This window comes from Trichogramma pretiosum, unplaced genomic scaffold, assembly GCF_000599845.2.
Source record: "Trichogramma pretiosum strain Unisexual culture from Peru unplaced genomic scaffold, Tpre_2.0 scaffold34, whole genome shotgun sequence".
Classification (NCBI taxonomy): Eukaryota; Metazoa; Arthropoda; class Insecta; order Hymenoptera; family Trichogrammatidae; genus Trichogramma; species Trichogramma pretiosum.
The window spans coordinates 47,334-328,951 of NW_019641683.1; the positions used below are offsets into that span (position 1 = coordinate 47,334).

General features: G+C 33.4%; 17 protein-coding genes and 2 non-coding genes across 57 annotated transcripts; 7 read left to right on the top strand and 12 right to left on the bottom strand.

Annotated features, from left to right (window-relative positions):
* Positions 1-25,390: 25,390 nt before the first annotated feature.
* Positions 25,391-29,306, bottom strand: LOC106650618 (actin-binding protein IPP). Its single transcript, XM_014368749.2, has 7 exons — positions 29,210-29,306; positions 27,482-28,013; positions 27,242-27,407; positions 26,820-27,166; positions 26,401-26,750; positions 26,112-26,332; positions 25,391-26,037 (listed from the first exon to the last, which is right to left on the bottom strand). Exons 1-7 carry the CDS (start codon positions 29,283-29,285, stop codon positions 25,801-25,803), a joined length of 1,929 nt encoding a protein of 642 aa, XP_014224235.1. The 5' UTR covers positions 29,286-29,306; the 3' UTR covers positions 25,391-25,800.
* Positions 29,307-30,441: 1,135 nt separating this feature from the next.
* On the top strand, positions 30,442-32,774 carry LOC106650632 (protein CNPPD1). 2 transcript variants are annotated; one of them, XM_014368773.2, is made up of 6 exons: positions 30,442-30,524; positions 30,644-31,009; positions 31,119-31,218; positions 31,291-31,496; positions 31,566-31,694; positions 31,853-32,774. In XM_014368773.2, the coding sequence occupies exons 2-6, from the start codon at positions 30,971-30,973 to the stop codon at positions 32,624-32,626; spliced, it is 1,248 nt and encodes a 415-aa protein (XP_014224259.1). In that variant the 5' UTR covers positions 30,442-30,524; positions 30,644-30,970; the 3' UTR covers positions 32,627-32,774. The 2 variants fall into 2 exon arrangements, with proteins under 2 accessions (XP_014224259.1, XP_014224268.1); XM_014368782.2 differs by lacking the exon at positions 30,442-30,524 and having other exon boundaries at positions 30,782-31,009; positions 31,122-31,218.
* A 716-nt stretch (positions 32,775-33,490) lies between these two features.
* On the bottom strand, positions 33,491-36,887 carry LOC106660542. The gene is made up of 6 exons (XM_014383580.2): positions 36,055-36,887; positions 35,230-35,355; positions 34,425-34,466; positions 33,989-34,056; positions 33,708-33,911; positions 33,491-33,640 (listed from the first exon to the last, which is right to left on the bottom strand). The coding sequence occupies exons 1-6, from the start codon at positions 36,404-36,406 to the stop codon at positions 33,491-33,493; spliced, it is 942 nt and encodes a 313-aa protein (XP_014239066.1). The 5' UTR covers positions 36,407-36,887.
* Positions 36,888-37,297: 410 nt separating this feature from the next.
* Positions 37,298-39,846, bottom strand: LOC106650182 (pre-mRNA-processing factor 19-like). The gene is made up of 7 exons (XM_014368079.2): positions 39,728-39,846; positions 39,307-39,456; positions 38,972-39,240; positions 38,701-38,895; positions 38,242-38,628; positions 37,837-38,177; positions 37,298-37,642 (listed from the first exon to the last, which is right to left on the bottom strand). Exons 1-7 carry the CDS (start codon positions 39,741-39,743, stop codon positions 37,498-37,500), a joined length of 1,503 nt encoding a protein of 500 aa, XP_014223565.1. The 5' UTR covers positions 39,744-39,846; the 3' UTR covers positions 37,298-37,497.
* Positions 39,770-41,074, top strand: LOC106650188 (ADP-ribosylation factor-related protein 1). Its single transcript, XM_014368092.2, has 6 exons — positions 39,770-39,959; positions 40,053-40,145; positions 40,245-40,415; positions 40,491-40,572; positions 40,646-40,817; positions 40,903-41,074. The coding sequence occupies exons 1-6, from the start codon at positions 39,879-39,881 to the stop codon at positions 41,000-41,002; spliced, it is 699 nt and encodes a 232-aa protein (XP_014223578.1). The 5' UTR covers positions 39,770-39,878; the 3' UTR covers positions 41,003-41,074.
* An 882-nt stretch (positions 41,075-41,956) lies between these two features.
* Positions 41,957-52,457, top strand: LOC106648843 (AP-1 complex subunit gamma-1). 15 transcript variants are annotated; one of them, XM_014366002.2, is made up of 15 exons: positions 43,489-43,927; positions 45,768-45,891; positions 46,026-46,087; positions 46,428-46,620; positions 46,709-46,855; positions 46,928-47,243; positions 47,924-48,334; positions 48,404-48,634; positions 48,715-48,936; positions 48,999-49,126; positions 49,257-49,530; positions 49,672-49,930; positions 50,000-50,166; positions 50,243-50,335; positions 50,407-52,457. In XM_014366002.2, the coding sequence occupies exons 2-15, from the start codon at positions 45,872-45,874 to the stop codon at positions 50,506-50,508; spliced, it is 2,625 nt and encodes an 874-aa protein (XP_014221488.1). In that variant the 5' UTR covers positions 43,489-43,927; positions 45,768-45,871; the 3' UTR covers positions 50,509-52,457. The 15 variants fall into 15 exon arrangements, with proteins under 15 accessions (XP_014221462.1, XP_014221454.1, XP_014221541.1 ...); XM_014366026.2 differs by lacking the exon at positions 43,489-43,927 and adding an exon at positions 43,954-44,358 and having other exon boundaries at positions 46,437-46,620; XM_014365994.2 differs by lacking the exon at positions 43,489-43,927 and adding an exon at positions 43,955-44,358.
* Positions 52,458-52,963: 506 nt separating this feature from the next.
* LOC106648829 (COP9 signalosome complex subunit 5) lies at positions 52,964-55,289 on the bottom strand. 2 transcript variants are annotated; one of them, XM_014365947.2, is made up of 5 exons: positions 55,099-55,289; positions 54,577-54,750; positions 54,266-54,500; positions 53,696-53,890; positions 52,964-53,625 (listed from the first exon to the last, which is right to left on the bottom strand). In XM_014365947.2, exons 2-5 carry the CDS (start codon positions 54,726-54,728, stop codon positions 53,155-53,157), a joined length of 1,053 nt encoding a protein of 350 aa, XP_014221433.1. In that variant the 5' UTR covers positions 54,729-54,750; positions 55,099-55,289; the 3' UTR covers positions 52,964-53,154. The 2 variants fall into 2 exon arrangements, with proteins under 2 accessions (XP_014221433.1, XP_014221442.1); XM_014365956.2 differs by lacking the exon at positions 55,099-55,289 and adding an exon at positions 54,830-54,990.
* Positions 55,290-57,137: 1,848 nt separating this feature from the next.
* LOC106648800 (CD109 antigen-like) lies at positions 57,138-75,716 on the bottom strand. 4 transcript variants are annotated; one of them, XM_014365901.2, is made up of 26 exons: positions 75,366-75,716; positions 71,433-71,537; positions 71,170-71,362; positions 68,649-68,873; positions 67,888-68,138; positions 66,835-66,993; positions 66,536-66,710; positions 65,669-65,965; positions 65,462-65,595; positions 65,259-65,379; positions 65,037-65,183; positions 64,852-64,971; positions 64,685-64,739; positions 62,977-63,202; positions 61,527-61,644; positions 61,254-61,440; positions 61,020-61,180; positions 60,663-60,920; positions 60,443-60,582; positions 59,696-59,915; positions 59,245-59,625; positions 58,694-58,846; positions 58,392-58,567; positions 58,142-58,313; positions 57,966-58,071; positions 57,138-57,819 (listed from the first exon to the last, which is right to left on the bottom strand). In XM_014365901.2, the coding sequence occupies exons 1-26, from the start codon at positions 75,386-75,388 to the stop codon at positions 57,608-57,610; spliced, it is 4,515 nt and encodes a 1,504-aa protein (XP_014221387.1). In that variant the 5' UTR covers positions 75,389-75,716; the 3' UTR covers positions 57,138-57,607. The 4 variants fall into 4 exon arrangements, with proteins under 4 accessions (XP_014221387.1, XP_014221421.1, XP_014221412.1 ...); XM_014365935.2 differs by lacking the exon at positions 62,977-63,202 and adding an exon at positions 63,940-64,051; XM_014365926.2 differs by lacking the exon at positions 62,977-63,202 and adding an exon at positions 63,940-64,078.
* A 2,567-nt stretch (positions 75,717-78,283) lies between these two features.
* On the top strand, positions 78,284-79,858 carry LOC106659853 (lymphokine-activated killer T-cell-originated protein kinase). The gene is made up of 5 exons (XM_014382573.2): positions 78,284-78,536; positions 78,650-78,886; positions 78,974-79,267; positions 79,348-79,575; positions 79,668-79,858. Exons 1-5 carry the CDS (start codon positions 78,413-78,415, stop codon positions 79,823-79,825), a joined length of 1,041 nt encoding a protein of 346 aa, XP_014238059.1. The 5' UTR covers positions 78,284-78,412; the 3' UTR covers positions 79,826-79,858.
* LOC106659863 (syntaxin-like) lies at positions 79,841-82,037 on the bottom strand. Its single transcript, XM_014382581.2, has 8 exons — positions 81,549-82,037; positions 81,364-81,462; positions 81,111-81,204; positions 80,963-81,037; positions 80,661-80,858; positions 80,526-80,599; positions 80,327-80,464; positions 79,841-80,250 (listed from the first exon to the last, which is right to left on the bottom strand). The coding sequence occupies exons 1-8, from the start codon at positions 81,579-81,581 to the stop codon at positions 79,927-79,929; spliced, it is 1,035 nt and encodes a 344-aa protein (XP_014238067.1). The 5' UTR covers positions 81,582-82,037; the 3' UTR covers positions 79,841-79,926.
* A 668-nt stretch (positions 82,038-82,705) lies between these two features.
* On the bottom strand, positions 82,706-92,140 carry LOC106648341 (ankyrin repeat domain-containing protein 29). The gene is made up of 8 exons (XM_014365151.2): positions 91,400-92,140; positions 89,351-89,461; positions 88,310-88,408; positions 84,573-84,671; positions 84,408-84,506; positions 83,651-83,848; positions 83,461-83,556; positions 82,706-83,384 (listed from the first exon to the last, which is right to left on the bottom strand). Exons 1-8 carry the CDS (start codon positions 91,409-91,411, stop codon positions 83,193-83,195), a joined length of 906 nt encoding a protein of 301 aa, XP_014220637.1. The 5' UTR covers positions 91,412-92,140; the 3' UTR covers positions 82,706-83,192.
* Positions 92,141-92,297: 157 nt separating this feature from the next.
* Positions 92,298-139,128, top strand: LOC106648328 (serine/threonine-protein kinase S6KL). 5 transcript variants are annotated; one of them, XM_014365119.2, is made up of 11 exons: positions 92,298-92,570; positions 92,720-93,039; positions 93,109-93,167; positions 93,229-93,336; positions 93,403-93,670; positions 93,736-93,820; positions 93,891-93,998; positions 94,063-94,221; positions 94,303-94,391; positions 134,351-134,575; positions 134,666-139,128. In XM_014365119.2, exons 2-11 carry the CDS (start codon positions 92,986-92,988, stop codon positions 134,780-134,782), a joined length of 1,272 nt encoding a protein of 423 aa, XP_014220605.1. In that variant the 5' UTR covers positions 92,298-92,570; positions 92,720-92,985; the 3' UTR covers positions 134,783-139,128. The 5 variants fall into 5 exon arrangements, with proteins under 5 accessions (XP_014220605.1, XP_014220623.1, XP_014220614.1 ...); XM_014365137.2 differs by having other exon boundaries at positions 93,242-93,336; XM_014365128.2 differs by having other exon boundaries at positions 93,247-93,336.
* On the top strand, positions 96,933-97,004 carry Trnaw-cca. Its single transcript has one exon. It is a non-coding gene; the product is annotated as a tRNA-Trp (tRNA).
* Positions 98,305-98,378, bottom strand: Trnan-guu. Its single transcript has one exon. It is a non-coding gene; the product is annotated as a tRNA-Asn (tRNA).
* Positions 99,810-107,849, bottom strand: LOC106648324 (neurofilament heavy polypeptide-like). Its single transcript, XM_014365104.2, has 3 exons — positions 107,476-107,849; positions 102,987-103,391; positions 99,810-102,918 (listed from the first exon to the last, which is right to left on the bottom strand). Exons 2-3 carry the CDS (start codon positions 103,389-103,391, stop codon positions 101,704-101,706), a joined length of 1,620 nt encoding a protein of 539 aa, XP_014220590.1. The 5' UTR covers positions 107,476-107,849; the 3' UTR covers positions 99,810-101,703.
* A 9-nt stretch (positions 139,129-139,137) lies between the features above and the next one.
* Positions 139,138-218,371, bottom strand: LOC106648279 (phosphatase and actin regulator 2-like). 15 transcript variants are annotated; one of them, XM_023461109.1, is made up of 17 exons: positions 218,300-218,371; positions 218,078-218,185; positions 214,398-214,484; positions 183,899-184,063; positions 183,739-183,837; positions 183,059-183,448; positions 159,394-159,621; positions 153,524-153,886; positions 151,742-151,954; positions 151,445-151,667; positions 149,222-149,367; positions 146,480-146,636; positions 143,573-143,628; positions 143,396-143,499; positions 140,538-140,710; positions 139,972-140,184; positions 139,138-139,892 (listed from the first exon to the last, which is right to left on the bottom strand). In XM_023461109.1, exons 1-16 carry the CDS (start codon positions 218,343-218,345, stop codon positions 140,109-140,111), a joined length of 2,634 nt encoding a protein of 877 aa, XP_023316877.1. In that variant the 5' UTR covers positions 218,346-218,371; the 3' UTR covers positions 139,138-139,892; positions 139,972-140,108. The 15 variants fall into 15 exon arrangements, with proteins under 15 accessions (XP_023316877.1, XP_023316879.1, XP_023316884.1 ...); XM_023461111.1 differs by lacking the exon at positions 214,398-214,484; XM_023461116.1 differs by lacking the exons at positions 214,398-214,484; positions 218,078-218,185; positions 218,300-218,371 and adding exons at positions 206,510-206,720; positions 212,364-212,626.
* LOC111694155 (beta-1,4-galactosyltransferase galt-1-like) lies at positions 204,146-205,518 on the top strand. Its single transcript, XM_023461125.1, has 4 exons — positions 204,146-204,164; positions 204,229-204,508; positions 204,583-205,074; positions 205,154-205,518. The coding sequence occupies exons 2-4, from the start codon at positions 204,498-204,500 to the stop codon at positions 205,401-205,403; spliced, it is 753 nt and encodes a 250-aa protein (XP_023316893.1). The 5' UTR covers positions 204,146-204,164; positions 204,229-204,497; the 3' UTR covers positions 205,404-205,518.
* On the bottom strand, positions 214,898-216,371 carry LOC106648311. 2 transcript variants are annotated; one of them, XM_014365092.2, is made up of 4 exons: positions 216,021-216,371; positions 215,749-215,961; positions 215,399-215,677; positions 214,898-215,312 (listed from the first exon to the last, which is right to left on the bottom strand). In XM_014365092.2, exons 2-4 carry the CDS (start codon positions 215,925-215,927, stop codon positions 215,144-215,146), a joined length of 627 nt encoding a protein of 208 aa, XP_014220578.1. In that variant the 5' UTR covers positions 215,928-215,961; positions 216,021-216,371; the 3' UTR covers positions 214,898-215,143. The 2 variants fall into 2 exon arrangements, with proteins under 2 accessions (XP_014220578.1, XP_014220569.1); XM_014365083.2 differs by having other exon boundaries at positions 215,749-216,369.
* A 2,913-nt stretch (positions 218,372-221,284) lies between the features above and the next one.
* LOC106660452 lies at positions 221,285-227,822 on the bottom strand. Its single transcript, XM_014383456.2, has 12 exons — positions 227,290-227,822; positions 226,630-226,878; positions 226,319-226,565; positions 225,226-225,644; positions 224,984-225,085; positions 224,718-224,835; positions 222,850-222,982; positions 222,483-222,714; positions 222,087-222,296; positions 221,807-221,918; positions 221,534-221,732; positions 221,285-221,463 (listed from the first exon to the last, which is right to left on the bottom strand). The coding sequence occupies exons 1-12, from the start codon at positions 227,568-227,570 to the stop codon at positions 221,285-221,287; spliced, it is 2,481 nt and encodes an 826-aa protein (XP_014238942.2). The 5' UTR covers positions 227,571-227,822.
* Positions 227,823-281,618: the final 53,796 nt, after the last annotated feature.

Consider the following 281,618-nt stretch of genomic DNA (forward strand, 5'->3'; position numbering starts at 1 on the left):
ATACCTTCAATCTAATGATTAAAATTTTTCATTAAAATGCTAAAGATTTTTTAATATAAAAGAAAATATCTTTGCTGGAGGTAAGCTCACTATGATCGAGACAACGTACTTATAAAGTGGAATCGTATAGTTTTATTACCAGTAACAAGATTATAAAGATTAGATATTATTCAATAAAATAACGCTGGCAATCAACAAGAATGACAAAATTGTATACGCTTTTCAGTCGTTCTGAAAAAATTAGCAGACGATAATAATTCACACTATATTATATTCGAAACATTAATTCTGTTCCAAATTTAGTTATTGATCATATTTATGTAAGAAATATAAAAAAGCCATGATATGCTATGAGCAGATGATTCTCTTCCTGACAAAGAGATTGTACGGCTAGCTGTAACTCAATGAGCATAAACTGGATAATTTAACAACGTTCTCGTGTGTTCGTTTTACAACGCAAAATCTAATGTATGTGTTTAATTATGAATTTGTGACTTTGACACGTATCTACAAATCACATGTACAAACGATTGTTTTTGCTTTGACACTTGAAAATCATAGTTTGATTTTTTTATCACTTTTATCATTTCAAATTCGTTGGGCAAGGATCGTGTTTTTACGCATATGATAAATTATCAAAGTCGAGCATCAACACGTTAAATCGTTGGAGCTATTCGTCCGATTAAATGTATTTAATAATTTGCAAAAGACTTTCCGAGCTCGTTACAGGACCCGAAACCTTTCAAGGCTATCAGGCGCAGCGTACGCGCCTGTATACGAGCTTTTGAAAGTTTAATCAAACATTAATTTCAACCAATTCGTATTCTCCTCAACAAGTAAAGTTGAACTTGCTCCCCCGTAAAGTGTCAAATTATACATGTACAGCTCTGGCGCGCATATGTGTGCGCGTGTGTGCAGAGTATCTGCTTTTATGTATGTAAGCGAATGCGCATACATACGATGACATTCACACAAGCCGCCTATAATTATGTAACATTCCGGCAGCTGAGCTGCGCGCGACTTTTCCAGCGACCGAGAAGAAGTTAATTACAAACGTGACGTCGTCCACGTAGATGGAACATTTGCCTGCTGACGACCGCGCCGCTTGACGTCGAAGGAAGTATTGCCTAAGTATATGTAATGCATCCTGATTTGGCTTCGCAGCTACTCGTAGTAAAATTTAATCACCCGAGCTTGCGAGTAAATAATGTATATTATGTATATGCATGCCGCTGCCGACATTAACGCCGCGTTTCGTGGATCGTGCACACACCTATCGGTATAATAAAATTTAATCGCAAGGCATATACGCAATTTTTTATGTATATATAGTAGTTCAGTGCATTGTCAATCGCTAATCGCTATTATTGCGATAATGAGAATTTACAATATTTTATCAATCTTGCGGCGAGTTACATTAAATAACCAACGTAATCGATCGATTAAATCTGCTCGTATGACATATGCTACCAATTAATTATTATTGCTATTTTTTTATTATTATTTTTAGCTATCAAATATTGGCTACACTTGGCCATTTCTTGTTAATAAACCAGACGTGAACCGCTTCGACAGGGCCACGAACTGATTTGACTTGTGCATCCTAGCGTGTGTTTTGCAAGCGCTTCATCTTTTTTTTAATTCAAGATTATTTACATCTTCAAAAGAACATTTTAATTATCACAAATTTATGAATAATAGCTTTTTAATGAAATATTTCTTTAAGAAGAACTAAGTGATGTAATAATCTTTTCTTATCTTTCATGAGTATTCAAAGAGTAAGAAAATGTATTCAATGACAATTTTTTATATTTCATTCAGTATTCTTGAAATTACGTACATGGAATTTTTTAAATAAACCTGCGCACGAGATCTCTAAATTTTCCCGAATTGTTGCTATTTTTAGGATTTATCAAAAGAGGTTGAAAGTCACGGATATTAGTTTTTAAACGATAACGTATTCCTAAAATCAATGTGGACGTTTTCTTTGTATGGTTTCTTAGCGCAATATTTTTTAGCGCAAGCTTTTGAAAAAAAATTGAAATTTTTAATTATTTTGTATTATTTCAAACAGTTTAAAATATCAGACTGAAATATTTTTTTCTTCTTTCTAACTTCAAAAAACATAATCTAATGTTTTTTGAAAATTGTATATCTTTGAACATAGATTTCTTAATTATTAAGTTAAGAAGATTTATCAAGTCAAGAGAAGAACCATTTTTATTTACACCACGGACGTGCTGAGTCAATTTTGTTTTTAATTTTTCGAGCTAGTTTGGATAAAAATACTTGGATGACATTAAATTAAGCATTGGAATGTGATATCTTGATATTTCTTTCGCTAAAAAGTTTAAACCAAACTGTGGTACGTGTAATGTTCAAACCTTAATTCCAAAAATTTAATCTTTAACATGATGATGCAAACCGACCTTGATGTAAATTGTAATAATTACTGTGTCGATCATAATTGATAAGAAATCTAGGCGATTCAAAATCATTAAGCGCAATTCATTCAAATATTCAAGGTGAATAAAGTTTTTTCTCAATGTCATATTTTAAGATAAGAACTTGAGTTAGAAAAAGTGCGTGGGACTTGCGCGTAGATGCACGAGTACAGTTGCAAGTTGAGTTGCAATGCAAACGTTGAGAGGGGCGCGTCTTTTAAAACGATGTCACTTGAAAACCTGCACGTCTCACTCTCTTTCTTCGCTTCTGAGTACATGCCCTATCACGGACAGAGCCCAAAGTTAAATTCTTTAAAGCGCATTAATACGCGCACTTTTCCTCATTAAGAAGTTTTCGCACTGGAGAAATGGCAGTAGCTTTTGACCTCCCTTCAAAAAGCAGTAATTGCTCGTGAGTTTCTTTATAGGCGCTTCTCATTCCTTTATATCTATATACATATATAAATGTATATAGATACAGCTGGCAAAATGTTCAGTGCACTGCTATATAAGAGCGGCAGCAGAGCCGCGAAGCTTCGCTAGTAATTCCCGTGATACCTCTCGGGTTTTACACACGATCACGAACCAAAGTGGAAATGCACTTTTGCTCTTTTCTCTCAACTTATTCGACTTTCTTGACACCTGTCTTTGTATTTCTCATTTTGTGTCCAACATATTGTTTGTTCAAAAAGTTAAATTGCAAATTGAGAACACAAATACGTCTCTCGAACTTATGTTGATATTAATTTATTTGCGATGGCCTGATCAAATTTTATTAACATTTTTCTCGATCAAATTTACTCATTTTAATGATTAATGGTCAGTTATTCACTGCCTGCCGAAATATGAGCTATAAATTAATATCACAAATGAGCAGTTATTCACGTTCGCAAGTAGAGCTTTAGCAATAATTATCTTATATGCTTTAAAGAAAGTATATTTGTTGATGATTTTGTTACTATCAGATTCGATGTGGAAGTTGAAAGTTGATCTCTCACCAATGGGCTCATGTATATTTTATTAACTTATAAATATTAACAAGCCTGTCAGTGTAGTTATTTGTTGTTACACTGCAGTTGCTACAGATTTTCTTGCTTATTATTATTGCTGCCGCTAGTGCTGCTGTTATCGCTAGCGGAGTTGTTGTTTCTCAATGGGCTTCCCAACTTTACCATTAAAATGTAAAAGGTACCTCCTCGCTAAACAACGTAGTCAAATTCGATCGCAAAATTGAGTATTTTTTCAAGTATGTTTGGAAAATGGAATGCCATCAAAGTTCGATTGTTTTCAAATTTAATACGCTCATATTTACATTACGATCAGCATCGAGTGATATTTTTCGAAATGTTTACTTACCAAGTGGGGTACATCATTCAAAACGCTTGCTGTCGCGGTACTCGTCAATAACAATACATAAAATCGCTGCGCAGATAAAAGCCACTGCTATAAATTAATTTTTATATTGCAATAACATCTACGGTTTTCATCATATTTTTCTTTTAGCGCAGATCAAGAAGTATGATTCTGCGGAACGACAAAAACTCGATATTTAACTTTTAATTTAAAAAAGAAAATGTAATTTGCTTATCGAATGTGCAAATTCACGGGAGGATCCTTCGAATAATGATTTACATTAAATTATTTAATATTTTTTCAAAAAAGCTAGCTGGATCATGTTTAACTACATTGAATGAAAATACTTTGTTAAATCACCAAGACAGAGACGCTCGAAAAAAAATATTTTTATTATGACACAATAAATTTTTTCACTATTATTGATTTGGCCACTTTTAAAGCTGTCGAAACATCCATGATTGGGTGGAATTATGTTGCTCGTAGAAAAATTAGAAACCCGAATATAGACTTTATTAGAATTTTCATTCATGGCAAATTTTGTTTTCGGTAACACGTGCGAAAATGCAAACGCAGGCTCGAGCACGCACGATGCGTCGAATAAATTTGAAAAAATTCAAAAGCGAAACTCACAAGTATGAAAAGAAAGATAGCTGCAGTTTTCTCTCATGGCAATGACTGGGTGTTCGGCGAAAAGAAAACAAAGCATTATGAGGCTTAAAATCAATCTTACTTGCAGCGGGCGAAAAGATTGACTCGATACGACAAAAGGCAGCATCGATAAGCAGATAATAATATATTTTCACGCCGATAAGCAGTTAAACAAATAGCTACTCTCTTTTTTGTGGCAAATGAAATTCATAGTATAACGCGACTGCGGTATACGTGTCAACGCGGTTCTGGTTGATTTTAAAATTTATCCCCGCATGCATAAAGGGAAAAATAAATTTAACTTTCACACACGCGATGTTGATAAAAAAATACGAATTCAAGACACGGCAGAAACGCACAGCATCGTACAAATCTAATAGCTCAGACTCGAGGCACAAGCAGCTGCATCTCTCTCTTTTTCTCTCTTTCTGAGCAGCGTGTGTATAGAGAAAAGATGTGCGCGCATGGACGTGCATCGTCACTTGTGAATAGTAACTCAAGGTGTGCTTGGAAAACATGAAAAGAGCGAAAACATGTACTTTTCTTGGATTAGATTGCACGTTCCGTTGTAAATGCGTATATGTTGACGCGGCGCGCCGCGACTCGCTTCCTCCGTCGATATATCGGCTTTCGAAACACGTCCAATGACGTTCTTGACACTCATAAATGCTCGCCGTGACACTTAACAATGGCCAATTAGGTAAGAGGCTATTATTTGCATAAGCTAATGTACTCGTGCTTCAAGCGCGGCAAAGAAGTTTCAATCGGTAATAGATAGATAGAAGCGAGTAATCTTCTCCGAATAATCGAACTGGTAAATATCTTTGAAAGCTCAGAAGTATTATTTTAATCAAGGAAAACCATAATTCAACAATATTGTCTAGTTGAAAGAAATATTATTTTTAAAAAACAAGTCGAATAACGAATTCAAGAAATTCTGTAATTTATTGCATCGAAAACGAATAATGGTGCAAATCGATAAATACATTATACGTTATGAAAATTCGCGGGGAGAGGAAATAATATTGAGATCGGTTCGCGCAATGAAATGTTTGAATAATCATATCCAAGATATCAGATCCTCGTAAATCAAACGGAGTCGTAATCTCGAATTCGAAACTATACAAGACTCGGCTATATAGCAAGGACGAATTCCGGCGGAAAATCAAAAGCTAGATCGAGGTAAAGCAAGGCAAGGCAGAAAGCTCGAGGAAGACCGGAGGGTGATGGTATAGAGCTTCGATGCTTTCTAAATTGTAATGGCGACCTCACCTTGACCGGTATCGCATACGGCGGCCCAAAGCGGCACGAGTAGTACAGGAAATTTCAAGGAGAAGCTACGCTGGCAGGACACGAGCTAGGACCGTACTGCAACATTGCTTATTTCTCAAATGCACAGCAGTGTCTAACTTCAAGTATAGGCGCGCGCCTCCGCACTAGTGTCTGTGTGTATGTAGCTAAGAGTGCTGCACGTAGCTAAGGGGTTACTGGCGCAGCGAACTTATAACTTTGTTGCTCCTTGGTGCCTATTCATGGCGAACCGGGGTATACGTAATAATCTTCGAGGGAACACACAGATAGAGTTTCTTCCTCTTCTCTCTCTCTCTCTATTCCTTTTACTCTCGGCTTCTCTATCTCGATATATAAACCCGATTTTGGACGACTTTATCTGCAGCTGCACTTCTATATATATATAACAGATATATCTGTGCACGCAGTAATTCGATTTTCGATTCCCATTCGAACGTTATCGTCTTCGCACCTATCCTGTGCGCTAAAACTACACGTCGTCGATGCTGTAGCGTAGCGTACAGGAGAGTGCCAAGGGACGATGACTTGGCTGCCGACGCCGATGCTACTGCGCTCGAAATACAAAATACTACTTACGTGCTGCAAGGCAGCTTATATATTTCGTCGATAAACCGGGACAAATATAAAAAATCCCCTGTATCAATTCTACGACTCTGTCGATAAAAAAAACTAAAAGTAATAAATGCGTTTCTTTGCACGGTCCATATTTTTATGCGTGGGCACATAGATAATAAAACGTACAGCCAAACGTGTCAAAGTACGTATGTAAGCTCGTATAAATCGATCGCTGACCTGCATTACGACGTACACGCATACACCAACATCAATATTAAAATGTAAACTCTGTCTGAAGCGCGTAACGTGCAATCTGTAGGGAACATTTTATCTCTTCTTCTCATTCTCGCTCTATACGTGTATTTCAGCATGTGTGGCAATATGTATCGTAATATCTGACTTTTTCAATGCACAACTGTCGAGGAAAAGAGTAAGCAGCAGCATCTCTTGCGTACGCGGCTAGCGCACTTTTTTATCCGGCGTTTTATGGTGATACAAGTGTGCGCGTGCAAGCAACACAGTCGCGTTAAGTTTTATCGACTTCATACCGATGTAAAAGTATGACGAAAAAAACTCGGCCAACTTTCATCGCTCGAGCTATGAATTTTTTTTATCTGAATTTTCCAAAGGGCGCCTGTGCTAAGGCGTAGCACGCGCGCAAAGTGAAAAATTGATACTAAAGAAAGAAGCTCGCGGCAGCAAGGCAAAGAGCATGTGCAGTTGTATATGGAAATTACCCCCTTGGAAAAGGATGGTTCGCAGTGGAGGAGGCATACACCGAGGAGACCAACACACTCGGGAGTGTAGTTAGGTTCGTTTAAGCAATAAAGTAATAAAAGCCTTGATATGCGAGCAGCTAACATAAACGTAGTCACGCTTGAGGAAAACTATTTTTTTTTATGCCTCGCACGAAAGACATTCTTTACTTCGCGAGCTCCCAGTGTCCTACCATCGTACATTTGCGAGCTTTCTTGGCCCAAAGTAAACTCCCCCACAGATAGCGATGTTTTAAGGGAACTTTTTATTCTCAGGTGTGCGTGATCATGGTTACATAAAAGTCTTTACGAACATACGTACGCTTAAGCTTTATAGGCTCGAAGCGTTCGATTGAAGTATCGGTTGGATATACTTTACATTGCACTGTACTATAACTTTGGCATCTTGATATTAAATTTTTTCTCGAAAGTTTTGCAAGTATAGATTCACAGTGCGCACCGACGGTTGCGTTGTTTCTGCGTCTTTGCATGCTCGTGCGCTTTGAAAGCTGAGAGAAGGAGGCATAAGTTGCATTTTGCTCTTGGTGGCGCGTCGAGCTTTCGCGAACGCGCTTGCTATTCTAGAAAATTTTCCCTTTGCCGCTCTGCGCAATGAATTTAATTTCCTTGAGTAGGACCATAACTGAGTAAACGTGATAAGACGTTAGCAGCCCTGGCACATAGGCAACCATCACGAGAGACTGAGTTATATTCTCTTTTGTCTACCTGAGCAATGTACAAATGCAGATAATAATATTGTACATTAGGTAAGACGGCGAGGTTTGAGCCAGTCTCTGTAAAATTATGCGCGCATCACTGCCTATAGCTGCTGGATATGCAAGATTGATGTTTTTCTTACATTTCAGTCGGGAAATTTCTCCGGTTCGTTATGGAAGAACGAGAGCGCGCTTGTACGGTTAAATTTTCATTTAATCCGGACATCCAAAGTACGGAGCGAAGCCGCCACACCCTCGTTCGAGCCTCGGCTTCGGGAGGCTGTAATCCCAAAATGTCCTCTTGCATTCTCAGCGACGATCGCTACGTAAAATCTGCCTCTTGGTCGCGCCACACTCTGCTTTGCATATGGGATATTGCTGCGATCTGCGTGGCTCGAGTCTCGCGTCACAAAAGCTTCGAATCAACTTAATCTCGTTGTGAGCGGCCTAGATGACTTTACGACGTCGCAGCTTTATAGGAAGCCTGACTCGATGCGCGAACGAAGCATGAAGCAAGTCGACAGGTGCCCCTGTCTCTCTCGTTCTCTCTCGCTCTCTTTCTCTGTGTAGCCCGTAACGGGATATTCATATATTTATACCGTCTATATATGTATGGACGCGTAAACTCTCAAAAAAAAACTTGGAGCTTTTCAGCGTAGACAAAAATTGTGACAGGCTATAAAACAAAGAGCAGGTCAGGCAGCGGACTTGATAAGGTAAAAAAAATGCGCTGTCCATTTGACGCTCGTGAAACGTAGAGATGCAGCTCGTCCTATGCAGATATAGTCAGTGGCGTATGCATATACTATGAATACATACCATATCTATGTATCACATATTTATACGTAGGAGCTGCTCTGTGCGTGCAGAACAGATGTCGTCTCGTCGTACAATGAATTCTTGTGAATATATACAAGAAAGCATTAGTCATGGGAGGATAAGGCCTGAGAAGGTAAAAGAGAGAGAGACATACTTGACATAGTGTAGCTGCTACAGAGAGAGAGAGAGAGAGAGAGAGAGGCAAGGGTGTACTTTTGGCAAGAAAAACGGTAGTGTATAGTCTAGAGCCAGCTTGGCTCTGTTGCTGCGCTTATAACGAGAAGGAATGAGACTAACGAGGAGCTCGCATTTCCCGCCGCGACGGACGACGGCGGTGGTAGCGGCTGCTGCTCCGACGCTATATACCCCGCGGCTTCTCACTCTTGGCTTCTTCTTCTTCTTCTCAGCTTGTACTACGCGACGACTTGGTCTTCTTATAGGGCTTTCTTCGGCTCAACTAGCTGACTCGAGCAACAAAAAGTGCATGGTGGCTAATGTATACATATATACGAGATCGGGCTGGGCGTCAAGTCAGTCGACGAAAACAAACGCGGCGCAAAAAACGTCGGCCCTTTTTCGGCCCCGAGACTTTTGAAAGAGAATAAAATTCATCGAGCTCGACAGCTAAAAGTGGAATCTGTTTCGCATAATAAGACAGCTCTCGCGTAAATGGGCACGCAGCTCAGGATACGTTGGCGAGCTCCATCCAACGCGACGACGTTGATGCTAAACGCGAATGCATAAGCCAAGGGAGTTAAGGCTTTTTATCGCGAGCGCGCGTGCGGCCTGACTTTTTCACCGAGAGCTATCTTGCCAGAGTACCTTTCATTCGCGCTTAAAATGACTTTTACGCTAGATGCTCGATAGAAATAAAAGTTGGGAAAAATATATGCATATATAAATATATAGAAGCGGCCGTGAGCGCTTTATCGTGTAGCTCTTGCCTGTTGCAACTATAGCCGCTGCCTATGCAACTACAACATAACGGACGATCGGTCAAGCGTATTTAATCGAGCGCTCGCAGTTATATGCTTGTGCGAAAAGCAGGTGGGTGGCAGTTGGAGGTAGTGCGCATTAATTACTCGTTCGGACGCGATGCAACCGATCGAAATTCATAATTTAATATAGGGCTCCGGCAATCGCCTGAATAATGTTATCGCGGGAGAGCTCGGACGCGCGGCCATCAGCTGCAGAAAATCGCCCAGACGAGCCCCTCTCCCGTATACAGAGTCTAGTTCAGTCTTTTCAGGCTCCATTAGCGCCGCGGCCAGTTATTAATGGCGCGCGATACAGCTCTTCCGCGAAGAACCTATTACATGCCAAAATCGTGATAAATGCCATTAATGGGCTTTGTGCTCTCTTTGCAGAGCGTACGTGTGGCGGCAGCGGCTAATTCAGCACCGAGGCCAAATGCCGATGGATTTTTAGTTTTCTCGTCTTAGCTTCGATCCGAGCCAGGCGAGCAGCAAATTAAAATGTCGCCGAGGTGCGACACATCGGACAAGTACATCTCCGCAAATTATAAAATAATTCAAGCGCAAAATGAAATTGTTTTTTCTGCCGACGAGCGAGTCCCGTGACGATAAAGTATATCGAGAGGTCAAATAGCCCCGGGGAAATCGCGTAGAAGCTCGCCTTTTGAATAATGGGCGCAAGTGACTGTTAGAAATAAATCTCTGGCTCTTTGCGACGGATATTATATATACAAGGGGTGTAATCTCTCACCTGGTATAAACTAGCTGGGGCTGCTACGTAGCTTGCTTTTGCTGCTCGCTAGCTCGAGAGTTGCTGCTGTACCGAGCGCGCCAGCCGCGTCCGGGATAACGATAACGAATCGAGCTTTTGTAAGAGTTATACGAATTTTTCGTGCGAGTCTCGAGCGTCTTCTTTGTCCTCGAGCGCAGTGCTCTGCCACGGGTTAGCGACTGCCAATCGAATCTGTAAATTACACGCTAATTGAGGTTGGTACAACAATGTTTTATTGGTACGTTAATCGTACTCACTCAATCGTTCGTTACATCGCAGAGATTTGTTGTGCATTGATTTATATTTAGGATTCGAAGCCCTTCCTCCCATTTGATTACTGATTTAACATAGCGAGCAATATTTACTGTTTTTTAATTACGTATTAGTACTGGCTGGTGTAATAAGAGCAAACGAAAGGGCAATGTGCAAACTCTCGAGTGAATGCGCTTAAAGCTCTGCACGACTGCAATTCGACGACGATCTTGCGAGTGACTAACTTATCGTGCATATATGAGCTCATTATTTGTGCTAGCTACATCCATACATACTTCCTTGCACATATATATATCAAAATATCCCCATCAAAGTTCATTAAAGATGCGCTGGAAAATATAATCGAGACTGTTTTTATGTACTGCTGCATAAAAACGAGAGCTTCGATCGACGAAAATCATCAGCTCAAACGCTTCGGCGCTCTTGAAGAGTATAATAATGACTCGATAAAACTCGTTATTGCTCTTCGTTTTTCTCATCGCTCGTATAAACGCGTTTACGCTCTTTTCGCTTCTAATTCGATAAAAAGAAAAAAGGCGGTAGCTCGCGAGGACAGATTTTTCCGCGTCAACAATAAATTCGCGATAAGACACGAAAAATCGAATGCAACTGAATCGACGTTTCTTTCTCTCGTCTGCAGCTCCTAAAATTGAGTACTTGCTAACGTAGCAACTTGCACCTTGTGTATATATATATATATATATTATATATATATATATATATAAAGTCATTGTGACTCGATTCTTCCGGCGATTAGACTTATTTTACCATTAAATATTTATTTTCCCTGTAATTTTACGGTGCACTTACACGTTTTAGGTGATGTTTTGATGCAAGTGATGACTAAAATGTTGCTACGTACACATGAGTAAAGTAAGGCACGATAGCCAAGAGGAAGTTTACTTTTAGATGACAAAGAAGAAAACATGGTCACGTTGCAATGACTCACTTTCATATGTCTGAAGTAGAACTTTTTTCTGTGGTAAAAGAAAACATTAAGATACGAATGAGGTGGTTGGCTTGTTTAGTTTGGTCGAAACTTTAGCTCCTTTAAGTAGATAGATATAGATCGATACAGGCGCAGTGTAAGTTGGAATTGAAAAGTAGTGCGCTATAAACGTCGAGTCGCACGCATTTGAAGTATCGGAAATCGCACTGGGATTGCTGCCGAGTTGTCTTTTCGGATTTCGAGGGCGTAAATGGCACGAATAGCAACGCATGCTCTCGTCGATCACAAAAGCCAGCCGAGAGAACGAGTCCACGTAAGACAAAAAAAGCTCTGCAAGCTTTTTTGTTAATAAAACCAAGTCTCGAAAAATTGATTCTTCTGGAGCGTAAAAGTTTCGGTTGCTGCGCGCGAGCTGTAAAAACGGATGAAGGATGGACTGCAGATGTACTTGTGCCGATATGGCCTGCTCTGTGTGCAACTTTTGTGTGTGGGGCAAAGAGCTTTAAGTGCGCTTTAATCTTCGAGTCAAAATCTGACAGTTCATGATTCTTCGAGCTAAATGTTGGTTGCGTTCAAATTACGCGATGTGCGACGTAGTAGTGAGTCCATTTAAAATGTGCTCATAGCTCGGACGAGCGCAAAATATATTATTTACCGAGCTTTCAACGTCCAGTGCCGCTGCAATATTTATCATGTGCCGAGGCAAATAAAAATGAATTTTGCTTTTTCATTACAGCTCTCGCGGTCGTGCGCAGCTAGCTTGTGAATGCTTGGAACGCGAGCGCGCGCGCGCCTCACTGTGTATCAAGATAGATGAACTTATCGCTTTGATTATAAACTGGACTGGAAATGAGGAAAAAATGGATTTTTATTTGAAAATTAAAGAACGATAGATCAACGTTACATACCTGCGCGCCATGACGCGTGCGAGCCCGGTGTGTCTGTTTTCATGTGTGTTCATTTTTTTTCTTTTTTTTTTGAGCTTTTCAAGCAGGAGTTTTCACGCCTACACCGTGAAAGGGCAAAAGAACGATAAATTTTCATGATAGGAACATCAGCAGCAGAAATAGCGGCGATCGCATATGCATACTACTATATATATTGTGTGCAAGAGTTGCAGCCATACTGGTATACATACGTCCACGCACGCTCCGGAAAAATGAAAAGCTCAGCGAGATATTTAAATTTTATTCCCTTTATATGCGAACGTATATATTTATATGTAGATGTGTGTTGCAGTCATACATCGCAGGAAAAACATTTTAATCCCATTATGCGCGTGCCTGTTGATATCAGTCCCGAGCATCGGTACTTTCTCGCCCCAGCTGGATATAAGCTCTGCCACGATGTATTCATTACCCTCATGTGGGCGCGTATATATATATAGGTAGATATACTTGGCATATCATAGACGTGATTTACTCGTACGATATATTTTTCCGCCAGACGCTTGAGAGCTCTGCCACCCTAAATTTTTCTAGAATTTCTTTTTTTCAGCTCGAATTTGAAGCCTCAAAACATGGTCCAAATGTGGAAAAATTGCTTGAGAAGATGCGAGGCAAGAGCACATTTGGACGATTCTCGAGACGCCATTTCGGAGGAGCATTTTGTTGGCTGCTGCGTGAAAAGTTGTCCACTTTGCTCTCGAGCTTTATTTACTTATGCTGATTAGTATCAGCACGCATATTCGCGGCCGAGCGTAAGTACATAATACTCGATGGCAACGAGTACGTACTACGTACGCCAGAAGCGCCCAAGTACATATAGTCGTTTACATTATACTTGGGTGGGTGTTTTTCGCGCGCCCGCTGGCCACAGCTCGAGGTGCCCGCCCCTGATGATTATGCGCGCGTGTTAGAGGCTCGTCTCTCTCTCTCTCTCTATTTCTCTACCGCTTCACTCCCTCTCAGCTCGGCTGCATGAAAATTAATGCAGCAAGACGAGAAGAGGCAGTAGCTGCGAGTCTTTCGACTTAAGTATGCTAATTCGCTCGTTGAGATTCTGATGACTCGTATTCGCACTCGTATTCCAACACACATATAAGAGCAAGGAATTTTATTAAAATGGCATAGTCTAGAACTGACTGCTTTTACACGGCTGATATTTAAGCTGCGTCCGAGTTTTTTTTTCACATCAGACTTGTAAACAACGTGACAAGCCGAGACTTATTTACGCGAATGTAGAGAAGAAAAAAGAGCACGAGTCTGTGTATTACTGCGCCGATGAATTGAATACGACGAGACGAGTTTTCACCACTGAACTTTCGAATTAAGCAAGTTGGTTTACAATTATGTATGTATACAAACCTCGGAAACGTACCTGCTCACCGAATATGTACCCTTGGTAGTTTACACACTCGTCGAGTATGCGTCTATACCCAGCGGATATGTACTTGCGCGAGATGCGAAGAATCTGGATCTCGAGCAAATATAAGTTTTCTCTTTGAGAAGCGGAAAAAAGTGGCAGGTACCTATTCAAAAACGTGCCTTTATATGATCCATTCAAATGAGTTATGAGGAGGAAAAAATAAAATTTAAAGAAGTCAAAATCATGAAATTTAATGAATTATTCGACGAGGCAGGGGCGCTAAGTTTCGATAAACTTCAAGTTGGTTGCAGCGCACGCAGCGCAAGCACATACACATACACACAAACCATGGAATTGCAACAGATAAGCGGAAAATGGAACGAAAACTGGATAAGTGCAGGTATATAAATAGGCTATAACGTGCAACGACCAGCACGCAGTGCCGGCTATATAACGTTGCTCGCTATTTCTTTCTACGATATATACACGTAAAGCTAATGGAAGGGAAAATATATACTTATTGCTCTTATTAAAGTCACTTTCGTCTCAACACTCATTTGCTCTTATTATCTATCGCTCTGCAATTAAGTTGCTGGCAACGATCGATAAAACTCGTTGCGTGGGCTTCTTTGAATGCGTTTAGCGAGCGATTAAAAATCCACGTCGAATTCAAGCTGCAGGAGTTGGGCCGCATCGATCGTTAATTCAATGCGCCGCTTCAACCGATGTGTAAACCTATATAGCGCAATCCTGTCAACTGGTTTTTGAGCTTACACTTGTGCATACAAGTTTGATAAACCCGTTCTTATGAATTTCATTCTTGTTAAACCGATGCGAAATTGCATTACTTTTGTCTCGCGGGCACAAAGATGTTGTCTGCGTCGAGTGACGACGAGCAACAGCGGCGAATCTCATCAAAGTTTGCACGTCTTTGTATTGGTGCGCAGCTCGTATATATAAAGAAGAATTTCTCATTTTAGCTAGAAAAATAGAGAGGGTAATTTTATTTTATTTCTCGGGATATACGCAACCTCGGTAAAAGAAGAAAAAAAAATTTCTCGCAAAAGTGCCAAGTGTACACGTGAGGCCGTCTCCTCACTTGCACAAGCTTTTAAAACGCTCAAAAATTATAAATTTCGTGAAAACCCTATCTATCGAGCACCCATTAGCTACATAGATAGTCACAACGATTATTACTGATTTACGATTAACATTTCATCCTTCAAAAGATGGAAAATTATAGATTTCGATGTATGGTAATAACAATGTAACAATGCTTCAATGAAACATAAGCTTCTCGAATTTTCGTTCATTCAAAAGTGAACAATTTTGAGTGGAACCTGGAATTGGTTAGCTCATACTTACGTACATATTTTCTTAATATGTGCATCAAAAATATAAACCGTGAATTCGCTTGCTTTTATTGTACAAATTGTGTGCGAGTGCAAATATTTGTTCACATGCGTCGGTCGTAAATCTTCGAGAAACTCTGCACCAATTTTCGAATATCCGGCCAAGTCCTCTCGCGCACCGAGATCTCATTTGCGCTCATTTGAGTGGTTTTCAAAGCTCTGCGTATCGCGCTGCTACAGAGCGGCGGCGGTGTTGTTTGCATTTGAAAAAGTTGTGCGCCCACGTATAGCTATGTTTGTGTGTGCAAAAGCATGAAGCAGTATACGCAAAGCAAAAACCTACTGTCTTTCGCGAGCTGCACTGCATATTTATATATACATTAAATTTGTGTAAGAGCCTATAGAGAGTCGGGGAGCATAAAATGTTATACGACTGGCGTCGCTGTCTTAGCACTACGTATTGCTTATTAACGTGTTTTATTTTGATTCAAGTGGAACAAAGCAGATATAACTTGTCACTCAGAAAATCAAATCTGTGCTAGAAATCCATTGCCCTATATATGAGTACTTTGATCGATTTTAGTATTCTTCATGTGAGAGTAGTATTTTTTTCTTAAACTCGCTTACATAGCCATTCAGTGCTGTAACAGATTCAGGAGTTCATAACACTTTCAATCTTATTGCATCAACTATCCACTTATCTATTCTGTATTAGTAATAAAAGCAAAATAGAGGGTGAAATTTTGCAGCTACAATTGTTGAGTTTAAAAACAGTGAATATAGGTATTTACTCATTTAATGAAAAGTATGTATCTTTTTAATTCTACATTTGCAATCTCTGATGAATCACTTTCTATTTATGAGCGATAAAAATGTGTATAAATATAAATGTAAAACAGACATCCAAGAAATCTTGTATCTTATAATAAAACTGTTTATTCAAACCGGTTAATAAATAATTAAACATTCAATATTATGACTCTCTATATTTTACTTTATATAATGCAATGAAGTGCAAAAATTGAACTAGATTCAATTTAATAATAATTCAATATTATTCTAATTTTCAAATTTATGAATGCTGATAATGACAAGCCATTAAAATAAAGAACATTATTAGAAGCCTACTTTATTTAAAAAAAAAATGTTCTTTAGTATTAAAAAAAAGCTAGTAACGTATAAAATTTCTAGCTATTCGTCAGTATACGCAATAAGAGTTATTCTTCTTGCCGTTACTATTATTACCGCTAATTTTTTTTTAACTTAATGCACAGTCATATAGATTGTGCATCGTTACCAATCACACGCTTGGAACTCAATGATTTGTTTATATACACGTTGCAAATATCAATTTATAATCTACCCGCGCATATTTATTTAAGAGTGAAAGATGTCAGCAAAACTAAGTCCCTCTAGCTTGTCTTTGTAAAAATCAGATATTGATAAGGTTAATCGAAGTTGATTAAAAAAAAATGAGTCCTACTATTGATTCGATCGTTTTAAACTGAGCATTTTTGTTATCTTTACCTTTCTGTTACGTATTTATTAACGTTTACTTTTGTACAACTAATTTATATAAATTATTGATATCAACCATTCGATTGTTGTTTCAATTTATCGCAATGAGTCATACATGGAGTAACGGAGAAAAAAAATTAATAAAAATTTTATTCAGCATATTATAGCACCTTAATGTTTGTATAACATTTACCAATTGTCTATAAGATCTAGACAGATTGTAAATAAATGAAAAGAAAAAAAATTATAGCACCTCTTGATTGGGGTAGTTCACAAATATTCGAGCCATGTTGATCAGAATTAAATAAGGCAAAAGGCAAAGACGTCAAAGATTCGACAATACCGCTCGACTTGTTGTATCTTGGACTCAAAAATATGTCTACAATTGTCAGAATGTCTATATCGAGCACGTAAATCTCAATGGTTACTCGAAAAAATCCCTGAAAAATAGTTTCTATAAGTACACACGTATGAATAATAAAGCTATACTCGAAAACAGCTTGCTCGTATGTGAGATATTTCACTGCGGGGAGTCCTGAACAAGAGATGTTAATCTAGAACAAGCCCAGACAAAGAAAATTTCCGTTTCATATAAAAATAAACGAGATTGTAGCCCAATTTATTTTGCCAATAAAGCTTCAATAATATATGCTCTCTGCGTTTTTTTTTATTTATTTACAAATTAGAGACATTAAGGTTCTTCCACAGTATCCTGCTTAAGCTGAATACTAAATCACACGCCTAAATCGACTTCAGATAATGGCGTCTTCTCTATTTATAAGCGCATTTCGCTCGAATTTCGCATTATGTTTACACACATCCAGGTGTTATGGGAAAATTCTTAAGCGTGTTATCTACGCTGAGAAACTCATCTCTTGACGATGATGAAATATTTAAGTAATATATACTCTCTCGTTTAAGTATCAACATTTTATGCAATCCATTAGCCGATCTGGAGGCATGATGAGCTTAATGAGCTGGCGTCCAAATTATATTTCAACCTATTGGCACATGGCAAGTATACAACAAAGATTTTAAAATTCCCTACTGTAATTTTCGTGTATTGTATGAACATTGGCCAAGTCAAGTCGTTTTATTAAAAACAAGTCAAACACATTCACTAACAATAATAGCACGTCTTATTCAATTTCTGGAATATTTAAATGTTGGCGTACTTTGACAATTTTTTAGCTTTTCGACTTTGCAATCACTGATAAAAAATAAAAAGACAAAAAATGTTGAAAATTGCACAGTTGTGAAACGAAGAAAAAATACGTCTATTATATAAAAGATTACGAGATATAATACGCAAATATAAGCTGCAAGCGAACCTGATCGCTAAATATGACTAATCGTTGACCTACTGAGCGGTCAGTGCGCGACGTACACTGTATGCACGTGCTAACGATTCAGCATCGAGCTAGTCATTGACTCACGCTATTTATAAAATCAAACAAATACAACGTAATTTGAAAAAATTAACTGCCGATTTTTTGGACACAATAAACATTGCAAATTAAGCAGCAATAAGAACTCATGTCTCTGGATGGACGCAATTCAAACTACTGCAGGAGAAGAATATGTATCGAAATCTGCAGGGGTTCGGAAAATTGATATCTAATCGTAATTGTATTTGTGTCTTATTTTATTACATTTTCATTTTTTTTCATCGATTAGTTTTACCTGACGTAACTTGTCATTCGATTTCTATGCGCGTCTTTATATTGACACGCATCGCAAGCAATTCAAGTACTCGTTGCTGGGTATATCTTTCTCTGAATGCTTTATATTTATTTCCGAGACTTCTTACTGAGTATCAATTGGAATCGAGACATGCAATAAAATATTTAATTAATAGTCGATAACATTAAATTATAAGATTATACAGATAATCGTCGGTAAAGGCCTTTTTGCCTTTGAAACGAGTGACGTACGATGAAGTGCCTTCGACGTATTGAAACAAAACTTATACATGCAGCTTATAGAATGTCCGATGTTTTTTCGCGTGAATTTTCCGCCTCAGATATATCAATTTAGATACAACGATGTTAACGATTAAGAGATCAAAACATCAATCACGCAGTTCATACCTGTACTAACATCAAAGGCTAGCCTCACATAACTAGTCATTATATGTATTTTTAAATATTTACCATCGTTGGAAAGTAATCGTAAAAATTCTAGTTTTTTCAAAGCATCAATTAGCCAATGCAACGAAAGGCAATAAGGTAAAGCTATACTAGTGTTCGACCACCGTAAACTATCATTTTAATAAATATTAATTAAAATAAAATTATGATACAATGGAAGTTTTTTTCACTTTTCTAAACATTATATTTTTAGCACTTGTAAGTGATCAAATCTTTTTTTCTATGACCTTAAACTTTACCCTGGACGAATATTAAACTATTCGGTAAAATAAGCCATCTAATATTTGACCATCTGCAATAATCTTCAAAAATTTTGAAATAAATGTCTTAATGCAATTTTTAAGAACGAAAATAGGCTCCTTGTAAATTGCAAGGAAGGTATATTTATAATGCTTTTAGTCTTCGAAAATAAAAATATAAGCAAGTTCTAAGCTCATGTCACTGATAGTTCAGTAGGGTGATCAACACTAGACGATTTTAGCTTCAAAACCTTTTTTAAAAAAATTACCAGTTTTCTTTAATTTTTTATCAAGTGTAAGTATTCATTTGAAAGCTTACCTTTTTGCTATCATAAGGTAATTTTAGAAAAGAAATTTAACGATATGCATCATTTTTATAAGTAAAGAAAGTGAGAATTTTTCTGTTAAAAAGTCATAATTTGTGTCTCGTACACTCAATAACTAGCTGTGCATTTCCATTATTTGATTGTTCTCATTGGAGATATTGTTTATTTCGTGTGCACCAACAAAATAACAGGAGTAGGGCACGAATAACAGCAGCAAAAGCAACATTAGCAAACAAAATGCTAGGATGAGAACGATGACAAAAATACAGTGAACGTGTCCAATAATAAACAGCTGCAATAAAGCTGCGTATACAGGATATTTCGCTGGAATTCGGGCGAAAAAAAATGAAAATGAAAAAATGGCAAGCGCGTATATTCCGGCCAGTGGCAGAAAAAAATTCATCAAACGTAAACAAAAAATCTGCCATCGGACACGCGCGCGCCTTGCAACAAAGCCACTAAACATGCGCACGCTTGCAGGCGCGCCTACGCATATAGAAAAGCCGATTGGCGTACAGTGCGTGGCATCACGTGCGCCCCGAACTAAAACAATCGTTGGCAATAAAAGCTCCGTACACCGTATACGTACCAGAACCTATATGGGTAAGCGCGTGCCCGTCAGTTTCGCGGTAATAAAACTTGCGAGAGAGAGAGAGAGAGCCGCATCCAAAAGAGCAGCGGCAGATGTAGCGCACGCCAAAGCCCAATGCAAACTGCGCCTCGTGTGTATTTTATAATTCGGCTCGATCACTCTTTCTCTCTGCTGAAACCCGGAGGCTTTTTTCTCTCGTTTTTATTCGTTGGACTTGAAGTTATCACACGTACCACTGACAAAGCTTGCTGGCTTTTTTTTCGTCTCCGGCTGCTGTGTTTTGCAGTTTATTTCACTCGCACCAACATATCCGTACATGGGAACTGAAGAGTGAAAACATCAGGTTTTCGATGCTACGCTTCGCGACACGAAATCGAAAGTGACGGGCAATTTTTTTACTGGCACTTCGCCGCGATCGCCAATAATTAACAACTTCGCAGGGGGTCGTCATGTAAACTTATTAAAATATTTATAATGACTCGGCGTTAGATAAGAACTTTTATCTATTATAAGCTCGAATGTGGATCTACAGCAAAATATGCAATAGACCTAGGTATGCTAAAATTAGTCACCATCGACATAAAGTTCATTATTTTGAGGAAATCTCAAAGCACCGTACAAGGAACTTCCCATTATTGATATTAGAAATGATTTTTTATATTCATACGTAAAACCGATAAACGTTGAGAGCTTTCGAAAAATAACTTTTATTGCACCTATAGCAAAATTATAAAACATAATGTCACAATTGTTTCACTGACATACTTATTGCTTCTGTTTTTTGTATTCATGACCAACTGGAAATTTGAACAACTGAAAAAAATTGCATAATACTTCTTCATGCTTGGAGCCCGAGCCTTAGTGTCTGTTATAACGTTTACTTGGGAAAAATACTAATTTGCTGACCATAGACTGAAGTTTTAAACCAAAATTGGTTGATTGATAAAATACTTTTATTTTACTTCAAAGATAACAAAATATTTGATATTTTATTAATTAAAATAAGTAAAACGCCATTAAAAGCAAGTTCTAACGTTACCAAATCATTAATTAATTGAATGCAAGAATCTCATTATCAAAATTATTATTAGCAACGTCCCAAAGTTCGCCTGAGAGTGTATTTGTCCACGCGTCCATTGTAGTTGTACCTATATGTTATTAACAGGTCACAAGAGAACAATTATTATCACGGTATATTCATGTATACATAATATAATAGGATACAACTGAAAATGTACTAAATTGTAAATTTTAAAACTATATAAACACGTCAAATACAATGTTCGAACAGTTTTGAGTCCATGACAATGAAACAAACGACGTTAAAAGCTATTTTATTTAAAGTGATCAAAATTTGATCTAATAACGAATCCATTCGGAAAACCCAGGTGTATAGAAATTTTAATGATTTGCGCCCAATAGCTATTTTTATTGCATGAATTCATATAAAAATGGTTTCACATAGTACAATAAAAGTAAATAATAGCGATTACATAATATAAAAAATGAAACGTCATATCTTTTATTGAACGATAAACAATATCTTTGTCTATAATCGATTCTGGTTCCATATTTTTTTTGACTGAGTCACATAAAGCTTGTCCATATTTAGTGCCTTCACCGTGATTGATGAAAGACTCTCGTGTATGATAATTACACGGATCGTCCCAATTACTCATGAAAATTCATTGACAAAATTAAAATTTAAATACAGAATAATGTAATTTCTCTTTCATTGTTGCTTAAATTTTAAAATAAAAACTCAAAGGTTTTTACAAATTATTATCCTAGTCTTTGATTATTTATATAATAGAAACTTTGCCAAGTCCATCGAAATATTTATACAAAATGTATAAAGTTTAATTATTCCGACGATAAACTGACAAGTTAGTCTCTTACTAAATTTCCCAGCAAAAAGAAAAAATTGTCGGAAAAACACTTTTAAATAGATTTTAAGTAGATTAGTAGATTTAGTAGATTTTAAGTAGATTGATTAATATAAAAATTAATTTAACTGTGCATTTTAATACAAAGAATATAAGAATAATGCTTAAAAACAATGAATAATATGCACATTATCTTTTTACGAAAAGAAACAATAGCACTTTTATCTGTTTGTATTTTACATCTGGTTATGACTGCTCGGGGGGAAATTCACCTATTATACTAATATGAAATTTATGCAATAAATGTTCATTTATTTAATCACACGCATTTCCTTAATATTTAAGACGTCCATTTTTGATATATTTTAATTTATATTATAAATATAATGTTGTGGCATGGCAATATTGTTATTGTAATAACTTCTTATAAAATGTTCCTACAAATTGGCTTACCCATTTCATATTGTGTTAACCAAAACGTCCATTTTTTCTTCTGACTAAAATGTATTTCGTAAGTATGCCTTTTAATTTTTGTACAAAAGATAGATTTCTCATATTTTAGAAATTTTTAGTATCTTAGAGAAAATCTATGAAAATTCCTTTCAGTGATCAATTGTTTTTCTTGGTTATTATAACAATTTAAAATTAGAGGTTTTATTATGAAAACCTCAAAGTTGGTTTTTCCCAAGTAATAGATTGCAAAACAAATCTAAGATAAAATCATTGAGTACTTACAATTTTTTACTGTCAGTAATAAATAAAAGATTTCAAAGCTACGAACGATATTTTGACAATAATATTTCAAACAGATCACTAATTATAATATTTAATGTCTTACACTTTTAAGCTATTCATATGGTCAAAGATTTTCTTATGGAATATAAAATGTTTATGAATGTGTAACAATGTACTATTTGGTATTCGAGGAAACAAACATTATTCACCATTATATAAAGCTATTATAAAGGCCATTTTTCAAGATATACCATTCAAAATATACTATTGAACAGTAAGACTGCGAAGTATATCGGTTAAATGTTTTTAACAGAAAATAGACGGCGAAACAGCTAATACAGTAAATTACGGTGAATATATTTTATAGATGGATATATATAGCGCTAGAATACACCAAAGGTTATAAACATTGAGTAATTAGCGCTTTATCACATCTTTTATCATAAAAATCTTGAAAAAACTACTTCTTATCGTATCTTAAGCGCATGTTGCCATCGCAACGATTATTATAAGCGTAAAACTTGCTGCTTGCACACATTTTCGGTCTAAAAATATGAAATTTATGCACAATTTGTGCTACATAGTATTCAGTAACAAACAGTACATAAAACTCATTGAAAAACGTGTACATTTTGGTATTAATTTATTTACTGCAGTATTGCTTTCTATATATATATATAATATATATATTATACATTTTGTTCTGTACCATGGCGTAGAAATGCATGATAATACTAAGCTAACAGTAACTAATCGTATAGTTTAAATACCTTACAAATTCAAATGAAATGATTACTATTTTCGTATCACCTAAGAAAAATTTTTGCTTTTACGGAAAAATTACTTTAAAATTTCAATTAAACTTAAATAAAAACAAGGTTCACGTGTACAGGTCTGTTTAATGATAACATACCTTAAAACCCATAAATAAACTTTGAAAAATAATATTCCAGTGGCTTTCAATTTTTCAATAAGTAAATTTTTTTTCAAATTCAATTTAATTTTTATCTTTTTGAGAAATATTCTACCCGGGAGTGCGTAGATTTCGTAATTTAATACAATTAAATATGTTTAAAAGAATCATTTTCTGAAAAAAGGATAACTATCCGTATAGATCGTATTATGTTATTAAATACAAAAATACGAAGGTGAACCTCTAATCAATTTTGATTGAAAGCTGGCAGTGTGCATAGCTTGAAAATTAATGGTTAAATTTTATATTAAATATCACGTGAAGCCAAAAGTATCAGAAATTTTTTTCAGCTTAATGAGTTTGACGAGATTGAGAAGATGAATTAAGAATAATGCAGTATACAGGTTTTTCGTTATTTTTTCAACATATATTCACCTTAAATTTTCTGTGTTTTAGTTAAATCTACCGTTTATTTTCTACTGTGTCGAATTTATAATCTTCGAATCGTATAACACTTACGAAAGTATATACATTATGTAACTTTTATAGAATTTTTTTTGCAAGGTACTCGATTAATACAAGCTGTATCTACTCGAATGAATATTTTAATTTAATGATAATTTTATACGTTCCAAGTGACTTTGTTTTATTATTCTAATACAGCATATAAATGTTATATCTTTGTTCTCTAATCTTAGCACTCATGGAAAGTTAAATTGATCAATTTTGATTTTTTTGAGTCAGTGCATTCAAATTTTTCATTACTAACAAAGTTGTCAATTTCAGCCCTGCCCGTGATTAGGATTGAGTAGGATTTTGAAAACCGCGAGACTGATCCCAAAATCATGAAAGTACCTGAAGAGGGCTGGGATATTCAGTCGAAATTATGATGATCGGTATATAAGAATAATAGTTATAAGAATAGGTTAGCAATGAGCTGTAGCCTTCTGTGAATGCCAGGAGTAGAAAAGAAATAGATAAAGTTTAACAACCGTATTATAGAATCATTTAATAATGAAATATTTCAATCTTCACAAAGATAAACTGGATTACCTTAGGCTCATTATGTTACATACTTTTAAATTTTATTTTACGTCAAGTTTTTTAAACGTAATAGTATATTCTTTTTTAATAAACTTTTTTGTGAATCCCCCAGTCTAAAGTAATATTTTGATTTCTCTCAGCGGGCGTAAAATGTTACTTTAGGTTGGGGTAGCACAAAAACTATACTTATACATTTCAATTCCAGAAGTAATAGCAAAAGGAACTTGAATAGAACAACAAAATTTAATATTGAGAACATTGTAGTAAAAAAGCATGTGCTCAACTTTTAAAATAAAAATAAAAATTCAACAATGGTTGCTTTCCTTTATGATTGCGAAGATTTTAATAACGATTGAAATATACTTTAATGGTAATGTGTTAAGCTATGATAAACTGTAAAGGTTACTCCTCAATTATTAAATTTTGAATAAAAAGAAAACCTCATTCTAGTTTCGAGCTCTTTTAAATTAACTTTCATTGGTTTGAACTTAAAAATACTTGATGGTGAAATTAAAATTTCATAATTTATAACAATACTAATAGAGTAATATGAGTTAAACTCTATATATTACAATTATGCACAAATTTAAAAAAGTTAAAATGAAAATGATGTGCTAACCATATGATAATGAAACTATTCAAACTCGTAAATAGATTTACATATGTTATCTACACTTTCATAAATATTTAAAAAGAGGATTGGGCAAATAACATGGAAAATTCATTTTATCGCGATGAATATAAGAAATTGTTTAAAAATAGAGTTCTTAAATTTTAAATCTGTACACGTTTTACTTAAAAATATTACATGAAATAAAAAACAATCTTTTGTGCTTATATATTCATTGAAATATAGACATATTTCATCTCATAAATATCATTAAAAATTTCTAAAACCAGCGATGCTATAAATATTTATTATATACGCATTTCGATGTATTCAATGTTGTATATGATCAAAATTATTTAATTTCAACAATCTTATAGAAATAGATATTTACTATGTCCATCTCTGAAGATTATAAGCGACATAAAAATTATAAACATTTTATAAATAGATGATGGTGCAAAAATAAAAATTCATCACGCCCATAATTAGATTACAGGGAAATTAATTTTTAGTTGAACAATGAAACGTTACTACTATCAGAGACTCAAAAATCTAATTAAAACGGAGCGACTATAGCTGCAGCCTCACCTCTACTAGTTGGTAGTGGAGTGCCTTCAGTCCATATATACAAATTTGGATCGTATCGTTCAACAGTAGACACAGTTATTTGAGTACGATAAAAATTTATTTCTTGAGGTTGATCACCTCCAATAACATACAGGCAGCCATTGGCTGCTGCTACGGCTGGATAAGAGCGACCAACGTTTAATGAAGCTAATGTAGTCCATGTATTCTAAAAATTAAATTTTCAATTTATCAATTTCAGTTATACAACTAAGTAAACATTTAAATATTTTATGAAAATACCTCTGCAAATGAATATCTTTCAACAGAAGTCAATACTTCTTGGTTTTTATTAGTCCCGCCTATAACATACATGTAACCATCGAGTACTGCAATGCCCATTTGTGAACGAGGCGTCAACATTGGTGCTAAAGCTGACCATTCTTTTGTCAATGGATCATAACTCATCACGTCTTGTCGATGCCGGCTGTCATGAGTGCAACCACCCACAATATAGATTAGTCCTGATGAAATACAAGTTGATTAGAATTCTTACATTAAATATTCTCCAGTTATTAGAGGATTTTCATACCTTCGTAGGAGGCAACCCCCATGCTAAATCTAGGCTCTGGCAGTTTGTCGTGATGGTGCCAGGTGTTAGTGACAGGATCATAAACTTCTATGTTTCCTCCTATATCTTCACCAACCCATCCACCAAAAGCGTAAAGATGATTTTCGAAGGCACATAAACCAAATTCGCATCTGGATTCCAACATGTTACAAATCGATGAAGTCCATTCATTGTCTCGAGGATCATAACATTCGCCATCAGACATAATATGAGATTCCAACTCGCCTCCAATCACATAAACTTTACCATCGAGCAGAGCTACACCAGGTAAAATTCGACCAGTTTTTATTGGAGCTACTTCACTCCAGGTACTGAAATATTATTATTTATTATTTATATTTTCAAAGAAGCACAAATAAAAACTTGACAAATCGACGTACTCATTGTAAGTATCGTATTTGTTGACAATTTGATAGGTACTTTCAGCAGGTCTGACCCATCCATCTGTAGAATGTTCACGCTTGGATCCTCCGATAACTAGTATATTCTTTTTGGCGCAAAGACGAGGTTGTGCTTGCAATGGTACAAGGCATCCTTTGTTATTCAATAAGTCTTTTTGAATAGAGGTCAAGGCCACTATCAAGCTACCGTCGCTGCACTCGTATATAACCCGATCTAATCGAGCCATAGAGCACAATCGTAGCCTTATATGACTAAATATTTCAAATACGTAGCAAAGTCTAGCTGGTATGTCATGAGTTATCCAGTTGTAGGTGGCTTGGAAGACCTATAATGTACTTTTTTTTAATTTACATGTTCAAAACATGTTATGATTGACAGTAATTATCTCAATTATTATTACCTGAAATTCTGTATCAATATGAATTTTTTCACTACTAATGAATTTGACTAGTTGTTCTTTGGGAAGATCTAAAAATTCCTCTTCTTGCACAACTTGAGGAAAGTTTATTTCAATAAAACGTAGAGCGGTCTCCAATAAGTCCATTCTATTGTGAGCTTCTGCAAATCTGCAATTAAAAAAGCACAAAAAATAAATAAAAACCAGTTGAACCAGTTTGAAAAATATTGAACCATCTTATACCTATAAATTCCAAGAGCATTGGAAAAGTGTAGTTGCTCTTGTAAGTACGAAATACAACTAGAAACTACTTCGTCCAATTCCAACATATCGGCAGCAGCAAATAGCTCTTGAACATTATCTTGAGTAATATCCACATTTCCAGTATAAATAAAATCGACCAGACTTGATAAAATATTCTCAGATACTGTATGGATTTCAACAAGTTCTTGTTGTTCTTCCACTAATCCACAAGTAAACATGGCATTAAAATAAGCGCTGCTTGCTGCTAAAACAGACTTGTGTGCTCTAATGATTGTGTTCCCAACAACTAAACCAACATCACTGAATTGATTTTTAAGTCTTTGGGTATTAAGATTTCTCAAAACCTTAGGTGCATATTGGCCAGCTGCATATTCAGATTTAGATTTTGAATTATCAATTCCAGTCATTATAAATTCAGCGAACCCCATGGTGCTTGTGTTTAATTCGCTTTTTAATGGTACTACAGCACCCTCAGCCATAAAGCCATCAAGCGAGCCTTTGTCCACTACACCTATATGAAATTACAATAATAAATTGTTTATAAAATTTTAACATTCATTAATTTTTCTTAAACAATGGGAACAAAAAAGTTTATTTTCTTTCAACTTTCTACTTTGTATTTAAATAAGTTAACATGAGTATAAACTAAATATAAAATTTAGATTTACTAAAGTAGTTAAATGGCAATCAAGAACCGCTGAATTGAAATTTTAACAGTCAGGTACTCAAAAACGGTCAGAGCTTTTTATATATTGCATGCATTGGTTCATACACAAAATATGGGTTTGATTTACAAAAAAATTGATGACCTGTTTGACATAAATATAGAACTAGAAGGAAATAAAAAAAAATGCAATAAAAAAGTTAAGAAAAATCAAGATGCTAGACAGGCAGAGGTAAAAAGTTTGACAGCTGCCTCTACCGAATATTAATGACATCAAGATCAGCTAGCTTCCTGTACTTTATAATTGAAAATCATAATATTTAACACGATGCAATAAGTTTTTTACTTAAATTAGAATATTTCAAAATTCCAGCAATCAAATTCGACGCCGTTTTAAAGACGAATTATGTAAGCAAGTGTGAAAAGTTTCAACGTTCAGGCAATTAAATATGCGTTAGACTTACGAGCATAATTACAAAACGAGATTTGTCTAGAATGTTTACGCAAATTTTTTGTGAAACGAGTTGTAATGTTTTTAAAAAAATCGTCAAAAAAGTTCATATCTATAACGTGCGTTGTTGAAATATAATTATCGCTTGAGACTATAATTTAAAACTGCAACTGAAGTACTACGAGTAGTCGCAAACTCGTACAGTAAAACCATAGAAATTCGCATTATAGCAGTATGAAAGAAGATGCAATGAGAGAATATGAAAGTGCAAGAACCTCGCCGACCAAATCGTTCAAATAAGCCTTAAGTCGTCGTCGTCGCCTTCAACGACGACGAAAGCGATGAAGACGCATAACGCAGCAAAAAGAGCTGCGAATACTATAAAAGCTCAATTATTGATTAGTGAAGACTTTTTAGTGTCACACTGTTATTTTATGTATATATAGCTGCATGTTTTGCCTCTTTGTGAGTTGTGACATGCACATACCACAAGAGCTTTGGTGTAACTGCGTCGAAATTATTTAGCTTTGTAATAACGAAGAAAAGACAATAACAAACAGGAGTAAGTATTTGCGAAAAATGTATTACTTACGACATAGGCGCGAAAGGACTTTGTAGACACTCGGGAACGATTTGCTGTTGCTGGCTTTGCTACCCTTGAGCCGCATGCTTAGGCGCGTCGCAGGCAGTTTAGCTCCTCAAAATCGACATGGTGTGCAGCGAGTAATGCTGTTATGACTACTGACTAGTCAATAAGTTATAATATGCGCCGTCCTAGAGGCGATCGTTGACAGTTTGCCTCGCGTGGCACGGCGCGAGTCTCGTTATGTGTACAGCTATACAAGTATACTTATGAAGCGGCAGCTTCGAGCTATGCACAGTCTGCAGAACCGCGGCACACCGCACAATCGCCTTCTTCCATCTATTCACAACATTAAATCAGCCGCCTCGGCGAATCCGCCAAGCACCTATGATACACTGATCCACATAGGAAGATCATCATCGATGATAAAAACTATATAGCGATGAACTGCAGCTACTGCGCCCAAGTCTCGACTCCGAAGTACTTACCATGCCCTCCTTTTCGATTATTTTTCTTGCAACTGCGCTGATACACTTATACAGTACACACTGTAAGCGAGCTTGTTATGACTTTACACACTATAGGCGTCGAGTGCGCATCCGCTTGTCGCTGCTTGACACTGAAAGTTCTTGTTATTGTCGCAGCAACTGCTGTTAGCCAAACTTTTGATGCACTTTGTTTGTTAAAACTCATAGCTTATGTATTAAATTTAACCATCGATTGATTGATCGGACTTCATGCTAGTCTTCCTCCCGCCATTTTTCCGCCTCAGCTATCCACTTTGCAGATTAAAATGACGTAACCGTTTGAATGCTTTAGATGCTATAATTGTTAATAATTTTTGTTAGAGATTCCGCTCACCTGATTAATCGACTGTTGAGAGCAAAGAAAAATGCCTGTTACCGACTTTGTCAGATCACAGTGACTCATTATAATCTGCTTTTTCATTTATTTTAATGCAACTTAATATAATAAATAAAGCTTTTGACAAGCTCGACTGTGAAAGTGTGAACTGCGAAAGTGTGAAAAAATGACAATTATTAAAGAGTGACTGGAACTACAATCGATCGGATACAATTATCGATTGGCAACTTTCGATTTAAACAGCCTCTGCAGTGTCTTCCCGAAAGACGTCATGCAAACGTCGCCACAGCTAGGCCTTTTTCACAGTCAACACTACATTGGTCGTTTTACTGATTTATCAGGAGGTAATATAGAGTAAGGAGTTCCGGGTCGAGTAAATGAGAGGCTTTCTTTAGTTTGGAAAATCAGTAAAGTGACCAGTGTAGTAACAACTAAGTCAATACACTAAGCCTCGCTTGAGGTACATTTTTTAAAAATCGATTGAATCAAATTATCATTTCATTCCAAATAAATATTGTATAATCATATCAAATATAATAAAAATGGTTTATCTGATTGAAAGTAACGTTTTGAATTTAGCGCTGTGAGAGTGAGTCATGGTATAACGTCAATCGCGCAACTTCAATTTGTGCATTCTGATTGCACTGCGCTGGTGGCTGGTGCACACAACTAAGAACTAGAAGCTATAGGATTGACGACATTGCTGCATTAGGTCACTCACGCATGCTCTATTGCTCCGTGAGTGTCAAAGGAATTCGTGAGAGACATTGGTTCGCACTTTACTTTTGGAAACTCCGAATCATTGCTTTCTTTGTCCGTCACGATTAAAAATTACGTTCGAACTAGTAAATTTTTAGTGGTGGATTTTTCTTTCGAAATTGCGAAGTAAATTAGAACTTCGTTGTCATGACGCGCATTTCGAAGGCATCGTATGCCAAATTTACGGTAGGTCCATTAACACAGGATTGTGTACATCCTGTTGCACAGAAAAATTTGATTGCATCTTTTTCATGGTTATCGTGCATCTATTAGTGTCTAAATTTTACTTATTTAGCAGAGCGTCGATGGACACGATGAGTTCCTCAATCGGATATCAAAAACGTTACATTACACAAAATTGCCAGTACCAGATTGCCTGAGCTTGCCAGTAACAGGTTTGTTAATTATCTATCTCACTGTTCAGCTCACAAAATTCAAATAATTCATTGAAATTCTTCCAACTCTAGAACTTGCTGCGGAAATATTTACAGAAGTAAAAAATGGTCAAACCTTAGAACGACTAGATGTTGAAGAGGCCAGTCAAATCTCTAGAAATGCATGTGTCTCGCCATGTTCACTTGTTGTTGCTCTTCTATATTTAGAAAGGTTAAAAGATTGTAATCCTGAGTATTTACAAAAAGTTGCTCCATCTGAATTGTTTTTGGTCTCATTGGTAATACATACATTATATCTATGAATATTCACATATTTCCAAACATAATTATTAAAAAAAAATTTATAGATGGTTGCCAGCAAGTTTTTGCATGATGATGGTGAAGAGGATGAAGTTTTTAATGCAGAATGGGCTCAATCGGGCAATTTAAGTTGCACAAAGATGAATCGTTTGGAAAAAGAATTTCTCAAAGCTATTGTAAGAATTTTTTATTTTTATTACAATTATTATTTTACTCTAAATAAAAATATCTGTAATGAGTAAAGTATTTTAGTAGCATTTGAAGTGCTTTTCATATATGTACTTATTTTTCTTCAACTTAATTAACTCATTTTCATTGACATTTTTTATTGCAGGATTGGTCAGTGTATGTTCATAGTCAAGAGTTTTGGAGGAGGTTACAAAGTTTAGAAAAAGATGTTGCTTTCAAAGAAGCTCATAAAAGAGGATGGTTTTCTTACACAGAACTCAACACTTTACTGAATCTGGCAGATGTACTAACAATGCTGCAAACTCTTGTAAATGTATGCTCATTCTGTATAGCGACTTATACTGCTGGTTTATTTACATTACTAGGAGCAGTTACTGTAGCAGCACAGTTGCCAGATACTTTACTGAATATGAAACAGTCTCAAAGCTTGGCTCTTGCACCTTCAACAAATACTAATCAGATTTTACATCATAAAAATTTACGGATTCAAAGTCTTGAGGATTTTGAAGAAGATGTTGAGAGCCTATTATTGGATTCGGTTTTAGAAAGATCTAAAATGTGTAATGAGTCATATGCAAATCCAAATAATTTCAAGATCAATGACAAACATAATAATAATAATAATAATCAGGGACTACAATGGATAGTTGATTACATAACTCTTTGGTTTCAAAATTCTGCAAATTTAAAGCCAAAACATTATAGAACTGATTGGGAAAATTCTTTTAATCAAAACAGAATCTATGTCACTAAAACAGATTTTTTTATTGAATCAGATTCGTTTCTACAGTATAATAAAGATGGAGTTTACAATAAAATAGAAAAACAAGCTCATGATTCAAGTTTGAAAATATTCTTGAGTAGCTGGAAGTATTATAGTCATCATTTTTTTAAAATTCCTTTAAGTCAAGATCAATGACTATTCGTAAAATCTCTTTTTTCTTTAAAATCGTCATTTGCCAAAATGTTGTAATTGATCTTACCTCATTCTTTTATTACTTTAATTTATTTTATATGTATCTTGTAAAAAAAAATTTTGTACTCTATTAAATTTTATATTCTTCATTGTATGTAGATATAATTTCATAAATTAATGTAACAATTAATATTTCTTTAAAACCAGCTAAAAATATTTAGACTGGACTGTCAGCTTCGACTAACATATAGACTCTACCATAGAGTTACAACAAGTTAAAATTGAAATTGTCCATTTTAGGGAATTGAGCACCATAATGAACAGAAATATATTTTTCTACTGGTATCTAATCTGTACTTTGCTCTAAAAAATTGATTTTTCAATAAACATAACAAGCATAAGTACACATAAAAATTATTTTTCTTGGTATATGAACATTTCTGCGAGTATTTTAATGAATTTTATCAAGTTACACCAACAAACATATCATACCGTTAATATTTTTGGTATTATTATAAATTGCTTAAAAGTTGAATTATTTACAAAATTTGTTAGTAAGATCTGCAGCACAGTAAAAGAAACAGTAGCCAATTTATGACCAGCAATGGCTAACACTCTTATCTAAAAAATCTGAAAATTATCATGACAGTAGATCTGTACAATACAACAAAAACTTGATTATCTAAATCCTACTTGGGCCTCACTTTTAATAAATTTTATTATTATTTATGTCACGATTGTCATCGTGTGTGGAACTCTCATCTGTCTCAAAATTTTTATCTTTTTCTTCTGTACTTTTATCTTTTTCTTCTCTATTTTTATCTTTTTCTTCTGTACTTTTATGTTTCTCCTCTGTATTTTTATCTTTTACTTCTGTATTTTTATATTTTCCTCTGTATTTTTATCTTTTACTTCTGTATTTTTATCTTTTTCTTCTGTATTTTTATCTTTCGCATCTATCACTAGCAGTGGCAACATTCCAATTATACAACCAATAGTCACACCTAAAACTCGGCCCTATAACAAATTTTTTATTATCAATTTGAACTAAAACATCCAGTATCACATGATTCCCAATACTTACAAAATTAGCCGATCTTCTACACATAGGTAAGTTTAGTTGCATTGGCGTTAACTTAGGTGGCTCAAAACCAATCTTTTGTGCCAATCGTTCAACATAAACTGCCGATCCTATACCCAAAATATCGGAAATGGTGTTTCCAAAAGCGGCCGCAGCCATAGTTGATAATGTTATGAATGATCCTAAAGATGCTTCAATTGAATCTCCCTAAAAAAATGTTTCACTTCTTTTAATAACGTTTTTAAAAATTAGATTTAAATGGTATAAAATTATTATTATCTTACAGCGATTATCATAACAAGATTGTCTAGAAAGCCGAATCCAATGAAAGGTATTGCATTAGCAACAGCCACTGCAAAAAAAAAACGTGAGTTTTTCATATTTTTCAGATATGAATGTAGGTGGTAAAAAAATGTAGGTCAATTGAGTTTCTTAAAATGAAGTTAAATTTTGAATTCAACTTAATTATATAATAATTTTTTCATACAAAAACAATATTTTTAAATGAATAAGTATTTAATTTAAGATCATGAATGAAATCTATTTTGATTCGTTTGACCCCACCATGATAAAACTAGTTTTATCCAGAGTTGTCTGAATCAATGAAAGATTAATTTTACATAAAGATAAGTATTTTTTGATGATATTCAAAGTACTAATCAAGAATTCATGAAGTAATTTTTAAAATTTTTTGTTAAAAAATTATAAATTTTTACATACCTCTCATTAAATCTGCTCTGGTAGGTTGAGGTACTGATTCAGCTGTAAATATAACAGAATTTTATTTAGTATTAAAAATTATTGAAATTCAACTGATCAAGTCATCCATTGACTTATTATTTTTAAGAAAAATGAATTAAAAAGATCAGTTTAATTTGGTTAGTGATAAATTTTCTATAACTGAAATACTAAGTACAAGATTATTTTAGATAGACTTACAAAATAGATTTCCGTAAAGTGGGAGCAAAGCAAGGAAGAAGACAATAACAGTTTGTTAGTTTTTTGTCCTTAAGCAGAATAAACAGATATTGAGTTTCCAGGGAACCAGCTTTGAAAGTGCATAGAGTTAGAGAAGCAGTCGGTGAAATAAAAAATTAAGTGTCAATATCATTGTCCATTTAGTTTATAATATTAATAAATTATCCATAATTTATTTTTATATTTGTTTTACAGAATAAGATGAATAATATTTGACATCAAATATAATTTCTAATATTTTTTCATGCAATCTTACGTGAACTATTTTTTGCTGACTCTCCGCAGAACAATGGACTTTTACTGAACTGACTGATAAATCCATATTCATAAAAAAGTGAATTGAATGATTATGATTGATAAATGAAATTTTAATCAAGACTTTGAATAATGATTGATTAGTGCAAGGAAATTCTAATAAATTTGTTAGTAATTAATATCTTTGACAATAGTTGTCATCACCTTCATTAATAGTGAAGATATTGAATTTCATAATATCGATTCTCATGAAACTGGCCCTAGAAACTTAATGTATGATTTATCGTCTTACCATATTTACGTAATAACCAATCATCAGGAACCTCACAGTAACTTCCTGTAGGATCAACATCTCCTAAAGAAGGTACCTTGCTTGGACGTCCAAATTTACTTCTCCATCGAAATGCAGCAAGTTGACCTAATTAAATCAAATGAAAAATAAAAAAAACTAAAGAACTTAACCAAATATTGTTATAAAATGAAGCTTACAGGAAGGCTACAGGAGTGCTACTTTGAAATGGAAGAGAAATTAAAAAATGATTTTTTTATGTTCATAAGAAGAATATTTTAAATATTCATATTAAACTACCTCTTTTATAAATAGCAGAAAAATCCGCACTCCTGCAAACATCTTTATTTTGAAGCTTGACAAGTCGATGTGATGGTTTTTCATTTCTTTAGAAGAGACTCTTCAGTGTGTTTCTTTATATTTATAACACTCATACACAGAGTCTTTATGAATTCTACGTGTGAAAAATTGCAAGTGAATTTCTATAAATGATTATGTAAAAGTTTTGTTTTCTTTTTTTTTCTTTTTTAATTTTCTTTTGAAATACAGCAAAAATGTATCTACTTGACAGATACTAACATTCAACATTTAAAAATACATTAAATAAAAGTGAAAATTCAAGACGATCTATAATTCAAATAATATGGTGCAAATGATCAATATCTGTGAGCACATCAATAGTGAAGTAAATTATGCAAACCAAGACATAAACGACTAGGACAACATATTTTCACAAAAAAATGTTTGAGATTTGGCATTTTTTGGGAATAACCCTTAAAATTTTGTATTCTTATCAAATCTTTTCGAAGAGTATTGAAGAGATTTTACCTTCAAACTCAGCCTTGAGTTTGTTGGATTGACATTCCTGTAAAGCTGTGATCAAAACTTCTCTTTCTTCAGAAGTTAATCGTACAGCTAATTCCTTAGCTTGAGTCTTGGAAAGAATTCTATGTATGGCACCTGCAGTAACACCTGCAGAAGCACTACCATATCTTTGTTGGTGAGAAAAGCTCAAATTGTAAGAATTGCTCTTTGGAGTGCATGAGCCAATCCAACTACATAAACTTCTACTATTATGCTTGAATTTTGGGTTCATAAATATTCTATCCAACGTCATCATGGAAGTTGGATAACGTCTGCCAGTGCATCTTCGAGAAACCACTGATATTGATGTGCACATTTTATAGAATTGTTAACTCTTAACCGCTCTTATTACAAATTATTCATCTATACTCCGAGGTAAGTGTAATTTTTAATAATTACAAAGCTCAATAGAGCAAAATACGACGTGAAGTTGTTTTTTTGTTTGAATTAAATTTTCTAAGCTGTACGATGACTCTACTGATGAACCCATCGCGTTCAATAGTACCGATGACGATAGATCTTGCACTTAATTAAATGCCGTCGCGAGTCGCGAGTTGTGATTTCCTTCTTGACGAGTCGATCGCGAACGACTGCTGGGTAAGTTTATAATACGAACTTGAAGCATACAATATATATAGTAGTATAAGCAGAACTGTGGCACGCTTCTGCAACTAGTACTGCACTTCGATTTTGGAACGGCGCGGTTCGATCTCCCCACCCACGTAGACGAGGCGATTCTTTACGAAAATACAAACGCGGATTGGATGAGGATGCAGGTAAGAGCAGCATAGCTGCCACGGAGAGAGAACTGTGTACGGTGCGCCGAGCGGCGAACTGCTGCAGCGATCAACATATTCTACGTGACGCACGACACGTTTCTGACGTCATGCGGGTGGTGAGCTGCGCTTCAAACAATTTAATCACACGCCCTATCGTTTGTCAAATCTAATTTCAACTCAAGGAAGAACCGTCCGTCCTCGTATTTGCTTGCTTATTCGTATTACTATCGAATCCATGGCAGTGCTATTCAGAATTTCTTTTCAAATCGAATACTAATATTTAAATAATACATAAACATACGGTCAAATTATGTTAGCGATGGCAAAAATAACTACTACAATAGTAGGCATAAAAAATCAACGATTTTCAAAAATTTTCCAATTCACTTAATACTCTACAGTGCCTATTAAGAATGGTCGTTTAATTCCTATCTTTAGTTATTCATATAATTATTCTTAATATTCTATGCACATTGTACTGTGGGAATTATTTTCCTATGCAAGAGGGTTGTCAAGAAAAAGCTTATTAAAAATTAGAAAATATCTATTTGAGTTATTTTATAAAATTTTACATAATCTTATTTATAAAAAATTAATTTTATTTTTAAAAAATTATCCACATAAATTTTCATTTTGAACCATATACTTTAAAAGTTCTGTCCATACTTGAGGAGGCTATAAAATCAGCATTCTTTCCAAAACGCACAGAAGTCACTGAGGCTGTGTGATCATTGAATGTCTTCAACTCTACCCACTGTTTGCAAACATAGATCCTATAATACAATAAAGTTATTTTTAGTTCAACTATTAATATTAAACCAAGAAAATAGATTAATCAAGGCTTATTTTAACATTTACATATTTGTATAATTTAATCATCAGACCAAATTATAATAATAATTACTAATTTATAAAAAATTTGCCTTTTAACATGCATATATAATATTATATAATTAGTTGAATATACCTAACATCTGATCCACAGACAGCTAAGTAAGTACCACTTTGATCGAAACAAATATCTTGTACTTCATAAGATTCATCTAATTGTAAAGTTTTGAAATTTTTCAGTTTACGCAGATCCCATAATTTTACACAAGAATCTTCAGCAGCTGTAGCCAAATAATAACCATTTTCTGAAAAACTTATTGCTGTAATAGGTCCAGAATGTCCAGGGAAATTAGCAACATTAGATTGTTCCTTTAAATCCCAAATTTTAATTTGTGAATCTACAGTTCCAGTACCAAAGATTAAGCCATCAGGGTGAAACTGTGCTGTAGTTAAAGGTTGGCTACCTTGTCCAGATACCTAAGTATTAACACCCAATAAAATTATATAATTTCATTAATAATAAATTGTCAAATTATTTTACCTTTGTAAGTAATAAACCTGTTCGAATATCTGAAAATGCCCAACAGTGATCGAGAGATGAACTGAGCAAGTAATCTCCAGTCGGATGCAATGACAATCCTGTTACAGGTGCATCATGAGTTCTCATTAGTAACATGGTTTGACTAGTATCCACATTCCAAACTCTAACAGTTGAATCAGGAGAAGCTGTCATAACTACATCTTCTGTTGGATGATAAATAACTCTTGTGACTTTTTTTGAATGACCTTTAAGAATGGTGACAATTTGTTCAGTATCTTTGTTAAAAACTACTGCATTTTTATCAGCTCCACCAGTTACAATTCTACTTGTATCTGCTCCATGTATATCTAAAGCCAGAATTCCAGGAGTACTAGCTGAATGAAGACCCTTAAATTAATATTTTTAATGAACATATTATTTTGAATAATGTTATATAATTAGTTGGCAAAGTAAAATTACTGGATGTGATGACAATGTTTCAAATGATTTTATTGTATCATGTGTAGAAAGATCTTCTGGAATAGATCTGCCTCTACGTTTTCTTTCTTGAGTCAAAACTGTTGCTTTCTCTTGTAATTTTTCGATAATGTCTTCAGTTATTCCTGCTTGTTCGTCGGGTTGTGTAGCTGTTCCACCAGCTTCCATAGCTAATGCCTTTTAAAAAAATTTTAATAATAATTAAAGCAATTACTAAGCATCATGAAGAGTATTTTAGTATATTTAAACTTACTGGTTGAGGAATGTTTGCAGCTGAAGTTAATGGTTTAATCATGGCTAATGCTTCTTTAGCTGCAGCTGCTTCCTTAGTGAGTTTTGTTATAGCTCGACAAACAGAATCATGTTGATAGAGGCTTTGCTGTAGTTCTGCACGAGATGCATGAACTTGCTGTTTAACTTTGAATGACGCTAAAGTAACAGCGTCATATTCATCTTGTAAATCTTTTAAAACATTTGGAATTGATGTTGCTGATGGTGGATTTGGCTTGAGGCATGCATCAGCTACATTAAACATTAAAGGTCGATTAAAATCAAGTGGTTGGGACTCAAATTCTTCAAATTACTTACTTTTAACTTCAATAAGTTGGTCTACACTCAAATCGATGCCATTTATCGGATCACATCCATTCTCTATTATATATTTTTCTATAACACTTTTTTCAAATATATGACCGGATACCGGTGAAACCACCGGTTCTTCGGGAACTGCATTAGTAACTAAAGCATAAAATATTACATAAGTATATTATGAAGTACTTATTCAAATCGAAATTTAATTACGTGCTCGAGAAATCAATCGTTATCAAATTTTAATCAAAAGTTAAAACAAATAAAGGTTTAAAACATAACCAAATTTTTTTTTAATTACAACGCGAAATAGCAAACATAATTTTTTGACAGCTACAACTAGAAAGTACCATGTATTCTAAGAGTAGAAAAAAGCAATTATCCAATGACGAATAATTTTATAACATTTTAATTTACTCACTGGCACACTGCAACATTTTATCACACTTAACGAGTTTATCCCTTAGCAGTTACAACTCACAACTTACAGTAGTTATTAGAATGTATACAATAGTTACCAACTGTTCTCTTAGTTTGCAAAGTGTAAATATCGTAGCAGACGACAAAATTGCATGTACTGTACTCTGTACTTGTCAATTTTCAGTCGTCATGATCAGTCTGGACTCTGGCATACTTTCTGTGCGCAGCAGCTGGTAAGACTAAACTAGACACCTTCCAAAACATGTAGTTGAAACACTGATTCTCCTGCTCGAAATATTTTAATGATATGTTAATCATTTTCTAAGATGTACACTTTACTTAGTGGGTTTTATCGGTATCTTGTTCAGAAAGACGAGTACTTCATAGTTATTTTAGGACTTGACAATGCCGGCAAAACTGTAAGAAAATATTTAATTATGAGCTAACCTGGACATTCGTCAAAATATTGTAAAACACGAGCTAATTTTTCTCTACAATAAAGGTATTTTTCTATTCAGACTTACTTGGAAGCTGCCAAAACAAAATTTACAAAAAATTATAAAGGCATGAACCCTAGTAAAATAACTACAACTGTAGGTTTGAACATTGGTAGAATTGATACCGGTGGTGTGAGACTCAATTTTTGGGACTTAGGAGGTCAAGAAGAATTACAATCACTTTGGGATAAAGTCAGTAATAAGATGCGTTTAAAGAAATTTTAATGTAATTGTAAATATTTAATAGTTTATTGCTTTCAAATATAGTATTATGCAGAATCACATGCAGTGATTTATATAGTAGACTCATCCGATAGAGATAGAATTCCTGTATCAAAGGAAACTTTTGGTAAATAATTGATTTTCATTTTGATGAAAAAATTATTTAATCAGTTAACTGATGTTTGTGGTAAAATTTTTAGATAAAGTAATCTCTTCGGAACATCTTCAAGGGGTGCCATTATTGGTTTTGGCTAATAAGCAAGATATACCAGACTGCATGGGTGTAAGAGATGTGAAGCCCATATTTAACCAAAATGCTCATTTAATTGGTCGAAGAGATTGTATGGTAATGCCAGTTTCTGCATTAACTGGGTAATTACAATATTTTTTATTTTATTAATAAATTTAATAGCTTTTCAAGTTTCATTATTGAATAATTTAATTTTTATTTTCACAGAGAGGGAGTAAATGAAGGAATAAATTGGTTGGTCGATTGCATCAAACGAAACAACGATATTAGACCTCCAAGAAATCAAGACAATAATGGTTTATCATGATATTCCATTCCATAATAATTTTGTAATTTAGTTTTAAATGTACATGTATAAAATTAGATTTATCCTTCAATATTAGATATTATTTTTATTTCTTAATTCTCAGATGTAATCTTACAACACAGGTAAAAACTTTTCTTCAGTATGCATAAGATGAAAATCTATCCGGAAAAGTTGAAAATCGAGTAGACCTTTTTTGCAGAATTTTTGCAGAATTTTTACTTTCAACTTTCATTAATAAAATAACATAAAAGGGAAACGATACACCAGTGAATAAAACATTTTCACCAGTAAATGAAACCATTATAATTCATAATAATATATTCAGAAAGTTGTTAAAAACTATTGAAATATTTAGTATTAATGCTCAGTTATATCATAAAATTTTACTAACGATGAATTAGTTCAGTATAATTAAATTATATTAATTTATAAATAAAGTTTCATTCACTGGTGCGTTTTCAATCACTGGGGAGGTGACTCTAAATTAGAATTACCAAAGGTTTCTATTTCAAAAACTCTGCTCTGAGCCTTGCGCATAGTGCCAAAATGCTATTGTGCAAACTTTTTCCACATTTTTAGGGCTCAAAGATGCCAATTTTATGTTGAAAGTGTAGAATGACATTTAACTGTAATTTATATCACATAAATGCAAAAGAGGAGTGAATTAGTGTATAACTCTCCTTAAGATTACAAAATCAAAATAATTAGTTTGCGCATTTTTACACCTTCAGAAAGAGGATATAAGTATATAACGATTTTTCGTGACCGTTTTTGGCGCCCCTTAAAAATTAGTGTGGGTGCCACGGCACCCCTGGCCCCCATACTGGCCCAGCCAATGCTAAAAAGCCTTCGTAATTCGTTTGAAATAACCAGATTCTCGAAGGCGATGTAAATAGACATTGAAACGCGTAGCTCATACAACGAGAGGTATAGTAAGGCGCGCGTATACGAGAGTTTGCACCTGTCTGATAGGCGGGCCGGTTGTACCGATAAGAGCTCAGATAAATACGCCTCGGTCCGTTTCTTTCTATTTTGTAAATGTATAAACGTCGCGTACAGTGATAATTGATATAAAACAGCGAGTGCCGCGTCGTCGTCGTGGTTGGAGCAAAAGCGCAAACGTCGCGTTACAGGCTAAAAATTTCCTCGTTATACGTTACGGATGACCAATAAATTGTCGTTACCTACATATTGAGATCAAAGTGTTCGATTTGAAGAAAAACAACGTTGTTGATCGTCTTCGTATCATGTGGTCGTATACAGACAGCAACGATATAAGTGTTTTACCGCCGGAGTTTAATCGAAGGTAATGGATCGTGTCGTGTAAGTTAATAACAAGAAACGCAGCTCGAGCTTTTGGATAAAACCCTGTGTCTCGTTGCTACATATTTTAATGACATATCTACTTTCATAAAAAGAAGATCGACGATAAAATGAATTCTTATCAAGCATGACGATGCTTGAATAATGAAATTAAATGCAGATTCGTCATTACTTACTACATAAACACAATCGAGAAAGAAAATGTTTTACAGCAGTTCTTATTCTAGCATCTTTGTGTTTACGTTGCAACGATCAATTTGATATTCTTGTAATTGGTGGAAAAGTCAAATGAACATTCATACAATTTTATTGATTGTATACATTATTGGAAAACATCAATCAAATAATTATAATTGAAACCCAATGTCTTTTGATTTTCCAGATGTTGCAAAGACAACCAATGCAATAAACGTTACGCTTTTGTTGATAATTTACATGTAGACCTTCAAATTTTCATACTTAAAGCTAAATATTAGGAAAACAGTACCTAATATTTCTCTCGAAATTTGATCGGTAAAATTCCAGAACTGCACAGATTTCAAAATTAGATATTTCATAACTAAATATTTAATTATATTCATTTGAATAATTTTTTATAACGCATATTTTTTCTGTGTCAGATTGAAATAGTATAGAGTAACCAAATATTTGTGCTTATCTCTTAAGAAAATCGAATAACAAGTAGTAAGTATAACATGAAAATATCAGCTATCTATTTTTGAATTCAATAAATATGTAAATTATATCACATAATGGAAAGGAAAAAAAAATTCTTTCTACTTCTCGATTTATATTATGAATGATTTAAGTTCCATTTTTTGCTGATTCAAATTTGATCGTACCTTCACTCAATATGATATACTACACATAAATATAAAGATATGTATTTGAGTGAAAAAAGTTGTTAATAAACGCGTGAATTTTAAGAACGACGAACAATCTTTAGAAAAACAATTCGTTCTATAACTTGATCAGTTGATATAAGTTGGTGTATTGCGCATTTTAATTTGTGGGTTCATGTGAAATTTCATGATATATAGCACATACAGTACTGCAGCAAGGCAAGTTTACACGTGGTCAACGTTGCCTGGGTTCAACTTTGACAAGCCACACAATTATAAGTAACGGCTAATTTTCAATAGTACAATAGGTCGCGGTTCATTAGCCGGTTACACGAGTTCCGAGCAATAACGAATCGCTCGCGAGTCGCGATTCGAGAATCGAGTTTAAGCGCAGCCTTACGTTTCAGCTCGTCGTCAGCGCTCTCTCGTATCAGCTGCGAATTTTCTCATTGCTCGTTTTCCTATATACTTGTATTCGTATCATCACAGGTGAACGGTTGTGCGTGGGTGAGTCATTTTTGACCGACTGTGACACGTCTATCTAGACCGTATAAGTATATAATTTTGTCTATGTTCGATAAGGACTATACCCGAACGTTTCATATATAAAATTGCTAATATGCAAAGCAGGCTATTAGCCGGAATTTAATGTTGGTCGATACGCGCAAGTATATCCTATAGCTGCTGTTTTCTGCTGCTGAGCCTGCTATTGCTGCTGGCTTTATTGTTTTGACATTTGATTCAGAGCGCGGTCCGTCAAGTAAGTAAAGAAGAATCTGTCAAATTGTTACATCTCGTATTCACGCCGCGGTGGCTCTAACGCGGCTAGGCTGAAAAGAGTGAAAGGGATTAATAAATGATAACTTTACTGCATTCTGTCTGTCGCCCAGGATCGTAAGCAATATCGCATACAATTTTCGAACATAGTACGAATTAATAAAGCTTCCAAGTTTTATCTTCAATATTGTCGTTTGCGAACGCGAAAGAGACAGAGAAACGAAGAGAGTGCTGAGAGGGGGAGAGAGAGAGAGAGAGAGAGAGAGAGAGAGCGAGAACGAACTGAAGAAAATTAAGGTGTGTGCCTGTGCTAATATACTGATCGCGAGTTGCGAGTTGCGACTGCTCTGTTGACTGTTTCGTTGCTGATAGTGCTATAAACTGCTTTTGTGTTCTTGGAGTCTTTAGGTTAAGGTACTGTTTTTGAATTGTATTCAAGTTATTGGACTGCTTGAATAGTGTGTGTGTGTGTACTGCATTTTGCTGCCAAGTGCTCTACCTAGTAGCCTCTACCTGCCTCCTGTCCAAGAGTCGTTTCGGATAACGGCTCGCACACGTATGTACTTGCTGTCAATGCAGCTCTTAATCAATGAATGCTTGTAATGAAGTAAATCGACGCTACTAGTCGATGATCTTCCTCGATACACGTCGGTAATTAATCAACAATTATCGTCGCCGCTGCGCCTCTCTTGCGTCCGCGAATCTTTGTTAATGAATGCGCCTGTTGTACTGTGCCGAAATTGCAGGTGGCTGTTGTGCTCGTGCTAACATATCTCTTCTTGCGGCTATATCTGCACACTGTATACACTTTTAGCATATGATCGTTCATTTCGCTAAGAACTGAACGCTCGTTATATATAAGTCGCTATACCCTGCCCAAGAACTTACAACAAATAGGTTCTTCGTGTGAGTGTGAGCGATGTTTGCATAGTGAGACAGTAATAGTATGTCAGTGCATTCCTACATTTCTTCATACGTCCTCTTGTATACTCTATCCACAAAGTTTCGATTGTGTGACTATTCTTTTACGATTTTTTCCAACCTGTAATCAACATAGCAGATACATTTCAATTATCTAACAAGTTTCGAAATTTTATTCTGTGTAGCCTCTGAAAGTCTCGGTTTCTCTCTCTTATTTTTATTTTGCGCGACCTATCTTTCAACATTTATCTCGCGAGCGTGGCACATTTTGACACAGCTGTGAAAATGATGGGTGACACTAGTATTACTAGCAGACCTAATACTAATGGTAGGTGGATCGGCCTTAGAAGTGCTGTATTTCATGGTATAACTTAAAGTAATTACATTCCATAAAGTTTCTTTAATGAAAGAATGTCTACTTTCAAGTTGATGAAATAAAATGTACTGAAAGGTTTAAATGAATTTTAAAATTCCGTTTTTACTGTTTTACTTTCCCAATTATGAAATGAAGTAAGCTTTTGTTGTATTAGTCACATTAAAAAAATTGTTACATCTTTTCTATTTGTGTATGTGTACTTTAATTTGCCACAACATTTAATTAACCTTAAGTTAAATGATGTTTACATTAATTTAATTGTATAATGTTACAGTACTTGCAGAGTTTAATTTTACTTTAACCAATAATTCATTGCAATAAATATTTTTTAAATTCCATTTATAATTAACTCTTAAAATTGTTCTTTCTTTTTCTTTTGTTTTTCTGTATGGGTATACATGTGTGTGAGTGTGACTGCTATGAATTATTATTAATTTCAAGTCAAATTTATTGTTAAAATATTTTAAATTATCTTATTTATTATTATGAAAAAATTTAAATATTGTTCCTATAATATGTCTAACAGGATAAGATCCAAGTGCCAGATTTTTTTGCAGTTATTAACAGCAAGTTGAATTGTATTGCTTGTCTTTGCAACTGTGGCTGCATTTTACTGACAGCTGATTCATAATGAATGCCTCAGAACATGGGTAAATAGCCCTAAGAGCATATATTTTTTTAATATTTTTGTTTTTGTATAATTTTAAACAAAATTCAATACCATATACATTTTGAAAAAATATGTTTGAATGTTTACCACAGCATGTGCTCATAATTATTCCAGATTTAACCCTGCCTTTAATATGGCCTCCATTAAACAAGCCATCAATGAAGCGGTGGAAAGAGGTGGGTACACTAATTTGTGTTTTTCACATCACTTTTATTTCATACAGCACAATTCCTGCATCTGATACCTAATGCTTTGCTTATTACATTAATTATATGTTTTATTATGAAGTTTGAGTCAGTATAACATTCATTATTATAAATTATGAATGTAAGAAAATATACTTTATAATTGATAATGTTTCAAATGTATATTGCATTGTTTATTTCAATTTTATCATGTTTTTTTTATCATTTAATTATAAATTTTTTATGTGCATGCTAGCATAAAAAAATTGCTCTTAACGCATTGCTTTCATCTAACCACACAGTGCACTCATAATATATTGTTAATTGCAAGTTTCAACAGTGAGAATGCCAGCACCTACTCGCTTGAGGGACCTAATAAGACAAATAAGAGCTGCAAGAACTGCTGCAGAAGAAAGAACGGTTGTCAACAAGGAGTGTGCATATATCAGATCCACTTTTAGAGAAGAAGATAGTGTTTGGAGATGTCGAAATATTGCCAAATTATTATACATTCACATGTTAGGGTGAGCATGATAAATTTTTCAAATATTCATGAAATTTTCTCATTAATTCTTTTCATCATTTTCAACACAAAAATTATTTTAATTGTAGGTATCCTGCACATTTTGGACAGTTGGAATGTTTAAAGTTGATTGCATCTCCAAGGTTTACAGATAAACGTATTGGATACTTGGGTGCCATGCTCCTTTTGGATGAAAGACAAGACGTTCATTTATTAATAACTAATTGTTTAAAAAAGTATATTTCCATTCAACTAAGTTTGATTGTAAATCTTAATTTGTATGAAATTGTAATTTTTTTTTATTTCAGTGACTTGAATAGCACTACTCAGTTCGTAATAGGCTTGGCATTATGTACTCTTGGAGCTATCGCTTCTCCTGAAATGGCTAGAGATCTTGCTGCTGAAGTTGAGAGATTGATGAAATCTCCTAATGCCTATATTAGAAAAAAAGCTGCTCTATGTGCATTTAGAATTATCAGAAGAGTTCCAGAATTAATGGAAATGTTTTTACCAGCCACCAGAAGTTTGTTGACTGAAAAAAATCATGGAGTTTTGATTACTGGTGTAACTCTCATCACTGAAATGTGTGAAAATAGCGTGGATACATTGAATCATTTTAAAAAGGTAGATAGAAATTTATTGTAACTTTTTTATGAATGCATTTTTTTAGTTTCATGTTATCCATATGTATTTTAAACGACTATCGTCCATAATTTAAAATTAGTCTTAATAGTGAGACGTCTCTTCTAAGTTGTAAGTCCATAAATTTGCAAATTATAAAATTTAATTTTGTCCCATTCAGGATTGCGGCCATCGAGAGGTAATTTCGAAACGCTAATTATTATTTTCGCATGATTCGCTTGGCATATTTTCATACAAATATATATATTTATAAAAAAAGCTTTGCTGATCGAATCTTTAAAATCTCATGTGTAAATACTTTTTCGAAAGCATACTTCGTCATATGAGATAGTATTAAAAAATCGGAAGTTCGATAAATTTCATTGTCAACAAATAATTTATATTATTTCTAATCATTTTTTAAAAACTAGAAATAATCAATGTCAAGTATAGTTAAATATTGCATGTATCAATTTCTTGATTTTACATTGTAAATATTGAAAAAATTTTGTCTACCACTTCTTCCAATATAAAATTTGAACTGAAATTCATATATTGATACATTTTTCGAAATATACTGAAATGTACTATGTAATTTTTGATGTTCACAGGTGTTTAATCTTCTGCACTTAATGTAAATTTTTATTTTACCTAACACAAAATGAACTATCCATTTTTTTCAGATTGTGCCAAATCTTGTAAGGATTTTGAAAAACCTCATACTTGCCGGTTATTCACCAGAACATGATGTGTCTGGTGTATCTGATCCATTCTTGCAAGTAAAAATTTTACGTCTCTTGCGAATTTTGGGACGTAACGATGTTGATGCATCAGAAGCTATGAACGATATTCTTGCACAAGTGGCTACAAATACGGAAACAAGTAAAAATGTTGGCAACACAATTTTATACGAAACTGTTCTTTCAATCATGGATATTAAGTCAGAAAGCGGTTTACGTGTATTGGCTGTTAATATTTTGGGTCGATTTTTATTGAACAATGATAAAAACATCCGCTATGTTGCCTTGAATACTCTTTTAAAAACAGTATATGTTGATACAAATGCAGTGCAAAGACATCGGACAACTATTTTGGTACATAGCTATAGTGCTAGCATATTTTAAAATTCAACCATTTTAAATCAATTAAATTTTTTTTTCTAGGACTGTTTGAAAGATCCTGATGTATCCATTCGACGCCGCGCTATGGAACTTAGCTTTGCTTTAACTAATTCTAACAATATAAGAGCGATGATAAAAGAACTTTTACTTTTCTTGGAGCGAGCTGATCCCGAATTCAAAGCTCAATGTAGCAGTAACATTGTTATGTCTGCTGAACGTTTTGCTCCAAATAAACGTTGGCATCTCGAAACTTTATTCAAAGTTTTAGTTGCGGTAAAATTTTATAAATATCAATGAAAATGTCTAACTATGTAATTTATATTCAGCTGTACTTTGATTTTTTTTGTTAATAGGCTGGAAATTATGTTAGAGACGACGTTGTTGCTTGTACAATACAACTAATTTCAGAAACACAATCACAACAAGTTTATGCAGTTAGTGCTCTTTGGCGTGCTCTAGAAGAAGATACTTACGATAAGCAACCACTGACCCAAGTAGCTACTTGGTGTATTGGAGAATATGGTGACTTAATGCTGTATGGTCCTCATCCCGATGATGCTGATGCTCCTGTTAATGTAATTTTGTCTAAAATAATTTGCCCCCCTGAATTCCTAAAAATGATAATTATTTTTTGCAGCTTACTGAAGAAGAAGTTATTGATGTTTATCACAAGCTTTTGTGGAGTCAACAAAATAGTGTAGTAACGAAACAGTATGCCTTGTTATCTCTCACAAAATTGAGTACACGATTCCAGCGTGGAAACGAGTGAGTCCATATTTGCTTACGGAAATGGTTTCGCTTAAAATTCATTTTATTCATTCTTCAAAATTAACTTTGCTTTCCTGCTTCGAATGCATTATTATTTATTTTAAATGTTTATAGTAACATTTTGCAGTGAGACACTTCCATTTTACAGGAAAATACGACAGATTATTGATACATTTGGTAGCAACTTAAATATTGAATTACAACAACGAGGAATTGAATTTTCTCAATTATTTCGAAAATACGACCATTTACGACCCGCATTGCTAGAGAGAATGCCACCCATGGAAACAGCAAAGCCTCAAGCAAATGGAATTATTGGCGTGGTCAATGGTGATTCCGAAGTAGAAGAAGAAAAAACTCTGAATGTTGAACCTATAAATACTGTTCCGCAATCAGACTCAGTGAGTATTTCTCATTATATTACACTTATTTAGATTTTAAATCTTTAAAATTCATAAATATGAGAAGTTAAAAATTGTCAGACCATTTTACTTAAAATCAAAACTGATTTCTGATATTTTTCTTCTTTTTCAAATTTTCAGAGTGCTCTTCTGGATTTATTAGGTGGTACTGATTTAAGTTCACCAACAACAGTACCAACAGTAATTTCTACTACCACACCTGTTTCCACTTCAAACAACAATGACCTTTTAGATTTACTTGGAGGTTTGGATTTGACAGCTACTGCACCAGTATTGACAATACCACAACAACAGTCTCCTCCGCAATTATTTAGTCCTGCTAATTCAAACTTTTTAGTAGATGGTTTACTTAATTCCTCATCCACACCAATTTCAACTGGTATGTTAATGAAATATTTGATATAAAGTTATAAATTTTTTTCACATTTTGTGAACTCATCTTTCATAGTTCCAGACTCTCCTAGTATGACAGTATTTGACAAACAAGGACTGAAAATAACATTCAAATTGCAAAGAACTCTAGATAATCCGGACTTATTAGTGATTAATATGGCTGCATTAAATTCAAGTTCTTCGCAAATTAATGATTTTCTATTTCAAGCTGCTGTTCCGAAAGTAAAGAATCACTACTCTTAATTATATTTAAAAAATACATTAATGCTAAATTGATATTTATCGTCAAATTTTATAGACATTCCAGTTGCACATGTTGTCTCCATCGGGAACTTCACTACCGCCTTTTGGACAAGTAACGCAAATATTGAAAGTAAACAATATCAATAAGGTATGGTACTTTAGTTTACTAATATGTAAAATTATCTTCAGCATTTTTAGTTTTTTTTTTATTTACAATAGGCGGCCTTGAGGATGCGACTTCGCATATCATATACTGGAGTTTCAGGGCCCATTTTGGAACAAGCTGAAGTAAACAATTTTCCAACCATAACGGTGCAATGACAGCACATGATACAAAAACCAATTGTATATACGCCTGCCTAAATTTTTAAGCGCGTCTTGTATAAATCGATAAAACCAACCAATTTGATTTCTCATTACATATTACAATCGCCGACTTATTTATATATATATATATATAATATATGAAAGAAGAAACATAAAAAATTGCACACATAAGCAAATGTATATGTGTACATACTAAGGAATCTGGTGTAAACATTAGGCCGAGCTATTTCGTACTCAATGCTGAACGTAATATTTTAATTAGACGGTTGCCTGTGTGCGGAATGAACTATTCAATGAAAATTTGCATGAAGCCGATTACTTTTTAAAAGTTTTAATTGTATATATATTATGCCTGCAAGTGAACTCTTATTTTACGCAAAAAATTTGATGATTGCATTATTTTACTTAGTTTGCTCACCATGATTATTCCTCATGTTCACGTTGCATTCCATTTTTTGATATTACCTGTTAGCTAAAAAATTAATTCACGGAATTTATGTGTCTAGAGAATTTTATTGTTGTGTAAAATCACATTTGTCAAACTCCCAAATAGTTTTTCTTATTGTTCAAGTTATTTTTCATAAAAAGCTTAATCAAACAAGATGCTCGTTGTTGGAAGAAAAAAACGAAAAATCCAAAATTTCTCAATGCATAGTAAATTTTTTACTAGAATCCTTTTTTTTTACTTTTTGATTCATTATTAGAGGTGTGCGTGCGAGTACTCGAAAAAAACCTCGAGTACTCGAGTTTTATCGATCATTCAAGAATTTTCGAGTATTCGTCATGTTTTTGGATTTTTGCTAATTAAATGATACATTGTCAAAACTATGAATATCCCCGTGGCATATGCATGTTCCGAAGTGTTATGTACTCGGAGTGCTCGTATTTTTGTATGTATCGACGCTCTTTATGAAAAATGACACGTTTATATGTTAATTTAAATAGAAAAATGTCAATGCTGCGAGTAACTAACACTCAGGAGCATGCACATGCAACGAGGATATTCATTGGTTTGTTAATATTTACTTAGCTGAAACTCAAAAATATGACGAGTACTCGAAAAATCGAGTTCAATCGAATCGAGCTTTTTCGAGTACTCACACACCTATATTAATTGTCAATAAGGTTAAACTTGCTTAATTTTTATAAAAATTCAACATTTTTTTCAAAATTCAGATATCATTACACTAGATATTGGATACTTACATAAATTTTCATTGAACAAAACTTAACTTCACTAATCTTTTGCACATTTCATCTAATTTGTCAATTTTTGCGGTAAATTTATTCATTAAAATAAATTAACATACATCAATTTTTTGTTATGCGATAAAAATTATCCTTAGTTATAGACCTTGATGAATTCGATAATTGACATATTTTGAGATCAAAAGAATCTGTAACATTTATATACTTTAACACAACTTAAATTTTTTTTTAATGTTATTGAGGAACTCTTTACTTTTAATGAATTCTATTTGCTAAAAAAAATAATATAAATGTTGTCCCATATGTGCAATTTTGAACTTAGTATGATTTTTATATTGTGCATAGGAATTAGAATTTTGAAGATAAAATTAATGCAATTGTTGGCCAGGGAACAAATGTGTAATGGAATGTATTTTGTTGAATCATGGGGTGCTAAAAATAAAAAAAAAATTATTTAAAGATTTGGATGCAAAAAATTGATTGAAAAGAGTAATAGTTTATAAATTCTATTCTTTAACTTGTGTTATTAATATCACAAATATGTTTATAATTTTAATCATAATTTGATGTTATAAAACAATTTACTCTGTTTTAGAATTTTTTGTTTTCTAATAACATTTTAATCTGAAAATTAGTAATTGTATTTATTGTATACAGTAATAAAACAACTGATTTCTCTGTGATAAGATACACACATTTTTAAGACAATATATTATCATACTATATAAAAGACAGTTGTAGTAATTTTATTTTATTGTTATGTATCATGTATTATGATCATGTTGGTAAAAAGTTTCAAATTCATTTTACTAAATTCATCTGATTGTTCATAATTGTATTTTTCTAAAACGGTAATATAAAATTTTAAATTATAAGAAATTTTATGTAATTATTTCAACATCAGAACGATTGAAATATTTTTAGGCCAGAAACGATTGAAGTATATAAAAAATATTACATGTTTTAGCTCCGTCCCTTGTATACTGTGCGTTCAGTCAGATCGAATCATAAAAATAAAAATAAAACTAAGTAAATGCAGAAGGGCAAATATTCTGAGTGGCCTTGAACTGGATCTATGGTATAAAAACAGCTTTTCAATGAAATTCATTCTGCCTACTTGACAATTATTAGTTTTTATAAATATCAATAAAAAAATATATATTATACATAAAAAAATATTAGGTAATAAAAACAATTAATGATAAAAATGTTGTATATAATTTTAGTAAATATTAACATGTGAAGATGAAATGTATTTTTATTCCATTGAAATACTTGTTTTTTGAGAATAAAAAATAATACAGATGCAAATCGTTCAAAATCTCTTATTGGAACAATTTTTTATTACTAAAGTTACACATTAAATGTTGCATTATATTTAATTCTATTTCTTATCTTACATATTATTTCTTAACAAAATTTAAAGTTACATTATGAGTTGTCAGTAGAAGCTTCCTTAATGCTTCTTAATCCAACCTGATTGAAAAGCCTATCTTTAATAATTTGTGCCATCAAACCATGAATAACTTCTATTGTAGTTTTACTGCTATCTTTTGTAGCTTTCCCAAGCTTATTAACATTTGCCCGATCCTGAGCTGTTTCTAGTGAAGGTCCTTCCAAAACAAAACCTCTACACAAAGCTTGCTCTGATTGTTCCAGTTTATCAGATAAATCAAATATTTGACCAGTTGTATAGTCTGTATTTGTTAACAAACTTGAGGAACTTAGGGTGTTCACCCAATACTTATTCCACAATGAATCAAGAAGCCTTCTATCTAATGACGATTTAAAATATGTAACTTCAAGTGAATAGTATTGTTTACAATGAACTCCAAAATCTTCAATTTTATTCAACGGTATTGTTTGATATTCTGAAGGTTCTTCATTAGCTGGTTTATAACCCTGTTGAATAATCAAACTAACATTTAAACACAATTCACATAATAATTCATTAGCAATTTTTTTGATTTACCTTTGGATATGTTCTGAAAGCTCCTAAGCAAACTTTTCCAGCTGAAATAGTTCTTACAGGATCAATTACAATTGCAACAAACGGTTCTTGAAAATTTTGATTCAACATTTGGGTAGACACATCTATTCCAGACAACCAACACCCATATCCTGGATGACTATGATACCAGCCAATAGCATTTTCTTGCCTCCCAACCTATTAAGTCAGTATTTATGATTTATATGAACAATTCACATTTCTTATGAAAAAATCTATTAAGTCCGCAATGTAGAATTCTCAAAATCATTAGACACGTATTTTTTTTGTTTTTCAATTAATCAATTATCAACAGAGGTATGATCAGTTAAAAATGAGCGTGACATCACAATCATAGTACTTCTCCCGTTATATTTACTTTGATTGTGACGTCACGCTTGTTGTTTCAAATGCTATATCTCCGTTAATAATTAATTAATTGAAATACGATAAAATACGTACCCAATGATTTTCAGAAATCTACATTGCGGACCTAGTCGATTTTTTCATAAGAAATGCAAATGATACGAGTAATCATTTGAATAGATTATTTACTTGTTTCGCAGCATCAATGTAAGCAGTCATATATTCATAAGCTTGAGCTTGTGCATTCACACGAGTTTCAGTTCCTTCCACTGGTAGTGCAAAAGAGTCCATGACCAGCATTGTATTTGCAGTAACTTTACCAAGCAGAAGACCCATTACTTCTAAAGTTCCACCAGAACGAGCATGCATAACCATTTTTAATAAAGCTAATGCAGATATCCTGATATCTTTAAAAAAGTGAGGACTGAAACAAGCATTATTATTGAATGAATTTATTATTCAATGAAACTCATATAATTTTAAGTATTTTCAGTGATTACTCTTTCTCCCAAGGTTTTGCAGTGAGGATGTCTTGTTGCTCTTTTTTGTCGTAGCGATAAATATCATCAATGGTATTAATTGATTCAATGTTGTTTGCTAATTCCCATGTTTTTTGAGCAATGCTACTTTGTTCACTAGAGGCACTGGCCATGATTACAATTTAATCCAAGTCACTGCAAAATGTCAAAAGATTATTTTTCTATTTGTGATCAATTATTTAGCACTCATTGTGAAGATACAACCGATTTTTACCATATAACAATACAAAAAATTCATTCATTTAAATAGTTTGAAGTTGAAAACATATTTTATTCTAAAAAAAATTAGATAAACGGATTATAGCGATCTTACAGAGGATTGTATAGGTTCGTAAATAAAATTTAACCTAACAAATGTAGCTCTTACACAGTAAACTAAATTGAAAGCACTTGTGCCGACAGAGTTTAAGTTCATACGAGTTACATCTATTAACCCTTAATGAATAGTTTTAACAGAAAATTGTAAGAAGTAATATATTATACCTTATTTTGCTTTTTCAGAGACAAACTTTCGGTATGAATTGCGAGCGGATGTTCAGAGAATCGTGTACGGTCGTATGTTGTGTTTATATTATAATTCATCATAAATATGTGAGAGAAGAACACTAGCGCCAGGAAAATATGCGATTGTCGCGAGTGTTTGTCATTCGCATTTCGCGCATCTATTGATTAAATACCGGTCACTTGAGGTTCTTCATAGATAGAATGAAAAACATTATATTAAGCATCGGATAGCAAAAATTTAAGTTTTAATCTCTTATTTTTTTGAGTGTAAGTTATTGTTAATAAAATTCATGGAATAATTAGTATTTCCGAACCGTTTTTAAATTATGCGCGTATTTAATAAACGAGTCGTATATAGATCTACACAAGATCTTTTGGTTTATTTTTATTAATCAAAATAAGAAATTTCTGAAAAAACGTCTGAAAAACCGAGCGAGAGTTTAGAAGAGCGCTAGTAGATAGGTAGAGCGCTATTCCACTTTAAATTACTGCGGAACTTTGCTGGAGCTTCATGGTTGTTGGCTCCGAACGAGCTGGTCCGTTGTCACTTGAACATACTAACCGTGCGTAAAAAATGGCTCACTTTATGAATTAATTAAACAAGCTTCGTAATCTCTAGTTACTTATATGAGTAAATCTCGTGAAATTTTAATATTTTACTATAAAAAAATAGTTATTTATGTAACAAGTGCCCAAAAGGCGTTTTTGGGCACGAGTGTGCGGAAAAAGCTGGGCACGTGTTGCATACAAAATTTTATGCAATAGTAGGCGAAAAATACGTTCATTTAAATGAGGCATTTTACCGCACACCCGTGTCCAAAATGGGGCATTTTACCGCACACAAGTGTCCAAAAACGCTTTTCGCGCACTAAAAAATGTGCGAAAATAGTTATTTATGTAACAAGTGCCCAAAAGGCGTTTTTGGGCACGAGTGTGCGGAGAAAGACACGAGTGCCGGCTATGCCGGCACGAGTGGGTGTTTTTTCCGCACACTGTGCGCAAAAAGCTGGGCACGTGTTGCATACAAAATTTTATGCAATAGGAGACGAAAAATACTTTAATTTAAATGAGGCGTTTTACCGCACACCCGTGTCCAAAATAAGGCATTTTACCGCACACAAGTGTCCAAAAACGCTTTTTGCGCACTAAAAAATGTGCGAAAAAAGACATTTTTCGTCATACTATTGCATAAAAAACATTTTTCGTCATACTATTGCATAATAGTACATTACGTAACTGAGGCGGGGGGTTGTCTATCTTGCAAACTGACACTCTTGCAAGATAGACAACCGCCTCAGTTACGTATAGTTTTTTTCATCATCGAGATCAGGAAGTCGATTTTAAGATTTTCCCGCACGACGCGGCGTGCAGAAAATAGAACTTTCCGCACGCTGAGATGAAAAATTTTTATAGCACTGCGTGGCATAAGTTCACGTCTATGGCACGCTTTTCTGTGGCATAATTCTGGCACCGCTGCGTTCGCATCACACTCGCATACGCTCGTGCCCTAACCTCGCTTCACGCTACCAGAAAGTGCGGACTCATGACTCGGGAAAGGGGGCATACATGTGAACTTTGCACAGTGCTATAAAATGTTGTCGCTTGCTCTCGCTGCGCTAAACTACGCCGTGCCAAAAAGTGTTACTTATATCGCACTTGTACCGTAAATTACTATTTTGGGCCGTTCGAATTCACAGAGAATCGGCCATATTGGTTCTGTGTGTCACCCGTGGCGCCCCCACTTTGGAAGCATTTCCCATGTTATATCGTATGAGGAGAAATTTAGTTTGGTGAGCGCCGCTGGCATAATTGAAAGTCATTTCCATAACACTGCATGTTAAAATCGACCCCAGCGCTGCTTCGAGCAAATCTTCAAAAATTTTCAAACAAATATTTTACGTTGATATGAACAATGAGCAATTACTTTTACCTGTTAGCTGAATCCACGATGAATAAGTGTTAACCAAATTTTGGAAATATTGAACAATTTGATAATTTGTATAATATTTACACACTCATTCTAAAATAAAAGTACTAAATTTTATTGTAAATGTTTACAGTTAGGTAAATTATGTTTTGTACTTGTATCTACATAGCTTATCTAAAAGTTACTTGTATCTTATAATTAAAATAATTTACTCTTAAAAAATAAAATTATTGTAACATATAAAATTATTTCGAAACCTAAATTATAGATAAAAAATTGTACTTTGGTTAAAACTTTTTTACAGACAATTAACATGATTTTGATACGAAGGAAAATCTTGGCGATTACGCAAAAATTTAGTTGAAAGTTACAAGGTTATGAGTTAACAATTATTTTTTGTCACATTGTGACATTCGTGTGATTTCTGTTGCAATGCAAAAGCACCTGCGGTGTCTTTTTATGATAAAATCATTCATATACACGCATTAACGGACAAAAATATTTTCACTTATAATTATTTGGTCAAATTGAAAAATAGTTGACTATAATATTCTTTGCATTTTACAAAATTTGAGCTTGATGGAGGATGGTGTATAGGGAAATAAATGTCCATGCCCAATTCCAAATAATGCCAGATGCTGACGATGTCGAAGGTAGGGTACCATCCGAACGTTTTCCGGCTTTGACGCTACATACGTCACCGCACTGCTCGCCATCGCAAATATCGCAAAGCGTTGTCATCTTTGGTTCGTAAAAAACTCGCGCTCTTCTTGCTAAAATTTCAATGATATATTTTTCACTATGATTGTATAGCTCTCTTGTTGAAAAAAAATGCTTTCAAACCCATAGGAAAAAATCGCGAAATCCCTGCAAAAATTCTTGAGGGAATTTCGCGATTTTTTCCTATGGGAAGACTTACATGAATCGTAGTAATCATAAATAGAAACTGGTACAGGTTTTTGCTTGGCCACTTTATGTATTCTATAAGCCGAAACTGTCGGACAGTATTCTTTGTCATGCACCATCTATAAAAAAGATTAATTTTTTGGTATACTTAGAATTAAACTGATGGCACCATTGAACACTATTACATACCTTATCGAAATACAATACAACCATGGTTTCGCCGTTTTTCGTTTCAACTCGTTTCACGTGTTGCGTCAGTTCCAAGCTTGGTAGTGCATCTGGATCAACCGTAAAACCAGATGGAAAACTAACTTCCATAACAGCCATGTTGCTCTCGTTAGATTCTTTTGTTGGAATGAATCTGCGAGGAATTATAAGAAATAATTAGCTACCAAGTTTTAAAAAACTCTTTTAGGTAAATGAATAAGGTCATTTTTACCCAGAACATATAGACAACTGAAGGTGGTCGTTCGTAGAAATCTGATCGACCTGCGGATCTAACGTGAAAAGTGGAAATGCTCCGGTGACATTGAGATTATAGCGAGATGATACTTGTATAAGAGAAAAACCTGTTCCGGAAGCCGTGATGTTGATTGCTCGCGTTTTACTTTCAAGCTATGAGAAAAAAATATTTTGATCTCATTGAAACTTGTATCATACAAAGAAGCTTCAACTTTTTTTATATTGAATGTAAGAAAAGTATAATTAATATGAATTAATACATTTTGTACATTTACTTACTATGTGCTTCTGAACAACCATGAAATTTCTCGAATTTATATGTATACTCTTCTGTTCTCCTGCATCAGTTTCAAAACTGACAGTGACATCGTAAACGCTAGTTCGTAGCCTTTCACCCAGTTTTGATAGAGCATACAATCCTACGACGGTATCCTGAAAAAATGTTGAAATTAATTTTGACAAAAAAACTGTATACATATTTAAGTCCGCTAACAACACATGGTGACTTGATTTTTTAGAGCGATTTCTACATATTACGTTGACGTAAAACCGTACTATTTATAACAGTTTTTTTATTATTAAAAATATGAAAATGCTATTTTCATTTTACAAAACAATGTTATTTTTATTCTTCATAAAAAAATCAAACTTTTGTTATATTCCTGACCTTCAATTAAAAATAATACTAACACAAAAAATGTTACATTTACATATGATCAGTTTGCTCTAAAGCTTTTCAAAACTCAAAGTATTCGATTTTCAGTATTCATATTGTAAATAAAATTTTTGTCAAACTAATTTTAAGTAAATCAATATATGCGTCACTATACCTGAGTTGAAGTAAAGCCACCTTCGACGTTTCGCTGCTTCACTAACCACTTCATAATGGCAGTCGCATCGGACAGCTCGTTCCTTCGCAAATACGTTAGCAAGGCATAAGACGTCATCTCAACATCGACGCTGCGTGACAAAGTGGACCAAGGATTTTTATCAGCGTCTTCGGCCAGTGGCTTCGTCCACCACTTCATTCCGTCGCGTTCTTGGACACGCGAGGCAAGTCGCCGGTAGGCCTCGTCCGAGTAGGCGTTCCGGGCTAGACTCAGTACATATGCGCAAATGGACAACGCGTAATTGTCGTCGAGACCTGGCATGTTTCGTACTACGTATTCGATACCTTTGAACACTACATTTCGGTAGCGGGCGTCGAGGCTCTGTGGATGCGTTCACGTGTGAATACAAAAAACTATGTTGAAAAAAAAACGCAAGCTTATAGATACTCACATCACCCTCGAGGAAAGCGCTTAAAACGTAAGCGGTGAGGGCCAGGCCCCGAGCCGATCCACCCTGCATATCTTTGTGACTGACTATACCAACTTCCGGAAAGCTGCCATTGGCTGCTTGGTTTTCAGCGAGCCATTTCAAAGCTTCGTCGACGATCTTCGAGTCGACTGTTATGTACTTGTCAGCTTGTTTGAAGGATTTAGCGACGAATGCGGTTAACCTGCGATTAGGTCATGTATGTTTCAGTAAATTTTTTAATTATACTTATAATTTCGTCAACTCTCAAATGGACGTACTGGGACACTCGAGAAAAAAATTAACTTTTCGGTGGTTTGGCCAACAATACGCTTTGGTAAAATTGGCTGTTGTTTCGAACGCGAGTTTTTAATTTTTCTGGAAATCTCTTCTAAAGTGTGATTAAGGGAGTTTACGTAAGAAAAGTCAAATAAAAACATTTTGAAACGAAGCAAGTAAAGATTATCTGTAAGGCTTAACAAATTGTTGCTTTTTATTTGTTTTATGGCATTATCAACGAATTCTACTCGCAGCGTAATATGAATTAACTTACTAACCGCGTTGCAAGCGATGTAAACAATGTACACTCGCCACATATTTTTTTGTTTGCTTTTCCCGAAAAAAGCGATTTCACACTTTGGCAAGAATTATAGAAGGATACCGATGCTTTTTTTCATAAACACTGCAGGGCTAATTTTTTTTCTCGAGAGACCCAAAACAATTCCGACATACCAAGTACTTCCGCTTGGATCGGCTTGACCAAAAGCACTAAATGAGCCGTCAGTATGTCTATAAGTCAATTCTTGCTGATAACCAGTTTCAAGATATCTTACAGCTTTACTCTCGATTGCCGGTGACAATTGATTTGTGTTCTAAAGTATTACATCAAAATAAAAAAAATTAATATTTTTCGACATTCATGCAATTTTCAAATTTTGATTGCAACAATTACCTTCAAATATTCCAAAATAACAATGTTCGGAACAAAATTAAGCATATTTTGCTCTCCGCAGCCAAATGGCATTTTAATAAGCTTATCGAGATTTGGAATACTTGGTCCCAATATGTCGCCCACTACCGACACTTCCACATAATCAGAGTCGGTGACAAAGTGTTTTGGAATATCGACAGTCACATTAGTTCGTATTGTATCAACTTCGCGCAGGTCGGCAAACACAACTTTGTTTCTATACTGGGTTTCTCCTTCAGCCTGTTTATTAATAATTATCATAAAAATTTTTCTGGGGTCCCCTTGGGAATGGCTAAAGTTTTAAAAAATGAATGAATAATATTTTCCTAAAAACTATACCTTAACGAGTAATGGGAACTCAATCGCATCGCCGGCTACCACGCTGGTAGCTTTAGCTTTTATGGTCATGTATCCAATTTTCAACGGGATAACCATGAATGATACGCTTTGTGCTGAGTCGGCTCCAACATATACTTTCTTTGAACGGTATAGTTCGAGGCCTGCTTGATTATAAAAAATACTAGGTTTAAATATTGAGATAACAAATTGGAAAAATAATCAATCCATACGTACGTCGATTTTCGTGAACCTCATTAGACACTTCGGCAAAATCGAAATCGCCATTATTTTCAAGCACAATTTCCACAGACAAGTCCTTATTCATGTAGTTAAATACGACGATCGATATGGCGACAATTTCTCCTCGAATCACAGAGTAGGGTAAATTTAATGAGATGAAAAAAGGCTTGAATACTCTCAGCTAAACAAAAGTTTTAAATTTTGTGAAAATTGATAAATAATAGATACTTTATACAACCTTGTACGTTTCCTTAAATTCAGTTATACCTTTTTAGGCTGCTGCATGAGGCCTAGTCCAAAAGCAGGATCTACTGAAAAACCTGTTAAAACCCAAGAAGTAATCGAGTCGGGTACTGTCCTTCGAATTACGGTTTTTCCTTCGAACCTGTATTAATACAAAGCAATATCAATAACTGTTTTATTAAAATCAAAAATCTGCCTCAATAATTAGGACGTAATTTAAATAAAAGAAATGTAGAAATTGGCAGGGAACAATAACTACTGATATTATGTACATTTCTATGTGAACGATTGCTACAAGACGAATTTTGAAGAAATGAGAAGTTTAATACAATACTAACTCGTAAAAGATCTTTGTTAATAAAAGAAAATTTAATTTTTTCGCAAGTTCTTGCTCACAGTTTTTTACATCATCACAATTGCTTTTATTATTAACATTATTTTCAAATATTTTCGTGAAATTGTACAAATTTTTAATACAATTCCCGAATGTCTCATTTTTAATTGTTTTGAAATAAATATGTGAATTTAAATAGTAAATAATAAATCATGTTTTATAATTTATATTTTTATGATCACCTTTCATGTTAAATATTTAAAAAAATATACAAAAAACAATATTAAGGGTTATTCTCATTAAAAAAACTGTTAGCCTACAGACTTTTTTATCCATCCAAAAATCTCTAAAAACGCCTTTTCACAAAATTCCAGTCTTTTTAAGTTTCAAAATTAAAATATTGATTTGTTGTATACAAGTATCAACAATTCCATGAAATATACAGTGGACGTAAAATAATTGTGTGTTTAAACAATTCACTGACTGTTCAGGCATTTCAAATTGTTATTTTATTGCGTATTTAAATTTTAAAGGGTTGCATTGGAAATTATAATTGTAATTGGTAATAATCTTTACTGATAAAATCCTTAACTGAAAAAAGACATCCAAAATTTAAGTAAAGAAAACAATAATGTTCTTAAATTTCTGCTAAGTCTTGTTTAAATACATAACTATTATTGTACATACGTCCATCGTTTATTCATTAACTAGTTGGTACTCATCAACGACGTATTAATATTTTCAAACTTTCAAATTTCAAACTTATAATGTTTGCCAATTAGTAGTGAGACGTTGTTTAGACATTGTTTGATGAATAAAAAAAAATTTTAAGCAAACAGTTGTTTTTATTGAGTACAACCCTTATTGAAATTCGTGTTATTTTTTCAAATTATCATAATTCGATTCTGTAAGTCTGATATGTAAAAATTATGTATAAGGTGCCTAAAGTATGTTTATGTGAGTGACAATTTTTTACGAATAAAGAGCATGATCTGAATTGAACAATAAAAAATGAATGAAAAAATAATATGCTAAAGTTTGCTGTCCGCACATAGTGATTTTCAAAACATTTAAAGCGAGATTTTTGTAAAAATGTATAGAAATGTCGAAAACTAAATAATAGATTGAGAAAAAAAATACCCTGAGGACATATTTGAGAAAAGCCAAGTGTCGGAGATATCATGCATGAGGAAAACACGAGGTCTCCAAGGAGCTAGTGGCACATAAGAAAACGCATATCGCCCGGCCCAAGCAGGTCTGGTGCCAAATTTGTGTTTCACAGGTGGTCCGATATCCGGACGCAGTGTCGATAAGCCAAGACCTCCGATTGCGCTTAGCGGGCCTCGCAATCTATCATCCGAGTTCACTGTAATGTTTATAACCCGCCTGACTTTATACGTACGTCAACTCGAAAATAAACTTATAATTATATATATAATTATCAATTTTATATAAAAATTCTTTAGAAACAAAACAATAACGTTCTGATATGCTGGTAAAGGAAGACGTCATTTCAACAAATAATATCTAATTTCCACAATGTGTTTTTATTAAAATTTTTACTTTACCTTGGAAAAAGCTTTATTATTAATATTGACTTTTGAAATTTTGAAAAATACTTTTTTTGTACATGTCATTCCCGAAATCTTTTTTGTTTAATAAAGAATGAATATTTAATAAGATTACCCGCATAATAAATAAAATGTAAATTAATTTTTATCTAATTCATTTTTTAACCAGAATGTCAGTTCTTGATAATAATAAATTATTCATATTATTTCATCTTTATTTCGATCAATAACCAAAACAATGTAATTTTTCAGATACTTTTTATAACTTTAAAAAAAAAATTACTTTGTAATTACGCTCGAACTACAAAAATTGTAGCAATAAAAAACAGTATCGCGTACCACCACCTCTTATAATATTAAAAATGCTATACCTCCACCACTTGCTTACACCGTGATTAGTAAAACAGCCATGAAAAGCTAAGATATATGTTAAATCACAATGCGCTATGATAATTATGAAAATTTTGATGGAAAAATGTACGATAATGGTGATGGTGGTGAGACTAATTTTACATAATTTCATCTCAATTACCGAGTATCGATTGATTCCCATATCCAAGTTTCGGGAAAATTCTTGCGAACTTTCAGATTGGCTGGAGAAAATGAAGAAAGTGGCATGGGGCCCGCAGCCGCAGCAAACATCACTGAATCCACACTATTTCGGTAATATACTATGATGGCAATATAGATGAAATGTTAGACATGATGAGCCGAGTGAAAGATTTTTTTTACCGGTTGTTACATTTCAAAATCAAACGTACACTTTCCACTTTAATTATACAAGTCAAATTTACCATAAAATATAAAAGTCTATGTTTGAGGTAAAAAATTTAATCTTCGTTACTTGATGGTTACCCAGTACCACTAAAAATTACGATTCTATTATATTTACTGTGTTATAAATACAAGTGCATTATTAAGTTGCAGTTCATAAGTTGTTTGAGCTTTGATAGTATTATATGATCATATATTACGACAAAATCTTTTACCTCATGAATGCGAAAAATCTTTTATGAAAGAAAAGTGCATAAAAGAAAAAAAATAATTACAAATGGAATAAAGTGTGAAATTTTCTAATTTATCATAGTAAAACTACTGTACTATAATCAATACGACAATTGACAAGTAACGGAATTATATGGTGATTTGATGAATGATTTTTGTTATGCGAATGAGCTAAGTTTAATTTATGCCATTAGTTAAAATCTAAATTTTATTGCAACCACTCTGAAAAATGATTTTTTTCATATTACGGTGTGTAAAATTTCAATACGTACTGAGCTGCGGATTTTCATGAACATATCCATTTGTTAAGACCACGGTTCCAGTTTTCTACATAAAAGACACAAAAAAGTTAAAACTTATTTCGAGAATAAATTCACACATATAGGATGAAATTATAAATGCTTATTTGCAAGAGAAACATTTTTACTGATGTACGAACCCGAAATATCTCCTCGGTGCTGGCGGAGCCAGGTCTCATCCATGCTTGTGCGAAATTTTCATCTTCGTTCGATGAAAAATCGTTCGAGTCATATGAAGTTAGTTCACGTCTCACTTGATCCTGAACAACATATTTAGCCATAAAAATTATATTTATCAATTTTAATAAAGGCAACTAATACTGACGTATGAAATATCATTGCCCGACTTCAATACTAAAGACCTTTGGTCAACCCCTAAAAGTCCGACGTAGGAATTTGGTTTGGCTATAATTGTGATGTCGACATTGTCACCAGGTCCTACTTCATCATTCGGTACAGTTTTGATATCCACCTGAATTCGTTATAACGTTAAATTTTTTCCGATGAACTAATTGTTAGTGTATTTTGATGCTTTATTGGTTCTCACGAAATTTTGTAATGTTCCTTCCAGTTCTATATCCAGTGTATCAGCGACGAGTTCGCCGTCATCTCGAACATAGTACACGAGAACATGAGCAATAGGGGCCATTGGATAGGTAGCCAAAAATCTGAGCAAAATTGTTTAAAAAATTATTAAATCAATATTCAAATTTTAATTGAATCGCTGTAATTATCAGAGTATGCATTTACCGGAAATTTGCTGAATTCCGATTTGAAACTTGTATTGACGCAGCATTTAAAACATCGCCACGACCGAGTATTTGGTAGCTCAAATATTTCAAAGGAGTGGTCGAATTGACTTCTATTTCTACGTATTCACCGACCTTTTGAAAAAATTATCGATAATGGGTAAAGGACGTAAATAAATCCAAAAAATTGGCTAAAGTAAATATATACCGTTGGCTTATCTGTACGTATCATCGCTTGAATATAGCTTTCACTGCGCGAAGTAGCTGGATTGGTCGATGGGAACCATTCATGAAGATTCAAGTATTGAGCTTCGATCCTTAATGCACGATAAATATTGTCCGGCACAGATAGCGGTGGATAAAAGTCCAATTGGATCATTCCATTTTTGTCCAACAACCTTGACATGTTGTAAAGATCTTCTTGATTGTAACTAAAGCCGTAAGATATATGCACCGGATTGACATTGTCAACGACGGGCGAGCCATCATGATGAGCGACTTTTAACTGCGGTACAAGAAAGAAATCATACGTAAATTAATAATAGCCAAATCTTAGATTCCACTCGAGTGTTTGGGAACTTTGAGAACGAATCGACAAATTCAACATGCAATATATTGTACATACACGTGCAGGTAAAATAGAAAGTTCTTAAATAAATAGTACGTGCATTATATGGGCACAAGATATAAGGGAATCAAGCGAATTTAGTATTTAAACACCAGAAAAGAAAGCAAAAAGAGTGATCCAAGTTAGAGTGCATATTATTGTTCTTTTCACATATTTTTAGAGCTAGATTAATTTGTAAGGGTTATCCTATGCACAGGCATGTAGACCTTTGTACTCGTTCAAACAATGGATGGTTAATAAATTAATAAATAATAGTTATTTATGCAATAGTACTCTTTGTGCATAAAAAATTGACCGAAAAAAGACTTGGCTATTTATTGGATAAATAAATATAAAGTCTACGTGTACCTGCTTCATTGTACAATACTCGTCCGCAAGTTCGAGTACTAATTACACATATACTAGATTGTTCACCTAAAAAGCGAATAAAGAGAAAATGATACTTACAAAGGCTGTGTACTTGAGGCCTGGCTTGTAGTACTCAGCTGTTCTCAGTAGCTCCATCGTATATTTGTGTTTATGAAGGGTTATTTGCATGGAGTTATTCTGTCTTCTTCCTGTGACAGCTTCCTCGACCGCCACCTCGATCACAACCGGTCGGCGGTAGTCATCATCAGTTACCCTGCATCGTAATTTACAATGCTTTACATTAAATTTCACTTTACAGTAGTAATAATAATTATAGCTAACTTCTTTGATTAAAAATGAAGCTAATTTTGTTACATTCGTGCTCATTCGTGGCTTACCTAAGATCTTCTACTATGTCAAAGTCGACGGTGGTTTTGCCCTCGATCTTGACAATTTTTCTGATGGGTGATTGATAAACTGGCTGCAGTACTGGAGAATAAATATCAGGGAATGCTGTGATCGTTGCCTCACCCTTAACCGGCTTTCCATAAGTGTACCTTTTATTTAAATGCATACATAGTTAATGAAAAAAACTAATTTTCATATGTCGGTTGTAGGTGCGCATAATGTACAAATTATTCGCGCGTATTCGAAGGTGCTTTCACTTTTCACATGAAAAGATAATAATGATAACTACGCATTGATGCCGTACGTATAATGATGATGCTGTATGTGTGTATACTGTATATATATACACGTATATTGTATTACGCAGACCATGACTTTCTCATTATATTACATAGCTAATAAGCGTACAGATATGCCAGCTGTGCTGCTGGTGAAAATTCACTTGTCTGTAAGCTGGTAGTTTAACTATAGCTCGTTTTTTTTTTCTATTAAAAATGTTTGTACTCAAACTAGTATTAACAAAACAAAATATAACCGATCAAAATTCTGTGACCTCTGAATATTTATAATTATCAATTTGACCATAATTCATAGAAGTCTGAACAAATATAGAAGCCGACTACTATTAGTGATGATAGAAGCGTGCGATTCGTACTCTATTTTTCGGAAAAAAAAGAAATGTCTTAGGGCACGTGTAATTAACGGCTGAGGTAAAGCCGGGTATTTATTGTATTTATGATCGAAAAATAAAAACTGTATATTGATTTTAAACGTTGGTCATATAAAATAAATACTTTGAGATTACGTAAAATTATTTTATATAACCCACTGGTACGATTGTACGGACCTAACCCAATAAAGTCACACCTCGTTGAACATAAAAAAGCTAAAAACCATTTTTTGTCCCAGTACGCTGCGCTTCTGCTTACGAGTACTATCGATACAAGCTCATGCAGTTGATTCAATTTATAGGCTCAATAATGAACACTACTGTATTCATCGTGTTCTAAACAAGCAATTAATCGCGCCAAAGAAATACTCACTTTGCGTGAACAACGACGGAAATTTTGCCTTGTTTGAAAGTCGCATGAGGAGCCGAGTCTATTGTGACTTCGAATTTTGGCAATACATATTCGGCGACCTGTATGCCCTTCTTAAACGTTTGGTTTCCGACGTTTGCGACGATTTCCCAGTCTCCAAGGACGGGCGATTGCGACAGCTCGAGCTCGCCATTGAATATGCCTTGATGCAAACGAGGCCTGTCCCATTGTTTTATTCTGTTACCTTGGCCGTCCTACGTATAAAATGCATGTTCATAATATTGGTGAATTCTAAAAATTGTAAGTACTTTTAAATAAATTACTGTCCGACGAAGGCGTACGTACTATAGTCCGACTTTTTTAGTATTAGTTTTCGATTATCATTAATATTACGTTTAAACTCGACTTATCTCGAATTCAATCGAGTCATTATTGCAGCATTGCTTTTTTAATAATTATATGTGAAAATGCTTGCGATAATGTGATGGCAGGTTTTTGACAATTTTACAGAAAAATTTAAAAATAATCGAAATTAAAATGATATAATAACGACTCTTACATCGTAACAAGAATGACGTAGCTACATAATTACATGACATGTCCAATGCGCAACAAAGATACATGGAATGATATAATCGTGTTAGAAATTACTCAAGTTTCTGACTTCACATCCTAAATTATAATTACGAATAATTGTTTTTTATTTCAATTTTCCGCAAATTTAAAAAAAAATGTAACAAAATATTATTCAATGAAATGCTCACCTTTATGTAAACTTCAACTTGCCGATTTGCTGTTGGCCGTAGGCGCGAATCAAGTACGATGCATCTGAATTGAATCTTGCTGCTGGGCTTGTAAACCGATCTGTCGGTTTGAATGAAGACCGAATAACTCTTATGTACATACTCAAGTTTAGTGGAGTTGACAAATAGGTATCCTGAGACACCCCTAGCCAATAGTCTGTATTGACCTGGTCCCGTATCACCGATCTGCAAAATATTACAAAATGTTGCAGTAAAGTAAACATCTTAATCAAAAAATATACTGTAGCTGTTGCAGCAAAATTATTGAGATATATTTTGCTGCTAATATTACAAAATATCTTTCTCTGATCCGGCTGACAACTTTTGCTGGGTCTACCAATAAGATTTTTTGTTTCAGGGTGTATTAATAAACCGATATAAAAAAACTATTGTTTTTATAAATAAGATTCATCGATGTGAACCCTTGAAATAATTTCGCCACATCCTACAGAAAATTTTTTCAAGGGAATAATACAGATTGTTTATCGGAATTTCACAATTCTTACTAGTGCCTCAATGATCAATAACTTTTTGCGAGAATGTACAATTCTAATTTAAATTTTGATAAACTTTTAGGAATGCCTACTTCAATTAATATACTATACCAGTTTTGGCGCCTACAAAAATTGTTTTTAAAGTCAACCAAGGAATATGGTAATTTTACTTCAAGAAATAGAAAAATAACGGTAAAAAATATTATATGCTTTTATGTTGATAACGAATAACATGATTATTTTCTAATTTGTACTGACGTTATATTTTTTTAGTTTGTCTGGCTTCAACATTCAGCTGCTGTTTTCGATGCAGCTGCAACATTCTCTAAAAAAGATTACTACAACTCTTATGGTTAAAGACATTTCATCTTTTTTTGCGAAATCGATAATTATACTCAAGACGTAACTTTACTATCTCGTGGATTGCCACATAAGAAAACTATTCTTTAAACTTCCAGGGCAATCATTATTTTATATAAATAAACAATTAATCAATTCTAATTTGATATATAAGTATTTAATTTATTTCAAAATCTCAATCTACTTCCGAAAAAATCTCGTCATTGGTTCAAAATCGAAAATTGCCAAAAACTTTCTCAAGGAAATGAAATAGTAGTGAAGTATTATAATTTATACTTTTGCTCATAAAGACTTGGTAACAATTTTATGTAATTGGCTCAGTAAAGCTTTATTACGTTATAATGCGTATGACATGAATACAAATTAAGTAGCTATATCCAAGCAGGATTGTATTAATTTTTGCAACTTCCTGAATGCCAAAAAAAATCTTACAAACCAAAACATATATTGTAATATAATTATCAAAATTTACAGAACCTGCAAAAAGTGCTAATCTACAATAAAGTGCTTGATTTGAGTAATCTACATCTTGTGTACACATGCGATCGTGTATTATAATTTCTCGCACATTAAAATAACACAATATTTGACCTATCCAGATTTTATTTGAAGTAAATTATCATTAATTGTTTTTTTTTACGGAAAATTGAACGATGCTATTTGCAAATTCAGTTTGTCGTGGGAAATGAAGGAAATTTCTAATTTTTTCTAATTTTTCACGTTGGCGATTTTTCAGATTATTTATAACGAAATGTACATTACTAGTGTTATAGGATATAGGATGTGTACGCTAATGATATTGTTATATTCAGATTTCCCAAAGGAACTTCAAACTTTCCTTGCTGCATTTGTATAAGTCGTACATAACGCGTGTGAATTCGTCTTGTTTCTCAATTGTCATTGCAATTCGCATTTCTTATGAAAAAATCTATTAGGTCCGCAATGTAGATTTTTGAAAATCATTAGACAAGTATTTTTTTGTTTTTCAATTAATCAATAATTAACAGAGTTATAATCAGTTAAAAATGAGCGTGACGTCACAATCATAGTAAATATACGTGTCTATTGATTTTCAGAAATCTACATTGCGGACCTAATAGATTTTTTCATAAGAAATGCGAATTAACGTTACGGAAAATTTGTTTGCACCCAAGTTCTTTGTCTCTCAAACAAGGTATTAGTTTACTTTTTTGAATTTCAATTCGCACAAAAGTGCAACTAGCAACAAACACTAACAATTTACCTAAATCAGCATCTTCGAGAAAAAAATTATTTTATGCTATAGTATGACGAAAAATGTATTTTTTCGCACATTTTTTAGTGCGCAAAAAGCGTTTTTGGACACTTGTGTGCGGTAAAATGCCTCATTTTGGACACGGGTGTGCGGTAAAACGTCTCATTTAAATGAAAGTATTTTTCGTCTCCTATTGCATAAAATTTTGTATGCAACACGTGCCCAGCTTTTTGCGCACAGTGTGCGCAAAAAACACCCACTCGTGCCGGCATAGCTGGCACTCGTGTCTTTTTCCGCACACTCGTGCCCAAAAAGGCCTTTTGGGCACTTGTTACATAAATAACTATTTTGTTATACTGTATTTTATTTCCAAATAAATTATTTTTGAGCTTACCTCTAAATTTAAAATTCGAGTTGCAAAGGGTTCAACAACAATAGTGTCCGATACAGCAAACGATTCTCCTCCGTCAAGTTGGGCTGATAACTCAACAAATGTCGTAGTTGGCTCAGATACGCCAACAATACTTACTGCAACATGATACTCTGAATTTGGTCTAATTACCTTAGGTGCAACGATAGAGTAGTATCTACACAATAATGATTATTCGTGTGGTAAGAAAACAAAATTATAGCTCAATTGGGAATTGATGAACTTACGATTGTGCCGTTGCTTGTTTAGCAGCAGAAGTGCACAACAGCAAAAAGAAGGCCCAAAATGACCAACCCATGTTTTTTTTGCAAAATTGTGGATTTGAATTGGCACTGTAATGAAAAATACTAATTCAAACTCAAATTTTAATAACATTGATCAACAAAAATGCATAACTAATACAAATACGATCATTTTTATCATTTAATTTAAAATTAAATAATAAATAATAATTTAAAATTAAATAATAAATAATAATATTCTATGCTTTTTGCTTTACACAATTCTCACTTATAACTAGATTGAAAACGATATTATAATATGGGGAATATTTGGATGTCATAACTAAAAACTGAATTATTTAAAAAATTCTTTTCTACATATTAGTAATTCAAAAGTAATATTTTTATTTTTGTAAATAGTATTTAGATTTTTATTAAAAATATTTGATAGTTAATTTTTCATGCGGCAAAAAATATTTAACTCTTATGATCAATGGAGACTCATGAAATAAGTTAGGTGCAGTACGATAACTGTATTTTTGATACAGGAACTCTACATTGCAAACATGGATATTTGAATCATAGCTTTTTTTACATTATTCGTACAAGCTATAAGCTCATTTATTAAATTGATAACTTTGAGGTTTGATGAAACAAAAATGAATACCGATATGGTCATAATTTAATACTTACAAATCTCCAGCAATACTCAAAATTCATGTACTCGAACTTCCTAACAAGCAAAATATTTATTTTCAACGTGTATGCTCTTCTCAATCAGGATGACTATTTAAGATTGCGCCAGAATTGGCTTTGGCGTCAGTATAAATACACAATGAATGATGTGTACAAAAAAATACATAGTGCATCTTCTATTTGAGAGAACTTGGGAATTCCGCAAAATTAAATATTTCTTCGCATTGACGCATTTAGCAGGAAAAATCATTTCCGCGATTACTCTCGCAAAAAATGTAAATAAAATGTTGATTGCATACAATTTTCTATCGCTAACGAAAGTGAAAAAACTGAATTAGATAAAATTTCGTATAGATTTTAAGCAATCAGTAATGACAGCGGGCGTAAAAGGTTGATAATAAGTGTTTCTATAAAAATAAATGAGATACAGTATAAGAATAAATCTTGATACTCGAAACGATTATTTCCGTTTCATAATTCATACAGCGTACAATGCGATCAAGGTTAAGAGGCGAGCTCGGCGTCTTATTTCAATATTCATAAATGAATCAGAGGCTGGCGCTCGAAAAATGAGCGTACTCACACCCACGCGGCCGCTCAGGCATCCCACCGAATTGATCTTGACTCGGTGCCGTACGCATAGACGTCACCAACATAATCCAGTAATAATATCCACGCAGCGATCATGTTTAAAAGAGCAAAGAATAATATTGCTCCATGATGACATTATGCAAATTAACGTCCGCTCGCTCGCGGCACAGTAAGGAGCGTGTGTTGGCGCATCTAGCGATGCTCAATGGAGAACGAGAACGAAGCTGTCGCGGCTCATACGGAGCCCGATCTCTTTTGCGAAATGCAGTCTTGGACTGCAGTGTGTTGCATCGAGTACATTGCCGCCGAGGAAACTGCGCGTACATGATGCACTCTAGGACTTTTGTCCGCTGCCGAGGAGCATCTCAGTCGCGCGCGCCTCTGCTCCTCTCACCTATATATTGTGAACGATGACACGGCTCAGTGCACGCGACAAACCGTCTCTTTGGCCAACATCGTGCAGCCAGTAAGGAGAAAGTCAAAGAAGCGCCTAAATCATTGCTCGTAAGAGCTCAGCCACAAGATCGCGATTCCGCGTATCCTTTGTTAATGCGGAGAAATTTCGTTAGCCGCGAGTCAATTGTCTCGCCGAGATCGCTACATTATACAAATGCCTTCCAAACGGAATTATGAATACATAAATAAATAAATAAAATGACAAACTATGCGGGAACTCGGGCACCTATACAGTGACTGCAAAAAGTTTCAGATTAGATGCGAGATCGTTGAAAAATATTTAAACAAGTCACGAAACGAAGCGCAAAGCTAAGCACGCGTTCCATGCTCGTGTCTCGTGCGAGTTAATTAGAGCATAATGATCGAGTGCAATGCCGCTTGTGCCGCCAGCTATTTCAAATCCGTTGAATCCGTTCGAAGAGCCGGAAAAAATTTCGCCAAACCGGCACCCGTTCACGATATGACATCCGTTGAAAGACGCGCTTTCCTATCGCCGCATCGTGTGGCCACGACAACCGTGCGGAATCGTCTCACCGCCCACTATTCTATTTGCACTAACCATTTTTTACGTCACTAAGATTTTGGAATTTGGATTATTTCCAACTGACTTTTCATTCATTTTTCGATCAAAAACTGATTTCCAATCGCACGTCGAGGCACACTTTTCACATTTTAGCAAATAAATCTGATCAGTTATATGATAATATAAATGCAGCGACAGGAAATGACATTAATTCGTTGAAAAATTTTAAAAAACTTGATCGTTTCATCTGTAGACTAATCTGTTGAACGAGCTCATCAATCAAGCTAGCTCAGTTAAGCAGACACATTTTCCGTTCGAATTTTCCCGGTGATGTCATTCAAAGTTTGCTGCACTTGGTCTCGAGATATAATAAGCATAAGGTGTTTGCAAGCAAAAGTAGCAGCGGCGAGAGACAGCCACGGTAGCAACGCGCCTTTTATGGGTACCGTTAAAAAAAGAAGAAACGAAACAAGTCTTATGCGCACACCGGAGAAAAAAAGAGAGAAAACAAGCCGCGGGTGTCGTTGCTTGTATATTCAATGTATGTCTGCACCGAGCTCGCGATGCAACTTTTATTTGCTTTGCTGACCTTATTAATTCTCCTCGATTACGTATGTACTGCATATAGGAATATTTTTAAGTGTATCGTAAATGCTCTTGACATCCAAGCGCGTAGGCGTGCATTCATGATCACACGAGAATTTCATGGTGAATCCTGTTTTCTTATCCTTTTTGAACCGATCAAAATGTTATTATAACTATAGCGAATTACTTCGTTCGCTAACGCTCGCTCGGTTTAGTCAGAGTTTTGTAAGAATTTTTAAGTTATATGAACGAAAAATCGAATTACTTTTTATTTCAACGATCGTTTTAAAATAATTTCAATGCTTTAAGAAATATTTAACTTAAAAAACGTAGTTTCGATGATTTATTTGTTATGAACAACGTGTGTGAGTCACGTGTAATCTCTTCCGAATGACCAAAATTGTCCAAATTTAAAAAGCCTACATAGTGTACACTCGATGATCAAAATGAATCAGACTTTAAAATAGCTGTTACGAATATCAATTGTTTTCTACGCGATTCGAGTTGGTATGTTTTTATTGGCACTATTCCAAAGAAACAGCACGAATTGTGTTAAAAAAAAAAAAAAAAAAAAAGAAATGGATATATTTTTTCGAAGAAAGAACTGAACGACTTTTAAAAATTGAACAGCGTTGCAAACCTGCCACAAAAGTATACTCTAATGTTTATATACATATAAATAAATTGTATCGTAATGTGTGCTTTATATTCATGAAGTCATGTACCGATTCATGAAAAATGTACGAACGATTCTCGAGCGCAAACTAAAGGAATTAGTTGAAAGGAAAAAGGACGACGACGGAGCGCGCAGAATGGTAAAAGGTGCCTGGGCACGGCTTGTCATTCCGCGCGTTCCTCGATGTTCTCCAACATTCTCTGGGCGGCTTATACGGACGAGCAAAAACAAGGCAATCGAGACTGCTGCGCCAGTGCATGAGCGTTGAAATATAGGTTAGCGGTACAATTCGTAGAGATAATTTCTCTCGGCAGCTTGTACATTTTTATTTGGCTCGTCGGCATTCCGTTGGGACGCGTGCATATGATACGCGTGGAGATAAAGTCGCGCGGTACCGACTCGTTAAACTCACCCGTGGCCGTATATATGGATCATGCGTATATATCCGTCGATTGACTGGAAAACGTGCGCTTGTGCGTAGTAGGCGTAAACTCAAACAGCTCGCTGGTGGGCGCTCGAAAAAGAAACACGAGTAGCCGCCGAGTGCACCGCTATAAGCGCGTCGCACTTTCTTCCGCTCGATGGACGAGCAAAACGTTTTTAAACGACTCTTTTCTCTTTAATAGGATATGCCTGTGTACGTACAGGGATTGTTCCGACACTTGCACTCATTGAGGTACGCAAAAATGCGCACGATTCACCGTCAAGTACCAGAGCTAGTTTGGTATGTTATGTATTATGCACTTGGTGGCTGCACTACCGATCGCAGTTGGCGCGCGACTGTCGAGTTTTTGCGCTTACCGGTTCCCACTGTCCATGGAGCAGAGCAAATATAGTTCGCCGAGCGCTGGATAAAAAGGAGAGAGCAAGAGCTCGAATCTGGGGACTATGCTCGCGAGCCGAGAGCCTACCTATAGTTGCAAGGATGTACGCCGAGAGATCGAGCGCCAAAGGGAGGGAGAGAGACAGGTGGAGGAAGACGACGACGACGACCAAAAGGAGGAGGAGAAGAACGAACATCGCCAGGAGTCTGTATTAAAAGTACATGACGTATGCTAGCTCCGCATTCGGCTCTCTTTATTGAATTTGGAAGCAACTAGCACACTTGCCCGACCATCGAATTCCGTCCATACGTTGCAATGAAACCAACAATTTTTATTAATAATACTTTTTGATCGTCAGTCGTCGATGTTTTCATGAAAAAATCGTTTGATGAACCGAAATTTGCATCCCGTCTCTTTCAACGGAGTCGTTTGATTTTCTACCTGCATTTAGTTGTGAAATCGTCAAAGTTTAAGCGAGAAAACAAACGATGTAAAGTCGTTTGAGGAATTGTTCTCGACACCAAAGGGAAAATAAGGCGAGGAAAAAGCCTGAATCCATAGCAAGGGACAATTAGCGGAGAATGCTCTGAATGTTGGAAATAAACAATCTCGTCATCGGAAACGGCAAAAAGCCGATCTCATTTTATTAAAATTCTTGCTAGTTTTATGTACACATACGTGAGTGTATTTATTGCGTTGTGAATATAAACGTTTACGATCGGGAAAGCATGCCGCCGGTAAACAAGTCGCGCCCTGCTTCTCTTTCTAAGTATCTCGAAAAAGCCTAAACGAGATCGTTAGCCGGAAAAAAAGGAAAGAGCGAGCAAAGGCAAAAAGCAGCGTATCTATCCTATTGATATGGCTTATAGAACGCACTTCTCGGGTTGCGTTTATGTGTGTGTGTGTGTGTGTGTGTGCGCGCACAGTTCCTCTTTACTGCTCGACTGCAAAAGACTAACTTGGACTCTTTAAGCTAATATACCGTTACAGCTGCACTGCTGCGCATAGGTACCAGACTATACACATACATAGATCGCGGAACGGAGACGCTCGTGCTGCAGCGAGTATAGGCTCGCGATGCGTTTACTCGGGACGATCTTATCTTTGGACGAACTGCGCGTCGAGCTGTAGTACAACGGCCGCTACCGCGACTATATCCTATGCTTGCAGTACTACATATATATTTGCAGTTTTATGAAGGCGCGCGTGGGACCGAGATTCGCATCGATTCCATGGAACCCCCTGAAAGCCAGCCGCTCAAACTTTCCTGCAGCAGCCTTTGTTGCTGTAGCCAAAGCCAGCGACAAGCTCTTGTGGCTTTTATCCCGTGCCATCCTTTTAGAGCCGAAATATAAGCAAATCTTTTTAATAAATTACCCATGTATGTATCATAATTACTCCTGGATAGTCAAGAATTTCAAATCATCAACTGAAAAATATCAAAAACTTTATATTATACAAACAAGGAATATTCAGTATTGATTGTTAATAATATTATTTGAATTTAATATTGAGCTCACCTTTTAAAATGAAGAATGTCTTTACGATGAAATAAACATTTCAGACAATATTTCAGAAATTACGTGGTAAATAATTACAGTTTAAATTTAAAACTATCTAATCTCTTTTTTCTATGCACAAGCTATAGGCTAAATCTACCAGTACGTGATTCATAAGACAAGTTCTCACTTTGTTTGCTTTAAACTTTAACAATTTTTTCTAAGAGTACCTTCTGATAGCAACTAAGGTAACCTTTTGAATGACTGTAACATACACTTGATAAAAAAGCTGATAATATTTTTAAATAGTGAGTAAAGCTCAAAAATGCGAATCGTCTTGTTTTGGATCGGTCTACTGAACCATCAATGACCTTGAACTTAGAACTCGGTTGTGTCTTTATTCTCCTAGTAAACAGTATTACAAATGAAGATACGAGTCTTAAAATGCATATGGAACTGATTTTCTCTTCAAACATTCACCCGTGGGAACATGGAAACCATTAGTTTATTACGGGTGATCGAATATTAGATAGCCTATTATTTTATTAAACAGCCTCGTATTTGACCAGGGTCGATTTTTAGTCTCATAATGTAAAGAATATTTGATAATTTATAAATTTTCTCTGAAAATATAATACAAGAAAAGATGGAAAATAAATGTATTGCATCAAAATTTTACTAATATTTTTTTAAATAGTAGCTTATGATGACAGGACACTAGTAAGTTAACCCTGTACGATGAAAATTTAGTTGTCAACTCACTGATTATTGAATATTAACATGATTCCTTTATTTTTAAATAAAATTATTTAGCTCACTCGTATATTTAAAAAATAGATGTTTCACATCAAAAATTGATACTTTTCGAATGCCACTTAAAATAAATTGGTACTAATGCTTACTACTTTACCAACTCTCTCAGATTATCTGTGAATAATTATCTAGAATCAAGATGAAAATAACATCTTTTAATCTACAAAGTGACCGGGTATCTTTGGAGTTTCTTTCCCTCCATTGCACATTTCGAAATTTCAAAACGTCAACGGTCAATGGAAACTCATATGCTTGTTTACTTTTAAACAAACAGGTGCGATTGCATACGACTTAAAATAAGACATTCATTCAATTTTGATAAAATGGCAGAGTTCAAGACGCCGACAGCTAAAAAGTTTAAAAGTAGGATCACGGACAATCCTGAATTCCAAACACCCATCAAAATACCGGCATCTCCTTTTTTAAAACAAATAGGTTACGGTTGTGGTAAGTCACTAGTCACTACTTTGACAAGTATTTACTTGCTTTTATCATTTAACAATTAATCATTACTCAAGTCTAACGACATACTAACTAATTAATTTTTAACTATGTTGTAGGGGTGGGCGTGTTTACTTTAGAAAGGTCACCAAAAGTCGGATTTGTGCGTTCTCCATGGGCTATTAAAAAGCGAAACAAAAATGTTACTTCAGATCCTAAATATAATTCTAGAATTCAATTGGAGGCTGAAATACTTAGAAAATTGAAACACCCAAATATTATTGGCTTTCGAGGCCTTGCATATGAATCGCATGGTGAACCATGTCTTGCAATGGAAAAATTGGATATGTCATTAGGTAAATGATTATTTAACTATTTATTTTCAATAATCTTGAAATTCAAAATCATGCTTTAAATTAAATTTTTTTCATATCTATAAATAGGTGACATGATCGAAAATAGAGTAGAAGAAGGAGAACCACAATTTCCCGCTGATGAAATATTGAAAATTGGCTATGAAATTGTCAAAGGTCTTGAATATTTGCATCATACAGCATATATACTTCATGGAGATATTAAAAGTTACAATATTTTAATTTCCAAGGATTATCAAATTGTAAAAATTTGTGATTTTGGAGTTTCTATTCCATTAACTCAAGACCTTATTATAGATACATCTAATGATAAGTTTATGTACATTGGTACACAATGTTGGAGTGCTCCAGAAGTACTAGATGGTAATAATTCTTTAAAACATTGTTTTGAGATATAACACAAAAAATACTCTATATTTTCTACTGTGATTTTTTTATTCCAGGTGATGAGCCCATTACTAATAAGGCTGATATGTGGGCATATGGCCTTGTTCTTTATGAAATGATAGCACTTTCACCACCTCATTTTCAAAATGAAGATTCAATTGATGAATCTACAGATGATGATCATATGTCAACTATAAGTATGGAAAATAATTATCCAAATTCTGATGCTGAAGAAGAAGATAGCTTTATTCAAAGTTTGAAAGATCCAGATGATAGTAAATATGGTAAATATTATTAAATATTACCAATTTATTTTAATAATTAAGTATTCTCAAATTCTTATTAATACTATTTAATAATTAAAATTGTTGTGTAGGAACAAGACCACCACTTCCTGCAATAGAGCTAGGTTCAGAATATGATAAAGTTTTAGAAATATTTTATGCTTGTACAGATGAAGATTACAGAACAAGGCCAAGTGCTAAAGGGGTTGTAATGTTTTTTAAAAATCACGTGAAGAAAGTTACCTCATGAAAATTTTCAATGGAAAATGGTAATTTGAAATGTATATAAATATTATATCATATACATTTACCTCATCTAACATATAAAGTATTTTTAATATCGATCTACTTTTACAAGTAATATATGACAAATCTATTTGATAGGTGTATAACAATATTATTAATCATAAAATGCAATTTTATGAACATAGAATACCTATAAAAATAATTAAAATTATAACAAATACTGCTAGAGCTATTTTTAATTTCCTCTGAAAAAAGAAAAAGGAAAGATTTCGTAATATTTGCAATTTTAACCAAAAATTCAACAATAATTATTCTTACAATTTTTAAGCGTCGTTTTTTTTCATATCCTTTGATGATTCTATCGCGTCCCATATCAATGTCATCAGTAGCTTTACTAGCAAAGTATTCAATGCAATTTAGTTGTTCACCCTGAAGAAAATTAGCAATGACATTTTTTGTTTTGTATTTGTAAGGACGATTAAAATTATTTTCAAAATGAACTCACTTGTCTTTCAACTAGAATGGCCATTTCAAGAAAAATATCTCTAACTTCACTAATAGACTTTTCTAGTTTTTGCAATTCATTATGCCTAGATTCTATATCTGATAGTTGTTGTTGAGCGGCTCTTGTATCTTCTAAAATCTGTACAGTAATATACACAACATTTATAGTAAGAACATGAGTTTTATTATTCATAACTTACATTATCAACAAATAAATTCGTGTCTTCTGTGTCAAGCATACTATCCAGTTCTTCGCTTTTAACATGTTTTCTCACTATAAACGAGGTATTAAACTTTTAGATTGATAAATACAAAAAGTAATGAACACAATTTACCAAGGCGTCGTTGTTTTTTTAATAGGTTTGCGCATCGGTCATGATATTTCAACAAGTTTTCATTGTAATCATGCATTGTCTCCGTGTACGATTTGGACAACGTTACGTATTGTAAAATTCTAATTCTGTTGTAAGCGGATCCATCTCGTGCTGTACTAAATGTTATATCGTCTTCATGAGATATATCTTTACCAATTCCTAAAAGTTAAATATTGTAATTAATCTATGATTGATTTTTAAAATGAGCTACAAAATCCGAAAATATCAAGCTGGATTTAAAATTTGAAAGTTCAGCACAATACCTTTTAATTTTCCGTGTATCCTATGTGCTAACTGACTGATTGTCGAAGTACGAGTATCCAATTCTTTCCGAATTTCTGTTGAAATATTTTTTCATATCAATGGAAAAAGGAAAAAATTTGTTTAAAACGAATTTAATTGAAAACCAACCTTTGTTTCCGTGCTGACCGGCATCTTTGTGTATTTTTTTTACAATTAGTATATTTTCGATCATAACATTAATAAGTTCTCGAATCTCTTGAACCTGAAATTGATTGGATTTCTTTTCATTATTGTATTGATTTAATTGAAAAAATCGCAATCAAATCATTTCGTTTTATAGAACGTATAAATAATTAATAAATACAACAATTAAAGAAGAATAATGACTGCCCTTATAAAATTAAAATATTAAATTTCATACGTTATTCAGAAGATCGTGAAGTTTTTTATTCGGCTTAATCTGTCCGTGAACATTTTTAAGAAAGCCCCCACTTGTCGTCGTTGTAATTCCTTTACGTGCCTTGAATAAATGAAAAATTCGTTAAATCTTGCATTAAATATACTCTTAAAGCGAATCTACTTTTGCAATAAAATAAATAAACTCACAGCGCACAAGTCTGGCATACGATCTCTCGTCATGCTGGCCGACTTACTGAACCAAACCAAGTTTTTTATCGTTTTCTTATCTCACACCTGCACCGCGCACGATCATCATCATTGATAAACACAAATAGGCTTTATTTAAACGCAAACAGTATCTGTGTAGGCACTTTGTGTAGGGCTTTTTTTCAATCACATACTTGTTACTACATCTCAAGCGGACTAGCATATTTCATGAATGGCAAATTCGTAGATTAGAATAGTTCGATTGTTTTTGTAAGAGTATCACGATAAAAGCGCGTATCATATGTTCGACTTATGCTAGAATGGCACGATTTAGCGCTTCTAGTAACAAGTACTGCCGAGACACGGAAAGTGGCCCCAATAGGAAATGAACACTTATTTTAGGACTTCAGTCTTTTGATTGAATTGCCCGAATGTGAAATCATTATGTTGTTAAAGCGTGTTTAATTTTTAGAAAAATCTAGATATCATTAAAAGACATTTTAAATATATCAGTCATTGCTTCAATATGAAGTTCTAGCCGTAATGAAATAAAATTATAAATAACGAAACATTTTTAAAATTCACCTCTCTTCATAATAAGTACTTTTAAACGTTGGTTGCAACTTCACTGCATAGGGTTTGTAAAGAATTTGAAAAATGATGCACTTTTTAACCAATCAAATTTTGTATTTATAACCACTGTCATGAATACTTCTATCTATTTTAATTATAAATTACAAATGAGCCTTGGTTATACAAAAAAACCTATAATTGTTTCGCTCGGAGATTCGATGAAATTTTGGGATTAAAATTTTCATTTAATATTAAGCGTTGGAGTATCATATGATTTACAGCTTGATCAAATTTTAAAATTTAGACATGAATAGACTTTTTAAACAGAACAATCTCGCAAGAAAAAAATATGAAACATTGTGATTACTTTGATAATAACACACTACAATTTTTAATATTTTTATTTCCTTTTACAAAAATATTTTAAAATGGGAAACTACGTAGTATTCTTTAAGATATGAATAACACATTCCCCTTTCATAATGTTCAATCAAAACGAGCTCAATTATCAGTTTAAAGATATGATTAACCAGTTTATAACTCCTCGATTCTCAGTCAGTATAAAATTGAATATTTATTCAACATTTCCTTGAAAAAACATATTTATTTCTATAAAATTTACACAATTTTTAACGAAAACTTATGAATATCCTTTATTATCCGATAACTAACAAGTAATCAACATTTTGATTTTTTTCCACCTTTGGTGAATAGAATCCACGCTATGTTTATTTCTTTGACCTAAAAATTCTAAAATTAAGAAAAACTACCTAATTTTTGGATTGCTGATATTCTTTTGTACGTTAAGGCATTATAATGATCAAGTTTGCTCGTCTATACCTTAAAGTTTTAAATTTCATAAAAGTTTATTCATAGAAAAATAACATCTTAAGAATATCGTTCAACTTCTAGTACACTTTTTGCAATTCATTATGTAACCAAAAGTGTAACATCATTCGTCGTTTCATAAGTAATTTATCACATTCGACGTTGACAATAAACACTGGTAACAAGAATTAAATAACATTTCTAAAAAATTCAAATCGAAAAACTAGCAAATTTCTGTCATTGTTATCGTTTGCCTTGACCGTAATTTTCCTTTAGGTACGAGGCGACTTGATGTTGGCCATGTCGTATGGCTGATTGAAGCGGTGTCAAACCTTCTTGATTGGTTAGCAGGGGATCAGCTCCAGCTCCTACTAGTTGTCTTGTGACGCTCATGTGTCCCATTAACGCTGTTGCATGTAATGCACTTTCACCATTCTGCAATTAAACATTTATAGTATACTTTCAATTTGAAGTTTATAAATAGAGTCAATGAAAACTGTTATTAATTTACTGGAAGAATTCCTAGATTTGGTCGATATTTCAGCAATTCTCCTACAACTGCTGTGTGGCCTTTATGGGCTGCTTTGAATAGCGGTGTTGCACCATCCTGAACATAATATGAACATTTTCAAAGTAATTTTTATTTATTCATCAAGATGCAGTAAAGTTTTAATTTACAAATTACGTAATAATAAACTTACGTGTCGTTTTGAATCCACGTAAGCACCAGCTTTTAATAATCTTCTGACCACGTGATCGTGACCCATTTGTGCGGCTATCCAAAGTGGTGTAGCACCATCAGTTCTCGCTGCTTCGATTTTGGCACCGTATGCTATCAATAGTTCCATTATTTTTGCATGTCCGTTTTGAGCTGCAATAAACAGGGCTGTTGCACCATCCTATTTTTGAGAAACAATCGTTGTAGATCAAAAAATATTTATTTCTTGACGTTTCTTTGAGGTATAAATAATTGCTAAGACGAAATAAAATTTAAAAACAATATTCCATCAAATTTTGGGTGCTAGCATCAACGGCAAGTTCAAATTCATGAAAGGATAGTGTAAATGTACTTATTTTTATACGGTGAAAATAGGAAAAACAATTAGTAAAACTCCAGTTCTCGAAGCGAATAAGAAAAAAAAACGTAATCCGAAAAATACACTCTAAGATATAAAAAGTTTTTTGCATATAATACAATATCATGCACTATTTATTATTGTTCTTGTTGCTGCTGCTACTATTGTTATTTCAAACTTCCTTATAAATACATCGGATTCTTGTAATCTCAGTAGAAAGCTCGAAGCACTGAATTTAACTTGAATACATTGTGCTTTAATAGCACTCAAGCACGCTACAAACATCGCACAACAAACATCGAATTTAAGCGCCCACCCGCTAATAGTAAATCGACTTATCGTCTATTTTAGTCTGCAAATAAAAGAATTATGACTCCTTTACCTTCATGTGGGCATTGACACATGCTCCGTTGGCTATAAGCTCTTCGACAACGTCGAGGTGGCCGTATTGACAGGAGACAAACAGCGGGGTTCCTCCATCCTGAGTAGAAAGTGAAATATTGTTACATCGACGAGGCGGTAAAAAAATGGATTATTTTATACTTACAATGCTACAAGAATCAACATTTGCTCCATTTTTTAAGAGAATTATTGTAATATCAGCGTATCCTCCTTGAGCTGCGAAAAATAAGGGCGTCGTACCTGTCTGTCGATAAAAAAATTTCATTTCAACTTATTAATCAAGAGATGTGTACTTGAAAAATTCTTTTGAATCTAATTAATTTCATACACATTACTATTTTACTGAATAAATATAGTATATTTTACGGGTAATTTATTGCTATACGTACATTATATAGAAAATTAGATAACAATGCAATAAAATTTGTATTTTCATGTAACATTTTTTTATCACATCCACAATGAAAACTTCTTTCAATTCATTGGCAAAGATCTTTCTTTTAAATACTACTTGCACGTATAAGCGTAATGTAACTAAGTCACTATAATCTTAGCTAAAAAGCCGAGAAGATTACATGCACACACGTACACAAACTTGTTGAAAATTCAACGTAATTTACAAATATGTAATAAATTGAATCGTCCTATTATGTCTGGTTTAAAAATTCATTCTTCAGATGTGGCAGAGCATGGAGGAAGCAAAAAAATAATTTCTGTTAATCGACAGCATAAATAAACTGGACGTAACTTTTTCTGATGAGTTCTTAATTTTTTTAATTTCAAACCTTACGAATGATATTGTAATCGAACGAAAATTTAAGCATCTATTTACATAAGGACCGGAATTTATCAGATCAATACATCGGAAGTTAATTATTTTGCATCAGGACAAATAGGCTCTCTAATCGTTTCGAAACAAAAAAATATCCAACAATAATGTTTTCATTATCGTTTTCCTATATCTTTTGTTTCTGATCCAATGCACACGCAAAATGCTACTAGTAGCAACCCATCACTATCATCATACAAGAGTTGTTATAACTATTTTACATGCACATACCGCGGAAACTCTAGACATTATAAACAACGTCGACGAGAGGACAGTGTCACGCGTCGACGACAGTTTGATAGATAATTCATTTTCTAGGGCTATTTTATCGATCGAAACTGCATAGACAGCATACTCGAGAATGAATGAACTATTTTTACAAATTGCAATTTCTACAATGAGCTGGATGTGGGCATTATTGTAGGCGCAGCACGTGAAATCGAAGATGACTGCCGTTTCCGCTGTGGTTGCGGTTAAATGTTCAAGTCGCATCAAGTTAGCGCAATGCGTGTAACGTAACGCGTCGTCTATTTTAAAATGCTGAAGGTGAACCAATCACTTACTCGGACTGTTGGTGATTCTAACTTGGCTTAATCTGTGCCTAGTCCGGTTAGGTTCTATAGTTGAGTTAGTGCCGTATGTATCAGCAATCAAGATAAGACGTGCTACTTTATTTATGAGAGTCACTTTGCTACTTCACTCGATACGCATGTGAGTTTTACACCTTAAGTTTGACATACGTTAGCACACCTGTTTTTCATCAATTTCCAGAAGGTATTATGCAATGTATACAATGGTAAAAGAACGAAAACACGAGCGCAAGTTTTTACTTCATGATGTTTGTATTCGCATGCTACCCTCACGTCCTTCAAAGAAATTCTCGATCAAGTGCTAATGCACAAGTTTACGCTGCGCTTAACACTTGCGTATGAATGAGCACTGTGTTTATTAATTACTGCAAAAGCATATGTAGCATTGATTTGTTAAAGTTAAATTATTTTATTCATGCCATGAAATTAAGGACAATTTTTTGTGAATTTTTACCTACAAAAGTCTATTGAAAACAGCAATTTAAATAGCACAGTTGCTATTGTTTTACAGACGAAGGTTTGCACGGGTACTTCAAGTAATACATTTTCTGTAAGCTATTTATGAAAAACAGCAGAAACGTTTTTACAATTACGAAGGTTAAAAATAAACCAAAGCGATACATAAATACGAAAGAGAGATTTTCCTACAACAAATTTGTTATTCTGAAGCATTTAAGTATATACAATTTATGCTGTGTCAAACGCGTGGACGAATAATTTTTAGGATTGGTCTTTTGTATTATATTTGTAACACGATCAAAGATTGAAAACAAAATGTCAAAGTTTTTGAGCCTTCGTGAAACACGTCATCCTGATCATTTGTATATCTGCATGAATAATATGCAAAATGGAATCGATAATTTATATTACAAAGAGATACGTAAAGAGCCTGACGAGTAATGTAAATGATTACTTCGTAACACTTCGATACGCCTACATAAATATACAGGAAGGCTTCACGAAAATTGACAAGATTCAACGTCACTCTGAGTGAACGGTACACTGACTCAACTTCCGCAATGGCCAATAAAATTGTCAATACTAGTAATGTATACTTTTACAATGTTGATACATATGTACTTGGAACCTTTAAGCGAGTCGAAGTTGACAAGTTCTTTTAGATTGACTTTTTTAGCAAATATCTCAAGGTCGATGTAAAATCGTTGTAAGAGTGTTATCATTTTTCAAAGAATTTAAAGTTTGTGAAGAATTTAAAGTGCAAAGCCGAAGTAATTAGAAAGAAAAAATATTAAAAAAAAAATCCATTTTTTTATCGTTACGAGCAAAGTTTTGATTTATCATACTACTTTTGAGTGAATCGCAGGATACTTAATATTATTTTGATGATTCGCACATTGAATTTTAATCGATCAGTTCAAATTTAGATATTTCGAATAAATTGCAATTTTTCGAAAGAAGGTGAACTACAATTATATAACTTGCAAATTAAGTTTCTGTACTTAAAATGCATCTACTTGAAGGTAGTTTTTTAAAATAAATAATACAGTCGTCCATCATGAAGGTATTCTTACAAAACGTGAGAACATTTTTTCTTTTATCATCCACAAAAATGTTCACCGATCTATTACCAAGTATGGGGACGAATACTGCTGTGAAACTATAATTTTCGAGTTCACGAAATGAATAAAGTATACTTAAATGAAGGTAACAATATGATAGACGTATGCATTTTCATTTTTTGCGTTATAAACCTTTATCACAGAGTGTTAAGAATTTCGCTGATAGGTAAACTACACATGAAATTTTGAATTTTTTTCCTCTCACTAAAAAATAAACGTAAAGTTTGAAATAAATAACAGGGATGTGAGCACAAAAGACATTGCCTCACTTGCCTTTGTTTTTTTTAATCATTAAAAATTACTCCTTCGTTCTTATTGGGAGACTACTAAAATTTAATAAGTAATCGAATGTCTTAGCCTATTCGAGAGTTGCTGAATACCTTTCATTTCCTACTTGCTAAGGGCATGTTTTGCGCAAAATGATTTTTCATATTTCATACTTGTTTTAATTTTAATTCAACCAGAAAAACTTCTGTATTGAAAAACGAATCGTCAATCGTCATACACGAAATAAAAAAGTATCATTTTTTCTGATACAGTTAATATTTAAAAATATTATTAAGATTTAAGTGAAAACTATAACAAATGTTAAATTAGTTATCTGAAAAATTACGGCTATTGAAGCGTTAAAAAATATTGCAAGGTTGAACTCCATACCGGGTTTCATGTAATGTAAGAATCGTTTCAGGTATCAATACTTCTAACATGAATCTTGAAATATAAAAAAATTTAATAAAAAAAAATTAGCCAAGTATCAACTACTATTAATTTTAAATGAATGCCAAACTCTGAGCCACATACATTTTTGAATATATTCATTCTTAAATGAAAAATCGCATTTTCAAGTCATATTATTACTTAGTACATAATCAGATGCACTTACCAATCTTTTGGAATTGGGATCAGCTCCCTGTTGCAGCAATTCAATAACAGCATCGATGTGGCCGCCCGCTGCAGCCAAAATTAGTGGCGTTGTGCCGTCCTAAAAGCAATTAATTTGAAAATTTAATTTTTAAATTAACAACACAATATTTTTTGATAATATATAGTATTTTTCGTGCAATCGTCTTTGTGTCATGTAGCAGCAGAAAAAGTCTGAAGACTCGCGAATTCTCGTTTATTAATGCCGATTTATATGTAGAAAGTTCAATAACCGTTTTCATTCCGGTGGCCAAAACAAAAAAGTTAATTTCTGCTGGGGGATTCATGAAAAATAGTATACGCACCTATGAAGCGAAAAAGAAAGCCTCAGAGCACGTGTAATTATCGGCCTCTGAGGCTTTCCAGTTTTTTGCTCCCTATGCACGTAATATACTAATAAATCTGAACTAATGGATTTACGATATCCATCAGGATGTAATAGGATATCTAAAATATGAATATAGTATTATGCAGGGTATTACGCAACGATGAATTGCAAGTGACACAACAATTTCATTGAAGAAGCTTTACCCGACATGCATAGGCAATGTCAACCTAATAAAGCATCTGGATGAATATTCTCGAATAAAAGATGCAGAGCCTACATTGCTGACAACGAGTGATTATTAGTCTTTATACATGCGTTAATTTGAGCCGCACTTTCATACAGACAGAAAAGCTTTATACATTATGCATTGTGTGTTTCACGCTTGCCTTGATCATCGTTAACTTGTCATTTAACTTTAGTAATGTAGGTTACTGGATATTGTAGAAACTATAAGGATTTGACTTAACGAGCGAGCAACTGTGTTTATGGACGCTAAATTTATTAATTTTTTAAAATCACAATTGGAAAATGAAAGCATGTTACTAAATCTGCCAGCAGACTTTCTAATAAATAATTGTTTCACTCGAAAAAGTATAGGTAATTAGTTATGGGTAGATATAAACACATAAATGTTTTTGGTCTCAAAAATATAATGAGGTTTTTTATCATACTGACCTTATCTTTACAATCAACGTGAACTCGCCCCGAGTCTAGAAGCATTTGTAATCGTTTTGCATGACCTTTGGCCGCTGCTAAATGCAGTTCGACGTCCCACGGCGATTCTTTCTATAAAAATATCGCAAAATAATATAAAAAATTAAGTAAATATGATTAAATACTTCATACTAATATTATTAAACACTACAAAATGGTTTGTTATTGTTGTGTACGATAAGGTATTATTAGGTTTTCAGTTTGATAAACTCATCTCATTTTTAACGTTTTTGTTAATTCGAACACGCGCTACGCAAGCTCTAGTCTTAGTCTGCTGACCAACGAAAGGTAGTTATAAAATGCCTCACATTTCATTTTCTTCATAAGTAGAGAGAATAGAGAAGTCAGTGTTGGAAAAAACGGACAATCTTTAGATCTCAAACATAATTAACGCAAGTACATTTAAATTACTGTACATAGAACAGCATAATTCAAGCATGTAGAAAATTTATAATAGAAATAATATGAATTTTGTTAGATCTTACGTCTTATCATAAACAAGCAAATACGTATTACGCATATAATTTGAAAATGTACTACGCACGATGTGCAAATGCATATGATGCACATATGCATCAGATATATATACACATATATCGTGGGGTGATGCGCATACAGTAACGGCAGGTCGAGCACGTGGAATTTGACGTGCGATTAATGCTGACTGGGCATGATACACGCGTCACGAGTCCGATGATTGCTACTTTGGTCGCTTCAAAAGAACTGCACTTTTGCCTTATCGATGCTCACATTATAAAGATAAAAATGCTAATAGGCTAATTTATGGTGCTGCTCTAGCACCATCATGATTTTTTAGACTGGCAAAGAGTTAGGCGTTCAATAAATAACCATAACGGAAACTATAGTGCATGTTTTATTCGCGTAATATATTCATAATAAATGCAGATTTTTTACATAAGTTCATTCTAATTTACCAAGGAAATTTATTGTAAAACGAGATCTCGAAAGTCTGAAAGGAAAGTAGATTATTGTAAAACAACTATTCTGAAAACTCTCGAATATACATCGTTTGAAGTTAATGATCTACTTAAAAATGCGCGCGTGGCTCAGCGTGCTTCGGTACACATGAACTTTCAAGCAGCCATGTATATTCTACTTTTTACAGTTCATTAAATGCGATTTTTCGAGCCACTTGGAATTCGATCGCGAGATGAATAAAGTTTACGATCGTACTGTAACTTATCAATTGGTTCGTAAAAATTGGTTGTAAAAAATTCGTGCGAGCCGTTTTATTTAAATGTGTTATTTTGCAGGCGATCACAAAGAAAAATCATTGAAGTCACAAGTGATGTGCAAATACCTGTAGCTGTACACATTACGATAATAGAATGAGAAACGCAAATATCGTGTTGTAAAAACACCTCTCTCACGAATTCAGCGTTTCCAAGACTCGAGCTCAAGATTGTATAATAATTTTTTAAAGAAAAGACATGCTGGTATTTGAATATCCTTGGCGGCGTATTCGCCATGGCCCTTGATAATGGCAAACATGTGCAATAGGCGTGTACATTTATAATAACAATGCTCGCGCATGATCCTTACGTTAAAGTCAGAGAGCTCGTATATATTATAGTACCGCTACTTTTGCGCCTGCTTTCATCGAGCCAAATATGCTTTACACACTAGTACCTATTTGTATCGGCTTTGCAAACAACATACAATGCACACCGGTGAGTATATATATTTTCAACGCGGTCGACGTCGTACATACACGAGACGCATGGACGTGTAACAAGAAAACGGCAAAGTTTTTAGCATCCCTTGCCGCAGCCGGTTCTTACGCGGGCATCGGTGCATGCAGTACACATTAGTGTGCGCGAGTGTGTTTACAATACATATTTTATTGTAGGCAAAACAGAAGAGCATCAGCTGTCGTCGGTCTGCATTGTGCGAAGCAAAGTGCAGATTATATCGAATTCGCGACGTCTACATTTAGGCAGCAAAGCACTGAGCAAATAAAACGCGCTATGAAAATAAAAAATTGCTCACCTTCATTGACATGGCTGAGACGACGAGCTGCTCGCTGCTGCTGTTTCCGCGTGAGCTGCTGCTTCTGAAGTCTGTGCAACAACGACACCCCTATCGACGACGACACGTGTGGTGTAGAGCCTGCTGCTTCCAACATCTGGAGGAAAATCTCAACGAGTTTCAAGATGCATGTTTCCGCGCCGCACTCGCCTATACTTCCATCTTTGACAATTTTCGAGTAGCATCCCTCACTGACACTTCACTGCACTCAATCTCGTAATTTCATCTCATCCGTCAGTTTTCGACACACGCATAAACGCACACGTAAATAATCGTGTGCAGTGCAGCTGCCTTTCGCAGAATCTCTTATTCCTTCGCGGAGAAAATACACACACTGCGATCGTTCAATCGCTCTTTCAACAATATACGCGTCCTTATCTCGTGTTCCTATAACTTGCACAGATGTACACGCGAGATCGTGTATATTCTATGTGTATTTTATAATATAAATACATATATACACACACGTGCAGAACCGAGCGTATAGCGCAGAGGCCTGCATTCGAACGGCGCTTTTGATATACACCTGTTTCCCCCGAGCGTGCGCGCGATGCTCGTGCCACTGCACTTGTTTCGAACTTTACACGGGAGGTTGCAGTCGTTTAGCGACTGCGTCACGACTCGTGCGTGTGTACCGCTACTACGATCCGCGAGATGGTTACTCCGCGATCCGCGCACGGCAACTGCGAGGGCTGTACTGTCTGACAGGCAGCTTTGATAGCATGCGATTCGCTGCGAGCTGAGCTGATCGCGAGGCCGCAGAGGTGACTCGTGAGCGACCGCCGATATCATTGGCAGCAGCATGAGGCGTAAATCGTAACAACGTACCCTCGGAGAAGTACAAGGCCTGCGTGCGAGGTGGCAGCTCTTTCGCGCTCCTACTTTACGCCGTGTGTTTGCGAAATTTCCACCGTTACCTGCGTGGATTATCGTCCTAGTTCACTTGAGCCAATCTTTTATAACATAGTTGGTTATACGATCCTTTTTTTATATTTATTATTTAATTAAGAATTTATCGATAAATAAGTAGATAATTTGTCAAAAAAATTACAAAAGTCATGTAGTTACGTTGCCTTCTGACGTTAACACAGATAGTCATTCAGCTCTAAAATAAACGTCAAATACATTTTGGGTTAAGTATAAAAAGAAACCGATGAATTTTCCATTCAATCATCCTAACATTTTATGATTATAAAACTCAATTCATTTTTTCTATAACTTTGAGCGTAATGTTAGAATTTTTAAATTAGATATTATTTGTTCTTTTGTAATGATTTTTAGGAAGCGAATTGTGACATCCATTTGAAAAGTTTAGTTCGACAAATATCCAGCAGCTGTCAGGCATAGGACCTTGAGCGGTAGTTTAAAGTTCCATCGCGAATTTCTATTTGTTTACGTTTCTTCTCAGATGTTAATATTGGAATGCTTATAAGTGTCTATTTTGATATTTCAAACAAGGCAATGTTAAAAGAAAGTTTTCACTATTTCCTATGGTTTCTTGCATCTGAAAGATTTACTAATCTTATGCTCTATTGGAAAAAAGTCAAATGATTGTCAAAGATAGGTTCAATTTCAAGTTGTACTTAGGATTACATATTATTGTAAGTTTCAATCAAAAACAAATTACTTGAATCATGTTTCATAATTGTAATCACATTGTCCTTTTGAAGATGGAATGGGTAATTCAAATACAAAATGCCATCATTCTCAGCGACAATATTCTAGTCAAGTAAGCCTTTAAAGTTATGTTAATTTACACAATAAATATGTTGATACTTCTATTTATTTAGATTTTCTATTCAGCTCAGCCTTAAAAATATCGCCAAAGGTCAATGTTTCTCAGTTCATAGTAAATCTCACGAGGACCTTAAACCCTGCAGTAGATTCTCTCGCAGAAGGTATCTTGTTTTAGCTATAATTATTTTATTATTGAAAAAATTTAATTATAAAATTTACTATCATAGTAGGAATGATGATGCTTATAGTGATCCATTGAAATTATCTAAAACTGCATGGCCTGTACCTACATTTGAAGTTATTTTTTTACCAGAATTTCCAATTAATGAAACACCATTGATGAATAGTTACGCTATAATTAATATCATTTCTAAAGGAGCTTATGGAAAAGTATACAAAGTACAAAAAAAAGAAACAAAAGATATCTTTGCATTAAAAACAATAAGTAAAGCTAAGATAGTGTCAGAGGATGCGATCAAACAGGCAAAACAAGAAGTAAGTTTCGAAAAATTTTGTTGTTATTAAAGTTTCTCTTATTAACGAATTACTTATTTAAACAGTCTTCTATACTCCAAGCTGTTGGTCATCATAATTTTATTGTCAATTCTCCTGACCGTTGGCAAGGACGAAAAGCACTATTTATATGTAAGATTAAAATTGATACAATTCATAAAACAGTTTAATTAATGTTACAACTTATTTACTAAATCTATAGTAACCAAGTTCATTAATGGCGGAGAACTATTCTCTTTAGTTGAAGAATATGGTTCATTATCTGAAGAAATTGTAAGAATATATGTAGCTGAAGTAGCACTAGCTCTAGGTAAATATTTTTTTTTATTATTGAAAGTTTAAAAGATAGCTATAAATGATTAAATGGATTCAAGACTTTCTACATAATGCTGGAATTATTCATCGAGATTTAAAAGCATCCAATGTTTTACTTGATTCTGAAGGACATGTTGTGCTAATTGATTTTGGTTTAGCAAAATGGTTGCGGCCTCTTGAGCGCACTTTAACATTTTGTGGAACTTTTGAATATATGGGTAAGAAAAAGATATTCATCATTTTATACTTTCATATTATTTAACAGAGTTGTCTTTTATAAACTTTAATTTAATATTCAGCACCAGAAATAATAAAAAGACAATATTATGGTCATGAAGTGGACTGGTGGTCGTTAGGTGTTTTGATGTGTTTTTTGCTAACAAAGAAGGTAAATTTATAAAAGTTAATTTTTAAAGTAAATTTTTTCGTATTCAACTAGTAATCCTAAATTAATTATACGTCCTATGCTTCAAATTAAAAGAATCTCATGCCAAGTTATTTAATTTATACACAAAGTTAATCATAATTTAATTTAGTTATGGAATCATTAGAATTATTTCCAGTAAAAATATTTAATATGCACTTCAATGACCTTTCCATCTATTTTCTATTTTTGGTACTTTTATAGCTTAAAATGATAATAATGATTTGATACTTTTAATTATTGACATTGAATTTCTTTTTAATATTTTTAGACCTAGATTTTTATAAAAATATTCAATGGGAAAAACTCGTGTACAGCATTCCATGTGCATTAAAAACACTATTTTACAGCTTACATTATTTTATAGTCATTGACTTTTGAGCTCCGTCATGAGTAACATATTTTGTAAATAATTTTTCTAAACATGTGAGTCTTGAAGAAATCAACAAGAGATAGCGTTAGACTTTTCGACAAAATAAAAATATTCAACTTTCATACACTGAAAATACGGCTCATTATATTGTCTGTAACTTTCTTAATTCGGTACAAGCTCTAAAAAGTAATATACCATTGGATTCTACGACCAAAATCCTATTTCTTCACAAAAAATCATCCCGATTAGTGATAGGGCCTTTCGGCTACAGAATTTTACAGAAAATCTCTAAATTTGTACAACATTCATATCCTTTTAAAAATCATTACACAATCCGCCAATCCTATATACCCAAAAAACCCTTGTTCGCGCTGAATCAAATGTTGAAATTTCACGAGATTTACTCATATCTGCATAAATAAAAATTTGTTTTCGTAAAACATGATATATTTTTTTTTATGGCAAAATTTTGGACAGTGAAGTTGCAGAAGTATCATGCGTCCGCTCGGTTATTAGCTCTCTTTTGTAAATCATGCTTTTCAATGATAATTTTAACAACTAAATGAAATCTTGTTATCTTTGTCATAATCCTAGAACTAACTTATATAAGACGAGACAAATTTTTTTATTCAAGATGGGTACTGCTATTTAATAAATTTAAAACACGTTTTTTGAACGCAATTTTTAGTCGTGCTTGTAAGATATGACTATATTCTATTTCGATTTGAGTCAAAAGTAACTCAATCAATCAGAAGCCATTTAAAGTGACTTGAAGCGATTTTCAACGACAGAAAAAATTGCTTTTTGGCAATTTCCCGCCTCTTTTGGTCCTTATATTGATGTTTTTCACGTGTTTTTTGATATTCTCGAATTTTTTCAGGTCGTTAGACTTAAGAGGACAAATACACCTTAAACTCAAAAATTTTTTTTATTGAATATTTGAATAGGATTTTTCCGTCCCTTTCAATTGCATTTTTCGAAATTCCAAAATCTTGCACTGAGATACAGCTGTTTCCGTGAGCCTTTTTCCTATACTTTACGTATTAAATTTTTTCTTCTTTTGCGTTTTCTGGCGAGTAGTGTTTTTGGTCATCTATCGTAACTTTTAGACGGTACCGATTCAGCTTCAGCACCAGGGTTGTGTACACTTCTTCAGAACATCAATGGTTACGGTCACTGCCTCGGATGAGACGATCGAACAGACAAATTGCACTGCATAAACAGTTAAACACATTTTTTTCCATTTTTCGTTTTTACCGAAATTTTAGTCATAAAAGTACAGTTTGAGAGTGACCTATTGGTTCGATCGTCTCATCCGAGGTAATGACCGTAACCATTGATGTTCTGAAGAAGTGTACGTGGCCCTGGTGCTGTAACTCAATCGGTACGCTTCGAATGTTACGACAACTGAGGTGCACTTTGTAAACATGTAAAACGCAAAAGAAGAAAAAATTTAACACGTAAAGTATAGAAAAAAGGCTCACGGAAACAGCTGTATCTCAGTGCAAAATCAAAATTTTGGAATGTCCAAAAATGTAATGGAAAGGGACGGAAAAATCCTATTCAAAAATTCAATAAAAAATTTTTTGAGTTTCAGGTGTATGTATCCCCTTAAAGACTTATGCAAAAATTTATGAGGTATCTTTCAACATTTTAAGGAATCTCTTTGAATTTTTAAATAATGCAAGTGTGGATCGAACTCGATTAGATGTTGAATTTTACTGAACTAGGAATTCTTAAAATATTTGCGATTAGGATGAATTTCGGAGAAATGCCAACTTTGGGCACCTAAAAATGGGTGATAGATGGTTCAAAAAATTTTAATAAAATTTGGAATCTATTATGGCATCACACATAACAAGTTTTTCATGTTTACAGAAATTTTTTTGTATATATTTGATTTCACTGAGAACAAGCCACACTTAATTTCATAAACTAGAAATAACTTAAAAAATTTAGTTTTTTTCATCGAAAGAATAGCACTAAATTAAAGTGAAATTCTTTTAATTAATAATTTATAATAATAATTGTCGGCAATGAATATTTTTTACTTTTGTTAAAACTTAAGTCACTATAGTTTATTTGCCCTGGATCTTAAACTCAAAGTTTATTTTTTTCTTGTAAGCATCGAAGACTCCGTGGCGCAACGGTAGCGCGTCTGACTCCAGATCAGAAGGTTGCGTGTTCAAATCACGTCGGGGTCAATTATATCTTTTTTTAACTTAAGTACTTTTTTCATCATATTTTTATCAAGTACAATCAAGATTGAGGAATCAATCGCGGAATTTACAAGTAATTCTTATTCCCTAACTTTTGAAAATTGCTATTGTTGCTGTTTTGGGTACTTCTATAATATCTTTGTTATCCAATACGTTATTGAGAAATTTTGCCTTTAAAAAATTTTATTATTACAACATTATATTTATATTTTTTAATGTGGTTTACTACTATCATAAACGTTTATCTCTTGGCAAGCGTTCTAGGAATTTCATTATTTATAATTTTGAAAAAGAAAAACCAAATTTTTGTCGGACTCTATGTAATAATTTTAACCTCTTTAATAAATCTTTTCTTGCAAAATTAAATGTTTAAGATATATTTGAACCGAATAATTGATTTTAAAATACAAAAAAATACCATTTGGATATCCCAAGAGCTGATAATATATTTATATGGTAATATTCTCTAAGGTAAAGCGGGGGAATACGCCATAGCTAAGGAACATATTTGAATAAAAAAGTAATGAATGTATAAAATCAAATCTTAAGCATTGAGGACTGTAAAAAAACACGTTCATGTATTATAAAAAAAAACAAAATTATAACTTTATACTGTTATTTTAATAGTTATAACAAATTTAGCTACTTGGTTCAAGAGTGGCATTTTCCCCAAGCATGCGGGGAAGACCCCACCCTGATTGGAGCAATATGCCCTTAATCTGAATACAATGAAAAAAATGAAATGCTGATTCATTTTCGGGGTCTCCTAGCGTACTACCACGGCCAAGCTTGCATGACGTATTGTCATTATCTAGATGTCGTTAATAATTCCCACTTGAATATTTCATTGAAAACTAAACGAATATTTGCACATTGAACTTTACGAAAAATTTTGACGCTTGAAAATCGACTGATAATAGCAGTGAAAAATCAGCTATTTTGTGTCGATGTAATCGGATTATCATAACGCAAATTCCAATAGGTATCTAAATTTTCTTTCTTACAGCGATAATATAGCAAAGTGGCCTTTTCCCCGAACTGGCGTTTTCCCCCACTTTACCTTATTACTTTTGAAATTAAGATTTTTAAATTTAATGATCTAAAAACGTTCAATGCGTCAAGTAAATTTTTTTAAAATACGGAAAATCTTTGATTATTATTGAAGTTATTATTATTATAGTTGATTATTTAATTTTTTCAACTGATACTAGGTTTATTTATTAGGAGTAATAGTTAATAATTTTAAAAATAAGGTGATAATTATTGCATACGAAAACAAAAATGACGCCCCCGGGTGGGCTCGAACCACCAACCTTTCGGTTAACAGCCGAACGCGCTAGCCAATTGCGCCACGGAGGCCGTTTGGAAGAAATTTCAATATTGCAGTTGAAATAGCTTTTAGTTATTTTAAAATCAATAAATAATATTTTTGTGCCACCCCAACCTAAAGTAACATTTTATTTCCACTGAGCGAAATCAAAATATTACTTTAGGCTGGGGGATTCACAAAAAAATGTATTTGCCCCTATAGAGAGTGAAAAACTGTAAAGTCTCAGAGCACAGGGAATTTATCAACCAAGCGCAGCCGACTATCTAAAATATACTATTTTAGATGTTGTTTAGAATATTGTTACGGGAGAAGGGCTAAATAGTTGCATCCTTAATTTTTATGTGTCTGCTAGATATTCTTATATAGTAGCAATTAGAGCCGAATCATGATAATGTATATTGACGTTTATATTCAAAACACAGCTTAATCCATTGAGTTCCAAGGGGACGTTTTTTCAACACTTTATTCGGCCACTGTATTTATGGTGAAAATGAGGTAAAAAAATATGCGAGTTATCAATTCTAATGTGAAATTTAACGCACTTTCAGAATCTGATCTCAGATTTTCGAAAAATTTCAATTAGGGCAAAAGTTAAACTTAATTTTATAAAAAAAACGTGTTTTTGAAAAAACAAATTTTTTTATTTTTCGATTGTCCAAATAGGAAATATTTGAAATCTCGGGGTTTTTGTGCAAATCTATATCTAAACTAAAAGTAGCGGGGTTCTGATTGGAAAAAACAATGTTTAAACACACAAAATGGCGGTCGAAACACGAAAAAATGAACAAAAACTTATAGAATTTTTACTCAAAAACGAAGGGTTTGAGAAAAAAGTAAATTTTCTAAATTAATTTTCTCCAATCTAATGACTTTTTTAGATCGATTTTCCAAAAATCGCTCTGTAGAGTTGTTGCTGCTGTGAATATCTGTATAAAATTTAAGCAATTCAGCCGGAAATCAGAAACAAATTCTTTCATCCTGAATATGGACATTAAACATTTCGATCCCGTTTTCCGAAAAAACTTCCAAAAAAATAAGATGAAATTTAGTTCAGTTAGTTACAAGAACAGTTCGGAGAGCTCCACCTAGTCGATTTTTGAAAATCAGTCTAGAAAAAAGTTATTCAAGCAATATTCAGGGCTGAGTTGGTAATAGTCGGGGCTGAGGTATTACCTTAAAATATTTTTAAAAAACCACAAACAAATTTTTACTCTCAGAAGATGTATATTTGTTTATTTTTGCATCGTCCAAGATTATTAAAGGACTTGCAAAAATACATTCAATCCTATAATATTTATAAAAAAAATAGAAAATGAGAAAATCAATAATATGCATCGTCATAAATCGTGCAACTACTTTTACTATTGTGCTTGAAAGTCAATATAGCGCTTACATATTGTTTGTTAGTTTATTAGGAAAAAAAAAATAATAAATTTTTGTTTGAATTTTCAGATACAATATACTTGAATTTAAGTCTTTTATTACAGTGAATTCAAAAATGATTTACATTATTAAATTTAATATTAAATACTTCAACAGACCGATATAAACTTCATTACTATTTAAGAAAACCAATTGAAATAAAAAATTATAAATTCTCAAATAATTAACCTTTAGAGAGCCAGGAAGCTAATATATTCGCGCGCTCCCTGATCAACGCTTTTCCTATGATCGATCAATGATTTAAGATATTTTTTATGCCTTATTTTCTATAGATGATATGACCTCTGAAATCCCGGCCCTCTAGAAGTTAAAGTTGAACTCTGTTTTAAATAACTTAGAATATTAACAACTTCATCTTGAATTTACTATCTCATCCTTTATAATAGTTTTTAACTTAATAATTTAAATCTGTAACAACTCTTCAATTTTTTTTACTACTGTGTTGAGTTTTACTTAATTATTTATTAATTGTTTTTGTTTTTTAAATTGACATGTAAATAGTTGTCTACGAATACATATTACATACTTACGAACAATGTATTTTTATTAATCCAATTTATTTTTGTATAATTGATACAAGGAGTTACAGTTGTAAACTCCCTACAATACTTCTTCATTAATTATCACGGTGCTTTTTTAATCACATAATCTAAAAAAGTGAAGTTAATCCTGCACTTCTAGATTTTTTCAAATATTTTATTTATAAATTATCAGACAGAATATATGAGTGCCAAATTTTCATAGATAAAAATTTTTTTCCATGAGTTTGCTGAACTCATTCATCACATTTCCTGTTTTTCATCCAAAATTTTTTGTATAAAGGTACTTCTGAATATTCAAATTAAAAACAATATTTATGATGTTTGTATTAATTATTATTTTAACGATGATGATAATTATACATAATTAATTGTGGAAGAGCGGTATTTAAAATAACGATACGAGATAATAATGCAATAAAATCAGTAATAAATAAAAATGTGTTTCTACTCAGTAAGTGGCAAGATGATTAAACAATGAGCATGAAGGGGAGGAAAGAAAATTACAAGGTGGTGGTTTTACAATTGTTCTTGTCGTTTAATATGAAGTTGTGATGTTGTCATGGTGCTAATAATATATTTCTAAAGTTATTTGTAAAAAAAGTAGGAAAATTCTTAAAATATGAGAAACTACCAAAAATACAAATAGATTAGTTCCTCGATCACCTTACATCGGCGTCCAAAACCACCAAGATATCTTATGGGTCTACCGGCACGCACGAACGCAACATGTGTTTGTTTTTTATTTTAATTACTTTTTCGAGAGAGAGAGAGGTTTAACCATCGACATCACGACCATCAAGAGATTGAGGTAACCGAATTTGACGCTCGAAAATTTTTTCGACTTAGTATCGCTGCAATACTAATATACGAAGTTTCTGATTGAATATTTTCGAGATAAAACTTTCAGTGACCTTGAACCTTGTTAAATCATCGTAAAGCCTCTCATCTCTCAGTAATTCTCACACAAAGCTATAATAGATATACAGCATGACAAGACCTTGCGTACAATTAATGAGTATCTTAATTATTCTTTCTTCTGCTTTATGCCCTTTCTCGCTCTCTGCTCTTTCTTCGTTATAGTCAATGTAATTTGTCGTTATCGTCGTTTTACATATGATTTTTGTTTTCTGCTTAAAATGCAGTTGCGCCTACAAAATCGCGTCATTTACATTTTCATTCGCACTCTTGTTCGACTTAATATCATTCACACTTACAATATTACGACAACACACATTTTCTTTCAGTCACATATACTCAAAGCGCATTTATATCGGATTTATGTAAAGAATACGTTGCATTCGTTAATTGTTGCTGCTACTGCTGCTGGAGGTCCTTTTCTCACTCGAACTTTTTGAGGGTGCTGACCAATTTAAGATGAGGTAGCTGGTGCCAGCGTTGCCATGTCGGCTGCGGGCTTGCTGATCTCTTGAATTTTTTTTTCTTCTAGTTTGATTTCTTCACTACTATCTTTTTCTTCGGAGCTTTCTTTCTTTTCATCTTTCTTCTCTTGCACTTTCTTCTCCAGTTTTTCCTCCTTCATTTCAGCAGTCTTTTCCTCACTGCTGCTGTCTTCTTCTGAACTATCTTTCTTTTCCTCCTTTTTTTCTAGTTGTTTTTCTTTTATAATTTCTTCAGTCTTTTCTTCTTTTTTCAACATATCAGCTAATGGTTTTTCCTCAACCTTCATTTTTTCTTCCTTTATAAGCATCGTTTCTGGTTCAGCCACTTTAGGCAATTCAATCTTGGATTCCTTAACTTCTTGAGGTTTTGGAAGCTCTTCAGCTTTAATTTCATCTGCGGATTTCGCTGACTTTTCAATTGACACTGGAGTTAGTTCAGCCTCAGCAACAACAGGAGCCACTTCTTTCACAGCTACTACTGGTACAACAGATTGAACCTCTTGAATAGGACTGACTGTATCCTCCGAACGTTGCTCTTTAGCGGCTTCTTGAGCTTCCTTTGCTGGATGAAGTTGTTCTGGTTTGGTAGTTTCTTTGATATGTGGTGCTACGGCTTCTTCGATAGGTTTAACTGATTCAACTACAGCTGCAGCAATTGAAAGTTCTGTTGGTTTTTGTTCTGTAATTGGTTCTTCAAGTTTCTTTGGTTCTTCGGTTATTTCAGCCTTAGCTGCCTCTACAGCAGGTGCTACTTGCTCATGATTTTCTTTATGGGCAATAACTGGGGCAGGGGTTTCGACGGCGTGCTTTTCTTCAGCTACGACAGGTTCAATTTTTTCAGGCTTCAGCTCGGTAACAAGTTTTTCCTCAACTTTTTTTTCTTCGACTTTCTTTTCTTGGGGAACAGCATCTTCAGTACCACGAGTTACTCGTTGTTCAGGCTTTTCTTCGATTTTTGCGACTTCTTTTACGTGTTCTTCAGATTTTTTTTCTAATACAATTGGAACGTCGGCTGCTTTAGTTTGAGATACTTCCACTGCAGCCTCTGAAGCAGCTACAGCTGGAATGGGTTGAACTTCAGCTACAGGAACAACAGGCTCTTTTACAACAGCGACTGGAGTTTCAGACCTCTCTTGAATTTCTTCTTTTTTCTCAGTAGCTACTTCTTCAATGGCTGTAACGGCCTGAAAAAAATAGTAATATAATATTTTGAATTGCTTATATGAATACTAATAATTAAAATATTTTTTACTTTTTTCTCCGATGGTGTAACTTTAAGAAGTTCTTCGGGTTTTTTCTCTTCGAGGTTGATTTTTTCTACTTTTTTTTCTTCAACTTGCGTTTCCATTTCAACCTTCTTTTCTTCCTTCAGAGTCTGTTCAATTTTTTTTTCCTCTTCAACTTTTTTAAGTAAAGGGGTCTCGTCTATTTTCTTTTCTTCTTCTGCTGTTGCCTCCACTACTGCTTCGCGTAACTGTTGATTTGGTAAAATTGTTTCAGTTTTTGACTCTTCAGATGGTTTGTCCAAAGGTTTTTCAATCATTTTTTCCAAAGGTACAACTGCAGATGGTTCCTTCTTTTCATCATCGCCAAGAGGCATTGCGTTAATGGTTGATATAGCCAGAAGGCAAACCATTGAAATAGCTAATTTGGCCATCTGTAAAAAGTAACGCAGTAATTAGTAGCTGATAATCTAAACGATGTCCAATAATGAAATGAAAAATTTTAACAAATAATTATTAAAGACTGTGTGCAACTTCTAAGCAATTTTCTAGTTGTACAGCTTGTAATTCATTGATGCATAAAGCATATATGATGTTGTATGTATCTGCGCGATTAGGTTGAATGAGTTGTGACGTACGATTGTTCGGATGAATAGCATTTACGACTTACTCAATGAATCTTTGCCAAAGCACGAACCGGACGTATAGAAATTTTAAAAAATTAAGCTTTGCTCTTTCATACACATTTTATTATGTGTTGGTCCAATGCATAATAACTTTGTACGAATTGTTGAGAATGATTGCAATTTATAAAAAAGAATGTATTTAAAAGTAATGTGTTGTAATTCAATCACTTAATTGCAACTGTTGTAACATTTGAAACTAATCATTAAAAAAAATTCATATAAATGAGAAAGCGAAATTGAACTGTACAATGTATAAAAATCTGGCTTTTTTACGGGAATTAATTTTGTACACTTGTGTTAGTATAATTTAAAATTGAAATATTAATCATACCGGATGTAGGTAGTGACGCGCATCTCTTAAACAACGCGGTGTGCTTGTGCATTTGCCTGCATGTGTATGCATGTGTATGCATGTTAGCATCACCAAATCACAAGTTTCGTAAAAATTCATAAATACCATCCGAAAGAAAAAATAAATTTTAATAATGTAGTTTTTCTCCACATCAATGTATACCAATCTCATGAATGCATCACAATCGTATTATTAATTACTATTCATGCATGACTTCCATTCATTGATTTAAAAATTTTCAATGCAATCTAACATTGATACATATATAATTTTAAATGTTTTATTTAAGTACATTTTTTATATAATACTTGAATGCATTTTCGAAGATCCTTACTTTTAATATTAAGATGATCGAGTTTTTACTAACAATTATTTACTAATTCAATTTATTTAAAAAAAAAAAAAAAAATAGATCATATCAAAATACAAAATTTGTTTTTACTAACGCAAGATCTACTAACTGACCTTGCACTAAAACTTCCTTGTGGAAAAAAATTATTCATCATATAATTATACTCCTGATATTGATGCTTTTTTTGCAAATTTTTCACGTTCAATTCGTGCTGGAGATATGTCTCTCGAAAGCCGCAAAAAAGATGCAAAAGTACGATATAGCACGTTTCTCGTTACTTCATGTATGAACGTAAAATCAATTAAGAGCGAGCCTTTGAAAATCTGAGACTCAGCATTATGTGTTCGATAACTTGTCATTTTTATTTTGTATTTGCCAATGTAAGCAATGCTTGAGAAAATGTGCTGCGTAGTTTTTAAAAAATTGTCGTTTTCGATTATGAAATATTTTAAAGTACAAAAAAGTCGAAAATAGTCATTTGTCAGAAGCATTCTAACTGCATTAATAAAACCAAACGAAATTATAATGTTATTCAAGTTTATAACCGTATTTTTTCAAGTTTTCGGCAAGCATGAACCAAAATCATAAGTATTTTTTAATTTTACGCAAAAATAATTAGAATTATACGATTTTTCATACTAAAAACCTGCATGGGTTGCTTATAATAGGCTTGCATATAATATAATCAAGGATAAAAAAGATCCATTGACCTACTTTCAACTCTACCTTTTCAAATTGTAAAATATCTTGAGTAAAAAAAGTATTAAAAAATCAACGAATCCCAATTTTCGAACTATAATATTTTTCGATGAAATTTGAGAATTTTTTGACTGTTCCAATTCGCATTTTAAGTAGTGTAGCGGTTAATTCATAACATCAAAATAAGTGTATTAAAATTTTACGGAGATCAGTGAACGTCGTCACTATGAGCAAAGTGATTTGAAGTTTTCCAAACAAGTAAAATTACCGTTTCGATAATCTAATGGCCTATATAAGGAAGACAGGGTGCTTGCCTATTCTAATGCTCTAGGGTTTGCAGACGTTGCGTATTATTTAATTATTTCCTTTGAAATGTTATTAATCTTATCTGTTACATCTAAATTTATTATCTTTAAAAATGTATAATATGTCAAAGTTAAAAATTTTAAATCATAAGGGCTAAGAAGAGTGCGAAGTTTAAAAAACCTCAGTATGTACAAGCAACTGTTAATTTATCGGACAAAATAGACGAGGTTGTGCATCGATGATGCTAATTGCTGATTCAGCCGCATTACCCTGGGTCTAATTAGAGGCTCTGATACAACGCGTACATACGATGGGTACACTAACATCAACAACTCGCATGAAATTGCGAAATAAACTTACTGTGTATAATATAATTATGAGATGAATGTATATTTATATATACATTTATTATATTATCTCTTGTACTCAAAAGATTTCGAATGCGAATGTTTCTCTGTAAATTGGCAAAAGAAGAGATATTCGAGTTTCTGAGTTCTTGCAGTCGATATCGTCTTGTTAGCAAAAATGTGAAGCAGAGAAAAGTTGTTTTTTCAGTCTGTGTCTGGTTCTTACCCTCGTTAGGAAATATTTCGAGCACCTCTAAACTTGTCATTGAATATATGTCGAATTATACTTTTTAAAGACCATTTTTCAGCCTTGAGATTTTAATTAAAAATAAACTTTCCTATGAAACGCTTACTGTTCTACGTTCACTTTTTACATTGGAAATTTGACAATATTCTCTCAACTTCAAAATATTGAAGCAATCCGACTCGAATGAATGTTTTTCAGCATATAAATATGTATAATTTTCTCCAATATTGCAAAACTTATGTATGTTGTTTGTACGATATAAATTTATGCGTAAAATGTAAACATAATCGATTAGTACCGTTGCTAAAATTATTTAACATCAACACGATTAAAATAATGAAATGAAGTCATACAAACTATCAAAATGGTTCTATTTTTCATCACAAAGAAACGAGATAACGAGCGGGATATTTAATTATTAAATCGGCATTAGCGAATTAGGTCAAATAAGACGAAAATGTAAGACGTTTGAAAATTGACGGAGAGAAAATTTTTGCGTCGAGGTACAGTTCCTTCGTGGTTATGTGTTTATAAGTAAACCCGATCACGTATAATAAATTCTTGTTTTTATTTTCGTGTCCAATGTGTATCTGCGACGGCTACGAGTGTATACTCGCCGGAGGATTCGATTACACGTCTTGTGATGGTCGACGCAGTTATGATTTTCTTCGTTATAAAGGAACATTACACGATTGATATGCGTGTATAACGTAATTATCGTATTATGACCGAAAACAAAAAAATGAAAATTCGTCAAAAGAATCTATAACTCAAGTTGGAATTTTGCATGATATTATTTCTCCACTGTGTCTACCGGTTTCATAATATATGACAGGTGTATGTCAGACAAATTCAGGTTTAGCCAACGATGAATGGGGAAAATAAATAAAATTATCACGCCAGACGTGAAATGACATAATATGCAGATCATGCAAATGTTAATGCAATGTCGTAGTCAATAAACCGAAATATTAGTCGCGTACTAATGACGATGCTTAGAATCGTAGTTAGATTCTGCAAATAATAAAATTTTCACATCGATGTATCTACACAGCGCCTAACGACTATTTGCAGTATTTATCAGACCGAATAACCAAAAGAACTGAATAAATTATAAAAATGATGAATAGACATTTCATGATTTTAACAATGCGTAAAAAAGAAAAGAATTGTAAGGCACCGCGAAGAATGTTTCAGTAATTAGGATTTACACAGGAATAGCTACAGTAGTGGAGGTAGCAGTAGCAGCTCCCAGGACACTTCACGTACCCTTAAAATCTTGCTCGAAAAACTTCTCTAGCACTGCAAGAGAAAATTCTTGCAACTGTAGATAGCGCCCCGCAATTCGACAAATACTTTTTTATCGAAATTTAAATCGTTTAAAAAAGTAATTGCTACGAAAAGATTTGATTATAAATTACGCCATCTAAATAATTTGTAAAGCAAAGCTAATGCAGCAAAAAAATGTGAAAAAATAACACAGTCAAATGAACATGTATTTGAATGTAAAATTGATTGATGTTACTCACTGTGAGTTGTGTATAATAATACGTCGTTGAAGTTATATACGAATATGTATTGAAGATGCTGCTTGTTGCGCTGCTGCTGCAGTACTATACGTTAATGCTCGAGAAGAGTCGGCAGTTCACTGCGCGATAGTCTTGTATAAAGAGGAGCCGAGAAAATCTCTCTGCCGCTGGCTGGGTTGGTTGGTGGGTGGTGGTGGTGGTGGTGGTTGCTGCTGCCCGACGACGGGTGGGATAAAACCAAAGAGTATGCGAGAGGGAGAAAGAGGAGCTGGCTCACTCGGTCGCGCGCGCGTGCGTTCCACTAGGGGGGCGAGAACAAGAGAGAGAAAGAGAGAAAGAGAGAGAGATGGCTAGCTATATGTGTGTGTCCGTGTATCCGCGGACCGATGGTTCGCTCGTGTGTCGAACAGGATTCATCGGGGCCTCGCTTATATAGCCATTCACCCACCACCGCCGTCCGGCACTGCGGCCACATAGTCGTCGGCGTAGTCGCGACGTTCCTTCGTACTTGCGTATGTATACGCAGGTAAACACATGACAATTCTTCAGATATCGTCGTATCCGCGAATACGTGTCATCGTCGTCGTTTTGAGCGTTGACGTAGTCGATAATCTTGACATGGCCAAGTCCCTACCACCACTAACTCAACTATCTGTAAAGCCAGAGTAGAATTCTGCTGAGATCCTCACACAGCCTGCTCATCTCCATTAGCAGCCCTCCTGCACTGCCGACTGTAAAACTCGCTCTTGCTGCTCTACCCTGCAACGAAGCTTCCTTTGTATTCATTCATACATTCCATGTAAATCTATCTTACTGTGTACAGTTTTTTGCTGTACTCTTTCTATATTTTCCCCTTTGCTTCTATGAACAAGAATCTCCCTCTTCGCTTGCTACATATATATATACTCTCAGACTGCCTTTCAGCTCTATTGCAACTTTACTTTTTGTGCTAAGCGAATATCTTGTGCTTTAGCTCTACTTTATCAGGGAATTTCGTGCTTTCCACTTTGAAATCTCTCTGAAGATTCTCATTGCGTGCGCACGTATTGAACAATATCGTTGCGAGCACAATTGGATTTGCCAGGATTATTTCAACATTTTTGACTTTCAAAGCAGCTTTTTCATTTTTAGTTACTAAAAATATTTTGTTAAAATAAGATATTCTTGAAAAAAACTGATAGCCAAACAGGATACAAGGGTTTTGCATAATAAAATACCTTATAGAAAATGCCTAAAAATGTTTCATCCTATTCTTAACATCAAATGAGGATATTCGTTCGTTTTTCTTAAAACACGCAATATTAGGTATAGAAAAAAGCGTAAAATCATCGATGTGAAATTGACGCTTTTGTGTTACATTATTGAAATAATGCAATATATTTTGTTGAAATGTTGGGGGAAGTGTACACACACCTAAAATCGTATGATATCGCTTATCATGATGAGACATGGGCAATACATCTGTGATTACATAAATATTTAATTGTCCTTAATTATTCCTCCTCTCTCTTCATCATTTGTTTGTTATTGTTAAGCATTTTAACAATTCATCTCACGTTACTACTTGATTTTCTTTTCTCGTACTAGCGATTCAAAGTCTGTAAACTTGTTTGGTTTTTCCATCGTCGACTCTTTTTATTATGTCTTTTTCTATCTCTGCTCCTCATTCTCTCACACCTTCAGTTTCTTCCTTTGCTACTCACTCAGTTTTTAAATATTATTATTCGTAGCACCATCCCTACTCTTTCCTTTTCTCTTTCTTTTCTTAATTTTTTTTTTATTGACGCATACTCACGTACAGGGGAAGGGTGCGTTTACATCAGGCCACTTATTACGCGAAAGCTGTTTCTCTCCTCTTTTCTCTCTCTCTCTCTCTCTCTCTCTCTTCTTCGACTCTTTCTTCGCGGTGTCTGGGCCTCTTTACCTCACCGCCGTTGAAGTTGCTTACTCTGCACAAGTGCGCGCGCGTGCATACCCCTCTTGGACAGGTTCTTCTTCTTCGTCTTCTTCTTCTGCTGCAAACTGTATTTGTATTTGCTCGAACAAGCTACAAGTCGAGACTCTTTGATTTCTCACATGCACGTGTGGAAGGGTAGCATAGAAATTAAACAAATGATTTTTATAATGCTAACATTGATGGCAAATTGTATCGGAATGCTTTGAACTTAATCAAACAAATTGCATATGCATACCTATGCGCAATTTGAGTGGCACTACTGTTTAGGTATATTTTACTTCATACTTGATTAAATAAAATTCACTTTTAAAATTAGCGGGAATAGAGCATTTACATCGAGTTATTATGATTAAATAGTAAGTAAATATGTTATGTAAAGTTTTGAACTTGAGTCGAAGTAATTTAGGAAATTTTTTCAGTAGTGTGCTGCCTACAGCTCCTAAGGTACGACGTATCATATCTCTCTTGGGAATCCACAAGAAATGTTATAACTAGAGAACTTGTATTAAATTAAATTATACGCAAATTTTTTCCGAGACTAAAAAAAGTTTCAAAATGTATCTATCGAAACTGTCTTATTAATATTAGATTTTCCCTTTTTCTCTCTCTTTTTAATTTAAAAGTAAATAGGGAGAAAAAACTTTATCAGCCGAAAGAGTTGTCGAATTTTCTAGCTTAACCGTTTCTTTCTCTTTAAAGTAAGACGAAGTAGACAAAGTTAAAGTTTTATTAAACCCAACCTTGTTTACTAAACTTCATCCAAGACGCATGGTGAACTAACTTTTTCTGCAGCTCGAAAACTATGTAATAACATTTATCAGCGCGTTTCTTTTTCCTGTAAAATCCTTACTTTGAAAAAATCGATGCTCTCTTTGCAGTGCAAGTTTTTTCTTTCTAAAAATAATACAAAAGTGTCTGGCGATACGTATTGGTACTATGCATCAGAAGCTAAGACGAATAAATGCACACGCGTGCAGCGCACGTACGTACACAAACACATGCCACACACGCACATTCGCACAGGCAAGCTCAGCACAACAAATTATGGTGAGGAGTCCACGCACTCCTATACCTCCCCCTCCCTTATTCTCGAGTTCGACGTTCCACGTTCTCGTTTACTCCCCCCTTGTGCAAAACATGTATATTTATATAAAAGTACATCAGGTAATGGCTCGACATGCCCTCTCTTTCGCGCTGCAATAAGCTACGATGAAGAGGAGACTCGTCGAGCGAGTATCCTTGCAAGATGTACGATATCTCATAGCGAGCAAAGTAAAACGAAAACAAGAAAATAGGACACGGACAGGTCCTGACAATGTGCTGAAGTATCTCCGTGGATAGCCTCTAATGTAAACCTTACAGCTTCTTCTCCTTATTCTTGTTTTTCTTATTAGCTCGCGCGCGCGAGCGAGCCAAAGAATCGCGTCTTCTTTCGATGCGCGCGAGAGAGAGCAACGCACACGAGGTTAATCCCCTCGTCTGAAATTCAAAGTTTAATGCACTTTAAAAACGCTCACACGGCTATGCTACCCTTTCACTTTTTTTGTTTTTTCTTTCCTTCGCCGTTCGCCTCTTTCTTGCTTGCTCGATGAATTCGTTGATCCAATCGATCGTTCAAATGATGCAAACCAACGTAACGCGGCAAATTTTTCTTCTTTTTCCTACCGTGGTATCCAACAATTTTCGTGAAAAAATTTTATTTTAATTTCAATCAGTCGAGATACAGTTAAACAATAGCAGTTGAACTATATCTTGTTATTGTTACGTATACACATCAATTTTAACGTGTTGCAAAACGTTAATTTTATTATAATTTATCGCTTCCTTGATATAACAATTTCCTTGAAAAATTACTGCTGCTTTTCAATATGTCAATCAATGAAAAGCGAGTCATTACTCACTAATTTATATCACGCAAAGATGTATGACGTAAAAATTACTGAAACGATTTATCTTACAAATATATACATTGCATACAGTATTGTATGAAGCCAATGAAAAGCATTTTCGTTTATTGAAAAAAGTTTTTTGCTACATTAGATTTAAAATAATCTCAAAGAATTTGAATCCAGTTATGCAAATGCAGATCTGCTGAGTACTATACTTCATATGTATAATACTCTCTCTCTCTCCCTCTCTCACTCCCGCGAGCATGCATACATTATTCCTTATAAAACCCGACTCGGTCATTGTCAGTTACCCACAAGAGCCTCGTGCCGCTATGATTCTTCGGCACCTGCGCTATCTAAGCTGGTCGCTGCGCGTGTATATATGTATTTAATATATACTATATATGCAGCAACTCAAACAGGTCTTGTTAAATTCTCGCGTACTTTGAGATGCTCGAGTATGTTTCTTTGAGAGATTGAACTTTTTTCACACTCGTGAGACTCATTTCGATAAAAAGAAATACGATAAACTTGCCAAAGTTCGGAATTTGACTCTGAATATTCTCAAGGGATATTTTTACTGCGACGAGTAAGAGGAAATACTTATGAATTTGCAGAAACACTGAATTTCTAATATTGATCTAATATTAAAATATTTACTATAACCTTTTAAGTTTCTCGATCTTAGAAAAACATCCAGACCTGATTGTGAAAAAATTTTTCTTTAGTATGCCTCGTGATGATCTCGTTTGTTTGCGAAATTATCAAACGTTATAATTGATTAATTTCATAATAAAAACTGCGTCCATTGAATCGTGTTTTTCTTAGTTAATTTACTTGGCTACTCCCTTGTTTAGTTTTATCTATCAAAAGTGTGTTCAAGTATAGAATAAAATTGAAAGCGAAAGTTTTTTTTTTTCAAAATGATCGTATAAAGCCCGCAAATTAAATTATTTTATATGAAGCATGTATATTATTTAACATTATTAATAAATAATATATGAATAATACTCTATGAAAGATCTGATAAAACGATAATTGTTACCATATCATTCAATAGAGCGAAGCTTCAATGAAGAAATAAATTGGTAGAAAATGAAAAGAATAATAAAATTCAAGGATGCATTTTTTTATTATTAGAAATATAGCAATTATTTCACGGAGTATAATGAACAACTAATTTTAATGGCATGCTTAATTTATACATTAAATTGAACGTTGTAAGTAGATTTGACGACAGCAGATTATTTTTAATATTTTAAAATATTTAATGTTCCACGCAGGAAGTCATATGACGTCGAAATTATTTGTCCGAGGAGTCATATTTTTCTGACATTTTTAAAGTTTAATCAAACAATTTTTTTATTTTCCAGTACGTAAGAGATTTTTTGGAAAAGTATAATAATTTTTTACTTCCGACTGCTCACAAAATATTTATCAAATTGTCTTGGCATTGGCATATTCTGGCAATTCGAGCCAGAAGTGAAAAATTCTATACGCAGTAAACAAACAAAAACAACAAACTTATACGTAACTCAAAGTGTTTGGATAATATGGCTTGTCGAGTGCGCGCATCGTCGTTTGCGTGGTAAAGCCAATTGTGGATATAATGACGTGCGGTAACCCAGATGCCACTGATCCTGACAATCGACTCTCTTTATATGCACGTGTACGCGCATTTTTGTCTGTGTACGCTGGCGTATTGGTATATAATACCTTAGCATGTACGTAGAAGCTACGCACATATAAACGCTCGTTTAAATACACGACATATAGTCGACACGATTTTAACAACCACCGTACATGTACGGTATGATTTGACTGCGGATTCGCCCTTGGCTCAACTGCGATGCGTTCTTACTTGAACGCTACTTTTTCAATCGATTATCCTCTTCAAATCTTTCCTACAATGAGGATTCTTATTAGATAGACCGTAGATCTCGTGTTGATTATGTGATTGAATCAAATATTTCACTTTCAAGAAAACTTTTGCACTATTATACTATCATGTGAATTTTAAATTACCTATGTTAACGAGAAATATGAAATTCTATTTTGTGAGCGTAGCATCTGAAAAAATAAATAAATCTTTTAAGGTACAGTTATTTGTATATTAAATACTGTTCAATGCGCGTAACTATATTTTGAGGTGCACAATGCACATCGTGCCTTAGGCATCGAGCATTACCACGCGAATCGTATAGCTTCCATGATTATTTTACAAAGAGCTCAAGGTCTAGCTCCATCCTCCTGTGAGTGAACTCTGCAATTGTATATTTCTCTGATCTGTTTTTTTTTCTTTATACCTGGGCTAAATTCCAACTTTTTTATTTCTGTGCAGTAAGTAGTGATTAAATCCACCAACGCCACTTAAATTCATAAAAAACGAAAGTTTTATTCATGTATAGGTTTTAAAAAATCTCAATGAATTGTTTATTAGATGCATTGTTCATGTCAGTCATGATATATTGCAATTTGACTATCGATCATATTTTGCTACTAAGGTAAAATGTAAACGACCGCGATTAAAAAAATATACAGGAAACGTTTTATAATTCACCTTGGTAGTGTTAAAAGTAAATGTATGAACGTACGAGTCTAAGATCAATTAACCTGTTTTTCACGATGCCAAATTTATTATTGTTTTATATTCAAAATTATTTCACACTCTTGACCTCGTGCCCTTTTCAATTTCTAACATTGTTCGAAGGTCAACGGTCCAACGAATCATTCATATTTCTTTTGCGCTGTATAAAGGATAATCTCGAAAAAATTATAAAAAGTAAATAAGGCTGATTCTCAGTAAAATCTAGTGTCCGAAAAAATGTTTTTTGCAAACATGCAGATCGGAAGCTATATTCGATGCGGACTTTCATACCCAAATAATTCACGAAGTTTTCTCAGAATGTCAAAATATACCTCAATAATCTTTTATGCCTAAAGTATTATTTGTATTTCACTTTTTTATTGAGAGTTCATTCACCTTCTTTATTAAATGCATCTGGTTTTGAAAGGCTTATGGAATCAACAAACAACTATGGATTTAAAATTAATGACAAAAAGAGGTTTTTGTTCATCTCATAGGCAATTATAGCGAAGAATTTATAAGCTATGTATTGCACCAAAGATAGATTGTACACTTATCTGAACATCATGCCTTGAGAAAATATTCTGTTAGTGTTATTATATCTCCACGCTCTACTCTGGTAACTAAGAATACCTTTTGCATAAAGTAAGTAAGCGCAGCAAAGTTGTGCATGATGTGCAGCTTTAATATTGCAATGACATCGATATATCGTGCTGCGCACAAGCTGGGCTATGAGAAGAATATGATCAGCAAAAAAAAAGAAGTAAAAAACGATAGGCATCGTTTATCTCGCCGACATGTAGCAAAACTTGAACGGCAACTCCGAGAGAGCCTCCTTTATACGATCTTCATACGCACAGTGGATAACGATGATCGGCCACGTGGTGCGCAGTATATCCATCTATATCTACAAAAGGCAAGAAACGATGGTGGCTGAGGTCTGAAAATAGCTGCACACTTAAAGGATAATATCCTTAGAATGTAATGTAAGAAGAGAAGTTTTCAGACAATTTTCTGAGTATTATTAATCAGTAAAACACGAGCATTTATCAATTTTTAACGATCACACGTTGTGCTCGTTTTAGAGTTTTCACGACTCGACAGTCGACTCTTGAACAACCTCCGACGATGAGCCGATGTGTAGCTGTAGCCAGTGTATTCGGTTACCGTCTACGTAGTGTACAGGATACGCTAGAATTAGAAATTATGTGCTGAACACTCTGTTACCGTATATACGACTACTGTTTTAGCTTCGTGATTGGCCTCTGGCATCGAGCGAATCACCGACATTATAGTAGCGCAAATCGCCAACTTACGCATAGCTAATTATACGTGCCTATCTTCCCCTGTGATAGAGCTCGACGTGAGGCGTGGTTATATTGCAACGATGATGACGACTGAGCTACTGCGTGGTTGAATCTTGGAAATGCTAGATTACACGCTAGACTTTCACCTTTTTTTCAAAACGATGACCTGCTGAAGTGAACCATGTATCTAATAAGTTCTGATGGTGTGAGTATTTTTGTAATTGCGCTATTTTTAGTTTTCAGTGCTATTATATTGATCCTGCACCAATTTTATATTTTGCTATATAACTGAAGGATATTATTATTACGGCAAATGTATATTGCATGGAATCACACTTAAATGTAAGAGTAGGTCAACCGATGTAATTTTATCGTAAAACTAGATAAATCATTGTTTTATTAATTGCATTAGACGCATTAAAAGCAATTATTGAGTCGTCGTAATTTCACACCAAGACTCGATTCACTTAATGAACTTTTTATGAATGCCATACTTTTTAAAAATGGAAATAATAGAAAATTTAATTTTTTTTATGCAAATTCATTGGTATTATCGATCTATGAAGTTAATTAACGACAACAATCGTTGTTAATCATGTAGCAGTAAAATTATAAAAATACACACGAAGCATCAAGCCTTTTATTCGAATTTCTGTTATTGTCGGTGCAGAGGTAAAAACAGTAATACCAAGGCTTTGATGGGTCATAGTCTTGGAGAATTATGTTACTGCGCGCCAGACACGACTGCGTAGTGATTCACTCGTTCTTGAGCTTGACATTGCACTAACCGCGCATGGACGTATTGTCGATTTGACAGGAGCCAAAAATGTTAGATTTCGTCCAAATTTTACACACGTGGTATTCTATCACGATATGTAGCTATAAAAAAATCTCAGTTTGTGGTGAAAAGGGTTGCCCTATCGCACAAAACTGACCATTTTACGCTTGGTTTTACATTCATCTAAAAATGACCATTAAATTCTGTAAAAGTATCGAAGATAAGAAAAACTTCAATTATCAATCACTTGTTATTTGCAAATTTGTTCATCTGTATTCAGTGAAATAGGATTGACGTAATTTTTTGAACTATTACATCATTCGCAAATCAATTGAAATTGAAAACGAGTTTTTCTAGTTGAGATTTAACTGCAAGTACTATTACACACACACACACACGCACAAAGATGTGCTCTTTGAATGAAAATTGAATAATCTTCAGCCAGCTTTTATAGGAAAATCGATTGTTTACTACTGAGAAAAGCTTAATCGCTTGGATTGTCTGATGTAAAGCTGTAAGCTCTGACCCGGGAATCCTGTTAATCTTCCTCTCGTGAAATCGATGAATTTTATGTAGAGAAATAAATTTAGCGAATATAAGCGTGCGAGCCTGGAGTAACTTTGATTATAGATCCACGTGAACTGGCACGCGAGTCATCGTAAGCTCGTCGTGCGGTTTGCCTCTGGTCGATACATGTGGCAACATCACATAAAAACTTTGACGAAATCGGAAAGCACTTTCCAAATAATTCTCTCGGCGGTGCGAGGCGTGCCTATATATTATGTGGGTAAATGATGCGACATTTCAATTTTGTTTTGCCTCAGGGCAAAGTATTCATTGGGAGATTTACATAGCTGCAGGATAGAGCTCGAGATATTCGAAGCAATGGCTAGCAGGCGTTGGCAACAAAGTTGCGCGCTGTGTGTAATATGTAGTCGCAACACAAGTGTGATGCGGTAAATTCTAATCAGATAGAAGTATATTATCCTTCAATGCTTTTTCGGAGCCACGGCAGCAGCAACTACAGAAAAATTGGGGAATATGCGTTGTATTTAATGGCCATTACCGGTTGCTTTGGTTGCAATCAACTCGCTTCACTAAGATGTCTATTAAAACTCGTGCAGACTCACGAATCACCCCTCTGTTCGTATGTAATTTTCATATACGCGTGTGTGGTTTTACGTAGTTGTACACATTTACACAAATGATGCTCACGGTAAAATAGCTTGACCTGAAAAAGCCCCCCGCCGCCCCCCCCCNTCAAAAAAAAAAAGTCGTTTGCAGCTCGAGCCTAAGTACATGTTATATTGTTATATACGTGTGTATTAGACTGACAATGAAAGAGAGCAAAAAAAAGAGCTCTACCAAATTTCAGCTCATATAGTTGAAAAAAAACCGTACCACATGACGGGTGTTGATTAACATTAAATTAAATGGAAAAGTCGTTTTCTCGTATTATACGCATACGGGGTCTCCATTCAATTTAATGTTAATCAACACCCGTCATGTGGTACGGTTTTTTTTCAACTATATGAGCTGAAATTTGGTAGAGCTCTTTTTTTTGGGGATTTGAAACTTTTGAGGGGGCGTCCTGTCGATTTAAAAAAAAATTTTTTTTTATTTTGTCAGTCTAGTGTATATATGAGTAAATCTCGTGAAACTTTAATATTTTGCCATTATAAAAAAAATAATTCACTCGTGAAATTTTTTTTGGGGACTTACAAGTGATTCAAAAACCTGAAAAAAATAATGCCCATCAAATTTGGGCGAGGGCCATCGAGGATTTGAAAAAGTACATGTTATAGCTGAAGCTGATGAACCATATTTTTAAGACAATATTTGCTCCTAAATTTGGTTAAAATATTGATTTTTTGACATTTAAAAAAAAACACATAGCGTCATCTTTTCCAAAATGTCGAAAACTAAAATGGGTAATATAAATCGTGCCATTTATAGTAAAACTGTTAATGTGCAACGCAAAATTCGATTAAAATGCACTGAAAATCAACAATGGGCGCGGGTCAATGCCATGTTTATATCGTACATAAATTTTTTTACAAGGCACGCACACCAAAAATAGGCATACCAATCGATTCTGCTACTCAAAAACCATTTTTTCCCATAACTTTGGTGATGATTCATTGTAAAAAATCAAGTTGAATTTTCCTTAAGAGTGTAGAAGGCGCGGGTAATGACGCACACCAGTCAGTGACATTTTTTTCGAAAGTACAGTTTCTCAGGATTGTTTGGTGATGGTTTGGTTAAAAAAAGCTCGATGGGCGTATCGAGAATCAGAATTTGAAAATTGAAAGTAGGAAGCGTTGAGTTTCAAAACGCATAAAAAACGCCATAAAATGCATTTTTTTGGTATGAATTCAAGTTTGGATCCCACTGGAAGTTGTTTTAAAAAAAAGAAAAGGTTGAAAACTTTACATAAACAATGCCAGAAATGGTAATTTTTAAGTTTTCACACGAATATTGTGAAGTTTACACAAATATTAAAATATCACGAGATTTACTGTTACAGGCAAAACCCGCTTTTAGGCAAAAGTGACTTTTGCCTAGGCAAAAACAGAAATGCCTATGATTTTAGGATATTAATTGGAAAAGAAAAACCCTACAAATTTAACACATTTACATATTACATTTTTTATTTAAAATTTTTAAATTAATTCCAATTTTTTTCTCGTTCAAAATTTAAAAAATTTTTATGTCAGTTAAAATCCAATTTTTGACCAAGTGGTATACCTAATCTAGTATAAGATCAAGAGTTGTAGTAAAAAATATGAATTTTCATGCTTTAAGAGCTAAAGCATTGGTTCTTATGCTAGGGTGTATACATGAAAGTAGTAGATAAAAATGAAATAATAAAGCAAAAAACCTAAGCGGAACAGAGACAGGGAGAGATCAACTCTTGCTGTTTTTCTTCCTTTCGCGAGCTCGCGCCCGCTTATCTGGCTAACCGATAAATTACTCTGTACTTGGATTCTCTGCGCCCCCTTCTCTCTCTTTCTCTCTTTCTATGCACGTATGCGGCACTACACTGCGCGCTAACAGTTTTTTGCGCTCTTTCTTTTTTTTTCATTTAAAATCTTCTGGTTTGTGCAAGGCTGCAAATTTTTACATTGCAGTTGATAAACAATAAGAAAACCAGCAAAACATTGATTACATGTGCCGTGAAGCTTTTGATCTATCGATTTTGTATGTACTGTGTCGTGCTATTATTTTAATTTCTTTCTAGATTTTTGTGTTCCATTGTAAATATATGTTAACAGTAAACATTCCAGATTTCCTAAAAACGAGCACACTCAGAACAACAATTCTTTACAGTTTGCGTGTATATAGTCATAGCTGGATTGTTCGCGAAGAAGCTGTAGCTGTCTTTATCGTTCAACTGAAGTAGTACCCATTTCATTTGTAAAGCGAAATTATTTCAATGTTATTTAAGGGGGAAGGGGGTAGAAGTTAATTTTTTATTATTTTAGCAATATTATTTCGAGATTTTTTTGAGTCTTGGTAAAGATAAGTTAATGAGGTTAAAGTCTGTTTTAAAAAACGTCATTGCAAGAGTATACAGTTAAATTTTTATTAAAAAATATTAAAAAATTAGCCGTAATGAAAATTAAGGCTAATTTGTAGTTCACGCCTTAAAAAACAAGGTGTACACAATGGCACGATAACTTATGATTGGATTGTCTGAAACTAATGAATCAAACTACTCAAAATAAGTAATTTATTAAGAAACGCATTCAAAGATGTTGATGTCAAAACACGTGAATTTTATCTTATCTCTTTAAATCGTCTACGCCGGGCTTGTACAATAAGAGAACATGATCTGGAACATGTAAAAAATGTTTTTTCTATTTTATTATATGTTATACTCAACGTTCTGATGTCAAAGCCATAGATATAGCTATCCAAAAGTTAAGAAAAGCTAAGCATGCGATTTCAACATAATATTCTTGCGAAGGTATAAAAAATTGAAAAGGACAATAAAATCAAATTTTAATCGATGTAAGCTGATATAATTAAAATGAAATTTTCAATTAAAATCTACAACTAAAATGTATATTGTATAATATTTTAAAATGTATGTGCCCCCAAGAACATTTCGTAATTAAAATGTCTTTTTTCGTACATTTTTTAGTGCGCAAAAAGCGTTTTTGGATACTTGTGTGTGGTGAAATGCCCCATTTTGGACACGGGTGTGCAGTAAAACGCCTTATTTAAATGAACGCATTTTTCGCCTACTATTGCATAAATAACTATTATGTAACAAGTGCCCAAAAGGCGTTTTTGCGAAAAATACGTTCTTTTAGATGAGGCGTTTTACCGCACACCCGTGTCCAAAATGGGGCATTTTACCGCACACAGGTGTCCAAAAACGCTTTTTGCGCACTAAAAAATGTGCGAAAAAAGACATTTTTCGTCATACTATTGCATAAAATTTTGTATGCAACACGTGCCCAGCTTTTTGCGCATAGTGTGCGGAAAAAACACCCACTCGTACCGGCATAGCCGGCACTCGTGCCCAAAAACGCCTTTTGGGCACTTGTTACATAAATAACTATTTTCGTCATACTATTGCATAAATAACTATTGTATTTTAGTAGTTCATGTCAAACGACCAGCTCAAGTCATGAATGCAGGGAGCATTTCATTGGAGTAGTTCGACGCGATAGCAAATTGCCAATAAAAAAGACTTGAATTTTCTCTCATTAATACGGTGCGGCTCGCATGATCTTTCATACATCATTGCGATTTAGCCGGGCTTATTTTCATCACTTGCCCGATCTACGCGTAAAGCATAGAGACCTGTTGAATTGTCACCGACGTAATCAAGTAGATTGCTCTATTTATGAAAATTATCAATTACGCGACGTATTCTGAGCACCGGTGTGGGCATTTATAATATTCGTTTAATCGTACCTAGCTGGCCCGAGGCGATGCGACGCAGGCACACTCGATAATTTAACAAGGCATAAAGTTACTTACGCATCATTCAGTACTGCGCGTATACCTCTGTGCCTGTGCGGGATCCATCCCTCCTTTCCTCTTTGCTGTGTTTCTACTACATGTACCTATACGCACGAGCATTTACTCTCACTAGTGCAAAGTATGAGAGTGCACACATGACGTCAAACAGTCCCTTTGCGAAAATCGTTTTTTATTTATCGGGCGTCTAGCTCGAGACCAATGGGCAGAATTATTTTACATTTTATACACGTATCTCACGTGCAACGCGTACCTACATGCTGTATAGCAAGGTTGATCATGAATAAAAGCAAGAGGTAAGGCGTGTAATAAGTTTAAGGACGAATCGATCTATGCGCGTACAGTGATGCTCAACGTACATACGGGTAAATATATTTTTGATACAGCGTGCGGAAAGTTCGTTTTTCGCAGTCAGTAGGATTTTTCGAAAGTAAAAGATCCCGGTGCTGAGGCTACAGCGTGCGGAAAGACGAACTTTCCGCAGCTGTATCAAAATAGTACTTTACGATACTAGTGGCATAAGTAACACTTTTTGGCACGGCGTAGTTTAGGGCTCGAGCGCAGCGAGGATCCTAATAGCTGGGCCGAAAAGTGTCCCCTATGTCACGAGTATCGTACAACATTTTATAGCACTGTGCTAAGTTTTCCGATGCATAAGTCGCAATTATTAATTTTCTCGTCACATACAGAATCAATACGTGCTACAGTGCACACTCAGTACAAGAGTTACGATTATCAATTTTAAGCTTGTTAGTTACTACGCAATCTATACTCATATTAAGTACTCACTTGTATTCTTTGTTATCTCAACCATGAATTTTTGTACGCTATTGTAACATCTCCTGACCCATGTGAGGATATGTCTCACAATTGGTTCAAACAAAACAAATCAATAAATCGATCAATCAATCATCAGTTTGAATTTTTTTAATCGATTCTGATGGTCTGGGTGAATATGAGATCTAGTCGATTGGTTTACTTTAGATACGACTAGCGAAATTTCTAATTTCTCAGTTATCTATAAATAGTAAAAATTGTAAATACGTACTGAAAAAGGGATGTTTCATTTTCTAGTTTGATTCGTAAAAGTTGCAATGATTCGTTGCCTTGCTTTTCTGCAATCAAAATTTAAATGACAATGCGGTTATATCGCAGTATTTCCTTATCATTGACTCAGTTGTTTTTATAAATTTCTATAAGGATAGTCGAAGACTACATTTTTTGAGTACATTGAAATTTCAAAATGTTGAAATGAAAGAACAATTGACGTTCAAAGACGCTTTCATTTTTATAAAATAAGGACAAAAATAGTTTGATTACTCTGTACGTAATGAATATGATTTTTATCATGCTCAAGTGAAGTCATTTTAAAGTCGCAGTTAACAGTCCGTATTTCAATATTTGTATAGCGTAACATCAAAGTACAAGCAACGCAGAGCCCCAGTGTAAAACTTTAACCATGTCTCTTCCTTCCGCATTTCTTTGGCTACAAAAAGCAAGAAACGGATTCGAAAGAAGACATCGTGGAGCTTTTTTTGTTAAATAGCCGATGCATGTATGCATGTATGTGTGTTAGAGCTGGGGGCCTCGCCCATTATATAAGCCGGTCGTTTTCAGCGTTAGCAAACATTGTGAGCTTGAGCTGCTGCAGTCTATTGTCCGACGAGAGCACTTTTGCTCGCCAACTAATGAACGGAGCGCGCAGCATGGTAACACGGCGACTCTTGCATAATATATAAATGCGCACTCACACGCGTGCATTCGCAAGCTCGCAAGTAGATACGCGCACACGTGTACGCGCACACGTGAATGAAGAGAGCGCTGACCTAGAGTAACAAAAAAGAAAATAAAAGCCAAGTGTATGTAGGTGACCTGCGCTACTGAGCCATTTACCATCGTGGCGGTTGATGAACTTGCGCAGCTTTTTCATCTGGTATTCCTTGCCGCTTCGAGAATCAATTTGAGGCAACACGCCTGCATTGTCAGCTCGAGTCGTTGTGTTGAGTACAGACATCAGCGAGGTCGTACATTAGAAACTGATCGAACTTGATTCCAATAACTTATGAAGCTGTTTATTGTAATACTTGCGCTTGCCTTTTTATGCCTTTTTATGCATTGCTCCCTGAGATTCCAAAATACAAAAATATATTCGTTCGTGTGCAGGGCTATTTCGAAAGCTGTTATATATTTTCTCTTGCACGAAGATTTTAATGAAAGAAGTAACAGGTTCTAAATGTCGGTAACTCATTTTTTTCATTCTTTGGTAGCTACAGCCACTTGAGTCAAAAAACATTTCTTCGAACTGCATGGCAGATTTACATGGAATGAAATTTTCAAGCTTGATATTGTCAACACGTCGTAAAATTAATGCAACATGCTCTTGCAGAATTTTTAAACAAAATTTTCATGATATTAGAATTATGTGAAAGATAACTTTAACAAAAACATGCTTAATTTACATCAATTTTTAAACGTATACATGACTTTTAATGGAATGTTTCTCGACAAACAAATTAGTAGTTTACGTGCTTAGGGAGCGAAAAAACTGAAAAACCGCGAAACGTGTGATTATAAGCCGAGGCGAAAACGAGGCTGATAAACAAGTGCTCTCTAAGGCTTCCCAGTTTTTCGATTCCTCGGCACATAATTTACTATTTTTGTTTTGGGTGTAACCCTGAAAAAGTTAATTTCTGCTGGAATTACATGTAAAAATTTTTGTTACATACTATAACAAGATAGGTTGTTCTAAAAAAATGATTTTTACTATAAAAACTCTGTTTTTGAGCCCCGAAAAATTTCAAAAATGTGAGATTACGTTTTTGTACGTGCGGTTTTCCGTAGTTAAAAAATCATGTAAATAGCTCCCTTTATATTTATATTTTTATTAACTCGAATAGGCAAACGAGTTGTTTAAATAAGCAATTTTTGAAACGAGTTTTGGAATCCAAATGAATTTAGTGCATTTTAAATGAAACAATAATGCAGGATGCGCAATATGTCACACTTGGCTCTTTGCCCGCGTGAATTTGTCGATTCGACTGGCTGGCCTGGGCTCGGTACACAAAACAAAAGCACGTATTATACAGATCTTGACAATTTCAACCCATTCGTCGAGATAGCGGAGGGAAAAAGGCTAAAGGGTGGCAAAAGGAGGATCTCGTGTACAGCGTGAATGCACGTGTCAATCCACGCGCACTGCAAAATGTGACAAGTTACGTATTACCGATGACAGAGCGACGACGCAGCGCGTCACAAAGAACGAGCTGCGAAGAGAGAGGATGTACAATACGATCGTACGAGAGAACACGAGCTGCGACAAACGATGCCCGAAAGAAAGTTCTCGTATAGGCCAATTTCCTCATAGCTCCCGGTGTCAAATGCCTCTTCAATTGAATAATAGTGTTTGCTGTCTGTACAACACATGCATCGCTCTATCTCTCTTCGTCTCTCTGGCGGCCCAGACGCGCATCGAAGCTATGGTCCATGAGATCTTGCAGTACGTCTCGACATATTATATGCCTACTCGCTTATAACATAATAGGGTTCACATAGTTGAATAATAGTTCAACTCTCTCGTTTGCAGCGTTTCAATTCAATCGTTCGATTTTGACTCGTAAATGGGACGAAATTTGCTGAACATGAAATTTGGTTGTACCGATAAACAAGCACTCGAATCGCAGCATCGTCAAAGCTTGGCGCATTAATGGTCCCAAGCTGTTGCAACGAACAATCAAACTCGATAGCCAAATCGACGATAATTCGAATTTTGATCAAGTGGAGGGCCGAATGCGCTAAAAAATATGCTGTGACGAATCAATTTGAAAATTGTCAAGTGACGCATTTGATGATAACGCAGGCCTGCATCTTTGTCAATATAGCGGCATGGAGCGTACGGAACGAAAATCGTTACGCCGTTAAGTCGTTAATTAGTTAAACACGACTCTAACCACTGTACCATGCTGCGCGCACATAAATGCCCGTACATATACGTACAGCGAGTGAGTCGATTTGTCGCTTTGCTTTTCCTGTGTCGCGTTCGGTTTAATGGAGTGCGACGTAGGAGCCCGACGTGCACAGCTCTGATATTTCTTTAACGGTACATTCGCTCTCGCGCAAATTGAGCGCTGATAAGTTGCTCTGTAAACGCGTGCAAGTGTGGATGAGCGCACCGACATATTCATTCAATAGTACATCACTGCCCTTGGTCGGGAAAGACAAAAAAGTCTTTAGGGCACCTGCAATTCGGTCGATAAGCGCGTACTCTGGATCTTTCTTTTTACCCCGCTTGGATACAACTTTTCATACTTAGATAGCTCGAAAATAGCTTTTTTTGCTTTGCGCAACGGCAATAAAATAGTAGCTTTCAGGCAGAAGGTAAAAACATTTTAATTTTAAACTTGGCTTCGGTATATCCGTAAAAATTAAGAAAAAAAACGAGAGAATGCTTTTTTTCATCAATACATTAATTTTATTTTATTGATTATCAAGAATAACAACAGCATGCAGTGCTAAGCTAAGCATCAATTCCCGAGCCTTACGACTTGATCTTCCTCAATTAACGAGGATAATCAATACCTAGTACCCTTCAACCAAAAAAAGATTACCAATACCTGATACTCTTCTATTCAGCAAGATCACCGCAAGACCTGATCTTTATTCATTCACAAGGATTAAAAATACCTGATATTCTCCAATTGAAGAGAATCATCGGGACCTAGTACTCTTCAATCGAGGAAAATTATCATGACTTCATATTCCTCAATTTTGGAGCATCACCCATAATAACAGCGGTTGCAAGCACACGATTTTATGATGTAGGAAGATTGGAAGATAAATATGAATAAATCCCATTAGATGCAAAAATAATGTTTTGGCCTTTTTTTGAAATTTACGAGTGATTTAAGAACCTGAAAATAATGGTGCCCATAAAATTTAGGCGAGGGCTTTTGAAAATTAAAAAAAAATATGCTGAAGCTGAAGACAAATGATATTATATATAAAGCTGAAAAATGCGGTTAAAATATTAATTTCTCATCATTTGAAAAAAGACACTCGGCGTTATTTTTTCCCAAATGTCGAAAACTCAAATGGACAATATAAATTATGCCATTTAAAGCAAAAGTATTGATGTGACTCGCAAAATTCGATTAAAATTCACTGAAAGTCAAAAATAAGCGCAGATGCGAATTCCATATTATATATAACTTTTTTGAAAAATAATACACTCAAAATAAAAATTCCATTCGATTCTACTACTCAAAAACTATGTTTCTTCATAATTTTGTAATGATTTACGATTGGACATTTTGGGATAATGGAAATTTAGTAGCATTTTTTTCAAAAGTACAGTTTCTCAGGATTACTTAACCATGATTTGGATTAAAAAACTTGATGAGACTTTTGGTAATCAGAATTTGGAAATTAAAACTAGGATGTTTTTTGTGTGAATTCATATTTTTACGATTAAAAATGCCATGACACCAAATAGTTGCACATTTTTACAACAGCATTACATTTTTACATTCAATTTTCACTCGAACATTTTGGAGTTGACATAAATATTAAAATCTCACGGGACTTACTTATATACTTCGACGTACCACTGATTTGCGTTCTTGCAAGCATAATAAAACCACTCGATATGAATCCATACATTATTCGCACCGACCTTTTTTGAATTCCAAAATTATAAAGCTCCACTTGAAATCAGCTGATAAAAATTCGATGTAAAGTGACGATCTCGTATCGCAAGTATGATTCTTGCATCGGATACATTTCTGTGTATCTCGTCGTAATCGAATACGTCAATCGCATTCATACGCGTACTGTATACTTATAAGCAATGAAGCTTAAATAGATCGATGATGCATATTCGATTAAAGAGAATGAAGAAGAAAAAAACACGTTCATCCGGAGAAAAAGTTTCTGCGTCGTATATATATTATCGGTAAATGATCGAGAGACGTGATGCACGCAGCGAGAAAGAGAGAGAGATGCAACGATCAATCGCGCGTCCTGAGCAGCGCAGATTTAAAATGCATAACGTGAACGCGTTGTACATGCAGGTGGAAGCAGTAGCAGCAGCTTCTCCGAGTCGGATGAGCCTTCGAGGCTTTTTTAAACGCGCGACTAGCCGACGGGGCCTGGCGCCTCTGATTAGACTCACTTTTCTACTTCGCATGTCGTTAATTTCTTCGTGCAAAGAAGCTTGAGTTATATATTACGCGAGGACGACTCTTCGCATTCTCGCGTATATAATTTAATATACGCTTTGCTCAATGTACGTGCCTCGATGTAGCTTTGCACGGTTTCTTTGTCCTCTCTTACCTAGCAACTATTAATAAATTCAATGATGTACGATACTTTGCGCTGCTATTTGCAGTTTATTCGCCAACGCAGCCCCTTCCCTCCCTTCGAGGGAGTTTGACTTTTCGAGCCGAGGATAAATGTTCTATAAGAAATCTACGCAAACGAATAAAAATCGCAAAGATTAAAAAAGAAAAATGAAATAAAAAGTAAGATAATAATTTATTATCGGATAATTCTTCCTCGCGATGTGTATCACGTAAATACAACTTCCAGTAGAAGCATCGTATAATGAAGTTCAATAAGAAAACGATTTGTAATTACTATCTGGCGTGTATCAGCTACACAAAGTAAGTATAAGTATATAGCAGCCGTGTAGCTTCATAGCTTCGTTGCCTCTCTGAATAGTATAGCAATATACTTCCGAACGGGTACGTATCGAAATAGGTAAAAAAATATTACGAGCGTCACAAAAGAATGGAGTAAAACCTAGTAGGAATCTTTATTTACTCAATAGCACTTGAAGGTAGAATGGTCATATACCTAGATTGTTGTTTGATATCACCAGGTAGCGTGTGACAAAAGTAGAAACAAAAAACTAGAATCAATTTTTTACCGGTCAATTGATCTTTTCAAATCAATTTGAAAATTTCAAATTTTTTCAAATGGTTAAAAAACGAATTACTCTTAAAGTAATAACTGTCAATGTTTCTTTCAAACTTATTTCATTTTTTAACAAAAATTAACATAAATGAAGGACTTCATTGCGTGTATACAGTACAAGCCCAGTATTCATAGGGACTCGCTCTAAAAAAAGTACCGCGAATACTGAATCATTGTTTTTATGGGATATAGGGGGTTCGTTCCTCTTCCGGCTGAAATGTCGATATACGAATAAGTAAAACAAAATTTTTCTTGCAAAAATCAAAGTAAAAATGAACATTTATTTACATATTCGAGAAAAAACCGACAAGGAAACCACATGAGATGATGACACCAAATGTCCTGAACTTTAATTTGGGGTCTACTGGTACATAATGACAAAGTCTTCTATAGTGAATTTAATCCCATGGACCTTGGAATTCTTTTTTTAAAAATAATTTATTTTTCACGGTCTGCAACCATTTCGTTGGCTTCTGAATTTAAATGCACCATATTCTTGATTTTATCGACGTTAAGAACTTCAGTTGATGCTACCAAATCAAACGGCAACTATTTGCAAGCAGATACTTGCAAGTCATTGAATCTTTCTCTACCAGCATTTCTTGCGATGTTCACTTTATATGTAAACAATAAAGTCTCTTTTTTGTCATTATTTAATTTTGGAAAGAAATGTCACGAGAAAATAACAATAGTTGGTGCTAAAATTCGATTAATTTTGATCCTACATAACACATACATAACATTTGTTTGTTGTAATATAGGAAACAAATTATAATAAGAGGTTGGTTAAAACTGTTTAGAAGGCTCGTCAAAGTTTTTAATGGGAATTGTACGACTATATATTAGCCTAATTTGTAACATTTTTTACCAAACAGCACAAATATTTATAATATTATACCTCGTTTCTAAATCTGAAATTTAGTTCGAACTAAAAGTTTCTGATCTTGATTAAAAGAGTGTATTTTTGATTTGACACAGAACTAGTCATATACAATCGATTAGAATTACAAGATTATACTTAAACCTTTCACAGAGCTTTTTCTGTTTATTTACTTGAGTTGTTCATGAGAAAATTATCGATTCCTTGCAGACGGTCTTTTAAAGGCGACAGAAAATAAAAAATCGCCTCTAGCCCTTTTCTTTTGAAACGATTTAAAAAGACCTGGTATAGATCGTCTTGCATCAAAGAACTTTTCTTTCTGTTTTGTTTTTGAAAAGGCTCTACTCTTATTTATAGATCAAGCACTTTTATGTATATAGAGGCTACGGGCGATGACTATACGGGATGCTGGAGTGCTGCTCGATGTCGTGCGCGCGACTAGTTACACCGCAAAAGGTAGATGCGTCGCATTCATAAGAATATACTGCAATATATACTGCAGGCTAGAAATCGAGAAGAGAAGTCCGACCGGTATCTCTTCTGCCAGGCTCCAAGCCATCCTGTGCAGCGTCTCTTTCTTCTTCTTCTGCTTCGTTCAACATAGTCTTTTTTCTTGGGACTTTTATTTCTGTGAAATTAATTCTTAAAATAGCAGCATACCAGGGTGTATTAAACTCTGAGTTTATTCCAAAGGATCTAAAAATACCCAATGCGAATGTTTATGATCGACACTTATTTATATAATATAATTTACACGCGATTGATCTGACACGGAATTTTGAAAATTTTAATTCTACATTTTGGTGAAAAATTAATGTCTAAATGCTCAATCCAGTTATTTCATATATTACAAAAAGAAATGGCTTAGTGTATTTTACCAAACTTTTATTCTCGGTCATCTTTCAAATAAAGGGGCAACTATTAGACGCACCCGTAAGTAGTTCTGCCGGTTTATAAATAGCGATCTCAACATATACACATCCAATTATACAAGTTGCATGGCGCCTCGTGTACATAAAGCGCGCAAAGTTTTCCTGATCCTCTCTTTTCCTCGCCATATCACGAGTAGCGTATGCGATTTAAACGAAAAATTCAATTAAAAATTTCACACCTCGCGTGTCGTTCCGGTTTATTTGTTTATAACCTTGCATACACGGCGTGTATGCGTGTGTGTTTGCGTCTGTAGCTTTGATGCACCAACTTGCCGCATAGCTATGCGTTTATCCTTGGAAAGGTCACACCGCTGCTGATTTTCTTCGCATGTGCGTAAGCAAATCATTTGATAAATTCTGCGCTATCGCTATTGGAAACCCTTCTTAATGGCTGTTTATGTATATAAATGTTTGGGATCGTTTAATGGAATTTTAATGCATGTGTCGTGGACGGTGACAAGATTTCATTGACATCAAAAGTATCAGGGGACACGTTTATCTATTGTTTTGTTTAAACTACTTTATCAAGCATTTTTGTTATCCGTCGAAGTTACATTTTCACTAAAATTTTTCCTTTTTTCCCTTTTATTTTTATCGTCCCTAGACTTATACAAGGCTGCCAAATAAGTAAACAATTTTATCGTTCGTACGCATATTTATTCCTACGCGAGGCGAGGCGAGGGATGACAAATCATTATCGGTTGGCGGCGCCATGGAATTCTTAGCAGGGACTTGCTGTCTGGCTCTATATTTCATTGTATTTTTTGTGTTGTAACGTTGTATTTGAATTACTGTCGAGGTGTTACCAGACTGCATGCGCCTTATCACACAATAACGATGGTAATGCACGTATAAGAGGTATATTTTTCATTTTGCGTGTACGTGCCATAATTAGATAGAAAAAGGGTTGAGTAAATGAGTTATCACTGATTTTTTAAAATTATTTACTTCTCTCTTTCTCTCTCTCTCTCTCTCTCCCTCTTTGGTTCTGATTTTTATGGCATATCCAACGTTATTTTTGTAAATAGCGGACTCACCTGCAGATTAAAAAAAAAATTATGCACGTTCATTCAATAACTTCTAGAAAAATTTGAGAAAATTTGAAGAAATTGAGCAAATTTCGATCTTTGTGAAGAACAGTAATTCTGACGAGTCTAAATAATTGTATTGCATTTCTTATGAGATAAAAATATTTATAATTTTGTGTGAAAAGTCATTGGCATGTTCTTTTAATGAGCTAATTATGCTGTGGAGTTGAATCGTGGATAGCTGCATTGCACACAAGTAGTGTGTAACTAGTTTGTGTAAGCATGAAGTAGGGCTTATAAATGCGTGAATAATAGTTTTTTTTCTTTTTTAACTTGTCGCAAGTACATAGCTGTACTAGCATGAACACAGACACACACACGCGCATTCACTCTGTGAAGCGATGTGGATGTACTTATTAAAAGGCTTCTCAGTGTTTATCATTTTTTTTTTACCCCGTATTCTCAACCATGTAAGAATCTCTCCTTGTGCCTGTTTTTCTCTCTCTTGCTTTAGAGATTATGGGGCTTGATTTTTCCGGTGATGCCTCTGCGTACTATGCATGAAAAAATGCGACGTCCGGCAGATGCACCAAGGTCGAGAAAGGGTAGATAAGTGCGTGTATAGACAAGCCCAATGGCTCTAAGTGGTTTTGCAGACACCTACGTATAAAATGCACTATCTCCTTTTTTAATACTAATTTTATCTCTTCTCCCCTTCGCGAGGTGAATCTTGTACGTTTGCAGTATAGATATATTATAGTCGTGGGTACTTTACTCGGCATTGCAATGCACATTTTTTCACCTTCTCATAGACGATTTATTTGTATTAAGAGTGAGGAAAATGAACTACATGAGCAATTTAACCAAGTACAATTTTTCAAATTTCTGAAACAAGCAATTTTGATAAAAAACATCGTTTCTAAACCACGTAATGAGCATAAAATAAATACCTGACAACTTTTTATATTTTCCCGTCTTGCAAAAACATTTTGTGATGACCGGTGCGTGGAAGCTATTGAAAAGTTAATTTTCATTTGTTTTCACACAATGTGTTTCTTGCACTTACACTAGTTAATTTAGCATTTTTTTTTTCACTTCGAAATCTATAAAATAAAATAAGCTTATATAGTACTTGGTTTGACTAGATCAATCGGTGGTACATTCGTACGGCCGTATGTACTTTCGTCTACTATACTAACCTCTAGCATCGAGTTTGAAAGAAAAACAAATAAAATTTTTTTTTAAATTAAATTACTGTAAAGTATATGCGTGGAATCGACGATATGTCCGATATGAAAAGTAATAATTTCGTTTATAATTACGCGAAATTTGGTCAGGATCTTCCATATTACCCTCAAGTTATACTAAAAATTGTTCGAGAAAACTTTGCGCTCTCCTATGGTAGTCATGTTAAAATGTGTACTTTTTAAATTAAAATATACAACAATTTACTCGACGAACGAAGCTCTGAAATTTCAGAAGAACATTATGAGTGTTTTCAACTATCAAATTCCGAGGTTTCAACTTCGTGGCCCAACTTGAACCGAAGGTCCTCAATGTCTTTAACCGGTTGATCGCAAGCAGTATAATGTATAATATACAGTACTAAATTTGATCGTCTCGCTCGAGGTTGTGATTGTGATCATTGATGTTCCGAAGAAGTGTACATCATCTGGGTGGTGTAGCCCACTCGGTATGCTTTGGAAGTTACACTAGGACAACAAAAACATTACTCATCAGAAAACGCAAAAGAAGAAAAAACTGCCGCCAATTCATTGGCAAAGATTTCCCTAATAAAAACGTGCTACTTCTTTTTTTTATGTATTAACGCTGGTAAAAACTACCTAATCCTTTATTCCAAAAGAAAAAATGATTTAGAATCTGACTTTTTGACTATGAAACGAATTTTTTCTTTGATCATTATTTTTATAAATTAATTATAAATATTAAATTTAAGCTAATACAAAAGAATGTGCTTGAAAAGTACATTGCATCTGACAAGGAAACCACCCCAACTCCGAATCATGGATCTGCTCCAAATTTTTTAGAGTACTTTGTACACCCAGAAAATATGCCCAGTCGGTTTAATTTGATCTCATAAGCTCCTGGAAGAAGTACAATCCACATAAATATTAATTATGTGCAAAAACTCCCCTTTATTATCACATGATCACTCAATACTTATTAAATCAAGTCCAAGCAACTTGAAAGTACTCGGACTTGTACTTTTTCATGTCCAGAACACATATAAAAAAGTACGACACTCTTTACTGGTATTAAATGATTCATTTATTCTAGTGCATGCACGTTAATATTGGTGAGAAAAATTGCGTAAAGCGCCGCGGTCGTATTTCAACTGGACTTCGTCAATACATTATCTCCATATTTTCCTTCAGTAAAAGCTAATCAAAATATTACTCGAAAAACTCAATACAAATTCAATTGTTCAGTTTCTCTTTCTATTCGAATTTTTTAAAAATCTTTTTATTGAAGCACATACTTCTGAATAAGGATCTACTTGAAACTTTCATCAAATTTTTGCTGTCCTCGAAACTTCTGTTGGGATTTTTTAATTTAATTGAAGAATTCGTGCATTAAATCGAACAGTAGCAGATGAAAAATCAATATGTAAATCAGAATAATAAAAAAAGATAAATCCACCCGTAAGTACTGATGCTCATGACGACGAAGATGATGATGGCGATGGGTCAAGATATGTAAGAACGCGCAGCAAGAGACGATGCCGCTGCAAATATCGCGTACACATATTGCACAGCATACGCTTGCACGCGCGTACAGCTTACGTATATACCTACACATTATGCGAGAATTTTTGAGAAGATTCGAAAAAATTGCCTGTGCTTGCCCGCGATACATACATACCACGCGCGGCTAGGTTGAGGGTCGAGCGTGGCCGTTGACCCTGTAGGAATATACTCTGGTCAGGCGCAGTATCTCGCGCAAACGCATATATACTCGCTCGCACACATGTGCGCACGCGAGAAGAGAGAAAAGAGAAAAGAGCAAGAGAGAAAGAGAGGAGAAGAGAAGAGTGTGTGGTGTATGGGATTAAACGCTCGACGCGACTGCGTCGCATAGAATTGTGAGCTGATGCAGCAGCATCCAACAATCCAAGCAACGTAGGGATGATGCGCAAAATTTCAAGTTTCTTCCTTACTGATCGACTTAGGGCGTTGTTTCCTTTTTTTCGATGCTTGGAATCATTTTTCCTTTTTCTTTTACTTTACGAAAAATATCAATTAATTGAATTTCATGGGTGAAATGCATTGTGATAGCGAAAAATTTCGTCACCCATGATAAAATGAATATGCAACCTTATATTCGAGTACTGTTTTTTTCCTATACATTTTCTTACTTTTTTTATATTTTGCTCATTTATTGGGTTTGGTAATTACATTTTTCAAGAGACTTATTATGAAAAGTTTCAGTTTATTAACAAATCAAAAAATATTTTTTTAAAGTGAATAATTTAATACAAATAATAGTTTTTGTTTGAAACATATTGAAAATGAACGAACATTTGTTGTTCCAGTTTCCAGGTAAAAATATAACGAGAGATTTACTGGAAAATGGCGAGCTTGCGATAGTAACTTTTGGGAGTTTGCCCGACGACGTAGACAACATTTCATTACAGGCGATTGATCTTTTAAAGAGACTGTTGCAACCAGAGCCAAAAATGAGGATTAAATCAATTTTAGGATTACAAAGAATTGCTTTTTATATGAATCACGATGTTCGATCTTATTATTCAAAAAAGGTTTGTTAATGAAATTTTATCGAGCTTTTCGTAGCATTGATTAGAAATGTTAGTTTGAGTAAAACAAATTTGTATTTCCTTCGTTTATAGGTGTCACCTTTCAATTTGCTTGGTAAAAAAATTGAAAATGCTCCAATCGACAAAGAAAAAAATGTGTTTTTGGATTTTGATTCTTATGTGGGAATCAACAATGCACATTGTACGTAAATACTTTCATCTCACAGCAGATTACGAATCAAACGTTATTGATACTACAACTTACAAATAACATTAATGATTGTAAAATGACCAACTTCGTTACGAACAAATTGTATTTCTATCCGTCCACATAGTTAAGATTTATTGATACCATTTAATAATTATTATTATACTTTACACAGATGCCATATAGTTTTTAATAAAACTTAATTGAACACATTTTAATTTAATTTATGTAAAAATATATACCTAGCATAAATACTTGAATACTGTTTAAAAATCATACTATGACAGTGAACAAAAAATAAAATAACGTTATTTCAGTTTACAAAAGTTTTAATCTTTTTAAGAATAGTTAACAGTATTTTTGTTTATTACAATATTTCATCGACAATACAGTAAATAGCATAATCGTGGTGCGTACAAACTAATAACAAAAGGTAGATTTTGAATTGAAAAAACGCAATGATTCCTTCCAAATCGTTTGAATATAGTTTTAACCGACATTTTCGTTTATTTTGAATAGCAACGTCGATTAGCATATTAATAAATTTTGACTTTAATTTCTTTTGCTTCCCTACTGTAAACTTGAAACCCTCTTCATTGAAATTGAGTTATCACTTCTCCTTTTCCCCTTTTCATTGAAGATTCATATTTTCATTAGGTTTCATTTTTAGTAATAAATTATATACAATGTTCTTACACTTAAATGAGCATTACTGCTCTATCATATAATACATAATTTTGTTTCGCTTTTGCCACTTTTGTCCAAAAAGCTGTTTCTTCGGCCTATGATTTATTCATTCATGTTATTTATCTTTTGCTGCTTCTCGGAAAATTACACATTCTAGTTGTAAAATAATAATTTTTTCTTGTAAATAAAAACATTAAAGTTATGCGTGATACATGGCAAAGAACACAATTATTGTAACTCGCAGAAATAAAGATGATGTAGGGAAAATTTTACTATAACTAGACAGTTTAATACGACAATATTTCAACTTGGTACAAAACAGATATTTTAATGTAATTAGCGATCTTGATTTATATATTTTTTTTATCTATACACATTTCACGTTTATATCATCTCTGCAACACTTAATTTAACAGAGTTTTCATTTTGTTGAAAATCACACTATTGATGCACATATGAAATTTTTAATTACAACTTTATTTGTATCGAACAAATAGTAATTTCTACTGTTATCAATTATTTTGTGCCAAGGTAAATAGTATTTTTTCTTTTACTGATACTACTGCATTATTTGTATTTTTATTAGCATGGATTACTTCCATTTTTATATTTGTATCTACGACAGCAATCAACTCTTTTTAGGTAACTCCATAAGGATTAAAATCTATTTTTTGAAGATGTTCTGCTAGCGTAATAGCTTTTATTCACAAGAACTCTTAATAATACATTTGATAAAATGTTCACTTTAAATAATGAGTATAAAATAACTTTAGGAAGAACTTGATAGTACAAGAACACTAACCCTTGGTACATAGAGAATAAAAACAAGTCAGAATTATAAAAAAATTGCTAGGTATTTGTGAAATTATTTAATGTATTTTATTTCGTTTTATAAAAACTCGTATTGAACATGAATTTTAGAGTTTTTTAACATATAGACAATAAAATCATCCAGATTTTTGCATCAGTAAAAACGTTTCAATGTATATTAAATATATAAAGACATGAGTTACAATATTTCTTTAGAAATATTTGAACTTTCATTCTTAGCCACGCATAACAGCACATAAACACAGATTTATATAAAACCAAACATACATTTTACTGTACGGTTATTTATAACTGATTCATTTTATATTACATTGGATTTTGCATCACAAGTCAGAAATTTCAAGAACAAGCATTTTGTATTATTGAGCTTAAATAATCATAAATAGAACTATCATTATATCTACGATAAAACTACATAGTTTAGGTCTACAGTATATTACAGTAAGAAATGAGTGTCCGTCCAGGTAACGATACCAGTGAATAAACTATTTATATTTTTCCATTGGTTTATCACCAAGTAAACCACAAAATTACAAGCAAAATAAGAAGGAGTTGTTTTGTCTAATATTTAAAAATCTTTTTTCACAATGGATGTAGAAATGTAATTTAATATTTTTCGATCCTCGTTGCACGTTTTTGATTTTATAAACACAGTAGTTATAAATGCTATCGAAATCAGAAAATTTAATTTATTTTGTTAAGATCAATGTTGATTGTTGGAAGAAATTTTCAGAATCTAGAAATCGCATTATTAGTTGGATTCATTCGCGATAAAATTATTTAACTTATAAATGAATTTCATGAAACGTGAAAGCATTTCACTGCACTTACATAATTGTAATTCCATAAATCTAAATGTTACGAGCTCATAAAATAAATCCCCGATATTTAAATTTTTTTTTATATTGGTTTTTGTACCAATTTCATTTTTGTATTAATTTGAAGCTAAAAATGTGATGGCACTATTTTGTGTGTTTTATATATATATATATATATATATATATATATATATAATGTATATATATATATATTTTTAAAATATTTTTTGCATTGCGTAATAATGATTTTTTGTATTTAGCACATTCAAGTTTTTCAAACAAAACTATCTTTCATCTTCACTTGTATAAACGTGAATACACAGACACGATAAATTTATGCATAAATTTATTAAATCTTCAGCATTATTATTTTTTATATTGCATCTGTTAGCTTGTACAATTAATTTTATAGTACATAAATGCAAGATGTTTTGCACTGGAAATATTGCACACATGCTCCTTCTATCATTGCAATAGTTACATTACCCTTAACGCGGAATCATATAATTACACATATGTTTCTTATGTCAATAGTGCATCGTTCGAGTAAGGACGTCATATCAAGTATTAGTATTTATACATATTAATTTTTAATTCGTCATTAATATTCAATCATTTATGCTTAATAATGTCGCAGAAAATGATCACGCATTTTTTCTTCAACTGCGGAACTTAAATATTACTTATTCGCTCGCTTTATTGTGTAGAATATTTTTATGTATATATTTACAAGAATAAAACTTAGCATTATCGCTAAGCCTAAAATATGTTTCACTAATTGTGTTGTAATTTCATGTTCTCTCATGCAACGTTTTACATAAACAAATGTATAAAACGTAGGAAATTGCTATGCAAAATAGGAGTATTTATGCACATCCATCGTAACTTTATAATTAAATACATATTTTACTTCAAAATTAGAGTATGACGCAGTAATTTTTAATAAACAATAAATTTTTTTAACAATAGTCGATAAAATAACCATTCATAAAACAATTATAACGGCTACAGTCGTTAAATAATTGTGCTAACCTACACTTGTTGTTCTGTACAAGATAGTTGCGGGATTATTTTAATTTATATAATGGAAATTTGTGTATTATATAGTTAAACTTCGCAGGGCTCATTGAAACAATCGAGACAGAAAGTTTACGATTTCAACTGCATTTATGGAAAATACGAGATATCATTACATTAAGCAAGTATATAGTCGACGGTATTGCATTCGCTAAGAAAAATATTTTTCACTTCAAAAAACACGTTTGTTTGTTTCAAAAAATAGAGAAAACTTTTTATTTTACTAATAGTATCATCAGGACTGATAAGTTTAATTTATTCATTGACCCGTGACAAAGTGTTTCCTATTTTTTAAGCAGACAAGTTGTTTTTGCTGGGGTAGAAAAATATTTTTTATTTTTTATACTATACATTCACATTCACAAACATTAGATAAAAAACATGTATTACAATTAAATATTCTTAATGAATATGCAACAAATTATTTTTAACATTTTGACCACAAAACTCAGTGTACAAAAAATACTTCATGATGTATTTATAAATTATACAAAAATACAGAAAAAAGTTGTTTATAACATAAATGACGTAGGGTTTGCTTTTTTAAGTCAATGGAAATTATAAGATCATTTATTGAAATAAAACCTCAAAAATCCAAAGGACTTTGACTAAATACAAACTAGGAATGCGGCCGTCAAAATGGCCATCTTGTAATTCAACACAAAATTGTTATACCTACAATCCGGTACAAAAATGTCCATTACGGCGTAATGTAGCTAATGATCTTTTTCAAATAAATTATTGTTTACTTGTGTAATATAATATATTTAAACATAGTAATTTATCGTACAGTATCACTTTTATATTCGTTTCTATTCAACACACAGAACATTAGAAAATCGTATCATTCTCATTCAAACTTTATTACATTTTCAGTGAAAACTGTATTTTTTCAATCTTTTGGCTTATGATTCGTATTTAACTTAAAATTTTTTCGATTATATGTGAATCTTTATGTATAAATAAAAATATTGAAAATTTTTAACAATTTACTCAGAAAGAGTCAAATATTTTAATTCTTATTCATCGCAAAATATAGAGATCAATTTAAACGCACGACTTTTCCGTTACTACAATTTGAAAAATTTGTCTGTTTTTTCGACTTAAATTTTTACATTAAAATTAAAATTTTTTTAAAAGATACGAAAAGCTCTATTAACTATCAATAACTACAAAAAAACTGATTCTCGTATTTAACATTATGCTCTGTCGTGTACTACCGGATCACATGAACCCATGCAAACATATCGTTAAAAAATTTGATTATTAAAAAATCAAACGAAAACATTGATTTACAAAAAAAAATTCGGTTTGAGTAGTTTTCTAAACTACAATATTCTTTTCATCAAGTATATCACAATTAGAGCTGCTCTTTCATTACTAGCGTGGGTGATGGAGATCATTTGTCAACGTGCCTTCTTGAATAGAACGAACGCGTTTGCGCATCTCTAACCGAATGATAGAGAAATATGTGAAAGAGGTACAATGCACGATACGTGAGCTACGTAATCATTTTGTTATTTTGTATTTTTTCATAATTCCAGTAATGCTTCACGCATTTGGCGACGTAAGGGCCACGAAAACGATTGAATAGTCATTTTCGCAATAACTTAGTTGCTTCGTTGCAACAGTATCCATTTTTTTTGCACCATCATTCTTGAAAAAGAATTCACGCTGAAATTGTCATGGTTTGTGGAACCTGAAAATTAAATTTTTTCTATAACATTATTCTTATCAACTACCAATGAATGTTAAACAACGTTTTCATTATGGCATACGTGTAAGTCCAAGATAAAAAAATAGTACTTAAAAATAATTTCATTAGATTAAATAATATAATCCTTGTTTCACTAAGTGATGAGTTAAAGTTTTTCATCGAAATTGGTATATTGGTTGTTCGAAGGACTCTCATAGATTACACAAAACGCCCCCGTCGATCTTTCAGAATGTTATCAAGAATATTCAATGGAATAGTTTGGTCAGGGTAGTATCTGTTTTATAATTGGCGAAAAAAATAATAAAAATAAGTTTAATGAGTTCATGGGGTTATTAAAGTAAAATACAAAAATCAAATGTTTCTAATGTATTATGAAAATATTAATTTTACAAAATTTAAAATACTTTATTAAAATAAAAAAATATTTCTGTAATTTGTGAAATCATACTTTTAAAAGGAAATTTACCAAGAACTGAGTCAATCAATAAATTTTCAGTTTATCAAATGACGTTTAAAATGCTCGAATATGAGTCTCGAGAATGTAAGTGCGTGCATAAAACTATGTAAATGAAGATATCTAAAGCCATAAAATTGTTGTTATTCTAAGAGTAGTAATAACCAAAATACCTCGTCAGATGACGACTATCTTCGTGAACAGCCATTTCTTGGCTCTTAAATTCGTTAAGCTCTTTTCTTATAGCAGCCTTGTCTTTTGGGGTTAATCTTGTCCATGGCTTATCTGCTCTTCTATCGTAGTCGTGAGCTTGTGTCACTTCGATGTAGTCATTAAATCGTATGATCTGTAAAATAAAATATTTCGTTGTTTTATGTTAATTTAAAGTTTGTTATTTTTAAAAGCTAACTTATTAATGCTTAACCCAATAATGACTTTGCGGTCTGATTTTCGTTAGAGAAATTCTGCTAACATGTGGTTCAACGAAATAGTAAATTACGTCACTGAGGCGAGGGGTTGTCTATCTTGTAAGAGTGTCAGTTTGCATTGACACGAGTGCAAAATTGACAACTGCCTCAGTTACGTATAGTTTTTTTATCATCGAGTACAGGAAGTCGATTTTAAGATTTTCCCGCACGCTGTGATGAAAAATTATATGCTATAAAAATTACAAAAATTTTTACTAAACAATTAATTACGGCGGTTTTTATACTAAAAACCCATTACAAAACCTTTTTTCAAAAGATTTGCAGCAATAGGTTCGAATTGAATTGACCGCAGGTGCACAAATTTGTTAGACATAAAAAGAGAATTTTGGATAACAAGTAAAAACTATTCGAGCTCGTGTATCTATTTTATCGTTTTTCATTTCGAATCAATCAACTTTTTTTAAAATTCAAAATGTCTTAAAAATTAATCAAAGCAAGCTCTCAAATTTTTTTGAATTGTTTGATAAAGTTTGTTGATTTTCTAAAAATGACATTTTAAAAAAATTTTCTACAATTTTTTTTAAATAGTTCAGAATTTTTTGTAATCAATTATAGAACTTTTTTATTTATCAAAAATCTTTAAAGATATCCATAGATTTCGTGGAAAAAATATGTATTTACTTGCTCCTTTTTTATAAAATTAAATACACGATTTCGAAAAATTTTTTTTTGGAATGCGTCATTTTATTCCGAAGAAAAAAATCTTTTGGAAAATGCTTTGTTACAGTTTTTTGTTAATAAAACGGCCATAATTAATTTTCTAGTAAAATGTTTCTGATTTTTAAGCCCGAATCTAAAAGAGCATTAACTTATTAAGATCGATAAACACATATACGTGCAGACTTACTTTCTGATAAACTGGGAATCCCTCAGAATGAATTTTAGCAAAATTAACCGATATATTTTATTATGCAGAGCAAGACCATTAAATATCACAAAAATTCGGATTCATCTAATATAATTTAAATCGTTATTTGGAAAAAAGTTCGTTAAAATCCCACATATATAATCAATCGTGTTGAATCGACTTAATTTATTAAGGGCTTATATACACCTTAAATTCAAAATTTTTTTTATTTAATTTTTGAATAGGATTTTTTCTCCCCTTTCCATTGCTTTTTTCGAAATTCCAAAATTTTGATTTTGCACTGAGATACAGCTGTTTCCGTGAGCCTTTTTCCTATACTTTACGTGTTAAATTTTTTCTTCTTTTGCGTTTTCTGGCGAGTAGTGTTTTTGGTCACCTGTCGTAATATTCAGATGGTATCGATTGAACTTTCTGCACCAGGGTCGCGTACACTTCTTCAGAACATGAATGGTTATGGCCACTACCACGGGTGAGACGATTGAGCTCATAGATCATTTTCAAAACGTACTTTTATGACTTAAATTTCGGCAAAAACGAAAAATGAAAAAAAATGTGTGTTTAACTGTTCATGCAGAGCAACCTGAGTGTTCGGTCGTCTTGCCCGTGGTAGTGGCCATAACCATTCATGTTCTGAAGAAGTGTACGCGACCCTGGTGCAGAAAGTTCAATCGATACCATCTGAATATTACGACAGGTGACCAAAAACACTACTCGCCAGAAAACGCAAAAGAAGAAAAAATTTAACACGTAAAGTATAGGAAAAAGGCTCACGGAAACAGCTGTATCTCAGTGGAAAATTTTGGAATTTCGAAAAAAGCAATGGAAAGGGGAGAAAAAATCCTATTCAAAAATTGAATAAAAAAAATTTTGAATTTAAGGTGTATATAAGCCCTTAAATAATTAAAATTAGTTATTATTACCACCATTGCATATTGCATGCAGTATTACAAAAATTTTAGTTTTTGTTATGTTGATTAGTTTTGAGAAAATAATGTAAATTTTTGTAATTTATAATATCAATAATTTAAATTTATGATTTGAAAAATTCAAATTCAATTCATATATGCGAAAAAACAATAATAATAATTACAATCGATATTTATAAATAAAATTATTGCTTTTGTGGTAAAGAATCACCGAATAAATGCAAAAAATGTCGATTGTCGATTCAAGATGGCGGTCAAAAGAGTTTAAATTTTTTTTATCACAGCGTGCAGGAAGTATGTGATTCCCGAGCAGTATTGTAATAACAATACTTCTCGCAATTATCTCGCAGGAAATAAAAACTTCCCGCAACTCGTGATAAAAAATAGTATACGTCAATCGTGCGCGAAGTGGGTGATTCTCGCACGAGTCTTAGTTTGTCGCCCGAGCGCAGCGAGTCAGATAATGTACTATTATATAACTATCGGGTAGAGGGATTTTTCCAAGGCCGCTAACATGCAAAAAATTATACTGTAAGTTGGAACGAAAATAGGGACGCGCAGTCGTTAATAAGAAAATACAATAGTTGTAATTATTATACTGCTGTTTCGAATACTCTAATTTTAAAAGTGATACTTTTAAATACTATTAAAGTTCAGGTGCACATAATTGTCTTAATGAAGCTAGCAATGTAAACGTTTAATGAAAGCTAGCGAGAAATCATTCAAAAAGTGAAAAAAAATATACAAACTTTTTTTTCCTTAAGCTCGTCCACAGTTGGCCGAAAGCTGAGTTTTCGAAGGAGGTAACGTTTTTTTTCTTCTTTTTGCTTTTTCTCTTCTGCAGGACTTTGTTCTAGAAAAAATCGTTTATAAATCAATCATTTATAAAAGTCAATAAAAAATTATTTGAAAATTTATTAGCTAACTTTTCAAAATGTTGCGATCTTCGAGCTCCTCCTGAGTCGGCCGCATACTCAACCGCCTGTTAAAATAAAATATAATTACAATTTTATGAGAGATTAACCATTTTTACGTACTCATTACTTGAGAAATTCTCATATTTTAAGAGACTATAAAGGAACTGCAACTAAAAACTCAAGCAAAATTAAAACAAACTGATTCAAACATTTTTAAAGTATATGAAAAAAAAAAAAAAAAAAATGAAAATAGACAAAAAAGTTAAATAGTCCTTGTGTTTATAGTTGCTTAAATATCTGAAAGAATACGAGTTGTATTTATTGCTGATGAATTTAGTATTATCATGTTTTGGAATCTTAAAAGGTTGTACTACATATTTTTTGTAAATACGTTTTTAAAAATTTTGTACGTCAGCTGATAACGCGCATTATTTGTAACATCGATAAATCTGTGCTTTTCTCAAGTTATTATTGAGCGAGTTTATAAGCGCATAAGCCACCATGTGTAAATATGCATGTTAATATTCGGAAAAGATATACTACGTGCGCACATTCACAGAAATATATCAAGTGAATGCCATCAAAGAATTAGGCCACTGATGAATTTTGCAATATCAAATACCACGTAAGCGCACGTTTGTTTCTCTGACGATATGTGTATTAACAACATAAAGGTTATTTAACAATCCATGAAAGATTTTTTGCCTGTAAGGTATACGCCCCTATTTTCGATCAGTTAGGTTCTAATTTAGCTCAAATTTAAATCAATTTTTTATATAAGATTGAAACTTGATATCTGATTTTGAATAATGTATTTCTGTTGAAGATGTTCGATTCATTCAGCCAATTATTAAAAAAAATTTTCTTACGTACTATTAAGTTGTTAATATTAATTATTGATCGAATATAGGGACATGATGGAAAATAGGGGCATATACAATACGCATTATCAGGATATAATAAAATTTTTTTATTAGAGTTTTTTTATTTTATGAGGCAATTTGTGCCAAGTGTCCTAACGCGGCGTCCACACGCAATTTACGGCGAAATGAAGCATTTTCGTTTAAAAATGCCGCGTGGCCACTGCGTTAGGATACTTAGCATAAACTGCCTTTTATGCATGTGTCAACAGAAATTTAGATAATGATAAATACTAAAAGATAAGTAATAAATTTTGGATCGCTGTACGCATACCAAACCATGATAAATTTTATAGCGCTGCGTGGCATAAGTTCACATTTATGGCACGCTTTTCTGTGGCATGAGTCGCACATTCTGGCACCACTGCGTTCGCATCACACTCGCATACGCTCGTGCGCTAACCTCACTTCGCGCTACCAGAAATTGCGACTCATGACTCGGAAAAGGGGGCCTAAATGTGAACTTAGCACAGTGCTATAAAATGTACGATACTCATGCCATGGGAACACTTTTCGGCTGAACTATACTTCGGTACAATATTTTATAGCACTGTGCTAATTTCACATTTATGACCCCTTTTCCGAGTCATGAGTCGCACTTTCTGGTAGCGCGAAGTGAGGTTAGCGCACGAGGGTATGCGAGTGTGATGCGAACGCAGTGGTGCCAGAATTATGCCACAGAAAAGCGTGCCATAGATGTGAACCTATGCCACGGAGTACTATAAAGTACTATTTGGACAATTTCCAGTCGACTTGGACTTATCGGAATTTGAGCACAACGATTTTCACATTTTTTAAATTCTAAATAAAAGTAACGACAGTAACGCAACATTTCCATTCCAAAAATGAGAAGCAATGATTTTGCAATAGATTCGATCTAAAATTGCACGACTTCATTTTTCAGTCAAACCAGGAATATGGAATTATATAGCTCACAAAAAGACAACTAGTCACAGACTATTTATTAAGCCGAAACGTGTGTTAACTACGATTTTATCTATATTTTTTCAATCTTTCAGAAGAGAATAACTTTTATCTTTATTCAGATAAGAGAAAATCACCAGGCGATAGTAATCAACGGAATCTATCTATTGTTTTTGCTTTTTTTGCTTCTTTATCACGTATCTGCATATATTTTAAGAAGGTTCTTGCGCTCTGGTTCTAAAATTTAGAAAATATTCTTTTTGTAGAGAATCATTTACTGACTAGCATTCTACCCTCAGATACCCTTTTTACATGGTATCGGAAAACCTTCTAATTGTTAATACGTTGTTGATACATCTTCGAGTTATTGGTACTCACAAAGGCAAAGTTATTACGAGTCCATTTTTTATCGCGATTGCTTGGATGTATGGTTGCATCACTTGGAATTATGGTAATAATTATTTTAAATAGAGCTGAACACCTAAAGATGATTTTTGAATTATGCTACATTAAAAATTAATTGTACACGAGCAAAAAAGTGATGCAACTATACAGTTAATTAACGCAAGTGAAAAGATGGACTGATAACTTAAAAAATACAAAGAATTGCAAATTAAAAAAAAGCTTAATCAAGCTTTGTTACAACGCTATAAGAATTAAATTTTTTCAGAATAAAAAAACATATAATGTTACTGGCCAAGATACGCCAATTTCTTTTGGATTGCGAGGCTATTTGTTTTTCTTTTTCTTTTTTTTTTTTAAGTTTCATTATATTATCTCTATTTTTGTTCATCATTGGTTTTAACGAGAGAAAAAAAGAAACATAGAAAACATAGTAAAATTGTGCGATTACGAACTGTCCACGTCTGTTAACTTAGCTGTGAGTGCGAGATACGCGATATTAATAAAAAGCACAAACGGTCATAATAGACGCAATTGGAAACAACACTGTTGAAAAAAACTCTTGAAGCAACTAATCTGATTATTTTGATATTAGGACTTTTCACTTCTGTTCTCCGGGTACATAAAAAACGAAAGTGCATAAAAAGTACTAGAAACGAAAGATCTTTACCTGATGAGCCTGGCGCCGATGGCCTCTTTCGTCTCCTGCCTCTCATTGTCGGATTGCACTTGAAGAATGTTTCGGTTGATTAACTCTTGCCGATCGGGCCGCAAGGCAAGCTTCAACGATAACGACTCCCTGCGGGCAATCTTGGCTGCTAACCGACCTATGAAAATTTAAAATTATTGATTTTTATGTAGACATTATTGGCATTTGTTTTCATAGTTTCAACAGTATTAATTATGTATGAGTGTGCGCCGACACAGGTAGGCTCAGTTTTATCTGTAACACGTAAATTATCGAGCGACGGAGCCATGTTCAGATTTCGGAATGATAAATATTCGGAATCGTAAATATTCGGAATATTTAAAATTCGGAATGTTTGAAAATCGGAATTTTGAAAACGGAACATGAAAAGTTCGGAAAAACAAAATTTCGGAATAAAAAAATTTCGGAATGAAAAAAATTCGGAAAAATTAAAATTCGGAATCCACAAAATTTTTAATGGGAAATTTTATAGTCTACGTTCTCCACTAACAATTTTGTGGATTCCGAATTTTAATTTTTCCGAATTTTTTTCATTCCGAAATTTTTTTATTCCGAAATTTTGTTTTTCCGAATTTTTCATGTTCCGTTTTCAAAATTCCGATTTTCAAACATTCCGAATTTTAAATATTCCGAATATTTACGATTCCGAATATTTATCATTCCGAAATCTGAACATGGCTCGAGCGACGGATCGTGATGCATAAAGTATATCAATGATTTGGATTTTTACGCTCCCGTAAAATGATGTATGACAAATTAGTATGACGATCGAATGAATCAGGTAACTTATTCTAACGTCAATGAGACAAATCTGAAGCAACAAACTCTTTTAAAGTAATTTGAACTTTTAAATGGATTCGCAATTAAAAAGTTAATCAGCGCTTGAAAAATTGCGACTTTTGAGAGGGACTGCAAGTGCCGTCAGCGTGTAACGCATACAAGCGCCTGACGAGCAAATACAGTCGTCGATAGCGTTGATGAATCTACTATTAGAGCGACTGAATAGAGCGAAGTTTGATTGAAAAATTTTTAAATACTTTTTCAAACGAGCGTTAAAAAAGTTTGATATTCTCGGTTTTGATATTTCCACCCACCGATCGAGTGTTTGACAATTAGCCTACGATGTCCGTGGCGTTGTTTCATTTTTGATTCTACTTATTCATAACTTTTGAAGGTACTTCCTGTACAAAGCAATCGATCGAATGAATTTAAAATAAAGAAAAAGAATGAAAACCCCCTTATCCGGTTTCTTGGCTGATGCACAATCGAAAGCAAAGCGGAAGACACGAACAGACGGCCGTTACGACATTTTGCTGTTGGCATGTAGCCGTGAAATTCCACTTTAATTTGTGATCGTCATTGCTATTTTTTCAGTTAGAATAGATTTTTCAAAACCCATGGATTTTAAAATTGGCCATTGTTTATTAATGGTATGAACACGCGAGACTTATTTTGACAAAACTTCATTTTTTTTCAAACAAATATATATTTTACTAGTATAATAAAAAATGAGCACACGAGCCCTAAATAAAGTTTTTTAAGGAGGCTGTAGCGATGCACGGTGGTTCTGTATTAGAACGCTATATGCGCAAGGCTATATGCGTTACACAGCGCACAGCGTTAGCATGGCAGAACATAGGGGAAATACGTTAGCCTCTTCATATCTTTTGAAAATGATTGGAAATACCCATTTATAATTATATCATTCGAAAGCAAAAAAGATTTCCTATAACAGATATTAATTTCATTAACTTCTTAAGTGATTTGAGCTCACAGTACACTAAAAATTGCAACTTCCCATTTGATTCAATATTAAATGGCTAAAAACTTTGAATTTCATTATTTCCCAAATTTGCACGTAAACCCTAAATTTTTTTTTATCAAAAATCTTGTAATTTCATGAACTATCATGAGTTAAAATTTCATTTCGATCTAAAGATTTTTTCATTTTCGCTACAGCCTCCTTAAGAGCAGCTTTTATGTTTCACTAACAATTTTGTAGTAAGCATTAAAAGATATTTTGCAAAAAATTTAAAAATTTGTTCAAATATTCGTTAAAATCTCATCGAACGTACTTACTTTGTCTCGTGAAAAGCGTCGAGAGAATCATGTGCAATTTTCACGACCAAATAGTGCACAAGCTCAAATGAAACTGGCATATATTAAACACTCGCAAAGTTGAATAAAACTTTAAATAGTACATACAAAAAGCGCAAAGTTTAAAATCGAGGCAACTTGCGAGTGTATAATTAGTGCGCTGAAGGTTGATTTGATGCGCGCGACGTCGCCACCGCCACACCATCGCAAAACGTTTGAAATCTCACGTACACGCACAGACATCCTTTGTATTTGTGTATACATGTACATTAGCATTTACGTATCACGTCATTAAGCCAAATGCGCGCATGTCGCGACTATCTGCAATTCTCGCGTAGTGAGTTTCTCGAGTGTGTTGCAGTGATGCTTGACGTTAGCACACGACTTGCGCCTATTTCAATGTATACGCAGACAAATGCATATGAGGAAACGTTTCCAATCGGAAATGAATTCGCTATGCGTGCCAGTATACAGTTATTTTATTTATCTTATGATTTAGATGCGTTGCGAATGAGCTTCCTGCCATAAATCTTAAATTCCTGACAACTGCGTGGCTCGTGCACTTGCATGTCACATCGGGTAAAATTCCCAAAAACGAAAACTTACTTTTCTCATCGTCGTAGTCGTCGCGATAGATCACCTGACCATCGTTCGAATCCGTGTCCGAATCCTCTCGTATAACATATGGCCTTGCGTTCTCTTTGTTTTCGATCGTGTTAGCAAGTGTCAAGCTAAATCTTCCTGGACGGCTACTGCAAAAATTCATATACAAATGCTATATAGAATTACTTTTTCTCAATTATTTTATGATACATAAAAATATTTTTTGTTATTGACAGCTTGTTACTCTTTAGGTAAAGGCAATTTTTTCTAGAAAATTTTTCGTTTCATATATGAAACTTTTAAAAACGTATCTGTATTTACACTGAAATGGGATTGAAACACAAATATTTTAAACACGTACAAAATATTTTACTCCTAAAAGGCGTAGCATGTTTCATGGCATAACTAGCTTACTTGGTAATGACTTGAAAGTGCCGAGGTTTCTATTTTTTTGTTTTTAATGTAGACAAACAAATAAAAATTTAATTAATCGAATTTGGTATTGAAATAATAATGAATTTAAACGAAGTACATTAGTGTTATGAATATTTTAAATATTGGTATTTCAGTTCACGGCATTCAGGCCAGAAATAAATTTCAATTTAATAGGTAATAAATACATTACATATTTAAAAAGAACCAAAATATAGTAAACGAAAAGTAAAAAATATACATTAATTAGTTTCCTGTCTATAAAAACATTATCATGCTTAAAAAAAATTCAATTTTGATATATAAAAAACATTGTTAAAAAGTGGAAAGTTATCAATGAGCTGTAGGTTCATGCTTGTAATAAAGAAGAATTTGAATTAGGCTTATGGTAATTATTATATTCTCAATTACCAAATTTTTATCCTAGAGCTAAAATGAGGCCTTCTGGTTTAGCATAAAAACAACAAATTTTGTAACTAACAATGATTGAATACCTTTGACAGAATGATTAAAATAATTACATTATTTCTACTCTCTAGATGAATATACGTTTTCGCATATTAAATGTTTCCAATTTTAACAGTAGTACTACAATTAAGAATTAGGAACCTAACTTCAACTTTTTAGTTTAAACTGTTAGTAATTAAAACTATTAGCATCGATGCACATAGTAATAACAATTCCATATTAAAAATGAATAATGAATAAAAATCTTTGTTTATAAGCAGTTTAAATGTTTTAATTAAGTTATTGATATTTTAACAAACAAAAAAGAATAACTAGTAAATTCTATACTTTGCTATCCAATACCATATGATTGCTCCGTTACCGGCAAAAGCCGCTTTTAGGCAAAAGCAGCTTTTGCTTAGGCAAAAAAATAATTGCCTATGATTTTAGGTATAATAATCGCAATTTTTGAAAAAGTTTAGGAAGTTCCTAAAATTTTTGGACAAAACCCGCAGTGCCTAAGTCAGTCTAGGCATTTTTGTTTTTAAATAATTTCGCATATAAAATCATTTGTAACACTGACAATATCTATTTAATTGACTGAGTTTAATTTGTGGTTATTGATATTATGTACGTGTGTGATAAATACTTATTCACTAAGTCCAGAGAGTATGTATACTGAACATCAAATACTTATTGACTCATCAACGGTTTAGTCATACCTTTTTTTGTTTAATTACGGTGGCGCTACAGTTAGAAAAAGTTTCTTACTTAAACCTTATTTTTGGTTAAATAGGGGTTTTATTTGAGTCTGTAGCGCCCTTAAAATGACTTTGAAAAAAAAATCAAAAGGCACATTTAAACGTGAAATTTTTCGCTCTTTTATCTGCAATAAATAATTAGGGTTCCTATTTGAAAAATCGACAATAGGTTCGCGGTTGCTTTTGAGGTTATGTTCACGGTCACCATTAGATTCCTCATCGAAAAATACGTCGGACATGGTGAAACCCTGTATATTGCATGAAACATAAATGACATTAATTGTTATTGTATAAAACAATTCAATGAATATTGTCAATGTTACAAATGATTTGAAACGCGAAATTATTGAAAAACAAAAATGCCGAAACTAACTTGAGAATTGCTAGTTTTGCCTATTTTTTTTAGGCATTGCGGGTTTTGCCTAAAAGCGGCTTTTGTCGGTAACAACCCCTTCGAAAAAACCAGTAGAATTTTGATTTTGTTTAAACCATTTCTTCAAGTTTTTATCATAAAAAAACCGAAACGTTAAAATTTATCAAATCAAAGCACATATATTATATAGCGTAACTTAATATTCGTACTTACTTGAAAGATGCGTGCAGCTCTTGCTTAAGGGTGAGTGGTCTGCTTTCCTGAGTGGGTGTGCTTTGCGGTGTTGCAGGTCCACTGCTACCGGTCCCACTTTTTTTCTTGAGGGCGCTTTTAAGCGGCATCGCGTGGAATTTGGGCTCCTTCGATGGGATTTTTTCGACCCGCGTCGTGTCAATACCGTACATATCATCGTCATCAACGTCAATTTCGTCATCATCTACATAACAAAATACAAGGATTAAAGAAACAATCTTAGAATCTTTTAGCTTTATTAATTGATTAAACGGATACCATCATCTTCGCAGTCAAGTTGTTGCTGCCTCTGCCTGGACAATAAAGTCGGGCTAGGCGAGCTGAACATGGGCGGTGGAGGTATAGGGCCTATTTCGCTCAGTGGTATCGGCGGTTCCGGCAGCTCCGATAGCACTAAATTTGGCGGATAGCATCTTTCTACAACTTTCTGCTGATCCCCGTCTCCACCTGAATGCAGCACTCCCTTTTCTGCTGGAAAATACGAACATTATGAATCTCCAAGAGTGATACCAGATTTTTTGACAAATCCCATTTTCTTTTTTAGATTATTATTGCTAGTTTAAACAAGCATAAAAACAAAAATACCAAGTGCCCAAAATAGCTTAAATTTACATTAACAAACTTTGAATGTCATGTATGCAATATACTATCACGTACATTTTGATATAATGATTTCTGTGCTTTTCTCTCGAATTATTATGCAAACGCCATAAATATAAAACACAGAACTATTTAATGGTATGCTTTTGATATGATACTACAGAATTTATAATTTCAAAAATACATGAAAACTACACATTCAATTTAGCTTAGTTTCGAAATCATTAGTATACGAGAGAGTTGCTTGATTCTTCTTGTGTTATTTTCGTTCAATAAACAGTTGACAGGTCTTCTGCTATACTTATAGTGTTCAACTGTATTCGTATCGTTGAATTAGATGTAAATTTGTACGAATACATGTACATTCTTTTTAGACCATTGACTTTATTGCACAAAGTACACATTGAAAAATTTCGTTAAAGTTTTTTAAATTCAGTTAATATGCGAAAGTCAATACAACATTTTGTTATGCCTAGACTTAAAAATAACAGATTAGTAGCTAAAGCTTTTCCGTTAACTAGATATTAGCAAACTCGCAGCAGCTGCTTATGTTTGTGTAATCAATATGAAATCTCAAGAGCCCCAAGCGAAATTCAATATGTTATTATAAAAAACGATTGTCTCTTGATCCAAGTTGAGCGAAATTAGATCTTTGAATTCTACATTCGTTGTATGCAAGTACCACGCAAACTCATCGAACGAAGTAGATCTACTTAAAAGGCTATCACTGCTAAAATTTGAGTCAAGATGGGTTTCATAAAATGTGAAGAAGGATGAATATAACGTGAAGATCGAGGTAAAAATCATAAAGAATATACTAGCGCGCTTTATTTATGTTGTCGTTTATTCAAGGATGTAACCACTCGTATAGTTCAATAATTCTACATGTTACTTTAAAGACATCTTATTTATGAACATCAATATATATTTTCATTTTATTACCCATAACACCCTTTGCAACCATAGTTTTTTTATTTTTGATTTAAGGCATATGAATATGATATATAAAATAAATCTACTGTATATGACTTGAAATTTCGCAACTAGAAAAAAAAAGCAAATAGTGTAAAATTGATGCAATAAAATCGAATTATAAAATCGAATATGTTACATCATCATCAACTTTACAGTATAGTTAATATAATAAAATAATAATTATCGTTTGTTGCAAATGAGTAGTCACAAAGCAGAAGCCACTTAAAAAATAATTTAACCATCTCGTTTTGAACTTATGTCTATGTGTAGAAATGTTATTGAAAACCACACGAAAAACGATACATATTTCACTTCAAGATACTAGTTAATTCCACCACCAGTCTACTTCTAAATGAAAAAATTGTACAATTCAACCCCCAAAAGGGTCAAAAGTTTGGTAAGCGAGCATCATTATCTATGCATAGATGAAATTTTGAGAGAGATCATGGGCAGTCAGCAGCTAACCTGCTAAGGATTCCTCGGTGACGTGATAAACCGGGGGTTTCGGTAGGACAACGCGATTGGCTGCATTGAGTCGACGAATATTGAGCTTTCCAGTATCGAGTGTGTTTGGCCGATTAGGCTTTTGATGTTGTTGTAGTTGCTGTTGTTGTTGCTGCTGCTGTTGTTGTTGTTGTTGTTGTTGTTGTTGTTGTGGTTGTTGTTGTTGTTGCTGCTGCTGCTGTTCTGATAGTTGGTGTTCCTGCTTCTGATCGGTATTCGGTAAAGCGACACCGATGGTGCTGATGTTGTTTCCGTTACCACCACTCTTAGAAATGTTACCGCTACTGCTACTGCCATTCGATTCATTTTTCTCCTTTTTTTGCTCTGAAATTAGGAAAGCCATATCCTTCAGCTGACTTCATCTGTTTTGTGAAGATCCTTTTGATTTCGTTTTTTTTTTAATTTTCGATAAAGGGTATTTCAGTTTTATGATAAAACTTCCTTTTTTTGCCTCTGTAGTAATTGACTTGACCTCGGTATTATTCAAAAACTTTGTGCACGATAGCTAAATTCTTCAAATATTGTAAGAATTTTACTGGTTCTTTTACTCTGCTTTGAAATTCGAGCTTTCTTATAAAAAATATTTAGATATCTTTTTAAAGGTGCAAAAGCATTAACGACGATTAACGTCGAGGTCGTTCATCAAAAACATTTTAACCATATTTCAGGCTCCACAGTGGCTTGATATTTTAAAATTAATTTTTCATCAACAAACAAGGATTTTTTAGTCAAAAATTTTTCTACAATTTCACTATAAACTCTTAACTATTTTAATGTCAATATATATTTTAAAAATTGTATGAAAAAAATTATGAACAAACAAATAAAACAATTATATATTATAGTTTCTCCGAATGAATAAAAAAATTTATACGACACTGAGCTGACGCAAACTATTTCATTGCATGTATAAATATTTTCTTTTATTGCTTTAATCTATTAAATTTGTGAGATTCACATTAAGACAAAAGCCCTTCTACATTCAAAACCAATTGAAAGATGATAATTTTTAAATTATTACTATATTTGAAACAACTAGAGACGAGCAAATAATTTTATTGGATAATCCTAATAATTGCAAAATAAAAAACCTAAAAATGTTGGACCTTGAAGATCAAATTTCATAATCACTTACACACAACAATTTAATTTTCACTCTTAAATATTTCACATTTTTAGATCTACAGCAATACATACAGTTTCAACTGTGTCAAGTTTACAAGTCGTAAAGCGATTAAAAGTGATGCTCTCGCCTGGCCTCCACTGTCAAAATTTTTTGACGTAAATGCCTTTTTCTATATCACTCTCTATTATAAAAATTGACAAGCTCAGCAACAAATACAGGTTGTACTTGCCTTGCCATTGTAACACGTCGATGCGACCCATCGTATAAAATATAAAAGCAGCAATATCTATTTGCTATAAATTGACTTTTTCAGTGGATAGCTCTCAACTATTTTGCTTATAGTAGCATTTTGTGTGTCACGCAGTGATGATCATGATCGTTGGTTTTAAAATAGTCGCGAAAACATGAGTGGGGCGAAAATTAAATCATCGAGGTTATTCTAGATTTTTCATATAAAGTTGTGAAAATCATATTTATCTAATACTTTAATCGACAAGTATCCGATGAATGAATAATATATAAAATACTCGTAGTTTTACTCGTCAAACTGAGTAAAACTATATTTTTGTCAACAGAAAAATAAATTCATGACGATTCAACAGTTTTGAAGCTTTCACGATGTAAGACAGCATAAAAAATCAATACCTAAATAGGTAATACTGTCTACAACTCAATTTCTTTGCAGCTTATATTTTGTACAAGAGAGTAAAAAAGTGCTTGATTAGCTGTATATATATGTATAGGTATAAAGCAATGCTTAGTATGCGCTTGTGTAAATTCACATGCAAGAGCACGCTTTACATGCAGCAAAAAAAAACTATCACGCAGAAAGCGCATCGATGATCAATCATATGCTTTGGCATTCTCAGGCTATAGCGAGGGTGGCAATGTATTTTAGAATTGCGGACTTCGAGTGCGCAATGCGGTTAGCTCTTAGATGCAATGTATTGATACTGCCAGTAAGTCGCATGAGAATACAAAAACGTTTTAATGACCCAACTAAATGAGAAGAAAAATTTCTTATTATGAATGAACAATAAACGCAATATAAATATGAAGCAATTGATTGCAGTTATTAAATATGGATTGATTTTTTATTTTACTTTTTCATTTACTTTATTGTATTATTAATGTTTATTAGAACTGAATAACTTTAAGAGAAGGGCCCATGGACGCTTTATTTTTACCGAAGACACTAGGGTTTAAAAGATTTTCATGTGAAAATTCGAAAAGAAGAAAAAATTTTTTTTTCGAAATCACGTTGTTTTGGATAAAACCACCCATAACTTTTGACCTGTTTGTTAGATTGAAAATCTGACACTGGATTCGGGAAGGTCATTAAATTTTGCGTAGAATATGCTTACTTGCAAGTTCTACAGACCCCATTTTCAACGATAGTACGACGGTTGAAAAAAGTATCCAAAATGTGTCCGTTCCGGACTTAATGGGTTAAGTAAATTTTAGAGGCTTCTTGACATAAAATAATTCTATAAAAGATCTAGTAGGTGAGGGCGTTGGGACACATGCCTGCTAAGCCAACGTTGTTACTCAGGACAAAGGTTTGATACCGGCTGGAAGAAATATCATTAGTGATTTGTCGCTAATGAACAAAAATCTTGCTCAAGTGCACTCGAGTGACCATTGTTGATTTCGCGAATGACATAGCGATGGTTGTAGTTGTCCAAAACCTGCGTCAGATAGAAAATCATCTAAAACCGTCGGTTGTACAGGTGCGACAAACACCTTTGGGAGCTTGGCCTGGTAACCACCGACGAAAAACTGAAATTCTACTGCTCACCATCACAGTGGGGAACTTCTACATAAACTCAGCCCCCAAATCCGCTACCTGGGCCTGTATATCGATGCTAGATTGAAGTTCGATGTGTACCTGGCAAAAATCAACGAGAAGGCGACGAGAGTGGCTGGACCACTCTAGCCAATTATGCCCAGGATCGTTAGATCCAGGAGCAGCCGAAGGGAGCTCTAGACAAATGTTGTTCATGTCATTTTACTGTACGGAACCCTCATCTGGAGAGGAGCAACGGAGATACAGGCATACACACACCAAGCAAGAGTCAATTCTTCTACGAGCCTGTCTGAGCGCCATCAGCAGCCGCCTATATCTGTCGTACGTTAAACACTCGCGCTGTATCACCGTCGCTACGAGGACGCTACAGACGACAAGCGCTTGGAGACACTGAAGAAACAGCAGGCTCAGTGAGACCGATTTAAAAAGGGTTGATGGACACACCGGCTGATACCTAACATCAGAAAATGGGTCGAGAGGAGAGGCATGGGGAGAAGAATTACTATCTCATGTAGTTCCTGACCAAGCACGGATACTTTAAACATCAATGTGTGCTACCAACCAGTGACAACAACCTTAACGAATACTGAAAAATTCTATTGCCAAACTTGTTTATATATTACTCATAAAACTTTTATTAATAACATGCTTATAAAAACATTCAAGAGGATTTTTTTTACATTTGAGAATGAATTTAAAAAACATGTAATGAAAAAATTTTTGATCTTTGCAAATGTGTAAAACAAAAAATAAGTTCGATTTGTTATTTTTTGTTTTAGAGTTTCGTGACATTAGTGATAAATTTCAATGTCATGGTCGTTGATAAACTGAGTTTATAGAAGCGATAGAAATATATTACTATGCGGAAATGTTAAATATAGTAAAATAATATATATCAAGTTACAAAAATATGCAACAATAAATTTATCGTATACAGCTAAAAATTATATAAGTAAATTTTAAAAGATTATATATATCTAAGATTAAGAAAAACATATGTGAAAATCTGCAAAGATAAAACAATTTACAATTGCCTGTTTTAGTATGAATATAAAGAAGTCAAAACTACATACTATTGAAAAATGTTCAATATATTATGCTCTTTAGAAATTGAAAAAGTCTTCAATGACTTAAGCAAGAATTTATATGAATGACTATTTCAAATGATACAGTAATTAGCAAATTGGGATAAAAATAAATAATATATTATCAATTCAATTTCGAAGCTCCAAAATTCAATATTGAAAAATAATCTTCAAAATATACTAGCTCATATTTTTATGATAAAATTTTAGTATTGATCAATCTTTTATTAGCGAAAATTTTGCATGTTATGCCAACATATATTTCAATTATGCAAAATCGCGTGAAAAAATTCGCCATCTCGCCAAGTACTTGTAGACGATATAAAACTCGATAGAGTACGATCGACAAGTATGAAGTGTCATATGGATATAAGTGTCTTCACTATCATCACGTTCAGAGAAGAAGCATCGGTCGAAACAACGCATGCTTGTACTATCGTATTTTCCAAGTTAAACTTTTCCTCATGTTCAGAAAAGTCTACCCTCGTCTAATAAGACTTTTTGTTTCATTTATACTCTTTATCTTCTTACTTTCTCCAAACTTATTTAATGTGATTCCCTACTACGATTAAAGCAAAAAAGAGTAGCTATGAGGGATTCGTGTGACAAAATGCTGGATTTTACATGTAAACGTTATTCACGGGTTGCCGTGAATTTAATACTTTTTGCTTCGAAATAAAGATGAAGTTTTTGATAATTTCACTGGTAATGCACATTTCGTACAAAATTATATTTGAAAAAATAATCGAAATCATTATTTCAAGTTTTATTCCTCAGATAACTTTTTTCTCACTCAATGCTCGTTATTTCTTATTTCCTGTAGACTTAACACGTCGTCGACGTTCTCATCTTCGGTCATATTGTACGTGACTGGAATCATTCACAAGTAAAATTCTACCTAGTAGTTACCGATTTATTTCTATTTCTTTTTCTTCCTTCTAAAACTCAAATAGCAAGAGGAAAATAGTTCTTTTTTCAAGTGATGTTACCTTGAAACGTTAAAAAAGTTTCATATTTGTCTATGAATTTATTGATAATATTTACGACATTTTAAAAAATTTTTTTTTGGTCAAAGCAGCAAGGAAAACATATAATGTTGAGAAATTATTATACTTTTCCATAATTATTTCAACACGCATTCTAAGTCTCAAAATTTTCAGACATTTTTTTCACTTGCGTTGTTCTTTCGTTTTGAGAATTACTAGAATAGCTTTATTTTAAATGTTATTGCATTGTATATTGGAAGCAGATAGAACAAAAAATAATTAAAGCCAGAGAAAAACTTGACTTCTTTTCATACAATCTTTAAAGCTGCATTATAGTTTTAGACTACATGACAATAATCGAAGATGTACGCTTTTAAATAGGCTTCGACATGGTTTCGCAAAAATAGGGTGACTAATCTTTTTCATTTTTATGCTAAAAAGCTCACATCTATTTAAGTAAAAAAATTCATGAGAGATTGCATGAGTAGCAAAGTTAATTTTTAAATGGTAAATATGCACAAATGACTAAATTTTGCAAATCAGTTATTTGTATCAGATACGTGTACGTTAAAATGTTTTTTTCTCAGAATTCTATACCGTTAGAAGATCCGTGTGATCTTTGGCATTGTTTAAAAATTGAAACGTAACCTTGAAACACGTTCAATATTGATTTATTTTTCTCTCCCTAGGCTAACATTCCGTACAGTAATTGGGACAAAAGCTTTACAAACGAGCTAATTAGCATCAAAAATCTGTGAAAATGACACGCGTGACACTTATCAGAGAAGCCAAAGTGAATTTCAAGTACTTTTACAAGATCTCCTCACCTGAGCGAAAATTTTTATTGTAACCGTAGGGTAAAAAAGCTGCAGGAGGCGTAATCGGCGGCGCAGAATCGCAGCTAGGTACAACATCCGGCTGCTGCTGTTGCAGTTGCATCTGCTGTTGCTGTTGTAAATGCTGATGCTTTTGACAAGTATAGCCAGGTAATTCCATAGCCCTTTTTGCAATAGCATCGCAACGCCGTCTACGCCTGCTGCCCACGCCCGAATTAGCTGAAGGCAACACGTAACTTTTAACTGGAGTTAAGTAACCAACGCCACTCATGTTGGAAAATTCGCTAGTCAATAGCGTCGTCAATGGTTATGAAATGCAAGGACCAGCCTGGGTAATCAAGATACTAAAGTACCGAGCTATCCGCTAGAGTCCGGCCAGCCGGTACTCAGGCGTACGAGTGCTCTAGGAAAGGAGAGTGTGCTGCGTCGCTCGTCTCCACTGACTGGCGGCGCTGGCCAACTCAGCTAGCCGGTACTCTCAAACTCTAATTCCAGCGACAAGATCGAGCAACTTGCGGAGCAGCAGTTTGGACTTGGAAGGCGCATGCGTGTCCACGGTATTATGCACATCCAATGTATGCAAGAGCTGTAGCCTGCATGACAGAGACTGTGCAAGCTACTCGCTACAGCTGCGCAAAGAGTAAGGCCTTTCGCTGTGACTAAATAGTAGCAGGAGCAAGATAACGCGTGGGCGATTGCTCAAGGTTCGTGTTCTATCTACGTATTCATCTCTCCCCTGCTAGTGTCCCCGACTTTCGTCCTTACTACTCCTTTATCTTTTTTTTCTATTTAAATGCCAGCGTAAAGCATTGTTTGCAATAAATAATATTTCTAAATCTGCAATGCATTGAAAAAAAGTATCTCATTGAAAAGGTAAGTGAAGGGCAGTCGAGCGTAACCGGACGAGATGATACATTTGTTAAACCTCCAATCATTTTGTTTCAAAAAAATTCTAAAAGTATGAATCATTGTCCAATCCATTTGACTGATCGGAGTTTACTTTCTTAATAAAAAAAGTTCAGTGTTAAACAAGAATCTTTGTCAAGTTACAAGAAAAATGCCTAAAGAGTAGAAATTATTTAATAATAATGCTGTACGAAGAGCGTTTCTAAAATTTTGGGCGCTTATAGTATAAGCAGAAGCAACTTTTTTGAAGATAGTAGATTTTGTATAAGAGTACTCCGAGTGAATCCAGGTAATTGAAAAGTTGCATCGAAAGAAGTTAAGGAATCATGAACTGAATAACGAACACAAGTTCTCTAAGTAACAAGTGAGAAGCATCTATTCCTGACAAATTTTTAGCATTGATAACCTTCTAACGCTTAAAATATGAATAATTACTATTTTATTTCAAATAAGTATATTGCTTGAAAATAATTCCCGGACACAATTATAAAAATACTTTAGTTAAAATTATTTTAAAATTAAATCAAATATGATTGACTCTTTAGAATTCATAAGTCAATGAAATCTGAATAGCTATACATATTTTAATTTTCCTAATTTTAATTGTTAGACTTTCAAAAGGTTCAAAAAGAGCATCTAACATAGTGATTTTATAAAATTATTTTAATCAGAGTCTTGTGTAATTGTAGCTGGGGATGTTTTTCAAAGATCGATATATTTATTAAAATTAAAATGGGAGGTGAATTTCGTTTTGTTTTTTTTGTACGATTCAAGTTGAATGGGAAAAAGGTACAATTTGAATTAATGTACAAACAGAAGGAAGAATGTGAAAATAATTGTATTTAAATAAATTATACTATCGACTACAAATCTAGAAACAAAATGAATTTTTTTTAAATTCAACTTTACTTATGTTGTTGAAAGATTTTTATAGCCACTTTACAGATATATGTGCAGATATTAAAAAATTCTTTGAGGTTAAAAGTTTCAAGGCGAGAATCAACGCAATAAAAATAGTATATTATGATACGTGTGACTTAAGCAGGCCATTATTGCACGGCACGGTTAGCACCCGAGCAAAGCGCTTAATACGATATAAATTATCGTGCAATTTGTTGTTCGGAAACTGTAGTAATTAAGGTGGTCTGTACCCCACAGAGCCGAAAAATTTGTTTTATTTATATATTTTTTTCTAAATCGAATATCGAAAAACGGCTCTATGGGAACCTTCATTTTGTTGCTCTCAATAGTTGGTAAAAATTTTAGCTCATTCCACCGACCACATATCCCGGAAAACGTGTTTGAAATTTACACCCGTTTCCTCGGCTTAAAATTTTCAAACACGTTTTCCGGGAAATCTGGTCGGTGGAATTAACTCAAAATTTTAACAGATATTCACAGCAACAAAATGAAGGTTCCCATAGAGCCGTTTTTCGATTTTCGATTTAGAAAAAAAGATATAAATTAAACAAATTTTTCGACTTTGTAGGTTAAAATATGGGGTACAGACCTCCTGTACGATTAGCATGAAACTTAAATGGATCATCACTGACTAAATTCGATTGCATAAAGTAAAATGTATTAAACTTTTCGCTTGTTACAGATAGGTCTATAAATTGGATTTAATTGCTTTTAAAATTTTGAAGAATTGCCTTCAGCAAATTGGTACGTCAACGAGTTTTCCCTTAAAATAATACTAAAATAATCATAATTGAGGAAATAATTATTCATGATTAAAAAAACGGAACAAGTAATATTTTGAAACGCTAAAGAAAGCTTTTTGATTTAAAGTAATTGAAAGTCATTTATATAAATTTAATAATATTAATGAATTTGTTAACCATTAATAACTCTTACCGTTAAATGTTGAAATAGTGTAATACGATTTTTGGGACTGATTTGCCTTACCTGAAACAAAGAGAACAAAACTTGTTAAATTTGGTCAAATAATTCTTGAGTGTTGTTATTTGATATACAAATATTATTCTTAAAAATAAATCGTGAAACGCCTGAATTTTTTAATTTTTTAATCGAGATCAAGAGTTTGTAAACTGAAATCACCGGCGAGTGAAATTTATCATTATACAATTAGGTTGGAGTATCTTCGAAAAATTCTCCTATCGTTTATTTTACCTCTCTCTCTCTCTTTGGCACCTACTTGTTATAGTAAGCGCATGTAAATCTAATCTTCATTCGTTATAACTCAAAGCTGCGCGAGAATGAAATCGTCGCCTCATCGTTTTAACGTCAGATCCCTTTGATAGCACTCGATTAAAGTCGGTTCGGCTTTTACGAGTCCACGCGTGCTATATCGATTATTCTGTGGGCGTGCGCCAATGCCGGCATTTTGATGGCTGCGGGCAGCATCGATCTTCTCAACAGCAAGCACTGCTATGAGTTACAAGTGTGATTGTAAACGCAAAAAGGGCGAAGGTTGAAATTTGTGATTTTTTTTTCTAATTCTGTGCATCACAAAATTTTTTGTTGTAGCTTATTTGTAAAATTTAACCGGAAAAAATATAAAGCAAACTTTTTAAAACACAATAAACGTGAAGGCAACCATGATTTTGTTCCATAGTCATTTCATTAATTAAAATTGTAGATCTCATTTATGAGCCCGACTTACTAAGGAAGATCCACGAGATCCACGGAAAAGCATAAAATCAAGAATAAAATTTCTTTATGATATATGATTTTGCTTTCAATGCTTGGCACTCATCAGTTATGTAATGCTTTTGGTTTTTAAAATTTTAATTTTTTCAATCACAAATGATATTCGAATTCTAGTATGGATCTAAAACATTATGATGTCGTCCAATTCTTCGTCAAAAAGTGTTATATCTTTAAAAAAAATATCCTAAAAATTTCGAAATGTTATCAATGTTCCATTCAGTATTTTGCATAGATAGTAAAGGTGGTTCAAAACGTAATGCAAAACGTTATTTATAAAGATCAAATAATACGTACATATGAACTTTATAAATGGGAACATCTTATTTTACAGGGGTAATAATCGATTCTTTAATTTGAAAATATTCAAGTTTTCGATGATATTTTCTGCGCTGAAACTTATAATTTAAAATGTTAATCATGACTTTATAAAGCCAAAAATTGCGTTATAATGATAACAGCAGTTTCAACGTCTCAATCCATATTACGGAAATAAAAATGATAGTATATTACGATTAACTTTAACGAGTTCAAACTAACTTCTATCCTCGTGTGACAATTTTCAGGGAAATATTGTTCAATTAAAAGTGTGGCGCTTTAATAACTTTATGTAGCTCCTAGATATTACAAGTTGAAATTACAAAAGAGATATGCAATTTAAAAAAATATATAAAAAATTCATAAAACTTACAATTAGTTTTGCCCAATATCGAATATTTTTTTCCCCCCACCGAAGTGATGTCCAACGACGGTTACGGTGGGATACCTGATTTCGCAGGGGCCACTGGCTGCAGAGTTTACTCTGCCTACGTCCGACAAAAAAAAGTAAAACTATCGAGTATTTTACAAAAATATTTAAATTGGATATTTAATTTTGCTGATAGTAAAGAAATTGATCATGTTCATAAGAATGAGAGAATCTAGTAGATTAGTTTTACTTTTTCAGATTAAAAATCATAATTTTATTAAAAATTTAATAGTATATTTTCTGAATAAAAAAAGAAATGTTCATTTGGAAATATTTCACAGTTTTATAATCAAGTCTGTTATGATGAAATTTATATTACATTGTAAATTTCAACTAAAACATTGTAGCACTTTCGAATAGAATACGAAAAAAATACCTTGCTAATTAGCGAATAAAAAAAGAAAACGTCAATTTCAGATTTAAAGTTAGATATGAAATTCAGTACTAAATAAAATAATTACTAATATCAAAGAATAGAGGAATGTGATTAATTTTTTTGTTCGATAGATTGATGTAATAAAGGTTTTACAAATTTTCGAAAATGTTAAAAAAGTATTCTGATTTTATTTTAAAAAAAGAGTTCCTAAGACGAGAAATATTTTTACACGATATTGTAAAGTAGACGTCCAATTTTTAACTTAGGACGAACAAGTCGACACTTGAAGGAGTAACTTCAAAAGCAACATAAGCAGTTTAAATGGCTAACAGGGGCAGGGTTTTACGCCTGAAGTTATAAGTAATATCAACAAATCTATATCCTTCAATAGAAAGTTTTATTTTTAAACTTATTAATGTTACATTTATTCCAAAAAATTAAAGAAATTAATATCTTGTTATAATCAATATAGAAAAATAGCTTTTGAATTTTTTTATTGAAGTGACATGTAATTGCAACGTTGATTTTACATAGGCAGTGGTTTTTAAAGTATTAGCAGCGGAACTTTATTACAATGAAAGAGCGAGAACTCGAACGTCAAACGCAGAATGTACCTCGTTTGTTTTCTGTCAGGAAAGTATAAATGTAGCCGCAGCAAGCAGCGTCCACAGCAAGTTGACTAACTAAAATCCAAGTCATGTGTACATGTCTGCGTGTCCATGAAAGCGCGCGTGAACATATAGTTTGATGTTTTAAGTACACATCATGCTATTTATCGTTGCCGATTCTGCGTTTTGAGTTTGATGATTGCACATGTCACCGTCCAGTATCTAACAATTTATCGCAGGTACAAAGCTTGCACAAGTATGCTTACATATACAACTATGCAATGAAGGTGAGAGAATAATTAGTGAGCTTTAATATCTCAGCAGCGTCCCACAATATTGGGTAGCCACATATTTTGGTGCCATTGAGGAGAAATATAGATGCATAATATAGGATAATGAAGAGACCTTGGAATAAAGACATACATTTTGTTGATACTTAGAGTTTAAAGAAAGTTTAACTATAATCTATTTTATACGATATTTGTCAAGTATTATTTTCTGATTCAAAGTTTCATTACAAATCTGTCTCAAGAAAAACAAATAGTTATAGTTGATACATAAAATATATAAATTGGGGAGAGCGGAGTGTGTTGGCATCGGAAGTAAGTAGGCAACACGGCATGTTGCTTTTTATCGATGACTTGGTTAGAGATAGCGTTACCACCAGTGATAGTACTTGATTATATTCAAAGAAAAACTGGTGGAAATTGGAAAATTTGTTTTGCTCTTAGTTAAAAAAGTAACCGCTACATTTATAGCTGGTAAAATTATTTGTGCAGATGCAGTTAGCAGCATAACTTGTGTACCATAGAAGCAAAAGCGAGTATACTCGCAAATTCATCGCTCGACTCAGGAATTATGCTAGTAAAAAGAGGGACGAGAGAAAAATAAAGTATCTGCAGAAGCTTTCTGTTGCCCTAGAACCCAGAATGATATCCTTCGTGGGAGAGCAAGGACGCGCACGCGCAAAATCAGGGACAGGGTTGCAAGCTATATGACGTTTCATAGCAAATTTCGAAAGTATTTTTTGGCGGTCACGAAGAAAAAGAAAATAATTTCACGTTTATGCATTGCGATTCATAAATTTCGTATTTCCATCCAAAAAAGGATAATTCGAATATTGTTTTCAAACAAATGAGCAGTATATAAAATTATCGAATGGTAATTATTATTAAACACGTCTAGCATCTAGAAAATCAATAACTGTTTCGCCCCATTAAATACATTTTCATAGCACAATTTCAAATTTATTGCTAAGTAGTTTTTTAATACAAATTTTATTTCAAGTAAATTTAACTTTTGCTTTTGCGCATTATGCAACCACTGTTTTAAATTTTTAATGTGGACTTTTCCAGTTCACTTTCGATTTTGCTTGTATAATAATTATGATACTATATAATGGCGACACTTATGTATTTAAAATCATGATTTATTGAGTGTACATGATACCTGCATGAGTGTACTTGAATGAATTGATAGTAAAATTTGATATTCAGTACATTCCATTCTATTGATTAAAATACAAAAACAATTTCGATTTCATTCGTAATTAACTTACATAATAAAACTGTAAGAATATAATTATTAATCTATACTTACTCATTAAGAAATTATTTCGAAAAGATTTTGATTACTGAATATCATTATATATTCATTTGAAATGAATCTACTGACATACGAATAATAAGCAGCTAAGTTCGAGATGCATAGCATTTTTAAAGTAAAAACGTTAAACGTGCCTGGATGCGGCTAAAGCTAGTTTGCGGTATTTAACTTAATTTTCGTTCATAAGCATCCTGCGATGCTTAAAGAAAGCATATGCCATGAGGCTAAAATCAAGAAGTTAAGTTAAATGATGATAACATCGATGTTGTTAAGCTGGAAATTAAAGATGAATATACTATGACTTCGGCTAACATTACTATTTACATTTAAAAACAAATGTTGTGTACATCAAAAAATGAAAATTATCATCACAATTGATAAAAAATAAAGTCGGGCTATATCGAATGGGCTCAAATTGTTAGAAACTTATTTTTGTGCTATTCCAACCTAAAGTAACATTTTGGTTTTGCTCAGCGGGAGTAAAATGTTACTTTAGGTGCGGGTAGCACAAAAAAGTTTATTTGCACCTATGTAGTGAAAAAAGAAAGACTCAGAGAACATGATTATCAGTCTCAACTTCGCCTTGGCTGATAAATTTCACGTGCTATGAGTTTTCACTCCCTCAGGGCAAAAAATACTATTTTATCGATTATTTTTCGAAATCAATCTATAAGTCGGAGATAATATTTGGAAAAGTACTAGTCATGTACAAAAAATTTCCTAGATTTTCTTCAAAAATTCACAATTTTCAGTTCATTTTTTGAGGAAGCATTCTGGTTTACAATTTTTTAAAAATTTATTTATTTTTTTTTGCTTTATCGAATGGCTTATACTTTGAAGAATCACCTTAGAACATTTCAGTAGAGAAATTTGAGTTTCAAGTCCGTCAAACTCTGAATTAAGAGCAACCAAATAAACGACGTTTGATGGCAAAAAAAACTTTGAATGCGTTTTTTTCGAGTTAACGTTATTTTAACTGGCTAACATCCTATATCGAAAATTCTTTAATCGATCCTTCTAAAATTTTTACTGCTTATTGTTGACACGTGTAGGGTGTGGTTAAAACCTGTATCCTTTTTTTCATTTTAAAATATAAATTTATGAACAAAATAACATTACTATTTTTTTAGTTACATTTTTCGATCTGAATCGTGTCATCCACCCAGAGGCACTTTTTTGTGCTTACAGAGATTCGATGTATTTGCGTATGTATATGAGCATTTCCGAAAAAAACTCTTCCGTTGCAAAGCTCATAAAATTGGGGAAAAAGTTCTTTTGAACGCGAGTACTGATGATTGGAAATAACTTCTGAAAGTGTTAGAAGTAAGAAAAAATGATTGTACATAAAAAATATTGATAGATATTGGCTGTATAAGAGTGTAAGTCCTTTGTCGACCAAAATCATCTCGAAAAATTCTAGAAAATAGAAGTATGATTCATTTGAAGAGTGCACGGAACGTGAAGCAGCATAAAAATGAGCAGTTTTACAGCCACTGCTCAATTGAATACTAAAAAATCGAAATGTTGAATGCACTTACTACTTAAAGAGTTGTCCTGCGACATTACTAAAATTTTGTTACTGAGTTATCTGCATTTGAAAAAGTGATTCTAAAAATAATCAACATTTATAAAAAACAATCAAAAATTGATGCATCTTTTGAAGTTGCTACTTCTTCTAAACAATAACATTTATAAAAAAGTCGTCACCGACGAATTTATTATTCAAATATGTTTGTGATTGGTTTTCATTAAATTTTGATGAAAGGTTAACTTTAAATATTTATTTCCTTATTAATAGTTACATGTTCACTTGTCACTTATTCTTTTTCATGAATCGAAACATTTGGTCCCATTGTGATTACAATAAAAGACTTCTACTGTATGTGTTGTATGTATTGTAAATGTTTGAAATAGCATAGTTATCTTCTTAGGTATGTACGTAAGGTATTTTTTTCACCGTATTTTTTCACCGTATTCATGATAATCTTGAAAAACATATTATATGACATTTTTCATCTGCTTAACCTTTGATCGGATTTGAAAGAGAAAAAGGTAAGCGCCCTCTCAACTCTATTCCTTAAAGTTCATCACTTTATTATCGATGGAGAACCCGTTGAAAGTATTTTAAAAGGGCAGTATAAGTGGGATATCAAGTTCAATAAAAAAATCTGAAATATCGTAATTGAGGTAATTTATAATAAAATCATTCATAAAAAGCATTAATTAATTAAAGACCCCTTGGAACATGGATTGTGAATTTTTTCTTGATATTTTACTATGTGTTTGTAATAATAAACTCACAGAGGTAAGTTTTTTAGGCTTAATATCGATCTTTACAAAGTAAATTTTTTCAATAATAAACCTATTACCTTTATAATATCAAATAATTTATAATTTTTTATTGTGTAAATAACTCAAAAACTAATGTAGAAAATTTGTTATCAGCAAAGGATAACAAATAGACTGTCATATTCCTCAGCCTGATGGCGGCACCAAGCACTGCGCAGGTATGCTGAATATCGATTCAATTTCTCCAGTCGTTCAGATGGTCTTATAACTTTTATAAAATTTCAAAAAAACAAATTTGATTTAAAACTTTACCTGCAGATTCTTTAATTAAACTAGTTAAGTGCTATTAAAGATAACTTTAGCTCAAAAACCAAGAATTATCATCAGCAGTACTTTGGTTTGTTAATAGAATGATCCTCATGACTTTAAGCTGCTCATCTCAAATATACCAGTTAGACTTTATTTAAGTTTTTATCTTTTACGTACTTTTGTTCTTTTGATAACTATACCATCAAAGCAAAATATGGAGCGGATTCAGTCTTTGTCAAATCATGGACTTCGAAAGTAGAAAAAAATTGTTGGTCTTGTATGTAATCTAATGTTTGAACGACTTAGTCAAGTAATTCTATGACTATTTGCTTTTTTCACCAAGTTTGATGTAATACCATCAAAATTGGTTTATTTTTTTTTTTTTTTTTTTAATAGCACTTGGTTTTATTAAGGGGACACGCCAGTGTTAAAAGCTGAAATGATTAATAAGTGTAAAATAATGCATCAATCAAGTTTCAAATAATATAGAAATTATCCATGTTTTTTTGCTTAATTTTGAATGCGAAAAATTATCATAGATCCACAGCATATGAATTTATAGGTCGAGACCACTAAAACAAGTTTTCAGCTTCGATAAATACTTACCACTGGATGCTAAAGTGAGTTTTTAATCAATTTTTATAGTTGACGGATTAAACTCTTTGTAAAAGTATTCTCCTCCACTTAAGGGGACGCACCAGTGTTAATGCTTATAAATGACAAACATGAAAATTAAGGATTACTATTGAAATTTTTTGTTTCTGATGTTAAAATATGTTTTTATGGGTCCTTTTACAACAAAAAATATGTGTCTACCCCAGCGGAATTTTTTTCTAAAATAAAGTGCATAATAATGTTGTAAACTGTAATAAAAAGTAAATAAGTGTAAAAAAATGTAAGATTACTAACGATTTCGGACATGTGATACGTTTTTCTACACTTATTTACTTTTTATTACAGTTTATTACTTCTGTTTACCCATAATTAGAGAGATGAAAACTCTATGAATTCAAGCTCATAAAAGTTACATGGAAAAAGTAAAAAAGTGTAAAAAAACATAAAATTCGGTAATAATAATTTTGAATGTTACAATTTTCATTTATGAGTTTAAATTCCAGTCAAGCCCGCATGTGATTAAATTGACCGCAGCAAGTGATTTTCGTGAAAAAAATGAACTTACTCTAATACAGCAGAAAGCCTTAAAAAATCATCATAGTTGTACTGGGGAGTACTAAGATGACTGAATTTGGTTTATTTACATATCCATCATAATTTGTCTTCATTTATTCATAAAAATTAATACATTTTTTTTCTCAATTTTCCATGAATTTTCACGATAAAAAAGCCGAACTTTCGATTTTTTTCGATGACGATAATTTCTGCGGCTTAAACAAGTACTTTTATTTGATTCTACGGAAAAATCCCTAACTTTCTGTACGTTTAGAAAAAAAAACTATATCATTAGCTCGTTTGCGAGCGACTGTTCAATAATTTTGGGTGATTTTAAATGAAAAAAAAACGGTAAAGTGCAATTTCATCACTGAAAATAATTTCTCAGAAAAAAACCGATACAACCATTTAATTGTGCGGAAAACATCTCACACCTTGACGTGTTTAAATAATTTCCCAGATTTTTTTACGCGTTTCCTCGGTGGTTAAAATGGCATTTTTCCAAAATTTTAGCCAAAAAAGCAGGAAAAAGGTCGATTTTCACCCCTAAAATGCAGGGTAATCGCTAATCTGGTATTACCAATCGATTCTACGACAAAAAATACATAAGAAAATGTATTGATTGAATTAATTTTAGTCATACAGAAAAACTGACAGGCTTGGTTCGATTTTAAAATCTACCCAAAATTTTGACCCACGGTTTTAAACTTTGAAAATATATCGAAACCTGTTCCCGTTACTTTTTTGACTTCCTGAGCACGGTTTTTTTCATTTGAAACCTTGAACTTTCAGCTCAGCCTTCAGCCCCCGTGATTTAAAAAAATTTTTTCAAAACGGCCCGGTCTAATAAGCATTTGAATGTATACAATTTCAGTCTTTTTAGATTTTTGTACATTTATAGCCATGAAAATGTTCCTATGACATTTTTCAAAATTCTGTTACACTTAAGTGGAGGAGAATACTTTTACAAAGAATTTAAGTCGTCAACCATAAAAATTGGTTAAAAACTCACTTTAGCATCCTGCGGTAAGTATTTATCGAAGCTGAAAACATGTTTTAGTGGTCTCGACCTATAAATTGATATGCTATGGGTCTATTATGATTTTTTATATTCAAACTTGAGCAAAAAAACATGGATAATTTCTATATTTGTTGAAACTTGATTGATGCATTATTTTACACTCATTAGTCATTTCAGGTTTTAACACTGGTGTGTCCCCTTAAGTATAAATAAAAACTTTTCATGGACGTTAATTTATTGGTTGAAAATGGTGACAAGTTTTAAAATCTAGTTGTCAGTAATTGCTTTTAAACGTGAAGTGTCGTAATCATTCAATGTAACAAAATGGTTATATTATTATCTCCACAATGTACATGCGAATGTCGATGATTGACTAATACTTTAGAAGATTACGTTTTTATCGTCTTAAAATGTTGCAAAAAAAGTAGTTTTTTAGTAAAACTCTATCTAGAGAGTTTACTTTGAAGTATAGTTACGCATAGTAGATTTTATTTTTAATTGAATTTTATGATTTAAAATCTATAAAAAATGACTTGACCAAAATAAAAAAGAATTACAAGTTGAAAATAATATGAGTGTAACACATAAATAGAAAGATAAACAAACCTTGAACGAGCTGATTCAGGCTGGAACCTTTGAAACACGTGCAGCCCATAATAAATCCCATCATCAGAATACCTTTTATCCGTTGAATGGATTATGATTTTGGTAGAAAATGGTCACTATCAGGGAAAAGAGTGGTGACTATGTTCATTGTGGGAATTTCCACAATGAACTTTTCAAACTATACCAACAACATCATTGGACATCTAATTGTTAAACCTAGTATCAACGTATATCTATCACGTATTATTTTGCTATCTTAGTTGATTAAGTAGTTTTCAAGCTGTCTACACATACACTTTGATAAGATGCTTTTGACTAACATTGTAGCACTTTCGAGCAGAAAACAAAGAAAACATAATTTTTAAGATGCTTTTAATTTTAAAAGCGCATGTTCACTGTAATCATTTTATCGATAATTTCCCTATTATATGGACAATAGCTTTATTTTAATTTTTAAATTAACTTATTCTGTCATATTTTTAACACTAAATCAATTGATAACGTTTAAGTTTTTATTTCGTGTTCCTGCAGCAGTGCATCTATCTAAAGGTAAATAATCCGATTTTGTGCTAGGTTATTGTGGGCCAATACTGATGTCAATGCTGCCAGTACTGGCATTTAGCGAGAATCAATACAGACAAAGAGTGGAAATGATAACAAATTTCCAGTACTAAGTCCAAATACTGATGCAGTACCACGCCAGTATTTCAAATATATTCTTACGACAATAAAGAAATTAACTTTTCATGAACATATTTAATACATATTTTATCTTTTCATTAAAATGTTAATATAAAACAATTAAAAAAAATTAATTAAATAATTCACGTAGAAATTCACGCAATTTTTCCAACTGTGGACAATTAATTTCTGAAGAAAATGAGACGTCGCTGACCAAAATCAAATCAAATAAAAATTGAATAAATTCATTGAACTTGAGTACATTTTTCAAAAACTGCTATATTGTTGTTAATAATTTAGTATTTAGTACAATAAAATTTTTTCTTATTCTTGCCAAAGTATATTATCAATACATATTAATATTATCATCACTGCGTACTTAAGAAACGTTATAAACCATATCAGTTAAAATCTGATTCTAGTGTAAAAGTAATAGCCGTAATAGCCTTAAGCTAATTTTCCTAGAATAATATTTGCAAAGTTTGGTCTGAGTAGTGTTATATATATTGACGAAAACGTGGTTTTTTAAGAATTTTAGAGAAGCGAATTGATGAAATGCCTGCCTCAAAAGCAGCTGCGTTTCAGCGAAATGGAACAATTTTTGAAATCTGACAAAACATATTAGAATCGTGAGAATAAAACCTATCTAAAGCTGTATTTACAACTTTTCTATAGCCGATTATACTAAGCCGGTTAAAAAAAAAAAAAAAAACAATTTTTTCTCGCAATACGCGACAACTACTATTTTGGCACAAAATTGCCTATAACTTCCAAAATAAGACTAAAATCTTAATTGTGATACAAGATTCTGAAAGATCATAAAATGTTGCATTATAATACGTGTTTTCATTATTTTCAACTTTTTTTGGGTGAACCAGAGAATATTATAGAATAAAAGAAGTATTTTACAATGTTATATTTAAATAGAAAATCAAAAAGCTTGTTGAGTGAGTGACCTCTAAAACTTAAAATTAAGAGCTTCAAATAAAACGATACAGTATATAATGGCTGATGCCTCTTTAAAAGTTTCAAAGAATGAAAAAAATACTTCCTTTAAAATTTGGGCTCATTCAAAAAATTTCTACCCGTGCCCTAAAGCAATTTTTTTATTCTTTTAAATTTACAATCCACAACAAAATTTTTGTAATACAAAATTTCATCGAGATTTTGTCAATTTTCAAATATGAATGGGTTCGAGTCAATATCGAGTTTCCAGTAGTATTTGAGTGCAATACTGAAAATCACTGAAGAAATCGATTGTTCGAACATGTACGTGGAGTACAGTAATTTGTTTATCATACACCATCGTGGTACTTTCAATCAGGGTTCAGTCACACTTTCAAATCGGTCTACAATGTGTAAAAAATCGTAGAGAGCACTATAAAGGGTAAATATCAATCGATCCTTCATCAAATGCGATTAGAAAATGCAATGTATCATATAAGTCGTTCAAAATTAGTTTTGCGGAAACGTAAAAACAGATAGAACTTCTAAGTATAGCTTTTCTACAATTATAACAGATGTTAAGGAGGCTCTACATGTTTGTTACATCTTTAAAATGAGATTCCAAAAAAAAAACATGTGGTTGACGATCAAACTTTCGAGATAAAGAAGTTTAAAAATGGCGATTTTAACACGGGCGCTCTTATGGGACGCGGTATTATATTGTTCATAACTAATTTAAAAGATCAACCATCTTAATAAAAAATATATTATTCTGAAAGAGAAAGTTCCAAGCTTTCGATTGGTATGTTAAAAATTACCCCTTAACGAACTAACTAATGAGTAATTAAACAAAATCATTGATTTCGAATAGTGCGAGCGGTTGTCTGCCTAATGCAAGAAAGAGACAGACAGATGCCTCGCTGTACTATTGTTATGATTGGTGTAGAGCCTCCTTAAATGGAATACGAACGAGTTTTTAACTCCTGATTGAAAAAGGTGTGCATACGTTTATTTAAAAAAATTTATATTTTACAGTTATATTATTTTAATGCCGAGGACAATATATATTCAATTAAAAAAATTATGAATTGTAAAGAAATTCAGAACTGTTTCTGCGCATGAGCGAATTTTGGAAGGGACCAAAGAGTAAGTGACCAATGTGGCGTGAAAATAAATTCTTAATCTTATTTACAAAATCTTATTTTGAATGATAAATCACTTTAAATGATTTGAAATAATTTTTGCTTGTTTGTCTCAATTAAACTTCATTTAATGGATGTTAATTGAATCGACGATTTTTGCAAAGCACCATACATTTTTTAAATATGCATCTTTTATGCCTTCACTTTGATTGAGAACTTTTCAAAATGAGTATGAATGAAATGTAATAAATATATATGATGGAAGTAGACACCAAAATCTGGGATATGCTCGCAAAACCAGAATGCATATGTGTTATATAATATTTGAGCAGCCTCGATCTAGAAATCAACTTTTTTTTAGTAGTTGTATTGGACTATCCACGCTTTCATATTAAACTTACTACTTTTATATTCGATTGTTACATTTACTAGCATGTGAATAATTTTTCGTTTGTTTGCTGAGAAATTGTTTATTTTTTAATAAAAAAATCAACGATGCAAGCTTTTTATATATTATGAAGTATCAAAAAATTTTAAAAATGTGGCGTCGTTATACGATTCCATAGAAATAATTTCCCCAATTAAATGCTTATAAAAATTACATTAAATAGCCAAGAAACGGTTTAGTTGTGAATTGCAGTTACGAATGAAATTCGTTTCTAGCATTAAGAAACTAAAAAAAAAATATTTTTACGATGAAATTTTTACATGAATGAAATAACTTGATTTGATACAATATTAACCTATAAAGATAATATAGAGAAATATTTTTTTAGCACACTTGTGAGTAGAAACCTCCTTATTTAAACTGAAGGTTATCAGAATTGGTAACACGTTTTTCTTCAGTTATTTTTCAATGAAAATATATGATTCCAAGCAGGATAGAACATTTATATAATATTATACAATTTTTCTTTACGTGGATTCTTATTATTAAAAAGTGATGGAAAAGTGAAACAGCTTAAAACACCTTCCGATTGGTCAATTTATTTTTCTTCTGAATAAAAACAGGATATAGTAATATCTACAGTCGAAATAGTAACTACTTAAAAACACGACTAAACAATTGACAAGTGTGAAGCGCGTGTATAAGGTACTAGTAAATTAAATTTTAAAATATCTAAAAATATACATTATCTGAAATATACATTTAATAATTATTTACAAACGCGTAAAAAAATTTAACGACAATAGAATAAAGAAGTAGTAAACTATGAATGGGTGCAATGCACCTTAAGTACTTTAAGTCACTAACAAGCTTATCGGACGTCAACCTCGTTAAAAAACCCCTATATTGCGTATTTGAAGTGACCAAAATGTGAAGTAACAAGCAACTTTCAGGCTATAATTTGAGAATATTATTGCTAAAAAACTTAAGTATTGTAAAAATGTTTACAAAATATAATCCACTCTTATACTATCCGTCGAAATTTTACTGAATTTTTGATTATAGTAATAAATTGAGATTAAAGTTAAATAATAATAATGTGTACAATTTGTGATAAAAGAAAGATTAATTACAACATTTTAGGATCTTTATCAATTTCTATTTAATGTACTACTTTTACATATAAAACTTTTATAACAATTTCATAATATTTCAAGGAGTATTAGTTGCATTTAAAAAGTATATGTTTTTTCTTGATTGAAACTATTGAAAATTTGCTCTTTTTCTTTTAAATTGATACATCTGTATTAATTGATTAAAAAATGAGAACGTTTACTTTAATTTCCCAGAAATTCATGGTGCCTCATAAATGAACGATTTGTTTGTTAAAAAACATGATCGAAATTTTCCTTGAAACATTAAAAAAAATGATGAAACTCGTAAAAAATGTATACGCAATCGAAGTACAACGACAATTTCATCAAATTTTGTGTCGTTTAAAAAATAATATATGATTCTGACATCCAAAAGATAGTTGCAAGACTGTGGTTGGATAATATTGTATTATTTTTATTTTTAATAAATTAATTCTTGTTTTAAAAATGTGATTTATCATGTGAATTATAGTCGTACTTACAAGGAGATCTTCTCACCTTCGGGTCAAGGATCTTTACCAAAATTTTTGTGGGGTCTCCAGGAATCTAATAATAAAGCTTCCTATGCTTAGTTTTATTGAATGGACATTAGGGCCCATTTTAAAAGGGGTTATCTATTTTAATTGAAAATCTTTGAGATTTTCTATATCAAGTTAGGAGCACTGCAACAAAAAAATGCACCAATTAAAAGTTTTGAAATTTTTTAAAGAATTTTTCTGAATTTTTCAGAATTTTTCGAATCGTCCATTACCCTTTTTAGAGGTTTCTGAATTTTGCAAGAAAAGCATCAAATTAGGGTCTCTGAAAAAGGGTAATGGACGGTTCAAAAAATTCAGACAGATTCTTTGAAAAATTTTAAAACTTTTGATCGGTGCATTTTTTTGTTTAAGTGATCCCAACTTGATATAGAAAATCTCAAAGATTTTTAATTAAAATAGAAAACCCTTTTTAAAATGGGCCCTAAGGGCCATTCAATAAAACTAAGCATAGGGAGCTTTATTATTAGGTTCCTGGAGACCCCCAAAAAATTTTGGTAAAGATCCGTGACCCGAAGGTGAAAAGGTCTCCTTGTTAGTCGGACAGATCATATTATTATTTATCAAAAAGTCTGTTATTAAAAATTCGGAATTTTTATAAACTATTATATAATTAATGCTATTACAAGTTTTTTAAAGCAAGGTTAAGATTCAATTAACACATTCCATACTACTGATGTTTGCGTTTTATTTGGAGGCTTTTATAATTCTTGGCACAAGTTTAAGTATTTATAAGTGAACATATAGAAAATGAATCTTAACGAATAAACTGTTACAAGATATATATATTTAAATTATTGGAAAATACCTAGATTTATGATTTTAATTTTTAACATTAGTAAAGAATTTTAGTTTTCAACGCAGTTAATAGAATCAACTTTTTAAAGCCTCACGCATGCTATATTTTCATCGATTACATATTAATTAACCAAAATCAAACTACTGAGTTTACTACAGTTGAACTAGTTTGAAACACCATGAAGTAAGTACAAATTATGAGGCGGTAGAGTCAATAGTATGTGCATATCGGTTAGATAACTTTTGGCTAGCAAGGTTCAGCTCATTACTTATATGCGCGAACTGCTGCAGAATCATACATCTATTTTTAATTAAAATTTTTTATGTCTCATTATCGCAAACATTGCACATCACTCAAATACAAAATCAAACGTTCAAACACTAATGAAGAAATGTATGATTAGTGGGTCAGATTGATTATAAAAAATAATTGGGCACACCTTTACGTCGACGTCGTATAAAACACCACTGCAGCATGTAACATGACACTTCACTTCCACTGATGCATATGTTAAATGTCGGCTCTTGTTACCAAGGCGCATCTGGTTCAACAACCTAATTATTATTTGTTTTACAACTGATTTTTTTCACTTCACTAGGTATCGCAATCGCTTAATGAAATTCTAGGCCTAGGTAATAATAATACCGGTCCGTGTAGCCTCCACAGCATCACAACACGTTATACACGCAAACTGACAAATTAAAAAACATCAGAAGTAGTATCAATGATAATAAATAAGTCGTCTTGCTCGTCTAGGTTAGGGTTATGTTGGGTACGTCCAGTCTTGAAGAATACTTTGCAAACGCAGCTAAACTTGCATACGAGTCAGCTGATATATAATTTATATATTTTTAAGCAGAAAAGCTCTTTACTCACGCGGCCTGGTGCACAAGTTTACTTTATCTCGCTTATGTGTACATACACGTATAATTTCTGAGAAACTAATGTATATTTACATGTGTGTGTGTGTGTGTGTGTGTGTGTGTGTGTGTGTGTGTGAGCGTCAATGTGTAAGTGAGTGAGTGTGCATAGGTCGCGCACACGAGTTGCCGTTGTTATAGTTTTTATCGAGGAGAAGGAGGTGGCAGCGGAGGAAGAGAAGGGAGGTTTGTTATTTATGCACACATACTGATTCACTGCTGAGAGTGTGTATACGCGAAGACACATTTAAAATTATGTACATATGTATACTGCGCTGCGTCAAATGAATGTATATACATGCGCAGTTAGCTAAGCTCGAGGTCGAGCTTGCAACTGCTGCTGGTGCTGCTGACTCGGATCGTCGCGACACCGACGCCACCTTCGACCGGTTTTCTCCCTCTACGACACTGTGAACTTTGCAGAGCGGAGCGCCCGCGCGAATATTCTCTATAACGTGTGCACACCCTGCAAACCCGCGCAAATGTATACTATATGTATACACAAGTATGACTGACGGTGAAATTGAACTCTACTGTTTTGCACTTACTAACCATTCAGTGTTTCTAATGATTCTAAGGACGAGTCTTTGTAGTTTATATCCTATTCCTACTTTTGCGGAAAATGATTTAATTACCATAACAGGTATAGATATATTTTCTTTGAAAACTTACAGTTTCAATGATATCGCAAAACTGACCAACCTTTTTTTCATTATTAATATTGCTAGCTTAATGATAAATAAGCTATTTTTTAAATAACATCACCTGGGTAGTATTGTTTACTACAAAGTGTGTAATTTCAGAAAAAACATTACATTATTCCAATTTTTTTCAAAAAAAAATATTAACATGCATTTTTTATTAATTTTGATGCTTTCGTCCCGGTGGCCAAAACGAAAAAGTTAATTTCTGCTGGGGGATTCATGAAAAATAGTATACGCACCTATGAAGCGAAAGAGAAAGCCGAAGCCGAAGCCTCGGCTTCGCCTTGAACGATAATTACACGTGCTCTGAGGCTTTACAGTTTTTCGCTCCCTAGGGACGTAATATACAATTTTCCACTGAGATCCAGTTTGTTGCTGCGCCCCTATTTCGTTTATTTTGTGTTAATTTTTTTGGGCGTTACTGTATTCAAGGAAAATTTTTCGAAATTGAGCAAAAAATGAGAAAAAAAAACTATTTTGAAAAGAGGCAGAAAAAATCGAGGAGTGCGTGTCGCGCTCTGAATGGCAACTATGGCAGACGAGAGCAGCATCACTCCACGCTCCTCATATACACGAGAATCGCGATTTGGGGATCCGTGTATTAAATTCAAAACGTTTGCCATCGTCATATTCTGATGAAAATGTACAATAAAAATTTGCAATAAAGTTAATGATCTTAAATGATAATATTTATCTATTCGAAAAACAAAATTTTGTAAAATTCATAGAATACGTGATATTGTAAGGTTCGTATAGAATTTGATCGAGACGGCCGGGCAAGTAGAGCCATACGTAAAGTTAAGTTTACTATGATTCTTACCTTTAATATTATCAATTATTGAATTATTGTATTACGAAGTTTACAGTGTGTTTATCGTTTGAAAAATGAAAATTTCGAATATTTGTCGCAATATTAATAATTTCACAAATTTAAAAAAGAAAGAATTTTAGAGTTAGGCTCAAACTATAAGGATCAGACTGTCATACTTGCCCCTATTTATACTTTTGAAAAAAGTATTACACGGTTTCAAATTATTCTATCGCAAACATATCAGTGGGCTAACAATTTAAAAAATTAAAATGTTAGTTTGACAAATACTTGACTTGAGTTTCAAAATTTCTGGTGCTTCAAGCGAGCTACCCAGATTATCTATATGTGCCCATCTTACGCGAGCTTTTTTGTAGTGAATTCTCTAAGAAAGTTGTTGTTACCAGAAAATTTTCGAAAATCGTTCAAAAACCGGTACATACTAATGTACACAGATGAGAAACGTATATTTTTACGCTAATAGTTTTTTTGCGTTATTTCTCATTGTGGAGCTTTTTCGTCATTTCTCGGTCGATGGGTCAGTGGTTAGCATGATAGTTACGGAAACATCACCGCTCAAGGGGTCGTAGGTTCGATTCTTGGCGAGTACATTTTCGGACTTTTCCCTAAAGGTATTCGGCGGAAAGAGTACCTACAGGCTCTGCTGTCTCGGGGGCGGGTTTTTCCCTACAGGTGTACCTAAAGTGCGAATCCACTGGTATCCCGTACACTGGTACAAGGTTTTTCCTTGCCCCTCAGGTCCTGTGACCTGAGCGAATGCGAGGCAGTTGTGGGGATTTAAAGGCCTAACTAAGAAAGTTGGCCCGACTTTAGGTCCTTCTGAAGGGGCTGCCTGGTGCCATATCCACAAAAAAAAAAAAATTTGTCAATGCAACGTACAATATTTGTCTCTCACTTTCCATAAGCCACCAAAAGTTAAGTGAAATGGTATTAAAAGATGTCATAACTTGTATTGACTCTATATGACAATGCCTAGGCGTAACCCCATATTTTTCATAAGAATCGTTTATTTCAGGTGAGGAATTACGAAAAATTTACACGTAGAGTAACCGCACCAGTGAATGACCGAGTTGTTTTTTAAGTTTTGAAGAATAGGAAAAATTTAATGATTGCACCTAAAAAAAACATCTGAAAAATTTTTAGATATTTTTACGGTTATATCGATTTCTCGATAAGCTACGATCATACCATGAAGATTAGAGCTCATATACTGGAAATCATCATCCTTACTAGGAATTTTTAGATAAAATTTAGCTCAAAAAAAACATAATAAGAGGGAATGTGAATGTATGAAAATCTCATTAGCAGTTTTATTCGTTTCCATTTTATTGATCATGCGAAAGGTATATATAATTTAACTTGATTCGATAAATATTTTATATCAATGCAAATGTATTACGTTATGTGATAAGCTGTTAGCAAAAACATAAAACAATAAACGATAACAATAATTTAACATAAATCACTCTATCAATTCGATATTTCAAAGAATGACTCAATATAAGCATGTAAAATTGTAAGCATTAATTTGACTATTTTATTGTTATAATGTTAATGATATTAATTTAATAATATTAATAAAAAGAAAAATGTTTCTGTAAAAGTTTAGTCTGCATAATGTAAAATTGTTCAGAATGATTCTCGTCACTTATTTTCAATTTTCAACACGAGCTCTTTTTTAAATGTCAATAACTGAAATATTGTATCATTGAACAACAAGAAAATTTCAAAAAATATAGAAAAAATATTTTCAGCTAAGCTTGCACAAAAATAATAAACATATAAAAATTTCTGCTCTACTGATTTAGCTTGAGAGAAAAAAACTATCTGTCCAGTAAGCAGCTTTTAATTTCTCGTTGTTGTATACTGCGCAATTAGATATTGGTGAATTAAAATACTGAGATCTACAATTTTGGGAGTGCTTGCACTTATATAGATATAAAAAATAGTAATATAATTAGTTTTAGCAAATGAAAAGACAGCAGTCCATGAAGAGTTACGTATAATTCGTTGTTATATCAATCATTGCATCTTCGCATGATTATAATCAATCAAATTATGTTAGTTTCGTTAAACTATGTACGCTTAAGCGACCAAAAATGTGCTTTTACTTGTTTCTGATTTTGTTTCTGATCTTGTAAGCATCTCAAGAGATTAACATCAAATGTTGTATATCCAGTTTTCGAGCATTTAATTGAGTGTTTATAAGAACCTAAAAAGTTCTCTATTTTGAATCTGAAGATATTTGTATTAATGTTCATTACGAGCAAAGTTGAAAGAATTCAAAGAATTTCACGAAGGTTTTCGTACTTAAAACTTAATTTCTTGCAGTAAAATTTTTTCAAAGTATTGAACAATTATAATGGCTATCTTGTAGTATAGCGATAAACATTGTCAATCTTAGTTCAATTAAAAATATGTATACAATTTTAATTAATAATGCATTAATTATTGTTGAAGTTTTTTAAAAGAAAATTAACGAAAAAACGGCAATGTGTTTTGTCTCATTCTCACGCTTTAATTAAGGGCGAATGGGGGGAGGGCGGGCTTACATGTTTTTGTTTTGTATTTTATGATTAATTCAGTAGTTTGCAAGAGTGTCAGTTTGCAAGATAGACAACCGTCTCAGTTCCGTATAGTATTTTTCATCATCGAGTGCAGGAAGTCGATTTTAAGATTTTCCCGCACGCTGTGATGAAAAATACATTTTTATAATACTGTGGACATTCAACTCTAAGCACTCGATATATTTAAGATGTCTCTCATAGAATTATGTCATTGAATAAGTTAATTTAGTTCTATGTGGCCTCACTTTGTTTAATGGGCTATTGGTCACGCTCACTACCTGAAACTAAGCCTATTATTAACATTTACTTACAGTGTACACTTGATTTATTAAAAATGATAAAAAATTAATAACAAATTTTATTCATTTGTGTAACCATTCAAAGAATATCGTATGCTTAATATATATGTAAAGCAGACTGCATGTCTGATTGTCCTTTATGATCTTAAAAACTATCCATCCAGTACTTTCAAATGGGATATTGGAATAAACAATTTTTTGTTCACTTTCGTAGCCTCATGTTGTATATTAGACATATTATAAGTAAAAAGTAATAAAAATTAGGCCAACGATCAGTCCTTACTCAAATGGAAATTTTCAGTACATTTTCAATTCGTCATATCGTATATAATCACAATAAAAACAAAAATACCCCATTACATTAAAATTTGAAACGAAACTAACCTTGAGAATTGCCGTTGAGTTGCTGATTTGACGATGGCAATTGAGGTATGCCAGGATACATCGGCGACGGATGCGGCGAACCTCGATTACTGCCTGGTTGATTGTTGACATTAGTAGACATCGACATTATCGACTGAGGTTGCAATTGAGATTGTTGCGATGTGGGTGTCGATGCAGGTGTATTATTGCCACCCATGCTCGACTGCTGTTGTTGCTGCTGTTGCAAGTGCTGTTGAAGTTGCTGATGTTGATGCTGTAATTGTTGCTGCAATTGCTGTTGCAATTGTTCACGATGCATCTGCTGTTGCTGTTGCAACTGCTCACGCTGCATTTGCTGTTGCTGTTGAGGCGTTGGTGGTTTATGCGGTACGATTGCCTCATTTGTCGAGCCTATGGTAAAAATTAATGTAGTTTATAAAATACTTATAGTTATATATTGACTGTATAAAATATATACACATTTATATAAATTTAAAAATTCAATTTAAATAGAAAAAATATTATTCGTGTCTTCAGCTGACAAGTGAGCAATTCTGTCACACAAATTACTAAACTTATGTGAGACGCTCCACGTATTACAAGGTTTTATTGCTGATAATAAGTACTACTTTTTGATGAAACAACTAATCAACTAATAAAAAAACATTTATTTTAGTGCATAAAAATATTGATGAACTTACTATTTTCTGGTATAGGAGATGTAGGACTTTCTGGTAATAAAATTCCTTTTTGTACAAGCTCATCTCTATTTGCTCGAACTGAAATTTTTCTTTCGAGAGCTAAAAATTGAGAATGAATTATGAAATTGACATTAAATTATATTGTTTTTAAATTACTCACATCTTGAAGCAGCTTCAAATTTTTCTGATTTTTTTTTTCGTTTCCATTTCCAAGGTTTGAAGAGTTTTCCGAGAGCTGAAAACTTACTCTTTCTTTCGAGAGGTGGCGTCCTTGTACCAGATCCCAAACTATTTGTTCGTAGGGTAGCACCATTTTGTTTTTTAGCTAAAATAAAGAAAAATCAATAAGTTATTGGTACATCAAGATGATGAAATATATTTTGATATATCATTATTCCAAAACTAAACATGATGTTAAAGTAAAATTACAGAGGCCTAGCTTATTACAGTTTTGTGGTTAAAGCATGTCAAAAGATCAATACCTTGAAAAGCACACTTCATGAACATATGAATTATATCGTTCAAATTTTAAAAATGCTGAATATTTAAATTATATTTTGTTGTATTCAAACTCTATTTATTTTTATTTACAATCACAAGTACTATAACAGCAAACTTGTGTTAAAATTTCAAATTAATTAAACTTTGGCATTTTGAAATACAATTTGAAAACTTAAAATGAAGTTTTCCGTCTCACAAAGCAATTGAAATATGTTTTATGTAGTACATATCAAATTATAATAATAATGAACGATATTTTTAGTTCTACAATTACCACTGTTAAGACTAGCTTAATTGTGACTCGTAAGAAAATTGTTTCTTCACGACTGGTAGCCAAGAATCAAGGAAAATTAGAGAAAAACCATGTTTTATTGACTCATATGATGCTAAATAATGAAGTCTGTTTGTCTGCCGATGACCAAAATTTATCAGAAGTTGCAGTTTAATGTTTCGATGAACATATTACAATATTGGCCATATCGCTGGATACGAACATGTTTATTTTTGGCTTTCAGACTGATTTTTGGTAATTTAGGGATTTTGAGATGATAAATATGATTTTGGATGACAAATTTTAATTCCTCATCAAATTTTACATAAAAAATCATGTTTCAATAATTTTTTTATATTCACCCTTGGGAAGCAGAATAATATATGAAAAATCAAATTCCAACTCAGATTCAAGAGGGGGGACAGTTGACGTGATACAGCCCATATACAAAAAATTTCGAACAGATAATACATATATGCGCGATATGTAGAGATAGCTAAAATAAGGTTGGAATGCGTACTGTGCTAATATCATATATTTTTTGCGCGTATTTAATATCTCTATAGATCTTATACAAAGTAACAACTAGAAGTATCACATGTCCATTTTTGTGACAAAAAAAAACAAATACAATCTTTATTTTTTATTAACTGTGTTGTGCGCGAATGCACAAAACGATATTAGACATGTCAATTCCTGAAGACTTAAAGAAGTTAATAAAACTTTTAATTGAGAGGACGCAGATAAAAGGATCGTATAAAACGTGCTTGTTTTCGTTATATTAGCTTTTTTTCCGTACGTGTTAGACTTCGTTACAAATTTGAAATGCGTTACTCTTCGTGAAGAACGTCGATACGTACGCACGGTTTTGTAATAATACTTTACGATACAAGTGCCATAAGTAACACTTTTTGGCACGGCGTAGTTTAGGGCCCGAGCGCAGCGAGGGAGTTCAATATTTTCGTCAATTTTGCTGTAATTAGGCTGAAATTTTAACAGAATACTCTTGAAAGTAAAAACAATCAAATAAAACAATAAAAAAAAATTCAATTTTTCAAGGCCAGGACTATATCCCCCCCGTTAATAGAGCAAATTTTCCATTTATACATTGTCGGATTGACAAGCAGGATCAGGTTGGTTGAAAAATTCATCAGATCGTGACGACATGTGAACGTTATGCCATCAAAGAGCACGTTCAACCCACATCGACCTCCCACACATTCTACGTATGCATACGTTACATAGATATTTGTATATGCACAAAGATAGGACTCAGCAGTCAAAGAGCAAATGATTACGATGCAGCTAATGTTACTGGAGTGTGTGATGCAATAGAACATTATCGCGTGAAGAACAATAGAGAGGAATCTCATTCTTTATTTCTCTTCTTGTTTTCATACTTCTCATTCATAAACATATCTTCATAAGCTATTTCCGTACATGTAGATAGATGTCAAGTGGAAGTTAATAAATATCTGTTTGCATCGATACAGGAGAATATTTTTTTAAATTGATCAATCGTTTCCTTTCAAAAACAATTTAATGGCAGCAAGTGAACATCATTTAGTTCCATTGATGTAAATCTAAATTATATAATGTTTGTAGAACTTTCTTCGCTTTTTAATTTTTATACAATGGATCCATTTAATAAAAAATTAAAAAATCGACCTGCGTCTTTGAAAACTTTGTAACCTACTGTAGTATATAGGCTTTAACGCGTCAACTGCCCCCCCCCCCCAAATGGAAATTACAAAAAAACACGAATGAAAAAGAGTTACAGCAGTCATTTGGCTCACATTTTTCATAAATAATAAGAACAATTAATTACTAACAGCGCATGTCAACATTTTTTGTAAATTTTTTTAGAGCTTCTTTTTTAAAAGTATGGCAAAATTACTCATATAGGGGAGAGACGGGCATGAGTGCCACCCAAAATTCAAACTTACGTCCAGAAGCGAATTTTTAAAATTTTTTAAATCTCAAACGATCATTGCAAAGGGGAGCTCAAGCTCTATAACATATATTAAAATTGGAAAATTACAATGAAATTTCAATTTTTTATTGAATTTCAAAAAATTTGTCACAATGGCCTGTCTTTTTTCAATGGCGGGCAATTGTGCCATAGGAGTCGGGCACGAGTGTCATGTATATTATCATGCAAGAAATACATGTACGTGTGAGAATAATATAATTTTTTACTCAAAAACAATGAAGTTTAGAGAAAAAGTTTATAGAACAAGAAAATCTCAAAATTTATCGAGAAACATTCTCAAATATTTTCAGAATTTTTTGAGATTTTTTTTAAAGAGATTGGACTCGACGAATTGTCGGAAAATTGAAAATCGTCTCCGAAAATTCTCAAAAAATTTGGGTCTTTTTCTCGATAAATTTATGACTTTTTTGTTCCATAAACTTTTTCTCTAAACCCAATGGTTTTCAAGATAAAAATCGAGTTTGGTTTTTTATAAACATTTCACTTGAGGGACGCTATTTTGTTAGAAAAAGTAGATAAAAAAATTTGGGAAAATTTCCTACGGTATTTTTACACTTATGATTACCTCTCATCATATTTATATCTCGAGTTTTATACTGCAACACTTCGAAAAAATGTCTTAAAGTTGATTTTTCGCGCAAATTTTTACGTTTGTTTTTGTTTAAACAACCATAACCTTTTGACGAAGAATCAAATCTTAAATTTGAGCCCAGATTCTGAAAGGGCATAAAATTTTACATAAAAATATGTATGCGTTAATATCATTCAAAATATAGTGATATACCGTAGCAGAGTCTTATAATAGACCCGCCATACTTAATCTTAAAATGTTTACAAATCATGATTCATTGCCACATTAAAAAAAAAAATATTGAAAGAATTTAAGTTTAGTTCTTTTTTTACTAAATTGTCTGTAATAGATTTTGATTAGTCGCCATTTCCAGTCTCCAACTTTATACAACACCTGCGTCAGGCGTTTCCCATTTTTATAACAGTTGGTTGAAGAAAGTCGTATTTACTAGAATGACGAATAATTTTGACGAAAATTGGAAACTTGAGATTTTTAAAAATATTTTTGAGTCTTTGCTGAATTGATTAAATATGCTTTAACCGATTTGGATAACCTAGTAACAATGAACATTGTAAACAATGAATTTGACTATGGATCCGAAAAATCGCGAATAAGCGAACCCAAAAACCGCGAATGGATCAGAAGGAGGGTCTATACTAGTATCTAGTTTATAGAGTACTCGAAAAACTCGGTACCCGAAGAAACTCAAGTATTCGAAAAATCGAAAACTCGACTCGAATTCGAGAAAAATACTCGACTCAATCGATTATTTTTCACACCCTCAACACTTACAAACATATTTATATATAAGCTAATGTACATTGCGAAATATAGTCGTTTATAAATAGCACGACGAAACTTTTTATGTTCTATTAGAGAATAATTAAAATCAGCATCTTACGCACAATAGTCGAATAATGCAGCCATCGACATATCTCTATTTTATATACGTAGTAAGCCCGGCGCGGGTGATATGAAATTGTTGGCTCATCGCAGAGCCACGTGTTACAGCTTGAACAAGTACCCGAGTGCTCCTTTCATACATGGGGCATTGCCAAGCATACCATAGTAGGTGTGCGCGCGCAAAGCATGAAGCAATATACTTAATCAAAAATATGTGTCGCACGCGGCCCTTTCTCAGTTTTGTCGATCAATATTCCAGCAATCTTTTTAACGAGCCGACGCTACGCTAATGGTAGCAAAAATTACGAATGTGCATTGCCAGATCAAAAGGTAAAACACAACACTCTCATGCCTTCTTACTTTCAAAATATTCAAGAGCGAGGAAAAAGTCGCAAAATTTAAATTCCAACTTCGATTTGCATGATCACCGAGCCAAATAATTCATCTGTAGTAAGCCTTACATCTATATTATATATTACATTTTACGTGCTAATTATTCCATATAGCTCTATGATTTCTTGAATGGCGCGAAGTATATTTTTACGATGCTGTGTATATGAGTAGCGTAACGCCGCAGCTCTCTCTCTGTCATACTTGCCAGAGGGAGCGCGAGGCGCGCTCCTCAATGCATATCAGTAGAAGAAGGTACAGATAAAGTTTTTGGCAAAAGTGGTCACAGAGTGACTGTACCAAAACCCGGCCACATCTCAATACCCGGACACTTTTATTCAAGTCATACAAGCGTTTGAAAAAATTTTAAAATGATTTAAATGGCATCGTTGAGTTAAATATTATTCATTTAGGTTAATTAACGTTTCACAAAGTGTTTTTTAAGTAAATTATGTCGCATTAAAAACTTGACGAATATTGGCGCAAAAAGACCCTAGAAGCGTAAAATCGCCAAAACCAGCCATTTTTGCCATTTTTTGCACGTTTTTCTTTGAAGCCTATTACAAAACTTTACTAGGTAAGAATTGACATCTTCAGGAAGCTTTTAAAACATTTTTAAAAATGAAAGTCCGGATCGAACTCGATTAGATTTCGAGTTTTTTATTTATATAATTATTTCTATTGTACAAGCTTCCTGAGTGCTCAGATCACTTAGGAATATTCTTTCTGGAAACTTGGACAATTTTCAACAAAAAAACTGTTTTGAACTTTTTCGTTTGAGTCACTACACACTGAACTAGGAATTATTTAAATATTAGCGATTTTTAATGAATTTCGAAAAAATGCTAAAATGGCAAACTTTGGACTTCTGAAAATTTTTTGAGACATTTCTGACATTGGGAACAAATAGTTTTTCATATTTGCAGAAAAAAATTTGTTTCGGTCATTTACATGTTTTACATTAGATCTTGTTCACTACACTTGTCTAATCCCATTTTTCAGTAAAGATACTGTATTTTCGATGTTTTGTTGATTTTTCGAACTTATCTGGAGGATTTCTTTCAGATTGCCTAGAAAATTCATTAATAACTTGAGTAAAATAATTAAAGGAAAAACGATTTAATAAAATATAATAAAGCAATAATATCACGAACGTTGTCAAGTTGGAGCTATTGATGAGTACTCATTTATTAAATCCGCAGGGCAATACGAATGGACTTTGAGGTCAACAACAAGAGTCAATGACTAAGAAGTTCAAATTGTTTCATCACTTCCTAATTCGTAGCTCGTCAAGTTATAAATGACTTACTCGCACTCGCGTACTTATTCACGTTCCCGAGAGCCAACTTAACAAGAGCGATGCAGATAACTACTTTTTCAAATCGAATGCCTTATTCAGCTCGATCATCATCTCTCTCGAGAAAATGACCGCATGTACGTAAGCGAGGAAGTATCTATGTATGATCCCCATTGTAGCCTCGTACTGAACAATGACGCTACGTAAAACTCGTAACAAGGCGTTGTTAGGTTTCTTTCGTAATTATCTACATAATACTTTCAGAAATTGCTGTGGTAAAATGTTGTGGATGGCTATGCCTCATATTTAATATAATCAGCTCTACGTATGAGCTCGTGCGGTACGTATATAAACGTGGAGCAGTGAGATCGTTCAACTCGCATCGTGCAGCGGCACGCACAATAGCAATTAGCAACATTTTATACATATATAGACATGATAAATATACATAAACAATGCTCGCAGAGGCGACTGATTGACTCGTGGGAAGAATTGGCTTGTGCGCGTAAGATGTAGCAGAAAGAGCATTAACAGCCTGAAAATACACGAGAGGTTCTAATGGGAAAGTGAATTCGATAGATACAGTGCATACATGCGTACATTAAAATTTTCAACCATTTTGAATATATTTCAATATCAAACTCAAAATCAAATTTTCAGAAAAAAACTTCAAAGTGATCTTAGCACTCAAGAAGCTTGTATCGGTATAAAGTAACGCAAAAATTAAAATTTAATAGAGTTCGACTTGGACTTCCATCTCCTAAAAATTTGTAGAGTTTTTTAGAATTTACGCTTCTATCTGATAAATTTTTTTAATGGGCCTTTAAGTTTAAACTGCCTGAAAAGTCCAGAAGTATCAAAAAAGGCATACAAACGTTGAAAAAAGCGGTTTTTGTTGAATTTCTGCGTGGTGAGCTTTTTACATGTATTCTGAAAATTCTCTATGCTGAGCTAGGATTTTCAACCAAAGGATTTTAAATACGTGAAATAATCATGAATTACAGAAAAATGTTAACTTTTGGGCCCTGAAGAGGGTGCTAGTTGTTTTTAAAAATTCTGATAAAATTTGGGGACATTTTTGACATCGAAAACAACCAATTTTTCATGTTTGCAGAAAATTTGTTTTTTAGACATTCGACTTCAGTGAAAATTGGCCATATAGATAGATTAACCATTAATTCTACATAAGGCTAAATAAATCGTAGCCTTAACGCAATAACCGGCTTAATAAACTTGGAAAAATTGTTACACTCATGGTATTGAAATTTTGATTGTAATTTAACCTAATAATTTTTCATATAATTATATGCAAATCTCATCACATGAATCATCGTTAATCTGTAGATAGAGTGCCAATTATATTTGCAAAAGCAAACAATTTGATATATCTCAAATAATTTATCATTTGAATACTTTTGGACAAGGTGATCTGTGTACAGAAACTAAAAGTTTGTCCTAGAAACTTATATGACGGTCAAGGCTTATGAAAAGAAATTTAGCTGGGAGCAGCGCTTTAGTTTAGTCTTTTTATTACCACAGATACTTCTGCTCTTTCTTATACTGCTGTTTCTACACAGTCTGCTACTACTGACCCTAATATTAATATGCATAAAGCAAGTACACATCTTTAGGCAGTATATTTCTGTAAGACAAGGAGTAAAGAACCGCGAAATAAAAGAAGGAATTTTTCATGAGCAATTCGAGTTTTCAAAAATCTCCCTTAAAAACTTGAGCAACGCTTTACACTCGGTATTTTTACGAGAGTAGTAAAGTCAAATACAACTTTTTACCAAGTAGCATAATGGGGAAATCAATACAAAAAACAAGAAAAATTCATTGAAAACCATGTTTTAAGGGTTTATACACACCTTGAACTTGAAATTTTTATTGAATTTCGAGTAGGATTTCGCCTCCCCTTTCTATTGCATTTTTCGAAATTCCAAAATTTTTATTTTGCACTGAGATACAGCAGTTTCCGTGAGCCTTTTTCCCATACTTTACGTGTTAAACTTTTTCTTCTTTTGCCTTTTCTAGCGAGTAGTATTTTTGGTCGTCTGTCGTAACTTTCAGAGGGTACCGATTGAGCTTCAGCACCAGAGTGCTTACACTTCTTCAGAACATCAATGGTTACGGTCACTACCTCAAATGAGACGATTGAACTAATAGGTTTCTCTGAAACAGTACTTTTATGACTTAAATTTCGGTAAAAACGAAAATTGAAAAAAAAATGTGTTTAACTATTCATGCAGAGCAATCTGCCTGTTCCATCGGACCATCCGGAGTAGTGACCGCAACAATTGATGTTCTGAAGAAGTGTAAGCACCCTGTTGCTAAAGCTGCATGGGCGCTCTCTAAAAGTTACGACAGATGACTAAAAATACTACACATCAATAAACGCAAAAGAAGAAAAAATTTAACACGTAAAGTATAGGAATAAGGTTCACAGAAACAGTTGCATCTCAGTGCAAAATGAAAATTTTGGAGTTTCAAAAAATGCCATAAAAAGGGGAGAAAAAATCTTACTCAAAAATCCAATAAAAAAAAAATTCTGAGTTTAAGGTGTATGTGTCCCCTTGACTGCACCATTGTAGGGGACTCTTCCCTATTCTTCAAATGACTATTAATTATGCACTGAAAGCGAGTTTGTATGGCTACCGTACTTCAAGTACAGGTAAACTGCTCACAAAAACTCCTCACTGATAGTCCCGGCACAAAGCATTCTCCGGCGTTTTTTTAATGTAGTGCTACTTTTGTAACTCGCCATGTTCGACGTATATGGGGCTGGAAAAATATTCTACATAAGCATTTCAATAGATTTTTGTCTGCCCTTTCCGATGGGATCATTAGTATTTCGAAAAAAAATTAATTTTCGCTGAGGAAATATACTTTGAAGTTGACTTGATTTTTCGATACGTACATCCCTTTCTATCTTGTTCGTAGCTATTGCGATCGAAAGATAATCTAATAACGAAACTTTTTGCGAAATTTCAAGATGGAGACTCAAATTGTTCAAAAGATATTAACAATTAAGTAGCGAAAATCGTGGCACGCCAGTATAAAATATATATATTCTGCTAAATATATGGGCTATATTGCGTCAACTGTCGCCCCCCCCCCGTCCTCTTGGATCAGAGTTGAAATTTGAATTTTCATATTTTATTCTGCTTCCCAAGGGTGAATATGAAAAAATTGTTGAAACATGATTTTTTAGGTAAAATTTGATGAGGAATTCAAATTTGTCATCCAAAATCGTATTCATAACCTCAAAATTCCTAAATTTCCAAAAAATCAGTCTCAAGTCCAAAAATAAACATGTTCGTATCCAGCGATGAGGTCAATATTGTAATATGTTCATCGATACATCAAAATACAACTTCTGATAGATTTTGGTCATCGTCAGACAAACAGACTTCATTATTGAGCATCACATGAGCCAAGAATCAAGAAAAATTAGAGGAAACCCATTTTTTATTGACTCATATGATACTCAATAATGAAGTCTGTTTGTCTGTCGATGAACAAAATTTATGAGAAGTTGCAGTTTAATGTATCGATGAACATATTACAATATTGACCTCATCGCTGGATACGAACATGTTTATTTTTGGCCTTGAGACTGATTTTTGATAATTTAGGGATTTTGAGGTTATGAATACGATTTTGGATGACAAAATTGAATTCCCCATCAAATTTTACATAAAAAATCATGTTTCAACAATTTTTTCATATTCACCCTTGGGAAGCAGAATACATAAAATATGAAAAATCAAATATCAACTCTGATCCAGGAGGGGGGGGGGGCAGTTGACGCAATATAGCCCATATACATTCATTAGAATGAGTGACGGAAAAATATTTAAAAATTGAACTTGTTATGCTTAATACGTATGACATATTTGTAAAGGATCAGAGTTTTGGGGTCAGCAAGAATTTTTCTCAAATATTTAGAGGCAAGGACGAAATAGTAGATAATACTAGTAGATATTAGCAGTCTAGAGAAGAGCTCCGTTAGTATTTATACATTCTCTGTGGCTTTTTTTTTGTAGGTGAGTATACTATTTTTTTTTTGAATCCACTAGCAGAAATTTATTTTTTTTGTTTTGGTCAAAGGGTGGAAAAGGTTAGTTTCGGCTGGTTATACGCTGATGATATCTTTATATCAATATATAACAACTTTCTGCTTAAATTTGATGTTTCATCAAACCCTCGAAAAAGTGAAGGAATATTGACGATAAAGATGTTACCAAAAACATAGTCCAGCCCCTCAACGTTTCGCACATTTGCATTTCTAGAAAAGTGGAGTGACTTATAATAAAGAGAATTTTTGCATTTTATGGAAATTTGAAAATGCATAATTATACATTTGAAGGCGAGGTAAAAAAATGCATCAATAGATATAATTATTCCCTCAATGAGTGAGAAATAAATTATAGTCATTAGTTAGTAATTCAGGAATTATTCAATTTCTTGTACCTGCCATGTTTAAGAAAGCGGGCTAATTTCTAAAATAACTTCGTAAAATGAACCAACATCGAAAAGTACTTCTAGTTTTCGAAAGTAGAATTTATTGTTTTTTTGGGACGTTTAAAAAATATTTTGTATGATTTTAAGTACGGTAAAACTTTGAATGGCCATAAAAATGAACTATTAACTTTTAGACGGAATGGTTCGTTTTTTATAATAAGGATCACATTTATAATCGACCTGTATCATTTTTATTCAAGAAAAATTTTTCTATTTTTTTTTTTTTTTTTTTTTTTTTTTTTTTTTTTTTTTTTTTTTTTTTTTTTTTTTTTTTTTTTTTTTTTTTTTTTTTTTTTTTTTTTTTTTTTTTTTTTTTTTTTTTTTTTTTTTTTTTTTTTTTTTTTTTTTTTTTTTTTTTTTTTTTTTTTTTTTTTTTTTTTTTTTTTTTTTTTTTTTTTTTTTTTTTTTTTTTTTTTTTTTTTTTTTTTTTTTTTTTTTTTTTTTTTTTTTTTTTTTTTTTTTTTTTTTTTTTTTTTTTTTTTTTTTTTTTTTTTTTACAAATTTTAGCGAAAGGCAGAATTTTTCGGCATTCATTTCAATAATAAGGTATGTATTTTTATGATTGACTTTATGGTTAAAATCAGACGTGTCACGAAGATACCCTATTGCTATATGACTATCAAATTTTATTGAGGTCATGCCTAGAGAATTGCATAACAATTAAAATTCGCTTGTTCAAAATTGACAACTCACCTTTGACGGTAGTAGTAACATTTACAGCTACCTCCTTAGTAGTCGCGGTAGGTCCATGTGCGAGAAAATCACTGAGCGATAATGATGAAGCTATTATTTGTCTTTTTTCTTCAAAATTCAAATAATCTAGGCTATTACTGCGCTGAGGCGTGGGTGCAACGATAGTGACGGTTTTGGTTCTCGGGCAGAAGGGTTGATTTCCAAATCGTACGTGGGGAGGAAACGGGTCGTGATCTTGTAAGGGAGGGCTAGGCTCCTCGCCCGGTTTGTATATTTTTGGAGGTAGGAGATAAACGCCACCTATGCATATCGGCAGCATAACGTCAGGTTTATCCATCGCAGCTTAATGTTTTTTTTTGTCTTCTGCACTTTTTTTTCTACTCCTGGCATTCTGCTTTGTTTTGTTCAAATTTATTAGATGAGCAATACATCATTATTCTTCTAATATCTGCTACTGGACGGAGATATTTTCTTATTTGTTTTGAACGTAACGAGTAGAAAACCATTCGGACAAGTGCATCAACCGTGAAGTTTGACTCTGCGTTATATAAATTATCAATGTAGTCTTAAATGTATGAAATGAGTTTACAAATTTTAGATATAAAAGAGAAATTAGTCACTCGTTTCGTTGTCGTTAGATAAATAATAGACAAATTTAAGTTGAAATTTTAGTAAGAAGCTAAGAAAATTATTTTCTTCTTCTCATTCAATCTGTGTTCGAAATGACTCAAGTTTTTTCAATATAAATAACGCTATTTAATTAAATTTAAATTAAGCGTAAGTTATAGCAATTTACGCTCCATGTGAAATTTGAGTATGCTTGATTCTTTCTCTTTTATTGTACGAGTGACGTTATCATCCTTGAAAAAATACATTTTTAATTCAAATTATTAAAAAAAATTCATTGTAATGGGATAATTTTGTAATAAAATATATTTTAACTGCAGAAAAATTCTAATTCAAATTCTAACCGTATGTTTACCTCATTTCGAAAATTTACAATCCATAAAATTGCATTTAAATTGTTTGAATAGTAGCAAGTTGATTTTCAAGTAAAAGTGAGAGTATTTCTACACATTTATTATTGCATCAATTTATAGATGCGAAGTAGTTAGACGACTTTTTCATCGTGAATACATCTTAAACCTGCAGTTTCATTCTTCAAACGATAAAACAAGGTGTTTTACTATGGCTCTGATTATCGCAACCTGGTAAGGAAAACTTCTAACGACAGCGTCCTAACAACTTTCGGTGCACATGATTCGAAAAAAGAATTTCGATTAGTTAAACGAGTACTGGATACTACTTTTTAAATATGCCTTTCAAAAAATATCCGTTTTTTACGCGTGTACATCACAGAATAGACATATGTATTTTGCGTAAGGCATAACTTACAAACCTCTTTTTTTCTATTTTATTAGATGCACAAATACTGTTTCATTTTTTTTTCGTTGAAAGTACTACATCTATAGCCGGCTCATGAAAAATACTTGTTACAACAACGACAACATCTTTAACGACAACGACACGACGTGACATTTGTTCTCTTTCTTATCATTCCCAGCAACTCGCCAACTTTGAGTTTAATCAGTAGGTTAATTTCAGATAATTATCATGCTCTATCTTATTTATTCTCAAAGTACACATTCCAAAGTCTCTTTACATGATGCAGTTGGTTACACAGTATTATTAAGCGGTAAGGACAGTCTTAGTATACTCATGTGTACATCCTCTTTTTTTTGTCGTTTATTTTTTTCTCTCTTTTCTTCGACTTGTTTACCACATTTGCCCAACGCAACAACACCATGTAATTTTTAGACGTAGAGTATACCTAAACGACAATCCGAAGACTGTTCAAATTGTTTCGCATGCACAGTGATAAGAGACGAGAAATCGGAGTATTTGTTAAATACATGTGATTAACAAGAAAAATCGTTTGTACTGAGAAATTTATAGCTGCGGTTATAGTAAAAACTGTGGTTAAATTGCTTGTCAAAAGGAGATTAGAATACTTGTGCTATGAAAACACAAGAGGGGATATCGAAAGATCACACCACTATTAAAGAAGTGAATGCATGTGATTTATCAATACTTGCAGCTGTCAATTTAGAGTTAGCCGTTTTTCTTAAAATTTTTGGAATTACTATCTCAATTGGTAAAAAAGTTAAGGCTATTTGTACTGAAATGTTATCGAGGCTGCTAATAATAAAATACGTAACAATCCTATAATCATTCTATAATAAATTTACATACCAGCGACACGAAAGTAGCATTTCTCAGCCGCTGCGCTAAACGGAATATTGCCATTTTCGGGCCAAGGTGTATGTAAAATACTGGCCTATACCGGGAAAAAAGAAAAGAAAGCCCAAGTGCACGTGCTAATCGACCTCAGCTTCGCCTCTGCCGCTTATTTCCAGTGCCCTGACTTACAGAATAACATTACAGAAATAGTGAAATACTTTGGGAAATTCTTGGCATAGTTTTAATGAATCAATACATGTAGAAATATTGAATAAAAATCAATAAATTAATTATCATTCGTAGTTTGTGTTTACCACACGTTAAGGTTGACTCGGAAATCTCGTATCATTCGAAACTTGTTGGAAGAAGCGAAAAGAGGGACATAAAATCGGTCAAAGCCTAAGCTCGAAAACACTCAGGGATTATAAATTTTGGAACATCCTGAGGCCACCCGCGTAGTCGAAAGCGCGTTAGTATATCAAAGCAGTGTAGAGGGCTGTGAATCGTATAATAATCCATAAAAAAAGGAGGAGGGAGCGAGACAAGATGAGCTGTCGGTCCAGCGTGTTTCTGCTGCATGTAAAAAAAGTATATATACATAATATATAGGAATGGGCGAGGTGGGCGCTGCGCAGACGCCGAAATGGCAGTCGCCGGTAAATATTTCGGAACGAGAGCGTTAGAGAACACTGACTACGAATGACGGACAACAGAGAGTGAAGGAAAGGCAGGCGTAAATTGACAAGATCGTTGCACTTATATACAGATTTTGATGTGCAATTCAACGCAGAGAAACCAGCATTGTTTTTTTTCTTTCTCTAAGGCGATTTTGTCTCATTTTTATATGAGCACGCAGACGATATAGAGCGTATGGCTGATGCAAATGCAATAGATAAATCGATTAAATTAGCAACGTCATCTCAATTTTTTGTCTTGACTTTGATGCCCGAGACTTGGTTCTCATACAGATGAACAAACACAAGATCTAGAGATCTAGAGAAAAGAGGACACACTTTATAAGTGACGGCGAGTCGCTGGGCACGACTAGAAGAAAATAGACTTACACATCCACAAGTACACCTACGACACTCGCATAGCGCCGCAATGCACACAAAAGGCCTCGCAGCGGTAACTGAACTATGATTGACCACTGTGTGCGTAGCGTGTATATATATATACACATACACACTCACACGCAGATACGCCAGAAGTACACGATGCGATGATGATGCTCTTACGCGTTTACTTTTGCTAAATATGTTTTGCTGCTGCTGCTGCTGCTGTTGCTCCGGCTGCTAGAACCTGACACACAACAACACTTTACCTCGCTCGCTACAACAAGCCACACACTATATTATTATGCATACGCACGGAGTGATATGCGTATATGTATGCTGCTAAGAATCTTCATCTGCTGCCACTCGATGCACACGACGCAAATTCGATCTGGACATGCCAGAAAACCCACTATATTATTACACTCGGCGACTCAATGCCGTTCAACTCAAACGTATGCAGCAAAACTGGCTTCGATTCTTTTTTTACTTTATATATATATTATATATATATAATATATATATGTACATTTATATTCTCCAAAATTAACAACGAATAATGAAACTTTAATACACTGCTGCACATACGACGACGTCAAAACACGGGAATTTTCATGCTACATAATACGTAATATTGTAAATGTAGTAGCCTAGGAGCATAGGATATTTCTTTTTGCGTGCATGCACACGTTCAACACACTCACGCACACACACATACACTCACTTGCACGATGTAATCATACGCACTCGATTGGTATTTAAATGCAAAGGGCGTCACTTTTTAAATGTCCAAGAAGCCTCACTAAATTCGAGCGCGCTTGGCCGCGCTCATATTCACAAACATTAAAAAAACGTAAATAATGCTCAACGGCGCAAAGATGAAAAGCACGCTCAGCACATAACACTATAAGCAACAATCGTTTGTGTACAAGCCAGAGGCCGTCGCGAGCAATACTGACTGGCTAAAAGGCTCCACTATACTGCTCCACGAAACATATACGCACATTGCAAAGACAGGCCGAGGAACAGAAACAAACTAAGACATACGGCGGAATAAAGAGAGAGACAAAGATATAGAGAAAGAGCGGTTGATATGGTTATGCAGACTTATAAGTTAGGGAGTTCGTCGCTTCGAGAGAACAAACAGGACAGAAACATCAGAGCAATGCGAGTTTTGCGCCATCTATTGGCATTTCAAGTTATGGATCAAGCCGGTACAAAAGGTTGCATATTTACAATTATAATAAATGTATTGAATTTGTAATTTTAACATTTGTTAGTTTTGCGTGTAATAAAATCAAATTGTCGATAGTGGTCACTTAAAAGTACTGATAAAAAGAATAGTTTCTTTTATAACAGGTGAAATATCATGAAAAAATATTTCACATCATGTAAGAATAAAAAAAAATTATAAGTTTACTGTCAGCAGATGTAGTCGTGGTCGACTTTACTGCAATTGAATGTATTTATTCATAAGAAATATCGTTTTTTTAATCAGTAATTGTAAAGTTTTCTTCATCATACCTAAATAGAGGGTAAATCAATCAATTTCTATTGAAAAAATAGACGTTTTCAACGAAATTCGAATGACTCATTTACACGAAAAGTAAACAATCTTAAAAATCACAGGTCAAGATAAGATCATCAGATCAAGTTTCATAAGACTTTGTCTTATAGCAATGTATATTATTAAGTAAGATTTTATAGATTACAAATTTAAATTTGTTTGTGATTATGTATTGGAATATAGTTATAGATTATTTATGAAAAATAATGATGTCATTAGCACAGCTTTGTGCGTGGCCATATACAATTTTTTTTATTCCTTTGCAATTTTTTAATTAATTAATCATAAAAAATGTAGTTCAACAATATTATTTTCTACTTACAGTACAAAGAAAAACATAGCTCGCACTTTCTAACTCACCTGAAACATAGAATTGAAAATATTTTTTAAGCATAATATTTTTTTGTAGAAAACAAGTTTATAATAGAAATTTATAATTGAAGGACTTGAAAACGAGAAAAATTTCATTAAATTTTTTTAAAAAATATTTTTTTTCTCCTTTCAAAGAAATTTTTAAAAATTTCAAAATTATGATTTTTTACTAAAAAAACAATCTTTTCAGCGAACTATTGGAAAAATTAGATTTATCGTTTTTTAGCAAACTATTGGAAAAATTAGAATAAAATCAGCCATACCCTATTCTCTAGTCCTTATCGAAATGAACATTAAATGCATAGACTACTTATTTAATGTATTGAATATTTATTTAAGGGCTCGAAGGGGATTGAAATCGAAAAAAATTTTACTTTATTTTGGAGTAGGATTTGTTGTGCATTTTTCGTTGCCTTTTTCAAAACTCCAAAATTATTGTTCACTGAAATATAGCTATTTCCAAGAGCCTTCTTTTATAATTTACGCGTTAAATTTTTTCTTTTTTAGCGTTTCCTATCGAGTTGTGTTTTTGATCACCTGTCGTAATTTTCAGAGCGTATAAAATGTTAAAAACAAATCCTAAAAAATTAACACCTGTTCTCTGAACGATTTTAAACACTTTTTATTTTATAACATTTTTTCATAAAGTTGATGGTGGTCGAATTAAAAATCTATATGAAATTTTATGACACCGTCCCGTTTAAGTTCGTCATTTTGGAAATACAAGAGCTATATAAAAATCGCAAATGCGTTTTTCTTGAAAGTTTGTAGCAAAATTATACCACTCATGGTTTCATTTCAAGCCATCTGAAGACAAGAAAAGGTAGAAAATTGACTGAAAACAAATTTGAAGTCAAAAAATTAAGTTTTCATTTGGGTAATAATAAAAGGAACAATAATAATATTTATTTATAGCAAAATTAACACCAGATTCTGAAACGACGTACCCAAAAATCTCTCGAAATTGTAAGATAGAATATTGGCTACATCTACGGTTTTCATACGATTCAAAATTTGCTCGAAAAATTGCAAATTTGGGTTTTAATGGGTTAAGGCAGTGACTATGGCCAAAGGTCGAACAAAATGAAACCTCATACCGAACTAAATGGATTCATTGACTTAAAATTTTACGACAAATACTAAGCGTCGATGGTCTATAATCTCTCAGCAATCTATTTAACTATTTTCATGTATTAACTAGATAAAGTACTTTCAAAATGGGTATTGAAAAAAGCTATTTTGTCGATTCTTTAAAAAAAATTTTTACCTGTTATAGCCTAATATAATGATAAGAATTAACAAAATTTAAGTAAGAATTTTTATTCGAAACCAAATAGAAATAAATTCGAAATGGAATGAGAAAATTATTGCCGAATCTTTCAAATAAAATTAATACCAAGTTCTATGCTGAATAAAACTGATTCATATACAGGACGCAAAAAAGACTCTTGGATAATTATTTATTTGCAATATCAGCGAACAGATACAAAAAGTGTAATATATTTTGCAAATGTGCAATATAAAATGTTTTTATACTAAAGTTATTTTTCACAGATATCGATGACTTATATAGTGTGCATTTTTGTGAACCTATTGAAAAAGAGTATAAGCACGATTGACTAACGCTTTGTATATTCTATTATTGGAAAAAAGTCGAAGAACACTAGTGCAACATGATAGACGTCAGAAATAGGGAAAATTATGTAAACATTCAAGTTGAGCAGCTGTAAAAGACACATACATGATAAAAATAAAATTGAACACGTGTATGTATTCAATATTATAAGTTATACTGCAAATGTATTACAATAGCTTTTACCTTGTTCTAATTATGCAAAATAACTGACTCTTCTACCAAGCCCTATGCATGGCAAATATTGAACATTGTATCATTTTTAATACAGCCTTTCTTCAACCTACATTGATTATGTCATTTGCGTATAGTTTGCATGAAAATACTTGTAAAGCATCAATCATTAACTATTATGTCTCAAATTATTGAGAATTGTGCACAACTTGTGCATAACAAGCTTCAGCCTCATAGTAACACATTGACCATTTCACGCAACTATCTTAAGAGTAATCTTTAAATTTTTATTGTCAAAATGATAAAAGTAATAGATTTATCACGATTTCACTGATCGATGCTGACGTCTTATACAATAAAAACGAATAAATATTAATGATTCAATATAAATGATTCAATTTTATTAATTCTGAGAGAATTGAGGGTAGCTTAAAGATTGTTTATCGTATATTTCTTGTGTCATCAATGAATTATTTCAAACTTTATTCGTATCTTTCTATGAGATTTATGGCATTATCATTTTATTGAAAAAATGAGTTTGAATTTGTTAAAAAAAAGTATTTATATGTTCATTTTGATTGCTTTTTTTCAAAAATCTAGTTTGTCGATGAAGTTTCTATTGTCGAAGTGGTTAGTCACGACGACACACGTGATAACGTAATTTTACAGAAAGAAAGTTGCAAGAAAGTGGTTCTGCCAAAAATGTTCAACAAAACTATATTATTTAAACATTGCTATTAAGTTTCGATTTTATGTAAAAAATAAATTCAAACTTGAGCTAAAATAGGGGTATTTAGTTATTAGCACGTGCTGAAACTCAAAATAACCGCAATCAATTTTCAAAAAATTTAACGAAAAAGTCGTTGAATTAAATTTGTCGTCAATTGGAATAAAAGGGCACAGGTTTTGATGTTTGAAAAAATTACTTAGACGGAAAAACGCAAAGAACAAAAAATTTTTAATTATTCAAAAAATACTTATGAAATTTTTTAGATTTTTTCCGAGAGATTTTGAAAAAAGTCAATGAAAGATTTTGGTTTTTTGAGTTGCAACGCGTATTAACTATTAGTTTTCGAATCCATCGTCGCCCATCGTTGATCGCTTTAATATACCGTAAAATGTAATGAATTAATTATGTTTTTAATTGAATAATAATTAAAATTTTGAAAACTCGAAAATGAAGCCCCAAGCGGGAAAAAATTATGCTTAAAAACGTTTCCAAATTTTTCAGAACTTTTCAAGACATTTTCATTTCCATGAATCTTGCCATTTTAAAAAAAATCGATTAATTTTCTCAGAACATTTTAAAAAAATTCTAGGGTGATCTTTGAACAATTCTAAAACTTTTTTGAGGATCTTATGGTATCGGAAATTATTATTTTAATATTTGTTTGATTCTTTTTCACAAATTTACAATACTGGAAAAATTTGTGAAATTTCGTTGATTTAGCCGAAAACCAGCCAAGTAAACTTATACTTTCAACTTTATATTACTAATTTTTTGAAGAGCTGAATGATATATATTTTGAGAGTTATTAAATAAGAAGCATCCAAAAGTAGATGCGCGCCCATACACGCCGTGCAGGGAGGTTGTTGAATTACCCTTTAACGGTCTCCGAAAATTTCAAGACCCTGTATGAAAAACAGTTTAGGCAAAGAGTCACCTTAAGTATTGGCACGGCGCTACCTTCGTAGCACAATAATAGGCTACTTAATTAACCAGTATTGTATTGGTCATTTATAGTACTATCCTAATTCCTAACATATGTTCAAATTTTATGTCCCCTTTTCTGTGATATAAGTTGGACTTTCTGGTGTGACGGAATAAGGTTAACGCACATGTGTAATGAGTGCAATGTAAACAGGACTATAATTAAGTTCGGAAAACTTTCGAATAAAAATTAATATGCCTGAAATTAAATAAATATTTCCTGAAAAAGTTGAATTAATTTAAATCAATATAAATTGCGCACAACGCATTGATTTTTAACAGTGTATCTGAGGTACGGTATTTGTTATCTGTAGATAAGCATTCGTAGCAGTGTCTTATCTGGTCTGGTTAGTTTTACGATCATAAGTTTTTACAGGAAAGATGTAGAACTTAGTCACTAGCCATTTATGGAAACGAAAATGTTTCCACGAGGTTCACTTTTTCTGGGCTTTTTAAAAAAGCAGTGGATAAAGATTTTGGTCTTAACTTGTAGTTTCTACATATTTTACAAATTTCTTTGTCATCAAAAGGTACGAAAAATCAAATATGAGTACTTTAAAATATACATTATTTTAAAAAATTGTTTTTTTAAAGTACAAAAAACATGTACAATGGATTCATGATAAACAAACGATTCAGTTATACTTACTCGAAAAAATGACTCGACTTGTTGAATCAGAATCAAATATGAGTGATTCTTGGAAAGCTCCTACAGGCATGGATTATTTAATATTTTCGGCTTATACAGATCTGAGACCAGAAGTCATTCTCGATAAAGTTCCCGAAGCACAAAACGAAAACACCTGGGCGATGGTAATTATTTCCGTTAAAATTTCAATGAAATGTTGTAATTTAGAATTAATATGTTTGTCAGGTAAGAATCATCGGAATAGTGCCGGTCAAATCCAAAAATTTGCCAACAAGATGTTTATACAAATTTTCTTCTAGTTTTTGGACATCTGATGCAAACGATTCTATAATTTTAGAATCTCCCGCGATAGCTGTTGATATCGTAGCAGATATTGAAAATTTTGGAATGTCATATTCAGCAGCTTTTATACTTTGTAAATTAATCAAATCAAACGATGAAAGTTTACCTACTCAAGTCACTTTTCTCATGTCTGATGAAGAGCTTTTAGAAAAATCAGATCCAAAAATTAATTTTGTCAGTATCAAATATGCAACCAGAACGCTAAGTTCATATCAGAAACGATTTATGGCTGTTTGTGTTCCAAGTTTACATCACAATTATGATAAATATTTAAATTTAATTGAATTTATCGAATTTTATCGAATGATGGGGGTAAATCATTTTACCTTTTATAATACTTCAGTTACAAAGGAAGTGAGTTATGTGTTAGCTTACTACAGGGACGAGGGTTTTATAACAGTATTGCCATGGAAAATCCCTCCCAAATACGAGTTTGAAAGAGATTTAAGGTTTAAATCATTAAAACTAATTATATTTATGATAGTGAGTACTAATTTATACTCCATAAGTTTTATTCTGAAATTTTAGGTACAATGGAATATTCGCAGCACTTAATGACTGTTTGTACAGAAGTAGTATGATTGAAGACTATAAATACATTGCTAATGTTGATCTTGATGAATTCATTGTACCAAGAAAATACGAAAATTATCAAAGTATGATGAGACAATTAGATCCGGAATCTGATAATCGGAATGCAGTGTTTATTTTTCGGAACAAGTTTTTCTATTTAATGAATAAAGATAATCCTGTTCGAATAACGCCTCAAGGTATTTGAAATTTTTAGAGAAACATGAAAAATCTTATAAATATGTCGTATTTATTAATTTCACTTAGATTATCCTAAATTATTACTTGAAACAAAAATTTTGAGATGGTCTCGTATCAATGAAGCATACGATCGAAGTAAATACATTACAAGAGGATTAGATACAATAGAGTTAGGAAATCATAAAGTTATAAAGACCAGAAAAACTTCTACGATATTAGGTTCTGGTAAAATGATATATTTCGTTTTATAGATGTTAATTTATATTTATTAAAATATACATTTATCTATTATTTTTTCAGAGTTCAAAGAACTTATTATTGAACCCGAAATTGCAGGACTTCATCATTACCGATATTGTGAAGTAAACGAATTAGTGTGTTATTTACGAGGAACTGAATTAGACAAGTCTGCTTTAAAACATGTCCTTCCATTAGGAAAAAGAGTGAATGCAATTTACAATAAACTATTCCACCAATTAAAAAAATGAAAATAAATGATAAAAGAAGTATTGAATGTTATTGGGCTTTAGTCTCTAAAAGTCTCTAAAATTATGTTTCACATTAGTTGTGAATAAAAGAATGATTTTTGTCGAAAAATTGATGCACCATGCACAATAAGTTACCCACTTTTTTACCAGCACAATTTTTTACATTATAGGTTCTGCGTAAGTTTTCATTTAACAATTTTTCGCCATTAATATTGAATAAAAAAGGGTCTGTCGTTGTGCATATCTCATTGTTCAAATGGTTACAAGGCTTTTAAGAATTACATGGGATCGGTTAATTTTATGATTGTGGTATAGTTGTCTTATCATATAAAAAAGCATGAGTTAAGGCATTGTTTTAAAATCATTATTTTTATAATATACTTATTAGCATTAAATTAACTGCAATATAGCAATTATACAAGGTCTTGAAATTAGATCATAATATTGAAGGTGCAAATAATTGAATAAGTTTGAATGAATTTTCGATACTTTTTATAAATTTAAATAAAAAACTCGAGAGAATACTTTGTAATACAGGTATGCAGGCAAGCTAAAGAACAAGCCAACAGGCGAGTTTGCCAATAAAAATATCGAATGTGTTTTTTCTTTTGGGTTTATTTTTTACCTTGTGTGTAAAGTGGAAATTCTCCGTCGCTGTGACTGTGCGTCAGCATTCCTGCCAGAATGAAACTGCTGTCACAAAACTGATTTCCGTCTTTCTTTCCGTTCTTTGTGTATATCCTGTTCGAATACGATAATAAAACTCGGTAAACTCAGCTCTGGTTTCGATACTTGGCGCGTCTTCACCAGTGTCTATGTACTCCGTGTACTTCCAGCTATATATAAACACACAGCTGAATAAGTGCAGTTGCGAAGCAAACGCATCCACAACACTACAGGACCTATTTATCTACAATCGAGTGGAGTAGCACTTTATTACTGCAGCATCACTAACACTAACACTGTCACCATACCTATTGCTAATATTCGATTAATCGAATCAATTATTTTGCTCGGAGCTACGCTCTATTTTCACTTTTTCTCTATTTCTTTCATGTATTTTTTACTCAGTTTATCACAGACGATAAGTAGGTATGCGAATTATAAAAAAACGTTTGATTGTCTTTGATTTATTTCACAACCAACGACGACATTCTGCAGTATTGTCGCTAAGTCACAAACGATTGGTCAGCTGTACCTATATTTAATACGCTTTACTTTGATGTATCATTTATATTAATTTTTAGCCGGAAAAGCTCTTTTAACGTGTTTATTCTATTGACCAACTCTCAGTTTACAGTTATTAAATTTTTATTTGAGCTTTTATCGATCAATACTAAAAACTTTAAATAGATCATCATGCCTTAGTTGCTATAAAGAATTTGTTCTACGATTTCATCACTTGTTACATTTTAATATATAGATAAATTATATATCAGATAGAAAAAAACACGACTTTTTTCATGGAAGATTTGAAAAAAATTGTAAGTCTTCTAGTCAGTGAAAATAAGAAAACAAAGGTAGAAATTTGAAACAATTCAGTTCAAAAAATCAGTAACCATGCCTTTGATCCAAATTAACTTGAAATGTAACAAATGGCTTTCCCATTAAAGTAAAGAAAAAAGTAAGAAAAATAAAAAAAGTTTAAAATACGTTTTTAGTAAAAACCTACAAATCTCTTATTATGAATCATTCTTCTTTATCACAAAAACTTGAAAACATAATAGTCTACATTAATTAATAAAGTACAAAAACTGTATACGTTCCCTTATTAAAAACTATTCAAAAATTGTTGTATGAAGAAATATTTACTAGTAATTCATTTAACAGAAGTACTTTGACGTTAAAGCTCACTTTTTATTTGACGTTGACCAAATAGTAAGAATGAAATGAATTGAAAAGCGATGTGATGATCAAAAATTTTTATAAATACATTTATGAAAGTGATTAGCCGAGAATTATCATTGTACGTCTTATTATTAGTAATAAACTCATAATTTTCACTGCTAAACATGCAGGACATATTGAAACGAAAAAAAAATGCAAAGCTGAATCTTCTAAACTTTTAAGTATTTTACGGGGGTAGTCTAGTTTATCGACCAAAAAAAAGTGTCTTTACGAATTTTTGCCAACAGTCTATGATAGATATTATTCTAAATCTTTTTTGACTAATAAAGGCACTATTGAAGTTCACAAAAACAATTTTTATATAACTTTTACGGTACATTTATGTGTATAATACAGCCATGTATACAGGTATGAAAAAAAAACAGGTCCGCATGGTTCCAGTGTTATAGCAAGAACGAAACAACTGAACTACAAAATAAGGTATACCTTTTATTCATTAACCCGTTTCGGGCCAAACGGACGAAATTTTAGTTATTTTTTCATTCGCTGTAAACTCTGTGAAAAAATTATGTGAGAAATGTCAGAATAGTCATAACCGACGTAAAATTTTATGAACTTTTCGAATCCAGCGTCAGAATTGTTAAAAAAGTTGATGTGTAAAAGTTATGAACAATTAAACAATAAAAAACACGATTTTTTGAAAAAAAAATTTGATTTGATCCGAATTTTCGAGTCGAAACAGACTTGCTCTATAGGTCTAACACGTTTTTTTTGCGTCCATGGGGTGTAGACTTAAAAGTCCAATAGTTACGATATCGAAATTTAACATAGCGGACACGAAAATGGCGCTTCGTAGAAAAAAACCGTATATGAATGTAGTCAATTTTTTTATATGTCAACCAAGCGCCTAGGAACAAAACGTTATAGAGAAAATGTTGAATTTCGATATCGTAACTATTGGACTTTTAAGTCTACACCCTATGGACGCAAAAAAAACGTGTTAGACCTATAGAGCAAGTCTGTTTCGACTCGAAAATTCGGATCAAATCAAATTTTTTTTCAAAAAAATCGTGTTTTTTATTGTTTAATTGTTCATAACTTTTACACATCAACTTTTTTTACAATTCTGACGCCAGATTCGAAAAGTTCATAAAATTTTACGTCGGTTATGACTATTCTGACATTTCTCACATAATTTTTTCACAGAGTTTACAGCGAGTGAAAAAATAACTAAAATTTCGTCCGTTTGGCCCGAAACGAGTTAAATGACTGGCTATGGCTAGAACTAGGATTTTAATTTTTGGGTCAAAAATAACAAAATGGCGGTCGTTTGAACAAAAGGCTACAGAATAACCTTTTTCGTCCCGACGGCCAAAACGAAAAAGTTAGTTTCTGCTGGGGGGATTCATAAAAAATAATGTACGCACCAATGAAGCGAAAAAGAAAGCCTCAGAGCACATGTTTATGAGCCTCGGCTTCGCCTCGGACGATACTTACACGTGCTCTGAGGCTTTTCAGTTTTTCGCTCCCTATTCACGTAATATACTATTTTCCATGTAAAAAATAGAAAAAATTTGAATTTTGACATAATCCCAGTTTCAACTATACCAATATATGTATCAAATATTTAGTTAAAATTTCAGACCTATCGATCGAGTAATTTCGAAAAATGCGTTCAAACTTTTTTTATAAACATTATTATAGGAATAATATGAATAAATAAATCTCGGTTTGATTTGAAATTTTAACACAATAATTTTAGAAATGCATAAACTAGACTAGCTCCTTAAGTCCCGGACGAAATTTCTAACAAGGAGACCACATGAGATGCGGGTCACCAAATGTTCTGAAAATTTTTTTCTGGTCTCTTTTAAAAATCATTTTCTAGTTTATTGAAAAATCTTTGTGATTTTCTAACTCGTAATAGGACATTTTAAACGGAAAATTGTACAATGTACAAGTCTCAGAATTAGTCAAAGAATACATTTGAATTTTTTCAGAATTTTCGAGATCTGCTATCACCTATTTTCAAAGGCCCAAATTTAACGCGTTTTTACTTTTTTCTTAAGAATTTCAGAGACCTTTGAAAATAAGTAATAGTAGGTTTCAAAAATTCTGAAAAAATTCAAATGTATTCCTTGACTAATTCTGAGACTTGTACATTGTGCAATTTTCCGTTTAAAATGTCCTATTACGAGTTAGAAAATCACAAAGATTTTTCAATAAACTAGAAAATGATTTTTAAAATGGGTCCTAAGGTCCATTGGATCAAACTAACAAGGAGACCTTCTCACCTTCGGGTCACAGATCCTTGCCAAACTTTTTGTGGTGCTTTAGTACACCTAAAAAACATGTCCCATACTATTAGTTTATTCTCATAGGCCTTGGAAAGCTTAGGAGAAGTCAATGTATGAATATAATTAAAATAATTGAAATAAAGCGCATTTAATATTCATTTTTCTACTTAAAACTATTTAAATGACTTTTTTTGGGCCCCTGAAACTTGAGATCATTATATGTTATTGTTTGAAAATTATCGGATTTCATATACTTATATGAGTATAATGAATTTTTTAAGCGTTTATAGTCATAAAAATTAAAATTAAGCACTGTATAATACTACAATTTAATAATATGGCGAGTTTCATAGCATTATAAGAGATCCGACAACTTTAAAACAATAACATATAATGATCTCAAGGTTCAGGGGCCCAAAAAAAGTCATTTAAATAGTTTTAAGTAGAAAAATGAACATTAAATGCGCTTTATTTCAATTATTTTAATTATATTCATACATTGACTTCTCCTAAGCTTTCCAATGCCTATGAGAATAAACTAATAGTATGGGACATGTTTTTTAGGTGTACTAAAGCACCACAAAAAGTTTGGCAAGGATCTGTGACCCGAAGGTGAGAAGGTCTCCTTGTAAGCATAGGGGGCTTTATTATTAGATACCAGGAGACCAGAAAAAAATTTTCAGGACATTTGGTGACCCACATCTCATGTGGTCTCCTTGTAAGTAAAAAAACAAATTTGTACTTAAAAGTGTAAGTGAAATGCTTATAAAAGCAATAAAAAATAACTATTAACAGATAAAACTTAAAAATCACTTTTTCCGTACTGAATTTTTTGAGATATTTAGCCCTTCAAGTTTCACGGTGATTTTGTCGGTGAAAATTGCATATTTCGAAAAATTTAATAATACTATCGAAAGGCCGAGAAAATTTCCTATCGAATACAGTAGTCAGTTTATTTTTTGGGATGAGTTTTGATACTTTTTTAGTCCCTTAGAAATTAAGTGAATTGTCGTATTTATGTGAAAAAATGACTTTTCTGCCTCTAAAACACAAAATTGACAAAAAAAAGATACCTATCTTCAAATTTCACGTTCACGCGTTTTTTCTTATTCTTAGGACCCCTAGGAACAATTTGCGGGGGTTCGGGCTTCTGGGCAAGCAATCAAATATTTCACCTTGTTTTGTTAACGAAACTGTATTTTACTTTTAGATTTGCCCATATACATCGCATATATCATTACTTATTAATTTCAGTTACGATTTTGAATTATGCCCCTTTATGATTTAATCATTTAGTTGATTTACAATTTACAATAAATACGGTCACCCTTTCAATACATGTTTCCAATTAAGTATGATAATAAATTATTAAAAAGTATCAGAATTAGTTGTTTTAGAATTCCCAAGCCTAGTCATTATAGTTTGTAAAATAAATCAATACACTCAAAGTATGAGCGAAAGTTTGCATGGACTTAGGAATTATTTTAAACTGCTCACGAAGATAAATAAATTGACGTAATCATAAAATACTTGATATATCTTGTCGAACTAATTTTTAAAATAAATGAAATATATGTATATTTCATGTGTGCACTATCGTGTTTATCGAAAGGAAAATTGCTGCATCAGCCTGGCGTATACAACATTCAAGCGCATGTGTGATGATAATGAGGAAAAAATGTATGCACCTCTATTTCTACTCGTCCTACATCCCTTCAATCGACTTGACCGCATTATTACCCGTGCCCTCTCTTCTCAATGTGTCATCTTTCGTATGTTCATCGGATGAACATAAAAATATAAACGTGTCTGATGCTAATATACGATGATAAACGACTTTGAAACTAATATAGTCTTTCAAATGCGTCAGTCAATAAAACGTATATGTTTTTAGGATTATCTGAACATTATTTATATTCATTACCCGAACATGGTCTAATAAATTGAACTTATGGCATCAGGATTTCTATCTCATAGAAAGTTGAAATTTTCCTTATTAGTCCGAGATAATGTCAGTTAATTGCTCATTTTTCAACAGAGAGCTATCATTTAAAATACGTCTATTTTCATTATTTTTACCAATCTAGAAAAAGTCACTTAATCACTGAATCAAAGTATTGTCTTTTAAAAAAATGAACGATTAAAATGAGAAAATGTGTGCCAATGTTTACTTATTCAATATCAGATGTGAATGTAAACATAGTACACACGCATGAGCATGATCTTATCCAAAAATATAACACTCACAAATAAGCACAATCACGCAAGAAGATAAAAACAATAGTGATCGTGTGAGAGGACGAGAAAAAGATAGAAAGAGGCCGCGGCAGCAACCTTTTGTTCAGGGCGTGCTCACCACGCGCGACAGTGACCCATATACAAAGAAGCCTTTCAGCTGCTGATGTCGTTTGCTACAAAGACCGGCTATATGCACTAATTTGCACCCACTATTGGTTTATTAGCCACGCAGGACGTAGTTGCATCATATCTCACGCGGCTTTTTATCGCGTCTGTTGTCAACGTCGACTTTGTCGTCGTCGTTTAGGAAAATTGACGCCCGGTCCCGCGTGCTATTCGCGAGAGATCTTCGAGACTGAATTTCTAAAAGCGTACGAGCTATAGACCAACCCTCAGCGTTTTGCACGCGCCAAGTTTCACCCGCTCTATACAGTAATACAGAAGCGGCCGAAGAGGAGTCAGAGCTACGAGAGCGAGAGTGAGGGAGAACGAGAGAGACAGAGAGGAAGAACAGATCGTGTGGGCGCAAGCGCGTTGTACGGAGGTCCACTGCTGTGCTCGTTGCGTTTACTTGCTCATGTATATACTAGTGAGTGTGCAAAGCGAAGGCCTACAGAGAGAAAGTCCACCCTTAGCTTCCGAAAGAGCTTGCACAGTATAGACTTGATGAAACGATTTTCTAGTGTTTATGAAGCACGAATTATGGTTTTGAGCCATTTTTAACGATAGTAACGATGATTATGGGCAGAATCCTACAAGACGAGTATTTTCAATTTTTTTTATAGATTATTATTAGATTTGAGCTTGAACGGTGCCAATGAATGGAAATGTTGATGCGTGATGCGTCATCACAGGCTTACTTGCAGCTTGTTCAATTCAATAACTTCATTTAAATGGTTTACTTTAATAAAGTAATTAAGATTGATTTCATTTACTTTTAATGCATTTCACAGTCAACAATTTTTCAAAAAATTATCAAGAGAATCATTTTATTAGCTCAAAAGATGAAACTATCAATTTCAAAATAAGATCCAAGTTCCACATAGATTGATTGATCAAATCATTAAAACTCATCAATTTCAATAACTTTATCAGGATATAAGGACCGTTAATCATGATTTTATACGAATACGAATAATATGTATGTACAGAATTCTAAGTGATAATGGTATTTTGAATTTCGCGATTCACTCTCAGCATTTTGGCATTTTTAAATGTTTACTTTTCAATGACTTGCTCACTCTAGAAAAAAACAAAGGTTCTGTTGTGGCTATGTGCCGATGCAATGAACTATATATTTTATTTTTTCGCGGACTGTTTAAAAAAAATGTTATTTTTCATTGAAGTTTTCGGTGCGTAAGCCCAATAACTCGTTCTAAATTATCTCAAGCGAAAGTACTTTGTAAATATATGCGTAAACATCTATTTATCATTTTTTGAAAATTGTTTGCTTAGCTTTCATGAGCAAATGCCTTTTGAACAATGGTTTTGTTCTCATAAAATTTAAATTCTCCGATTAAAGCGGATAACTAAAAGCATTCATGTATGTACAATGTTAGAGGAATTTATTATGATTGAAGTTCATTCAAGTATTTACTTTGACAATGTATCCGCTTACTCCGAGAATAATTCAAACTTGTGAATTCCGAAACAAAAACAAATTACAGTCAGCATCTCATTTGGTAGGCTTCAAGCAAATTATAGCTCACATGGTTGTAAAAGACTAAAAATTGTTTGCAAATAATTAGATGACCTAGTTTTGCAAAAGTATAAGGCATGTTGTATGCATGTGTATAAAAAAAAAGAAAGATAAGAAAGAAGTAAAAGTAGCGGTCTCTCGAGATATGGAAGATCCCATCTTTAGCCTGTTCATGTTGGGAGATGAAAGAGACGAGACTGCTTCTCAGTCAACCTCTTAATGATTCACACACGTGTTGATTTAATACAGCGGAGCAAAGCCCAACCCAACGCTGGAGAATAACACTGGTTATTGTTACAGGCAATGAGTATCAAACAGTCCACGTAATAATCTTAACAGTTGAGTTCAAATTATTTCGATTTGATTGTGTTACGAATAATCTTGTCGTTCTAAATAAAACTGGCTGATTTTTTTCATTATGGAGAAATTACCTGTTTCTCCGTTTCTAAATTGTCTTTCTGTGTCTTGCAAAGGGCCATCATCAGCTAGCGTTTTCTTCAAGCAACTTTCAGGATCGTCTGGAATTAAAATTTCATCAATGTTGAAATATTACATTTTTGCTCATTTTTCAAACAATTTATTTATAAAATAGTAATTAAAATAATCTGTATTTATATTTAATTTGTGAAAATATAGTTTTTAAAAATGGAATTTACAACTGGTCAAGCCATAGTAAAAAATTAAATAACTATATCTGATTCTTGCATCAAATTATGCTAGGCTTTTTTTTAAGTAGTGATTTTTTTATAATAAAACATAAAAAATGTTAAAAGGTACAGGAAGTTTATTGTAAATCTTAGATCTGTACATTTTCAGCACCTATCAAAAGTCTATGATCATCATACAATATCGTCAATGTTGATTTCTTCAATAAATCTCTATTATTCATATAAAAAACAATTTAGAAAAATCAGTATGAATATTTTAAAAATGAAAAAAATGTTTACATACTTCAATTAGATCATAAGTATGATTCAAATAATTCATACAAAATTATATAAACTTACAGCATCTATTTATACTATCATTAAATTTGTAGTAAAAATATAATAGGACTTATTATAGTATTCTAGAAAATTTAACATTCCATAAATATTTACATTTCAGTCTTTTAACATTGAAATCATAAAAAACTAATTTCAACAGTAGATAAAAGTACTATATGTTATTGGAAAATTTAACTAAATTCTGTTGAGCAATTCTCCAAATTTTCACGACTTTTTCTATCAAGATTCTTAACAATATGAGCTTTAATTTCCTGTGGTAAGCCCTGTAAACAAGGGCTAGCAACACCAAGTTCCATTATCATTTCACTGTGGACGTGGGCAAATAATTCATTTTTAAACCTGAGAAATATATTCATGTAGTTAATATCGTTATATATATAATAATATTTTAAGCTAAATATTGGGTATTTTGATATCAAACCAACCTCATTGATAATTCTTTCAAGTGCCAATAAATTCCAAGATCTCTATTGAATAAATTGACGTATTTTGGAACTTGAATTGACATGGTTCGTGTCTTACACCTTGTAGTAGTACCTTTGGGTACTAAATTAATTAACATCCAATCTCCAAGTATTATAGCTATTATACTGCATGTCACTTCTTTTGTGTGATATAATATAAAATCTATTTTGTAGGCATTAATGTCTGGCAATTTATAGTCTCTTAGCAATGGAATGTGTATTCTTTCTTCATTCCATTTACTGAAAATATATATAATTTTAGTAGAATTAAATATCATTGGCAAGTAGAGAGACAAAATTGCAATGCATACCCTGTTATTGGATTATATAAACTAGCTACACGATATCCATTTTCTGACATGATTGTGATAAAAAACGCAAAAAGATAATCATTCTTATCTGCATTTTCATTTAATTTTGACACTGCCTCTGCTAAATTAGGTGATAGATATGAAAGTTTACTGTCTTCGGCGAAGCTTGGTTTTTCCATTTTGCACTACTCTTGGTAAAACTAACCTATCAAACTGGACGAAGTTTCAAATGCTTTTGCGTCATTTTAAATGTGTATAAGAGCGTTACTCACATTTTAAAGTGATTATTGTAACGCTTTGCTATGATCATAAAATTCACGGTAATGAAATCGTATGAATAAATCACTCTCACTTTGATTGCGATACGCAAATGTCATCCTCGAAATCTTCAAATTGCGTCAAGAAAACTCAGAAAGGTCCAAAAAAAAGTGAACTTTAACGCCATCTGTTAATCGATTTCACAGTAAAAAGAAAACATCAGCTGTGTTCGCGGGTAGTTTGAAGCTAAAAATATCTATCCAAACTGTAAATGGTAAATTGTTACTTTTAATTTTAAATGTAATCTTTTGAGGATGACATTGCCTTTGAATGTTCTTCAAGGTATGATTTTCAAAAGTTGATTTATTCTTTTTTGAAGCTGATTTTTTTTAACTCAATTGAAAAGTCATTGGTTGTAGGTGAGATGTCGTAAAAGTAACTAGATAAATTCTAAAAATGTACTGCTTCAAAAATGTCGATCTTGAAAAACACGCATCCCCAATAATTTCTTCATACATAACGCGAGCGTTTGATGCATTCACTTGAGCAAGGTAAAGACAATCACGTGCAAGTACACAGTTATAGGTGGTAAAACACGCGATGGGCTTGCTCAGCATACATCCATACAACTCGAGCGTGCGTGTACGCAGAGAAAGTTTTGAAGCTGGAGACGGAAATATGCAAATTTCGCTAGTGTGCGGTTCATATACAAGGTTGATTTTTCTTATAGGTGCTTTGAGCAGAGTGTTGTGTGCGGCTATCCTGATCGTCGTTGCATTCACAGTACATCAACGGCTACATAATTACAAACTGGTTTTCGATGTTATGTTTTGGAAATTTTGCGTTTCTACTGTGAGTGGGTGCGCACATGAGTAATTTTTAGTTATAGTCGTCCAAATACCAAAATTGTTGACTTTCCAATGCGTCATTTGGAGGAAATGAACATGATCAAGTTGCGCGTATAATCGGTCGTCGATTGTGGTAGTTTTGCAGTTGCGTCAATCAGTTTTACGCGACAAGCGTAAAAGTTCTCACATAAGTAATATTCATAAAATATTCATTAAATATATATACAAATATTTCGCTTATGGCATTCGAAGAAACTATAATACGTTATAACGACGACGATTGCAGTGCTTATTTTAAAATGGCTTCGCGCACTAATTAAGATAAATACAGTTAGGCAATGCTTCGTTAAAGATCGCGCCTAGGCACATGCGCTAGCTGCTTATAACATTTGTCTACGTTGTGTACAAAGTACTTGAGTGCAACGATACGCTAGCTGCCACAGAAACACACATTCTCGAGATGTTTTCAAATTTTTCCCGTGCCAATGCTACTGCCTGGGAAATAATGCAGACTGACCGACGAGTGCAATTAGGATGCGACTGGTTACATGAAAAAAAAAAAAAAAAATAATAATAATAATAATAATAACACGACGAGAATCACGTGCAGAGAGTTGAATAGAATCACTAGAAGTTTCAACTATGTAGGCGGCCTATACATGTTGAGTCGTCTTGCTGCAAGTAATGCATAAAGCGGCATGTGATCGACGCTCTTTTTCCCTCAGCCTTCCTCGACGTGTGAGATGCCGAAAAAAGGTGCGGTGCACGCCCAAACTATGACCAGATCAGCTCTGTTGATCGCAATGCATACTTACCTGAATCAAATCAATGCGAGCACCTTTTAGCCGTTTAACCTAAAAATACGCTCTAACGCGACCACAAGCATGTTTTTAAGCAGTTTCATAAAATTTTGTTACTTTTAATAACGCTTTATTGAGTGATGCACGGGCCACGCTTGTGCTCACAATGGTTAGGCTTGATTTTTCAAAACGAACGCCTGCTCGATGCGTCGCAGTCGTCATGCGTAAACGCACTGCATTTGACAATTAAAGTAGCAGATACTTATGGGCAGTAGTCGATTTGTTCGAGGCGTTCGCCATCAGGTCAGACGGTTTTCGCTGACATTCCTGGCTTTCAAATTCGCGCTACCTTCGTGTAACATGTAAGTTCGCGATATGTACGGTACATTTTGTACAAGTTGTAAATTATCCATACGCGCTAACCTTCGTTTATGGTCTCGAGCAGGCCGGTAACTGCAGGTTCCTCGTCCTCGGGCTCGCGGGGTTGAGTTTCTTGAAGCACTGGTACCTCGGCCATAATTTTCCACGAACCTACAATACACTGCGTTGTATTATTTTACACTATTTTCACTTTGGCGATGCACTTGACTCGCGATGCATTCGAAATACGAGGTACCGAGACTCGAGCAACTTTTTGACGCTCACCGATGAACACGAATCGAGTCGATGTTTGATCACTGCCCAAATACATTGGGATAGAAATTATAGTATCACTACATCACTACCTGTATCTTTATTTATCCGAACTCGTTATAATTATACATGCCTGTATGTACGAACTACGTGTAAGTGTTGTGTGCTGGCTTATATATTACATTTAGCTATATATATGAATGTATGAATGTGTGAATATATACATACACATATAGATAGAGATTTATATATGTATGTACATATGTGTGTATACAGTCAGGTAAGTATATACAGGCGTACATATATATGGCAGCCTTGTTTTGTCGAGATCTTGCCGCCGCTACCAACTGCACATATATAGCTGACCGCTGGTTTCAATCTTTTTTATCGCCACGAGCCACTTGTTGCTCATATGGCTAACGTTGCCCTCGTGCTTCGGCAGCGAGAAAGAGATGACAGTATGTGTAACGAATGGAAAGGTATAAGAGAGGTGGAAGACACACTACTGCCTTATATGCATGTGGTGCACTGCAGCGTGTACGGCAACACACAAACAAAAATCATAATAGGAATATTAGAAAAGACCTGGGACTCGCACGCGGTAAAATGCATCCTGTTATATACTATCATGATGTACAGTGGGTAAGGTAGATTATTAACTCAACTTTCGATGGAATACCGTTGTTTGGCAGAACCTATGTACAGGTGGCAGCACCTCTCGCTTTGACTATTTGCCGCCAAGTCGTGGCTATGTACAAATTTCTTTTTGTTGCCAATAAAACTAATTATTCAATTCAATTTTGCCGCCAAGTCAATATGCATTAACTTTGCAGCCAATACCTTTATGATAGACCAATAAAAATTACATTATATTACATTTGCGGCCAAGATTGCGACGATGTCAGGGGCACATCAGCATCTCGAGATCCCTTACTTGGACATTTTTTCTTACTTTAAGTAAAAAAGTCTACAAGATAAAGAAGCACACATTTCTTAACACTTATACAATACTGGAAATAATTTCTTTGAAAACTATTATAAGCCTAGTTTTCGTCAATGGTTTAAAATTTTTTTAAATATAAACAAGAAAGTTATTTTTACTATTATTTCGATCAAACCACAAATCACTCAAAAAGTGCGTATGTCGATTTAAAATATTCAACATAAAATTGCGACAATCAATCTGAAGCAACAATAAATCATATTTTATAGAAGTGTGGGAAATATGAAAATGAAAGATCAATACTATAATCTATAACACCATTTTTATCATAATTCAACCCAAAAATCTCAAATCGATCTCAGCATTCTTATGTAGTATCAACGAAAAATTACAATGTTTACCTGTTGTAAAAAAGAGGAAAAAAAGAAAAAACTGTTATACGCTAATTTAAGCAGTTGAATGTATAAAATCGAATAAAATAATGATATATAGAGGTATGTTGTATATGTTACAATTCTAATGCTTGTTCCAAATTAACTCTAAATTTTTTGTTCTATAGTGTTTTAATGTATATTCTACTCTAGTTTCTTGAACAATTATGTAATTTAGGCATTTGTATTTTGCAGTTCATGCCATATGTTAACAACGAAATGGCTATGTATCTTATGATGATGCCAATAATGTACAAAATATTATAATAGCCATCGAAATTTTTACTTATTAAAAAGTAGGAAATTTTATCGCGTATAATGAAACAATTTTAACATAAAAGAAAGTTAAAATACTATAAAAATACAATTTATTGTTTTTTATACTTAAATTTTACATCAAGTCATTCCAAAATACTGTATTTTCTGAAATCACATATAATCGATTTCTTTGTTTTTAACGAATAATTCAATATTTCATGTGTTGACTATAATTAACATGTTTAATATTTAAAAATTTGATTTTAAAAATATGACCAGAGAAAATAGTTGATGAATGTGTTCATAACTACTTTTAATAATTTACGAATTTAATAAGGAAATTTTTAATTTCGCTCAACAGTTATTCATTACGAGAATTTTAATAATTAATAAATTAATTGTGAGTTAAAAGCTTTCGGCTTTATGTATTTGAACTTACGAAACAGTTGCTAAACAAGCTTGTAATTCGATTTAAATGGATTATGTCTGTATAATTTACACAGTAATATTTTGAACATACTCATGATGTTCGATCTTAAGAAGTTCAGTAATACTTAACTAGTAGTAGTAATTAGTACTCCTGTATAAAATGTCATAGTTTTAAGAGCCGATTATTATATTCAGTAAATTAAACGAAACTATGTGAAAAAATTATATCATTTTTAAATTTCTATGAGAGCTGTAACCTTTGGACACGCTATACTTTACGATTGTATAGATTTTCGGATTTAACGGATCCGTTTTTCTCATCGATGTATATCAAACTTCGAACATTTTCCGTCAGACATTTCGATACTTTCTACAAAACTTTTTGCACTTTTGTATTGTAATTGCTTTACTGCAAATGTTTTTTTTTTAAATAAAAAGTTTTTACTTTGCTTCGTATAAAAGTTCAGTTGAGATATTGGGGGAAGAATAAAAGCTCAACCAATACTTTACTTTTTGATTTTTCTCGTCGAATCATGATTCTCTTCTTTTGGATAACATTAACTTGTAGAAAAAAATTAATCATTCAAAATACAGTAGTAATGAAATTATGAGTACACCAGCGAACTTAGATACTCGGACCTCGAAAATGTGCAATCGATTAGTCGCTTCCTTCACAAATGCACGTCGTGAACCGTAGTCACGCGCTGTTGTTTAAAAAACGTGAAAGAAGCGACTAATCGATCGCAAATTTTCGAGGTCCAAGTATCTAAATTCGCTGTACATTAGTAAAATACAAGGTTTTGAAATAATGTTTTCTGAAAAAAAATTAGAATGTAATAAAATTTTTCTTTCCATTTATGAAAAGTTTCTGCTATAACAAAGAGATTGAGTTTAATTTTACAAAGAAATTTTCCAAGCACTGCATTGACTCAATTTTTAATTCTTTGATCTTGATAAAACGTTCGTAGACTTACTAGCCAATTTCGCAGAACTTCGATTAGCGTTATTGAGATATTGGTTCAACATTTCAGGTGGTAGCATTATCACATGCGAGGAAGAGTGTTGATTATCATTTGACGATTGTGTAAAATTCTTTGAAGGTTTAGAATTTGTTACTGAAAATGTAATGATCGTTTGAAAGATAAATATTTTTCACAAATTTTAAAATAAAAAACTATTATTTACTCGGATATGGAATTTCCGAGGAATGAGAAAAATGACTGGTTCGAGTTTTAGAGGCCAATGTCGACTGCGGGGATGATTCTTTAACAGGTGAAGTGGCTGGTGATGTTTTTTCATGAGATTTTTTGTTCTTTATTCCTGATATTTTTGTTTTTTGATACTCATCTAAATATAATAAAAACTCTCTGTACGTCACGTAATTCTGCAATGTTGAGAAAGATGAAAAACGAATCATATAATAATATTGGGGAATATTATACATTCATGTAGGCGTACTTTATCTTCACCAGCCCAATTCCTGTTTGTTGGTTCAGTTAATCCGAGCAGATCTATCCAGTGGTAATAATCTTCTGTTTGATTACCATACCAGTACTTGATGATAACGAAACTGTAATTCACAATATAAGCTGACGTAAGCATGAATTTCGGAATATGTTCATAACAATTTGTTGCATAAGTGTCATTGAATGCGATTGCCAACATATCAGTATACTTGAAAACCTCAAGAGACGCGTGTATAATTTTCTTTCAATTAATCATATTATACTAGACTTACGCTAAACCATCGTCAACCATTTTTTGAATTTCTGTATACGACATAAGCTCCATAAATTCCGGGTTCTCAGGGTTTCTCTTGACGTCAACAAGTTGCCATGGAGCTATTAAGCCAAACCTAATGCATTTCATAACTTCCAGCAAATGTTGTTTTCTTCCTTCCCAGTCATGCATAAGCCATCTAACAGCTGACATAAGTACTTCCATTTCACTGGGGAGATAAAAATATGAACTGTCATTATATACAAGCCTCCTAATAAATTATTGTCTTTTTATCGATGAACATTTCGACGCCCCTTACGAAAAGTAGGAAGTTTATGTGTTTACTTAAATGTAAACTTCCTACTTTTTATATGAGGCGTCAATTTATAGCACCTTTATTGCGAAAAACGTGTACCTGTTGACGCTGATATAATTTGAACGAAGAAGTAAACAGAGTTCCCCTACTGAGAGCTCTAAAAAGTCACTTGAACTGACGAGCATCAAGAAAAATTTCATGATCCGAGGGATCATGAGTTCCATTATAGCAGTATTTCCTATTTTTCTAGCTTCTAAGTAAAGTAAAAATGCTGTATCTTCGGAAAAAAGTTCTTCGTTGTCGATGAAAGCCCAACACTGTTCTTCCAATTCTTTGACACATCGTGACAAGGAAAATTATAAATTACAAAAATTTTGCCTACGTGTTTTTTTACATTATTTTTTCATTTTTAATTTTTTTGTAACAACAAAAAAAAATTATAAAAATATATAAAAAATTGATTCACCTTTGATTTCGAGAAATTGTGCAGCTAAAAAAATCTCAAGTATGTTATCCCTGAGCAAAAGGTGGTAGCTATCGTTTGTTGGACATATCATCCAGTCGTAGATGATCGAAAAGCCTTTCGAAGTAACGCAACTCTGTTTTTTGTTATTTTGTGTTTGATTGTGAACTTACAATAATACGCTTTTTATATTATATGTATATTGTATATGGCTCCGATATAAATGACCCATTATGTGCAGCTGTTGCGTTATTACTTGGTTCTCATAGTAAATTATTCGTGTCTACATTGTATGGGTAAAACTCAGAACTTTTTTAAATAATTGAGCAAACTTTTGGTACTCTTTTGAAAAATATAATAGTACTTTACGATACAAGTGCCAAAAAATGCCCCCATGGCACAAGTATCTTACTCAATTTTTTAACACCGCGTGCGCGAAACACGGGCTTTCTAACCTTAAAGCGTCAGAAAACCCTAGTTTCTCGCAAGCAGAGTTAAAAAATATCGTTTGCAACTAGTCCGCGAGGAAGTTGACTCACCCAGGAGTCTTTGCACCCTCGCTACGCTCGGGTGAAAACAACTCCTAGATGAGTCAACTGCTTCGCGCACTTGTTACAAAATATACTATTATAGCACTGTGCTAAATTCACATTTACTTTTCCGATGCATAAATCACAGTTTCTGGTAACGCGAAGTAAAGTTAGCGCACAAGCGTATGCGAACATGATGCGACGTCATAAGCGACTTATGTGGCAGAAAAGCGTGTCATACATGTGAACTTATGCCAAGCAGTGCTACAAAATCAGTTATAAAACCTAGATTCGAAGTCCCAACATGGCTCCAGAAAGCCAAAAATGAGATCGACGTACGTTTTAAAATCTACTCGGAAGCAATTTTTAACCCGGAGGGACAAACCGGTGGTAAATCTTTTAAATTAAAAAACATAAAAATTTAATTTTAATTTTGAATTTTTTAATCTTAAATGTCTTCCTAAAATGTGGAAAGAGGTAGACCTTTTTTTTGACTCTCAACCGTTCAGTTTTTCATTTCTTTTATTATAGTGTCTTCAAGAAAGTGACTCTAAAATATTTTTCACAGAATAGCAATAAAATGAGTAACAGAATAGCAACGTTTGATTATAAATTCAATAAAAATTTGTAGCAAAAATATAAACTTACTTAGTACCTGTACGATTGCATTTTGTGTAAAGCTTATCAGAAGATTTTTCACCAAAAAAATGAAACGTGCTTAAAATATTACGTATGCAAGCAACGGGATTGGATAAATTTTTGCTCTAGTTTATAATTAAAGAAAAATAGTGAAGCAAGTGGCAAAGCCACGCAAGAAAAATGAAAAAGAATACCAAGAAAAGTTAAGTTCAAAAGTTATTTTTTGGCCCTTCATTATTTTTCATTTCTTTTAAAATCTTCGCCAGCAACGTGATACTAAATACTTTCTTTCTTTATTACTTGATCTTTCGAAAAGATTCATCAACATAATGCCTTCGTGAAGTATCGACATATGAATCGAAAAAATAAACTAGGAATGATTAGGACTCTTGTAATTTCTTTTATGCACAAAACCACCTTATTTGCGTCTGAAATCTTTCACAGTTAATGACTTTGTTGTTCAAAATAAAAAAAAGGTGATTTTGTTTAAGGTCAATGTGAAATTCTGATTGCACTCTTGACTCCGTTAAAAATAAAGGTAATTTTATTCAAAGATTTCTTCCGTTTTTTTTTTATCAAATAACCAAAAGAATCATGTAATAAGCACTACAGCTGCATATCAAATTTCAGTTACAAGTGATTTTAATTGTAATATTTTTTTTTCAATCATTTTTATTGTGTATTGATGATTTCAAAACATACCTCTGTTAAATCGACGATTTTTGCATTTTTAGAATCGAAAAATGCGCTATAGCATTGCAGCACCAATAGATGGCAGTGGAATTCATTGTTTCCGATGCGAACTATGCAATCAGCATTTCTGTAAATGAAAGTCGCATCTATCATATCAATCGTTTTTTTCTTTCATTCATCTGACAATTAGATTTGTATTCAATGCATTTTTATTGACTATAACAATTAAAAATGAACATTGCGATTGTTTATAATTCAAGAGTTTTTACAATTACTTGTAAGTTGTTATGCGTCTTAGAAGCTCGTGAAGAAGATTTGTTTTATCTGGAAGGTGAATACGTTCCCAATCGATTGGTTGTTCATACGTGAATCCTAAGCTAAATACAAATTGGGAAATATTAATCAGGCGAAAAGAAGATAAAGCGTATTGTGGAAATCACGATTGATAATACATCGAAAACAATTTTCATTGTATTTAACGATAAATGAGCACAAAAAACATAATGGAAAATCTTACGTGGCTAAAGAAATATTGGTAAGAGCAGTTGGCTTGTAAGCTTGACCGTAAGTACTACATGATCCACCTTCAAGTCTCTTCTCTACATCTTTTTGTTGTTGTTGACGCTGTTGCTGCTCTTGCTGATGTTGTTGTTGTTGAACTTTTGTCCCATTGACGGGCTGGGTCCGAGGTCTTATACTTTTATTGGTCGACATCATAGGTTGCCGAAATTCGGACTGCTCCGGTAGCCTACGTTGGACTTGTAACCGCTCAAGCGTCGAATTTTTCACTTCGAATGCCAACAACTGTGGTAATTCGCCCGCATTCATAACTAGACTACCATTTTCAGAGCGATGCTGATTTTCAGCTTTCGTAGCAACTTTAGAATTGCACGGCTTTGCGATCAAGGTGCTCACTTTTTTCGACTCAAAAATCACCTTTATGGGAATTTTCAAAATAAAAATTCAGATCGTAGATTCAAGTGCAAATTATTTTCTCTTTAAATATTGGGAAATTCATCATTTATATGATTTGTCAATGCTCATTTTATTTTAAATTAATAAACATTCAATAATGCAAGGTTATTTAAATTAAGGTATATAAAATCTGAAAATTTTTTAAATCTAAATCTAATTTTTTGCTTTTCTGGATATAACAAATACAACTTCTTACACTGCTCTGTACATGAAAAAATATCATCTTGTATTGAAACGACATAATGTAAAATGTATTCACAAGATATGGATGAAACTGAGGAAGTTTGTTTCGGGACAGTACTTTCATTTCACGAGTTTCAAAGTTCTAGCTTCAAGTATTTTTTTATACTTTACGTTGCTTTCATTACAGAACACGTGGAACTCATATGTACAGAGTCAACGCGCATTTTTGTGTTAAGAGATAGCATAGATGCTTGCATTATACTAATCCAAATATAACTTGCATAAGAATGTATCTTACTTTGTAAAAATATATATAAATGTATGTAAACGAATAATGTTAAGGCTGAGCTGCATGCGTTTGCACCGTGAGAAGAGTGCCAAATCAAAGTTTTCAGAATGTTTTTATTATTACTTATTACCAACGTTATCACGCACATTCCTTTCAAACGTACCTGGTTAGGTATAACTTTAAGATTGTCACTGGGAGTGGCTTGGAACGGAAAAGCATTTTGGGAGTTATTTGCATTCAAAGAAGCATTGTTAGCCTCATCCTTGGTGGGAAAGTTCTTTTCTTGCTGAAGATGCTGGATTAACATGCCCAATTGTGGCCCGATGTTTTCTGCCCTCTGTTGCTGATGCGACAACTGCTTCCTTTGAGAACTGAAAGTGCAGCGAACGAAGAAGCGAGCATCAAAGCCTCTGAGAAAATAATCGACCATTTTACATGCTTTGAGTTTGCATTATTTACTCGAGGTTTTCAGACATTTGGTCAAAGTTTACACCGGACCAGTCAAAAGTTTTTCGGCTTATCAGTTTGTTTGTGGTCAAGCATGATTCCTGACAAAATCTTTCAGTGGTGTGGTGACGGCAAGCGTCGTTGTTGTTTATTTCGCCTCTCAATACGTTAGCTGGCTTCGTACGATGCTCTCGATCAACCGATAAATCTGCTTTAGAATTGCTCGACCTACTACAGCGAGTTGTTTGAACTTTTGTATCTGTCCTGGATCTCAATCTATAACACAGGCAGTAGCGCAGCAACAGTAGCTACTATAGTTGTAAGACATAACTCAGGCAGCAAAGGCAGCAGCCCAGCATACGAATTCGCATCAAGTCAATCGAAACGGCAAGTTTTTTGTTTGCTGTTGCACAGAGTAAAATTGACTCGTACTGAGCATTGAATTTCGTTCTGCATGTGCACTGTGAAAATTCGCTTACGCACTTGTACGCGCTGTGCAGACATTTTCACAAGATTACAATTTGTCTGACAAAGCTTTATGAATAATTTATTCAGACTTATTGTGTGTCGATTTCTCACTCCCTTTTACAAAGTTACTTTCACGATTCAATGTAATTGAAATTATTATTTGGACTACTGTAATGGAGAAGAAGAGAATAAACGAATGGGAGAATGATGATTATTTACCTAAGCGTCGCGTAACGTGGCGCGTCAGAAGATGATCCAGCCGCATTCGATTGCTCGTGACAGGACTTCCAAGAGACTCTGTTGTGCGAGTAGTTTGGCTTTGCTCGCTCCTTACAGTATAGAACCACGAGGCTACTCTTACTATTGTCCGAGTCGAAGTTAGCAGCGCTGTGACTGCGACGACGACGATGGCGACGATTTCGATGATGCTTCGGCTCCGATGCTTCTTCTGCAAATAGCCAATTGTCTGTACAGGATTCAATTTTATTGCAGACACACATATATATACATTATGCTTATTCCATGCATAGAAGTAACAATAGTGGCCTCATTGAGATTCGATGTAGCCAAGTGAAAGCTCTAACTTCGTTTGCGGTTATTGTCAACGAGTGAGATCGAGCTGTTATGAGTAAACCGTTACTGCCGAAAGTTTACCCGTCGCGTTTCGTGTATCAAGCTTTTCTGCACGGTTAACTTGTGATGCCACTCATTTGGGACTATGCATTTGCGGGCTAGTAAAGTAAATTGAGAAAAATAAAAATATAACGAGGTAAATTGGATTTGTTTTCTGTTTCAACGGCTCGAGGGTTTCGATTACTTATTGAAATAATGAATGAAATCAACTCAAACACTGATTGATGCAGTCGAATTTGCGTCTTCGATATTTTTGTAGTGTTGTCTTAAAAATAATCTAAAAATCTATTGGGTCTATCGTTAATATATTTCGATTATATTATCACACGAGAACCGAATACATCGTAAGTAAACAAATGTTTAAAAATAAATAAAGTACATTATGTGAAAAATCTGTAAAATACTAGCAAAATCATTTTGCTAAAAATACTTTTAAGCACTGAAGTATAAAAAATACTGGTGTTTCAATTCAATCATAACCCGTTAAGAAATGATTAAATTAAATTTTTTTACCTCGAGTTATTTGAGAATAAATTATGTTTGAAAGAAGATCTGCGACATATTAAAATTATGCAAGAGCACGAAGAAAAAAGTCCTTTAATTATGCTTACGTGTTTTTCTGCATGTACAAGCTGCTCCAAGTATTGATTTTTCGTTTACAGCGAGGCTAAAGAAAAATAAAAATATAGAAAAACACTTTAATGAAAATTTTAGTGATTTGCTTTTTTCGCGAACAAATTTATTAGAATTTTGAAAATGAAATATAAAATATTGAGCTGACAAAAGAAGTAAAAATAAACTTTTTGTACTATGATTTTGACGTTACGCTCATTTTTAACAATTGGTTGATTGAATAGAGCTATATTTTATAATTAGCCGAAAAGTTTTGTATAGTTACCTTAACTTCGAGATTTCGTGATTAATTTTGGCGCTTGAATATATAGATTTTATACGAGCTTTTTTCTGATGCTGTAAAAATAACTATTAATAAGCTCGGTCGAATAAGGAAAGTAGACCAAGAAAATGAGTTTAGTACTAAAATTATGAGCTTTCATTGGGTTTTCTCCAATCATTTCGGAAAATTGATATCTATTGAACATGAAATTTATAAAATGCTATGTCTCAAAATAATACCTTGCTTATGTTTTTTTGTACCCAGTGTATATTGTCATATAGTTGTGGAATCTTTTGATTGTTTTGTTCATGGTAAGCAGTACTATGATTGTGATCTGAAATACAATTGATTACCGTATTTTTTCATACTTTTCATCATCTTTCACATTATTTTATTTTAATTAAAACCAAACAGAGAACTTTGACGTGAATAATATTTAAATACATAAGAGTAATGTATGATAATAGATGTTGACTTACATCACTTACGTAATTTAGTTTCCGTGGGCTTGTCTCCGCCACCGCCGTCGACAAAAGCACAAATGTTTCTCACGATTCTCGGAGGTAGTTTGGGGAAAGTTGACCGGCAGTTATTCTCATGTGTCTTACGGAAAACTTTGCGGCAATTTCGTACTTGACGATGTGACCTATATGAAAATAACAGGGTAAATAAAGTTATCAATGTCCCTGTCAAATGGATCGTCTCAAAGTTATGTTAACTTTTTACAGACATTTTTAACAGTCAAATACAGTTGGATTGATTATCTTCTATCATTGTAAAATAGTAATTTTAGTATTAGTATTGTCAGAGTCAAAATCTGAATTCTTTACCTTAGATTTGTAGACAGTTCTGCGTTGGGGTTAACTCCGTTTTCGTTATTTTCTGGGAAATAAGTCTTTGCGAAAGGTTATGTAAGAATATTAATGGACGAAGTGTCTGTAAATTTTCTTCATATCTTACTTTGCAACAATTTAAGTCTCTTTGCATATTACGAGTCACGCGGTTTTTATTGTCAGCGTGCTTTCCTTTGATCAAGCATATCGAGCGTAACGCACTAAGCACTATCTTCGATGTCAATACTGGCAATCGTTGAACATCATAACAAGCGTGGAGTATAAAATTATTATTAAAAATTAGTCTTTTAGCTTAAGTTGAAATTTATGAATAGCTAAATTAACCAAAAAAATATATGAAACATCTGAGTTCGTAACGTGAAATTGTATTTGATTGAATACTTTAGAGAGCCGTAGATAATCAACCTACCTAACAAAAGTAATTTACGAATCTTAATTTTTCTACAATTGGTCTGTTTACACAGTGCGATTTAACAGAAAAATAATAAATAAAATAAAAAATACCACAAATTTCAGTCACTCTTAACACTTCAAGTTCGCGACAAGATTTGTTCACATAAAACCCCACGTCACATGGGAAATAACTGCAATAAGATGATGTAGTCACACTCTATTCTACTTACGGGTAAGTCCAAAGGGAAATTATTCTCTTTCTTGAAGAAATGATTGAAGCAAAAGTATCTTGATAAGGACGTCAACATGAATTTTTCGATCGATTTAAAACATATCCACTTCTAATGTGTGTAATAAAATCTGGAAAACAAATGTTTTAAAATGGATTAGATCTCATATTCGAAAAGTTTCTTGAGATAATGTTTTTATTATACCAAGTGATGTAGATTGTGTCACTTGCGTTAATTTTTTTATTTTTCATAATAACTTCGACAATTTCAAACTTCATAATATTTTTCACAGTACCCTGTAAATAATTTATTTCAAGTTCGCAATATTCAAACGAGCAAACCTTTATAGCTTAAAGTTTTGGTATTGATATATCGATTGTAATTTTGCTAATCAACGTGCCACTTCAACAAAAAATATAAGCTCAAAAAGTGAATAATAGGTTCATATTTCTGAAAAGCAAATCTTTTTCATTTAATATTCGAAAAAATACTGCAATCAGTTTTTAACTAAAAGCTCATTTGCATTACCTTTACGTTTATTCAAGCGATATTCAGTCAAACTCGTAATTTTTATTCGTTCGACAGAAAATTGATTGAAAAAATCGAAAAAAGCTATAATTTCGTATTAAAATAGATAAAAATGACTTAAAATGACTTGTTCGACGAATAAAGTTTGCTTTGAATTGGTAGACCTTTTTTATGTATTAAAGATGAATTGTGAATATCTGTACATTGTATGCATACAAGTACACAAAAGAAAGAAGATTTGAAAACTAGGACATGAACGTGGTATGCAAGAGGTGCAGCGAGAGAGAGAGAGAGAGAGAGAGAGAGAAGCGGCGTTGAGTGTTTATTCGTGTTTTTTAATAAAGCTAATAGCTTTATAAAAGAATAAGAATTGTAAAACACGAAAAACTTTGCTGAAGAAGTTTGATCTACATCAGTCGCAGTATTTCTTACTTTTATAAAAGTGATGATGGCAAAATTATGTGTCTGCTTCTATGATTAATCGTTGAATGTACGCGATCCTAGATTGTTTTTTACTCCGCCCTTCCCCCTTGAAAAAAATTTTAATTCAATCAAAGAGTAATGTCGCGAGGAAGCATGGAGATATTAATTACTAAGCAGGTAGCCTTGAATAAAATAGCGCGACGCTTCTACACGTCATTTGGCAACATCTACATGGTAAAGAATCATTTGTGCTACGAGGGAAAATACTTTTAAACGCTTGCCCACGCGATGGGATCGAACCATAAGCGACTTTATAACTCCTTTCGGGAATTCAATTTATTTCCAACAGAATTCCATCAACTTAATATTATGGGTTAACATTTTTTTATTTTCGACTTTCAAACCCTAAGTAAATTTATTTCACAGTGGAATTTGTTATGTTCTTGGATAAATCGATACTCTGACTGTGAAGAAACAAACAAACTTACGAGCTAGTCTCTTTCCTCGGTATCTCTCGTTTTCTTTTCGCTCTCTTTGCCAAAAACAAAAAAAAAGTCCTCGATGTTCGACAAACTCGCTCGGCTTAAATCCAAGCCCAGTATCGAAAAATTAAAAGGCAAAGAGAGCGAGAGCTTTGCGTGAGCTGTAGCCGTGTCCGAGTGAACATATATACATGTATATACGATACGAAGCTCCATATACATTTAATACGTGTACGTGCAGGTTCGGAGCAAGCACATAGGAGCGAGCTATCGCCGGGAGAGCAATATATGCAAGAATATAGCTGGCGCTGCTGAAAGCGAGAGAGGGAAGTTGACTCGGAGTGGGTGGCTTGGCCGGCTTCCACAGGCTGCATCGATCGCCCGCGGCGCGCTTACTCGCGTCCTGGTGACCTCGACCCAATGCCACCCCTGCTGCGGCTGACGCTTGCACGTAGCCCGTATACATATATACCGCCGCCGTGCGCGCGCGAGAGAGCCGCGTACAGCCAGAGCAGCAGTGGCAGTTGGAACACCCCCGTCGCTCGCAAACCTCGCTCCGCGCTCCTATCTGTTTCTCTTTCTCGCGCACGCCTTCGCCGACGGGCAATATAAGCAGATCGCATCAGGGTCACACATACACTAAAAGCGCCCGCGCACATATATACGCGAGCAAACTTGCAGATGCTTGCGAGCTTCCACTTGGAAAGATGGATTTGTTTGCGCGATTGGCAATTCAACTTACGCTTCGTTCTACGGCTTTTCTTATACCCACCCCCCCTTATATTCATCCTTGTTATTCGCATTTGTTTTCCCATTTTACGCTTTGCTGAACCAATGAAGGCTTCTTCTCCCAACAATACTGCATTCGTTCGCTGAATCGCGGATACATAATAACGAAGAGCTTTTATTACTCGTTGAACATCATTCTGATGATCTGAGCCTAAGGGAGTGTTTCGTCAAATGTTTGCTTTGCGATCGATGAATCAAGTTAATGTTTCATCAGCATATTATTTAAGTTATGCTCTTATTTAATTTGTGAATTATTTTCAAAGGTATTAGGAAATAATGCTTCTTGATTATAAAAACATCTTTGCGTATGGACGATTCCCAGGGAAATCGAATGTCCAAAATAATTTTTGTAATGATTTTCCAAGTATAAAGATTAGGAGACATCAAAGTGCGTCAAAAACGTATTGAAAAGGGCTGCTGTTCGATAGATTTTAATGTCTTCAGATCGTTATATTTCGAAGCCTATAATAAAAATTTAGCTGGTAGTAGATGCCATTCTGAGGAAGCTTTTTTAAATATTATTGGAAATGAAAATATTGATCGAACGCATTATGAACAATCTGAATTACACTGCACATACATAATTAATTTTGAGGTACGATCGATTTACGATCATCAAGTAGGCATTAATACTACACTCATTTATTTTATGCAGACTTCTAATAAAAAATATACTTTTAATACCCCTGATATAATCGATGATAATTCTTTCTCTTAAAGCTTTTCTACAAAATTATTAATTTTTATTTTCAATTTGATCATATTACGTAAAGGCAAAAAATTGCATCTTCGTGAAAAATTTGATGGGCATTCAAGTTCAGATATTGATGATCATCGTTCTGCAATTGACAGCTTGCAAGCACGACCTAGTTTCTTATTTATATAGATAGCTAGGTATATAATAAATCCCAATCGTTATGAGCCTCTAATACTGAATACTTTTTTTGTTGTATTCTTTTATGCTTGTTTAAGATTCCTACTAACCAACTTGTCAAAGTGGACACTGAAATAATTATTAGAGCAAAAAATTGTCTTTTGTAAAAGTAACACTCATGAAAACAAAATTTTATTCTTCGCTTTTTATTCTTCGCTTTACGTTTTATTTTTATTTTTTACAAATGATTATGAAAAATGTATTAAATGTTTTATTTAGGGGAGTGCGAGTACCCGATTTTTCGAGTTTTACTCGACTCGTCGAGTTCGAGTCGAGTTCGAGTCGAGTCAGGAAAATTCGAGTACTCGAGTTTTTTCGAGTACTCGCACAGTCCGAGTTTTATTATCACAATATTATTATTCTTAACGATTAGATGTGAAAATATTATGCATCTGAAAAATTTACAAAAAATATCTGAGATTTGGAAATCTCGGTGAATCGACACTATTAACTTTCCCTCTCGTAATTATTCGTATAAAACTGTAAAAGGTTGTCAGGCGTAAACTAGGTTTACATTTAAGGTAAGAAAACTCGTTGAAAGAGCTTGTCCGATACGAACGTGGTGTACTGTAGTTATATATCTGAATATATGCTTGACCAAAAAATTTTAGGAACCGAATGAATTGGTGACAAGAAAGTACCGCCAGCGGAAAAATAATTGATTATGTATGAACTCTGATGTAAGAATAAAAAAAAAATTTTTCTTCTGTGCGAACTACCACATTTTTTTTATTCCAATATTCCATCAATTGGATTACTCGCTATAGCGATGCGATATCTTATAATTTATTAGTAGTCACCAAGGTGAGTTTTGACTGATATTAATAGTGTTTGTGAAAAACCTATGATAAAGATGGATTTTTATATTTTTCGAATAACTCTAAGCAGCTTTTTTTTGAAATTGTTTTAACGTTTATTGAAAAGTTTTAGGCTCGTAATTTGTTATTTAAATCAATTCACATAGTGAGTTGAATAAAATAAAGAGTCAGAAATAAGTAAAGTTTTAGCTAACGCTAAGTGAACAAAAAAGTTGGTTACATCCATGTAATTTCGTTTATTTAGCGGCAATAGGGTATACATTTTTCAGCATCATTGGCATTATCGGCATCATTTTTACTTTTTTATTAAATTTGCTTGTACGAGCAGCTCAGATTTATGTCCTTTTTTAATGAAGAGTATTAAAAAATCGGTTGGCAATAGTATAGTAACGACAGCAGTAGCTAAGCCCATCATTGATGCATCCCAGCAGCATTGCGGGCGGGCAGAGTTGCCAAGGTTACAGTGGCGTCATGGCCTCCCTCTTTTCCTCGGACTCCACGCTTTAGATCCCACCCTTATTCGTGCACATTATTTTTTTTTTATTTTGAAGCTCCTCCACTGTGTTATGTATTCATTTAACTGATGTTAATAAATGCAATTATTTCGTATTTTGATTGGTAATCATTTATTATATATAAACCAAATATTTTTAATTTTTTTTTCAATAAATGTTACAAAAATTTAATCTTTTAGTTAAACCATTTAAATTAATTAAATAAAAATGTTGCAAAGTCGTAATCTTATTTGATAAAATAGAAAAAAATTGATAGAAGTTTCTTACACGTCATCTTCATTCTGCGGATTCTTTAATGAAGTTTACTAGTATGTTGGTGGTATGGTGAAAAAGTTGACTAATTAAGTGTCATTTGCATGTAAAATTTTTTTCAAATTTATTAAAGAAAAAAATTATTGCATAATATATGATTATAGATTGTTTTGAAACGGGTTTCTAGGATGTTCATACAGCTGACTTTTTTGTTTTTATTTGAAATCGAGCAAAGAAGCTTTCAAGGGTCGAGGCAATCTAGCTTTGTAAACGAGAATGCTGAAATTTTCACCAGAGATAAGAGAAAACATAAAAGAGTAGCCAAGTGGAAGGGGAAAATATTTTTGGAGCCACAATAATTTTTAAGGTGTTGTTACACCATTAAATAGGACTACAAAATTAATATATGATTCAAATTGATAAAGCAAAAAAGTTAACTGTGTACTTGGCCAACCAATTTTAACCCCTTCAGACCGAAAGGCACATATATGTGTATAGTGTATAATTTACACGTTCACTAGGAAAAATAGGAAATAAATGTTCAAGTCCATTTTTCCGTACGAAAATGAAAATTACTGAAAAATCCGACTACACCACGTGAAAGCTGAGAAAAAAACGCATAAAAACCATATTTTTAATTATTTTTCTAGTTTAATTACATTGTCATTTGTACGAGTTGCGATTACAGTGAGCCGGGAGTCGCGCGTTTGGGCGGCCGGACGAGATTCGATACCTGATTTTTCAATGAAACTTCAAACGCCTGTAACTTTGGTTCTGATGAACGTAAATAGGTTTTATTACCCTCAAATTAAAGGTCTTGATCTCAACTTTGACGTGAATACATTTAAAATAATCGTTCATGCTTAGTTTTGCTGTAAAATATCGAAAAACCACGCCAACATGCTGTTTTTCTTCATTTTTTGAGTATATCGTGTGTGCACAATCCACAATTCTTTTCGGGGGGTTTCCGTAAGTATTGGTTACTCATTATGGGTGTACCAGGAAGTGAAAACCGTCGCTAACCCCAAGGTGTAGCTATTTTAAGTGGTTTAAAACTTCAATTTACATTTTTTTTAAATTTTCTCATGTTATTTAAATGGGAAAAAAGCTGACGCGTGTGGCACTATCTAGAGTTAATTAATCGCGGTCGGACAGTGATTTTCTTTCATTGTGAGCCAAATGATGAGCTTTCAAGGGGTGAGAGCGAGGATTGGAGCAATTCGGGAAATAACGGACAGTCTAGTGTACACTTACTTTAAGGATCTACTGAGAACCCCACAGATATAATTATGCAAAACTATCTTTTGTGTCTTATTGTATGAAGCAAGACCTTCACGAATCACTAACAAGGAGAGCCCTTCATGTCCGGGTGACCAAATGTCCTGAAAATTTTTTTTATGGTCACTTGGTGCTCTATGATGAAACCCCCTATAGTTAGTTTGGTCCAATGAACCTGTAAAGAACATTTTTAAGCATGATGAGTATAGAAGGGCTTATAAACGAAAACTTTTAAGCCATTACCCAATTATTTTCGTAGAAACTAATGTTTTGTACACGCAAATACGGAATGGGTGAAATTCAAGATTGGCAATATAATTTATATTCCACAAGCTGTTGATTACACAAATTTTCATGACTTATGACGAGGAATCAAAACAGGAGAGTAGGGCACTACGGCCATGGTTAGATAAATTATCATTATACACTCAATTTTATGAGTTTTCAAAAATTAAAATAGTGCATTACAAAGACTTTTTGTCACAGAAGCGAATTATGTAATCAACAAATTTTTAATAACTATATTTTTGAAGCTATAAATATTTAACATTTTTGTCCATCATGGCCTGCTTTTTTGAAGGTGGGGTTAAATGTCCATAAATACGAGTCATGATGGACTTGTCAATCAATAAATAAGTTAATACGCATTCACGAGTCTTATATTTTCAAATGGTTGATTTATGGACACAAAATTGATGAGTCAGTTACATTTTTCTTGATTAAATTTTAAATCAAGAGCTGCAAATTTATTAAGCATAAAATAAAACATATGATAAAAAAAAAACATGGAGAAAATTGGATGATATTGAATTTTCCAAATTAAGTTCAATATATAATGCGTGTTACTTTCCAACTGCATCAGCTGCATGCCCAACAAGCTTCGTAAACTCATTTAGAGGAAATTATTGTCTCCGCTAAGAGAGTTACAGTTAAAATAAATGTCGACTTGGTGAATAATGTCACACGAGCGCAAGTATTGCCAGTGCTGTGAACCAAAGCAACTACGTGTAGTATCCGGTAAAAAAATTATTATGTCTTTCTTTCGCAGACCTCTTGGGCATGGACTTTTTTTTGCCCAAGATAAATTGCTTGATGTTGCTGCGGTTACTTTATACATCATGTAGATGCATACCATAAAACGATATCGTGAATAATGTTTTACGGTAGAATTCGACATTTAAGCTTCAGGAATTTTTTGATTGATATTCGACGGCTTATTGAACGAAAATTTATGTACCACTGTACAAAAAAAAATAACCATACTGCGTCATGAAAAAGGCTTTGCTTGGCTCAAAAAATACAAAAAATCTTGAGACAAGCTAAAATTGTGCCTGACACAATAGAAAAGTGACCGCGTATCTATGGGGTAATGACTCGCCACTGGGGCATTGCAACTTTGTGTTTACACTCTGAAGTTCGCGCACACGAAACATTCAGCAAAAAAAAAGCCACACGCATGATGAACTGATTTGGTTTTCACATTTAACTCACGAGCACTACAGCACTGAACAATGTAAACATTAGTTTGCACTGCGACCGAGTAGACGGCGAGCAGGCAGCAGCAATGCGCGTCTTACGATATGTTAATGAGGCTCACCTCCATTATTTTATTGCAGTGGTCTGAGAATTGTCAAAATACTTTCATATTTAAAAGCTTACAATATTCTTTCAAAAATGTTCATCGATGTATGATCAGAAAGCCTGTTTAACGCTGCGTGGGTCTATTGAAAAGAGTTTAGTTAACATAGTTCGACAATTTGATTTCCCTATAGGAACATTTTTTAATTAAAATAAAAAGTAATTAATAGCCAATTATTTTCTACTATAACAGCTGTTATACTCTATTTTAATAATTGCACCCTTTTTTGTTTGAAAAACATTTTTTCGCGTTTATATTAGCAAACGTTTTTGAGTGATGGAACTATTAACTCTGAATCTCGGTTAATTATAATGCACTCTTGATTTCACTTATTTATAATATATTTACGCGAAACAAAACTATACTCTAAAAGCGAAGCATTATGAATTATGGGAAAATTTTTATTTACGTATGAATAAAAAATAGCGGCTATACATTCTTTGTGCCCCTACGTATTTTTATCTTCAAAGAAATAATACGAGTTCTCGTCCTTGCTTTGCAAACGCTGATCTTTCATGTCACTCTTGAGAAATGCTTTTCCATTGAATGCAATACACTCATTTTGTAATGTCACCTGGCGCGGGAAACAACTACACGAGTAAAATAACATCCAAGTACCTTCAGAAGCCTGCGCGATTTCAAAAAGTCACTGATTCGTGTGAATCATTTTCTGGCACAGTCACGTGTATTCTCCAAAGCAGTTTTATTCGAAGGAAATGCCAGAGCCAAGTGTAATTTTTGCAAATTCCGAAGATAGAAGTAGACGTTAATTCGATGAATTTATACCTTGAAATTGAAGAATATGAAATAAAATACAATTCGTGTGATATCGCCATGAATTAGCCGATATCTTATGCTATGATATTGAGTCTATTTGAAAATTTAAAATACCAAAAAAAATATTTATGCAATATTTTAGTCTGTATTTTCAATGATTCTACGAATGAGATGCGATGCCACAAAGTGTTAGTAAATGGTACTGGTGAATGGTATTTGTTTATAAAGTGGAAGATAACCAGTAATTATTACTATTATAATTTTGTACACTTAATAAATAATAATTGAAGTTAAGAAATAAAAGAGTGGAATGGTGGTTGGAAGTAAATGACTAATTGCACACACGCGTTCGAATCAGATCAAATTATAAAACAGCGGTAGCTTCCTCCATTTCTGAAGAGCCTTTGAGTAAACAGACTCGAAATGAACATTGATAATTAGCTTTTAGTTCCGATACAACTCGTAACCAGTGAAGTATCAGTTCACCCACGTTCCAGTTCTTTTCAAATTCTTGTATTAAGAGAAAATATTAATGATGTAAGTAAATAAAATTATATTACTTATAAAAACTAATTTCTACAATTTCTTTTCAAGATATTTTCCACGAATTGATTATAATACATGTTCAATGTATATAGAAATGTAGATTGAAATAATATTCAATAAGTCACTCCCTCAATGCATTTAACAGTATTCTGTTTTGTATTTGTGAAAGTAATAAATGAAAAACATAAGAAAAAAAAGTAAAGTAAGTAAAAAAATGCATGGTGAACGCACATAAACGATTGACGTTGTTGTGAGCTACTATATGGTTGGGAGCCAGACTAGTCATCCTTTCACAACTCATCCTGGGCGACTATTCATTCTAAAATAGTACTTTACGATGCAAGTGTCATAAGTAACACTGTTTGGCACGGCGCAGTTTAGGGCCCGAGCGCAGCGAGCGTCCTAATAGCTGGGCCGAAAAGTGTCCCCATGGCACGAGTATCGTACAACATTTTATAGCACTGTGCTAAGTTCACATTTATGCCCCCTTTTCCGAGTCATGAGTCGCACTTTCTGGTAGCGCGAAGTTTAGGAATTACTTTTTTGATTTCTATTAAGCACTGCACCGAAAAGAATTTCTGGCGAACATTTCTTGGGAATAACTTTTTAGAGGTACCAATGTTAACTCTTTGGGGTTTAAAGCGTGTTCAGTTTTAAATTGTATTCGTTGAATGCGATTTTTTTTTATTTTCATTGTACGGATGGTCGAAGTAGAATCTTGTTAAATCGAGGCCTATCCTTCTTAACGCAAAGTAGCATCATTTTGCTAGGAGATATAGATATATTATATTTATGAATGATTTTACCAGCGACCCGTAAGCAACTATTTTCCTTCGCCTGCGCAGAGAGGGAAATGGTATTATGGGACCTCAGAATATGAAATATCGTATGTCGTCTAAGCCGTCAAAAAAGAAATCCTTTATGCACTTCTTTTGCAGCCTCGGCTTCGCCTCGGCATAGGGTTATGTACTATTTAATTTTTCACTCTGACTGATCAGGTTAACGAATTATTCATCAACAATCTTTTCAATCTGCTCTGTTCTGATTATACATTTCGATTTTGATTCAATATCGATATACATACTTCAATTCATAGAGACATTCAGCGTGCGACTCATCATTCGATAAGCTCCATGATTCTATAATTGCATTCTCAAATTTATTATTACAAGATTTATTATTAGAAGATTCGGTATTCGATAAGCTCCATGATTCTATAATCACATCCTCAAATTTATTATTAGAAGATTATTAGATACTAAAACCACAGAGAACAGTTCCCGATGCATCTGCCCTCTAGCGGATTTCATTTTGGACACATTACCTCATATGGTCCTTGTGCAGGTGTCAAATTGTCTCTGCTGGTTAGCCGATGACCTACATTTGGCAAAAGTTCTATTTTTGCCTTTTCGATAAACATATTATAATTCTGGTACATTTGCTGTGGACGAGCAGCTTCATATTCGAAAATTTAAACAAATTAACAATTCAAAATTTTTTTTGTTAGCTAGAACAGCGGAATTCAATTTTGTAACGAATAATATTCGTTATTCTCTCTCCCACCAATTAACTTAAATGTATGAAATTATATATTTATTATTATTTTCGAGTTAATAAATGTATTTCCTGTTAACTCAAGACAATTTAAAAATTGGAAATCTAATTTTGAGGCTCTGTAGATCCGTGAGGAATGGTCTCAGAGGGTTAAAATGTTTAGGGGTTGTTATTTTTCAATTTTCTCTTTAAAATTACACAGTTAGTTTGTATTTAATTTTTTAAACAAACAACTCTGATATTATTTCTCTCAAATAAAACAATTCCACAAAATGTAGAAATAAAAATTGTTTACGCGCATAAAACATTCAAAGTGAATCATTTTGTAATCGACCGCATTTAAATGTCTACTGTCAATGTGGGTAGGTTTGTTATATAAGGATTACGAAAAATGAAAAAAGAGATTAACTGTAAAGCTAAAAAGTCATATGAAAAAGTAAGTAAAAAAATAGATCAGAAGCATAGGTAATAAAAATATTATATTACGTGCCTAGGAAGCAAAAAACTAGAGAGCTTTAGCTTCGGCTCGGCCGATAATTTTCACGTGCTCTGCGGCTTTTTTCTTCTTCTTAGGTGTGTATACTATTTTTCATGAATCCCCCAGTAGAAATTAACTTTTTCGTTTTGGCCGCAGGAACGAACATACAAATATAATACATATTAAATAATCTATAGTGAGATTAATATTTTTTGAACAATTTAGGTATTCATGTATTTTTTGAATGTATTCAGGACGTAAAAATTATCTTGATTGATAAATTAAAATAGCGCTTTTATTCAATGAATGTTTTTGCTTTTTTGTGATTCATTTCAAAGCATGGGTATCTATCTATCCATCCAAAAATTGAGGAAGTGGAAGGAGTTGGAAAAGATGAGGGGCGAAGGAAGCAAGAAAATTCATAATTTCCACAAATACAAGTCTCGTCGTTCCGTATTCATTCAAGTCTTATTGCAGTATAATTTGCAACTCATACGCGAGGGGCCCTATTGTATTATTCAAATCGCTTTGCGAGAATACAGCCCAGCTCGTTTTAAAGTTTGAATATGTAAACGCATGTGAGAGGAGCTACGAGAGCATTAATGTTCAGCTTGATGCATGCATTAATTCACTCGTTTCTCTTTCTACGCTTGCAGGTATGTACGAAAATAGTGTGCATACGAGCACGTCCGACCAGTAAATAAGCATGCATATCTTTAAATATGAACTACAACTACAATACATATACATACATAAACACATTGTATATAATTTATATATTACTGTATAGTAATGCCCAAGTGCGGAACATGTACAAGACCATTACAGGCAATAACCTTTGCCGACCGCGCGTTCTGCCATTGCCAACTATAAGAACTGTTTCTATACGTCATTTAATTCTTTGATATACAAAACACAATTGGAGTTTTCATTTTACGCTTGCTTGGTATTCTTGAAGAACGTAAAAGGTAATATAATCGAGTAAAGCTGAACAAGTGCGATTTAAAAACGGTCCAGCAAAAAGATAAAGAGACATTATAAATTTAACACACTTTTACACGTATGCTTGTTTCAGCTATGCTTAATTTTTGGTTTTTTTCTAATCGGTCTTTACGTAATGTTAAAAAGAATCCTATGTTGCTATTTTTGCTTCAACGTAGCCGTAAGGTACAACTTACGAAAGATTAAATGTCGACTACTACTTTACCATATTGAAATATGAAAATTACAGCATTCTATTGTCTAAATTTTAAAAAGGAAAGATAAAACTATATTAAAAAATATTTTTTGACCTCGTTACGCTTTTTATTGTTCATGCCAATTTTTGGAAAAATCCAAAAATAGAACGATAACATTATATAAATAACAATATAGCGCAAGTATTTTAAATTTACGGACTCAAAAAGGGCTTAAATGACGGTTTACTGTATTAGACTGTAAAGTGAAAAATAAATTTTCTGGAGAACACACATAACATCCTTTTTAAATACCCCATTTGAAAGGATTTTGTCCAGTCAGATACTTAGAAACAGATAATACAGTGCCTAGGCCACAATTTTTACCGACCGAGCACAGAAAATGTATATTTTTTCAACTTTTTTTTCACTACTTTTTGACTACTGTTTGCAGGATAAAAAATTTTGATTCTGTTTTCCGGAAAAACTACCGGATGAAATTGACTGAAATTTGGTACAGTTGTTCACACCAACAATACGGAGGGCTCCATAGAGTCGTTTTTCGAAAATCAACCTGGAAAAAAAGTTACTAAAATATACATTTTCTGTGCTCGGTCGGTAAAAAATGAGGCTTCGTCATCACCTAAAGGTGATGCTTTAAATACATTGATATAAACCTATGGACCTTCGACGCTAAGAATTTGATACATTTATGCGGCTTTGAGAGAATTCTAAGTCATCGAGTGAATCAAAATAGTTCTATGAGGGTGATGAGAATAAAATATGTATTTTGTTCGATGGACCTTCAGCAACAGCTGCGATATCCAACTAACCATAATGTCAACTTGAACTACTTTTTACGTATAGTAAGTAAAATTGATTTTTGAAAAATTATTAAAAATTAATAATCTATTTTATTCAATTGTTCACACAACTAAATAAGTTAAATTATTTTTAACGAAAAATCTCAACTTCATTACCTTATATTTTATGTACTTAAATAGTGGGAAAAATTAGAAAAGAATCGATCTAGTGGATTTTTAGGTACGGTGTCCATCTCAATCGATCTTTTTTTTCAGTTGTGAGAAAATATTTTAACTTACTTTTTGTTATTTTGAGCTGAAAATTTAACTGGATATTCTTCAAAATAACTCTCTATATTGAATATAATTCATTGATGAATTCATTTTATTGAGTGCTTAAAAAAGTTATTATAATAATGCTCGAAATCCATAGGGAACAGACCCTACTCCTTCTTAAGTATCTTACTGAACAAAGTAATTTCAAATAGCGAAGTAAAAAATAAAAGATTTTTATGTCTGTTTTTCAAAAAAAAATTTTCTTCACTTTTACAGCATAATACTATAAATAAAAAATTGAAAACATTTTGACCCCTTTTGAGCCCTTAACAGCTCAGGAACAATGATGATATGCAAAAAAAATTTTTACTTGTTGATTTTCTATCTTGCATTATATATTTCTCCGATGAACACCAAAATTGAAAACCCAAAACCACAAACGCAAATGTAAAATATTGACTTTAAATGCTTTGTCTTAATAATAATTGTTTCTTTTTGTTTTCTTTCTAAAAGTTTTTTTATAAAAGATGAACTATTTCTTGAGGTCCTCGCATAAATTCCTGATTCCAAAAGTCTCCTCTGAACCCGCTTGAATCTAGTTCTATAAGGAAAATGTTTTTTAACTGCGTACGTGATCCAGATTGTGGTTAATTCTTCTCTCATAAGGTGTAAATTATATTTTCCTTTGGTATGCCAAGATTCACTAAGAGTGTACAATCCAGATTTTTTGTCACAAGCACAAGCCACATCTCCGTAATTGATTAAACGTTTGATGCACTGTCGAAAGCTGAAGCCAATTTTCGTTTTTTTTGCTAATTTTTGTTTAGCTTCAGTAGGAGATAAACTAATTGAATCGGACATCTTGGGTCCTATGATTAATGTCAGATTACTTGTACTGAGATCCTCTATAGTATTGATCTCGGATACGAAGCGAGAAGAAGTGAATACTTCTATGAGACGACTTTCAAAACTGCAAAGAACTACCATTGCAAAGGCTATCCAACTGAGTTTTATAATTCTATCATAATTTTTCGATTCAATTCGTGAAAACTGTCGGTGAACTATCAAATGCAACGTTTCAAGCAAAACATATCGTTCTTTTCGAAGATATAAATAAAGTGTTAGAATCGGAAATGGAATCAAAAAAGCTAAAGTACCAAATGCTAATAAGTTTTTACTGATTATGTGAAAAGAAGAGATTTGGGGGTGTCTGGGTACGATAGCAACATACTTGCTGATAACAGTAGGGTAAAGAAATTCTGATGTTAAATTTAAAACTTCATAGACGTAGATACTATTGCCAAGAATTTCAGATCTAAAAAAGAAATAATAAAATTCATTTTGATTTGTAGATATACATTATTTATTTAAATAGAACGTGTGAAATAAATCATCTTCATACCTGTTGTAAAGAATACTTTCAATTAAGTTATCATAGTTTTTGTCAAATGATTTAATAGAAATTTCTTCAGGAAGTAATGAATCCGTGCGAATTGTAGGTGTGAAATTCATTTTGGCTTGAAGTGTTTGAAAAAATAAAACGTCTTCACCAGTTAACATTTTAGTTTTGTCATTTGATAGATGTACAAAAATAGGATCTTCAAACATTGTTATTGTCATAGGATAGCCATGCAAATTGATAAATTTTTCTGGAAAAAATTTGTCATATTTTTTTAAATAATAAACTTTTCCACGAGAATGATCATCTTGTAAAACAAAAGGATTGAAAGTCAGCAAGTCAAAATTATTTAAAGTCTTGTTAAAAGCAATAATTAGGACGTATGCTGCATCAACGCTCCAAAAGTCCTCGAGTAGTTTTCTTAATGATTCGGCACTCTGACTCACTGAGTGAGATTTTGTAAGAGGGTTTAATATTTCTCGATTCGCAACAGAAGTTCCAAAGTTGCAGTGTTTCTTTTTTTCCGTATCGAGAAAAATATGGCCCCCTGTAATCCAAATGATGAACTTCGCTCTTGGATCCCATTTATCTCCCGTTAAATCTTTCCATCTTTGAACGTTTATATCTTTAACACTCTCAAATATACCTATCACATCGTGCAATTTTATACGATTAGATGTAGAAAATTGATTTATTTTATGTCCACTTTGAAAAATAACAATTGGAACTACTCGAGAGTAAGCTTCTAAAATTAATGCAGACCATTCATTATTTACCTATAAAAAATAAATTAAAAAATATATTTGAATGGCGGATTGAGGAGTACCAAAGTCAGAATACAAATACAAATTTTAGCTTTTAAAAATATTCTGTGAAAATTCGGAAAACATAAAAAATTTGCATTTTTCCGACGATTGCGTTATCCCTTTATTATTTATATTATTTATTCTTTTAACATTAAGTAAAGGTCTCCCGTTACATTAAGTTATAAATTATCTTTTACCTTTGAATCAACAAATCCGTGTATTACCGGATAACCTTCTTCTTGTTTTATGTAAGTTTTGGCTATTTCATAAATGTTTTGTTGGATTTCGTGCCAAACACAAGTATCGGAAGCCACATTGTGAAATAAACAAGTAACTAATGCTAACTGTGCAAACCCCATAGTTCTACAGACTATCCAGGAATGATGAATCAAATACTTACGAAAATTTAAATGGATCAAGTGACTTTCGTTTTAATATACTTAGGAAAAGCGTATTTTTTATCAGTTAGATTAATATGACGTACAAATATGAAAAGATAGATCGGTTAAACCCCAGCAATCAATCTAAGTGTATTTATAATATACATAAACAGGTGTAAAATTATCGATCAACTATAAGCGTATGAGTTCTTGTCAAAAGTTTAATGAAATTTAGAGGGCACAAACAAAATTAAATATAGCGCTGCTACTTATGAATAAAAACACAGTGAAAAACGCTATGAAAAAAACCTTTTTATAAAATGCCATGAAAAAAAAACACACCTTGTCGGATGCGTTAGTTTTTACTCATTAGCAGTGGCGATAGATATGAATGAAATTTCAATATGTTAATGAAAAAGTTTTAATCAAGTTCGTTCGTCATACGCAGTACAAAGCGAGGTTTTTGATATTTCTAATACACAATTTTTTAGATAAAACTTGAAGTTTTAGATCGGAAAACCTCACATTTTTAGCAAAAATAGGTCATTTGAGATGTAGCTTCCAATCGGTTTTTGAAAAATTTCACACGAATTTGACAACCAATTTCAAAACTTTTTTGTTATTTACATTTTTTGTTTACTAAAATAATTAATGCATAAAAACTATATAAAATCATACTTTAGATAAATATATACGAATTATTAAAATCTTGAATATTTGAACTTTACTCATATTTTTTTACATTAAATTGAACTTTTTCTTTTCTTTTTTGTAATAACTGACCGAATATTTCAAAAACAACTTCAAATACAAACTTATTTGGTAAAAGGTATAAGTACTGCACGTAGTTATTTAGAATAACGTCTGAGAGTATCATAAGAAAATCATGATAACTAATAATTAATTATTTATCTGATGGTACCAACTTTGGTAGCTACGTGCAGCACTCATGCCTCTTTCCAAATAAGTTTATATCATCGTTTCTTACCTTCCAGAGGAAGTGCATAGGTTTATAAGTGGTTATAATAAAAACGACTTCAGAGGAATGCTCATCTTTTCAGCACATTAAATTGGGTAGACACTACTTACACTTATGACAGTGTTTTTAATGAACTATTCTAGTCAATCGATTTCATACTTTTCAAAGGCACAAGTTATAAAATGAATATCTTTGAATTATTTTTTTCTAAATTTCTAGTCTAGATTTGTACAACTATGTGTTTGTATTGCTTGTCCAAGGTAAACTGGGCTAATACTTAACAATCATTCTATTAGGCATTCTTCCCGTACAAGTTTGGCCGCAAGATGGCAGTCTTGTACCAGGAACACTCATGCTCAGAGGGCGTTTTTCTTTTACCGCTGTGTTTTTTCTTCAAAAAACTACGTACGAATTTCAAAATGGGGGAAGTTAAAAATCTGGCCTTCTTATCGCTTTCAACCACTTCTTTCTTAACTCCATTCGTTTTGGAAATTTGAATTTCCGAACACCTTGACAATTTTTTACGCTGCATTTCATTTTATTTTACTTAATATTTTTATATTATATTGTATACACTGATAGAAATACCGTTTCGTTGGCAGAAACGGGTCCGTTTCGCCAGACGAAACGGATTGAATTCGGCACCTGCAACAGTCCTGGGAGCACTTTGGGGTTATGTTAAGTGTCAACTGTAAATGAAAACACAAAAGAAACACAAAAAAACTCATAGGCTCGCGGGCTGACCACTGTAACGCAGTATAATGTGTTCATCTGCTTATTTTAGGCAGCGTGTGTGTATAATTGATTCATATAGAGGCCAGCCAGCTCGCCTATGAGTTTTTTTGTGTTTCTTTTGTGTTTTCATTTACAGTTGACACTTAACATAACCCCAAAGTGCTCCTAGGACTGTTGCAGGTGCCGAATTTAAGGAGGTTCGATAGCACTTTCAAGGGGCAGGCGGGGCGAGGGGGTCGCCTATGCTTATACACGGGCACGAAGTAGTGATACCAACTCATAGGAACAAAATATTATTAGCAAAATAGCATGCTGCGGCCGCACGGCACTTATAGGCGAAACTGCTTAACTTCTATCTCGCTGAAAAACCCCCTAAACGCACTTAAAAAAAATATGTGACATATGATTTCGATTGGAAATTTCCTCAGCTTTCCGATGGTGACGTCAGATTTTCAAAAATTTTCCATTTTCCACGGAAAATTGTAAAAATAAACTTTTAACATTAAATATCTCAAAAAACGCATTTTTAAGATTTTTCAAAGTAGTCTCAATCGAAAGCTGAGGAAATTTCCCATCGAAATACATACTTTCCATAGAGTGCATTTTATTTTTACTAGCTGAAATATAGCGATGAACGTGTAAAAACGCGACATTTCGGCTCGCGTGGCTCAGAATCTCACGTTTTTAGACTTGTTTATTGAGCATCCGGTGTTGTAAAACGAGTCGTTTTTTTTTCAAAATGATCAATACCTTCTTGGCTTTCTAAAAAATAGTTTTTTTTTCATTTCTTAAGTCTAATTCGTTTGCATAATGCTTTTTTTGTGACATTGTTGTAACTTTCCCCATAAGACCCATGTATAAGACGTCGTTTTTGATTTTTTTTTCTCGAAAACTAGATTGTAGATCAATCTAAGATTTTAACAGTGCATTCATTTCTTATCAAAGATTGAAATAAAAAAATTTCAGAGGTTTCTAAAGACATGAAGTTTACTATCGAACCTCCTTAATCTGTTTCGTCTGGCGAAACGGACCCGTTTCTGCCAACGAAACGATATTTCTATCAGTGTATAGTAAACAGATAGATACAGCAGCAGCAGCAGCAGCAGAAGCAGCAGATAAGATTGGATGTATGTAGCAGACGCAGTGACCAAACATGAAGTGTGGCAGACCGGCAATCTATTAAGATTCCAAGGCCAAAAAAAAGAAGAAGAAGAAGAAGCAGACGCAGTGGTTACTATTATTGTTATGCGCGTTCCTGGTACAAGACTGCCATCTTGCGGCCAAACTTGTACGGGAAGAATGCCTAATAAAAAAGGCATGAGTTAAAAAATAAAAATCCAAAGCCTTAATTTATTGCAAACACAAGACAACAAGTTTTGAAATAAACGGCAAGACATTTATATCTACATGGGATCACGCTAAATTTTTAGGCGCAGTTTTGTCTCTGAACATACTTTAAATACTTCAAGCGGCATGAGTAAGAAAATCTTTATGCCCAATCTGTCATCATCTCCCGGTCTATATAACACAATAAACATAGAAAATCTTGTGTTCTTTATCATATTAATAACGCTGTTACATTTTCTGAACCAAACAGAAAAACTTTTCCCTGGCTTAAATATTGATTTTCGCTTAGAATATTCAAGCTTTAAAGCATAATACTTAATTAATATATCTATAATTAAATAAATTATGGTAAGGCTCAGAATTCTTTAAATAAACCTGCGCTTGTATGTCACCGATCTTGACGCGCTTTTGGTATGTTATAGTACATGATAAAAAAGTGAAAAACGTTTTTTTCTCAAAAAAAGCGTTTTTCAGCCATAGATGCCATCGCCTTCAATTAAAAAATTAAAAAAAATTCAAGGTAATGTATTTCAATGACGAAAACGAGAAAAAATTTTTCCAGATTTTTCTATATTGGAATCGCCCTAAAAAAATTATTTTTCCCACTCTAACCTAAAATACGCAACTTTGCCGCTAATTTTAGGCTCTCGTAGGAAAAAATAGTATCTCAAACTGGTGCAGATATGGTTTTTTAACAAAACTCGTTACAGCACTCGCCTTCGGCTCGTGCTATAATCCCTCGTTTTGCTAAAAAACCATATGTGCACCCGTTGAGAAATATACTATTTAGTCTTTCGTTAAAAAAGGTCGTTTTTCAGCTCTAGACGTCAGAGTCCTCTCTAAAAAAATCTGAAAAAATTTGAGGTTATGTATATTGATGCTAAAAATAAGTGCAAAAAAAGATCGTGCTTTGTATTGAATCGTAGTGCCGTATATGAATTTTCAAAATTTTCAATGATTTTTTCTGAAGGCCTGAAGCACTCAAAAAATCTGAAAAAATTCAAGGTTGTTCAGTTTATTAAAAAGTATTTTTGTGAATTTTTTCAGATTTTTTAATTACTTCAGGCGTTCAGAATAAATATAGAAAGAAAATGAACGTTTATTGGTTTGGCCAAATTTTGGTTTTGGCACTTTTTTATCATGTACTATAACATACCGAAAGCGAGTCAAGATCAATAATTTTCATTGAAATTTTGTTTATTTTCAAATGCTTTTATATCAATTTTGATCGTATCGAGACGTTTTTATTAGTTTTCCTAGAACCCTTGTTGCTTGTTTTATTGATAGTTCAAAAAATGCAATAGAAACTAAATATGTACTTTTGAAGAACACATAGAAAAATTAAAATTATGAAAATTTCAGCCCTCTTTGTTCATTTATTTTGAATCTGTAAGAGTTCAAAGTTCAATTTTCATTTTTCAACATTTTTCTGATAATATTAGTCATTGATACGTGTTACTACGATTGGACAGCTAAGTTTTCAATTAAAAAGGTATGTATATGATGTCATCGCAATGGTAGAATTATACCTTGTGGTTTCCATTCATATTTCTCCTCCCTTTCTGATCCTCCTCTTCTCTCGAGCTTCAGAGATGTATTAAGCGGCGCCGATTGCTCGATGCGCTACTGGATCTTGGAGGGGTTGTTGCGCTTGCGCCGTTCGGCACTGGGTTAATAGGTTACATTATCGATCGTCCAACACCCCGATTCAAAGCAACTCTCTTTCTCTTTACTGCCACTACTATCATAATCGAACAACTTTGAGCGATTCGTTATGAACATTTCATGCGCTCACCAATATGCCTTGACTGTACCTTCATGCAGCTATTTCTCTCTTGCCACGGATGCCTGGGCGTCATTTGAAGACCAAAATAAGTTCATATATTCCAGCTTATATACTAGCATAAAATATGTAATAAACATAGCTTTGCGCTAAGGTAAATTTTTAAATGTTATCTAGCTAAGCTTCAATCCTTGTAGAAAAAGAAACCAGCGCAAGTTTGCAATTGGGAAATGGCTTAACATGATGGCGTTGAATATATTGCGAATTTAAAGAACATGTTTTTATTGTTGTACGCATTCTCAAGTGTAATTGATAATAGAATTGATTATTTGTTACATCAAATACAGATTATTCTTGCCAACTTAAATAATTTGTATAATTGTTGCTAAAATAAAAATATTTTTAAGTACAAGTGTGATTTTGGTCTGACGTAAACTGATTATTACTACTAATGTGAGTATAAGCCTCTATTATAAAAGTTACTATTTGATATAAGTTTTGAGTAATTTTTACTTCTTCAAAATTACACTGCTATGCTATTATTATAGATTTTTTAAGTTACGTAAAATTATAACAGATCGCAACTTGATAAGATCCAATTTTGTACACTTGCAAAATTTTCGATCGGTAAAATCTTTGTTTATATTGATTATATATGCTCACAATTCATCATTAAGCGATATAAAATGAAAACCTATTAAATCCTAAATAAATAGAATTATAAAAGTGTTAAAATACCTATTTTTTTAGATAAGATATATTAAGACGTTGATTATAAATTGAAACAAATTTAAAAACATCAAACTCTTTATTAATGGTTAATTTTTTAGAACTAGTCTATATTTGACCAAAGGGTACAATTTACTAGCCGAACAGAATGAAAAATATAAACCGTATCATATAAGCAGACTGCAACATTGTCCCACGGTTGATATTTACTTTCTACCTTTTTGATCTCTTTTTCTTCAGCTATATGGAGTTTTTTGCAGGTATACTCTTGAAAACCTTATTATCCATGAAATTTGAAAAATGTGACTAATTTTCTCATTTCTACCTTAATTGTAATAAAATCGAAATAATGTATTTAATGTTTGTGGAAATCGCTATTTCTATATTCGTAATAGTTGTTCGCTAAAAATTTTCAATATAACAACTTGATTATGATATTTTACAGAAAATCTATCTTAATAAACTTCATATTATTTTTGTTGATTTGACTTACAAAAATTTGTAAAAATTTTCAATGATTCAAAAGATCTTCTTTGAAATTTGATTTTTATATTCATAACTTATCGACCTCCATATTCGATGTTCCGATATTAAATTCATAATTTATTTCTATTGCTCTCTCTTCTTTTAGCGTACATCGGTAAAAGTACTTATGCTTTTCAAGCAATTCCATTTTTTACAAGGCCTAAAAGTCGAACGATTCAGCTTTTCAAATATCTCATTTTCTTTCACTGGAATCGAAAATAAAAATCCCGTTTTCCATTATCTATCGAATACGAGAATACACTCACGAATGAATTCTGTCTCCACTTCTTATCTTATCTTTTTACATTTGAAAAAACCATAATGTAAGCAATATTCTAACTTGAGATTTAATTTTCATTAGCCAAGTTTTTTTATTTAAGATTTTTGAATAAGATATTTTCCTTACTTAAGCTATTAATTTTCTATAATTTTTGTTTCTTTCATGGAGCTCTATGATATGCATGAAAGTGAGTTTTATGATGCAGTAAGTGCAGATTTGGATAAAGCCACCTTGACGAGCCATTGTCGACTCGCCATGAATAATTAATAATAAGAATAGTTAATAATCGTTGCATTTTGATTATCTGATTTCATGTAAGTGCGAAGAGTGAGAAGACGTGAACATGCGTATGTCAGCATACGAGAAACTTGCGTTTAACCCTTTAACGCCCAAAATTGCAATTTTGCGCATAAATGTTTGAACGCTTGAAAACCATAGATAAAGTTAATGTTTTTTCTCGAAAATTCATACCCGGGGGTTCTTGGGTGTGTTCTTTCAGAATCCGGTACTATTTTTGCAAAATATTAACAAAATCATTGTTTATTATGCAAATGAAAAAAAAACGTGATTTTTCGAATAAAAAATTTTTTGAAAAGTCGATTTTCGACCTCTTCCTGCTATCGGAGGGCTCTAGAAACCCTCAAAGTCGTGTAATTTTGCTATAAACCTTCGAGTAAAACATTATCAGGATTTTCATATAGCTCCTTTGCTTCTAAAATGGCGAATTCAGAACATGCAGCTGTATCAAACTTCATCAATTTTTTACTCGACAACCGAAAGCTTGACAAAAAAATTGTATACAATAAAAAGTGTTTGAAATCGTTCAGAGTATATGTGTGAATTTTTTTTTTTTTTTTTTTTTGCATTATAATGCATGGACCCAGCGAGGGGTATTCACACTTACTTTATTTTAATAATTACAGAAAATATACAGAAAGTGGAAGGTTACATTAAAGTTGCGTATACTATTTCGAGCGATTAAAGTAGAAAATAAAAAGAAAGAAACAGAAAATAAAGATTGACGTGTGAATTTTTTCAGAATTTTTTGAAAATATTTTTGATTTTTTAAAATTCAGTCAGTTTGCAAAATTCTCAAAGTTATCCAAAAATTCTGAAGCGAACAGCTTCCGCAATCAGGCTTTATGCGTAGTGAGTACACGTATTCAAAGACGCTTGAAACTCTATTCAAGAGCAAAATATGATTTTCATAATTTTATTGAACCCTAGCCGAAACTAAACTTTTCAGCTTTACAGCCAAACCGAAAAAGTCAATTTTTGTTGAGGGATTCATGAAAAATAGTATAGGCACAAGCCTTAGAGACCGTGAGCACAATTCTGAGGCTTTTTAGTTTTTTGATCCCTAGACACATAATTCTATTACATATATTCTTTATAAATAAGTGAGGCTGAAAAAATAAAAATTGTCGTTTTTGTTTTTCCCAGTTTTTACGTTTTGTTTTCAAAAAAAATGATGTAGTCGAGTTGATACATCAAAGAAAATGAACGAATTTATGTTACAACAAGCTGATATGTAATCGCAGATATAAATTATTTCTCATCAGATATACTTGTTTATTTTCGTTGGCCGTAAATAACGTAAAATCTATTTTCATTGGTATACCTGAACTTGTGTAAATATTTGTGTAATTTATGGGATCGAAGGCGTCTCGCGCCCTTGCTGAGGATTCGATGTTTTGACAACGTACATTAGTTCCATTGGGTAGCAACGATCTTTAAGCAAATAGGTCAATCTCTTGAAAATCTCATCCTTGTCTGGCTGTTTGTGCCGAAGTAGTTGCAGCAGTGACAGTAGTCGCAGTAACAACCAGCAGCACCAAATACGTTTGTATATATGCTGAACCAGTTACAAATTCATGCAAATTGCTATAAAATCGATTTATCGATGAAATGCGCTTACCTCCGCAATGCACATGCCTTTCGAATAGCCGAAGAGATGGAGTACACTACTGCTGTATAACATACGAATTACGGATTAGCGATTGCGCCCGCTTGTATACAAGCACACATACGCGCCCGCGTATACATATTGAGTGCCTACTTGTAGGTGCGCGTATACAGTGTAGCATGGCTCCTCCTGTATATGTTGAGCTTTGAGTTGACGCACGAATCACTCTTATATAATACGCTTGTCTTAACGGGTTGTCATTGTTTGAAAGTACGAAAAAAGTTCAAATGGAATCACCAGATTTTTACAAAAATATATCCCGTTGGATTCGCTACTAAGATCCAAAATATAAAATGTCAATATTTCATTTTTTGTAAAATTGGTTGAAATTCATTCTCTGCGTTTTTTCGCGAAAAATCGTGAATCATATAAATCGTCAAATATAAAATTAAGGAAAAAAAGTAAAACGGATAATTCTTAAAACAAGATCAGTAGAAAATATTTGCAATGAAATACATTTTATGCACAAGTACATAGTCAGCATCCGTTTCCCTTTTAAAAATTATTAGTTTATTCGTATTACCCACAACCCTTAGGGAGAAATACAGTGAAACCTACTAAATTCGAACCTGCGGTTACTTCGAAAACTTGGTTATTTCGAAGTACGTCACTGGTTCCAATATGGTCTTCTTTAAAACATTTTTAAAAATACCCAATTTGAACCTTAATTCAAAGAAACAGTAAGCTTTTTTTTGATATTTATATATGCAAAATTATATTCAAAATTATCTTCAAAATTATATTTGCAATTTGTTAATACCTGGGACAATGAACAAGTACAGATAACATTTAAAGTACAATAGCAATAGGCAAAGGATAAACCAGAGTCCATCTCCAACGGCGTTGAGTAGTTTTTCTAAATCGAAGTTGTATAAAACAAACAGAAACAAGGTCGAAATGCTACTTGAGCAGACGTCTAATAAACCCATTAACGCTGAGAGGACACGATTTTGACATTCTAATTTTCGCTTTTACCGTGTCTTAATCGAAATGAGAAAAGTTATAAAAACCACTACAAAGGATGTTCTTTCCAATGGTGATATTTAAAATTGCGTAAATTAACAATTCACAATAAAAAATTGCAAATTTACAGAAAAAAACGTGTTTCTGAGGTCAAATTATCATTTTTATACGGGGTCAATGTACACAGAACGCGCCCTTAAGATCTCTATGTTCAGAAACCACGATCAGTTTAGTTTAACAAAATTTTTTTCTTAACAAAATGGCGGCTGGAGTAAAGAATTAATTTTTAAGATCCACTTCGTTTTTGGTGCATTCTCAGTGGTGCAAAAGCGACAATCATAATTACCTAGCGTTTAACGTTTTATACCTAATTGTTGTTATTTATCACTTGCAGCTCAACAAAGAACATTGTCAGAGCTTTATGAATGATGTGCTGCTCGGTATTACTTTTAAGGGAGGTTATAGTATTTTTCGGCTAAATTTTTTATTGTTTCGTTATTTTATTTTTTAATTTTCTAAACCTTATAGAGTATTGTGTTAAAATTTTACGCTAGTTCAAGCAAATCGTTAGGCCAAAACTATTGCGTTGATAGATACTCCTTTTATCAGCGATTTTACTAGGTACTGAAGTTGTGATTTTTTTTCTTTCAAAAATTTTTTTTTATGAACAATTTTTCGATACAGAAACATAGTCAAAATGACAAAAAAACTTAGATCTATTTCAGGGGTCACTTTTAACCCCTCGTGTCACCCAAAAAACTTGATTGTGTGCTGCTGCCCATGATCACGATTCGGGTCAATCTTAACCCAGTTGAAAAAAATTGCGTCGATTTCTACGTGGATTATCTACGCAGATTCCGCGTGGAAAGTACGTGGATTCTACAAGGAAAGTGCATTGATTTCATGTGGAATCTGTGTGGATCATTTTTGGAAAAATCTGCCAAGATTTTTCGGTTATCTCTTGAAAACTTAATTCCACGCTTGTATCCTTTTTCAAGGAATAATCGAAAAATCTTGGCAGATTTTTACAAAAATGATCCACGCAGATTCCACATGGAATCAATGTACTTTCCTTGTGGAATCCACGTACTTTCAACACGGAATCTGCTTGGATAATCCACGTATCCATGCAATTTTTTTCAACTGGGAAGCAATACAACAAAGGTAGTAAAACTTTTTTAGGGTCTACTAACGGACTGTTAATAACATTATGATGTCCAGATTCTAGAGAATTTCTCTCAGACCACTTGTAGTCAGTATAATGTTCTTTACGATCTCTGCTGTCCCAATAGCACTTGAAACATGGTTACTTTGTAAATCCAGATTGCTGTCCTGCTGATGGGAGGGGGGGCCAACATAGAGGAACTGAACGCAAACGGCCACCTTTACGCCGATCGTTTGAAGAAAAAAAGGTGTGTTACAAAAGAAGAAGGTAAAAAGGCATACGAAATGAACAATATTTCATCAAGTTTTGTCCTCTTTTCATTCACTTAATCTTGAAATGAGCTTAAAATGACCCAGCATAGTGAAAACGAACTTTGATTCAAATTCCCAGCGACCCTCAAAATATAGATGTGATATTTTTTGCATTCTTATATTGAACTCTCTAAGTTTGACCTTCAAATGACCTTGAAGGTAAGATCGTAAAGGTCATCTGACTTCAGATTTGAATTCAGCATCCTGAAAAACCTATATAGGGATAGTTTTAGATTTTTAAACCTATTTTTCATGATTTGACCTCTAAATGACTTCAAATGACCTTAAATCGATCTGATGGCGAAAAATCGACGACGGATTCGGATTCAGCGACCCCAAAAACAAAGTGTACTGGGTCCGGTCTCTGGAACTGAGCATTTTTTTTGTGTGCCTGTGTTATGTTATATTGGAATGAGTTTACCTATTCATAGCTATATAATATTTGTCATGCAATTCTATTTTTCAAACTTATATTTAAGGCAACATTTTTTACTATTTCAATATTAAATCTGCAGACAAAATGCAGCTGAATTCATATTTAAAATCTGTGCATTTTTGCAGAAGACTGAAGGTTTTTTTGACAGATTGTAGTTTGTATTTTCTTAAACCAAGTTAATCACAAAATCATGACCCTTGGTGCACTACAAAATGTCATTGTTTGGCAATTTTTCTATAATACCTAATGAGATATTTGTGATAAAAAAAAATATTTTACCCTGCTCAAATGAAGAAGAACCATTTTCTCATGATTTTTATAGCAACTAGACCTTGTTATTTCAAAAGCTCTGCTTAAATCATGCGGTAAAAGAGTTTTGAACTTTGAAAAAATGAACATTGCAAAATATCAGAATAAAACTAAGCTGAATTAATCTTCTCTATACTTTATTGTCATTATATGGGCCGTTGCATTTAGTTACAATTTCATGTTATTACTTTTACAATTTTTTTCTCCATGACTGGACTTTATTGTTTGTTGTCCAAAGCATGCATCCATAATTGAAACACTACCACACCATAAAAATTTATTATTTTAATTATCATAAACTTTTGGTCCAAATATAATTTACGTAACATTGCTTTACAAGATATGTGTAAAATGATCAATTCTTTCTGTGATAAAGAACTTTTGCCTGATACACGATACCGAATTGATAAACTTTTATCGTCAGATTAAGTACCACGCGATTTGTATTAATTGTGATGTACGTATACGAATTCATTTGATAGAAAAAAAGAGAAAAAGGTTTATTGTGACTCGTGCGAAATAGTAGTTTTCGATACAAGGGCCATAAGTAACACTTTTTGGCACGGCGTAATTTAGGGCCCGAGCGCAGCGAGGGTCCTAATAGCTGGGCCGAAAAGTGCCTCTTATGGCCCGAGTATCGAACAACATTTTATAGCACTGCGTGGCATAAGTTCACATCTATGGCACGCTTTTCGGTGGCATAAGTCGCACATTCTGGCACCGCTGCGTTCGCATCACACTCGCATACGCTCGTGCGCTAACCTCACTTCGCGCTACCAGAAAGTGCGACTCATGGCTCGGAAAAGGGGGCATAAATGTGAACTTTGCACAGTACTATAAAATGTTGTTCGATACTCGGGCCATAGGGGACACTTTTCGGCCCAGCTATTAGGACCCTCGCTGCGCTCGGGCCCTACACTACGCCGTGCCAAAAAGTGTTACTTATAGCACTTGTATCGAAAATTACTATTATAGTACTGTGCAAAGTTCACATTTATGCCCTCTTTTCCGAGTCATGAGTCGCACTTCTGGCACCGCGCGTTCGCATCACACTCGCATGCGCTCGTGCGCTAACCTCACTTCGCGCTACCAGAAGTGCGACTGATGACTCGGAAAAGGGGGCATAAATGTGAACTTATGCCATACAGTGCTATAAAAAATGTATCAGTCCAGGATAATAATTTTCTCGTAACTTTAGACGTATCAGATAATATTAGAAATTTACTACAGAAATATGAGAATTGTTACTACTACGTAATGCATGATAGGCCCGAAGAAAGTTATTATTTAGCGGATAATTTTGATGGCAGGATGTACAAGAAACTCATTACTTCACTTCCCGATGAAAATAACAAATCATATGCTTCATGCGTATTTAATAGTGTCGGCTCTCCAGTTTTCAAAAGCTCCACATACTTAATATGGTCTATTCAAATATCTCTCAAGATTCCAGCTGAAGCTCGACAGAACAATACTGTTACGTGGGCTCTGTGGTGTGGAAAAAATAAGCCTGATATGAATATTTTCATGAATATATTTGTAGACTACATGAAAGTACAGTCTACTAAAGGGAATTATTGCATCATTAAATATAAGTCGATGAAAATAAAACTGTACGCATTATGCTGCTGTGTCGATTCCATCGCTCGGAGTACTATGCAAGGAGTAACCCAGTTTAATGGGCGTTACGGATGTAATTGGTGTTTTCACCCCGATGAACCAGTCACAAACGAGAAATCCAATAAAACCACGTTGGAGTATACGCTTTTAAATCAAAAGGTACCATTTCGAGATGCCAAATCAACAATTGACCATATTGAAGAAGCATTGGAAGCAAAAGATCCAGTAATGGGGGTTAAAAAATCATCTGCTTTAATAAATCTTCCAAAACTTGATATTTCTTGGCATACGCAGACAATTCGCAACGTACTGGTTTGATATCGCTGGTACACCATTTTATGTTCCACCAAAAATAGTGTCTGAATTGGAAACAGTAATAAAGTCGATGAAAGCTCCAAATCAACTTTGTCGCTTATCTCGTCCCTTCAAAGAAAAAAAACAATGGAAATCTAGAGAATGGGAAAATTGGCTTCTTCATTACAGTTTACCAATATTAAGATCGTTAGAAAATTTTGAAGAGTATCATGACCACTGGCAACTACTTGTAAACTCTTGCCACATTTTATTGGGCAATCAATTTCAAAAGAACAATTACGAGAAGTTAATGGAAAACTGCAACTATTTGTAGTATTAACGCAAGATTTATATTCAAAAAGAGCTATGACATTTAATATTCATCAACTTTTGCATTTAGTTCGGAGTGTGGCGCAGATTGGGGACCGTTATGGGCACATCATGGATATCCATTCGAAGATGGAAACAGTAAATTTGTGAAGACTGCAAAATCGGCTAAAGGAGTTTTACACCAAATTTGTTGCAGTATTAATTTTAAGCGTAGCATAACTATTGTGAAACTTCATCTTAAAGCTAAAAAATCGAAGACATTACAATTCTGCAGATCTCTTGATGCAAAATTTACGCAAAAATCGTACAAAGTTACACCTTCATCAGAGTGTAGATATTTTGGAAAACCACAAAAAGTTGAGGACTTATGGATAGACCATCTTTCATTATTTGAAGAATTTTCATATACATGTAAAAGAATGGTTAAAAATGAATGTTTGTACTCATCCAATCTCCTAAAGCGCACGAACAATTCCTTTGCACAAACTGATGAGGGAGTGTTCATCAAAATTCAAAAGTTTATCCTAGACTTTTTAGATAAAAAGGAATGCACTGTTTGCAAAAAAAATTAACACAAATGATGAGGGCGGTATTAAAGTCGTTCTTTCAATCGAAGATGAAATTTCTATTATTGATACCAATTCAATAAGAAAAGTTGCAGTTTTTGTAAAAGTAAAAGCAAAAAGATATATTTCTTGTGTACCTCACATGTACCATTATTAATACTTCAGTTAAATATTAAATTTACTTCTAATACATTATTAATCTTGTACTTTTCTTTCTTTTCCTGCCGATTCAACATGAAATATATACATATACTTAGGTTTAATTCTGCGTTGAAGCAATAGTATAATTCGTAAAAGAAAAAATATGGAATCAATAATGAATCAACGTGTTTCCATTGCTGATTTATGGCAAAATGAAGTTGGTATCTACGTAGAGTTTAAAAAGCCAAATAATCCATTTTATCCGTAACGATTCAGCATAGATTCAACATGAAATCTTGATTGATTCCGTAGTGAATTCGCCCTGTAAATTTTGACTGCGTTTCAGAGTTGAATCGGCTTCAAATCAGGTTTTATTACAGAATCACCCTAGATTTTAGTACGAAATCTACTCGGTTTCCTTACAAAATCATTTCATATATACTTTTCTCTGTTGTACGATCTTATCACATCTTTTACTCCAACATATGAAATTAGATTTTGTATATGAGTTTGAGCTGTTGTTATTCACTTTAATTTTCGGTTCAACAATTTCGTTGTTGACGTTGGGTGATCAATTGACGATTGCTTCATTTAGAAAATGTATAAATACAGTAGGTAGTACCGCTAAATGTGGTCATGTTGGTTCTAGGGGGGTTTGATAACATTAATGGGTTGATATCATTAAGCGAAAAAATAAAGAAACAATTATGACGTAATAATTTTCGTTTGATACTTGACGATGATTACTATTGTAACAATCGTTTCTGTTCTATCTTCAATATCGCTATTTTCTATTTTTATATTTTCGTATTTTTTATACTGAGAATATCATCATGGATCTCATCTTCAGTGATTTGATATGGTGTAATGAGGCGCGTTTAATCGGCGCCACTCACTTGTCCGTTGGACAGGGGATTGCTCTTGTGTAGCAGGCTCGTCGCGTCGTATCAGTAGCATCGGGTCCAGGTGTTATTGCTTCGGGCTCGGTTATCAGCTTAGTTCGACATTGTAACTATGGACTTGTGTTAACTTGCATGGTATTGAATTAATTTTTTGTTTGTTATTGGAATTATTTTGATTAAGAAAGGTAGTAAAGTTTCGGAGTAGGTGATGAGTTTTGTTAGTGGACTTTAGTCTTAAAGAAATTTAAAAATGCTTAGTTCTTTTCTTTTCTTTGAAGTCTCGGTAGTTTGATTGGTTAACGTGTGAGTGGACATTTAGTTATAAAAAAATGTTTTAACTTTTCGGATTAATTAGTTACTAATCGTGTTACTATTATTTAAGTTAATTTAAATTTATTATTGTTAAGGAGTTTCTAGAGTTGCTTTTCTCCTGGCCATCTTCTTCTCGTCTCATGTACCCTCGTGTCATGACTATTCTTGTCTTTCTTTGAGTAGTTTGGATGCTGTATATTCTCCTTTCTTGTTTCCGTTGATGAACGTGACTGAAGTTGGAGTCGGAGGACGCTCGGTTGTAGTATTCTTTTTTAGAGATATTATTCAGTACTCTTGCTATTTTTGCAATTGATGTACTATAAATCCACCAAGTCCGAAGGAGATGCAGATGATACTTAACGTCGTTAAGTAACCGTACGTAACGTACTTATGTAGATCTTCTGACTTGCTTGTGTTTATCAGATTTTCATACCTTTGTTGGATCTCATTAAATGGTATTTCAGTATTTTCAAGAGAGGTTCCTTCTGATAAGGTAAAGAGGATTGCATTTATTTTCTCTGGAATTTAGGGGTGCATGTGGCTCTCGTTTAAGATTATGTAAGGAAGGTAGAAGAACTGGATACTTTTCCAATTCCCCGTTGTGAAATAAGCGTCATGTGGCGAACTTGAAGTTGCACATATGTTTTAATTGCAGTATTCCGACCCTCTGTATTGACAGGTATTCCATTGATTTTTCGTACGTAGTGAGCAGGCTATGTTTTTCTTTGATTGAATAAAGTCACCCGTTAATTGAGCTTAAATATACCCAAGTATCTCTGCTGTCATGTTTTACAAGGACGTTGCATTGTGTTAAACTAATTAAGCTGGGTTTGTGGAGAAGCATATACTCACAATCTGCGTTCGTATTGGCCTCTACGACCAGGTGTTCTTTAGGGCAAATGCGTTTGTTACCCAAGTCCTTGTAATTTGGTATACTTTCTTCGTTGAGGAAACTATAGGACTGCGAGTAATCATTCACGGCGATATATTTGGACCTAGGCTTTATGCTGCCTGCTATTCGGGTGTTTGTGAGTTCTTGTGGAATAGGAACGGGATGCATTCGGTATAAGTAGGTTGAGAATTTCTCCAACAAATATATAGAGATCTTTATGATTATTTTCTGACTCATGTTTAATGTTTATACCAACCAATCAAACTACTGAGATTTAAAAGAAACGAAAAAAAATAAGCATTTTCAAATTTCCTTAAAACTAAAGTTCACTAACGAAACTCATAACCCACTCCGAAACTTTACTATCTTTCTTATTCAAACTAATTCTAATAACAAACAAAAAATTTAATCAATACCATGCTTAAACAAGTCCATAGTTACAGTGTCAAACCTAGCTGATAACCGAGCTTGAGGCAATAACAACCTGGACCCGATGCCACTTACACGACGCGACGAGCCTGTCACACAAGAGCAACCTTCTGTTTAAAGGACAAATGATTGGTGACGGTTGAACGCTCCTCATTTTTTTATTGAATAAGCAGGCTGGGTGGTTGGGTAATTGTAATGGGTAATTTGCATGTACGGTAGTCCGTTGAAAGGTACGATACTAGTTCACTCAGGAGCTTGTCCTCGCTGGCATTGGCCGGTGAACGCATTTTCTGTTGGTTCGCTTGCCCCGACGCATTTGTTTGGAGTTGCGAGCCCAAGTTTTTTTGTTTGATTCGACGCTCTTTTTCGATATGACCGCGGTTATAATAATGGCGACAAATAATATGGTTCTTGTATTTTTCGGTAGTGTGGTTATTTTTGCCGCACTTCGTACAAGTGGTTCAAACGTGATTTGTAGTTGTGGTCGTCTATTCGTCAGTCTGTTTATTTAATATATCGAAAGCGACTCTCCAATTTGCCTCTCATCTGTCTGGTCAGTTCAAGTTCTTTTTCTATTCTTATGGCTTCTTTTACTAGTGCATCGAAATCGTTGTTGTTAGTTAGTTGCAAAGAGATGGGCTCAATTAACTACTTTTTAAAAACTTCAATTATGACTCGTGGGAAGATCCATTTTAAATTCACTACCTGCGATGGTCCCTGTCCCTTTTATTTATAAAATCTGGTTGCAGCTCTGGCGACAGAGAGCGTATCTTATTGGCAAATGTCAAGACTTTCTCCCCGTCCAATGTTGTTGGGCCAATATATTGGGTATATTGGGTCAATAGCTCTTGAAGTGAACTGACAGACAAGCCGGCGGAGTACAATTTTCTAAGCTGTTTTTTAAATTCCTCCACCTTATCTATGGTAGTGGTCTTTAAGGATTTTCGGGTTTCAGAGCCCACTGATTAACTCATTAACGTGCTAAAGTGCAATTTTCTTCATGAATTTTCCATTGTAAAAAAATTATAGATAAAGTTAAAAAATTTTCTTGAAAATCCATACCCAGGGGTTTTTGGGTATGTTTTTTCATAGTCCGGTGTTATTTTTGCGATAAATAAACATTATCATCGTTTATTTTGCAATTAAAAAAAAGCGTGATTTTAACACACATTTAACTAATTCTAGGAAGTCTTCCAACCCTGATGTAGTTTGGTTGAAGGTCGGTATTAGGCAATATGGACTAAATTCGGCCGCGAGATGACAGCAGTGTCAAAGGTCAAGTCATGCGCAGATGCATGATTTTCGTGACCGGGCGATCTCGATATCTGTAGATATTTTCCGGTGCGACCCATTGACAGATCCTTCTGAATATTAAAAATAAATAAAAAATAAATAATAATCATGAACTGTAGTGTTAAAAATTATAAGAGGGAAAAAAAGTTTAAATTCCCAAAAGACCTTGAATTAAGGAAACAATGGTTAGAAGCAATTAAAAGACCGAACTATAAACCAAAGTCATGGTTTGTGCATTGAACATTTTCAACCAACAGATATTTATACAGAAAGTGTCCTAGGAAAGTAATATTAATAACTTTTTACTAATTTGATCATATTCTTGAAGTTTTTCTTATTTCATTATAAAGATAATTAATTACCCTTTTTATTTTATAGGAGGATATGAAATGAGTCGAGTAAAACTAAGAACTAACTGCATTCAAACCATTTTTTCTCAAACAGAAAAAAAAAGAAGCAGCACATCCATCGACAGTATGTTATTTTGTACCATTTTTTAGTACAAATAATAAGAAAAATAAAATTTTCATGTAAAAACGATTTTTAATAAACAATTTTAATAAATAATTTTGAAAAAACATTGAAAATTCTCAAGAACAATACAACAAGCTTAAACCATACTATTTTTTTCTAAATGACACTTTACAAAACATGTAATGTATTAAGGTGGCTCGTCAGCAATCATAACAATAGTATAGCGAAGCATTTGTCTGTCTTTTTCTCGCATTAGACAGGCAACCGCTCGCACCATTCAAAATCAATGATCTAACATACCAATCGAAAGGTAGTGACTTGAATCATAACATACTCGTTTTTGGTTAAGATCTGTTGTTGAATAAAAAAGTTAGTGCGTAAAATGTATGAAATTATGATGGCCTCTCATAAGAGCCCATGTTAAATTTGCTATTTTCAACGGCTTCGTTCTCAAAAATTAGTACGATAACCCATGCTGAAATTTCTACAGCATATCAAGGGCACCTTAAATGACATTTCTGGAAAGTTTCATAAACATCTGTTGTTGACCTGTTTTACTGATGAACCACCTTAATTCTTATCACTTAATAGTATAAAAATATAAACTTTGCCCCCAATGTTCAGTAGTGTCAATTCAAGGGAATCTTACACGAAATTCTAGAAACCTCTGAGAAAACGGTCGCATACGAATTTTCTCTTTAATACCCAAACCCTTTCTTTAATATAATTTTGCTCTCATATTATCGTCTTTTTCTAGCATTTTTTTCTTTTCTCTTTCTACCTTTTCTATTTTCTCTTTCAGCTTTTTTTCTTCTCGTTCTCGCTACTCTTCTTTTTTGAATAGCTGAGCTACCATTTTCAATTTATTGTTCTCTGCGTTTACTTTCATTTCAGGCAGCCCGCTATACATACAGCAAGACGCGAGCTACTCGGGACTTCCCGGACGATTCGAAGTGAGGACCGGAGAAATATAACTGCTTTTTTACGACCACCATAAAAAATCGATGGTCACTTATTTTCTCTTCCGAAAAATTCTATCGAACGATCTAACGTTCGAATATTCGAGAATTCGATGCGTTCACCATAGTTTGGAACGATTTATTTTTCTATGCATTTCCCCCTTCCGCCTTAACAAAAACATTATCAAAAATGAAGAAAAACAAGGCAACGTATAGAAGTGCAATTTCATTAATACCAAAGAATAAAATAGGAGAGAAAATAGACATTTCAAGGTTAATGAAAGTCGTTCACAAACTCAGACCTGTAAGACCCAAATATAATTACACTTGGGATGTTTTTATTGTATTAGATGATTGATGTCCAAGATAATAAAAACTTAACTATTAAAACGATGTTATTACTAGCATTAAGTACAGCGCAGCGAACACAGACCTTATCTTTGATTAAAATAAGTAATATTATAATTTCAAATCATGGCTTAGAAATTAAGATAATACCAGATCTAATAAAGATCTGCAGAGTTGGTAGTAACCAAATACTGCTACAATTGCCCAGGTTAATTGATAAACCCGATTTAGGCGTATACTCCACGATACTTGTATAAATTGGAAAACCAAAAATTTCAGAGGAGATAATGATAATTTATTCAGAACAAACCTTATTGAGCTATCACAATCAAGACTTTCAGTCATTTAATCAAAACAGGTCTTTCTATGAGCGGTATTGACACAACTATCTTTACGGGCCATTCTACGCGCCATGCAGCAAGCTCGAAGGCTTTGCAGAAAGGAGTCGATATCGATACGACAAGGCTCATAGCAGGCTGGTCGGAAAGATCTAAGACTTCGCAAATTTTTATAATAGACCGATCATTACTGACAGCTTCGACCTAGCAAATCTATTTCTCAGATGTAATCAAAATGATTAATTTTTTCACATACATTCTTGTATTCATTCACTGTAGTTACAAATAAAGTTCAATGTATAAATTTTACCTTTTTTTCTTCTCTTAACATCTACAATTGGTAATGTAGAAGAATGAGGAAGTAGTATAATTAAACGATCATCGAGTGAAGTTCGATCGTAATTATATGAAGCCCTCGTTCGAATACATTACTAACCACTGCAGTTAATAACCCTCCCATATAGAAGGCGGTGAAATTGCATCTGACTCTAAAAACTGAAGCAAAAAGGCAGGTCCGTACGCGGTGCTAGGTAATAAAGCGCCACGTGCGGCCAAAATCTTACTTTCAGGGACTCTAAATTCGTGACCAGCGAGCCGTACGGGGGCGTCTACAATTGGTTATGTATTCAAGCGAGGACTTCATATAATTGCGATCGAACTTCACTCGGTAAGTTCGTTTGATTGTTTAATCATCCTGATTTCCAGGACTATCAATACAATTCCACTACGCAAAATACTGCCTATGTTCACACTCGCATACATCCACACAACCAATACGCACTCTATTTAATATTTAAATTTAAATATTGCATGTGGGTTGTATTTTTACATACCAGCGGCCCGAAAGTGACTACTTCCCTGCAGCTGCGCAAAGCGGGAAGAGCGATTTTCGGGCCACTGTGTATGAAAAATAGTATACAGGTCTATGCCGCGAAAAAAGAAAGCCCCAGAGCACGTGTTTATCGGTCTCGGCTTCGCCTTGGCCACTAATTACCCGTACTCTGGGACTTTTCTGTTTTTCGCGGCCTAGGGCAGTAATATACTATTTCCAGAGGCCTATGAGATCAAACTAAACCTACTTAGCATATTTTCTAGGTGTACCAAGTATCCTCAAAAAGTTTGGAGCAGATCCATGACCCGGAGTTTGGGTGGTCTCCTTATTAATTTAATCTTGTGAGCCTTGAGACCTATTTTTAAAAGTTTTTCTTTCTAATTAGAAAACTTTTGAGATTTTCAATCTCGACATAGAAGCACTTAACAGAAAAAAAAACAAAGAACACATATTTTCAAAATTAGAAAGAAAAATATATTAATTTTTCCGGAATACTTTGCATCCTTTTTACGAAGTCCTAAAATCTGTAAAAAAAATGTTAAATTTAGCCCTCTTGAATTAATTGATAAATGGTCCCAAAAATTCAGACATTTTCTTAGACTAATTTTAAAACTTCTTTATTCTTTGCATTTTTCGTTTCAATGCTTTTATTTCGTGATTGAAAATTGCAAAAGTTTTTAAATAAGATAGAAAACCTTTTAAAAATGTGTTTCAAGGCCCATGAAATCAAACTAATTAGGAAGCTTCATTATTATGTACCAGGAAATCCCAAAAAAAGTTTGGGAAAGATTCTTCACCCAAAGCTGAAGTAATCTTCTTATAAATATCAAATTTTTGATAAATTGTGGCAATCAAAAAGGAGATAAAAAAATTTAGTTTTGAATTTTTTTCTGATGCCAATTTCAGCATTATAAGCTCGAAGAATTCCCTTTCTAGAGTTGTTTTGGGTCAAAACTGATTTAAGCTAACACAACAATATTATAATAAATGTTTGGTTAGTTTTTCTTCGAAAGAATCTTAAAAACAATGAGAAAGAAGCTATTTTGTCAATGAATCGACATTCATTTATTTGATCTCATTAAAAATATATTAAAATATTTGTATACAATACAAACCATTATTTTTCAAGCTCAATTTATATAACGTTAATTACATTCTGAAAGTTCGAATCAAAAGAATATTTCTGAAAAGGAACGGAAAAGAGAAATAAGTGGCATTTTCAAAAGTGGAAGCAACACAAAACTTTTTCCTCGAGCGTGAACAAATGTATATGGGTCAAAATAACACTTTTTTACAAAACCGTGCGCACGTATGTCACCGATCTTGACGGACTTTTGGTATGTTATAGTACATGGTAAAAAGGTCCTAAAAACAATATTTTGGACCACCTCCCCCCCCCCCCCCCCCCCCCCNGTCTATTTACTATTTATATTTATTCTGAAGCCCTGAAGTAATTAAAAAATCTGAAAAAATTCATAAAAATACTTTTCAACAATCCAAACAACCTTGAATTTTTTTCAGATTTTTCAAGTGCTTCAGGCCTTTAGATAAAATCATTAAAAGTTCTGAAAATCGAGATACGGTGATATGAGCCAATGTAGAACTCGGAAATTTTTTCAGATTATTTAATTGAAAGCGATAACTTCAACAGCCGAAAAATGTTTTTTTTTAACAAAAATGGTTTCTAGAACCCGATGGTTCCGGTAAAAAAATTTGAAAATATATTTATTGAATTCCTTGTCAAATTTTAATAAATTTTGACCATTCAAAGTTTTCGATTGAAGCCTCCTAGCTCAATCTAGAGCATCAAACTAGTTTTATCATTTCTTAATGTCTTCAGAAACGTCTTCAGAATTTTGCATTAATCTTTGTCATGCTCTAGATTGAGCTAGGAGGCTTCAATCGAAAACTTTAAATGGTCAAAATTCATTAAAATTTGACAAGGAATTCAATAAATATATTTTCAATTTTTTTACCGGAACCATCGGGTTCTAGGAACCTTTTTTGTTAAAAAAAAAAGCATTTTGCGGCTCTAGAAGCTATCGCTTTCAATTAAAAAATCTAAAAAAAAATTTGAGGTTATGTATTTTGATGAAAAAAAAAAATAAGAAAAAAAATTTTCCAGATTTTTCGAGGCTCCGTATCGTCCTAAAAAATTATTTTCGTTAAAAAAAGCGGTTTTTTGCTTCAAAAGGTGTGTTAGGTAATCTGAAAAAATCTGAAAAAAATTGAGGTTATATTTTTCAATGCGAAAAAAAACTAAAAAAATTTCCGAGTTCTACATTGGCTCATATCGCCGTATCTCGATTTACAGAACTTTTAATGATTTTATCTGAAGGCCTGAAGCACTTGAAAAATCTGAAAAAATTCAAGGTTGTTTGGATTGTTGAAAAGTGTTTTTATGAATTTTTTCAGATTTTTTAATTACTTCAGGGTTCTCGGTTCTTTTTACCATATGCTATAACATACCAAAAGCGCGTCAAGATTGGTGACATAAGTACGGACGAAAATTTAAAAAAGTATTATTTTGACCCATATACATATACTCTTATACATACGCAACAAAAATGTGAGCGAGTACTTGTAGAAATGCATTCATTGGCTTTATCACACGATAGATGACGCGTGCAACGATGTGCATGAAGCTCGACGAAAAAACAGCACGTATGCATTCAACGATGCTTCGAAGCGAAACACTTCAAAGAATACGAAATTCAAATATATATTTGCAATATTCCACACGTCTATGCACTTGCACGATTCAATTTACGAACTTCCATGATTTTTTTTCATCTCGGCTAAAATGAATAAATTGTAACACACCGAAGGTGACCAATTTTTTTCTCCCAATTCCATGTAAATATCATTTACATTTAAATCTAAAAAAAAGTCATCGCATTTGCGAAAGTCAATTTTTGTTATTCTCTATTAACATTAATACATTTTATATGAATTATTTATAATATATTACACAGTAAGAATTGACATGAAACAGTCATAATAGGCGACCCACGAAAAACATTGAATAGTCCATCACTTTCAGCATGTATGCTCGAACACGTTCATATCTTTCCGATAGTACGGCGATGTACTATTGCTTTGTCAAATATTTTATTTTAAATATACTCTGAACCTAAAAAAGAAATAAGTAAAATTTTTAAAAACATAATGATCGTCTTAAAAATGAATAAATAAATTGAAAGGAGCAACTTTTTTAGTTAAAGTAATATGAACAAAAATTCAATTTTTTGTAGATTGAAACCAAGTTACAGATATGAGGCATAATGACACAGTCTTGAAATGCAAAATACGTGTACAAGTTGTATGCTAATACGCAAACATTTGTTCTTAAAATGTGTCTTTTGGTACTAATACCGTACGATACAAGTTTCCAAATCAAAAATTAAACTAATATATTATCGACGTTTAAATAAATTTCTATTGAACTTTCATTAGCCATTTTACAACTTATAGGAAGACCGTCCCATCTCCGGATCACAGGTCTTTCCCAAAATTTTTTAGAGTCTCCTGGTACCTAATAATGAAGCTCCTTGTGCTTAGTTTAATCAAGCGGGCCCATTTTCTGTATTGACAAAAAATTGTTGTGATTTTCTACATCGATATAGAATCACTTAAACCAAAAGATGCAAAGAAAAAAAAATTTTTAATTTTTTTAAAATAATTTTCCTGAATTTTTTCAAATTCTTGGGGCCATTTACGACCCTTTTTATGTTCCTGCGCCACAGTTGGAATCGAAAGTTTGATTGCGACACCACTGACTGTACGCGTGTTTCCCTGCACAGCCGCCCCGAAAACTTTATGATATGGCTATACACTCACACACGATCGCCCATGTATGTGCACGCACGCAAGCATGTATTCGTGCTCTGCCGGCTCGAAATACAGTCAAATTGACAACTTCGAATAAACTTTTCGCAAAAACTGTACCAATAGGTGTTTCCAGTTTTTGAGGTACATTTCTGTATATCGACCGTCCCTACAAAGACAATCACTCATGCGAATGTGGTCAAAAAAATCTTTCTTAGAAATCGGTGGCGAAAAAAAACTCTCTTTCAAAGAAGCGGTCAAGAAAATCTCTTCAAAAAAATAAAAAAAGACTAAAAAAAAATCAAAAAAATTAAAAAAAAAAAACAAAAACAAAAAAAAATAAATTTTAGAACAGATTTTCTTGACCTCATCTTCGAAAGAGAGTTTTTTTCTCCGCAAATTTTCAGGAGAGATTTTTTTGATCGCGCTTCACTGGAACGGTGATACTCTTCGTAGGGACGGTCGAATATACTGAACAATCATTTCATAGTTTTTGAAAATATTCTATCGATGTGTTTTTTTTTAATCTCGCAAAATATCGCCTTTTGGACCGGATAGCATAGCATTTGATTTATTATACTTCGGAAACGGTACCGCAGAGGTTCCTGAAATTTCTCCCACAAATGAAAAGTATTGTCAATAATTTGTAATTAAAATTTCGAGAGATTTTATCGATAGTCATTTTTTGAGAGAACTACCTTAAGAAAACCTCAAATCTATTAAAAAAGCATCAAGTTTGGGTCTCTCGAAGTAAGTAATAGTTAGTCCCAAAAATTCTAAAAATATTCAAGCAGATTCTTTGAAAAATTAAAAATTTTTTTGTTCTTTGCATTTTTTATTTAAGGGATTTTTATCGATATTGAAAAAAGCAAGGATTTTTTGACAGTACAGAAAATTCTCTTGAAGCTTCATTGATAGGTGACACCAAAAAAATTTTTAGAAAGATCTGTAATCTAGAGGTGGGAAGTTCTCCTTGTTATATAACACTTGCTAATAACTTATTTGTAAGAATAAGATGCTAGTTCAGATAGGTTTTTTGCAGCTTTTGTTTTTCGAAGTTATATATTCATTGTAAATGATTTTCGGTCTGAAAAATTCATTTTTTTAAAATAACGTAAGTTTTTTAGTGAAATAAGAAAATTGAGGTGGGTATAGTTACTTTGAGCAATAAAATGTATCGCACGTGACTCGCCTTTTCTTTACGTGCGAAAGTATGTACAAAAAATACAATTTGTTTGTTACTTTCCTTGTATTATTTTTTCAAACTGTTGAGTGTGGAGGGGAAAAAGTAGCCGAGTAATATTTTCCATGTAACTTGAGCATTAATACATTAAAGTTTAGTTTAATTTACTGGTGTAAGAGATGAATAATTTCGTTACTATTATTTTTTTTTCTTATATGTTAAAATAATTATTATCTAACTTGAATTGATTTTAGAGTGAATCCAGAAAGTCATTAGTTCTCTATATTTTCAATAAATTATTAAAGTTCAAAATTGAGCAAAAATATTTATGATGATATTGGTGAATTATATTTAAAAGAAGCAATTTGAAATTATGGTTTAACCTTTAAAATTAATGGTTCAAATCAATAGCGAGTATGTTCACTTAGATTCAAGAACTGGGACTTTCTGAAAACAATCACAGTTACGAAATAAAAATAACATGAAAGACACTCAGCTATGCCATGAGTTCTTATACGAGTTTTTAAAATCAAGTGTATCTGCCTCATACGTGTTCACAGTATATTATGAGTAAAGGTCATGCCGATCAAGGTTCAAACTGCACGCATGACGAAGTCGAGTCTAGTGTTCTCTACGGTGAGTTGTAACTGCGTAATATTATGCTGCCCTCGACTCCAAAGTCTGTCGAAGCGTTTCGGGTCTCTTTCAACACTCTTGCCTCAAGTTCTTTTTACTCTTGAAAGTTGAGAAAAATTTACAGAAAGAAAAAAATTGTCATTCTTAATTGGAACATTTAGCACTGATAGATGAGACTCGAGCAAGTTTTTGCATCGACCGTAATGAGAAAATAACTATAAGTTGATCAATTTTAGACCTATTTACGCTAAATGCTGGAAGCATTCAACCTTTTTCTAGCACTTGTTAGGGCACTTGACAAATTTTTATTCTAATCGATCAAAAAATACTTCAAATGCATGCGGCACATTAAATTAATAAGAGGAAAGACTATACGTAATTGAAATTTAAATAAAAAAAGGAGACAAAAAATCCTCACTGCTATAACAGTATAAAGTATATATAACAAAAATGAAATGGGCATATATAAGAGAGAAAGAGAAGCGAAAACGCAAAACCAGCAGAGAAAATATTTTTCGCCGTAAGTAACGTTGTGGGACTCGAAAAGCCAAAGAGAAGAGGGCACCCTGTCTACATGTGAGTATATATGTAAGAAGTGTAATATGCTACACACGTATATCGGAGTCGATTGCGTAAGCTCGCTATACATACATTATAGCAATAGATTACAGCACTCGAGTGCACGAGCGAAGGCCTCGGCAGTTGTGCACTTGCTACATAGGCCGCACACAGACCACAGCTCAGCGCGGAGTTGACCGTGGCCGAGCTATATAACATGAGCTAAATACATACGTATTTGTGTATTAAAACTCGGTGCGAAGCAGCGCTCGGCGCTTCGTACGTGTGTTACACGGATTATATTTGCAACGCCGCGACCCATTCTGAGATGCGGACGAGTTTATAGAGTTACAGCGTCGCAGTCGCCGCCAGTGTCGTCGTCGCTATAATGTTGCTGCGGCGCACAGGCGTTCGAGCAGTCGTTGCGTCATAGGCGCGTGCACTGCACGGCACCGAGTACATGAGCTTGTACACACGCAGTTGGACTTGCACACCTTTGCATGTGTGAGTACGTACATGAGGATACGCGTCATGCGCCGTAATCACGTGGCGTGCAGCTCGCATCGGAGCAGACAATTATTATTGACGAGCGACGCTAATGACATTGTAGCGTACAGTGACGATACGCATAATACGTTAAATCGCCCCTGATTACTAGGTCAGACGTTAGCTAGACACATGCGTTCCGCTCACCAAGTTTTATAGCTTTCTGAGACGAAAAAAGACGTCTACATTGCTCGCTCGCAAAACTTTTTTACACACACGTGGTGAGCAAATTTTCCACGTTTTATTCCCGTGCAACTGGATGCTGATTTTTCCATTGAATATATTTCTCTACTCTTTATCGGTCGTAATCAATCAGTTGGAGATTTTTTCATTTGCTGCTGAGCTTTATAACTTCGATTCGAGTATCGAATTCGCCAAGGAAAAAGAAAAAAATTCATTGAGATTTTGCCGTTCGCAGTTAGCGAATAATATCCGTGTAATATAATTTCGCCACCATACCACGATGTCATGATATTGTTAATCGTTCACAGCACCAGTGCTCCCAGTCTTTGCACGCCATGCAAAAGGAGCAAAGTCCTCGCTAAAGTACGCATGAGTGCATGTTAATTGCGCTCAATAAAAAAGGGAAAACGTAACTAAAAAACTGACTACAAGTGTTAAAGCGCCTTATTACCTGCAGTTTTCCACACAACAATTACAGTAACGAGGAACTCACGACAAAGTAATAGCAAGCGCAAGGATGAAAAAAAAATTTGTTCGGTGAGTGTCAAACACGTGCTATGCTGTATACTATACTCTGTGAAATGTCCATGTTTATTTGACCAGGCTAATTGCTTATTAATCCGTCTTTTTGCTCGATTCGATGCTAGCTGTTATTGCATTCGTAGCGTTCCGTACGTCGAACCCATATGTGCATACTACAGTACAAGCCATTGTTGATTTACGTGCACGCTCCACACACAGAGAAACACAGACGCGCGTGGCCATTAATGCGAGCTCTCGTAATTGAAATCGCGTGAATAGCGCACAAGTTTTGTTTTTGTGCTCGCTGAGCCCTCGTTTCGCGCGTCTTATGCGACCTCTGGCAATATTAAACCGATACGCGCGAGCAAAAATTTAAATACGCGGCCAGACCGCGTTCGTACCCGCGATATATAGGTTACAACACCTCAGTCGAGCGTGCAATATATCAAAGAGCGGATTTGAATCGATTAATATAGATCCGTATTATGCGAACTTTGAGTGTGTGGGAGTCGTGCGAATTCGGAACCGCAGCGAGCACAAATTTTCCGTGAACGCAAATTTTCATCTCATTCGTTCCATTCATTCGGACGGTTCGTATGCGCCACTTGAGCTCTCTCTCTCTCTTGCATTCCGACTAATCGCTTGGTTCCTGTTTTTCATTGTAACGATCCCCAGGGCCACCTGCACTTGCGTAATATACCGTCCGGACTAAGCTCTTTGCGAACGCGTTTACTGCTCACCAGTTTTCCTTTGACTATGAAAGAAACCGGAAGGATCTAGTTTTTTCTATTTTATTTCATATTTATCGCATCTGATATTGCACATATCATAGCATAGCACAGCAGTGCCTCGGTACTTTTGTAATTGTAGCCTAATAATCAAAGTAATTTTCATTTTATACGTGCTCTTCTTCGTTATACAATAATTGTAAATTTCATTGATAATTTCATTGATATTGGACCTGAGATAGTTTGTTATTATGACAAACATGATTTTCTTAGTAATACAACACTGATTGTAATCAATCAATTAAACTATGTACCGCAGCTGTTATGTCAAGTTTAATTTTCTCCATTGCATTTGAATTTTTCTTAGTGAAATCGATGTAGTATTTGAATGAAAATAATCAAAAAAATTACAAAAAAAAAACGACAGAAAAAGAAAAACATCGTATATCAAGGTGAGCTGTCAGATTTTATTTTTATTTCGACAAACTGAAGAATGATTCACCGTTTTTTTCCACTGAGACAAGTGCATCGCAAGCTGCTGTTGTCAATCATGCATGTGCAAGGAGAGCTCAAGCGAGTATATATGATTCGGCGTGTGAGCTTTGCAAGCACAGATATCTGCAAAATAACTCAGCGAGCGCGTCCTTTACTCGCTATAATAATTTTGCATTACTGTATCGTTTTAGCTTGCAAGCAGCGGATCGCATGCACAGCTGATGCACGGATATTCAGGTGCGATAAGAATTGAATTGAATTACGCAATCTGACGGGATAATTTCATTATTACTAGCATGATACAAGTTGTGCGTGCTTGGTGGCGTCAGTTCACAAATCAAGCTGTGCTAGATGCTCTCGATAAAAAAAGCTCAGCTATAAGACTGGAAGATGTAAAAAAAATAAAATAAAAAACACTTTAAACCTCAATTACATTTGCTGATACAAGAATTCAGAACGACGAGTGATTGGCTGCAGCCAGCGAAACGAGCTATTCATGCGACTTTTCAAACTTCAATGGCAATCCCTATAGAGCGAGGGCTGCTGCAACTAGAAGCTACACTAGCTGCAGATCTGTCACTTGCTTGCTCACCGCTGCATGCGCTTGTCCGTTCACACATACGCATGTAGAGATCTCTATCTCTTTATACACAACGAGGTGGTGCGCAAACAATTACGCGTAATTACGCCCTCGTTTTAGCTTGGCCTATAAGCGTATAAATACATCTTTTGTATACAGCCGTGCTTTATATATTACGTGAATTATACGTTCGACAACCGGTCATTGCAGTTATTAGAGATAAGCCATAGTCCATCATCGATTGATAATGACGAGAATGCGGACTAGGAGCGAAAGATCGATCATACTACCTGCATCTTTCGTCTTCGTTATATATCAAATCCACATTGTGAAGATTTTTGTGTGGTGCGCACGTAACTAGACGTACAGGTGGTAACGCGTACGTGCAAGACGTCTGAGCATACACAGGCTCAATACGTTTATATGCATCCACAACTCTCACTCTCTCTCTCTCTCTCTCTTCCTCTCTTTTTCACTATCTGTCTGTACGTGCGGGTGTGCGCACATGTGTGTGAATTTGTTGCAAAGAGAGGAAAACGAGAGCAATGTCAGATATTTTTCCTTGTGCGCCGAGTCATTATTTGTGTACACAAACTTGTGCGCGTTTATATTATGTAGTTTGGCGCTCACGGCTTTATTTCGGTTTGTTTGGGAGCGATGCTCAGTATATATGTGCGAGCTCAACGAATTGCCTGTGCGCATGCTGAATCCGATAAAAAAGATAACAGCTCTTGATAACGACTTGATGCTTTTCGCCTTGCGATAAGAAAGATTTAATGATCAAAACCGTACCACATTACGTGCCGCATCTTTTTCATGGTTTTTTATTATTTTGATTATTTTAATTTTCAGAATTTTCCGGATTCTCGAGACTTTTCTTTTGCCCGGCACACAGTTCGCGAATGACTCATGCGAGGGCAAGGACGAATATTGTAAAATATACATTTCGTTAAAACTTCTTTCAGAAAATAATTTAATAAAGCTCGCATCTAAATTAAGAGGAAAAACTAATGAATTAGCTCATTATTATTGAGTGCACTGATAAATTTATTATTTTAATTGAGCGCAATCATTTTTAGTATCATAGCAATTATTTTAAATGGATTAAAGACATATCGGGCGTTATCGTCGAATCAAAATATTTTTCAAATAATGATTTAAAACTTGTACGTCTAAATGTTTTCGATAACAATAAACCCGATCGCAGACATCAACTAGTGTGTACGGTTGATCAATAATTTTACGATCAAAAACGACGTGCGCGCATTTTATCGGACTAATAAAAAAGTACGATGCGTAGGTTCGCGTATAAGCAAAGAGCTTGAAGCCGAGCTGGCCAGCCATAAAAAATTACAGGTACGTAGGAGCAAAATGAAAATTCCCAGCTCTCAACTATACAGTAACTTTTCAGGTTTCAATTAAAACATTAAGACTGGATTCTGTATGCACGAGACACGCAGTAGTCCTAACCGAGCTCCCTGCTCTCAGGTCATACTGGATTCTGGTAAGCAGTTGCAGAACGTATACACTATACATGTATTTATCTACATGTGTCATTGCAGACGATACTGCACATGACTGCGTCTGCGGCTCTCTGTAAACGCGCGCGTCACGCGCTGTTAGCGATGGATCTACAAATTATGGATAGCTGCTAAATCTGAGAGCTACGCGAGTGCTGCTGTTTATGAGTGACAATTTATCCTTAGGACCACGCTGGAACAATAATTACGAATGTCAACATTTGATGCGGATAAATCGTAACTATACGTTACCGCAGTCTTCTCTGTAAGCTTATAGAAAATAAAAAGTTAAAAAAAAATTTTTTATCAACTACCTGAACTTTGTACATTTATGAACGTAGCTGATATGTCATGGAAAGCGTTTGATAAATAGTGTCAAGCCCCAATCACAAGAGCAAGGTCATATTTTCAAAATCTTTTTCACAGTAGTCTCAATAACGATAATAATCGTATTTTTTATTATATTTGCAGTTGTTTGAGTCACGCTTTGCACTGGATATATATCGAACATAACACCTCTTTGTTAGGCTCAGGCTTGTGCGTTCAGGCGCGAGTCACTCGCCCATCCAACGAACATTATGTATAATGCAGTTGAAAAAATTGCTGCTGTGGCTACTGCTGCCACTGCTGCTACTGCACTGGATACGTATATAACGAAGGCAATTTGCACAAAAAAAAAATTGCGTCACGGACGCGCAGGCCGATTCTCTACTTCCTCATCACGCTCCATGGATTTTGTTAACGCAAACGTATCGACTGTATAAATACACGGCTAAGTAGAAAAATTGACTCGTTTTCTGATCGATTGTTATTTTTTAATTTTTTTTTACTTTAGAGTCCCGGTGAATATGAATTTCGTACACATGCACCTGTATTTGTACACACGAATTTTCTCACATATGTGTGCAGACAGTCGGCTTGGAGCGAGTACAAGGCTATTCGTGATCTTTTTTTAGCAAAACTCTTTACTATGCATAAACCCAACATGTATACATGTATATGTATTTGCTTTTATTATTCTCTCGCTGGTCTACCAATCTACTCAGCTTTTTTATTATATACATATTTTGTTCTTCGCAAAGAGCACGCAGCTCTCAACGTTTTGTTTTTGAGAAGTAATCGGTAAAACTTTACTGCTATGCTACTTACAATCATTGCAAATGAAAACAAATAGGCTCGTGTTATCGACACACGTTAATACTCCGATCGATGTTTTACCTTACCTACGGTTATATATGAATTAATAAAATAGACGTCAAGCTAATAAATACAATTTTGAAACAAGTATATATATACACATATTTGAAACGCTTTTTGCATTTTTTTTCTACATAGAATTGTGTTATCGTGTCTGCCTTCAGTTTCGATTGTTAGTCCGCTTTCTGGCGGATAGTCAGTTATCGAAATTTGCAACGTAAACAATTATTTATAATTTTGGAGTTTAACCTAATTTATATAACTGTAATTCAAATCGAAAGTGAAAAATGAATGAGTAAACAACGCACTGCATGAAAAATTCAAGTTCTCAACAAATTTCATGTGGCCAAGGATGTTCGATTTGCGCCATTGAAAACATATATACGTAATGTATTCATATGATGATGTGAGTACAATCAAGCTTATCTTCAGTCAAGTACTTGTATTATTCTCTTTTTGAATACATAACAAAAAATCACAGCTTGTAGGCAGTTACACACGGACACATAAAAATACAAATCGATGCTTTGCTAGATGGAGACGCTTTTTCGCACGTGAACCACCGATTGCAGACATATTTGATGTACATTATATGGTGAACGTTACATAGTTTCGATGATCATACGCAACACTGTAAGTGACGAATACCATCAAGTATTAAAAAGCATCGTGTAGTATACTTTCATGAATGTTATATTATACTTCTCTCGCGCACACAGAAAGTAAGCCTGAGCGCGTATACATACATAGGCTCTAGCAGTAGCTCCAACGAGCTATCAAACTTCGAACTTGACCGGAAAACCACGCGAAGCGATCGATAGTCGTATATGCAGTGCGCGGGCGAGAGAAAGACGGTGACACTTGCTATAAAGCACGTCCCTCGAGCTATAAGCGGATTCGTCCAGGATTGACACTGGCCGTAATGATCGCCTCTCGACAAATGCTTATTTTTTCACCGACGAAACTGCAATCATTCATTGACGTTTCAAATTACTTTGTTATAATGATGTTTATTTATAGACTTTAATATCTATATTTACACGAAACTTATAATGACAATGAAAGAGCTGCAGCGTGCAATTGAATATTAAGTAAGACTTTGTTCGTAAAGGCTGGTGAGTGATTGATTGTTCAAAATGTTATTATTTTCTTTAGTAAATCACAAATGAGAAATCGATTTGATTTTCTTAAAAAAATTTATTAAAATGATTATATATAACTGAAGAAAAGAGTTGGAGCTATTGATCAATGACGTTGAATAAAATTCAATGTAAAATTATTTTCTATCTCAAAAAACCACTCAACAAATCGCTTTCCAATTAAATCTTGAGAAAAAATATCTCGGCTTTGTGCATAATAAGATTTATTATGAAGTAATTAATGATGGGATTGCTACCTGAAAAACGTAAATGACTCTAAAAATCTTACAAATCTGTTGAAAATGAATATATAATACGCGAGCTATGCAAACAAATTTTTATACCTTTATTATGTTTATAAAAAAATTCGAGAAAATTTTATGTCCTTATAGTCAGTACCGTGGTTACATCGTCGAGCTTGTTCATCTCGTTGGTTAATTACGACATTCATCAATTATTCGACTCTTTTGTAATACAATTGTTGTATTGTATACGGATTGACGGATGCCACTTGAACGCAATTATAATTACCAAATCACCATTAGCTCGATGCAATCCATGCATATTTTTATACTTCAACTTTGACGATAATTTTAACTTTTTCAGCAAGTGTTATAACTACATTGATCGTTGTAATTAAATTCTAGCCCACAAAAGTGAAAAATGTAACCTAAAGCAATATTTATTAACGCAAATCTGTGGTGATGTGTCACCTTGAGTTCTGTCATTCGTATGCCAACATAGGATCTAATTACAAGGAAAGTTTAAAAGCGGACTTGATATAAAGCAAGTAGTTATCAGCTGACATGTATTGCCTGGGGTCAGTGACCTAGTTTGGAAAAATACACATTTATTTGCTCCAGTATTGCTAGTGTAGATTGTCAAAACATCTATAACATCAAACGGAGAGAAAAGATGAAAAACTACACATTTATTGAACATAGCCGATTGTTTCATAAATTACGAACATGTTGGTTAGTTATAATCAACGTTTGGATTTAAACGATTTATAAATAGATTTGCATGTTGACCAAAATTAGAAAACATAGACTAAAATTGACACAATTATGTAGAAAAAAATAGCTTTGCCTCTGAAAATGATGTATTATTTTCGCATTATTATACAATTGATATGATATACTTGTAGATGATGAAAAGGACAGTTTAAAGGGCGCAAAAAATTAACTAGAATCATTATTCTTAAGGATGTTTGAAATACTTTTCTATAACCTTTACGCTCCTAAAATTTCTTATTCAAACTGCCGAAAATCTTTGATGCAGGGCATTTTTAAGTATCAAAAATTTATTGTTTAACGTT

What these genes read in the sequence shown, in the direction of transcription:
- LOC106650618 (XM_014368749.2), bottom strand. Translation starts at nt 29,285, where the DNA reads ATGCGGCTCAAGGGTAGCAAAGCCAGCAACAGCAAATCGTTCCCGAGT. An exon ending in AATGCTCTTGGAATTTATAG is followed by an intron (nt 27,408 to 27,481) that starts GTATAAGATGGT and finishes TTTTAATTGCAG; the next exon opens with ATTTGCAGAAGCTCACAATA. An exon ending in AAATACGATACTTACAATGA is followed by an intron (nt 26,751 to 26,819) that starts GTACGTCGATTT and finishes ATAATATTTCAG; the next exon opens with TACCTGGAGTGAAGTAGCTC.
- LOC106650632 (XM_014368773.2), top strand. Translation starts at nt 30,971, where the DNA reads ATGACGCGCATTTCGAAGGCATCGTATGCCAAATTTACG. An exon ending in CATCGTATGCCAAATTTACG is followed by an intron (nt 31,010 to 31,118) that starts GTAGGTCCATTA and finishes TTACTTATTTAG; the next exon opens with CAGAGCGTCGATGGACACGA. An exon ending in CCTGAGCTTGCCAGTAACAG is followed by an intron (nt 31,219 to 31,290) that starts GTTTGTTAATTA and finishes TTCCAACTCTAG; the next exon opens with AACTTGCTGCGGAAATATTT.
- LOC106660542 (XM_014383580.2), bottom strand. Translation starts at nt 36,406, where the DNA reads ATGTGCACATCAATATCAGTGGTTTCTCGAAGATGCACTGGCAGACGT. An exon ending in ATCTTGTTATGATAATCGCT is followed by an intron (nt 33,912 to 33,988) that starts GTAAGATAATAA and finishes ACATTTTTTTAG; the next exon opens with GGAGATTCAATTGAAGCATC. An exon ending in GTAGAAGATCGGCTAATTTT is followed by an intron (nt 33,641 to 33,707) that starts GTAAGTATTGGG and finishes AATTTGTTATAG; the next exon opens with GGCCGAGTTTTAGGTGTGAC.
- LOC106650182 (XM_014368079.2), bottom strand. An exon ending in AAACATTGTCATCACATCCA is followed by an intron (nt 38,629 to 38,700) that starts GTAATTTTACTT and finishes TATTAATTTAAG; the next exon opens with GGTCTTCATTCAGCTAGTAC. An exon ending in CAGGTTTATTACTTACAAAG is followed by an intron (nt 38,178 to 38,241) that starts GTAAAATAATTT and finishes GTTAATACTTAG; the next exon opens with GTATCTGGACAAGGTAGCCA.
- LOC106650188 (XM_014368092.2), top strand. Translation starts at nt 39,879, where the DNA reads ATGTACTGTACTCTGTACTTGTCAATTTTCAGTCGTCATGATCAGTCT. An exon ending in TGTATCAAAGGAAACTTTTG is followed by an intron (nt 40,573 to 40,645) that starts GTAAATAATTGA and finishes TAAAATTTTTAG; the next exon opens with ATAAAGTAATCTCTTCGGAA. An exon ending in CCAGTTTCTGCATTAACTGG is followed by an intron (nt 40,818 to 40,902) that starts GTAATTACAATA and finishes TTATTTTCACAG; the next exon opens with AGAGGGAGTAAATGAAGGAA.
- LOC106648843 (XM_014365968.2), top strand. Translation starts at nt 42,250, where the DNA reads ATGTGGTCGTATACAGACAGCAACGATATAAGTGTTTTACCGCCGGAG. An exon ending in CCGCCGGAGTTTAATCGAAG is followed by an intron (nt 42,309 to 46,025) that starts GTAATGGATCGT and finishes TAATTATTCCAG; the next exon opens with ATTTAACCCTGCCTTTAATA. An exon ending in ATAACTAATTGTTTAAAAAA is followed by an intron (nt 46,856 to 46,927) that starts GTATATTTCCAT and finishes TTTTTATTTCAG; the next exon opens with TGACTTGAATAGCACTACTC.
- LOC106648829 (XM_014365947.2), bottom strand. Translation starts at nt 54,728, where the DNA reads ATGGCCAGTGCCTCTAGTGAACAAAGTAGCATTGCTCAAAAAACATGG. An exon ending in GCAAAACCTTGGGAGAAAGA is followed by an intron (nt 54,501 to 54,576) that starts GTAATCACTGAA and finishes TGCTTGTTTCAG; the next exon opens with TCCTCACTTTTTTAAAGATA. An exon ending in CTTTCAGAACATATCCAAAG is followed by an intron (nt 53,626 to 53,695) that starts GTAAATCAAAAA and finishes ATTATTCAACAG; the next exon opens with GGTTATAAACCAGCTAATGA.
- LOC106648800 (XM_014365901.2), bottom strand. Translation starts at nt 75,388, where the DNA reads ATGATCCATATATACGGCCACGG. An exon ending in TCATGAAAATCCGCAGCTCA is followed by an intron (nt 63,203 to 64,684) that starts GTACGTATTGAA and finishes TAAACATTACAG; the next exon opens with TGAACTCGGATGATAGATTG. An exon ending in TTGTATTGTATTTCGATAAG is followed by an intron (nt 58,072 to 58,141) that starts GTATGTAATAGT and finishes TCTTTTTTATAG; the next exon opens with ATGGTGCATGACAAAGAATA.
- LOC106659853 (XM_014382573.2), top strand. Translation starts at nt 78,413, where the DNA reads ATGGCAGAGTTCAAGACGCCGACAGCTAAAAAGTTTAAAAGTAGGATC. An exon ending in ACAAATAGGTTACGGTTGTG is followed by an intron (nt 78,537 to 78,649) that starts GTAAGTCACTAG and finishes ACTATGTTGTAG; the next exon opens with GGGTGGGCGTGTTTACTTTA. An exon ending in TCCAGATGATAGTAAATATG is followed by an intron (nt 79,576 to 79,667) that starts GTAAATATTATT and finishes ATTGTTGTGTAG; the next exon opens with GAACAAGACCACCACTTCCT.
- LOC106659863 (XM_014382581.2), bottom strand. Translation starts at nt 81,581, where the DNA reads ATGACGAGAGATCGTATGCCAGACTTGTGCGCT. An exon ending in GTATGCCAGACTTGTGCGCT is followed by an intron (nt 81,463 to 81,548) that starts GTGAGTTTATTT and finishes CATTTATTCAAG; the next exon opens with GCACGTAAAGGAATTACAAC. An exon ending in CCATTCTAGTTGAAAGACAA is followed by an intron (nt 80,251 to 80,326) that starts GTGAGTTCATTT and finishes AATTTTCTTCAG; the next exon opens with GGTGAACAACTAAATTGCAT.
- LOC106648341 (XM_014365151.2), bottom strand. An exon ending in ATCCCAATTCCAAAAGATTG is followed by an intron (nt 84,672 to 88,309) that starts GTAAGTGCATCT and finishes TTTTATCGACAG; the next exon opens with ACAGGTACGACGCCCTTATT. An exon ending in ACGTGGATTCAAAACGACAC is followed by an intron (nt 83,557 to 83,650) that starts GTAAGTTTATTA and finishes TATTATGTTCAG; the next exon opens with GATGGTGCAACACCGCTATT.
- LOC106648328 (XM_014365119.2), top strand. Translation starts at nt 92,986, where the DNA reads ATGATTGTCAAAGATAGGTTCAATTTCAAGTTGTACTTAGGATTACAT. An exon ending in AGCGACAATATTCTAGTCAA is followed by an intron (nt 93,168 to 93,228) that starts GTAAGCCTTTAA and finishes CTATTTATTTAG; the next exon opens with ATTTTCTATTCAGCTCAGCC. An exon ending in GATCTTATTATTCAAAAAAG is followed by an intron (nt 134,576 to 134,665) that starts GTTTGTTAATGA and finishes CTTCGTTTATAG; the next exon opens with GTGTCACCTTTCAATTTGCT.
- LOC106648324 (XM_014365104.2), bottom strand. Translation starts at nt 103,391, where the DNA reads ATGGCCAAATTAGCTATTTCAATGGTTTGCCTTCTGGCTATATCAACC. An exon ending in TTACACCATCGGAGAAAAAA is followed by an intron (nt 102,919 to 102,986) that starts GTAAAAAATATT and finishes TATTTTTTTCAG; the next exon opens with GCCGTTACAGCCATTGAAGA.
- LOC106648279 (XM_023461106.1), bottom strand. Translation starts at nt 195,218, where the DNA reads ATGGATAAACCTGACGTTATGCTGCCGATATGCATAGGTGGCGTTTAT. An exon ending in CGACTACGACGATGAGAAAA is followed by an intron (nt 146,637 to 149,221) that starts GTAAGTTTTCGT and finishes AAATTTTCATAG; the next exon opens with GTCGGTTAGCAGCCAAGATT. An exon ending in GATAGTCGTCATCTGACGAG is followed by an intron (nt 140,185 to 140,537) that starts GTATTTTGGTTA and finishes ATTATAAAACAG; the next exon opens with ATACTACCCTGACCAAACTA.
- LOC111694155 (XM_023461125.1), top strand. An exon ending in GAGTTTGAAAGAGATTTAAG is followed by an intron (nt 205,075 to 205,153) that starts GTTTAAATCATT and finishes CTGAAATTTTAG; the next exon opens with GTACAATGGAATATTCGCAG.
- LOC106648311 (XM_014365092.2), bottom strand. Translation starts at nt 215,927, where the DNA reads ATGGAAAAACCAAGCTTCGCCGAAGACAGTAAACTTTCATATCTATCA. An exon ending in TTATATAATCCAATAACAGG is followed by an intron (nt 215,678 to 215,748) that starts GTATGCATTGCA and finishes ATATATTTTCAG; the next exon opens with TAAATGGAATGAAGAAAGAA. An exon ending in TTGAAAGAATTATCAATGAG is followed by an intron (nt 215,313 to 215,398) that starts GTTGGTTTGATA and finishes TATATTTCTCAG; the next exon opens with GTTTAAAAATGAATTATTTG.
- LOC106660452 (XM_014383456.2), bottom strand. Translation starts at nt 227,570, where the DNA reads ATGTGTGTCTGCAATAAAATTGAATCCTGTACAGACAATTGGCTATTT. An exon ending in AGACGCATAACAACTTACAA is followed by an intron (nt 224,836 to 224,983) that starts GTAATTGTAAAA and finishes TTTCATTTACAG; the next exon opens with AAATGCTGATTGCATAGTTC. An exon ending in ATGGTTGACGATGGTTTAGC is followed by an intron (nt 221,919 to 222,086) that starts GTAAGTCTAGTA and finishes TGTGAATTACAG; the next exon opens with TTTCGTTATCATCAAGTACT.